The 268,997-nt window shown below is 37.2% G+C and overlaps 2 protein-coding genes, 1 long non-coding RNA gene and 1 pseudogene across 17 annotated transcripts; 3 read left to right on the forward strand and 1 right to left on the reverse strand.

The window, feature by feature from the left end:
- Positions 1–549: 549 nt before the first annotated feature.
- LOC140515583 (uncharacterized) lies at positions 550–8,178 on the reverse strand. 2 transcript variants are annotated; one of them, XR_011971095.1, is made up of 2 exons: positions 8,092–8,178; positions 550–6,500 (listed from the first exon to the last, which is right to left on the reverse strand). It is a non-coding gene; the product is annotated as an uncharacterized lncRNA (long non-coding RNA). The 2 variants fall into 2 exon arrangements; XR_011971093.1 differs by lacking the exon at positions 8,092–8,178 and adding an exon at positions 7,371–7,864.
- CC2D2B (coiled-coil and C2 domain containing 2B) lies at positions 8,113–145,716 on the forward strand. 13 transcript variants are annotated; one of them, XM_072626244.1, is made up of 36 exons: positions 8,113–8,194; positions 10,413–10,456; positions 14,004–14,072; positions 19,225–19,285; positions 29,969–30,045; positions 32,042–32,107; positions 41,160–41,252; positions 42,965–43,160; positions 45,268–45,404; positions 45,543–45,671; positions 46,665–46,874; positions 66,280–66,368; positions 69,443–69,583; positions 71,553–71,655; positions 71,896–72,014; positions 76,808–76,985; positions 79,377–79,527; positions 79,955–80,102; positions 81,698–81,836; positions 85,874–86,077; positions 87,865–87,954; positions 94,603–94,694; positions 95,924–96,094; positions 103,660–103,754; positions 105,261–105,372; positions 111,897–111,993; positions 112,716–112,814; positions 115,624–115,806; positions 116,060–116,263; positions 118,361–118,450; positions 126,550–126,663; positions 129,655–129,789; positions 129,993–130,121; positions 134,573–134,631; positions 140,001–140,178; positions 143,746–145,716. In XM_072626244.1, the coding sequence occupies exons 2-36, from the start codon at positions 10,418–10,420 to the stop codon at positions 143,932–143,934; spliced, it is 4,386 nt and encodes a 1,461-aa protein (XP_072482345.1). In that variant the 5' UTR covers positions 8,113–8,194; positions 10,413–10,417; the 3' UTR covers positions 143,935–145,716. The 13 variants fall into 13 exon arrangements, with proteins under 13 accessions (XP_072482345.1, XP_072482352.1, XP_072482341.1 ...); XM_072626240.1 differs by lacking the exon at positions 8,113–8,194 and adding an exon at positions 8,311–8,581; XM_072626251.1 differs by lacking the exons at positions 8,113–8,194; positions 10,413–10,456 and adding an exon at positions 8,290–8,581.
- An 8,380-nt stretch (positions 145,717–154,096) lies between these two features.
- On the forward strand, positions 154,097–183,494 carry CCNJ (cyclin J). Of its 2 annotated transcripts, none has more exons than XM_072626375.1 (6): positions 154,097–154,713; positions 155,822–155,930; positions 159,373–159,583; positions 167,660–167,959; positions 168,049–168,208; positions 180,325–183,494. In XM_072626375.1, exons 2-6 carry the CDS (start codon positions 155,862–155,864, stop codon positions 180,737–180,739), a joined length of 1,155 nt encoding a protein of 384 aa, XP_072482476.1. In that variant the 5' UTR covers positions 154,097–154,713; positions 155,822–155,861; the 3' UTR covers positions 180,740–183,494. The 2 variants fall into 2 exon arrangements, with proteins under 2 accessions (XP_072482476.1, XP_072482470.1); XM_072626369.1 differs by lacking the exon at positions 154,097–154,713 and adding an exon at positions 154,746–155,127.
- Positions 183,495–217,322: 33,828 nt separating this feature from the next.
- On the forward strand, positions 217,323–218,304 carry LOC140524580 (glyceraldehyde-3-phosphate dehydrogenase-like; annotated as a pseudogene).
- The last annotated feature ends 50,693 nt before the right edge of the window (positions 218,305–268,997 follow it).

A 268,997-nucleotide genomic window follows, 5' to 3' on the forward strand; every position in this document is an offset into this window, starting at 1 on the left:
CCTGTTTCCTCAGTAAAAATAGCTCAGAGACTGTGATGAATATATTTTGGATGATTTTCCAAAAAATTCATTACTTTACCTACTTAGTATTGTGAGATCTTTAAGTTAGCCTGGTCAATCTGGAATTTCATTTCCTAGGAGAATTTTGAAATTTAACTATATGCACCTTTTTTCTAGATGCTTTAGAAAATTTTATATCAAATTAGTTCCAGAAAGAAATTTTGGCTGACCCCTCTATTAGCACTTCTTTAACTAGTCATCATCATTCCACTCTCTGTTCATTGTATCACCTATCTGCCCCTGACAGGAACTAAATTTCACAGTTACATTCTTTACAATATAGTGTTGAGCACACAGTAAAGTGGTAATCTGTGGGAGACTTGAATGAAAAGTCCACTATATGAAAAGGTAAGATAACAGATCAACATGAAGTAATGGAATGTAAAAATGTGACTAAATTAAAGTTTTGAAAGGTAAGAAAGAAAACACAAAATTCAGTTTGCTAATATGCTAAATTACATAAAGTATTTAACAATCACACATAGGCAGTATGTCTTAAATCTACAATTTTATTTTAAAGCATTCCAACTGTTTCTTGTCCTTAAACTAATACCAAAGGTTTTATTTGACTCAGCACCAATGTTTTATTTTCTTTAAAATGTTACAAAGGTTCAAAAGAAACTCAACATGCATTTAGTTTCATTTAATTTACAGAACATGTGTTAACATATAGATTATTTAACATCAAAATCACCCCAGTCACCTCGGGGAAACATGTACATAAAAGATCTATGATTCCATATAATTCTTTAATATGTGTTGAATAGTTACCTTTCCTTTTAACAATAAGGATGCTATCAAAGTGGATACAAGTGATCCCAAGGTTACAGACAATGAAATCAATGAAAAATAAAAGTACTTGTATTTCTACACACTTTAAAAAAGAAAATCTGGCAAGTGTTCCTTTTTTTTTTTTTTTTTTTTTTTTTTGCTAAAAGAGGTTTCTTTAAACAAAACATACCTTATTCTTGCCAGGGCAAACAAGGGCCCAACCAAAGATAATAAGTTGCTTACAACTGGCTAGAATGGAGAAGAGGTTGTCAGTATTTGCTTTTCTACCATCACTAGCAAGCCATTTTCTTCTAGTTCCTACCCCAGCTTGTCAAGCTGTCCCTTCCATTTCCTATAGTTTCCTTTCAACTTCTTCCTACAGGGTAGAATGCAGTTGGACCCCTTTTAAGAAAGAGCAATTGTCTGAAATAGGTTTTGAAATAACTTAATAAAAAGCCATATTATTTTGTGTGTGACTCAAGTGATGCCAGAGTCTAATGTCATGTATAATAGCCTAAACCTTCCTTTATTGACATATATATCAGGACCTAGAAGTATCCTTAAGTTCTTGAAGGTTATGTTATTCTGAAGAACTATCTGGCAAGACTTCCCAAGCTGAAAACGCTGTGGATGTGGATCCAGCAATGGACTATTTTCCAAGCACCATTCTTAATTAAATACAATAAGGGCAATCAACACAAAGTTGGCTACCAGTTGGTGAATTTTAGGGCCATAGCAACACAGGAAACTCTCTGTTATATAGAGGAGCTTCAGTTTTCACCAGTACAGACAGAATCCACGTTGATCAAATCTCAAATCTTTTGAAAAACTAAAGTGTATTTTTATTCTTGTTTAATTTATACAAATTGCTATTAATAAAAAGATAGTGATTGTATGTCTTGACCCTTGAAGACTCTGGTTAGTACAATACTCTGTACACATGGCCTCCTAGGTCCTAAAGCCTTTTGACTTAGTCCAAATTTTACATAACAAATCCTTTTATTAAGGGGATTTGTTCTGTGAAGTTAGGATTCAGTCAAAGGGCCCCATTTGAGGACCTAGAGGGCCATATGTGGCCTTGAGGTCAGAGGTTCCGCACCCTTGCTAGGAATTGGGAGGTGACTCAGAATTTTTTTATGATATTCTCCAATTAGCACAGTTGTAGGGGTTTTTCAGTTTAGCTAACTAGCAGGAAAAAGCCTGGTCTTGAGTTGAAGTATGAAGCCAGAACCCAGATGTAGGAGGAAGAGTGAAGTGTGGAGCCTTCAAACCCTGGGAGAGAGGGCTGGTGCCAAAAGTGGGCAGTGAGTAAAGAGAAGAAACCAAATGGGTGGGGGGAAGAGAAATCAAAAAATTTTAAAGGCCTAAGCTCTATTGTGTTCTGAGGATAATATGTATTATTTCTAGAAATCTTCTGTGAGTTAATGAGATGAGTCAATCATTGAGAGAGGAGCATTCATTTATTTTGGCACAGCTAAGAGCCATATTGGCTTCGGAGCTGGTTTCTTCTCCTTGGGATAAGTGCTGTTAATCTCACCCACACCAATTCACATGTAGTGGGGGGAACACTAGTTGTTTCCTGGACTATATTTGTACCTAGTTCTTTCTTTGGATCTCAATGTTTGTACCTAGTTCTTTCCTTGGACCTCATAAAGGCCTCAAAATTGACATCTGAAAGGAAAACCTAAATGTTAATCAGGCTCTTTGCAAATCATTAGCATTTGTTTCCTTCCATTTGTCACATAATCATTTATACAGTAAGCCTTAATGAAGTCTTTCACATTTTTCAAAAATGAGAAAGTTCCTGGACAAAATAATATTAAAAAACGTAGATTTCAATTACTTTCTTTTTTTGCCCCCTAATACTAGGTGAATTATGATTGTTCAATAAATAAAAGGTAATATTAAATGTTGCTTTAATGACAAATTGGTCATATGTACTACATTGGAATAATTTTATATATTTGTACCTTTAAAGTATATCAGAAAATTTGAGCGTCTTGAATCCTACAACATCTAGTTTGTTGCAAGGGAATTTTTTATTTTAACTGTTAAACTGCTATTTAACAACAGCACCAAAATAGCTGACCCTAAGCCCATCTTCAAACAGAAAGACTTCTTTTGTACCCTCAAACATATATGTTATTTCAGTATTTAACAAACCATAAGGATCACATCATTATGAAACAAAGAAGGGGAAAAGGGAACTAGAAGATGTCAATTTCTCATGATTCAATTTCAGTTGAACAGCACCAAAAACAAAACAGCCACATAAAATCATCAATATTGGGGCAAAATGAAATTAAGCAAGTTCTGGTTAAAACTATGACAACCCCTTCCCCCAACATGCAACTTGGATATGACAAATGCTTTGTTGACAATCACTAGTATTGCAAAATAGGAGTTAGGGGCTACACGATGCAGGCCGATTAAAAGAAAAGCTTTTGCAACATTGTGTAACGCTATGGAGGTTAATTATAGGCTCTTTCCATGTTATTGTGAAATCGACTGGATTTCTTATGCCAAAGCACTTCAAAGTGTGTGAACTCAAGATGAAATTGCTATTTTTTTAGTGCTGATAATAAAGACAAAGTATAATTTATTTTATATCAGAAATTCCCTCACAAAACTTGCCTATTTGGTAGATTTTTAAAAATACTGAATATTATAAATAAACGCAAACCCCTCAAATTCATATTCTGATGCAGGAAAATAAAGTGACTGAAATTATGAAAAGTAAAAGGTTTGGATAATAAATTTCCAAAATTAAAAAAAATACTTCCTACTTTTAAAATGCTTGCTCTGCAAACAAAATAGAATAAAAATATGCTAATCAGTGACTTACCTAGTCTACAGAAACAATTATCATTTTAGAGACTTGGGTATTTCTAAATGCAATTAATTGAGGAACCCATTTACCATCAACAAATATTATACATTTGGTATTTCATCTGAATAAGGAAGGTGAACAGATGTCTTGTGATATTACTTTGAAAAAAAGTGCTTGAATCTGAGAATGTTATGCTTATCAGTGAATATTTGTTTTGTTGAAATGGTACAAATATTGCTATCATCTGTAACATCTTTTTGTGTGAAATGTAGTTTTCTGTTTTATCTGTTATATTGATCTTGACTGTGGCTAAAATAATGGGGAAAAATTATAAGTGGTAATATCATTAATGACACCATATTTTGAAAAACACAGCACTGAAAAATGAAACCTACTCATACAAATATTATTTGTAAGTTATAAATATGAAAATCAAAAAGATTTTTCAATAAATAAATATCTGATGCTACTTTTTGTTTGTTAAATGCTTGGTAGTTATAAACATAATAAATCTTAACTTATTAGAATAAAATAAGAAAAGAAAATTATTTGAGTAGAATGTTCTATGTAAAGCATGTGTGGTACAACAATTTTTTGTTTAAAAACAAAAAAAAAGACATCAACACATGAAAGTTGGAAAGTGCTGCCATAAAAATGCATCTTTAATTCAGTCCATAATCTGTAGTGTTTAGTTATAAGAGTTTTTTATTCTTATTTTTTTAACGTGTACTTTTATTTGAATTTAAGATTGAATTTATTTGAATTTAAGTCAGCACACAGGTAGAGCTCCTCTCCTCCCCCCAAGTACTGGAACCAACCTCATAAAGCTTGTTGGGAGATTGTAAAGTCTTCATTCACATCTATATTGGGGGCAGGCAGGAAATTTAGGGAGCCATTCATTATGGCTCTGACAATTTTTAAAAAAGAAACAAGTATTAAGGTGGAAGACAAAACTTTTTTTAAAGGATTACATAATTTACATGCAAAGCAATACTAGTACCTTCCCACCTTTGTTACAGAGCTCCTTTTCTGTAGCAGAGAAGGAAAACCTTCATAGTGGCAAGTAACTCTGTCACAATGCATTACATAATATTTGAAATGACTATTTTAAAAAATGGAGAGTCCTGAAGATGCACTGTAAAACTATGGGGATATTTGCCTCCAACATACTTTGCTCATCACCTTCACAGTTCCAGTTTTTAAATCCTGAATCAAGCACCAATCCCACCCCACCCCACCCCCAAAAAACTTCAACCAAACAAAGCTATGCCAAGCTCATCTCTTTTGGGGACAGGGGGCAATTATCATGTCACATCCTTTGACCAAAAAAAAAAAAAATTCAACCAAAAAAACAGTCTGCTTAGAAGCATTTGCAGTGGACAATGGAGGGCCCAGATTCGTCATACTTTGTGCTGATCCACATCTGCTGGAAGGTAGAAAGAGATGCAGGATGTAACCTCCAATCCAGACAGAGGATTTGTGCTCAGGTGAGGCAATGATCTTGATTTTCATTGTGCTGGGAGCTAGGATTGTAATCTCCTTTTGTATCCTATCAGGAATGCTTGGGTACATGGTGGTACCACCAGACATTGGCATACAGATCCTTATGGATGTCAATATATACTTCATCATAGAATTGAAGGTAGTTTCATGGATTTCACAGGATTCCACACCTAAGAAAGATGATCAAAAGAGAGGTTTGGGCAGCAGAATATCTCACTGCCAATGGTGATCACCTGACCATCAGGGAGCTCATAGCTGTTTTCTAGAGAGGAGCAAGATGTAGCAGTGGACATCTCCTGCTCAAAGTCTAGGGTGATATTACACAGCTTCTCCTTGATGTCAGGTATGATTTTCCTCTCAGCTGTGGCAGTGAAACTGTACCCTTTCTTGGTCAGAATCTTCATGAGGTAGTCTGCCACAATACCAGAGGTACAAGTAGACAGGGACAGCACATCCTGAATGGCACTGTACATGGCTGGGATGTTGAAGGTCTCAAATGTAATCTAAGTCATCTTCTCTCTGTTGACTTTGGAGTTCCGTAGGGCTTCTGTGAGCTTCAGGAACCATGTGGAGCTCACTGTAGAAAGTATGGTGCCAGATCTCCATGTCATCCCAGTTGGTGACATATCATATTCAATAGGGTACTTCAGGGTCAGAATACCTCTCTTGCCCTGGATCTCATCCCCCACATAGCTGTCTTTCTGGCCCATTATCACCATCACACCCTGATGTCTGGGGTGCCCAACAATGGAAAGGAAGACAGCCTGCGAGGCATCATCTCCTGAAAGCCAGCTTCGTACATTCCAGAGCCACTGTCCACAACAAGTGCAGCAATATCATCATCCAAAGGGCAAGTTTAAACCCTTGAGAGAGGAGGTAATACCCCCGCTAGAGTCAAGGGGGAGGCAAGTAACCAATGAGTAAAAGAGCTCACAGCTCTCTAAAACTTTTTTGAAAAGAAAAAATGGATACAATGCTGTCAAAATATCTTAAACCAAGGCTACACATTACTATTTGGCACAAAATGAAATTAATTTTACAGCACAATTGAAAACATTTTTTAAGGAAATCGGACTTTTTCTCACTCTATCTAGAGGCTCTCAATATAGGAACTCATACAAGGAAACAAATACTACATTTAAAATTGTTTTGGGGGAAACCATGCCCTGGGGACTACTCATCTTTAGAATTCCAGGCCCAGGGTCCTAGCTGTCTAGACAGGTGAATGAAGCTCACATATTGGAGCTGAAGTAGAGTTTGCATACTTGGCAGTTTAGTTTGAGAAAGAACCTCAGTGCCTCGTACCTTGTCTGGCCAGATGATCTTCAGAATCTTCCTAGAGATGACCATTTCATTCATGGAGGAAGTCAAGAGGAGAGAAACAAAATCAAAAGTAGTAAGAACTGGAATTTGACATAAGACTCAAAATAGAGGAGTATTATTTATCTACAATATTCTGTTTTTGGGAGATTCAATAATGATGTGAATCTGAGACCATGTAAAGGGAAAGCTAGTTGGATCAATGGACAGAGTGTCAGGCCTGGAGTTAGAAGATCTGAGTTTGAATCCAGCCTATGACACCCACTGATGGTGTCAGTTAATCCTGTTAGGCATCCAAAGCCTTTCATAATCTGCCCCCTCGACCCTGCCATTCTTTTTGCACCTTAACACTACCGTGCCCTCCTCTGCCCCCCAAACACAAGGCAGTGACACTGGTCTCCTAGTTCCTCAGACAACACATCCCCAGACTCCTGGAATTTCGCTGACTGTTCCGGTACGTGGAATCTCTCTCTGCTCTCCCTCCTCCCTCCACTTCCTGGCTGCCTTCAAGTTCCTGCTAAATCCCACCTTCTAAGGGAGCCTTTCCTAATCACCCAATGCTTTCCTTCCATTGATGAGCTCCACTTTATCCTACACACGCACGCACACACATATACACACGCAGACACACACGCACACATATACACACACACGCAGATACACGCGCACACATACATACACACACACGCACACATACACACACATATGCAGACACACGCGCACACATACACACACACGCGCGCACACACACATCATCGGCCCACGGCTCTCCCGCTGTCTTCCTCACTTCGGGAGCACGAACTGTTCGTCTTTCCGCTTTCTTTGTACCCCCAGCCCTCAGCACACTGCCCGGCACATGTACGCAGTTACAAAACTGTTCCTTTACCACTTCATGTTTACTGCAATGACCGTGTTACTTTGCTCCCCAGCAGCTTGTCGGTATCCTTTTCATTACGTTTCCAAATACGCGATGTTTGTATTTATTTTCCCTTTAGGTGACACGCCAGGAAAGGAAAGAGACCCTTCTCGGGGCCGTGAGGACGAGCACACTCGGCTCTTATTTACTGCATTAAACCCTCAGCTCGCTGGAAGTCAGCGTGTGTCCTCACGGCCGCCGACCCTTCGACCCGACACACCCACCCACCCACGGTGCACTCTGGTGGCACCTGACACAACAGTCACAGCTGTTTTTAGTTTCCAAATGCAGAGGCAATTTCCCGGGTGAGAGCCCTAAGAAGGGAGAAGAAACAAAGGACCTAGGGAGCTACGCGCCGCCTTCCCCGCTCCGCGGCTGCCGCGGGAATTCCTAGCCCGGGCCACCGGGGACCTTGGACTTGCCTGTTTACAGCGGGCGCGCTCCTGAGGGGGCGGGGCGGGGCGGGGCGGGGCGGAGCATCCTTCGCGAAGGTCCCGTACAGGGGGCGCGCCCCTGAGGGGGCGGGGCGGGGGCGGGGCTGGGGCTGAACAGCCACCTCTAAGGCCCAGTACAGCGCGCGCGCCTCTGAGAGGGTGGGGGCGAGGGCGGGGCGGGGGCGGGGCTGAGGCCAGTACAGCGCGCGTGCTCCCCTAGCAACCCGCGACCTCTCCGAGAGCGCGCCCATTCTTACCAGTTGGGGATACTGGTCTTCTTGACCATTACAAGGTGCTGGGCTCCCGGAAGCACGAAGGCAGGACTTCCCGTAGGAAACCCTCCCTCTCTCCAGCCCAGGGGTACGCACAACGGCCGGAGGCTCGTGAGCAAACCATCTCTGGGACTCCGCCCCCTTAATTCGCGCGCTCTCGGTGTCCCACCCGCCGACACGAGCGCGAGACCAGCTCCTAAAGAGGTGGCACTGCGCATGCTCCCGAGCGACTGTATTGCGCACGTTCGAACAACGACTTCGCAAGACACGTTCTAGTAGCGATCTTTGTGGGTGCCGGGGTAGGGAACGGCAGACGTTAGGGAGCGAGGAGCAAAGGCGGGGGTGATCTTTTTAAAGCGCATCTTTCCCTCAGGAAGAGACCTGAGTCCTTCCCCAGCCAGTGTCTCACCCCGCATCCTGTACTTCTTTCGGTGCCCGTGGGGGAAGCCAGGCCTGACGGGGAGAATAACCTGGGGTAGGTAGGAGCCGCGGAGGCTGCTGGGAAACGTAGTCTCCGCAGCTGATGGCGCCCCCAGCCGCCCTTCCTCCCTAGGCTCGTCCCTGCGGGGTGTCGGATTGGGCTCGCCGTTTTAGGAGGAAGGTTTTCTTTTCCTAGGCCGCTACTCAGCGCGTGTGGCGCTGCCGTCTGCCCAAGTCCAGCCCAAGCGTGGGGAGAGGACTGGATTTGGAATCAGAAGGGGAAGGCCCCTTGGATGGACGCCATGACGGCCAAACCGCTCATTTGGTAGATGGTATCCCAGCCCGCGTAAGACCCGGGCCGGCACCGCCCCATTGTGCCACCTCCTTTTATTCCTCTATAACCTGAATGGCCGCTCCAGTCTTTTTCTCCATTAAGTCCTAAGACCTTTGACACTATCTGGGCCGCCTTCCCCAACTGTGCTGTATTTGTCCTTCATTCTCAAAGAGGACCGTGGCCTGACTCTGCTTTGAGGGAGGGAGGGCCGAGCAGCGTCCTCCTGAGCCCTCTGGGTTGAATGGATGACCCCCTGAAGTCTCTTAGACGCACTAAGTCTGGGACCATAGATCCAGAGCTCGAAGGGACCCCCCGGGCAGTCTGCTCGGACCCCACCTTGTCATAGATGAAGAAGCTGAAGGTCAGAGAGGTTCAGTTACTTGCTAAGTAGGCACCAGATCACTTGATGTGACCAATAATGGTCATCAGAGGAGGGATTCGAACCCGGGTCTAACGACTACAGATCCGCTTGGAGAAGGTGATGTCTAAGGTCCATGCCCTAAAGAGCTTGTGATAGATACAGATACACAGCTCCGCTAGAGAGAGTTGTCCGTATCAATGAACCAAATTGTCAGCTGAGAACCTGAGAATATAAAATAAGAGAAAGAAACGCTTTTCCTGGGTGGGTAGTTTAAAAGAAGTCTTCTGAATCATTATAAGCTTCCACAGAAAGGATGTGTAGTGTTCTTCTTTCAATCCAATTAATACAATGTTGTATTTGAATAGGGGACCTTTGGAGAACCCCTATGTTGATAGGGAATCCATTTTTTGGATTTTGATAGGCAATTCATTTATTTTACATACTGTGTCAATACAAAACAATTTTAAGACAGCCCATACGTACCACAAGGGGTTTATCTGGCCATATCTGAAGAGTCAAATCAGTTTCATCAACTGTAGATTGGGGAATAATACCTGTATAAAATGGAATTTTTATAGTGCTTTTAAGTTTGCAAAGCACTTTACAAATAATTAAGCCGATTTCTACTGTAATTTTAATCTGCCAACATTTATTAAAACAAAATAGCCTTTTTAGAGAATTCTCAAACAGCTCAAAAACTCCTGTACATAGAATCTGCCTTTTAGTTATAGGTTTTGGGGGTGGGGGTGGGGGGGAGGAATTGAGTTGTGGGATAAATAGAACTTTAGCATTTTATTTCAAATGATTTGAAATTAAAGATCGAGAATTTGGGGCTTTGGGGTATTTTCATAAGTCATTAGATAATGTAAATATTGGTCTAAAAGCTAATAAGTCAAACCATTATAATAGAGCAATCATTCATTTCAGCTTTTCCTGTTGCAAGAGATCCAGTACCTCCAACACAGGGAGAGAGATCCTTAATAGTCCCCTCTCCTGGCCTTTTCTACTACTATCTATCAGAATGATGTATGTGTAGTTTCATAGTATAATACTTAGAAATATCAAATGACTAATATGAACTTGAATTTAGTTTATTATCTTGATAAAGAAGCCTATACAGCAATCAGCTAAGTCAACTTGTTATTTTACATATTAACCTGTGATCTTATCGTTTTTTGTGTTATGTTTCAGAATTAATGGATCTTTATCAGAAAACAGAGATGTCAGCTGACACAGTTAAGGAATATTTTAAAATTAACTTCAAAATCAATGTGATATTTTGAGTAGGAATCTGAACTTAATGCTCTCATGCAATTCAAAATACATTTAATTCTGATTTTGACTACAAAATTCTTTTGTAAATAGAAAACTATCAGTTCTGAAAATTAATGCACTTTTCTATCAACCAACAGGTATTTGTTGAATATTTACTGAATGTTAGCCATTTGGGCAGTTTTTAAAAATAGTTATTGACAGCCCATCCAACCACGAGACTGGAATTCACCTGCTCACTGTAGCATCTAAGGGATAAAACATGCCAAACACTATTTCTCTTATAAATGAATTGAATTAGAAAGTTTGAGAACAGATTGAGGTATACTCAGGAAAAACCTGTTTCTAGATCCCTTCCTGAAATTTTACCTCAGGGGACCCTAACAAACAAAATAATAACAATAACACTAGCTGACATTTATGAATAGTTCCAAAGTTTGAAAAACACTTTTTCCATATTATCTCATTTGATGCTCATACTAATTTGTGAGGTAGCTGCCATTATTACCTTCAATTTATAGATAAGTAAACTGAAGCTGAGACAGATTAAGTGATTTGTTCAGTCATACCACTAATAAGAATCTAAGGAGAGAATTTTAACCAAGATTTTTCTCCTCCAGGACCAGTACTTAACAACTACACCACTGCCTTTTACAAATATATAATGGTATTGGCTAAGATATGATCCTAGGCAGGAGTTCTTAACCTTTTTTGTGCCATTTATCCTTTGGAAATCTGGTTAAGCCTATGTACCCTTTGTCAGAAAAATATTTTTAAATGCATATAATCAGATACATAACATGACAAGGGAAAGTGATTATATTGAAATATTATCAAAATATTTTAAAAGTTCAAAGACCTCAGCTTAAGAACCATCGCTGTAGGGTATCTACATTTGCAAAACCACAAAATCTCTTGTTCACCAAAGCAAAGATACTAAACCAGTTTACTGCTTTGGAAAACAGAACTTCAGTGATTTTGGCCAAATGCTATTGTAAAACATCTAATTCTCAGATTAAGTACAATGTGATGATGAGAAGGAGCTACAAAGTAAACAGCAGAATAAAACTACCCTGAGTTTCCAAGAATGAAAAGGCATCATTTAAATGCTGACTTTTTAGATGAAATAATCAGACCAGAATATCATCGTGCTAGTTAACTGCTACATCTAAAATAATTTTTGTTCCAATATAATGATAATAATAGCTCACATTTATATAGCACCTACTAGGTGCCAGGTACTTTATAAATCTCTCATTTGAGCTTTACAAGGACTCCAGGAGGCCTTTATAATCCCTGTTTTATAGTTGAGGACACAAACTGAAGCTAAATGACTTGCCCAAGTCATATAGCTAGTAAGTGTCTGAGGCTGGATTTAAATTCAAGTCTTTCTGACTCTAGGCCTGTCACTTTATCCACAGCGCTGAGTACTTGCCTTTCAAAACATCATTTATAAAAAGAGACTCAAGTTACAGTACAAACATATTTATATCACTCAGTAAGCTGCATACATTTTCTAAAATTGATCTTAAATATTTGCTTTTCAGAACAACTACAGGGAACTTCTGATTTATGAGTCTTTTAACTTCTTCAGTGGTTGTTTGCTATAAAATTTAGAGACTTGCAAGGCAAAATTACCTAGATCCTGTTAGATTTTTTTAAAATATGGAAAAGACAATGTTCTCTTTCTATCAGAAGAAAAAAAATCTCCTATATACTAACTTGTGTAAAAAGATGTATTGATAAAATTGATAACTGCCAAATCAAAATTTTGTTATATCTCTGGGGAGAACATATGCATATATATGTTCTCTTGTGTATTGTCAGGTGGTTAACTTACAATAAAGGCTTTCATTGAGGTAGATTTATTATAACTGCTAGAAAATGTTAGCTAGAGCTTGAAGACATGACCCATCCCTATCACCAGATTACCTCAAATCATACCACCCCTTTGCAGGCATCCTCCTTTAGGGCAAGATTCTTGGTCAGAGGACACGAATTCTAGTTTGGATGCTAATGCTTGCTGGTTGTGTGGATAAATTACACATCCTCTTTGTGCTTTTCTTTGCTCAGCAGTAATTATGTCACAGGGTGGTTGTGACGAAGGTATTTTGCAAATGTTATGGTTCTATGTGAATGTGAGTTATTATTACTGCTATTAATCTTTTCATTCTGTGGCAGATTTCTTTTTTCCTTAGAAGTGTCTTATAGCATTGAGACAACAGACATCTAGGAGGTGATCCCTCCTTGTTGTTAGATATCTCAAGAGAAGTTGCTTCCCTCCCTTCCTCCTGACCCCCAGCTTGCGTCTATTCTCCATCAGAACACCATTTAAAAAAACTCTAGTTTAAACCTGGAAACTAGTCATGAGCTAACATTGATTCAACATATTAGATGATGATATAGAAAGATCTTTATTGATTGTTAAAGCTTCTTGTTAAAAATGCTTAAAATACAAATATTGAATTGCTTAGTGATAAAAGGATAAAAGTGAATAGAGCAGCAGGTTTTCTTTCAGGTTGGGCTCCAACCCAAATTTCTTATGAAGGTGCAAAGAAAAGTGATTGCTTTTAATCATGGTATGGATTTAGAAATAATTTGTATTAGGTATAAATGAAGAAATTGTGACGTAGTCCTTTTGTCAGTGAGGTTGCCTTAGAACTTTCTCAGCTTGTTTAATGGAAATGGTTCAATTGATACTAACATAACAACTCCTATTCTGTAATTAAAATCTTCGTGTAACACAAAATGACTGTCAGGAAATAAAATTTATAAGTGTTAGGCAGAAAGTAATTTTTCTACAAATAATATCATTTAGTGTTTACCATAGCTCAAAATGGGCTGGAAAAATGACTGTGAAATAATTTTTAGAGTTAAAATATTGACTTCTAAGTCTGTTGATACAAAAATAGTCAATCCACCACTTTCATTACCTTGGGGAAGTGAGTAATATCCTTGCTTGATGAGAAGAAGGCTTTAACTTGTAGGGTCACAGTTCTTTAAAACACAGGGTACTAATTTTTTAGAAGATGGTAAAATTCACATTTTAAATTTTGATTTCACATCCTGAAGATTCTAAAGAATATGAATGTAGTGATAGTCCCCTATTCAGCATCCTTCTATGTGCTTTGTACATAGTTGATACTTAATAAATTAAGGCTGAATTATATTGATTTTTACATTATGGAATTAAAATGTCACATAAGGTTTGGGTTATCATATATGGTCAAAAGTTCTAAGTCTTTGTCATAAGCCTCTAAAAATGATTGTGCTGACTATTCCTTCTGAGGTAAGACTGAGTTTGACTGTCATTTGCTTCAGGCCCATTTTCTTATTTGACCACCTCTACTCATATGCTCCCTTAATTATGATTTTTCAAAATTTTAACAATAGTATGTGAGTGAATTAAAATCTTTAAATGGCAAATAATAATTGATATTCATGCAGAAATCAATCTAGCTTCAGTAAATGGGTTTTTATTCATATGAACATATTTTCTTAAAAATGCAGAAAATGAAACCTCAAGAAGGATTTGTTATGAAAAAAATCTCTAGGATGAGAGAAGATATTAAAAAAAAGGTATGGTAAAAAATGTATTTTGTCTATCAGTATTTGTCTTGCCAATTAGAATAATAATTGACTCAAGCGATTCACAAAGTTGATGTCTTTGGGTCAGTTTACACAAATCATTTATCTCGTTATCAACTCTAGGTAATGAATGTATGTAGACATAAATAATGTCATGGCACAAGCAAACCAGAGCAGTTAAATCAAGTCAACAAGGGTTTATTAAGTACCTGCTTTATGCCAGTTGCTGTGCTAAATGGTAAGGAGTACAGAAAAGGGCAAAAATAAAAACGAAAACTTAACAACAATAAAAAAAAAATCCAGTCCCTGCTGTCAAGGAATTTCCAGTCTAATGGAGACAGCATGCAAACTACTATGTACAAGTAAGATATAGACAGGATAAATTGGAGCTAATCTTAGAGGGAAAGTACTCCCATTAAGAGAGATCAGGAAGGGCTTCTTGCAGAAGATGAGATTTTAGCTGGGACCTGAAGGAAGCCAGGAAAGTCTAGAGGCAAAGAACAGAAAGTAGCAACAACAGGTTGTTTGAAATTTATTGCTCACATCTGTGCAACTGGGGAATTTCGGTAGAGTTTCAAAACAGTAATTGACACTCTATACAATCCATAAATCCAGAGTGTCATTGATGTAGAAAAGTCAAGCTTTGGTGAGATCAGAAGTAGAAAGAGGGGAGGGATCTCAATCATACATTTATCACTCATATCAGAGTACACAGTTCTAGAAAAATGAGGAGAAAAGAGTTAGGGTAAAATTTTGTGCTATAATTTCCCAACTGAGATTAGTATGTTTATTGAGACTGAAAATTAGAAAGACAAAATTATTCATATCTGGGGGATAGGGTCCCATCTGTTGAAAGGCAGCAAAATCTATGGAAACTCAAGGAAGAGGTAGACCGTGATATTGTGTATCTTAAGAAAACTAAATATTACTTTTTTTCAAGATAAAATAGAACAAATAGGCCCATTTTTGTTTCTAACACAGAAAAAGTCTGTGCGTTGAATTCAACTATGGTCAGCTTATAGAACATAAAGCAGTAAAATAAATGGGAAAGCACATAAGGCAATTTTTTTTTCCTTACAGCAATATATTGTGTTGTCTGCCTAAATGAAGGATAGAATAACAGATGAGTAGACCATGCATCATGAGCTACTCACAGAACCCCATGGTGCCCTTCCATCCAAACTGATACAGGTAGATGAAGGAAAATGACAAGAATTCTGGTGTTGGATAATTGGTGTTAAGGCCAGGCTGTGAGCTTTTCTGGAGGGAATGTTGAGGCCTTATATAGGGTTGGTTCTTATTAGCTGGGTCCTTTAGGGATCTCAGTGACAACTCAGGCAAGGAAGCTGCAAATTTTCAGCTAGCCCTCTGTTCTGATCTAATAATGCTTTACAGGTTCTGGACCCCAGTTTGCATCTAGGTAATCCTGTTGTAGTCTTGTTCTTTGGTGGAATTCCAGCACATAGTTGCTGGCTTCAGCACCTGTCAGCGCTACAGGGAGGTTCTGCAGGTTCAAAGGGACAGATCCATAGGCCAACCCCTTGTCTGCAACCCCTGTCCTAGTGCCTTATTCCTGGGCAAAGTCAGAGATCAAAGCAACAATCCTCTCAATTCACCTGTGGTCTGAGCCCAAGGGTTGAATATGTCATCATCCTACTTCTTGGTCAGAGTGATAGAACTGTCCATCTCCCCACTCTGGACTGAGCCTATCAGTTGAATCTGTGATCCATCTCTGGGATTTGAGTAACAAGTTCACCTTCTCCCCACTCCCCCACCCCAAACCCTTCCTGCCTTGGCCATTTGCCTGTGAGCTGAATCTTGGGCTAGAAAAACAACTCAGTACGGTTTCTTCTTGTACTTGGTTTAGTACTCTTCTCAAGTGTTGTTAGAATAATTGTGGGAGAAAGCTGAGCTTATATTGTTTCCTCCTACTCTAACATTTTCCCCAATTTCCCTAACTCTTAAAGTTTTCGTGATATTTGTTATGAAACTTTTGAGTTTTTTTTTCTTACCAGCCTTGGGCTACTTTCATATCTTGGTCCCAAACCATATTTTTTAGTATATTTTTTTTGCTGACCCATTGTACCCACTTTCATTGAAGCCACCATATATTAGGATATATGTTAATCTAATTTTTGAGAATCTTGTCAAATTCTTTTAAAATTTTACTACATCTTATGTAATAATCTTTTTATGCTTATTGTGAGCAATAGTGAGCTGACTGAATAACCCATGACATGATGTTTCTTACTGTCTTTGGGGATGTGGCAGAAGCTACTTATCCAGCTCCTTTCCCTTTTTGAGAAGAATTACTGAGCTGTCTTTTCACTTAGAAACTTTTTAATGTCTTCTTATTTCACTGATAACGCAAACCACTATGGTTTGGACTCCTTCCAAAAGGCAAACATACTTTGCACCATATTTTTGCCTGTCTGGCAAGATCCTTTGTATAGGACCCTCACTAATAACTCACAATAATAGTGGGTCCCTGTACTCCTATGTTAAATATTTAATCCCTTACCATTCTTCTAGTAGCAGGGACAACAAGAGTTACGATGGCCAATGAGCTTCCCTGCTCTCTCTAGAATGTTAACTCTCTGAGCTTTGGAACTTGAATTTACACTTGAAGCAACCATTTAGACGTGTTGCCTAAGAATCTCCCTTCTCTGTCTAAAAGATGAGATTCTAGAAAATCCAGATCCTCTCTCTTCTGTACAAGAAACTGGAGCTCAGGAGCATTATCCATGGACTTGGGTCAAATAAGTTAGCATGTGTGAAGTGCTTCTCAAATCTTAAAGCACTACCATATAGATACGAGCTGGTATTATCATTGTTCTTATTCTCTCAGCTTGCCATGTGGCTGAGTATACATGTAGCTCTCGTATGCCTCTCTAGGATACTCTACAAGTGTCTTAACAACTGTCACTGCTTGAGCTGGGAAAATCCCCTCTCTGGTTTCTGCAATGTGCTACAAAGAAGTTCCCATGTGCTTCTGTCTCAAAAAGCCATGGATATCTCTTGTGGGACAGACTTAGAGGGAGTTTAGAACCCCGGAATAGTATTGTGTTATAAGAAATGACCAACAGGTGGATGTCAGAAAATCCTGGAAAGACTTATATGATCTGAAGCTGAGTGAAGTGAGCAAAACTAGAAGAATATTATACATAGTTACAGCCACAGGGTGTGAGGACTGTTTCTGATGGACTTAGCCCTTCTCAGCAATGCAGGGACCTAAAACATTCCCAAAGGACTCATGATGCAAAATGCCATCCACATCCAGAGAAAGAGCTATGGAGTCGAAATTCAGAATGAAGCAGACTATTTTCTCTTTTGTTAGGTTTTGTTTTGTTCTGTTTTTCTCATGGTTTCTCCCATTCACTTTAATTCTTTTCTGCAACATGATTAATGTGATAATGTGTTTAATAGGAATGTATATGTAGAGCCCATATAAGATTGCATGCCGTCTTGAGGAGGGAGAGGGAAGAATTTGGAACTTATGGAAGTGATTGTTGAAAACTGAAAACAAAAAAATTGATCAATCTGGAGAAAAAAAAAGAAAAGTAGAACCCATCAGAAAGGCAGAATTGTTCATAAGCTACTGGGCATATTTATAGACTCCCATTGAATACTGAGCACCATCCACATTTTCTATGGAATGAAATAAAAGTTGTCCCCCATGCAACATATATATATATACATGTTTACAATAAATACACATTGCTTATCTTGCCTTGTGTGTGTTAGAACCTGGAACTGTGCTGCCTGTATTTATGGTCACCTAGATCTAAGCTATATTTGGAGATTTCCCAGGGTAAATTCTGAGTGAGAGCATTGCAAGGTAAAGAAAAATTGATCTTTTAGCTATCATTCTCTGAGATCATTTTTAGGCTATATAAGTCTAAAGCTTGGGGGGACCCTGAACCTTGGTTTTCAGTAGTAAGAATGTCAGCATTAGTGTAGTTCAATTCTTCTAATAATATATCAGCTTAGTTCTTGTACAAGTCTCATATTTAGAATAGCAGCTATTAAATTATTGCTTATTCTGCCATTCTTCCATCATCGCTAGGTAAGTATAAGGGATGGGTGACATCATGTAGAACTGAGGGCTTTTATTATTATTTTTTTTTGGTTTGTCTTATAAATTGTTATGACTAAGACAATTTTCAATTAGTGGGCAGCCTTCTGGTGATGAACCTTTCCATACATATCTCAGCTGATCTTTAGAGAGAAGACACCCTTTCTCCCAAGGATCTAACTCAGGGCTTTTCTAACTTGGCTGAACATGCCAAAGCTCATAGTCCATTGGCATACCCTTAAAACCCACCAGAATTCCTCTACTCCCTGTTGAGATGGGGAAGCTTTTCTTGAGACTTGATGTTGAGAACATCAGTTATTGTGCTGTAATAGAATGAGCTTTTGGGATTGGCCAATTGACATTAAATGGCCCTCTGTTACTCTGGTTTGTTAATTGCTTGTGTCTACTTTTTGTGCTTTTTTCTTCTCCCTTAGCCCACCAGCCAGCACTATCACAATTGTCCCCATGGTTGCTTCTAGCAGACTCCTCCCATAACATTTTGCTGCCAGTATTAGACTGATAGCTATAGTGACCAGGATTTATAGAATCACATCTGTGAGGAGAGTAACTAGGCCTGGAATGAGGGCTTATGGAATGCTATTGTAAGCAGAGTGCACAAAACGTCATCTAGCAGCTCTTAACTACTCAGGCCATGTGCTCTCCACCCTGCCTCCACCACCACATGCTAACTCCTAGCTTTTAATTGTGTAGTAAAAAATGGAAGTTTGTGAAGAGCTGACTTCCAGGTAAGTGAGGTAATCATGTATTTTGGAAACTGCAGAAACTGATTGATGATAAACCTTATTTCTAGTGACAAAAGGCTGAAAGAACTGCAAGTATATAGCAGGAAGATGACTAAAAACAAACTTATTTTCAGATGTGTAACAAAATGGATAGTGATTTTTTTTTTCTTTAAATAGGTATAAAGGCCATTTAGGAATAAGATGTAAATTTTTAGAAGAATCTTTTTATAATTTTTACAAAAACAATTATTTCCCTAAAACCTCCATAATGATCTTATATTCCAAAAGAATACTCAATTCTAAAAATTTAATATATCCTTCACAGATGTCTGAAGAAACAGAACATATTGTAGTAAATGAAAAAGGTGACCAGAATCTGCTGAAAGGTAATTTCTGTGATGACTGCATCCCTGATTTGCTTAGTGTCGGTCCTAAGGAAGACACATGATCAGACATCTTCTGCCATGGCTTCAGTTAGGACACAGTTCTTCTAGGAATTAGACCTAGTTGAGATAAAGATTTATGATTACTCCCAGGGAGAGTGGAATGCTCTTCAAATTTAGGGACAGGTACACTCTGCATTACATTTTTTTAACAGACCTATGATTATGTCAGGATGTAGTATTACTACATCAGGATCATAGTATTTCTGTATAGTAGCTCCTTCTGATGAATTCTCTATGTCTGTATTCTTAGGAAATTAAGATGTTTAGTGACTTGCCCAAGGGTGTCAGAGGCAGGACTTGACCTCCAATCTTTTTGGCCCTAAGGCCAGCTCTCTATCCTCTGTATTTTCTCTCCTTTTTAACATTGCCCTAAACAATGTTATTTTGCAATAATTTTTAAAAAGTTTAATAGTGTTTTATTTCCTCCCCACTTACATGTCAAGAAAATTTTCAGCATTCATTTTTATAAGATTTCAAGTTGCAAATTTTTCTTCCTCCTAACCTCCTCTCCCCTCTTTGGAAAATGGTAGGCAGTTTGTTATAGTTTACACATATGCCATCATGTAAAAATATTTCCATATTAGTCACAGTTGTGAAAGAAGAGACAGATCAAAAGGAAAAGAAACACCAGAAAGAATAAATTAAGTGAAAAAAATATGCTTCGATCTACATTCTGAGTTCATAAATTCTTTATTTGGATTTGGATAGCATTTTCCTTCATAAGTCCTTTTGTACTTGTCTGGGATCATTGTGTTGCTGAAAAGAACTGAGTCAGGTTGATCATCACACATTGTTGCTGATACTGTGTACAATTTTTTTCCTGGTTCTGCTCATTTCACTTTATTTGTACAAGTGTTTGCAGGATTTTTTGAAATCTACCTTTTCATAATTTCTTATTGAATAATAGTATTCCATTACATTCATTTACCACAGCTTATTCAGCCATTCCCCAATTGATGGGCATCCGCTCAATTTTCAATATTTTGCCACCATGAAAAGGACTACTGTAAACATTTTTGCACGTGTAGGTCCTTTTCCTTTTTTTATGATGTCTTTGGGATACAGATCTAGTAGTGGTATTGCTTGATCAAAGAGTATGCACAGTTTGATTGACCTTAGGGCATTGTTCCAAATTGATCTCCAGAATGATTAAATCAATTCACAACTCCCAACAGCAGTGCACCAGTGCATCAGTGTCCCAATTTTCCCACATCCTCTCCAACATTTATCATTTTCCCTTTTTGTCATATTAACCAATCTAATAGATATGACTCTGAAAAACTTCAGAGTTGTTTTAATTTGCATTTCTCTAATCAAAAATGACTTAGATCACTTCTTCATATGCCTATAGATAGCTTTGATTTCTTCATCTAAAAGTTGTTCAAATCCTTTGACTATTTATCACTTGAGGAATGACTTGTTTCTTATAGATTTGACTCAATTCTCTATTTGAGAAATAAGATTTCAGAGACCCTTGCTGTAAAAAATTTTTCCCAGCTTTCTGCTTTCCTTTTAACCTTAATTACAGTTGGTTTTGTTTGTCCAAAAGTTTTTTTAATTTAATATAATCAAAATCATCTATTTTGTATTTTGTAATGCTCTCTATTTCTTGCTTGGTCATGAATTCTTTCCCTTCCCATATATCTGACAGGTAGACTATTCCTTGCTCTTCTAATTGGATTTATGTCTAAATCATGCATCCATTTCAACTTTATCATGGTATACAGTGTGAGATGGTCTGTACCTAGTTTGTGTCCTATCATTTTCCAGTTTTCCCAGAAGTTTTTGTCATATAGTAAGTTCTTATCCTAAAGGCTGGTGACTTTGGTTTTATCAAACATTAGGTTACTATGGTCATTGACTATTATGGCTTATGTACCTAATCTATTCCACTGATACATCACTCTTTTCCTTAGTCTAGTACAAAATAGTTTTGATGATTACTACTTTATAATATAGTTTGAAATCTGGTAATGCTGGGTTGCCTTCCTTTGTATTTTTTTCATTACTTTCCTTAATATTCTTGACGTTTTGTTCTTCTAGATGAAGTTTTGATGTTATTTTTCATGCTCTATAAAATAATTTTTTGGTAGTTTGATTGGTATGGCTCTGAATAAGTAAATTAGTTTAGGCAGAATTATCATTTTTATTGTTTTGGCTTGGCCTACCTATGAACAGCTGATATTTTTCTAGTTGTTTAAATCTGACTTTGTGTGAAAAATATTTTGTAATTTTGTTCATATAGTTCCTGAGTTTGTCTTGAAAGGTAGATTTCCAAGTATTTTATAATGCTTATAGTTATTTTAAATGGAATTTCTCTTTCTGTCTCTTGTTGCTGGGCGTTATTGGTCATATAAAGAAAAACTGGTGATTTATGTGGGTTTAACTTATATCTTATAACTTTGCTAAAGTTGATTATTTCAAGTAATTTTTAGTTGATGATCTAGTAAGTTATACCATCATATCATCTGCAAAGAAAGATAGTTTTGTTTCCTCATTGCCTATTCTAATTCCTTCAATTTTTTTCTTCTCTTATTGCTGTAGGTAACATTTCTAGCACTGTATTTATATTGAATAATAGTAGTTTGTTATTTTTTAATGTTTATTTATTTATTTTTAGTTTTCAACATTCATTTCTACAAAATTTTGAGTTCCAAATTTTCTTTCCATTTCTCCCCTCCCCATCCCCAAAACACCGTGCATTCTGATTACCCCTTTAATATAGACTATATATGTATAGTTTTGCAAACGACTTCCATAATAGTCATGTTGTGTAAGGCTAACTATATTTTCCTCCATCCTATCCTGCCCTCCCATTTATTCTATTCTCTCTTTTGACCTTATCCCTCCCCCAAAGTGTTTACTTCTGATTGCCCCCTCCTCCCATTTGCCCTCCCTTCCATCATCCCCCTCCACTTATCTCCCCTACTTTCCTGTAGCGTAAGATAGATTTTCATACCAAATTGAGTGTGCATGTTATTCCTTCCTTAAGCCAAATGTGATGAGAGTAAGCTTTACTTTTTCTCTCTCACCTCCCCACTTTTCCCCTCCATTGAAAAAGCTTTTCCTTGCCTCTTTTATGAGAGATAATTTGCCCCATTCCATTTTTCCCTTTCTCCTCCCAATATATTCCTCTCTCACCCCTTAATTTTATTTTTTTAGATATCATCCCTTCTTATTCAATTCACTCTGTGCTCTCTCTCTCTCTCTCTCTCTCTCTCTCTCTCTCTCTCTCTCTCCCTATATATATATATATATATATATATATATATATATTTATGTGTGTGTGTGTGTGTGTGTGTGTGTGTGTGTGTGTGTAATCCCTCCAACTACCCAAATACTGAGAAAAGTTTCAAGAGTTACATATATTATCTTTCCATGTAGGAATGTAAACACTTCAACTTTAGTAAGTCCCTTATGATTTCTCTTTCCTGTTTACCTTCTCATGCTTTTCTTGATTCTTGTGTTTGAAAGTCAGATTTTCTATTCAGCTCTGGTCTTTTCATCAAGAATGCTTGAAAGTCCTCTATTTTATTGAATGACCATTTTTTCTCTTGAAGTATGATACTCAGTTTTTCTGAGTAGGTGATTCTTGGTTTTAATCCTAGTTCCTTTGAATTCTGGAATATCATATCCCATGCCCTTCGATCCCTTAATGTAGAAGCTGCTAGATCTTGTGTTATCCTGATTGTATTTCCACAATACTTGAATCGTTTCTTTTTGGCTGCTTGCAATATTTCTACTTGCCCTGGGAACTCTGGAATTTGGCCACAATAGTCCTAGGAGTTTCTCTTTTTGGATCTCTTTCGGGAATTGTTGGTGGATTCTTTCAATATTTATTTTGCCTTCTTGTTCTAGAATATCAGGGCAGTTTTCCTTGATAATTACATGAAAGATGATATCTAGGCTCTTTTTTTGATCATGGCTTTCAGGTAGTCCCATAGTTTTTAAATTGTCTCCCCTGGATCTATTTTGTTGTTTTTCCAGTGAGATATTTCACATTATCTTCCATTTTTTTATTCTTTTGGTTTTGTTTTGTAATTTCGTGGTTTCTCATAAAGTCATTAGCTTCCGTATGCTCCATTCTAATTTTTAAAGAAATTTTCTTCAGTGAGCTTTTGAACCTCCTTTTCCATTTGACTAGTTCTGCTTTTTAAAACTTTCTTCTCATCCTCCTTTAAAACATTAAAACATTGGCTTTTTGAACCTCTTTTGCCAATTGAGTGAGCCTATTTTTAAAGGTGTTACTTTCTTCAGCATTTTTTGGGTCTCCTTTAGCAAGCTGTTGACTCACTTTTCATAATTTTCTTGCATCACTCTCATTTCTCTTCCCAATTTTTCTTCCACCTCTCTTACTTGATTTTCAAAATCCTTTTTGAGCTCTTCCATGGCCTGAGACTATTATGTATTTATTTTGGAAGTTTTGGATGCAGAAGCCTTGACTTAGATGTCTTCCCCTGATGGTAAGCATTGTTCTTCCTCATCTGAAAGGATGGAAGAAAATGCCTGTTCACCAAGGAAGTAACCTGCTATTGTCTTATTTTTTTCCCTTTTTCAGGCATTTTCCCAGCCAGCTACTTGACTTTTTAATCCTTTGTCAAGAACAGGGAATACTCTGGGGGCCTGTAAGTTCTCAGGTCCTCCAAGGTGGCACAATCAAGGGAGAGGAGTTTACTTCCCTTCTGGCCTGCTCTCTGGTCTGAGAGCTACCAGAGCATTTCTGCCCAGAATATGCAAGTAGAATTCCCTTTCCAGAGCCTCCACCAGCTCCACCATGCCAATCAGCACTCTTTCTCACCCCTGGGCCGCCACTCAGGACTGAGACCTAGATCAGTGGCTCAATTCCCCCAGGGACTTTAGGCCAAGGGCTCCAAAAATGGATGCTGCTGCTACTACTGCCACCTGAGGCTGGGGCTGAGGGAGGATCCTGCTCCCTTCTCAACCAGGTGAAAAAGTATTTCACTGACCTTGGAAACTGTCTTTGGCATTTGTGGGTTGAGGGATCTGAGAACTGCAGCTGCTGCTGGGGATCCCGCCTCCATGGCCTATTCCAGTTCTGTTCCTGCTGGTGCTGTGGCCAAGGCTGGTCTGGGCTCCGTGGGCTGTGCTCCACTCTGTGCCTGTGAGATAGACCTTTCCTGTCAGCCTTCCAGGCTACCTTGGGCTGGAAATCTCTTTCACTCTGTTATTTTGTGGTTTTTGCTGCTCTAGAATTTGTTTAGTCATTTTTTACAGGTATTTTATGGGCTGTGAAGGAAGAGCTAGAGTATGTGTGTCTTTCTACTCTGCCATCTTGGCTGCACTCTATCAGTAGTTTGTTATTCAATTATATTCATAGTTTTCCTAATATTGAACCATCCCTGGATTCGTTGTGTAAATCCCACATGGTCATAAAGTATCCTTGTGATATAATGCTGTAATTGTCTTGCTAGTATTTTGTTCAAACTTTTTGAATAGATGTTCATTAGGGAAACTGGTCTGTATAATTTTCTTTCTGTGTTTTAGCTCTTCCTGGTTTAGGTTTTAGCACCATATTTGTGTCATGAAAGGAGTTTGGTAAGACTCCACCTATTTTCCCAAATAGTTTATATAATATTGGAATTAATTGTTCTTCAAATATTTGGTAGAATTCACTCATGAACCCATCTGGCCCTAGGGATTTCTTCCTAGAGAGTTCATTAATGGCTTGTTAAATTTCTTTTCCTAAGATGGGGCTATTTCAGCATTCTATTTCCTGATCTGTTTAGTCTAGGTAATTTATATTTTCATAAATATTCATCAGTTTCACTCCGATTATCAAACTTATTGGCATATAATTGGGCAAAATATTTTCTAATGATTGCTTTAATTTCTTCTTCATTGGTGGTGATTTCACTCTTTTCATTTTTGATACTGGATATTTAGTTTTCTTCTTTTTTAAAAAAATTAAATTAACCAGTGGCTTATCTCTCTTATTAGTTTTTCCATAAAACCATCTCCTAGATTTATTTATTAGTTCAATGTTTTGTTTTGTTTTGTTTACTTGCAGTTTTATTAATCTTACCTTTGATTTTCAAGATTTCCAATTTGGCTCTCAACTGTGGATTTTTAATTTGTTCTTTTTCTAGTTGCATGCCCAATTCATTGATCTGTTCTTTTTCTGTTTTCTTGATGTAAGAATTTAGAGAAATAAAATTTCCCCTAAGGACTGCTTTGACTTCATCCTATAAATTTTGACATGTTGTCTTGTTGTCGTTTTCTCTAATGAAATTATTGAATGTTTCTTTGATTTGTTCTTTGGCCTACTTATTCTTTAGGATTAGATTATTTAGTTTCCAATTAATTTTTAACCTATATTTCCACTGTCCTTTGTTGAATGTAATTTTTTGCATTATAACCTGAAAAGAATACATTTAATATTTCTGCCTTTTTGTATTTGATTTTATGGTATTTTTATGCCCTATTACATGGTCACTTTTTGTGTAAGTGCTATATGCTGCTGAGAAAAATGGATATTTCTTTCTGTTCCCATTCAGTTTTCTCCAAAGTTCTGTCCTATCTAACTTTTCTTATAATCTGTTTACCTCCTTAGTTTCTTGTTTATTTTTTGTTTGGATTTATCACATTCTCAGAGGGGACAGTTGAAGTCCCTCACAAGTATATTTTTGCTATTTCTTCCTATAACTCATTTAACTTCTCCTTTAAGAATTTGTATGCTGTACCACTTGGTGTTGTGTGTGTGTGTGTGTGTGTGTGTGTGTGTGTGTGTGTACACACACATATATATTTAGCGTTGATATTGCTTCATTGTCTATGGTACCTTTTAGCAAGATGTAGTTTCCTTGTCTTTTTTAATTAAGTCTTTTTTGCTTTCACTTTTTTCTGAGATCAGGATTGCTACCCCTGCTTTTTTTCACTTCAGCTGAAGCATGTTGCTTCATATTGCTCCAGCCACTTACCTTTTACTCTGTGTATGTATGTGTGTGTCTGCTTCAAGTGTGTTTCTTTTAAACAACATATAGGATTCTGAGTTTTAATCCACTCTGCTATTTGCTTCTGTTTTATGGGGGAGTTCATTCACATTCACTGTTTATGATTACTGTGTATTTCCCTCCATCCTATTCTTCCTCTTGTTTGTCCCTCTCTATCTCCTTTCACTCTTTCCCTCTTCACCAGTGTTTTGCTTCTGTCTACCATCTCCCCTGATCTGCCCTCCTTTCTGTCAATCTCCACCCTCAACCCCATTGCTCGATCTTATTTGCTCCTACTTCCCTGCCAGTTAAGGCAGATTTCTATATTCACTTGAGTGTTTATATTATTCCCTAATTGAGCCATACTGATGAGAGTAAGGTTCAAGCAATGATTAATTGCCCACCCTCCCATCTTCCCCTCTATTGTAATAGGTCTTTAACATCTAATTTTATTAATCTCTCCTTTGATTTTTAAGATTTCTATTTTGATATTTAATTAGGGATTGTTAGTTTGTTGTTTTTCTGGATTTTTTAGTAGCATGTCCAATTTGTTGATCTGTTCTTTTTCTCTTTTATTGATGTAAAAATTAAGAGATACAAATTTTTCCCCTAAGTATTGCATCTCACAGATTTTAGTATGTTGTTTCATTGTTGTCATTATCTTTAATGTAATTATTGATTGTTTTTATGATTTGTTCTTTGACCATTCTTTAGGATTAGATTATTTGATTTCTAAGTAATATATTAACATATATACTTATTTTCTACTCTTTTGCATTTGTTTGTGGTTTTAATGCCCTAATACATGGTCAGTTTGTTGTGAAGATGTCATGCAAGAAGAGAAATAGGTATACTCCTTTCTATTACCATTTAGCATTCTTCAGAGGTCTACCCTAGCTAACTTCTAAAATTCTATTCACCTCTTTCACTTCTTTCTTGTTTGTTTTACAGTTATGTACCTTTTTTTTTTTTAACTATTTGGCCAATTATGATTCTTAAGGAGTTATTTTCTTAAGTATTTTCATACCACTTTTATGGCTCTGCCTTCCTTAGGTCAGTCCTTCTATTGACTTCTACCAATTTTCTTCATAATTTTCTTGCATTGCTCTCATTTCTCTTCCCAATTTTTCCTCTGCCACTCTTATTTGATTTCTAAAATAAATTTTTTTCTGTTTTTAAAAATCTGTCTATTTTAGCTCTTCCAGGAATTTTGGACATGTATCCAATCTGCATTTTTTTCTTTGAAGCTTTGCTTATAGATATTTTCAAGTCATGGTCTTCTTATAAATTTGTGTCTTGACCTTCCATGTCACCATAGTAGCATTTTATGGTCAGAATCTTTTTTAAGTTTTTTTTGTTCATTTTTTCCAGCCTATTTCTTGACTTTGGACTTAGTGTTAGATTTGGGTTCTGCTCACCTCTGGAGGTGGGGGATTGTCTGTCCTGACCTTCTGTCTTTTATAGCCTTCTGCTGCTTTCACAGTTCCCTAGGGGCCTCTAAATTTAGGTGGTTCCAATGTGGTATGATTTAGGGAGAGGTCTGTTCACTGCCTTGCTTGTCTGCACTCTTGTCGTTATTCAGGAAGGGTCCCTACTCCCTTGTGATTGCTACTGCTTCTCCCTGCCCTGGGACTCTGACCTGCAACTGGTTAATGGGCTACAGATCTGCCAAATAGCATCCAGTTCTAATACGGGGTCCCCTGGAATCTTTTCCTAAATGCATATTCCCCTAGTTTCCAGGCTGCTCCCAGGTGTCCCTCTACCACAGCCCACAGCAAGTGCCACCTTCTGCTACACTATGCTCCAGTCAGCCCTTCTTCAGTATCCATATACCTATTTTTCTGTCTTCCTAATCTGCCCTCTGTTGGAAAAATAACTCACTGTAACTTTTTGTTGGCTTTTCCACTCAGAATTCAGTTTGGCTCATTTTTAAAGTTATTGTGGAGGGGGTATATTAGAAGAGCTCAGCTAAAATGCTGGCTTTCTTTTCCCATCTTGGTTCCACCTCTATCTTTTAGTCATATTTTTAGCCTCATTTCTCTTTTCAGGATTTTGTTCTCAGGCCAGTTCTTTCTGGTAATCTTGGAGAGATCAATCAGATAAGACTTGTTTGGTTCAGTCCCCGTTGTAATATGGATAACACTGCCTCTGTATTTGCCGCTACTCATTTAGAGAGGGTGAATAGATATTATAGTCCTCTGTCCTAATTCCTGGCTTCTGTCTCAGTCATCTGGTGGTCCTCTAAGGTTCAGGACTCAGTCTCTATCTCCTTTTCTTTGCTCAATACTCAAGTGAGAGTTGGTTCAGTCCTCCAGCGCAGCTTTAACTAACCAGCTGTAGAGGTTGGATATCCCATTGCTCCCAGTCTGCCTACACAGCTCTCTGAACACTGATATCCAAGTGCTGAGTTGTTTTGTCTTCTCTGAAAAGTGCACTTCTGGGCTCTCTTCCTATACCAAGACCTACTTCGGGATAGTTTTGTCTCCTGCTGTTATTATGACAGGCCAGGACTGGGATCTGGCTTCAAGCATCTGATTACTGGAACTGGGACAAGTTTGTTATGACCCTGTTTGAATTTTTGTCTGTTTCAGGGCCATGTAGAAGTTTGAGCCAGCTCCCCTCTTTTCCTGGATCAGAAGCTAGAGGAGGTAGCTTTTGTATTTCATACTGTTTTCCTCAGTATGACCCTTTCCCTGCCTTATCGTCTTTCAGTTTTTTTTGTTTGTTTGTTTGTTTTTACCTGAGATGGCTCTGCCTTCCTTAGGTCAGTCCTTCTACTAACTTCTACCAGCTTCTGGTAGGGGCAGCTAGGTGGTGCAGTGGATACAGTACCAGTGCAGGAGTCAGGAGGACCTGAGTTCAAATCTCACCTCAGACACTTGACACTGACTAGCTGTGTGACTTTGGACAAGTCACTTAAACCCAACTGCCCCATCCTGGATCATCTCCAGTCATCCTGATGAATATCTGGTCACTGGATTCAGATGACTCTGGAGGAGAAGTGAGGCTGGTGACCTGCACAACCCTCTCTTACTCAAGAAAACAAAGTCAAGTGCAAGTCATGTCATCATTTCTGTGATGGCATGGTCTTCTTCAGCAGTGAAGGATGAACATACACCAACTTCTGGTTGTCCTTTGGTGTGAATCTAGATCAGATGGAGAAGCTTACTTATATTGGTTTTCTACCTCATTGGTCTTTCTGCGGCCATTTTCAACATTCCTTAGATTTCATGTGGGAGAGTTTGACTTCTCTATACTTCTCTATAATGCTATCTTAACCAGAACTTAAATTCTTTCTTAACTTGGATATCTTTTAGCAGCTTGCCAAGTACCCATAGGTAATTGCCTTGTGAATTTCATTCCAATACAATGCATAAAAGGATCTTCAACACAAACTACCTACATACTTGCCCAGTAAAAATATACCTATGAATTCTTACCTAATTTAAAAAGTTTAATTTGGTATTAAAAAATCTAAGTATCATTGTAGACTTAAGGATTCATGGAGGTCACGAAATTTGAACTAGGCAATGAACACATTTGAATATTGCTTTTCAGTGTCCATAACACAGGGACCAGGCCTATGTAACTATCCTTGTGTTCAACATTACATGCAATTAGATATTTAATAATATTTTCCACTGCTGATTGATTATATTGATTTTTGTGTTAGAGTTGGCAACAAGAGAAAACCATAATATAATCGAAGCCCTGCGAGGCAAAGTAAGAGAAAAACTGAAAAATGCAAAGGTAATTTATTTTTATATTTTAGCTTCTTAAATGAGACACAAAACAGTTGTTTTTTTTTTTTTTTTGAGATCCCAAGTCCTTTAGTACTAGTGAAGTCCAGACCCTTCTCCTGCCTTTTCCCTTTTACTAACAATAGGGCCCTGCCCCAAGCTCCACTTAATGACTAGCTTACAGTGATTATCACTAGTAACAATTTCTGTTGATTTAGTCATTTTTTCTTTTGTCCATTAAAAGGGCCATTCTCTGACAACTTCTTAAACAGGCCTATTCACTCAATGGGCTTTACCTCTCTCTAAGTGAGTACCTGAAAAGGCCAAGGTTTCCCATTGCATCCTGGGCCATCTCCAGTCATCCTGATGAATATCTGGTCACTGGACCCAGATGCCTCAGGAGGAGAAGGTGAGGCTGGTGACCTTGCACAGCCCTCCCTCACTCAAAACATGGTCAAGTGCAAGTCATGTCATCATTTATGTGACGTCATGGTCTTCTTTGAAAACGAAGGATGAACACAGATTATATTGTAAATTCCTCAAGAAGGTCTGTGTCCCTTCTATTGTACTAACACTTAGCACAGTTCTTTGAATATATAAATTCAATTCAGTGAGTATTCCTTAGGCATCCAGTTTGTATCAAGGACTGTATTAGGCATTAGAGATACAAAGAAAAAATAAAGAGTCTTTGCCCCTAAGGATCCTACATTCTTTTCAACTAAGAAATACACTATGTAGGTGAATAAGTAAGTGAAAAGATAGTTTGAGGATGTAGAGAGCAACAGCAACGGGGAAATAAGGGAAAGTTTCATTGAGGAGATGGCAGGAGAGATAAGCCTTGAAGGGAAGTAGGAATTTTGTTAGGTAGAAATGAAGAAAGAATTAATTCTAGAAATGGGAGATGGTTTTTGTGAATATAAAAAGGAAAATTGGATTCAGGAATTACTAGAAGCAATGGGGAACCCCTCGAGGTTTTGAAGCAGGACAGAGGCATGGTCAGATAAAGGTTATTTTAGCAGCTGTATGGAGGATGGATTTGAGAATGAGGAGACTGGAAACCAGGAGACCAGCTAGCAGGCAATTTCAGTAGTGTAGGCTAGAAGTGATATAGACATGAACTGGGATGGTGTCCACATAGAGATAAATGATGAGATGGATGTAAAAATGTTGTGAAGGTGGTCAACAATACTTGGAAATTGACTGGGTAGTCAGAGACTACTGAGGAGAGGGCAGAGTCAGAATGACTCCAAGATTACAAATCTGAGTTACTAGACAGATGATGGTACCCTTAACAGAAAAAGGGCAACTTTAAGGAAGGGACAGATTTAGGGGAGAGAAATAATGAATTCTATTTTGAACATGCTGAATTTGAAATGTTAAGAAGACCACTAGGTAGAAATAACCAACAATAATACCTAAATATTTCAATAGTGCTGCTAGTTCAATGTGCAAGCATTGTGCTAAACACTTTACAGCTGTTATCTAATTTGATCCTTATAATGACTTTGTGAGGTAGGTAGGTGCTTTATTATCCCCATTTTACAGTTGAGGAAACAGAGGCAGACAGAGATTAAGTGACTTGCCAGGGTCATCCAGGTAATAAGTGTCTGGAAAGATTTGAATTTAATTTTTCCTGACTCCAGGCTCAGTGCTATATCCATTGCCACAGTACTTCAAGGACCAAATAATACCATGGAGATATCTATAGATATAGATACACACACACACACACACATATACACACATGTATATATCATTTTAATTCCAAAGAAATCAAAGTGCTTTCACATGTATTATGTAATTTCAATGGAAATGTGATGGGAAAGAACAGAGAAATCCAGTGAACTTAAGTGATGTGTACACAGGCACAAATCTTAGGGGGAGAATATTAAGCTGTGTTAAAATACTATATCAAATCTTTCATTTTTACATTTTTTGTAGGAAAAGTTAACACCAATCTATTATATGAAGATTAATATCTTAATATCATTTATGTTATCTTTCAGATTGTTCAAGTTGAAAAGTCTTCAACAAAGGAGCCTGTTGATATTAAGATACAGCAGGTGACTAAGGTAAAATTTTTTTATAAATGTAAACAACTAAGTTGTTAACATAAAATATACTATATTGGCTATATGAACTATCTGTCATTCTTTGATACTTGGTGAACAAGATTTTGCTTGAAATTAAATAATTGATGTGTTTCCAGAATATTACTAAACAGTAATATGTTCATTTTGATGGTTTTATGTGAAAAGAGTGACAAATGATTTTTAAATATTTAAATTACACTTAAGAGATTCATGATGGCATTGATATTAGAACTACTGCCAAGGTTACAGGTTGCAGCCTATCCATGCTTTCTCATCATGTGTGATCCTTGTCCATGTTCTCCTGTAAATCTTTCATAAGAAGGTCATCCACTGAACTAAAGAGCTGGAGGATAAACAGGGCGCCTGATGAGTTCTCCTCACTTTTGCTACATAATTGGTCTACTTCCTTTTCTGATTATAAATGTCTATATTCTTTCTGCCATTTGTCCTGTAGGTTCTTTGCTAGTGCACTATAACCTATTCATATTGTTTAGATGATCCTCAACTTCTCCAAAGACCTACCTCAAACTCTCTAAGGAATCCCTCTGATTTAATCTCTGAGTTGGATATGCTCTATCACTCTGGTGAGCACAGACTTCCTTGTTTGATGCCTCATTTGATGTTAATAATTAGAGGATCATGGAACAAAACTATTGCTACTGTTAAATCTTTCACTAGCTTCCTTGTTAGAAGGGAACTTTTAAAGTAGTGTTCTGCTCTGCTGAATCAAATGTGTTTTTATAGTCAACAAACATGTGGCAACTTGCTTTCATTATGCCTTTTAGTCAGCTTTGTCACTATAAAGATAAGGTATGTAAATACTTGCCTGCTCTCTTCATCAGTCTTCATCAAGGATGCTCTTGGTATATGTGTCAATTACTCTGATAAAAATTTGTGGAGATAGGAAAGTAGACATATGGATCTAGTGTCATTGATATTCTCTCAATCTCCTTTCTGTGAGGGTAATTATAAGGTCCAATATATATTTTTTGAGACTTTAGTTCCCTTACCTCTTCCTGATACCTTGAAAACCAGTCCAACAGTGCCTTTAGCATTTTGCTTTTCTATCATTGACACCATCTGTGTGTACTTGGTCTAGTTTAGCATTCTTTCTATCTTTGTTTTGTTTGGTGCCATATCTACATTCTCATATCATGCATGTCTGGGACTATGATATTAAGAATCCAAATGTGATGGCTCAGTAAAAAGACTGTGTTTAAAAAAATCTTCATACAGCTTTCCTTTTTCTCATGCTTGTTGTTTTCTTTCCAGTTTCATTTTAAATGGCTGTCAGGATGACTTTGTTTAGTTAGATCTCTCACTAAACTTTCTTTAAACATGTTTACTCCTCTACTCCTTCTTGCTCTTTTATGTATAAAGGTGAAGATAACCCTAGACAATTATCCCACCTGACTTTAAGTGACAAGATGTTACACTCTGATATCTCAACCAGATAGTGACAAGAAGCCTGGCTGAAAGATTTGATCATATCTTATATGTCTTCTGTAAAACAGAAGATCAGTCCATACCCTGGATATTAGAATATTTGTTTGGGGAGAGAAGAGAGAGCAAAATCCCTGAGAAGGAATCCTTTGTTGAAGAGTGGGAGATGGGAGGGAGGGGGGGAGAATGTGGAATGGAAGGGAGAGTAGAGTACCTTAGTCTCAACCCTATAAGTTTTCAAGGGTCAAGAGGATTTGGACTTTCTATCTTCCCAAGAATACACTAGCAACTTTCCTGAAAAGGTTGATTGTAGCATCTGCCTCAGGAGCCAAGGGTAGACTGGACATAGATTCAAAGCTCTACAAAAATCCCAATAGAAAAATCCCAGAAATCCATGCCTGAAGAGAGCATCTTGAGAACTACAGTAAAGGTCTTTTAAGACCTTTGAGTTACCAACCCCTTTGGCACATGTGCTTTCTAAGCTTGAGGCTAAAAATATCTGTTAGTAACCACAACCTTAAGTTTATAGAATCTTTATCTTCAGAGATGTTCAAAAAGGAAATAAACTAAAGGCTATATCACAAGTCACTAGTACCTGAAGGTAGAAGAAACCCTCTTAGTTTTCATTAAGCAGGATATTCAAAGACCTACCTCAAATTGTGAATAGATTGATTACAGTCTCACTTGGGGTCTGACTTACAAATACTCCACTAATTGGAAGAGGCAAAGGAAGGGAATACAAGACATAGGTCAGGGGAATCAGGCCTAAGTTGACATTGGCTAAATGTGCCTGGTATTTTGTTAAAGGGGCTTCCTTGAATTATGGGCTACCTGGACAGTTGCTTGGTGGACATCTCATTAGGTCAGCAGGTAGGAAGAAATGGAAGAATTACCCCTATATCAGCCCTTTCATGGGCCATCAGCCAACATAAAACCGAGGATAACTTGTTCTTGCTTATCAATATTCCATCACCCTGGAGTTGAGGGCTCTCTGCCCCAGCCCTGGTAGACTCCTATGTTTGATGCAGAATGCAGGGCCTAAGATTGAAAGGGATAGTTCAGCAATGAAGCATCAAGAAGAGCCACGAGGAATGCAGGAAAATACTGATGACTTGCACCAATTAAACAAAAATACGGGCATCCACCTCCACAGAGTCCTTCTCCAATGCCTCATTATGATGTGGGGTTGACTTTTCAAGGCTTTTTGAGACCTGTGCCCAGAAAGACAAGTCAGTCATTCAGTTAGTAAACATTTACTATGTAGCAGGCCTTGCGCTAAGCCCTAGTTACACAAAGAAAGGGAGAGCACAGACTCTGCTAAGTTCTATCACTTGGTAAAGGCTTTGAATACAATGTCAACTTTCTGAGTTCCACTCTAGCTAAGTATAGTGAAAATTATCGCCAGCAGGCTGGCCACTTGTTGATGAATTCTTTGTCTATGACACCTCTTAGCAGTATTACTTCCTAAAAGAGTGAGAATCAGTGGAGGAAAAAAAAGAAAGAAATCTTACTGTGACAGTCAAGAAAGTAAAGTCATCCCTATAGCATTTAAGGAAGAAACTAGAAAAAGGACAACAAAGAAGAGGGACAAAGGGAACGTATTTGGAAAGATTTTTAAAACAAACTTTTGACCATCAGTGACGATGTAGTCACAACATTTGAACCATAATGTCATAGTCCTCAGAGAAGAAGAAATGCCAATAAAGAGAGTCAAGATATGGGAAGCAGTAGGTCTCTGCTGGAGGTGACACTGTTTGGTGGGCTTTGGGATTGATTTCAAAAGAAAGAGGGATGGATACCAGAAACTCAGAAATTTTGAAAAAGAGACAGTGAATACTAATAACTGCTTACCCTTAGTCCTATTGTCTCACTGCTACAAAATTTTTATGAGGATAATTTATACATGTATTAAGGACATGAGAAGAAAACAGGCAGGCTTTTACAAATGATATGTTATGACAACTCGTATTTATAGTCACATGATTTACATGAAGAAAACAGGCAGGATTTTGCAAATGATATTCTATAACAACTCACATATTTATAGTCACGATTTACTGAAGGATAAAAAATATAGGGTACTGTGCTAGGCACCAAGGATACAAAAATAAAAGCAAAAATTCCCTGCTCTCACGGAGTTTAAACTATTGTGGAGACAAAAAAATACACATATAAGCATGTACTAAATAAATATACTCAAAAAATGCCATGTAGTTCATGGACAGAGGGCACTGGTATTTGGTAGAATCAGAAAAAAGTTTCACGTAGAAGATAATGCTTGAGCAATCTTGAAGAAAGCTAGGCAATTTTCTAAGTTAGAGGTGAGATAGGGGATGCATTCTAGACAGAAGCAGTCCACGGAGAAGCATGAGCAGCGTGCATGAGAAACAATAAGCTTGACTAGACCATAGAATATGGGAGAGAGAGTAATGTAGAACTGCAGTGTCAGTTGTGGTCAGGTTGTGAAGGGCTTTAAAAATCCAACAGAGAACTTTCTCTTTTATAACAGAGGCAATAGAAGTTTCTGGAGTTTTAAGTAGGTACTAACATGGAAAGACCTGTGCTTAGGAACAATCACTTTGCAAGCTATATGGAGAATGGATTAGAATGCAAAGAGAGTTGAGGCAGCAGACCAATGCACTATTCCTTGTAGCATAGTGCTATATCACTATATATAGTGATATATAGTAGCAAAGATTTAAAAAGAAGTAAAACAGGAGAATAAAACCAGTCCATACATCAGTTGTATCTGACAGTACATGCACTGCTTTGCACCCACAGTACTTCATCTCTGCAAAGAGGGGAAGCTGGTGTATTTTCTCAGTTCTTATCCAGGGCCAAGCTTGGTCATTAAAATTACATATTAGTTCTATGTCATAAAGTGGAAGGTCATCTCAGAGGGAAAAAATTAGGAAGGTCCTCCTGTAGAATATGGGATTTAAGCTGAATTCTGAGAGAAGACAGGAGGCTGAAGTAGGGAGGGAGAGCACTCCAGGTATTCACAGCCAGTGAAAAAGTATGGAAGTGAAAAAAGGAATGTCATGTGAGAGGAGTAATGAAAAAAGTGAGTATAACTGCATCCTGAGTACGCAGATGGTAGGAAAGTTCAGGAAGACTAACCATGTAGGCAAGTGTCAGGTTGTGAAAGACTTCAAATGTGACCTTCACATAGAGGCTCATATTTTTGATCCTGGAGGTTGTAGGGAACTACTGGAGATTGAGTAGGGTTGACATAGTCAGATTGGCACTTCAGGAAACTTTGGCAGCTGAGTGAAAAAGGAGTGGAGCAGGGAGAGACCTGAGATAGGGAGAACAATTAGAAGTTACTGAAGTTATCCAGGTGCTTAGAAGTTACTGAAGTTATCCAGGTGCCAGGTGATAAGGGCCTGTACCTTAGCAGGTAGCAGCTGTGCAAATGGAAAGAACCTCTCTGTGAGAGAGGTTTCAAGGATAGAAGTGACTAGACTTGAGAACTAATTGGATATGTAGGGTGAATGTGAGTAAAGAATCAAGGGTGAAGTTGTAACGATGATGATGATGATAACATATAGTGCTTACTGTGTGCCAAGCACTTCATATGATCTCATTTGATCCTCACAACAACCATGGGAGGCAGATGCTGTTATTATCCTCATTTCACAGATGAGAAAACTGAGGCAACACAGTAAGTATCTGAGACTGGGTTTAAACTCAGATCTTCTTGACTACAGGCCCAGCACCCTATCCACTGTGCCACTTAGTTGCAAGCTTGGGTGGTTGGGAGGATGGTAGTACCATCAACAGTAATGTAGAAAGTTGGGAAGAAGAAAGGGTTTGCGGGGAAAGATGAGTTCTGTTGTGAACATGAGGTATTTGAGATGTCTGTGGAGTATGCAGATGAAAAGAAACGGTAATGTGAGACTGGAACTAGGAAAGAGAATTAAGGCTAATTTTATAGATTTAGGAATCAACTTCATAGAGGAGATATTTGAACTCATGGGAATTTGAACTCATGGGATCACCAGGTGATGGAGTATAATAGAATATAGAGAGAATAGAGAAGAGGGCCCAGGACAAAACCTTGGAGGACATCTGTAGTTGGTGAATGTGGCTTAAATGAAGATCCAGCAAAGGAGAAGGTCTTTTGAGGTCAGACAGGTGGAAGGAGAACCAGGAGAGAGCAGGGTCAGGAAAACCTAAATAGGAGAGAGTATCTAGTTAGCAAGGTTTACAGCCCTGGTGTCATCCTCAACTCTTTACCCTCATTCATCCCCCTTATTCAAGTAAAATGTTTTTGGCATTTTGGCAAAATTTGGCCAAATTCATGCCGAATCTTATCATTTCTATCAATAGTTCTTAGACAGGCTCTCTTCTTTCCATTTACACAGGTACCAGGTGGATAACACAGTAGTTAGAGCACCAGGTCTGGGGTTAGGAAGAGCTGAGTTCAAACCTGGTTTTAGACACTTACTAGCTGGATCAAGTCACTTAACCTCTGTTTGCCTCAGTTTCTGAAAAATGAAGATAATTACCTACCTTCCACAGTTATTGTAAAGATCAAATCAAATTATAGTAAAGCCCTTAGCATAGTACCTGGCACATAGTAAGCACTATATAAATATTGCCTATTATCACTATTATTATGATTATTACCACTCTAGCTCATATCCTTATCACCTCTCCTCTTTACAACAACTTCCTAGTAGGTTTTCCAGATTTGTCTCTTCCCCACTCCAATCCATCTTCTCAGCTCCCAAAATGATTTTTTCTAAAGTAAATGTCTGACACTAGTGGTTCCCTGTTACCTCTAATGTCAAATATAAATTCCTCTGTCATTTTAAGCTCTTCACAACTAGCCCCATCCTCCCTTTCCATCCTTGTTACACATTACCCTCCTCCATATACTCTACATTCAAACCATACTAGTCTTTTTTTTTTATTTAAATACAAAATTTATTTATTTGTGCTTTGCAAACTTGAAAAGTATGACACAGATTTCAGTTATTATTAGTGTATGGTGTTCCCAGAATTAAGTATTATATTGCAGGTGTGGTCAGATTAGCACAGAATATAGTAAATTATTATCTCCACTGAATTAACAACCTCTTTTTATTTTTTTTTTATTTTTTATTTTTTTATTTTCACACAATTTTGGGTTACAAATTTTCTCCCCTTTTTTCCCCCTCCCCCCCCCAGACCCAAGTTTTTTAATTGCCCCTGTGACCTATCTGCTCTCTCCTCTATCCTCCCTCCCTGCCCTTGTCTCCGTCTTCTCTTTTGTCCTGTAGGGCCGGATAGCTTTCTTGACCCCTTAACCTGTATTTCTTGTTACCCAGTGGTAAGAACATTACATTTGGTCCTAACACTTTGAGTTCCAACTTCTTTAGCTCCCTCCCTCTCTACCCCTTCCCCTTGGAAGACAAGCAGTTCAATATAGGCCATATCTGTTTAGTTTTGCAAATGATTTCCATACTAGTTGTGTTGTATAGGACTAACTATATTTCCCTCCATCCTGTCCTGTCCCCCATTACTTCTATTTTCTTATGGTCCTTTCCCTCCCCATGAGTGTCGACCTCGGATTGCATTCTCCTCCCCATGCCCTCCCCTCCATCCTCCCCCCCACCCTGCTTGTGCCCCTGTCCCCCACTCTCCTGTATTATGAGATAGGTTTTCCTATCAGAATGAGTGTGCATTATATTCTTTCCTTTAGTGGAATGTGATGAGAGTAGATCTCATGTTTTTCTCTTGCCTCCCCTCTTTATCCCACCACTAATAAGTCTTTTGCTTGCCTCTTTTATGAGAGATAATTTGCCCCATATAACTTCTCCCTTTCTCCTCCCAATATTTCTCTCTCACTGCTTGATTTCATTTTTTTTTTTTAGTATATGATCCCATCCTCTTCAATTCACTCTGTGCACTCTGTATCTATGTATGTGTGCGTGTGTGCATGTGTGTGTGTGTGTGTACTCCCACCCAGTGCTCAGATACTGAAATGTTTCAAGAGTTATAAATATTGTCTTTCCATGTAGGAATGTAAACAGTTCAACTTTAGTAAGTCCCTTATGATTTCTCTTTGCTGTTCGCCTTTTCATGGTTCTCTTCATTCTTGTGTTAGAAAGTCAAATTTTCTTTCCAGCTCTGGTCTTTTCATCAGGAAAATTTGAAAGTCTTCTATTTCATTGAAAGACCATTTTTTCTCCTGAAGTATTATACTCAGTTTTGCTGGGTAGGTGATTCTTGGCTTCAGTCCTAGTTCCTTTGACTTCTGGAATATCCTATTCCATTCCCTTCTATCCCTCAATGTAGAAGGTGCCAGATCTTGTACTATCCTGATTGTATTTCCACAATACTTGAATTGTTTCTTTCTAGCTGCTTGCAATATTTTCTCTTTCACCTGGGAATTCTGGAATTTGGCCACAATGCTCCTAGGAGTTTCTCTTTTTGGATCTCTTTCATGTGGTGTTCTGCGGATTCCTTGAATATTTTGCCTTCTGGTTCTAGAATCTCAGGGCAGTTTTCCTTGATAATTTCGTGGAGGATGATGTCTAGGCTCTTCTTTTGATCATGGTTTTCAGGTAGTCCCAGAATTTTTACATTGTCTCTCCTGATTCTATTTTCCAGGTCAGTTGTTTTTCCAATAAGATATTTCACATTATCTTCCATTTTTCGAATCTGCGCGGTATGTTCTGAGATATCTGTCTTTCTCGAAAAGTCCAAAGCGTCCATCTGTACCATTCCAGATTTGAGAGATCTATTTTCTTCAGTAAGCTTTTGAATCTCCTTTTCCATTTGGTTAATTCTGCTTTTGAAAGCATTCTTCTCCTCATTGGCCCCTTGCATACTAGTCTTTTTTGCTGTTTTATACACACAACCCTCCTTTTCCTATCTCCATACTGTTGTACAGGCTGTCTCTAATTCCTGGAATATTCTTCTACCTCATCTCTATCTCTTGGAATATCTGGTTTTATTCAAAATTCAGCTCAAGTTCCTTTTTCTGCATGTGGCCTTCCTTTCCTGGTTTCTGCCAGCTTGCTAGCACCTTCCCCTTCAAGATTACCTCATGTCTACTTTATATGGGCTTTGTATGGACTGACGTGTGTGTTATGTATATGCCCCAGTCTGCCATGACAGAGATCGCCAACTAGAGGACAGGGACTGTTGCACCTTTATCTTTGTGTCCTCAGTGTCTACTGCAGTTCACAAATGTTGGCCTCCATGATCTTTTTCAGCCTTCGTGCCTTTGTTTCCAGTGCTCAGAAAGCTCTCCTCTCTTCACTGTCCTCTGGCCTGTTCAAAATCTTACCCATCCTTTAAAGTTCAGCTCAGATGACCCCTTCTTTACAAAATCTTCCCATCTCTTCCCCCTCTGCCACCTTGGATTTTTGTCCTTCTCTTTTACGTTTAAACATTGTTTTCTGCTAAAGATATTTGCATATGTGTCTGATCACCTAACTAGTCTATAAATTTCATGATAGTAGAGACATCTTATCTCATCTTTCTATCTTTCCCAGCCCAATCACATAGGAGGCACTTAAAGATTTATTGAATAAATGTTGGTGAATAAATTTGATTTAATATTGCATTCAGGTTATTTTACTTTAATCCACAGCAAGAAGTCCTACAAGATGAAGGTCTTACATTTTTTGTTATGAGTGGTGAAGAATGCTCAGATTTCCAAGCTTCGAACCAAACTATAGACCAGGTTAAGTATTTTATTTTTCCAAGAAAATTTACTTTAATATTTTAGGACAAATTGAGAAATATGATGGAAGAGAGTCAATTTTTATTATTAAGTTTTGTTCTCTTAGTTGCTCCTGGGAAGCTATTAGTAAGGGACTTTCTGGGGAGTGGAGCAAAGAAAAGTATTTTTTATCTTTTGCCTGTTATTCAGTTATTGCCAGTTGGTTTATGCAATGACAAATGACTGGATGAATCTTACTGTTGTTATCCTATTGTGTCACAATAGCTCCCTTATATATGCCCCAAACCTAGTCTAAGAAAAAACACTCTATTATCTTTTCTTCCCTCTTAGAAAATATATTTGTCATACAAACTCATCAGTGGTTAGTGTAAAGGTGGCTAGATTTAGAGTCAGAGGGCCTGGGTTCAATTTTGTCCCTGCCATATATTACTTGTGTGAATTTTCCTACTGTAGTTGTCAATTTCCTTATCTATAAAATGAGAAAGTTGGACCATATGACTTCTATAGTCCTTTTCCAGCACTTAATCTATCTTCTTGTGATTCCTTTGGTGATTCAGATGCCATAAAACTTAGACTTGAGTGTAGAACTCTCTGTTCTTAAGATCCACCTTCACAAAATCTTGGAGTTGAAAGAACCTCAGAGGTCATTTCTCTACAACATATCTAATATAGTAGAGTAAAACAACTTTCTTCAGGCAAGATTTGCTCAAAACAAAGCAAAACCAAAAGAGAACTGGCCAAGCTGGGTGATGCCACTTCTTTAGGAAAAACCTCCCAGTGCTTAGAGGATTGAAGTTATATACACAGAGAGATATATACTCATATACAATGTACAGGTATATGCATATATTACACGTACACAATTTATATATATATGTGTACCTATATGTCTATACACCCCTATGTATATGTATAATCACATATGTATATCATGTGTATGCATATAAATATACATACATGTATATTATATATAGACATCCTATCATAAAACGCAGTTACTGAGACACTAGCATGAACTTAAGGGTTACTTAAGAGTCATTTAGATTAGATTGGCTTTACCATTTGGACCACATTTTCCAATTTTGGGAGTATACAATTTTTAGAAAAAAAGGAGAAAATGAGAGTACAGAGTTGCATGCTACCTTTTCTTCAAGCAAAGGGAAAAGAATACTAGTCATTTTAAACATTAGTCAGTTTAAAAATGGAAGTAGCTAAGCTGGCTTCTACACCAGAAAGTGGTCATCTGGCCTTTGCTCAGAGACATCAAGTGAGGTGGAGCCCATTACCTTGTGACTTGTTCATTTCTACTTTTGGATAGCTTGTCATTTAGAAAGATTTTCCTCATGTTAACCTTAAAATTTTCCATTTTCAATAACCATTCATCAGTGCCAGTTCTCATTTGCATTGAGCTTTAATAGATAGATTGGAATTCAACAAGTGAAAAGTGAAAAGACATTTTGTGCTTATGGAAGGGGGTGAGCAAAGGCATAGAAACAGAAGAGCAGACAATCAGAGACAGATCAGTGAAGCTAGAGTACAGAGTTTGTGACATAGACTAATATGAAATAAGTAGAGTGACACTACATTGTGGTGGGTCTCAAATGCCAGGCAAAGGAGTTTAAGCTTGGTAAGTAACAGAAAACCTACTTTTCCTAACTATCCTTCATTTGTCAAAAGCATATAGAACTGATTTTCTTCTTGGCATTGAACAGAGATTAAAAAATGATAGTTATGAAAAACATGCTGCATTAAGTAACTTACAAAACTTTATGGATATGGATGAGGAAAAAATCATGGAAGAAGTAATTTTTCCAGATTTACTTGAAATAACGTCTTCTGAATATGAAGATGAGCAAATACGGATGGAAAAAGTGCAGGAATATATTTTTGTGCCAAGCAGTTCTCCAGGTATTTTGTTTTTCAAATAAAATATTAATATAGCCAATAAATCAAGATTGCTTTGTATGCTGTATTGAAGTCCCATGGTTAAAAATCATAACAGAAATGAAATATATGAATGTTTTAAAAGGATTTTTTGTGAAATCCTCTTACGATAATTTTTTGGGGACAAATTACATTTCCATTTTATGAATGTGATTTTACATTTGTATGTGATGTTTTGGGACCATGTGTTATTTTCTGAAGAGGTCTGCCTTTCCACTATTGCATCATTGTTCTTCCTACTTTATGAGAAAATAGCTTTGTTTTAAAGATACACTGTGGTGCCCCCTGCACCACTACACAGGAATCAAAGGATAGTTCAGTTGAGAAGGAGTGGTTAGACCAGCAGGAAGAGAGCCAGGAAAGAGCAGCATCACAACAACCTAGAAAGGAGAGTATCATGTTGAAGAGATTAATCAACAATGTCAGAGGCTGCAGAGAGATCAGGAAGGATGAGGACTGAGAAAAAGCCATTAGACTTGTCCAGTAAGAGTCATTCGTAACTTGGAAGAGAGTCGTTTTAGTTGGATTTTGAGGTGGGAAGGCAGACAACAGATAATTAACAAGAGAATGAGAGGAAAAGAAGTAGTGGTGCTTACTGTAGATGGCCTTCTCGAGGAAAGAAACAGAATAAAAGCTAATGGGTTTATTGAGTAATAAGGCAGACTGTAAGTTATATCAATTCTCCAAAAGCATGGCTAACATGAATGTGTAATTGGCTCTCATAATCTATTTAGTGGAAGAAAACCACACAAATAATCCCAAAGGAAAATTAAACTATCTGGCGTTGAAACGTTTGTCTGTATAAATAATTGACATAGATGGGTTTAATGTCTTAGAAAGTCACTGAATCCAAACTATGATTATGTACATATAGAAGCAACCGAGTATCTTGAAAGTGTGACATCAGTGGAATTAATGATTCATTGGTCATGAAGACAGGCAGTCTTGTTTCAGTTTCTGAATATACCTATTTTTCATTATTGTTAAGAATGCCTTGTTCATTTTTTCCCTGAGATCTGTACTCCAGGCTTGCTACCTTTTTTGGCTCCTGACTGAAGCTGATTACTGTTTGTCTGGTTTGGGTTTTGGACCAAACCTATTGCTTTCTTAAAAGACAACAGTTTTCAGAGTATGGTCTGGGGACATGTATGGGTCAATGAAGTAGAAAATATTTTTATAAAAATATAAAGCTATTTTAACTTCAAATATGGTGAATATCAGTAGATATCACCCAAGTAAACATAAAAGTTCTTGGAAGGGACTTGTAACAATTTTTAAGAATGTAACAGGGTCTTAATACCAAAAAATATGAGATCTGGTATAGGGAATTCTCCTTAAGGAAACTTTCTCTAACAATGAAGACTAGTACCTGCTCTCCAGTTTGTTGTCAGAGTACTGAGAGGTGAAGGGACTTGTCTAGAGTTTCATGAGTACATTTGAAAGGTGGGATTTGAATCTGAGTCTTTTTGACTCATAGACCTGCTCTTATTTCTCTATGGCACATTGCCCCTCCATGATGTATAGTTAATATGATAAGAATGAAAATTCAGTACAACTTCTCCAAGCCACACTACAATCATTATAAAATCACTCTAAAAATATAATTTATGTACGAAGAACTTATGCTTAATAAGCACCATGATCAAACAAATTAATCAGGTAGGACCACCAAATAAAGTGTTTTCTTCACATATAAAGATCCTCCCTAAATTTTTTGTCTATTCTTGCATTTATTTTTGTTTGTCTTAAGATTTTTGACTAAAATGATTGAGCTGGCAATCCTGTGCAAACAAAACCCTTGATTTAGGAAGAGCTGGAAAGTTGTCAGCTTTCCCTGTGCTATTTAGAATTCTTCTCACAGACATCCTGAACAGGTGTATATTTTCTTTCTTTATTCCTCATACTTCCTGAGTTGTTTAGGTTTAAAAGACTTCTTGCCAGATTTCAGTAGTAGGATACCTGATGGTTCATTTTCACCCTCTATATTTTATCAGTACTGATTTACTATTTTAGGTTGCCAGAAATATGCTTAACATGTCATGTATAGTAATATATAATATATTGTTTTAAGTGATCAATCGAGATAAGCTGCCAAAAAACATGATACCACGTATCTTAGAAGATGAAGGATTTTATATTAAAAAAAAACCAGAAACATATAAAAAAACTTCTAACAAAATGGAAAATCGCCTACTTATACTGGAAGAGGTAAGTGCCCCAGTTATTTAAAATAATTAAAACAGTTGATTCTTATGTAGTGCTTAAGCACCAAGTTAAAAACTGTTTAGTATAATTATGTAGTTATTTTAATACTTCTTTCATTTTTTTCTGAAATATTTTTAATAGGGAAAATGCTGGTTTGAAGAAAGTGGGGAAATAATTTCATTACCTTCTCCACTTAAGCAGTCATGGAATTTCAGAAAGCACATTACTGTTGAAACCTTAAATCCAGGATTAAAAACAATTTATAAGAAGGTAAACAATTGAAACATTTTTGTAGTTCTAGTCATTTTTGACATTTCTCTGGGATTAATTGTGAACTTTTTAAAAATCATCATTGAGGATAATAATATAAGGGGCCGTTTGGGGGCAGGGGTAACATGGGCAAAAGTGGGTAGCAATATACTCATTTCAAAATCTTTAATTTCATCAGTGGGAGTATTCCTTCTACTGAGGCTAGAGCTTCCTTTAACTTGAGCTAGTCTGATCCTTGGTCAACATGCATACAATCTATCCATATTTGAAACTTTATTGGCTTTGCTTTCTGCCATATCTTGCCATCACTTGACGTAGCTGTCAAGAAACCACAGTTGCCTCCACCCTATGTATTGGTGTAGAACTTTAGTGGAGAAGTAAAAACCTAGGCTTGAAGAATTATAAAAGTATCACAATATTCAAGAAGTTACTTACCAGATTATTTTCCTTATCTTACTGCTTATGTGGGAAAGGGAAAAAAAGCAGGAAGCTCTAGTAACTTACAAATAGGACACTTCCTTCAGAAGTGCATCATCCCTTGCTGCCTCATGAAGATCTGAAATAGTTCATATGGAATGTAACAGTTGGTAGGAATAACCTTTCCATTTTACAAATAAGAGTTAGGATCCTAGGCTATTCCACAGAAGCCTTACCATCTCAAAATGTGAGATGAACCAGGTAGTACTGGCATCAGTATTAGAGAATTAGGCCAATTTCTTGCAGTGTTTCTTTGGGAAAATGTGTTTCATGTTTCAATGTGTGTGTCTTCACATCTGTGCCTTGGCAACAGACTTGTGAGAGAGTTAGTAGTAATTAAGAGGATACCAGTTGTTGAAAAAAAAGGAAATGGTGGTGCTTAAAAGTCTATTAGAATCTTACTCTAACTGAGCATTTAAGACTTGTTAAATAGTTCTACCTTGTAAAGTTAGTGAAAATCAGTTTTAGAAAATTCATTTGATTATGAATGCATGGTAAATATTTTTCTTTCAAAAGGCAATAAAATCAGATATGGAAAGCTGTTTGAGAAGCAAAATAGAAGGCCAGAGGGAAATGTGTCAGCTAGATCTCAACATCTCAATGTTACAGTTCAGCCATCATCCTCTCTTTAATCAAGAACAAGTACTGTGCTCTAGGCTGCTCCAACTTTATGAATGTTTTCAGAACAGACAACAGCAAAATATACCTCACTTGCTATATGAAAAGGTAAGAATATACTTTTTTGTTCGTATGACAAAAGTATCAATATTGAAACAGTAAGATAAACTGATTGAGAATTAACTTCTCTTAAATGTTCATTTAGCTTTATATTTAGTCATTTAAATCAGAACAGTAATTGATCCTGCCTGTGATGAATGAAATCAAGGTATAATTGAGACAGACTTAGTAATAGTGTGACTGGGGTGGGGAAGGAGGGAGGGTTAGAGTAGCATTAACTTGGGGATTATTCATAGAAAACAAAATAAGATGAATTAAGTAATTTTCATTACCTGGCTCTCAGTTTTTTAGTTTGGTATGGTCTGTACCAGTAGAATTCAATCTGATCAATGCAGTTATTTTTTCATAACATTGTGAAATAATGCCAAAGACATCTCAAGTTTCTGGCACTAGAGGAAGACGACTTGGAAATACATGTGAAGGGGCAGAATCAAGATGGCAGAGTGAGACGAAGCATTGAAGTCTAGCTTCTCCCCCTCACCTCCTTGACAAAGATCTAAATTCTGATTGGGAAAGCCAAAAAAGTTACAGTAAGTCGTTTTTCTGGATCAAGAAGGATTAGAAAGACAGAGAGGTCTCTAGACACTGGGGAGGGTTTCTGGCCAGGAACTTGCATGGCTATGGCAGCAGTAATATGGATACTGCAGCACCCAGGAACTGAGAGAGGGTTGAGATAGGCACCAGAGGGAGAGCCCAAGGGACCCCTGAGCAAGTACTAGGTACAGGAACAAGTGCCATCTGGCAGTTCTGTCACCCACTTCTCAGTGCTGGGTCACAGATACAGGGAAGAGAAGAACAGTTAAAGCATTAGCCCTAGATGTGTACTGAATGTAGAACAAGTTTCTGAAAGCACATGTTAACTGTGTGGATTGTTTTTGATGCCTGGAGCAGAGTGCTGAATCCCAGATCAAAGAGGAGCCAACAGGGCAGTTGCTCTGACTTGGAAAGCCACCCACTGGGCAAATAGTGGTTAAGTCCAAAATTCCAGCCAGAAACAAACCAATAGACTATAACAACAAGGACCCCAGCATACACAGGAAGGTCTGCTGTATAAGTTCTTAGGTCAACAATCTACGTTAATTGAGCACATATATCATTCACTTAGTTCAAGGGAAAAAGTTGTACCCTGAACTTCAGAGAAAATGCAAAAATACAAACAGAGAAATAAAGACCATAAGCAATACATACATCACAGATCAACAGACAGATCCAACTGTCTGACCATTACATATATATGTAATATAATACATATATATATAGATATGTATATACATATATATTATATGTAGTTACCAGAGAGAGAAGCACCAACATCTAGGTTTTCAAAGCCAGGGGGACTTCTTAGTGGCTACCCAGAGTCTCATCTGACCAAACAAACACTTCCAATGAGTAAGCCCTGAAACAAAACCTTACCTCAGAGTATATATACACTTTTCAGAGCCAGAGGGCATCACAATCCTTGAGAATCAGTGCCTCATTAGAAATTAATAGAAGTTGTGGGCCTTCCTACAAAACAAATCTTCCCTAATCAAGCTTCCCTTAATGGGCAGGCCCATTAATGGGTGGGGAAGATCTTTAACTCTCTTTAACATAGTTAACATTACACAGAACCAAACTTAAGTCAGGAATTTCAGAGCTCAGACCAGGAGGGTAGTGAATAGTTCCCCTTGAATCACACCAGTTTGGGAGAAATGAAAACTTGAAGATCCTCAGCCAGAGCTGTGAAAGTTGTAGAAAGATGTAAAAAGATAGAAACTCAGGACGAATATTCTCCCCCTTCCCCCCAGAAGTACATGGAGCTCAGCACTAACGCAAAGTCCAAAGACAAAAACTAACCCAATTATGAAGAGCTATTATGATGACAAAGAGACTCAGGACACAAACACAGAAGAGAAGAATAACTCAAAAATATTTACAAGTAAAGCCTTAAAGATAAATGCACCTTGGACCAAGTTCAACAAGAATCCTAGAACAGTATATGCAAGAGTTAAAGAAGGAGCTAAAAATTATTTTAAAAACCAAAAGAGAACAGCAAAAGACAGAATGGAAAAAGAGGCAAGAACTGGGGAGAAAGCTATGAAAAGAGAATTAACAGCTTGGGGGAAAAGTTACAAACCTTATTGAAGAAGATAACTCCTTGAAAATTAGAATTGACCAAATGGAAGCTAATGAATCAAAAACCTAAAAAAATTGAAGAAAATATGAAATATCTCAGAAAAAGATCCATAAAATAAAGCAAAGATAGATAATATAAGAATCACTGTCTACCTTAAAGCCATGAACAAAAAAGAGCCTAGACATATTTTAAGAGATCATGAAGCAAAACTGATCAGACATGTTAGAGAAAGAGGACAAAGTAGAAATTGGAAAAAAAATATCCATTACTTACCTCCTAAAAAGAAACTCTAAAATGAAAATTTCTGGGAATGTTATAGCTAAAACGCAACACCTCAAGGTAAGAAAAAAATACCACAGTCAGAAAGAAAAAAATACAAGTACCAAGAAGCCATAGTCAGGATCCCATAAGACTTAACAGCTACCATTTTGAAGGAGCAGAGAGCTTGGAATATGATATTACAGAAGGCAAAGGATCTTAGGCTTATGACAAAGAATAATCAACCCACTAAAACTGAGTATAATGGTACAGGGAAAAAATGTATCTTTAATAAGAGATAGTATTTCCAAACATTCATGATGAAAAAGACCATCTGAGTAGAAAATTTGACACAGAAATATAACACTCTAAGAGAAACATAAAAAGATAAATATGAATGAGAAATCATAAAGGACTAAACAAAACTAAATTTTCCATTCTAAAATGGGGAGATGATACATGTAACTCCTCATCCAGGGATCATACTGGTAGTATAATTAGACAGAGGGCCCAGATTTGATTCTGTTGTGATTAGATGATTTCAAAATGGGTGGGGAAGGTGAATACTTTGGGAGACTGGGGGAAGAAGAAGAAGAATGGGGAAATTTTCTTATATAAATGGGGTATGCCAAAAGGGAGTTTATACAACAAGGAAGGAACAGTGGCAGGGGGAGCAGATGACATTTGAACCTCTTTTCTCATTTGAACTGATTAAATTAGGGAAGAATACACATATACACACAGATGGATAAAACATCTTATGCATCAGGCCAATAGGAAGAAGAAGTGTTATGGGAAAAGGGGGAAACAAGGGGAGAGTAGGTTAAGGGAATCAGTAAGAAGCAGACTCTTAAAGAGGAAGCAGGGCAAAAAGAGAAGGCTAAATATAAGAGAATAGGATTAAAAAGAAATACACAGTTAACAGTCATAACTATGAATGTGAATGGGATGGACTCACCAATAAAATAGAATAGTAGAAAGGATAAGAAATTAGAATACAAGAAACACACTTGAAATAGAAATTTAGAGGTAAAATAAGGAGCTTCAAAGAATTTATTAAAAATTAATTGGAAACTAATTAACTTAATCCAAAGGAATGGGTGTGCAATCACTAATTTTATTAAAAATAATAATGAGATAACATACCAAAACTTATGAGATGCAGCCAAAGCAGTACTTACAGGAATATTTATATCTCTAAACTATTTTATCAGTGAAATAATGTGAGCAAGATCATCAAATGGGGCATGTAACTAAAAATCCCCTAGAAAACCAACAAATTTAACACCCTCAATGAAACGTTAAAACAGAAATCCTGAAAATCAGACGACAGATTAACAAAATTGAAATTAATAATTATTAATAAAAATAATGAAAATTGAATTAATAATTAAACTAGGAACTGTTTTATATTAAAAATGATAAAGTAGACAAAGGTATTAGTTAATTTAATTGATTAGGGAAGCCAGGTGGTACACTGGCAAGAACTCCAGGCCTGGAATCAGGAAGACATGAGTTGAAATCTGACCTCTGACATTTACTAGCTGTGTTAACCTGGGCAAGTCACTTAACCCTGTTTGCCTCAGTTTCCTCATCTGTAAAATGAGCTGGAGAAGGAGATGGCAACCCATTCTAGTATCTTTGACAAGAAAACCCCAAATATGATCACAGAGAGTTGGATATCACTGAAATTACTGAATGGCAACAAAAATTTGATTAAGAATAAAAAGAAAACCAAAATACCAGTATCAAAAATGCAAAAGATAAATTCACAACCAACAAAGAAGAAATAAAAACAATTGTTAGGAGCCATTTTGTCCCATTACATGCCAATAAAACTGACACCTAAACAAAATGGATGAATATTTACAAAAATATAAATTGCCCAGATGAACAGAACAGGAAATAAAATAATTAATTAACCCTATCTTAGAAAAATAAATTGAACAAGCCAGAAATGAACTCCTTTGGAGAAAAGCAGTATGGCAGAAATTGGACATACACCAACATTGTATACCATTTACCAAGATACGGTCAAAATGGATACATGACCTAGATATAAAGATAGATATTACAAGAAAATGAGAAGAACATGGAACATATTACTTACAGATTTAAGGATAACAAACAGTTTATGAATAGACGAGATAGAGAGCAAAGTTAAATGTAAAATGGATAATTTCAATTACATTAAAAAGATTTTGTACAAGTAAAACAAATGTCACCAAGATCAGAAGGAAAGTAGAAAATTGAGGGGAAATTTTTTATAGACAGTTTCTCAGATAAAGGTCTCATATCCCAAATATATAAAGAACATTGTCAAATCTATAATAATATGAGTCATTCCCCAATTGATAAATGGTCAAAGGATATGAACTGGCAGTTTTCCAATGAAGAAATCAAGACAATTTATAGTCATATGAAAAAATACTCTAAATCACAGTGATCATCAGTGATTACTTAGCTCTTCTCAACAATACAGTGGTCCAAGATAACTCCAAGAGACTCAGAAAATGCTATCCACATCCAGAGAAAGAGCTGATGGAGTCTGAATATAGATCACAGCATACTACTTTTACTTTTTTTTTCCTTTTATCCTCCATGATCTTTTCCTTTTGCTCTGTTTCTTTTTTCACAATGTGACTAATGTGGAAATATTTTTTTAATGCTCTAAATCATTATTGATTAGACAGACGCAAATTAAAACAACTTTGAGGTATCATTTTACACCTACCATATTGGCTAAAACAATTCAAAGGGAAAGTGACAAATGTTGGGGGGGATGTGGAAAAATTGAAACACTAATTCATTTTTGGTGAAATTGTGAACTGATTTAACCATTTTGGAGAGCAGTTATGCCCACAGAGTTGATAAATTGCCTGTACCCTTTGACCCAGCAATACAACTAGTAGGTCCATTTCCAAAGATGATTAAAGGAAAAGGAAAAGAACTTACATGTTCTAAAATGTTTCTGGCAACTCTCTTTGTGGTGGCAGAGAACTGGAAATTGTAGGGATGCCCATCAATTGAGGAATGACTGACAAGTTGTGGAATATGATGGTGATAGAATAGTACTGTGCTATAAGAAATGATGAGCTCAGGGATCTTAGAAAAACTTGGAAAGATTTGCAGAAAATAATGAAGAGTGAAATCAGCAGAACCAACAGAATATCATATACAATAACAGCAATATTGTTTTAAGAGTGACATTGAGTGAATAAACCATTTTATCTATTATAAGTATCCAAATTAACTATCTGCATCCAGAAAAGAACTGATTAATTGAAGTTTGTATGGAATAATTTTTCACATACACACATATTTGCATGCATGAGTGTATGGATGGGTATATTTGTGTCTAATAGGGAAGGGGAAAAAAGAATGTTATTAGGTATTTAAAAGGAATAGGAAGTTGTACACAATAGATTTGCAGTTTCATCTGCAATCATATTTTTTTATATAATGGGAATGCTGATTTTATTCCATAAATTAAAGATAAATGTGAAAAATGCTCAAAATCACTAATAGAGAAATGCTAATTAAAACAAGTCATGAAGTACCATTTCATACCCATCAGATTGGCCAAGATGACAAAAAAGTAAAATGACAAATTCCAGAGGAGTTGTGGGAAAATACTTATTAGTACAGTGGTGGAGGCCATTGTGAAGGTTGTCCAAGCATTCTGGAAAGCAGTTTGGAACTATGCCCCCAAAACTGTTAAATTATGAATTTTTTTGATCCAGCAATACCACTACTAGATCTATATCCTAAAGAGATCAGTGAAGGAGGAAAAGGATCCATATATACAAAAATATTTATAACAGTTCTCTTTTTAGATAGCAAAGAATTGGAAAGTGAGGGGATGTTCATCAGTTGGGGAATGGCTGAATAAGTTGTATTATATGAATGTGGTAGAATACTATTATGCTGTAAGAAATGGTGGTTTCAGAAAAGTAAGGAAGACATATAACCTGAGGCAAAGTTAAATGAGAAGAACCAGTAGAACAATGTATACAGTAACACCGATATTGCAAGGAAAATCAATTTTGAAACGTTTACTAATCTTAACACATTTACTAAGCATCTTTCCAAATGACTCTTGATGAAACATGTTATCTACCTCCAAGTAGAGCTGATGGACTCAACAAATTGAAGCATATTTTCTTCCCTTTCTTCACTTTTTTTCCTTTCTCCTCTACTTCCTCCCCTTTCCCCTTCTTCCTTTCCTTCCTCTCCCTCTCTCTTTCTTCTTTTCTTTCTTTCTTTCTGACATGACTAATGCTGGAATTTGTTTTGCATGTCCATACATATTTACAGTGGGTTTTGTTTTTCTTGTCTTCTCAATGAGTGGGGAAGGAGGAATAGAATTAAGAATTTAAAGTAAAATAAAATTGAATTTAAAAATAAAAAATATATATGAAAGAATTAAAACCAAGTGATAAATGAAATGCAGTTTTCAGGTGAAAAATACCTTTGTAACAGATACCTATTTTGGTCAGATCAGTTCTCATGTAAAAATAATTGATTATACCTCTAAGTTGTCAACAAACTTAAAATGTCTTAGCTAGAGTGGCATTCAACTTGATTTTTTTGTCTATAAGTAGATATGGCAGAGACCCTTAAAATGTAGTGTTCGTAGAGGTCCTAGACTCTTTGGTAATGTATTCTTATACCCAGAGGAAATAACTTCTGAATTCCTTATCCAGTCCTTCAACAGCTGGACTCCTGGCAAAGAACAAGGGAGGGCTTTTCGCTGACCATAAACAAAATTCTTTGAATACCAGAAAGAAATAAAGATGTGAAATTATGTTTTTTTAAAAAAAGTTACAAGTTACAGATGATTTGCTAATATGATGAAATATAAGTTTCTTCAGGAACAGGGACTGTTTCATTTTTATCTTTCTATCCCTCGCACCTTACACAGTACCTGACTTATAGTAGTCACTTAATAAATGCTTGTTGATTAGTTGACTAATTGACCAGCATTTATGAAGGGAGCTTTGAATAACTGTAAATAACCTATATAGCTGAAATTTCAGTAGTTTTGAATTTTTTAAAATTTGGTCCACATGAAAAGAAATTTTTATGAATGGAAGGGCCAGGAATTGATGAGAAAGTTTTAACTTCTACAGGCTTAGGTAGAAAGGATGTTGGGAAGGAAATGCTTCTAAAGATAAACCAAGACATCAGGGGCTACATTCTGAAAATTATAACAGAGTGAAAAACTTAAAGAAATGTAGATCAAGCATATAAGCTATAAGCTTACTCTCACAGCCTACACTCTAGCTAGTAGGGCTGCTAGTGACAGCTATCATCACTACTACTACTATCTGAAAGCTTATAGCATTTCTTCTTCCTCTTCAATTGAAAATTATGAAAGATGAGATAGATTTTGTTTGTTCGAGCCTTCTTTAATATCCATAGATACTTGGATATGCTCTGATATTTGGAGGGAGAGGTCATCATGCATTTCTGGAAGCAGGTTTATCAAATTCCCATGTGGGCCTTTATTGGCCAGTTCTCCTCCTACCTCCTCTATGTAGAAAAATTTTAGATAAGAAGTGCCAGATTTATCAATCATTTTTTAAAAATCCTGTTTTTATTGGTATTTTTATTTACCTCCCCTTCCTTTCTGAATACACCCCTCTTCCTCTGCCCCCCATCTTCCGACCCAGCAAGCCATCCCTTGTAATCAAGTTTTTTTTAATGAAAGATTTAAAAAGCAGTTCAGCAAAGCTAATCAACCTATTCTGTCTGAGAGTATCTGACACATAAGCATAGTCTTTGTAAATAGGAGAAGGAGGTGCTTTTTCTTAATTCTTCTCCAGGGCTGTTTGTTCATTGTAATTACACAGTATTCAGTTTAGGTTTTTTTCAATGACAACCATTCAGATGCTTATGATATGTAATGAAATGTGCCAGACATTAATCACATAGTCTCTTCTAGCATCATGAATTCTGACTTTAAATCTGTCAGGTTCTCATGGAAGATACAGGTAATTGGAGAAAATAAAAGAAAGTGTATACCTCCCTCCAAAGAAAAAAGTATCACATATGCTCTAGGAACAGAGGAAATTTTTCCAGATTTCTTTAGCTCAAAGAGAAATCTTCTTATCTTAATGATAATAATAATAACATTCATATAGTGCTTACTGTGTACCTGGCTCTTTACAGTTATTTTTTTTATTTGATCCTTACAACTACTTTGGGAGGTAGCTTCTGTTCTTATATCCCCAATGTTGTAGTGGGGTTACTAAGGCAAACAGAGAGTGACTTCCCTAAATATCATACAACTAGTAAGTGACTTGAACTTGCATCTTCTGGACTCCAGGACCAACATTCTATCCATCTCTGGCCATCTTTATGGCTAAATAAGTAACTTTAAATTTCTTTGTCCTAAACTTCAAGTTATTTCAACTGCCAAAAGCCTTCCCATAATATTCAAGAAACTAAGAACGTGCTATAATATAATAAAAATAATAGCTAATATTTATGTAGCGCTTTAAGGTTTTCAAAAGCATGTTACATGTTTATCTTGTTTGCAAGAAAGTGATAAGGAAATCAAACAAAGGCATTGATTAGCACTTTTTCTGATTATGAAATGGTAATTAAGATAGAAATTAATTTTGTAAAAGAAGGGAAATCGGTATGAGGACGTGTGAAGGAAGGGTTCTCTGCATAAACTGTGGGCTAATAAATACCCAGGAATAATTATGGAGAAATATAGGAGAAGAATTGTAAGAGATTACTCCCCTTTTTGCTTCCTACCAACATCGTTGGATGGCTGACCATTACCATTAAGTCAGTTTTAACTGGCTAGCTTTGTGCTGATTGACAAGTTGGGGAGCCAGAGGACACAGGAATATGAGAAGATGGTGAATACTGGTTCAATATCAGGAGAAAATTCCAGGCAGCAGTCTGAGGATGCCATGGTCCATGTTGCTATGGAAATGTCACAATAACAGTAGACCCTAACTCTGTCTTCAGAGAGCTACTTAGTATTTCCCTTACCACTTCTATAATTCCTTGGGTTACAGAAGTGTATATTAGAATGAGAAGATATTAAAAATTATTAATAAGGCTGGTGAGTAGATGGAGACCTTTTAGTATGGCAGAAAGAGAGCATGCTTTAAAATATATAAAATTAAAGGACTAAAACTAATTACTAAGAATTAGGTAGTATAAGGAGCAAAACAAAATGTTTTAAAAAACAGATCAAATGTTGACAGATGAGAAAGTGACAAATGTAAAATGTTAATAGAATATGTAGGGGACAAAGTGATAATGATAAAAATAGTGAGGTCAGGGAAAAAGAGAAATGTTTTTTTGGGGGGTGAGAGCCCAGTAGTTAGGTCATTAAATTAAAGCCGAAAGGCCACTTTGACATTCTTCTTGTCGTGGTCATCAAAGGAAAACAACTACCTAAATGGCTGTTGATTTTCTGGCTATTAAATGGAGTCAATTTCAACAAGCAGGCGGGGACCTGACGAGGGTATATTGTGTAAGTTGTGGTGCTAAGAAGAAATGAGTCAAACTGAGGCAAAAGAAATCAATCTAGGAAAAAAACAAGATGAGGTCTAGAGCTATGGAGTATAAGAAAGAAAACCAAGAGGAAGATAAAATGGAAAGAATACTGAATCTATAGTCAAGTCCCAGCTCTAATGGGAAGAAGGGGGGATCACATTGTATATGACTTCAGACAAGTCTCCTTCCTTTGAGTCTTAGTTTTTGAATCTATAAAATAAGTTGGACTAGATCATCCCCTCTAGCCCCATATTCTAAAATTCTATAACCCTAGGAAGCTAGGTAAATAGAATTGTCAGTATTTGTTTCAAAGTTTAGGCAAAATTGTTCATTGATAGTACTTCTGTGTATTCTGGATCCTTTTCTTTTTCTGATGTGCTCATCTATATCTATGTACATACCTTATTGCTATGTATATACATTACTGCTTTCCCTATATATACACATATATAATGTGTATTTAAGTGCAACTGGATGAATTCAAGACAAAGATACATGTTTATACCTGCACCCTCTCAGTAGTGAATTCCAAGGTAATCTGCATGAGCCTAGTGTTAATTGCTGGGAGCATGATAGGAGTCAAAAGAAATGTATTTGGCCTAGCCCAAATATGGGATGGGGGTTGGGGGAGGTCTTGACAAAGATCGATTTGACCTATGGAGACTTGCAATTCTGGCTGGGTGCACCTATGGGATTGATTCTCAAAAGAGCTAAAATAGCACTGAGACTATGGGCTAAACTCACAAGAGTCATCAACATTCCTCTGCTGAGTAGAGGTCACACACACATAGTAGTTGCTATTTAAAGGAGAATGCTCCCAGATCTCCAGGGGCTCCCTTACTACTTGTCAAGTAAAATTCAAACTCCTTTGCTTAGTGTTCAAGGTGTTCCGCCTTGCCTTTCTAGCCCTATGGCATATTATTCCCTTCCACATACTACATGCTCTAGCCAAACGCATTTTCTGCTTTTTCATCTCTGTTATGTTTCTCAAGCTGTTTTCTGTTCCTAGAGTGTCTTCCCACCTCTCTTTATCTGTTGATGTCCTGTCCATATTTTAAAACCTAATTCTGTGATAACCTGCTGTTAACAAACTCCTTTACCTCACAAAAAGCACTTTGTTTTTTCTAGTACTTATCCTAGAGATGCAGAAATATATTTAACTTCTCTAACATACTTGCTAACTATATATATGTATATATAACATGTTTTAATACAATAAATTATATATGTATATATGCATATATATGTAACATTCAATTTGCTGCTTTTCCTACACACATACATAGCAAAGAAGTTTGAGTTTTACTTGTTAAGCACTAGGGAGGTCATGAAATTCTTGGGCAGAGAAATATTTATAACTGAGAATCTGCTTCTGAGTGAATTTTATGTGTCTGGGCTTCTGTATTCACTGAAACAAGTTTTGAAAAATAAACTGACTTCTAATGTCTTATTGCTGTAGTTTTTGCCATCTCTAGGAATATTCTTTTAAATACTACTTCAGGCAACAAAATGAAGTTACACGTGGTTAGGAAAACTTTAAAATACACTTTTCCTACTACTTGCCAAATACCATACTCCAAGTCTACAGAATACCCAAAGGTCACTCAGCTTTCAGGCAAACTAAATATCAAGAAGCTGGATGATTTACTGGGATTTTGTAAGAGAGAATCAGCTCGGGGACAGGTTAGATGGGATAACCTTTAAGTTGCCTTACAACGCTAAATATATATTCTAGTTAATTTAATAACCTCTTAGTTGATTCTCTCATGGTATTTGCAACAACATTCCTTTTACCCATTACCCAAAAAGCTATAGAAGGCTTTAATCTTAACTATTGGAAAGGACTTTAGTGGGGCATTTTCTGATTAAAGTATTTGCAACACTCCTGGAACAAGTTTCCCCCACTGCAGAATATTAGGGTAGCAGAAAAAGTGCTAGTTTGGATTTCAGGATTGGGCTAGTCATTTAACCTCTTTGTCTTTCAGTTTCCTCATCTATGAAAATTAGAGAATTAGATTAGTTCTCTAAGGTCTGTTCTAGCTCTGAATCTTAAGATATTACGAACAGAACAAGAGGAAATGAAGAGGGGGGCAAATGTACAGTGACTGCTTATTTCTTACAGCCCTTGACCATCTGAATTTGTTTAAATGGAAATTTTAGGCCTCCTCCAGTCCTTTTAATGTTGATGATTTTTCTTTCTCATAGGGACAAATTTTTTCTTTTCACACTAGCTTATGAGCTTTCTGGTTACTGAGTCCTTATAGCACTCATAAGTAGAGATCCTCCCATTCAGTCACTGAAATAATTTTTCTTTTTAAAATTTTATTTATTTTTAGTTTTCAACATTCACTTCTATGAGATTTTGAGTTCTAAATTTTCTTCCTCTCCTTCCCCTCCCTCTCCCCAAGATGAAGTACAATCTGATAAAAACTATACACATACATTCATATTTAACATTTTCACATTAGTCGTGTTGTAAAGAAGCTTTATAACCAATGGGAGAAACCACGAGAAAGAAGAAACCAAAAAAGAAAACAGAGCAAATAATATGCTTTGATCTACATTCACATCCCATAGTTCTTTCTCTGGATGTGGATAACATTTTCCATCGTGAGTTTTCTGGAGTTGTCTTAGATCCTTGAATTGCTAAGAGCTAAGTCTGTCAAAGTTAGTCACTGCACAGTGTTACTGTGTATGATGTTCTCTTGGTTCTGCTTGCTTCACTCAGCATCAGTTCATGTATGTCTTTCTAGGTTTTTCTGAAGTCTGCCTGCTCATCATTTCTTATGGAAAAATACTATTATATTACATTCGTATACCACAACTTGTTCAGCCATTTCCCAGTTGATGGGCATCCCCTCAATTTTAAATTCTTGGCCACCACAAAAAGAGCTGCCTCAAATATTTTTGTACATGTTGATTGTTTGTCTATTTTTATGATCTCTTTGGGATATGGTCCTAGAAGTGGTATTGGTGTGTCAAAGGATTTTATGGCCCTTTAGGCATAGTTGAAATTGCTCTCCAGAATGGTTAGATCAGTTTGCAATTCCACCAACGATGCATTAGTGTTCCAATTTTCCTACATCTTCTCCAATATTTGTCATTTTCCTGTTTTGTCATGTTAGCTAATCTGATAGGTGTGATGTGGTACTTCAGAATTGTTTTAATTTGCGTTTCTCTTATCAGTAGTGATTGAGAGCATTTTTTCATATGACTATAAATACTTTTAATTTCTTTATCTAAAAACTGCCTCTTCATATTCTTTGGCCATTTATCAAGTGGGGAATAACTTTTATTCTTATGAATTTGACTCAGTCCTCTATATATTTTAGAAATGAGGCCTTTTTCAGAGACACTGGTTGTAAAAATTGTTTCCAACTTTCTGCTTCCCTTCTAACCTTGGTTGCATTGACTTTGTTCATGCAAAACCTTTTCAGAGTAATCAAAATTAATTATTTTGTATTTCATCATGTTCTCTATCTCTTATTTGATCACAAATTCTTCTGTTCTCCATAAATCTGACAGATGAACTCTTACTTGCTGTCTTTATATCTAAATCATGTGACTATTTTGACTTTATCTTGGTATGCAGTGTAAGATCTTGGTCTATATCTAGTGTCTGCCATACTCCTTTCCAATTTTCCCAGCAGTTTCTGTTAAATAGTGAGTTCTTATCCCAAAAGCTGGAGTCTTTGAGTTTATCAAACAGTGGATTACTATAGTCATTGACTACTGTGTCTTGTGTACCTAACATATTCCACTGGTTTGCCACTCTGATTCTTAGCCAGTTTTTTATGATTGCTACTTTATAATACAATTTAAGATCTGGTATGACTGTACCACCTTCCTTTGCATTTGTTTTCATTAATCCCCTTGATATTCTGGACTTTTTGTTCTTCTAGATGAATTTTATTATTTTTTCCTAGCTCTATAAAATTTTTTGGTACTTTGGTATGGAACTAAATAAGTAAATTAATATAGGTAGAATTGTCATTTTTACTATATTAGCTCAGCCTACCCATAAGCAACTGTTTTTTTCTAATCATTTAGGTCTGACTTTATTGTGTTCATATAGTTCCTGGGTTTGTTTTGGCAGGTAGACTCCCAAGTATTTTATATTGTCCATAGTAATTTTAAAAGGAATTTCTCTTTCTGTCTCTTGCTATCGGGCTTTGTTAGAAATATATAAAAATGTTGAAGATTTATGTGGATTTATTTTATATCCTGCAGCTTTGCTAAAGTTGTTAATTATTTGAAGTAGTTTTTTAGTTTATTCTCTAGGATTCTGTAAGTATACCATCACATCATCTGCAAAGAGTGATAGTTTTGTTTCTTCTTTGCCTATTCTAATTCGTTCGAATTTGTTTTCTCTTACTGCTAAAGCTAACATTTCTAATACAATATTGAGTAACTGATAATGGACATCCTTGTTTTCCCTTTGATCTTATTGGAAATGACACTAGCTTATCCACGTTACATATAATTCTTGCCGATGGTTTTAGATAGATGTTACTTATCATTTTAAGGAAGACTCCATTTATTCCTATGCTCTTTAAGTGTTGCATTTTGTCAAAAGCTTTTTCTCCATCTATTGAGATAATCATTTGATTTCTGTTAGTTTTGTTGCCAATTTGGTCAATTATGCTGATATTTTTCCTAATATTGAACCAGCCATACATTCCTAGTATAAATCCTACCTGGTCATGGTGTATTATCCTCATGATAAATTGCTGTAATCTCTGCTGATATTTCACTTAAAATTTTTGCAAATATATTCATTAGGGAAATTGGTCTATAATTTTCTTTCTCTGTTTTGACTCTTCCCAGTTTAGGTATCAGCACCATATTTGTATCATAAAAAGAATTTGGTAGGACTCCTTTCTCAGCTATTTTCCCATATAGTTCATGTAGTATTGGAATTAATTGTTCCTTAAATGTTTGATAGAATTCATTTGTAAATCTATCTGGCCCTGCAGATTTTTCCTTAGGGAGTTTATTCAATTTCTTTTTCTGAAATGGGGTTATTTAAGAATTTTATTTCTTCTTCTGTTAATCTGGGCAATTTAAATTTTTGTAAAGAATTTTCCATTTTACTAAGATTGTCAAATTTATTGTCATACAGTTGGCCAAAATAGCTCCTAATTATTGTTTTAATTCCCTCCTAATTGGTGGTGAATTCACCCTTTTCATTTTTGATAATTTGGTTTTCTTTCTTTTTTTTTAAAAAAAACTAACCAAAGATTTATCTTTTTTTTAATAAACCAGCTTTTAGTTTTATTTATTCATTCAATAATTTTCCTCATTTCAATTTTATCAATCTCTCCTTTGGTTTTCAGAATTTCTAATTTGGTATTTAAATGGGAATTTTTTAATTTGTTCTTTTTCTAATTTTTTTTAGTTGCATGCCCAATTCATTGATCTTCTCTTTCTCTATTTTATTCATTTAAGCATTGAGAGACATAAAATTTCCCCTAAGAACTGCTTTGGCTGCATCCCATAAGTTTTGGTGTGTGACTCATTATTTTCATTATGAAGTTACCGACTGCTTCTTTGATTTGTTGTTTGATCCACCCATTCGTTAGGATTAGATTATTTAGTTTCCAGCTAATTTTTAGTCTGTCTTCCCATGGCCCTTTATTTCATGTAATTTTATTGCATCATAGTCTGAAAAGGACTAATATTTCTGCCTTTCTGCATAGGATTGTGAGGTTTCCTGCCCTCATACATAGTGTTTATGTAGATACAACTTACTGCTGAGAAAAAGGTATATTCCTTTTTATTTCCATTCAGCTTTCTCCAGAGGCCTACCATATATAACTTTTCTAAGATTCTTTTCACCTCCTTAATTCCTTTCTTGTTTATTTTGTGGTTAGATTTATTTAATTCGGAGAGGGGGAGGTTGAGGTCCTCTACTAGTACAGTTTTGCTCTCTATTTCTTCCTGTAACTCACTTAACTTTTCCTCCAGAAATTTGGATGCTATACCACTTGGTGCATTAGTGTTGATATTAATTCATTGTCTATGGTACCTTTAGCAGAATGTAGTTTCCTTCCTTATCCCTTTTAATTTGATCTGTCTTTGCTTTTGATTTGTCTGATATCAGGATTGCTACCCCTGCTTTTATTACTTCAGCTGAAGCATAATATATTCTACTCCACCCTTTTACCTTTACATCAATTTCTCTGCCTCAAATGTGTTTTTTGTAAACAACTTGTTGTAGTATTATGGTTTTCAATCCCCTCTGTCATCCTCTTCAATTCACAGTTATAGTTACTAACTGTGTCTTTCTTTCCATTCTGTTTTTCCTGTTTGTGTTTTTCTCTATCATTTCTCCCTTTTCCTCCTCACCTGTGTTTTGCTTCTGACCACTACCTCTTTCAATCTGTCCTCCCTTCTATCAACTCTTTCCCTTTCTCCTCCTACTTTTTTTTTGGTGTTTAATAAATGTTTATTGATTGATAATCAAAGGCTAATTCTTAGACAATACAAAATAGCAAAGGAATAAAAGAAATAGAAAAACTTTAAAGGAAAATTAGAACACAAGTTCTTATATTTTACCCTTAATTGGTTAAAGTAATACATTGAAGTAGACATTCCCCTCCTTTCTATAGGGTAAGACAGATTTCTATACCCAGTTGAGTATACGTGATAAATGATCTTTGAGCCAAATCTAATGAGAGTAAGATTCAAACAATACTCACTTCTCTCCCTTCTTTTCTTCTGTTGCAATAGGTCTTTGCCACATTTTATGTGATGTAATTTACCCTTTTTTGTCTCTCCTTTCTTCTCCAAATACAATCTTTTTTGTCACTCTTTAATTTTTTTTTATCATCACATCAGTCAACTTATATCCACACCCTCTGTCCCCTTCCAAATATCATAATAAAGGTACAGTTCTCTAGAGTTTCAAGTATCATCTTCCCATGTACAGATGTAAACAGTTTAACCTTATTAAATATCATGGTTTTTTCTTTCTTTTCCTGTTTATGTTTTTAATGCTTCTCTTGAGTCTTGTATTTGAAGATTAAATTTTCCATTCAGCTCTGAATTTTTCATCAGGAAAATTTGAGAGTCCCTTATTTCATTGAATGTCCATCTCTTTCCCTGAAAGATTATGCTCAGTTTTGCTGGGTCATTGATCCTTATTTATAATCCACTCTCCTTTGCCTTATGGAATATCATGTTCCAAGCCCTTCGATCTTTTAATATAGAAGCTGCAAGGTCCTGTGTAATCTTGGTTGTGGTTCCACAATATTTAAATTGTTTCTTTTCTGCTGCTTGCAGTATTTTCTCTTTGACCTGATAATTCTGGAATTTGGCTACAATATTCCTTGTTGTTTTCATCTTGGGATCTCTTTCAGGAGGTGATTGGTGGATTCTTTCAATGACTATTTTACCCTCTTGTTCTATGACCTCAGGGCAATTTTCCTTCATAATTTCTTGAAAGATGCTATGTAGGTTCTTTTTTTGATCATGGCTTTCAGGTAGACCAATAATTCTTACATTGTCTCTCCTGGATCTATTTTCCAGGTCAGTTGTTTTTCCAATGAGGTGTTTTACATTTTCTTCCATTTTTTCATTGTTTTTTATTTTATTTGATTGATTTTTGATGTCTCATAGAGTCATTAGCTTCCACTTGCCCAATTCTAATTTTTAATGAATTATTTTCTTCAGTTAGCTTTTGTGCCTCTCTTTCCATTTGGCCATTTCTAGTTTTTAAGAAATTCTTCTCTTCAGTGAGTTTTTGTGCCTCCCTTTCCATTTGTCCAATTTTACTTTTTAAGGAGTTGTTTTCTTCAGTGGACTTTTTTACGTTTGACCAATTGTATTTTTTTTTAAGGAATTATTTTCTACAGTCAGTTTTTGTTCTGTTTTCCAGCTGTTGACTCTTTTTTGCATACCTCTAATTTCTTTTTCCAATTTTTCTTCTACCTCTTTAAACTTTTAAAATCCTTCTTGAGCTCTTCCAAGGCTTTTTGAGCTTGAGACCAGTTCATATTCCACTTTGAGGTTTTGGATGTAGGTATATTGACAATGTTGCCCTCTTCTGAATTTGTGCCTTAATCTCCCCTATCCCCATAATAAAAATCTATGATCATTGTCTGTTTCTGCTTTCTGATCATGATGTTTGCCTAATTCCTGACTTTTAAAGTTGAGCTCTTCTGCTGGAGCACAGGGGCTACCATTCTGAGCTTATTGTGCTAGGGGTCAGGGGCCTGGTCACTGGCTTTGTGACCTGGGGCCTCAGATGCTGGAGGCTTAAGGGTCTAGCAGCTTACCTGGTGCTGAACTGGGGTTCTAGTGGTGCTGTCTGGAATGTGCTGAGGTCATGTGGGGTTTTTCTCCATTTCCCTATGGCTACACTGAAGCTTGTGGGGTGAGGGGTGCAGTCTGGCTACTGGAGGATGCCTGCTCACCCAGGGCTGCCCTGAAGCATGGAGAGGTTTGGCTGCTGAAGTAATTTTTCTAATGTTCAGGACCAACTGTGTTATCCACCCCTGCTCACTAAACTTCAGCAGCTCTATATCACCGGAGGATCAAACACAAAATGTTTGGCATTTAAAGTCCTTCATAACCTAGCCCCCTCCTATATTAACAGGCTTCTCACACTTTCCTCTCTCATACATCCTCTTTGATCCAGTGACACTGACCTCTTTGCCATTTCATCAACGAGAGACTCCAACTCTCAGCTTTGGGCATGGTCTTTGGCTTTCATGCATTCCTGGAATGTTCTCCCACTGCTCAGCATACTGACTTCCCTGGCTTCCTTTAAGTCCCAACTAAAATCCCTTCTTTTACTGAAAACCTTTCCTAAGCTTTCTTAACTTTAGCATCTTCCCCTCTGTTAGTTATTTTCTATTTATTCTGTAAATAGTTTAGACATATTTGTTTGCTTGTTGTCTCCCCCATTAGACTGTAAGCATAAGAACTATCTTTTATCTCTTTTTGTATCCCTAGTGCTCAGCATGATGCTTGACATGTAGGTTGTGCTTAATACATATTCATTGAATGAGTCAGTGAGTGAGTGAGTGAGTTCCTGCTATAGTCAAAGCCCTGTGCAAACTGCTGAGGGAAGTTTAAGTCCTTGATCTCAAGGCATCTATGATCTATGATCCAATTAGGTAAATAAGTAATTAGAGATCATATCAAACTTGAAAGAACATTGAACTTGAACCATTGTTCTTAGAGCCACCAGACCTGAGATCAGATCCCAATTTTGCTACTTCCCCTTCTGTATGATCTTGGACAAGTCAATTAAAACCCCTGACCTTCAATTGTATCATCTCTAAAATGAGGAGTTTGGGCTAGATGATCTCCAAGCACCTTTCCAGTTCTAGATTTATGATTCTGTTATTGTAATCCCCACCCTTAAATGCATGTAAAATTTGGATCTTTGTGTCCACTCCTTGTGCCCATGTTGTCATCTGATTTGGAGTGAAGTTACTAGACACATCTATATACAAAATATACTCAAAACACTTCTCTTTATTATAGCTGAAAGCACTTACAAAAGTAGCAAGCGATAATCTGAAAGTAAACCAGCTGACCAAGAAATCTCTGCAAGACTATAACTGGCAAATAAGGTATGCTTTCAGCAACTGACCCTTAATAATGTAACAACTACACATATATATGGTACTTAGAGGTTTCTAAGGTAAAAAATATGTACAGAGAGATAAAGATGCATAGAGCAGATGAACCTCAAAGTAGAAGAGGTTTGAAGAATGATGATAGCACAGGGAAGATGTGAAAGTGGGAGTGGTGAACAATTCTGCCGAATTCTCTTCTTGGCCCAGTGTATCTGAGAACATGAGAGCAGGAACCACTTGCTCTAGAAAGATAGCCCCAGGTGCAGCATCTTCTAGAGAGAGCCATGTTTCCATCAGGAGATGGAAAGAATATGAAAGAAAATCACCCAGCGTGAAGAAGATCTTGTTTATCATAGAGCAGTGGTTCTAGAGGACGCTGTGAAAGGGGAGGGCTGCAAGAGAGGATGTGGCCATGTGACATTGAGCTGGTAAGGGATTAAAGTATAGGGAGAGGTAGATAGATAGCTAAGTAGACAAAATGAGAGCATTTATTAAACATTTACTATGTGCTAGGTAGGCACTGTGCTAATGAAAGCAAGAAAATGAAATAATCTCTACTCAAGATCTTATGGTCTAATGGGGGAAGATGGCACATAAAGAGAAATTAGAAAGCATGGTGGGGGAAGGTACCTGATTAAGTACCTTGTGTATAGGTGGTGTGACCCAGAGTGAGCCAAGAGGGAAGGGAGCAGTGTGACCAAAACTAATGGTGACATGCCATTTCCAGGCAAGGGCTCACCCATCATTGAAATGACCCACAAGGGACAAGCAACTGTTATAGAGATGAGGCAGAGTGAGCCTGGAGGGAAATGTAAGTAATAGGGAAAATGTTTTGTTTTTGTTTTGGCCTCAATAGATGATAATTCTCACAGATGATACTAGCTGTAGGACAGAGGAAGAATTAGTTGATTTGACGCCTCCGTGGTAGTGGCATTACCTTCCGTGACTTCTCTTTTTTAGAGCCAGAGGTGGCTAAGGGAAAGAGGTCAAGTGTCTGTCTGTAAATATCTGGTGATTTGGTCCCCAGGCCTGGGCTAAACTCAGTTAACACTTTATCCCAATGTAATAGGAAATGAGACATTCAGAAGATAACCCACTTGTGGAAGTTGGGCTTGGTTTTGGGTCAGCTAGGAAAAACTGAGTTATTCCAAATCTCTCTGGTGTTTCTTGGTTTTAGAATCCTACCTCCTCTACGTTTGGAGTCCCAGTAGTTTTATATCCTAGCAATGGTGATGGTATTCAATATGGTTCTAGAGTCGCATGAATCTAAGATATCTACTGATGAATCATGAATTTATATTTTTATGTTCTTCTTCCAGAGGTTTTGGGAGTCAAGCATATAAGGAGCTTCTCCTCCTTCATCCTGAACTTCTTGTAGCCTATAAACCCCATGAGGGCAGGGACCATGTCTTACTCAAACTTTGCATCACCTTCAGTGTCACCATAGTGTTACCCACTGTAAATCTTTAATGGAGGATTTTAGAAGATTTCAGGATCAATATCAGTCAGCAATGTGATGTGATAGCCAAAAAATCTAGTGTGAACTTGGACTGTATTGAAATGTATAATTCTTAGAATCAGAAAGGTAAGAGTCCAGCTGTATGCTATCCTATTCAGAACACATTACAGTATTGTCTGTACACATTTGGAGTTGTTGGTCTGATGGTGAAGGGTTACCAGTTCATGCAACATGAGGATCAGGTGAAGAAACTGGAAATGTTTAGTCTGGAGGAAAGAAGACTTAGAAAGAACTATCTTTCAGTATTTTAAAGCTGTCATGTGGAAGAAGGATTCAGCTTTTTCTACTTGTTCTCATGGGACAAAATGGAGAGAAATTGGGTAGATGTTATAGAGAGGCAGATTTATACTTGATGTAAGTCTCACAGCAAGATGGATATATGGCAAGGGAGAGAGAGGGTAGGAGGTACTAAGGTGGTGTGCAAGGGACTAATTACTCTCCTGGGTGTAGCACTACTCTTCCTTTTGGCCTCCCTTTGGATTTAACCATTTCCTTAGTGACTCTGGGTTGTGCGCCTTGGTGTGAAGGGTTTTCCTTTCAAATTCTCTATGCTAGATGCCAATTAGAAGCCAGCCTAGTCCTTATTAAACTGCTAAGTTTTGTGAAGTCCTAGAGTTATCCCAGAGTGGAACTGGCTGCCTTGGGAGGTAGTGGTTTCCCCCTTGCCAGAGGTCTTTAAGCAAAGACTGGATGAGTATTTATCAAGAACATTATGGAGTAGAATTTTATTCAGGGAGAGGGAAAGGCCTAAGGAAAAGGTCTGGATAAGGTGTGGCACAGGAGGGAGATTAGATGATCTGTGAGAAATCAAGGTTTGGTATAAGGACATGAGAAAGGTTCTATTTATTTATTTGCATCAAACAGAAATCCAACTAAGAATTAGCTCAGGGAGTTTTAGAGAAATTTCACAAATGGTAGTTTATGGAAATTTGGTGAGCATGTGAAATGCTAATAAGTCATGAATGGTACATGCTCCTTGCTCAAAATGGACATTTTGGCCACTGATCCACATTTCAGATCCCAGAATATTTTAGGTATTCCTGCTTCTGCTCCAAGTGTTTAGGGGTGGTTCCAGGGGCCTTCACCTATGGGATAAATCGGCGATTCTGAGAATTCTACTGGAATGAATCACTAGTAGATCTAATCTACTTCCCCTGCCCCAGGTCCTTTAGATTAATAGGAAGACTTGGATAGATAGTACTCTTTAGGGTAATCAAGGGCTTTTCAGGTTTAACACAGTCTCTTTTCCCTCAGTTTGAGGAAATGATTGGGTAGCAAAGTACAAGAAAAAAATTAGAGCAGGATTTTGGTATTTCCTGGTTCACACTTGGTCACTTTTCTCTTTGTAAATATGTGAAGCACTAACTGGTCATTACATACGTGCAGGGGAAGGTCTTCTGAAAAAAGCATGAAGGCTAATGTGTGTGTGCTCCTACTTCTTCTGTCAGTATTCCTCCTTCCCTTCTGGCACCTTTCCCTTCTAGAAGCCTCCTGCAGGGTTGGTAAATATGACTAATTCTTATTATTATTAATATGACTATCACTATAGTAATACAAAGCAGCTCTATGACTTGGAAGAGAAAAAGGATATCTCTTTACTGCATAATATACTGAAGACATGGCAACAAATTAAGGTTCTCCGTCAACAGCAAGGATTTATAAGCACACCTATAAAGTTGCAGTTTCAAAGGTGAGTGACTGTCACTTCTGCTTTTATGGTTCCTGTAACTACACAGAAGTGATGGGGGATCCACTCATGATGTCAGAGAAGACAATGGAGAGAAAAACCCTTAGTGTACTGATCCATTCTTTGTTGTGATGGTGATGGAGGGATAGTTGGGTTTCTCATCACTTTCCCATCTTTCCCTCATTTAAGAACTTTGAGGGAAAAGTTCTAGAAAAAAGGAGTCAGCAGAAGTAGTGGCTTCTCCTTTAGGAGAATGTCATTTCCTTCATTCCCTGTCTCTGGCATCAGAGGCATTGAACTAGCATGAGGTTGTGCATCAAGGCAACAGGAAGTCAACGAGTATTTATTAAGCATCTATGATGTGCCAGTCACTGTGCTATGCACTGAGTATGCAAGTAAAGGCAAAAAAGCAGTCCTGCCCTCAAGGATCTCACAGCCCATGGGAGAGACCATAGGCAAACACTGTGCACAAGCAAGATGTATACAGGATAAATAAGAAATGATCTGAGAGGGAAGGCACATGTTCATTGTCCTTAACAACCTGATTACTGATGGCTTAAAGCACCCTCCTTTCTGCTACCTGTTAATCTGTTATTCCTAAAGTGGTGTGAATAGAGTTGTTAGGTGTTCTTTGGGCTCTTAAACTCCTCCAAGCAACCATCTGAGTACTAGGCCAGCTCCAGGCAAAGGGCAATGTGGGGGGAAGATTCTAGACACACTTTCTCTACAAATCCCAATTAGCTTTAAAGGATTTTGGAACTAATCAACCACCTATTTGAGGGATCTCTTTGGGACCTGCTTAGTCCTGAAGTGAAACTCCTGGGGACAATGTAGGCCAAAGTATGTTTTTAGAAACCATCTTAGGGTCTCTGAAGATTCCCCATGATTTAGTAACTTTACTATAGTTTGTAAATATTCTAATATTCTAATAACCTGTAACTATACTAGAATTGAACTGACTCCCTCAGAAGTTCAATTTAGTCCACCTAGTGAATTACCAGACTGCTAAGGAAGCCTTTCTCTATGACATTAAGTATAATGTTTCCTAAATAATCTTTTTCCCTCAAACTCTTATTATACCTAGTTTCCATGCAATTCCATAATTATTATGCATGTAGTAAGTTATATGCTAAAACTAAAGACTTCATGTGTTATTTTGTCATTATAGTTTCTTTTTCTTCATGTAATACAGTTAGCTACCTACTTGAAATTTGAAAATTTTAGGGGGGAACATTGCTTCTATTTACCTATAAACTGTTCTTTTCTGTGGATTAGTAACTACTCCTTATATTAAACTGTTATTAACCACAATATCTTATGGTTTATATAGCAATTGAATGTTAGCAAAATGCTTTATGTATATTAAATATACATTTGTGTTTGACTCTCACAATAAACCTGCAAGGTTAGTATTGTAGTATGATCCCCATTTTAAGGATGAAGAAACTGAGCTTCAGGGAGATTAAGTGACTTACCCATAGGCACACACAGTTCATAAGTGTTAGAAACAGGACCCAGTCTCATTTGATTTTTAATCCAATACTCTTCTCACTACTCCACACTGACTTCTTTTAATACTGATGTTAAAATGTCTAAATAGAAAGATACACCCAAGAGCCACCTCTGTCCAATGAGTGTATCATATTCATTGTGGCACAGTAGAAAGAGGACTGACCTAAGAGACTTGGATATGAATTCTGACTCTTAGCATTTACTAGCCTTAGGACTATAAGGCAGTCGTATAATTTCACCAAATCTAAGCTTTTTTGTCCACAAGGATACAGTTTTTGTAAAACTCCACTAAGATAGTATATGAAGAACTTTGGAAACCTTAAAGTAGTAAACAGGTACTAGTTAACTGATTATTTCATGAGATGTACAATTATTTTTTATAAAAGATTTGTAAGTTTCTAAAAACTTAAACACTTCTCTAATTAGAATATTTTAAATATTTTTATTTATGCTCAACTAGGTTAAAAATGAATATAGTTGATGAACAAGAAGAACTAACAAAAGTGTCTGAAACAGAAACAAAGTTCAAAGGAGAAGACTCTAAGATTGGGAAAAAGCAAGAGGTACTCATGTTTTTAAAAAAGTTTTATTAAATTAAACTTTCTGTTTCACCCATCAAAATGGTTCATTGTTGGCTAGTAGAGGAAAATAATGGTATCTAAAATAAATATTGTAGGTCATGAGAAATGTAATTTTAAAAACTTCATTCGTGAGTTCAGAAAATTAAAGTAAAAAAGTCATCATAGTAGAAAAGCTATGATCATATATTGTAAATTATGAAAAATTTGTTTACTGATTTTCAGGGCCTTTCATATTTAAAAACAAAGTTTGAAGAAACAGAATTTGAAAGGATAAATCAACCTACTTTAATACCACATCTTTCTTTGACTGCAGAAGTAACAAACTTGTACAAGTGTTCTGTGTAAGCTAATTTTATATGATTAAGTTTATTTTATAACATCTATATTTTTCCATATCCTATTCCACACTTTTAATATGTTGTTGTTATTGTTGGGTTTTTTATTGTGTTCAGACTGTTGAGGAATAAAAGTACAGGAAAAAAATGACACTAAACTTTCTTTACTGGTTAAAAACTTCTAGTTCCTCTAGAAAGGATCCCTTATCAAGGTTTTCTACTGGGAAAAGTTTTGTCAATCTATGACTTCTCCCCTCTACTATAACTTTCCCTTCCTAACTCTTCAACAGTATGTTCATATAAGTTATATATTAATATATTATATATGTTAAATATCTCTTTAACACACTAATCCTTTTAGATTTATGGAGGACAAAACAAATTGAAGTAGTTGCCCAGGACCCTCATGGTTTGTAGTCATCTGAGTGTGGTTATGAAACGTAACTATGCCCCCTTTAATTGCCCTCCATTCCTTTATGACTTCTGGTCTTCTTTCTTTTCTCCATTTGCTTCTCCTGCATGGTTGAGTTAATAGCAAGCAGGCAGCAGAGGAAGAGTTAAATCTAAGCATGAGGGGGTTCTTGAACTGGACGCTCTTTCTTATTCACATCACGTATGAATAAGAGTGCAACAAGTAGGCTAAGAGAAGATTGAGGTAGGTCATCCTGAAGGTTATTCAGAACATGAGGCAAATCACATTCAGTGGTTTCTCTTCTAATCTCCAGCCTTCCATCCCATCTGTTTTTTATATGGGACAAGGGACAGAATGGAGAATACCAATGTTTCCCAGTGTTCCTTTCAGCAAACACAAACTTACTCAATTAGAAACTGCATTTACCTTGAGGCCTCAGGTCCCAAAAGACAGGCCTAATTATAGGGGGGCCAAGACTTTGAATTCCCATTCAATGCTATCCCAAGTAGCACAGGAGGTGTTGTTCAGGTAATGGAAACATCAGACTAGAAGAAGGAAGGCACTACTTGGAGAAGTGGTGGTACCTGGTCTGGCAAAAAAATATAATAACAGCTCAGTTAACTTGCTGGCTGCCAAAAACAAACTGAGAAGAATTGAGAGGGAAGTAAAACTTGTAGCTGAGACTGATAGAGTGAAAAGCAGCAGACGCTAAGAACAGAGATTCAGATGCCGCGTAAGTGAATCTTCCCCTACTCTTTGATCTGACCTCTTTCCAGTGCCATGGAGACCACAGCTCATGGCTACAGAAGTTTTCTGGGTCTGTAATAGTCAGTGCCGCAGGAAATAACTCCATAGCACCAGCATGGCAAAGCTCTGAATTGCTGGGTGCAGGGCAGACAACCTATAACACTGGTGCAGCAGCTCTTTGAATTGCCGGAGAACTAAGGAACAAAGGAAACAGGACAGGATACTGGAAAATGACATTGTGTATATATGTGTAGAGGGGTATCTATTTAGCCCTCCACTAAACCTAAGGGAAAGAACTCAGACTCCAGCTAGGGCCAGTTCTGTCAATGCAAAAGTCATTTGGAAGAAAGACTAGGGTGAGAGGAGGATAAGTTACTGAGATCCAGCCCTCAAGGAAACCTCCATTAGGAGGGTCAGAGTTAGAAAGTGAACAATAGGGAGAAATTAAGGTGGAGGGAGGGGACAACATAGACCAAAATTATCAAAGATCTCAGGAAGACACAACTCGAAGACCTTGAACATAAGCAGATAAAGCAGCAGAGAAAACACTAACAACACAAAGAAATATGGCCTCCAGATCTAGTAAATGAGTTCAGGCCTCTGTGAATAAATGCTTCAAACCAAAGGAAAATGATCCAACCTTTAGTGAGACAGAGGACCCTGTGGAATGGGAAGAGAATATGGAACCACAACAGACTGTTTCTGAGTGCTTCAAAAAAGAAATGAGAATTATGAGAGCATCATTTATGGTCTGCATGGCAAAAATAAGATAGAAAAACTAGAATCTACCATGGTAAGTCTCACCAAAGAGACTAAACAGAGAATAATAGATTTGGAATGCAAATATGCAGAAGAGAGGAAGAATCTAGAAGAGAAATAAGCAATAACATTAAAGGAATATGTGCTCATTCTGCAAGCAAAACATACTCATCTTGAAGACAGGATGTTTGTAGAGACAACCTAAAGATCATCAGTCTCCCAGTACATGACAGGACAAAAAAAAAACCAAAACAACTTAAAACCATAATGAATAAAATAATAGAAGAGAACTACTCAGAACTTCAGAACATAGAAAATAAAATATCAATTGAAAGAATTCACATACTACCTTCAGGAAAAACAAAACAAAACCCAAGGCTGCTGAACTCCAAGTCACATAATGGTTAAATTTAACAATTCAGTTAAAAAAGAAGTTCTGCAAGAAGTCAAGAGAAACACCTTCACATACAAAGGAGGGGAAATTTGAAAACAGGACAATTCTACACCCACTAATAATGTAGGAGGGAATGGAATAATATGTTCTGAAGAGCAATGGAACTTGAGATGCAGTTCAGAGTGACCCACCTTACAAATCTGAACTGAACTATACATGAAAATAAGGTACATATTGAATAATAAAGAGGTGTTTGAAACATTTTTTGAAAGAAAACCAGAACTTGAACACTAAACAACAGAAATGCAGGAGGATTGAATAAATACAGCAGCTAAGGATGACAGCAGCAACAGAGTGACAGCAGAGAGATTTCTTTCTAAATGTACACAAGAAGACAAGGGTAAAGGCAGAAGTTCACTGGTGTAACAGTGAAGAGATAGGCCTCAGACAATATAACAGAGCCTGGTATTGCCCTGCTTACAGGTGAATCATTGTTTTGGGGTTATTTTTTGTGGGACTACCCTACAACATGGAAAGGTATGTAAAAGATGAGAGAAGAGGAGGGGGGATAGAGACATGCCCAGGTAAAGTTGAGTGAGATGATGAAAGCAATGAGGGGGAAGGTGAACTGTGGACTCAACAAAAAAAAAAAAAAAAAAAGAGCCTGAAAGGGGAGTGATGAGGAGGAAGAGGGGAGGATTGAAGAAGGGGGAGAAAGGAAGGAGGCCTTTCTTTGGGGGTGGGAAGGGGTTCCACTGATGAATGCTCCTATGGATGAATAGAGATGTTCAATGAAGGGAGAAAGGGATGTTGTGCTGAGTGTGACCTGGGAGGATCTGATGCTTGAAAAGTCCATTCATCCTTCCTCAGGAAGGGCAGATTTGGAACTTCCAAGGGAAAGTGGCACCTGGAGAAATGGGAGGGCATAGTTCCATGAAGGAGATTTTGAGGTGAATGGGGGATGAAAGGAAACTCAGGAAGTGGAATAGTGGTGGTCTGTATAATCTGAGTTGTAGTAGGGGAGGGATCCTAACATGTGATGGTGTCCTCTTTGACACCTGCAATAATTGGCATTGTTTTGATAGTGAGGCACAATAAAAAAGGGGACTCCATGAAGTAAGCTGTACCACCAAAATTGGGTCACAGATTTGGACACAACTGAACAACAACAAAAAAGTAACAATGAGATCTGGCTATCTTTATGAGAGCTAGAGCATTCCTGACTTTTATGCACTCAACAAAGCATACAATGAGATAGTTCCTCTGTCACTGTCCTAAATCTTTCCTCTAACAGACTTTCCACCAGGCTCTTTCCATCTTCAGTCCCAGTTTAGTCTTAAGGTCATTGGTAGAGTTGAAATAAAAAACAGGTTATACACTCAGTAAATGAGAACATCGCTGCTCACTTCTCTAGCTTCTCATTCTCAAGAAGACTACCATCAGTTTTTTACATCCACCTTCATTGTATATTTATAATAGAAAAAATACTTTACTCACTCAGTCCATAATAATAGTTCTTCTCCAAAAATAAGAGGCAGTAGGTGGCATAGTGGATAGAATGCTAGGCCTGGAGTTCAAATCTGACTTTAGATATTTACTAGCTGTATGACCTGGGGCAAGTCACTTAACCCTGTTTACCTCAGTTTCTTCATCTATAAAATGAGCTGAAGAACAAAATGGTAAACCACTCCAGTGTCTTTGCCAAGAAAACCCTAAAGGGATTAACAAAGTCAGACAGGACTGAAAAATGACTAAACAAGTATACCAGGCACCATGTCGTGATGCTACACCTCTTGTCAGAATGTTACTATCAATTGTTGCTATATAAATTCATGGTGTGTGTGTGTGTGTGTGTGTGTGTGTGTGTGTGTGTGTGTGTGTGTGTGTGTGTGTGTGTGTGTGTGTGTGTGTGTGTGTATGGCTCGTCTTGCTCCTTCCTCTCCCCATTGATCTTTTAGGCATTTGTTAGGCAAATACTGTATATAACAGCCTCTGGAAATATGACTTGCGTGAATAGTCTTGAAAGCAATAAAACCCATTTTACTTTTTTTACACTCATTTAGATTGGCCTCTTCTCAATTTAATTGGAATGAAGAAGTTTTATATACCAGGGTAGAAAAACTTCAAGTATGTGTTAGTTGGCAGACTGTATATGTCCCAGACAACCAACCTACCTAAATCTGGAAAGGCACCTCACTAGACCTTTGTCTTGGAATTTATAATTCCAGAATTATTGGTGGCAGTGGTTGTCAGGCCTGTGGTGTGCCTACTCTGAAGGCATCACAGATCTTTAAAGCTCTGAAGTGGATATCAGAGGTTTTAACCTATGTCCAATTAAACATTTGGTTTTTAAAATATGTAATACGCACCCTATAATGATAGGACAGGCATATGTTGTTTTGTGAGAGTAAATATTGAAAGGTACTTTTTTTGCATTCATTTACTGTCCTAGGGTGAATTAAATGTTTATTACTTTTAAATTTTTAGGCACGAACAAAGGAGGAGAACCAGAGTTCAAAAGCTTAAATATTTTGTTAAAATATTTTACAATGATAAACAGGTTTCTTGCACTTCAGTATCTCCCCTGCAGCTGGATTTTAAAGTCATGTTTCAGCAGATTTTCAATATTCAACTAATAAACTGGCCTGAAACTATTCGCTTAGAGGTATGGCATTGCAATTACTTCAACACTTTTTATAAATGTACTTCAGAAATTAATTCCCTATTGCTGTTCTTGACATCTTTATGTATAATCTGTCTTTTATAATACAATTTTATTTTGATCTGTGAGGGCAAATGGTATAAAAATTTATTAAAATAGCCTTTTATGAAATGAGATAATATATGTAAAACAATACATAAATGTTAATGATTATTTACCACTATATATGGAAAAACTGATTTGATGTACAGTATACAGCAGTTCCTCCTGCTATTTGTACACCACTTCATTTGTTCTATGATTCAGTTATTATTGAGCCACAGCAGAGGAGGAAGGCCATTGTTTTATGTGTGAATGCAAATACTGTAACAGTTATAAGTGTCGTGAAAGTCTATCCCAACCATAACTGCAAACTTCAGGGTTTTGGGGGGTTTTTTTGCCAAGAGAAGAAAATAAAAGAGGAATGGGAAAGAATGGAAATGAAGTGGGCAGGACTGGTGATCGTAGAGGGAGAAGGAGAGAGAAGAATAAAAGACACAGGAACTTGTCAGAAACAGAAATAGAAATATTTCTTTGAATCCTTCTACTTTTGCTTTTAAAGTTTCAATTGCTTTCCTGAATCAGATGCTGAGTTTGTTTTCCTTATTCCAACTACCATTCTCTTTTCATCCCAGAAAATCCCTCTGACCATCAATAATCTAGGGTATTGATAATCCACTGCTTTTCTGTAAAGACACATGATACATGCAGGGGCATACAAATCCACCATTTGCTATTTTAGAAGTTTAGCTTCTTCTTTGTAAATGGTAGATATTTAATAAATATTTATTAAATTAAATTTAGTTTTTTAATGACCTAATTTGTGGTGTGTAGGAAGACATAATGGATGATTATTCATTCTTCAACCAACATTTATTAAGCATCTATTGACTTGCCATAGAATGTAAGATCCTTGAAGGTAAGGATTGGGTTTGGGGATAGAAAAGGGGACTGATGGTGTATTTCTTGGATCTAGCACACAACCTGAGGAGACTCTTTGTAAATCCTTGTTGATTGGATGAATAAATGATTGAATGGCAAGTGTTGTTTCTCTTAAGGGGAGAGGGAAGCTGGAAGCAGTGTCTGCATGCAGATATATGGCTAGTATAGGCTAAAAAAAATACCCTGGTATTTTAATACTGGAAATTTCCATTTAGTATAGGTGTAAGGTCAGTGTATTCCTAAAACATTAATGATCTTTGAATAGACATTATCTTCCATAATTCAGTTTTTTGTTCTTTGAAGTCAGGAACAACAGTGTATGCTTATATAGCACCTTATGTGTTTGTTCATTTCATTCTCCCAGCAACACTATGTAATTCATATTTCAAATATTATCTCCATTTTGGGGCAGCTAGGTGGTGCCATGGATAGCATACCAGTGCAGGAGTCAGGAGGCCCTGAGTTCAAATCTCACCTCAGACATTTGACACTCACTAGCTGTGTGACCTTGGGCAAGTCACTTAACCCCAATTGCCTCATCTTGGGTCATCTCCAGTCATCCTGATGAATATCTGGTCACTGGATTCAGATGGCTGTGGAGGAGAAATGAGGCTGGTGACCTGCGCAGCCCTCCCTCACTCAAAACAAAGTCAAGTGCAAGTCATGTCATTATTTCTCTGATGGCATGGTTTTCTTCAGCAATGAAGGACAAACACACACATTATCTCCATTTTAAAGAAGAGGAAACTGAGGATTAGAAAGGTTGAGTGATTTTCCCCAAGTCACAAAGCTACCAAACAGCATAGTCAAAAATCAAACCTAGGTTTTCAGAAGCTCAAATACAATGTTTTTTTTTTTCAGTGTACCATGCAGAAATTATTTAAGCTTCAGGTAAATAAATCTAATAGTATACTTCTTTCATGAACTTGTATCTGGAGTATTCTGAAGCAATACTTTTCTTACACTCTTTCATTTTTGGTGTGATCATGAGGAAAAGAGCACTTGACTAGGAACTAGGACATTAGAGTGCTAGTTACTGTCAGTAACTAGCTGTGTGGCCTTGGCTGAGTCACTTTACCTTTTAGGGTCTCAGTTTCCTTACTTTAAAAAAGGTTTGGTCTTGACCCGTGGGTCTCAAAGTGAGGAATGGGGGCCTTTTTTAGGACATCTATGTGGTCAAGAGTATTATCACAATAGTACTAAGATGTTTTAATTTAAAATACAGTAAACAGCAATAGCTATAACCCACACAAACAAAAGCTCTTCAGAGTCGTCAATAATTTTTAAGAGTGTAAAGGTTCCCAAGACCAAAAAATTTGAGAATCTTCGGTCTAAAATTTTGTCCAGCTCTGTGATAAGATTCCAGCTATAAATTACTTGTTTCCAGTGTGATTTCATTTGTCTTATGTTTAGATTTACGAAATAAGTAAAAGGACAAGCTTATTGGCCAAAATATATTTGCCTATACCCAGCAATACTACACAGAAAAGCAAAGCTGTTTTGGAACAGGCAGAGTTTAGCTGTGATAAGCTAGCCAGACCTGCATGTGGAGAAGTAGGAAGCAGTGAGTTCATTTCAAATTGCATTTTCTCTTTGTATTTTGAAACTGCCATGACCACAACTTTTTAGGACCCTCTTCTAAATTATTGAGGCATTGTGATATGCATTGGTGGAGGAAGTACTGGTGCCAGTAAAATTGCACAGTAATTTTTTTCTAGCTTGCATAGCCAAGCATTTCCTTGTCCTTTGTGCTCCCAGTTGGGGACCCTGTGTGTGTTTCACAAGAGCAACTAAAGGGAAGCTTGTAGCTCTTGACCCAAGAGAAGCATGTCTTTAGTAAAATTTCTTAATTCTAGATGTGTCAAATTTTACTCCCAAATGTAAGCTTTAAACTGCCTTTTATTTGGTTTTTTTATTTTAAATGATAGAAACTCTTTTTTAAATTGATAAATAATGTTTTCCCACTTTACTCTTCTCTTTTTGACATACAGATGTGCCTTTTCTTCTTGATGTGATTGAAAAAGAAGAACTTTGCCTATTGACATCTGGAAAACTAAGCTATTCTTTATCATGGGCATTAGATGAAAATGGCATCCCTTTAACACCTATGTCCCAGTCACTAAGTTCTGTCTGCCACAGGTTATAAGATTTTATATTAGAGAAGTAACATCACTTTTCAACAGTGTATTTCTTAAAGCTCATGTCTGTAATAGGGCAGCACTCCATCTCAGGCAGAAACAGATGGTTGGTTTCCTGATCTTCAGTAAGGAATCTCTTTCTACTTCCCTAGAACAACTCAAAGTATGAATTCATTCTCCAGTGGTAGCCATGAAGTTTACGGAGGCATCTATCACTTCTCTCCTTGCCTTGCCTTGTTCTGACTATTGCCTCAGACCCGGATCCTTCTTTACTTCTTCCCCAGTCTGAGCTTCAAACAGTATTGAGTGAAACCTGTATTTGGGAGGAATAAGAAATGGGTACTCTAAATGAAGGTGATGGATCCTTTCATAAAATGTAGATATTAGGCAATGATTTCTGCAAACTGTCACGTAAAAGAAGTGTTTGGGTATGCACAAAGATGCATTCATTGTGTTAGAAGTTATCATTTGATAAAGGCTAAATTGTCAGAGAAATGCACATGGCAATTTGAGCTATGGAAAAGATTCCAGGATTTGGAGAAAGAAGATGTGGGTTTGAATCCATGGCCAAGTCATATAATCTCACTCTACTTCAATTTTCTCATTGGAAAAAGCACTACCTACCTCTGTTACTGTCAAGGGCATCACTATCCTTCCTGTTAACCAGACTCATATAGTTTAACATATAATTCCGATCATCAGAGCTTAAAAATATGACAGAAGAGATAGTACATCCCCTCATTAAGTAGTGAACAATACATTAATTATGCCTTTGCTGCAAAAACAAAACTGGCTCTACTGTGCTTTGGGAGCAATATCCATAAGATGGGTTCTTATCTGTTCATTTGATGCCAAGGGGCATGAGGGAGGGAGATCTCTAGCTAGCATACTGCTGTGCTCTGTCCTTCTTTGTCTTGTTCCTCTTAATATTTTTATTAATGACCCAAATGAAAACACAAATGGCATATTTATCAAATTAGTTATAGTGCACCTTAATTATGCTAAAGTAAATATTTTGAAGAAGTCTCAGTATTAAGAATTAGCATTCTGTTGTGGAAGATACCTGAACCTGGAACCAGGGGGCCTAGTCACTAATAGTCACTAACTCAGTGACCCTGGACAAGTCTTTTAACCTCTTTGAATATACAAAATGGATACAGCACTAGTTTGTTGGGAGGAAAGCACTTTGAAAATGTGCTCTAGAAATATGAACAAGGTGAGTTTTCCCTTGTACCTCGCCTGAGACCTCCCAGAGAGTACTTAGTGTATGTTTTGAGCCTGTGTGGTAGAGTGGAAAGAACATCCTAGCTCTGATGATGATCATGGGGGAGACACTCTTTCTGAGACTCAGTTTCCTCATCTGTAAAACAAGTAGAATAATGCCTCTAGCACCTACTACAAAAGGTTGTTGTGAGAATCAAATGTGATAATATATGTGTGTATATAAGTTTGTAAACTTATACTACAATGTAAGTACTACAATGTAAGCTATTGTCATAAAAATAAAATACTGTAATTATATTGTTAGCAGTACATATATGTGGCAAAAATACAGGAAAGAAACATGATGCATATTATGTTTCTCCCATATGGTAGTGTGTTGAGGAATGTGGATGCAAGAGGTGTTCCTGGAATTCCATGGCTCATTAATACTCAGAATCTCTTTGAATGGGCAAATGAAGTCAGAATTGATCCAAATGACCCAGACTACTCAGATTTGATGGAATTCATAATGGTAAGTCTTAGCAAATATAAAGATTAGAAACATAGGAAAATGTTCCAATGCCTGTCCTGGAACAGTGCAAAAGAATATATAATTTTTGGAAAAAGTACCCATTTATATATCCCTGAATTTTTAGATTGAGCCCATCTGTTCACCAATGTCAAAAAAAAAAGCACATAATGGACACTGACCTGGGAACCAGAATCTTGGATTCTAGTTCCTGCTGTACTATTTAATAGCCATCTGACTTTAGTCCTCCCCTCAGTGAGTCTAAGCTTCCTTATTGATAAAATGAGGTGATCGAACTAGAATGACCTCTAAGGTCCTTCTCAGCCCTAAAAGTCAGTGAACTTTATAAATCCCATGGTTGAGTGAATGAATTATGTATTTATTAAGCTCCTACCATGTACTAGGCTTGGTGTCACAAAGACAAAAATAAGATAGTCCCACCCCTCAAACATGAGAACACATGCAGAGGCATGGTAACTAAGGAAAAGAGATTTTATTTGCAAAGCCACAAGAATGAGAAGTGGAGTCAAAGGAGAGTAAATTATCATGCTTGTGCCCTTTCCAGAAATATTGATAAATATTGAATTTGATTAGCATTCCTAGATCAAGAAGGGGAGGGGGGAAGAATATGCTTGTATAGTGACAGGGCAAGTGAGAAACTATTCCAAGATGTTGCTTGTAGATGGATGTGAAGAATCAGTTCAAATGTAATCCTATGGCTTTATGTACCTTGCCTGCCTGGTTGTCCTAGGACTAGGATAAAGGCTTTTAGCAAGCATGAAGAGCTATTGTTAGCTGGATCATTTTAATAACAGGGAAGATAATTACCAGCTACCAGTGGTGACTGAATTATTTGTGGAAGGTCGGATAGATAAACCTGTATAATGAGTTCTGGGGAATATATCCAATGTGGTCGTACATTTATGAATATCTGGAGAAGACAAGTAGTCAGTAAGCATTTATTAAGTTTCTACTGTTTACCAGGTGCTGGTGATACAAAGACAGGCAAAAACAGCCCCAGCCCTCAAAGAGCACACAATCTGATCTTAGGAAATAATATGCAAACAGCTGTGCATAAACAAGCTATGTGCAAGATCAGTTGGTGTTAATCTCAGAGAGAGGGTATGAACATTAAGGAGGATTGGGAAAGGCTTCTTGGAAAGGGTGGCATTTCACTTGGGACTTTAGGCACATCAGGGAAGCCAGGAGAAGCAGAGAATGCCAGCCTAGAGGACAGCCAGTGAAAATGTGTATGGCCTGAAGTGAGGACTGACAAGCAGACTAGGGTCTATAGATCACAGAGCAGGGGAAGGACAGCATGGGGCCGGGCTATGGAAAGCGCTTAACGAAAAACAGGATTTTTTATATTTTATCCTGGAGGCAATAGGGAGCCACTCAAGTTTATTGAACAGAAGTGACATGGTCAGACCTGTACTCACTTCGGTGCCTGAGTGGAAGATGGACTAGAAGGGAGAGAAATGAGGTGTAATAGATACACATGGAGTGATTTCAGAGGAGGGACCCCCTTCACCTAAATACTTCCCTCATCCAACTTCCTGATTTTGGGGGACCAAAATAGCACATGGTGGCAAATGCTCAGATAGCTTTCATTCATATATAGGTGAGGAAAGTGGCACTTCACTGTCTTTGAATCATGAAGTTCTGGTGACAGAGGGATGATTGTTGGAGCTGCCGGTGATTTAGGGCTGACCTTCAATTGAAAATGCTGCGGAGAGACAGATTAACCTCCAAAAAACTCCATTATCTGATCTGAAGCCCTTTTTTTATTTTTTCTATTAATTCATATTCATATTGTTCAGCTCATAGTTATCTCTTTTTAAAAATAAGTTGGTTTTTCTTCTTTGTATGTGTGGGTGTGTCCATGTTTTATTTTTCTCAAAGCAGGTGGCATGCATAGATCTTCAGAGTTAGAACTGAGCCCTAAAAATAAGTTTTTATTTTAAATAAATGATATAATAAAGTAAAATACCACAGGAAGTGATGTCTTTTATTACATCACCAAAATATCTGCCAGTATCTTTCACTTTCCCCTTCCCAGAGAGCTGTCATATATATATACGTAAACATATATATATTTAAAGACAAAAGGAAAAAAAAGACAAAAATAGACAAAACTGATTTACATTGAAAAAATCTGGCAATAGGTCCAGTGTACCACACTCATGGACTTCCACATCTGCAGAGGGTCGTATCTCTTTTCCTGAGACTTGTTTGTTCTTTATAACTTTGCAACATTTACTTTTGACTTTTTTTTGTGGTTCTTTCATATTGTTGTAGTCATTGGGTATGTTGTTTTATTGGTGCTACTTACTTCACTTTGCGTCAGTTCGTGTAGATCTTCCAATGTTTCTCAGTATTCATTACATGATATCATTTCTTATAACACAATAATATTCTATTATATCTACATATCACTATTTATCAAGCCATTCCCCAATCCATGAGCATTCAATTCTTTGCTGTCACAAAAAGTACTGCTATAGAAGCTTTCTTCTTATCAATTAGGCATAAATCCAGTAATGGAATTTTTAGGTATGAATTTTTTAGACATTTTATTAGAATAATTCCAAATTGTTTTAGAAAATGACCATACTGATTCACAGTTCCACAACAATATACTAGGGTGCCTTTTTCTTACAACCCCACCAACACCTGACTATTCCACCTTTTGTCATCTTTGCCAGTTTGCAGGATGTGAGGTAAAATGGCAGTTGTTTTGATTTGCATTTCTGTTATTAGTGATTTGGAGCATTTTTTCATGTGGTGGTTAATAGTAATTTTTCTTTTGAAAACTGTTCATAACCTTTGATTTATTCACTTATTTATTGGAAAAAGACTTTTAGTCACATAACATATACACACCTATGTACATTCAAAACACAAACATATGAATATATATTGTTAATATATCCTAGATACCAAACTTAGAGAAAAAGATTTTTTTCTTATTTGCTTCTCTTCTTACCTTAGCTGCACTAATTTTGTTTGCACAGAAGCTTTTCAGTTTTGTATAATGAAATGTCATACTACCTATTTCTCTGTCCCTCAATATCAATCAATAAACAATTATTAACTGCCTATCATATGCCAGTTGGGGCAGCTAGGTGGTGCAGTGGATAGAGCACCAGTGCAGGAGTCAGGAGGACCAGAGTTCAAATCTCACCTCAGACATGACACTCACTAGCTGTGTGACCTTGGGCAAGTCAATTAACTCCAGTTGCCTCATCCTGGGTCATCTCCAGTCATCCTGATGAATATCTGGTTACTGGATTCAGATGGCTGTGGAGGAGAAGTGAGGCTGGTGCACAGCCCTCCCTCACTTAAAACAAAGTCAAGTGCAAGTCATGTCATCATTTCTCTGATGGCATGGTCTTCTTTGGCAATGAAGGATGAACACACACACCATATGCCAGGCGCTGTGCTAAGCATTAGTGGTACAAAAAACAGAAAAGGAAAGTCCTGTCCTCAAGAAGCTTGCAACCTAATGGTGGGAGGAAACAACATGCAAACATACTTTACATATATGTGTATGTGTGTATACACGCAGCTATATATGGGATAAATAGGAAATAATAGGGGAAGGCACTGGAATTTAGAGGGGTTGAGGAAAGTCTCCAATAAAATAAGGGATTTTAGTTGGGAGGAAAGGAAGCCTTGGAGGTCATTAGTTGTAGCGGCGTGGGGACAGTGTTCTAGGGATGAGGAACATCTGGTGAGATGCAGTGTCTTGCTTGTGAAACAGTCAGGAGGCCAGTGTCGCTAGACCAAAGAATATGTGCTGTGGAGGAAGGTGTAAGAAGACTAAATGGAGCATTCTGTATTGGTTCCTGAAGGCAGTAGGAAGTTGCTGACATTTATTGACATGACTGAACCTGTACCTTAGGAAAATCACTTTAGTGACTGAATGTAGGATGGATTGGAGCAGGCCAAGACTGTGGGCAGATCTCCTCTAATGCTGTAGATGTGATGATTTAAAGTGATTGAAATGTGGATTTGAAATCTTTTATTTTCTTTTACAGTGTACAAGGCATAAAGGGCAAGCTATTCCAAAATATTTTCGTCTTGAACAGCTGCAAGAAGAGTTTAATTTTGTTTCTGAAGAGGAAATTAAAAAAAGTAAACGTTTCCAACTACTACAGCTTAGAAGTGCAGGCCAGTTAGATGTCTTTGTTCTTCAGCAAATTCCTCTCTATGACAGAGAGATACCAGATTTAGTCTTCCAGGTACTTAATTTTCTATGTACTTTACATGTGGTTTATTTGATGGTGAATTGAATGAATTTTTTTCTTTTACTTTATAACAAAATATATCTTTTCATAGCTTTTATAAATACTTCAACCTGAGCTATTTTAATTAAGCAGATTTCTTCAGTGAGAGTTCTATTTTGCTGGCTTCTTAAGGCTTATGTGTAATTGATGCTAGATTTTGTAAAGCTTGGCCACTGAAGTACAAAGCTAGAAGAGCTTTAGGTACCAACTTTGAGACAGACTTTATGTATGTTGGCTAAGTGTGCAACAGATTATCACCAAATTAGCCACATGCTAATAATTTTTTGTCACAGTATTCTCTTAAAGATCATTGAATAAATCATAAGGGGTTTTGACATCAGAGATAAATCAGTGGAGAGTGTATGCATAGCTAGGAAATCTAGATTCTTGAAGTATTAGGCTGGCATTTCACTTCAGAGCTCCAAACGTTATTTGTTTGTTCCTGTTTTGAGTTATTTCATTAATAAATATGAAAAATTACTGAAATATTGCCCTACAATTTATTAATAAGTCCAGCTTTAGGGTTATAAGACTATAAGGTTATAGGTTATAGGACAATTTTTTAAAAAATCATTTGGATTAATACCTGTTCCTCAACTATAGCACAAGTATTTTTAGTTTCAGTTTTCCTTGTTGTTGTTGTGTTTGTCCTTTGTTTTTGAAGAGGACCATGACATCATTGAAATGATGACATGACTTGCAATTGACTTTGATTTGAGTGAGGGAGGGTTGTGCAAGGTCACCAAGCCTCACTTTCTCCTCCAGAGCCATCTGGATCCAGTGACCAGATATTCATCAGGATGACTAGAGATGGCCCAGGATGCAATGGGAGACCCTGGCCTTTTTAGGCTAAGATCTTTTCAGGTACTCACTTAGAGTGAGGTAATGCCCATTCAGTGAAATAGGCCTCACTTCTTTAAGAAGTGAGTCAAGGGATGGCCCCTTTAATTAGGAAAAAAAGTAGCCTAGAACACATGAGACAAGAGAAGAGAAAGATTAAAAGATAAAAATTTTCTTTCTTTTGTCCTTTTTCTTTCTTTCCTTCTTTCTTTCTTCCTTTTTTCTTTTCTTTCTTTCAGTTTTCCTAAAACTATGGAAAGAACTAAAATAATTGAATCCTGTAACTAGAGGGAATTCTAGTGTAGGTATAAATAGAATAGACGGCCTCTAAGGGATCAACTGAGAATCTGAATTGATTCTACTAATCTTGGCCCTAATTTGCTGAGACTGAGTTCAGGAGAAAAGGGATAATTCTGATAAGCCCATTTGTCTTAAGAATTTCCTGACATACCCAAAAGACATTAACTTTATTTTTCTTGTGTAAGCATTACTTGGTAAATTCAGACTTATCATTGCAAGATATAAAATGCCAAAGTAATAATAATAGATTCTGAGCAAGGATATTATGGGTTTTTATACATTATCAGTCAGTAAAGGTAAATAAATTCTTCCAAATGATTTTTATAGTGGGATATTGGGGCTAAGAACTTTTACTATTTTACTGTTCCCTAACTTCCCATGGTTCTGCATCATACTCTTTATGCAGTATACAACAGAGAAATTATAAATAAGATGTTCGGGAAAGAAAACTCCCAGAAGGCTATCCTTCTCCTTGTCATGCTAATGCCGTTCTCTAAATATTAAGGGAGAAAATGAGCTGAATAATTAATATTTTGTTAATGCATGTCAAATTTAAAGTTGATGTCATGTTCAAGAAGTAAAACTAACAATTCTGTATTTAGGAATATGAAAGCCAGATAGAGGACATACAAATTTCAGATGTAAATTCTATTACTTCACAAAGGATTCATTCTATCAACTTTATGAAAAAGGTATTAGCAATGTATTCTTTTTATTTAAATTTTTTTTTCCAATTACATGTAAAAACAATTTTAAAACTTGTTTTTAAATTTTGATTTCCAGATTCTCTCCTCACCTTTGCTCTTCCTTCCTTGAGAAAGCAAGCAATTTGATAAAGGTTATACACTGCAAAACTTATTTCCATATTAGTCCTTGTAAAAGAAAACACAAACCAAAAAAACCCTACAAAAAATAAAGAAAAAAAATTTTTTTAAGTATGCATCAATCTGCATTCAGACTCCATAGTTCTTTCTCTAGAGGTGGATAGCATTTTTTTTATCACAAATCCTTCAGAATTATATTGGATCATTGTATTACTGAGAATACCTAAGTCATTCACAGTTGATCATAGTACAGTAAGCATTGTATTCTTAAAACATATTTACACTTTTACATCTAACCAAAGAAAACTGGCCTTTTATAAGATTATATACATAACTCTCCTCACTATATACAGAAAATTCCTGAGTGTAATCTAGAATTATTCTGGGTCCAATTTACATACTCTCTCTACATGGGGGAAAATGAGGGAGAGATAAGATTGTTTTGGGGCCTGCAGAAATCTGAAGTTTGACACTACAAAAAGGTCATCATGGATTTCCTCTTACCACACCCTGATAGAATACCCAGGAATTATTTATGCAATCACATTGAGCTATGGTAAGTATAGACCTTCATTCTGTCTCCTTGCTGCTCAGGAGAAAGCCAGAAGGGTCTAAGAATAGTCTGTCATATAAAACAGGTTTGCTTCTGTCTTAGCTCTTAAAAGGCTAAGAACAGTTGACTGAAGAAATCATTCTCTAAAGGACTCAGTTACTTGTTGTTTTGAGCCTTTACCTCCTGCTTGAATGTCTTACAATAGACTTCTAATTAGTCACCCTACCTTTTTCTCTCTCTTCTTCCATCCCTACTCTACACAGCTGTCTGAGTGATTTTCTTAAAAAAATAGGTCTTACTATGGCACTCTTTTGTTTAGCATTCAAGGCTTTTCACAGTCTGTCTCCAATCTGCGTGCTTATTTTTATACAGTACTTCTCATCACACACTACAATCCAGGTCAGTTTGGCTAGTCTTGATGTTCCTTATATATTACATTCCATCTTCCACATGGATACATATACATATACTGTTCTCTCCCCCTCCCTGTCATGCTTAGAACATGTTCACTTCTCACAGCTGTCTCTTAGAATCCACAGCTCACAAAAAGTTTCAACTCAAGTATTATCTCCTGCTAGCACTGCTAGTACTTTTTTCCATCCATCATTTACCTTATCTACTTTGTCTGTATTCTGTATATAAGAAACAATTTGGCATAGTGGACAGAGAACAATTCATTTACCCTTCCAGTTCCCTCCCCACCCTATAACCAACTCTCTAAGACTGTAAATTGCAGAGAAGGTACCAATCTGCATTAGTAGAAAGAATAACTTCATTGGGAAATCCCTACATCAATGAAATCCTAGGCTAAATCCCCATTCCCAAATTTTCCATATATCTTTATTGTTCATTTTACTATATACATGGTGTCTCCTCTCAACAGAATATAAGTTCCTTGAAAGCCAAGACTATTTAATTTCTTTCTTTGCATTACTTGGATCATTGCACTGATGAGAGTAGCTAAGTCTTTCATAGTTGAGTACCATTATTGCTGGTGTGTATCTTCACTCTATATCAGTCCATATAGGGCTTCCCATGTTTTTCGGTTGCACTTGTCATTTCTTCAAGTACAATAGTATTTCATCACAATCTTTTGCCACAGTGTGTTCAGTCATTCCCCAATTCTAATTCTTTGCCACCACAAAAAGAGCCGCTACAAATAGGTCCTTTTCCTTTTACCCTGATCTCTTTGGGGTATGGACCTACTAGTGGTATTGCTGGGTCAAAGGGTATGCACAGTTCTATAGTCCTTTAGTCATACTTCCAAATTGTTCTCCAGAATGATTGAACCAGTTCACAGTTCTATGAACAGTTCATTATTTTCCCACATTCCCTCTAGCATTTGTCGTTTTTGATAGGTGTAAGTTGTTTTAATTTGCATTTCTCTAAATCAGTAGTGGTTTTTCCATATGACTATAGATAGCTTTGATTTCTTCTCAAAATTGCTTGTTCATATCCTTTTACCATTTCTCAATTGGTAAATGACTCTTATTTTTATAAATTTGACTCAGTTCTCTGTATATTTGAGAAATATTGAAAGAAACTTGCTGTAAAAATTTTTTTATATTACTTTGTTGTCTATGGCACCATTTATTAAAATGTAGTTTTCCTGCTTATTTCTTTTATCTTTTAATTAGGTCTGTTTTAGCTTTTGCTTTGTCTGAGATCATTATTGCTACTCATGATTTTTTTACTTCCGCTGCAGCGTAATAGATTCTGTTCCAGCTCCTTATTTTTAACTCTTGAGTGTGTGTCTTTCTGTTTCAAGTCTGTCACTTAGAAACATATTGTTGGATTCTGGTTTCCACTTCATTCTTTTGCTTCCATTTTATGTGTAAGTTTATCCCATTCATATTCACATTTATAATTACTAATGATAGATTTCCCTCATCCTATTTTCTTCTGTTTATCCTTCTCTCCTTTTTTATCCTGTTCCTCCTCAAAATTCTGTTTTGCTTCTGATCACTGCCTTCTTTATTCTGCCCTCCCTTTTATCATCTCCCCTCCTTCTCTTATTCTCTTCCCATCTTATTTCACTATTGGGTAAGATAGATTTCTATATCCAAATGAATGTGTGTATATATATATAATCTATCTATCCATCTATCTATATATGTATGTATATATACATATATATATAGTTTTTCCTTTGAGCCAGTTGCAATAAGAGTGAGATTCAAGCTTTACCTTCCACTTCCCCACCCCCCACCACCTCCATTAACCCCTTTTCTATAAAAGTTCTTCCTTGTGTCCCTCTTTTATGTGAGATAATTTCCCCATTCTACTTCTTCCTTCCCCTTCTCCATATGCATCCCTCTTTATCACCCCTTCATTTTTTTTTAGATCATCTCAACATAACTGACTTACATCCATGCTGTCTGTCTCTCTAGAATGCTTCTGATTATCTTAATAATGATAAATTTCTTAGGAGGTACATGTATCATCTTCCCATATAGGAATGTAAAGTTTAATTTTATTGAGTCCCTTATTATGTCTTTCACGTTTACCTTTTTATGCTTCTCTTGAGTCTTGTGTTTGAATGTCAGATTTTCTATTCAGGTCTTGTCTTTTCATCAGAAATACTTGAAAGTCCTCCATTTCATTAAATATTCATTTTTTCCCTCTGAAAGATTATATTCAGTTTTGCTGAGTAAGTTATTCCTGATTGTAATCCTACCTCCTTTGCCCTCTGAAATGCCATATTCCAAGCCCTTCAGTCCTTTAACATGAAAGCTGCTAAATCTTGTGTGATCCTGACTATGGATTTACATATTGCTTCTTTCTGGCTGCTTGCAATATTTTCTCCTTGACTTGAGAGCTCTGGAATTTATTTAAAATACTCCTGGAAATTTTCATTTTGGGACCTCTTTCAGGAGATTATCAGTGGATTCTTTCAATTTCTATTTTACCCTATGGATCTAAAATATAGAGACAGTTTTCCTTTATAATTTCTTTAAATATGATGTCTAGGCTCTTTTTTTGATCATGGCTTCCAACTAGTCCAATAATTCTTAAATTACCTCTCCTTGATCTGTTTTCCAATTCAGTTCTTTTTCCAATGAGATATTTAACGTTTTCTTCTATTTTTCATTCTTTTGATTTTGTTTTATCATTTTTTAATGTTTCATGGAGGCATTAGCTTTCACTTTCCCACTTCTAATTTTTAAAAAATTATTTTCTTCAGTGAGTTTTTGTACGTCTTTTTCCATTTGACCAATTCTGCTTTTCAAGGATTTCTTAAGTGAATTTTTATGCTTTTACCCCATTTTTGGACTATTTTGCCTTCAGTTCTTGAAGCCTGCTCTTGGTGCTGTTGCTCTCATGTATTCTCCTAGCAGAACTTAACCCCAGTGTCACACCTTTCCTGCTGACCTCTTAAGTTGTCTAAGTTGTCTTAGACTAGAAAAATGTATCACTGACTTTTTGTTGGCTTTGCCACTTTAAAATTCAATTTGAGGTGTTATTTTTAAGTTGTTTGGAGGGGAATATTGGGAGGATGCTGCGTTTCTTTTGCCATCTTGCCTCCTACCAACTCTGTGCCTTTTCACAGGTTATCTTCAATACCTAGAATGCTGTTCCTTATACCTCAGTCTTCTTGTATTCCTGACTTCCTTCAAGACAGCTAAAATCCTTCCTTCTCCAGGGGGCCTTACATGATCTTATTCCCACTCCCCAACTTTTGGGTGCCTTCCTTTTGAGATTTCTTCCCTCTACTTTCTCTCTCTCTCTCATTCTCTCTCTCTGTCTCTCTCTCTCGCTCACTCCGCTCTCTCAAACTCTTTCTCTCCTTCTCAATTTCTCTCTCTGTCTTTCTCTTTCTATATAGATATAGATATGAATATATATGAGAAAAAGATCTTGATAAATATAGACATATCTATGTATATAAATAAATTAGGTACATATGTAATATACATATATGTGCATATGTGTGTGTATATACATGTATTTTGCATGTTGGCTCCCCCATTAGAATGTGACCCCTTTGAGGTCACAGACCATGTCTTTGTCATTCTTTGTATTCCTCAGAATTTTAGCGCAGTGCTTGCCATATAGTAAGCACATAATAAATGTTTGTTGATTGACCATATTTTCTTGTGACTTTAGAATTAATAGTTTTATGTCATAAAGATAGATAGAGATAGCTCCAGATAGAGATAGATCAGTCTGTCTGGATCTGTAACTATAAATAAACTAATTACATCCAAGATACACACACACACACACACACACACACACACACACACACAGGGCTTTTTGCATATTGTTTCTCCATTGACTGTTTCTTCTCATGACTTTGGAAGCGATAGTTCTGTGCCATAAAGAGCCCTCAGGGGAAGTCCTTCAGTTTGGGGATGGCTGAACAAGTTGTGATATATGATTGTGTTGGAATATTATTACGCTATAAGAAATAATGAACAAGATGATTTCAGAAAATCCTGGAAAGACTTACAGGAACTGATACAGAGTGAAGTGAGCAGGACCAGAACATTGTACGCAGTAACAGCAATATTGTATGATTTACAGTTGTAAATGACTTAGCTTTTCTTAGCAATACAGTGATCTAAGACATTTCCAAGGCACTCATTATGAAAAATGGTATCTACTTCCAGAGAAAGAACTGAGGGAGTCTACATGCAGATCAAAGCATACTATTTTTCACTTTATTTTTTGTGTGTTTTTTTGCTTCTATTTTCTTTTACAATATGACTAATATGGAAATATGTTTCACATGTTTGCACATGTATGACCTTATCAAATTGTTTACAGTCTCAGGGAAGGAGAAGGGGAGATAGGGAGAGAATTTGAAACTTAAAATGTTAAAAAAAAAAAGTTAATGTTAAAAATTGTTTTTACATACAATTGAGAAAAATAAACAATAATAAAAAAAGATTCCCTCAGAAGATTGGTATAAATAGTCACTTAAAAGTTTAACTTTATTGATACTTCCCATGGCTAGTACCTTAGAGAAGATTAGTCCACTGCCTGAATAATGTTGCACTTTTCCCAAGGACATATATAGAGACTCATAGAGATGGATATGACCTTAGACATCATCCAGACTCATCCCTCTCATTTCAAGGAACTTTGATTAGTTTTGGAAGAAGAAAACAAGATTCACAGAGGTTCACTGATCTGCCCAAGGTCAAAAGATAAGTAGGTAATGGAATAGTGATGATCAGAACCCGTTTCCTAATTCCTGGCTAGTAGCTTTCCACTATATCATAAATAAATCCATCCAGTTATTCATTTATTACTTTAAAGGCTCAATTAATTCATTAAAGTTCTATGCCATAGTTAATTTGCTTGTCAGAATCTTTGTCCAGTTCTGGCTTTTTCTATAAGGGAGAACTAGAATTTTCTGTATTAAAGAGCTTATGCAGGAGTATACCTAATTTTACAAGTTAGGCAATTGTGGGGTGAAACCTGATTTCCCTTTTAAATATGTCACATTTTAGGATTTTCTTTAATTTTTCATGCTCCATGACTAATCCTGCATGATTTAAATCACTACTTTATATTAGAAGTGAAATATGAGAAAGATAACTTTGAAGTTGGTTCCCAAGTGAAGTAAAAGAGTAGGTGTCAGGGGGGAAAGGGAATATTGTTCTGCTAACTGTTTTAGGAGAACTAGGAACTGATTTTCATAATAGGGAGAGATAGGGCTGGGACCTATGACTTCATTAGTTTGTAGAACTCTCAGTTGAAAAAAACCTCCTTCTGCTAATGCGGATTAGTAGTTTCTCTGTACTGTGTATAAGAGTCTTTGAGAATTGCCAATAACAACAACAATAATAGCTAGTTACTTGATTTTCAAAGACTGCTTTCCCTTCCTCACCTATCACCTTGATAAAATTAAAAGCAAAACAATAGTGGTATCAGGGGAATACATGTATAGACCTTATTAAAAATATGTCATGTATCTGTTTCAAAAAAATCTAAAACAAACATCTTTTTTTCAGATGAGGAAATTGGTAATGAAAAAAATTGTCAAAGTCAACAAATTTAACTTATCAGATGTTGTAACTGATTATGAAGAAATTGTATCTGCAAGGTATGTACTAAAAAATAAGTCAAATTGGGAGCCACTTTTAAGATACCCCCTAAATAGATCTCAACTTTATAAACATATTTTGAATCAAAATTCAAAATGTACAGTTTCAGAATGTGAATGATTAGTCAGGTACTGGCGATTAAATAAGTTAATATGTAGCCACTTTAATTTCATGGACATGTCTATATGATACTTGTTTGCACCTAAACTATATTTTTTGGCTAAAAATGTTTTTATTCTTAATGTTACCAATCTATGTGACAGATTTTTAAAAATATTTGAGGCTTAAAATAATCCTACCTCTGAGTGCTATTTTAAAAGCTACCATTGGGTGATGCCATTGGATAAGCCTGTATGTACCCTGTGAATACCCGATGTCAAATCTAAATATCATTAGAGTGAAACAACGGTGCTCAGATCTATGTATGGTAGGGCTTTTTGGTTATAATTAACCATGTTTTCCACTTGTGCCGACAGTAACAGTTTAGAAGTATGATTAGGGGCTAAGAATAGGAATGTGGTTGTCAAGGGTCCTGGGAACCTTGTTTGGTCTGACAATCATCAGATAGAGAAGACAGTGACTCAGAGTTGCCTGCATACCTTCTGGGATAGTATTGCTAATGTTTTGCTAACATAGAGATGATTTAGTTAGGAGTTTATTAGTATTTCTAAGTTTCTATAACAGCACAAATAATCAACAATTTCTATTTTAAGAGTTACATAGCACATTGAATCATAATTTAGAGATGAAAGGGAATTTATTCTATGCTTTCCTCCTTCATTTTGTTGAACCCAAAGAGGTTTGTGGTTTACCCAAGGTCACACAAGTAAGTGATTGAGCAGAGATTTGGGCTCTGATTAAAATCCAGCACTCTTTTAACTAGGCTAATTCTTGTCACTTATAAAAGTAACTTAATGTTTTACTTAAATCACCCTGCGCTTTCTTCTTTACTTTGTATCAAAGGAAACATGTTCAAAGATACATGGAGTAGCTTCAAGTAAAGCTGTTCCTTCAATACATTGGAGAGAAACTTTGTCACATTATATATAGATGTGTCCACTAAGGGATGTCATCATTGGGTTGAAAATAATCTAATTTTTTTCCATAGTAGGGAGAATTGGGCTCAAAGTAAGAATTCCATTTATAATGCACAACAAAGTAAAAATAAATTTAGTATTTAAAATGTGGCAGATGTTGCACACATGGCTGATTGTTGTAAATTCCTTAGCCAGCTGAAACACGCTATTTGCAAGCTTGTGGAACGACGAAGAAATTTAAAACCTCAGAGAAGGGAAAGGAAGAAAGTAGCAGCACAAACGATTAGTGATGGAGACATTCACCTTCTGGTCAGAATCCTGAGAGCTTATAACATCCCTTCAAGGAAGCCTGCTGTGAGCCGGTGAGGCCTGCCTAGGGCTGCTGGGGACAGAGAGTTTGCAGAGAGCTCTGCATTGACTTGGTGTTGTTGCTAACCAGCATTCAATCACTACTTCATGTAACATGGGAAAAATGAATGAGAAAAAATTCTGGACCAGAGAAACTTTTGGATTCAGTCATGAAATGTAGATGGCCCATGGCCTCTATTCTTGTGATACCTACGATCTGGGTAGAGAATATATACAGGTCACTGTGACACAAAATGTATGACCAGCACCCTAGAAAAGTATAAAGCAGTGTGCTATGTAAGACCTAAAGAAAAGGAAAAGGCCATTATCAGCTTGGGGAATCAGGCGGGGCTACATGAGAAGGCTGGAATTTAATTTTAGCATTAAAGGATGGTAGGAATGGGATCTCATCCCAGGCATAGAAAATAGTAAGAGTAAAGGTTGTGGGGGAGTGGGCAGTGGGATAGGGGAGTGGGCAGAGATAAATCTAGTTTGACAGGAGTATTGAGTACATGACAGTGAGTTGTATGAGATAAAGCTGGAAAGGCAGCAGATCACCAGATTGTGAAGGCCTTGAATGTCAGTCAGAAAAGTTCAGTTTTTATTTCGTAGTCAATAAAAAGCTGGTGACAATTGCTGAGCACAGAAATGATGTGACCTGATCTGTGGATAAGGAAACTTAGACTCTCAGTGGTCACCAAGATAGCCACAGCCTCACTTTTCTTCTGGGGTCTGAAATCTTACTTGGGTTTATCTTTTTCTCATTCTTAGGCTATAAATGTTGAAGAGCAACAGGCTCAAATATACCCTGTGTAGGTAGTGCATATGTAAGATAATCTCATACATACTGTAAAAGACTGTATGTTTCTCCTATTTAAATTGGCTGCAGGCAACCTCTTTTTGTGTGAGTGGAAGTGCTAGGAATTAGAAGACACAAGTGACCCAACCTGTTCCCTTGCCCTGCATGGTTCAGCAGTCTTCCTCCTTGATGTGCTGTTACCTTAGGAGGTATACTAATGTACCAAGCTTTGATCACAAGCACAAGGTCATCTATACAAGTTTCTTTTTGCTAACCTTTGCCCTGGATAATAAGTTTGATTTTCTAAATATCTTTAGTTATTAGAGATAAAATTCAAATTGCTGGGGAAAAATTAACAATAGAATCAATAATCTTTTTTCCTAAATGGAGTAATGTAGGCTTCTCATATCTGTTCCCATGTTGTACTGTGCTTTGCCTACTGCTTGCTTCATCCTTAGATTCTTTCTGTTTATTCAGAATTCATGGGAGTCTAGCTAAAGATTAGGTGAGAAGACATGGAACACCAACATAGTTGAGGGCAATTATTTAAGAATAGAGTACTAATAGCAAAAATAGGCTTGGATTATCCATAAAAAATTGAGGACAGGTAAGAAAATTGAACTTGGAATGTAAGATCTATGAACCAAGGTAAGCTGGATCTGGTCAAATAGAAGATAGAAAGATTAAACATCAAAGTCCTGGGTATCAGTGAACTTAAATGGATGGAAACAGGTGAATTTTATTCAGGTGATCATTATATATACTACTGTGGACAAGAATCCCTTGGAAGAAATGGAGTAGCCCTCAGAATCAATAAAAGGGTGAGAAAAGAAGTATTGGGGTATAATCTCAAAAAATGACAGAATGATACATGTTCAAATCCAAGTCAAACTATTCAACATCACAATAATACAAATCTGTACTCCAACCATTGATGCCAGAGAGGCCAAACTTGATCAGTTCCATCAAGACCTAAAATATCTTCTAGAAATAATAGCAGAAATAAAAGATGTCACATTCATCATAAGGGATAAATGCTAAGTAGGTAATAAAAAAATATCTAGAATAATAGGCAAGTTTGCCCTTGAAGTACAAAATGAAGCAGGGCAGAGACTGATAGAATTTTGTCAAGATAACTCTGGTCATATAGCAAACACTTTTTTCAACAACACAAAAGGTAACTTTACACGTGGACATCACCAGATGGCCAGGGTCAAAATAAGACTAATTATATACTTTTCAGTCAAAGGTCTATCAGTCAATTTAAATGAGACCTAGAATTGACTATGGCTCAGCTCATGAACTTCTTATTACAAAATTCAGACTTAAATTGAAGAAAGTAGGGAAAACCATCAGACCATATAAATATAGTCTAAATAATTATGAATTATGAAGTAGAAATGATGAATAGATTTAACGGTTTACTTCTGAGAGATACAGTACTGAAAGAACTATGGACAGTGGTTTATAATATTGTATAGGAAACAGCAACAACAAAAAAATTCTAAAGACAGAGAAGAGCAAGAAATCAAAATGACTGATGAGACGTTACAAATAGCTGAGGAAAGAAAGTTAAAGGGAAAGAAGAAAGGGAAGAATATACCTAATTGATAATTCCAGAGAATAGCAAGGAGAGATAAAAAGGTTTTTTTAAATGAACAATGCAGAAAAATAGAAGAAAACAATAGAATGGGAAAGACAACAGATCTCTTTGAGACAAAGATATCAAGGGAATATTTCATGTAAAAATGGGCATGATAAAAGACAAAAATTACACTAGAACTGTATAACAAAGCTTTCAACATCACTGATAACCATGATGATGTTAGTGATTTAGAGTCAGATATCCTGGAGAACGAAATCAAGTGGTCCTCAGGAAGCATTGCTAAGTGGAGGTGATGGAATTCCAGTTGAGCTATTTAAAATCATAAAAGACGATGCTATTAAAGTTCTGCACTCAGTATGCTAGCAAACTTGGAAAATTTTACAGTGGTCGCTGGATTGCAAAAGGTCGGTTTAACTTGAAATCCTAAAGAAGGACAATGCCAAAGAATGTTCAGACTATCAAGTTAACGGGCTTGTGTGCCTCCCAAAAGGTGTGAACGGCAGACTTATGACAATTCAATTGCCACGTGCAGGAAAATGCTACACTACCATTATCAGTGCATATGCTCCCACCATGGGTATCAAACCCATTTCACACACCAGCAAGGTTATACCTAAGATTCAACGGTAAGGTTTCAGCCAAATTTGAACGGAGCATCACCCAGAAGAGCAGGCTGGTTTTCAAGGAGACAGAGGATCTAGAGACCAAATTTCCAACATTTGCTGGATTATGGAGAAAACAAGGGGGTTCCAGAAAAAAAATTTTCTTCTGCTTCTTTGACTATGCTAAAGCCTTTGACTGTGTGGATCACAACAAAATGTGGCAAGTCCTCAAAGAGATGAGAGTACCAATTCATCTTTCTTGTCTCCTGAGGAGCCTGTCTGCAGGCTAAGATGCAACAGTTAGAACCCAAAATGGAACAACTGATTGGTTTAATATTGGAAGAGGAGTATGATAAGGCTGTATATCGTCACCTTAGGGTGTAGGGGTGTTGAGGGAGGACTACTACCTCTGATGTGAAGGCTACTGTGCTCTTTTTAAGACTGCTTTCCACCTTTGATCTACCAAATTTTTACCTGTGGCTGCAAAAAGCTGTAGCATGTGCAGCAGTCACACCTTGGTAAACCATTTTGGCAAACAGGCTAAATCAGGTTGAAGGTAACCAAGGAGCCTCAAACCTGTCAGTGGGTTAAGGGAATGTCTACTCCAAGCATGTGAAATTTCCCTTGGCAGAATGGGCAGATGAGAACAATTTATTCCAGTGGCCGCACTGGTGGCAGTAGTGGGTGATGTGGAGCACTTAAAGCTTGGTTAGACATTGAAGACACCAAAGTCATCCACTGCATCCTGAGTCATTGTCAATCATCTTGACTTTTTTCTTGCCACTGGACTTTGATGACTTTGGAAGAGAGAGTGAGGCTGATGACTTCATGCAACTACCTTACTTAAAATTCAATTTATGCACAAATCAAAAGATATCATCCATACTATTTTATGATAAGTACCTACCTCAAAGTTCTGTAGTGACAGGCAAGTGATGAAGCAACAGTGAGAGCTATAATCACAATCCTGTGCACAGGTGGCTCAGAACATAGGATCATCTTCTCACTAAACTGAAGCAGCAGTGGGATTTGGCATCCTCCTGGGTGTCTGATCAACACTTTTTAAAGGATTGTACTTCTTATCTCCTGGCATAAGGAAGGGGCTAGAAAAGGTGACTTTAAAATTGCTTCACCCAACCCTGGCATGCTTTCCTTAGTAGGTGGGAAAATTCCACTCTGTGTTCAAAACACAAAAAAAGGTACAAAAACTTTTGCAAAGCTGATTCTACTCACCATGAGTACACCGAACATGCACATGCTTATAGATAACATGAAAGCAAGTAAAACTAAAAGATGAACAGCTTGTTTCGAGAGAACTCAGCAGGTATCGCATCCAACAGCAGCACTAAATAAACAAGACTGGCAAACAAAGGCAAGCTGACCAAAATCAGAGCTGATAACATATTTTTTTCTGGAGTATCCACAGTGATGGGGAGTGCTATGAAGCTAGCATAGGCTTTACAATCAAAACTCATCAAGTCTACAGGCTTGTGTGCCTCTGAAAAGGAGTGAACAATAGGTTGATGACAATACAATTGCTACTCTCAGGAAAGTCCTACACTACCACCATCAGTGTATATGCTCCCACCATGACAAACCCTGATGAAGTCAAAGGAATTTTTATAAAGGTCTAGAGACCCTCATCATCAATGTGCTGAAAGAGAACAAGCTTATAATTCTGGTTGATGTTAATGCCAGAATAGGCATAGATTGCCAGATATGGCAGAGAGTCCTTGGGAGGAATGGAGTCAGAAACATCAATGGTCACTTATTATTGAAGACTTGTGTGTCTCATAACCTCATCACCAACATTATCTTCTGCTTATCTAAATGAAATAAAACTTTGTGGATGCACCCTCACAGCAAACATTTGCATTTAAAAGACTGTGTCATTGTTAAGACATTGGGGAGACACTGGCACAGGACTGCTCAGCATGGTGTGCCCACATCAAAAAGGCTTTGTACTCTATGAGGGAAGCAGAATTTCAGTAGCTCAAAAGAAATGTGAGATGCACAAATTTAGAGACACTTCCACTCCAAATGTTCATATGGACTATTTGTGTCCTACCTGTGATATAGAACCTTCCAAGCTCATATTGTTCTGATCAGCCACAGTCAGATATACAGTACCTTGACTCCAACATAGTGATGTCATTTTGGTCCTCTTTGAGAATGAAGTACAACAACCAGCCAATATTGTCACTTTTATTTATTTAACTTATATACAGAGGATATTGTGTAAAATACCAGGCTGGATGAATGAAAAGCCTGAATTAAATTGATGGGAGAAATGTCCACAGTCTCAGCTATGCAGACAATATCATTCTGAAGGCAGAAAGTAAAGAATAATTACAAAATTTCTTCATGAGGTTGAAAGAAGAGAGTATAACAGCTGACTTGAAGTTTAACACCCAAAACAACTTAAGATCTTGGCAGCTAGTTCTATTACTTCTTGGCAAATAGAGGGAAGAGAAACTGAAGGAATGGCAGGTTTTATATTCTTGGTTTCAAAGATTACCACAGACAGAAACTACAGCCATGAAATGTTAAAAAAAAAAAACCCCACTTCTTGGAAGGAAAGCTATGGCAAATCTAGATAGCATACTAAAAAGCAAATGTGGTCAAAGCTATAGTTTTTCCAGTAGCAATGTATGGTTGTGAGACCATAAGGAAAGTTGAGCACCACAGAACCAGTACTTTCAAATTGTAATGCTGGAGAAGACTTTTGAGAGTTCCTTAGACAGCAAGGAAATCAAATCAGTCAGTGCTTAAAGAAACTAATTCAAACCATTCACTGGAAGGTCAAGTACTGAATACTTTGGCCACATAAGGAGACTTGTTGGAAAAGACCCTGATATTGGGAAAGATTGAAGGCAAAAGGAAAAGGGATGAGTTAGATAGTGTCATGGAAGCAATGTTATGTTGCTTGGAAGATAGTGGAGGATAGAAAGGTCCGTTGCTCCCATGGTCCATGGAGTCATGAAGAGTCGGACACTACTGAACAACAACAACAACAAAGAAAATTGAAGTTTGAGTAACGTGAAGGGCTTAAAAGCCAAACAGGCTTTAGGAGCAGGGCAGTAGAAAATGTATGGTCTAAATCAGCTCCATAGGGTCTGAGACCTCTTCCTTATTCCTAACAATAAGAACAACTGAGTTTGGCTTTGGAACAACAATAGTGTCTCAGTTAAATATCCAGTATAAAGTATAAAGATCTTGGATTGGGGGTTATGGTGGGGTGGGGAGGTTCTATAGCAACAACCTCAGATTATCCAATTCTCTTCATTTAAAATAGAAAAGAAACATGAATTCAGAGAAATACTCTATAAGATCATCATTGATAGCATTTATCTAGTGCTTAGTTTGCAAAGTACTTTACACATGTTAACTCATTTGATCCTCACAACACCCTGGGAAGTAGGTACTGTTATTATACTTCTTTTACAGATAAGAAAAATGAGATACGTAGAGGTTAAGTGACTTGGTCACACAGCTGTGGTTGTAGTTTGTCCTTTGTTCTTGAAGAGGACCATGACATCAGGAAGATGATGCCATGACTTACAAGTGAATTGGACTTAAGTGAGAGAGGGCTGTGCGAAGTCACCGGTTGCACTTTTTCTTCTGGAGCCATCTGGGTCCAGGGGCCAGATATAGATCAAAACAACCAGAGATGGCCCAGGATGCAGTAGGAAACCTTGGCCTTTTAAAGCTAAGGTCTTTCCAAGTTCTCACTTTGACTGAGGTAATACCCATTCAGTGATTACGGCTGTTTAAGATGAGAGCCAAAGGGTGGCCCTTTAAAAAAAAAAAATAATCAAACTGGAAGGGGAAGACCCTCAGGTTTTCTGACCAAAAGAGAAACAATTTCTGTTTACTTTCACTCTGAGCCTTGGGGCTCAAACAATAACCATTAAGTGGTGCTTGGGTAGGGACTTGTTGTTGACCAATCAATGAGAGCCAGAGTGAATTGGGTTTAAGGCATGTTCATTAAGAAAAAAATCTAGCCAGTAAACCCCAAGATATCTATGTGGGTTTCAGCCTTCAAAATTTACCTTCCTTTGGACAGAGCACTCTCAGGTAAGGGTATGATATCCCATGTGGCAAGAGGAGAGGAGGAGCTGAGTTGCCCACCTAGAACTGGCCAGTTGGGTGCGCAGCAGGGAAGTTCACAGGTTATGTTTGTCCTTCGTTCTTGAGGAGGACCATGACATCAGAAAGATGATGCCATGACTTGCAAGTGAATTGCATTTAAGTGAGGGAGGGCTGTGCAAAGTCCCCAGCCTCAGTTTCTCCTCTGGAGTCCTCTGGGTCTAGTGACCAGAGAGAGAGATCAGAAGTGGAGGTGGCTCCCAATCACCCAGCTGATGAATGTCTGAAGCAGCATTCAAAAACAGGTTTTCTTGACTACAAGTTCTGCCCTCTATCCACTGTACTTCCTGGCTGTGTGGTCATGTATGAACAGCTACAGCTAACTCTCTACTATATCTTTGAAAGCACAAACAGGAAGTCAACAATTTCTTCATGCTAAAAATTACTCAATATATATGTGTCTTCACTTTTTTCCCCCTAAAGAACCTTGGATATACCCACATATTTGCTGTCTTCTATATCTCGGGTCAGACATAAAGAATCAAACAAGTCAGTTGCCACAGTGGAGCTCTTAAATGAGATAAGTACTGAGTATTTCAGGAACAGGTAATATAGAAAACATTACTACAGAAAATATTGATTGTTTAAGCACCTAGCAAGTTCGATTCAATAAACATTTATTAGGCTTTGCGCTAGATTTTAGGAATATAAAAATTAAATAGTCTTAACCCTAAAGGACGTTAAATAGAGTGGGGGGGAAGAATAGGGAAAAATGTGTACACAGATAAATAAATTTAAGGCCATTTGAGGAGGGAAAAATCAGGAAATGTTTTGCATAGGAGATAAGTGTGATAGGTCTTGAAGGAAAAGCAAGATTTATGAGAGGATGAGATGGAAATACATTCTGTATGGAAGATGTACAAATATATGAGACTAAATACTAATTTAGTGCTAATAGTGCAATTTAGCCAGAAGTTTATAGAGAGAAGTAATATGAGGTAGGACTGGAAAGTTAGGGTGGAGACTTATTTAAATGCCAGACTGATATAGGGGTTTATGTTTTATCTTACAGCGACCCACTCTAAGCTTTTGAGTAGGGAAATTCTAGTACCTTAGAGCAGTACATTTTTTCTGGGGATAGAAGATGAATTGAAAAGGTAAGAGACTGGAGGCAGGAAGAGTAAATAGAAGGCCCTTAGAAGAGTCCTGGAAAGAGGTGATGAGGGCCTGACATATTGTTGTGCTAGAATGAGTAGATGGAAGAGGTCACATGCAAGAGGTATCTTGAAGATACAGTAAAAAATTTGGCAATTAATTGGAAATGAAGCGGGAGGAAAGACTCAAGTATGACTCCAGGAGAGTGAACTTAGATAACAGAGAGCCATGATGATTCGGCAGTTTAGAGAAGAGTTGGATTTGGGGAAGATCATAGCTTTCATTTTGGAGACTGAATTTGAGGTACTCACAGGACATCAACATAGAGATATTCAATAGACATCAGTGATGCTGAAGTGGAGTTCAAGAAAGATATTGGGAATGAATAAATAGCTTTAATAATCATCTGTGTAGAATTTTTTTTTCAAGGGAATAGATCAGTGAATGAAAGTATGTGTTAAAAGATGTGGACCTAGGAAAGAACTCAGAAATCACTTATCATAAGAGGATAGGTTTTAGATGATGATTTATCAAGGAAAAGAGGATGTATCAGATAGAAGGACAACTTTAAAAAAAAAAAAGGGCCATGAAAGTCCGGGGAGGGAGATGTGATTGATGAAACTACAGGGAGGTCAAATGAATGAGGACTGAGAAAGTAATAACAGATTCATAAATTAAGAAATCATGGGAAATCTTTCAGAGAACAGTTTTAATAAAACAATAGAGTTAGAAGCCAGATTACAAGAGGTTGAAAAGGAAGTGGGTGGTGAAGTACAGGCAATGAAGGCAGTCCTAGCTAAACATGTTATCAATTTGCCAGCAGTAACCAAGTGACTACTTTTCTTGCCTTGTTGTCTCTGCACTTATGTAACCCAAAGTAACTTGCTTAAAAATCTTACAAAATCTAGTCAATGCTTGTTATGTGTTTTAGGATGCTGTACGCCCTTTTGTAGAAGTTTCTTTTCAGCACACTGTTTATCAAACTGATACTGCCAATGGATCTCATCCATGTTGGAATGAAGAAATTGTAGTAGATTTTAGGTAAGTTAGAATCCATCTTTCCTAATACCAGGCCCAATATCCCTACCCTCATACCTCAGTCAAAACAAAATCAATACTATATACCATTTGTTGAAAATGAAAACTATTTCATTAGGCTATATTTAATTTTTTTCACAAATTGGCATACTTCAGGTTTTAGATTGAACTTTCTCAAGTAACTTTGGATATGACTTTTACTATTTTTTGGTATAAAGACATAATAGAAAAAAGTACTGTTAATTAAAAATGCAGTTAGTAGATTGAGCTTTACAAAGAAACATATACTCCTAACTACTTAACCATATTATTTGTAAAATACTTCACACAGTGACTGGCACTTAGTAGTCACTTCACAAATATGTATTCCTTCTCCTTTCCTTCCTTCCTAAGAGATAGAAATTTTAATACAGTACAATAAATGCAACACAGTATGACAAATATTTGTTAACTGCCTTAAGTGCTAAGAGTACAAAGACCATTGAGACAGACCCTGCCTTCAAGAAGCTTACATTTTACTAAGGACATAACATATCTGGGGAAGTGACAGGGAGAAAAAGAGGTCTTAATTTGTGATTTTGTTGGAATACGGAGCTCTGGGTGAGAAAATTCCTTTTACCAAAGCTGGTCAGCAATTGCTTACCCAATTTATTGTTTTAAGGAGTTACCTAAGGCACTGGAAGATTAAGTGGTCACAAAGTCAGCCTTAGAGGTGGAATTCAAACCCAAGGCTTCCTGATGCTGTAGCTCTCTACCCACTTTCAAAATAAGTATATGCAAGGTAATTTGTGGAGGGAATGAGCATGAACATCTGGGGAAATGAGAGATTCAATATGATCCTGAGTTAAACCTTGAAGAAAAACAGTAATTCTGAGGAGGAAGGTTAGGAAGTGAGAAAGTTAGCATGGGGATATGGGATGGCATGGAAGAGAGATGGAATGTTGAGTTTAGTAGCATGAGTGCCTGAAAAGGAGTAATACAAAATGGAGCTGGAAAGGTAAATGGGAACTAGACTGGAAAGCTTTAAATGTCAGTATTTTATCCTAGAAGTAGTAAGAAGCCACTTAAGGTTTGGGTAGGAAGTAGATGAATAAGGCTTCCTTTGGGTCAGTTTTGTCAGCTACATGGAAAATGGACTTGAAGGGGGGAGAGTCTAGAATCAGGGAGACCAGTTAGAAGACGAGGAGAAGAATAAGGGCAAGAGGCAAGAAGTGTGCCTTTGTGAGTGAAGGGTAGGGAATAGCGGGGAGAGATGTGGAGGTAAAATTGACAGGATGAGGACAAAAACAGTACTGGGAATGAACATGGAGCTAAGGTGTTTCATTTTTAAATGATCATATAATAGGTCTAATAAAATCTTGGCAGTATATATCCATGGCCACAACTCTTCTGCTTAGCATTTAAATCCACGTGGACACCAAAGGTAAATAAGCAGCCCTGAAAAGAACTCAGCAAACCCTCACACTAGAGGTGCTAGTCCTCCTGAACACCCATATATCCCCTACCTAAGATCATAACAGTGTGAATAAGGACTAGAGAAAAGATGTGAGAGACACAGTGGAATGAATCAGACTGACATTTCCAGTTCTGATATTCTCAATTTTGATGCCCAATTGCAGCTGCAATATCTGAGGAAGCCTCCTGACTACATCTGATTCACTTGTCATGATGGGAGACTTAGAGTACTCTTTGCCTCCTGTTGCCACTTCCAGTCTTTTCATCTACCACTATCACTCAGTAGCCTCTCCTTCTTTGAGGTTCATTCAATCCATATTTATCACTGATCAAAATTGTGGTAACTGGTTTCTATAATACCTGCTCCTTCCTCAGTGAGTTCAGTGCCTGACTCGCATTCCTCCCCTCTTCCCCAACAAAGGCCCTGACAATAGGTTACTTTAACATGCATATTGAAACTCCCTCAGAAACCCTACTCCTAGTCCCTCAAATGATCTCCAAGATAATTGTAAAATCTAATGACCTTTTGTCAGTTCTTATCCTTCTTGACTTTAACACTGTTGATCACCCTTTTCTCCCAGATACTCTTTTGTATGTGGGTTTCCATAACAGTACCTTATCTTGGTTGTCCTCCTGCCTGTCTGACCTGCACTTCTTTGCAGGGTCTTAATCCAGATCTCTCTAACCAAGGGTATCTTCCAAGACTCTGTCCTAAGTCCTGTAGTCTTCTTTTTCTATATTATTTCATTTGGTGAAGTCATCAGCTCCCAGGGATTCAGTTATCTTTTCTACGCAGACATTTCTCACATCTACTTACCTAACCATGACCTGTCTGCTGACCTCCAGTCTTACATCTTCAACTACCTGTTGGACAAAGACATTTTAAACTCAATGTGTTCAAAACTGAACTCATTATCTTTCCCCCCAAATCCTCCCCATTTCATCCAGTCTCACAACCTAGGAATTATCCTTGACTCCTCACTCCCACTTTTACCTCCCCCCATATGCAATCTGTTATCAAATCTCATCCAAGGAAAATTGATAAGAATCTCCCAGAAACTTGATGCCATCTGCCCTCCTAGCTCTTCTTTCCAGAGTGCGTAAGGGACAGTGCTACAGCACTTCATGGGTCATTGAAAAGATCAAAGGATGGAATTTCATATCTGAGATCTCATTTCAAGAATGAGATTGTAAATACAATAAAACAAAGGAGAGTTGCTTGTGTCTAGACCCCTATAGAAAAGGATAGTAAAAGCAAGGGAGGAGTGGTATGAGAAACAGTATTCCCTTCTTTTTTTTTTTTTTTTTTTATTTAGCTTTTAACATTCATTTTCACAAAATTTTGGGTTACAAATTTTCTCCCCTTTTGCATTCTAATTGCCCCTATGACCAATCTGCTCTCTCTTCTATCATCCCTCTCTGCCCTTGTCTCTGTCTTCTCTTTTGTCCTGTAGGGCCAGGTAGCTTTCTATACCCCTTTACCTGTATTTCTTATTTCCTAGTGGTAAGAACATTACAGTTGATCCTAACACTTTGAGTTCCAACTTCTTTAGCTCCCTCCCTCTCCACCCCTTCCCTTTGGAAGGCAAGCAATTCAATATAGGCCAAATCTGTGTAGTTTTGCAAATGACTTCCATAATAGTTGTGTTGTATAGGACTAACTATATTTCCCTCCATCCTATCCTGTCCCCCATTACTTCTATTCTCTTTTGATCCTATCCCTCCCCATGAGTGTTGACCTCAAATTGCACTCTCCTCCCCATGCCCTCCTTTCTATCATCCCCCCCCACTCTGCTTATCCCCTTATCCTCCACTTTCCTGTATTGTAAGATAGGTTTTCATACCAAAATGAGTAGGCATTTTATTCTTTCCTTTAGTGGAATGTGATGAGAGTAGACTTCATGTTTTTCTCTCACCTCCCCTCTTTATCCCTCCACTAATGAGTCTTTTGCTTGCCTCTTTTATGAGAGATAATTTGCCCCATTCAATTCTCCCTTTCTCCTCCCAATATCTTTCTCTCTCACTGCTTGATTTCATTTTTTTTTAAGATACGATCCCATCCTCTTCAATTCACTCTGTGTACTCTGTCTCTATGTGTGTGTGCGTGTGTGCATGTGTGTGTGTGAAATCCCACCCAGTACCCAGATACTGAAATGTTTCAAGAGTTACAAATATTGTCTTTCCATGTAGGAATGTAAACAGTTCAACTTTAGTAAGTCCCTTATGACTTCTCTTTGCTGTTCACCTTTTCATGGTTCTCTTCATTCTTGTGTTTGGAAGTCAAATTTTCTTTTCAGCTCTGGTCTTTTCATCAAGAATGCTTGAAAATCCTCTATTTCATTGAAAGACCAATTTTTCCACTAAAGTATTATACTCAGTTTTGCTGGGTAGGTGATTCTTGGTTTTAGTCCTAGTTCCTTTGACTTCTGGAATATCCTATTCCATGCCCTTCGATCCCTTAATGTAGAAGCTGCTAGATCTTGTGTTATCCTGATTGTATTTCCACAATACTTGAATTGTTTCTTTCTAGCTGCTTGCAATATTTTCTCTTTCGCCTGGGAGTTCTGGAATTTGGCCACAATGTTCCTAGGAGTTTCTCTTTTTGGATCTCTTTCAGGAGGTGTTCTGTGGATTCCTTGAATATTTATTTTGCCCTCTGGTTCTAGAATCTCAGGGCAGTTTTCTTTGATAATTTCATGAAAGATGATGTCTAGGCTCTTCTTTTGATCATGGCTTTCAGGTAGTCCCATAATTTTTAAATTGTCTCTCCTGGATCTATTTTCAAGGTCAGTTGTTTTTCCAATGAGATATTTCACATTATCTTCCATTTTTCCATTCCTCTGGCTTTGTTCTGTGATTTCTTGGTTTCTCATAAAGTCCTTAGCCTCCATCTGTGCCATTCTAATTTTGAAAGAACTATTTTCTTCAGTGAGCTTTTGAATCTCCTTTTCCATTTGGCTAATTCTGCTTTTGAAAGCATTCTTCTCCTCATTGGCTTTTTGAACCTCTTTTGCCAATTGAGTTAGGCTAGTTTTCAAGGTGTTATTTTCTTCAACATTTTTTTGGGTCTCCTTTAGCAGGGAGCTGATTTGCTGTTCATGCTTTGACTTCATGTCTCTCATTTCTCTTCCCAGCCTTTCCTCCACCTCTCTAACTTGATTTTCAAAATTCTTTTTGAGCTCTTCCATGGCCTGAGCCCATTGAGTGGGCTGGGACACAGAAGCCTTGATTTCTGTGTCTTTGCCTGATGGTAAGCATTGTTCTTCCTCATCAGAAAGGAAGGGAGGAAATGCCTGTTCACCAAGAAAGTAACCTTCTATAGTCTTATTTCTTTTCCCTTTTCTGGGCATTTTCCCAGCCAGTGACTTGACCTCTGAATATTTTCCTCACACCCACCTCACCTCCTGATCCTCCCAGCCAGTGTTTGGGGTCTGAGATTCAAATGCTGCTTCCAGCCTCAGGGCTTTGGGCGGGGGAAGGGCTGCTATTCAGTGTGAGATTAAATTCAGATGCTCAGGTGAGGGCAGGGCTGCCTCTCAGGCTCAGTTCCCTCAGGGAGTTTATGCACAGACCTTCAACAATGGATCCAGGCTCCTGCCTGCTTGGAGAGCCCTGGTCTGCCGCTGCCCCTCAGCTTCTGTCTCCCGAGGGGGCCCGAGCCATGGGGGCACCCCACTCCCCCCTCGACCCGCCAAAGGGACTCTCTCACCGACCCCCGTCACCTGTGGGTGGAGGTACTTGTGCGGCCGCTGGAGATCCTGTCCCTGAAGCCCGCTCGGATCTGTTCCTCTCGGTGCCGCGGCCATGGCAGGGCTGTACTCAGCTCCCAGTCCCGGCGCCCAGTCCGCAGCACGAAGGACCTTTTACGAGAGGTTTGCAGGTCTCTCCGGAACAGAAATCTCCCTCGCTCCAATGTTCTGTGGCCTCTGGGTACAGAATTCGCCGTGAGTTACTTCTTTGTAGTTGTTCTATGGGTTGTGGGTTCGGAGCTATGTGTATGTGCGTCTTTCTACTACGCCATCTTGGCTCCGCCCCAACAGTATTCCCTTCTCACTAATTGATGAGTATTTCAAAAGCTGCCAGATCTCAGGCACTAGTCCACTCTTACTCCTCTGCATGTTGATCCCCAGTCACTTTGGCTCTTCACATACTAATACCTTACACTGTAGACAGTGGTCTTGGCTGCTGCTAACAGCCCAGTATCTGACTCCCAGAGTAGCTCACCCATGTGGCTGAGAGGGAGGTGTAGTTCAACTGCTTCGCATCCCTTTTATCACTCCCAAATGGGAAATAGGAAGTTTTTCTGGAAGACAAAAAAAAAAAAAAAAAAAAAAGGAAAGAAAGAACTTGAGGCCAGCGCACCTGAATGAAGATTGTGTCCATCCTTGTTTTCTCCTGAGACTATTAGCATTCACTCTCCCAGTCTCCCCCAAAGTGAAAAAACGACAATCATCAGAAGTCAAATTACCAGAGAGGCAGGGCGTATCTGTGTACATGAGTGTGTGTGGTGAGTTAACAAATCAGCATCATACCCCTAGGACCTGGGGAAAATAATAATTCAAATAGTTAAATGGGCAATGTGTAGGCACTAGGATTTTTGTCAGATGAGTAAAATATGCCATGAGATCAGATGAGATAGAGATCATTTCTAGCATGAAGGATAGATAGAATGTCAACAGGCAGAGATTAAGGAAAAGAGGATACCATTCTAGGACTAGGGCACAGAGGTGGTAAAGTGCAGCCATGATCAGGGGAGAATGGGCAGTGTATCATACTATAGTTAGTTTGGTTGCAAACCAAACAGCTCTTCTGTTTAGAATGTTTTAATCCAGCTACTTTTTTCATACAAAGAATGTTGCATGACATAAAAGAAGATGCCAAAGACTGAAAATGACACAGCCTGTCTAGTTTCCTATTAAGCTTAAAGCAACAAGAGGGTTACTCCACTACCACATTCCCTGCAATGAACAAATATGAATACCTGCATAGTGTATTATGAGTGGTTCTCTTAAGAAAAAAAAAGGCATGGCTAAGAGGAAGAAATAGTTAAAATATTCCATTCTTTCTTTTAGTTCACCAGGACATGATTACAGCTTCTCAAACTTATCTAAAATAAAAGATAATATATATGTCAACATCTTTGATGAAACTGTGATTGAAAAACATGAGGTAAGGTATAATGCTAATACTGTTAATACATTTTAAAATAATTTCCAAGGAAAGCAATCTGAATGAAAACTGATTAGCAAGAGATTAGTTTTGGTGTGCTATTGGCCCCATGTCTTTCCTAAAGCATCCCTTTCCATGTTATTTATTCTCTGTGCCCCCCTTCCTGATGTCCCCTCACCCTGATAATTTTTCTTCCTGTAATCTTTGGTGTTTACTTCCTTCTCTTCATTTACTGCTTACTGATGAAAGGTCTAGAGTGAGTTCATCTGAAAGCAGGCTCCCAAGCAGGCTAAAGCTGTATGTGTCTGGAGGTAACAAAGCAAGCCCACCTCCACCTTTGGGTTCAACATTCACATAGCAAAAATTCAGTAGCTAAAGACACCACCAAAAAAGCAGTGAGGTCATTCTAGATTGAATATTAAAAGTAATACTGTTCTACCCTTCAGTGCTTCTCTTCCAACTGCACAAAATCTTTGTCGAGGTTATCCCTACACAAATTGAGCACATCCTTAGTACGGACAATAGTAGGGAATAAGCAAGCTTTCACAAATACTCAGCAATAGATTGCATACAAAACAATCCTCTGAAAGATATATACAATAATTAAATGTAATGTGTTTTTTTTTAAATATGGGATGATCAAATTGCTATTATTGACTGGGTTAGTGAATACTTAGATATTATATAAATGAATGTACAATATATCATAATTTTCTTATTAGGATCATTGTCTCAAGGGCTGCAGTGGTCACTCATATATAAGAAAAAATTGGCTCGGATCAGTCATTTTCCCTTTCTCTGCTCTTCTGCAACAACCAAAGGTATTAACAAAAGATTATTAGACTAAAAATGCCAAATTTAACTTGAGAAAAATACATCTACCTTTTTTTCCTTTTTTTTTTCACTTCTGTTCTGTGATCAATAGATTTGATGGAGGCTAAGATAACAGGAGCATGCTTAGGAATGCACTCTGTAGACAGACATGGTTTGAATTATTTGGCTTTTCTCACAGATAAGAGCTATCAATAAAGAATTTTCTCCACTATGGGACTTTGAAGGTTATATTTCAGGGCTATATTAAGAAATTTAACACTAATGGAGTCACAGAAATAATTCTGATATACACTTCCTCTCTGTCTTCCCAGAAGTGTTATTTGCTAAGATAGCAGTTACTTTAATTGATTAGTACATCCTCTCTTGCTAGTTTGATTCTCATAGTTTGCTACTGCTCCAAAAAACATTGGCATGACAGACATTTCCAAATCCCCAGGCTATTGCTTAGTGTTTCCCTTACACTGTCTTAAGTCAGTCCCTGAAAACCTCACTCCCAAAAGGTGAGCATCTAATGCATTCCTTTTCAAAATTCCATAAGGTTGCCAGAATCACAAGAATTTGTTTTTATAAGCATTTTCCCTGAAAACAGACTCTTCAGTCCCACTGCTGCAATCCTAGCTCCAAATCATCATGATGTACAACCATCCTGAGAATGTACTTTCTGATTTTCCTAAATATGGAGCAGGGGAGAAATCTTAAATGATATAGAGATCTTCAGTAGGGCACACCTGTGTATCTCTTTTTTCCCCTTGGCCTCATAGCCTCTCACTTTTCAGATTGAATCTTGGCTCTGCCACTTCCTACTTCTGTGTCCTTAAGCAAACTCCTTACCGTTTCTGACCTTCAGTTTCCTCATCTGTAAAATGAAAGAGTTAGAAAAGCTCACCTAACAGAGAGCTTCCAATTCCAACTTTCTATCATCCTTTGTGAACTCCAGTAAGGAGGACCTGGAGCATCAAGACTTTGAGAGCCTCCCACCACAAACTATAGGTGGCAGCTCGCTCTGTCATCCTTTCCTGGAGCTCGTGCCACAGTGCCCAGCACCAGAAGGCTAGGACCTGAGGAACGGTGCTCATTACTTGCTTCCCCTTTGTCATGCTAACATGTTTCTGGATTTTGGTAGTGTGGCCAGGCCTCAGTTCTGAAGTAGCTGGGGAAAGTTCCACTGACGTTCAGTCATGTCAAGTTGTGTCTCATTCTTTGTGATCCCATTTGGGGTTTTCTTGGGAAGGGTACTAGAGTGGTTTGCCATTTCCTTTGCCAGCTCATTTTATAGATGAAATTGAGGCAAAAAGCGTTAAGTGACTTGCCCAGGGTTACAAACCAGTAAGTGTCTGAGGTCAGATTTGAACTCAGAAAGATGAGTCTTCCTGACTTCTGGCCCAGTACTCTTAATCTACTGTGCCACCTAGCTGCCTGTTATTGTTGGAGGGGAATTATTATCAATGACTAAATGTTTTTTTTTTTCTATTATGAATATATACTGAAGGTGGTCATGAAAAGCTGGTGGTGGTTTTCTTGAGAATGAGAAGCTAAGGAAATGAGCTACCTGTTGCCATCTTGTAGCAAACTGGTTATTAAGTCAAAGGTTGTTGTTGTATTTGTCCTTCGTTTTCAAAGAGGATCATGACATCAAGATGATGACATGACTTGCAGTTGATTTTGATTTGAGTGAGGGAGGGCTATGCAAGGTCACCAACCTCACATTTTTCTCCTGAGTCATCTGGGTCCAGTGGCCTGATATTCATCAGGACAGCTGGAGGTGACCCAGGATACAGTGAGAGACCCTGGCCCTTCAGGCTAAGGTCTTATAGCATTCTCACTTTGAGTGAGATACACCTGTTCAATGAATAGACTTCTTTAAGTAGGTGCTCAAGGGATGGTCCCTTTAATTAAAAAAAAAAAAATCAAACTGGGAGGAGAAGACCCTCAGGGTTCCTGGGTAAAAAAGAAACAGTTAGTATTTAGTATTTATATCCACTCTGTGCTAGGTGGGGGGGGGGGGGGGGGGGGGGCGGAACTTGCTGTCCAGTCTGTGAGTTCCAGAGTGAATTGGATTTGAGGACTGACCTTTACTCAAATCAGAGTCATCATCTTGATGTCATGGTCCTCTTTGAGAATGGTGGAGAAACACAACCTGTGAGTAATATCTGTTCTCCTCCTCTTCCTCCTCCTCCTTCCTCTTCTTCCTCCTCCTTCTCTGTTCCAACCCCCAAAAGCTGCCTTTTTTCCTCGGGGTTTACTGATGACATTAAGTTAAAGAGCATTATGGTGGACTCTAATAATAATTAACACAACTTGTATCTGTATTGTACTTTCACATTTGAAAAACATATCGACATGCTTTCTTTTGTTGGTTTGGTTGTTGTGACAGACATTGTGGTCCTTATTTTACTTATAATAGCTAAGATAAGGAAATAAAGCTCAGAGAGCTTAGGTGATTTAATGTAATCAGATCTCAGAGCTAATAAAAGATATACCCAGGACTCATATCCAGATCTAGTCCTCTTTACATTACACAAGCTTCCCATCTCTTCCTTTTTTTTTTACACTTTTGCTTTACTCTAGGTCATTATGAGGTCAGCAGCCAAGAGTGAATATGGGAAGTGTAGTTCTAAGAAGTTGTTCTTCCTGTGAGGAGGGAGAATGCAGTTCTCCAAGTGTGGAGTAAGCACAGACTGTTAGGGCTGCTGTGTAAATATGTAAGCCTGCTCCTTATCATGCAAAAAATAGAATTGGGCTTGGACAGCAGTTCATCACAGCATGCATTAGAGGGTGTGTTTGGCATTATTTCAGATCAGTGGAACTTTTCAAGTAAATATTCCACCACTTTTGCTTGGATACACTTGGAGTAAGACATATGTCTCACCTAAAGAAGATTACAACGGGCAGAATTTAAAAGAATGTACCTTTTTAAACATTTTTGCTACTATTGAGCCTCAAATATCATCTGTCATCAGTAATACAGAATCTGATAAGGTTGGTTTTTCAAACAATTATTTTATATGTATCTTCAAAGAGGATGGAAGAGATATGTAAATCATTTGTTTATAAATAAATATTTAAAATCATGTATAATAATTATGCACATAGCAATTAACCTTATGTCTTATAAATAAATAATAACTTTAGCTTACCCTTTTGACATTTTCTCTGGGAGTAATCTTAAAAGTGATGAATATGTAAGATATGGCATGAAAAATTGAAACTATACTTATAAATATGATTATAGTTTACAGATGTACCAGATATAACACTTTTGCAGAGAGCACAGATTTTCAGAAAAAATTGTGAGGCGATGTTTCCAAATAGAAGAATTGTTACAACTGTTTTCAATGATGAAGGGACAAATACCTTAATAACAAGATATATCAGGGCACTAAATCCACCTAAGCAATTCCTGGATTTGTTTCTCAGTGATTCTAATGCAACACTTGTAAGTGTTATATTTTTAAAATACATAAACTTTCATAGTCTCAGTTTCTACTACAGTTAAAAACTTCACTGCTCTAATAGCTGTACCCTCAAGGTGACGTGAAATTTTTCTTGCAATCAATCAAGCAATAAAAATGTTTTAAATGTTCTCTATGTGCCAGGTATTATGCTTTGTATTGTGGCAAATGACAAAAAAGTACCTTTACTCAAGGAGCACACATTCTATCAACAAAGATGATTTGAACACATAGGTGGAAATCACATACAAAATAAATACAAGGGTCGAGGCCCTGGAAGAAGGAGAATAAGGAAGGATTCATTTAGGGAGTGGTGCTTGAATTGAACTTTGAAGGAAGCTAGAGAGTCTAAGAGACGTAATGAGAAGGGAGTGTTTTTGAGGAATAAGGGACAGTCTTGAAAAGACAGGGATAGAAGATCGAATGATATTTTAGAAGCAGCAAGAAAGCCAGTTTTGGCTAGATTATGTAGAGGCCTTGAAAATGTAGGTTGGAATGAGCCTTAAATGCCAACAGAAGAGTTTGTCTCTGATCACAGAAGCAACAAAGAGCCACTCAAGTTTACTGTGCAGGAAAGTGGCATGGTGAGACCTGTGCTTAAGGAATATTGCCTTGGCAGCAGTGTGAGAGATGCATTAGAGAGGACAGTAACCTGAGCAGGAGCACCAACAGAGGCCTATTGCAGTAGTGCAGTTAAGGGAAGATGAGGGCCTGATGAGTTTGAAGGCTGAGTGAAAAGGATAGATGTGGTGGAAGGATAATCAACAAGAATTGGTAACTGATTGGATATGTTGGGTGAAGGAGAATGAAGAATCAAGGATTATTCCACGTCTGTGAACCTGGGTAGCCAGCTTAGCAGTGCCCTTAACAGAAAAGAGGGAAATTCAGAAGTGGGGTTCATTTTGGTGGAAAGATGAGTTCTAGTTGAAATGCCTGTGAGGCCTTCAGTTCAGAATGTCTAAGTAGACAGTTGATAATATGGTACTAGAGCTCAAAAGAAAGTCATATATATCTATATATAGATTTTATCTATATGTATTGTATATCTATTTATGTATATCTATATATGTGTATTTCTCTCTCTCTCTCTCTCTCTCTATATATATATATGTATATGTGTATATGACAATCTAGGACAGAACTGTGAGGAATACCTATAGCTAGAGGAAAGGATGTGGATGACTGAGGAGTTCACATAGGTAAGAGGAGAACCAAGGACAGTGTCACAAAAACCCGGAGAAGAGAGAATGTCAAGGAAAAGAAAGGGATCAGTAGTGTCAGAGGCTTCAGAAAAATCAAGATGGTTGAAGACTGAGCAATGTTATTGGACCTGACATTTGAGAAGCCTTTGGTAACTTTGGAGGGAGCAGTTTCAGTTGAATAAGAAGGTTGGAAGCTATATTGCATAATGTTAAGAAATGAGTAAAAAAAGAGGAAGGGAAGGGTATGAGTAAAGATGGTATCTTCCAGAGGTTTTTTGGACTCTCTCCTCCCTTCAGAATCTTTAGTGAATACAATGCATATGTCTTCCAGGAAAAGAGTTCATCCATTGGATTTTTATTTATTCCTAATTAGAACTAAGAATTATCTTCTTGAAGTGGCAATCTAGAAGGCCATAGGTTCTAACATGTCTCCATACCACTTTAAAGATGGCATAGAAAATTTCCCTCTCAGTACTAAACTAAGGGCCAGTCCCTGAAGCCAACATATTGACAGATAAATCTTAAAATGGCATTGTGCATGCAAGAAATATGAGAGTGAAATAGTATCATATAGCATTACTCTTTATTTGCATAATGGAGGAGATATACACTAACCTCTTCCATTCTTCATTTAAATATTCAGAGGGCATCTCTTTGTGAGTATAAACTTATATGCTAATAGTCAACATTTTCTAACCCATAACATAGAAAAATAGACTTAATATCTTCATAATATATTAAATGAAAACTTGACATCTTTGCATTTTTATAACAGACATATTTAAGATTGTATAAGATTTTATAACAGACCTATTTAAAATGTATATAATTGCAGTTACATATATTTATATAATAATATTTGTAATATTATATTTGTAGGACGTCATTGCTCGATTTGTATCTTTAATTCCTTGTTTACCAGATACATTGAATGAAAATGATGGTTTTGATATTTGGATGTCACCAGAGGTAATAAGCAGTACATTTCGTAATTAAAATTTTTATAAATGTGTATATGATTTTATATATTCACATATATTTCATATGAATATATGTGAAGAATTTGTGATTTTTATTAATATAGGGAACTTCCTACACCAAAGCAAATCACAACTCTCCTCTGACATAATAGATAAATTCTAGGCTGTTGACTAAGGCAGTGAGAGGTTAAGTGACTTGTATAGAGTCAGAGGTAGGATTTCAACCCAGAGCTTCCTAACTCCTGACTAAGCTCAGCATTCTGTCCACTATTCTGCTTCTCTCTATCTTTGCCTTCCTTCTTTTTCCCCATTCTCTCTCTCTTTCTCTCTTCCTTTCTTTCTCTCTCTCTCTTTCATCTCTCTCACACACACACATACACATAAATATAAACTTTATTTACTATTTGTCATTCCTTTTAAAGGAGCCATTTTTATTGTACTTCATTTTATGTACAGTGAAAATATATAATTATTCTATGGATGTAAATTTCTAGGTCTATAACATCCTGTAGAAGTCATTGGTTAGGAAGAATTAAAAATTACTTAACAAACTGGCAATAGTAGCTCGTTAATTTTTAGGTAAGATAAATATTTTCAGTGCTCCAGAGATTAGCATAAATAACTACATAGAATTTTTTACTATGGCAGTGATCATGACCACCAGGCTCTGTGCTAATCTTTGAAGCCTGATAACAAATGCTAATGATGCTATGTGGCTCCACTCCCCATCTAAACCATAATTTAGGACCCTAGAGCTTTCACGCATTTTATTAGGAGAGTAAGTTTGTATCAAGATAGGTATAAAAGTCACAGATAACCTAGAAGATCTCCCTTGGAACTGAGCTAATTTCTAGTGGAGATAAACTACAAATATGTGATGTGATTCCAAGCTCTAGGAGTCCAGATCTAATATGTCCCAAATAGATCTGGTTCAGGATAATCTTTCCTAAGCCCTTCCAAGTTAGATGAAAGAGAAACATTATGATAAATTAGAATTTAACAACTAAGCTAGAAAAGAAACAAATTTTTAAAAAATTTTAAATACCAAAATAGAAAGTGTGAAAATCAAGTAAGATATCAACAAAATTGAAAGTGAAATAACCATGGAATTAATGAATAAAGCTAGAAGTTGTTTTTCAAAAAAACAACAAAGTCGATCAATCATGACTTAATTTTGCTTTTTTTAAAAACCCAAACAGGAAAACCAAACTACCAGTATAAAAATGAAAAAGTAGAATTCACAACAAATGAAGAAGGGAAATAATTAGAAACGATTTCATCCATGTATATGATAATATAACCAACAAAATTAAATGAAATGAATGAATATCCACAAAACTATAAAATATTCAGATGAACTGAACAAGAAATAGAAAATTTAAACAACCCAATCTCAGAAAAAGAAATTGAACAAGCTATAAGTTAGCCCCCAGAGAGGAAAAAAAAAGGAATTTACAAATAAATAATATCAAACATTCAAAGAATAATTGCATTATTATACAAACTGAAAAATAGGAAAAGAAGAGGTCATACCATATTTTCACTATGATTCAAATGTGGCCATGCTATCTAAACCAGGGAGAAGCAAAACTGAGAAAGAAAACTACAGACCAGTTTCTCTAATGAACATGGATGCAAAAAGTTAAAATAAAATATTAGCAAAGAGAATATAGCAACATATCACAAAGATTATACAATATGACTAAGTTAGATTTGTAAAAGGAATATAGGATTGATTCAAAGGAATATGATCAGCAAAACAGGCCATATTGATGAATAATACAAAGTAAATGATTATACCAGCAGATTCAGAAAAAGGTTTTTTTATAGTATACTATATCCAATCTTATTTTTGAAAAACAATAGGAAACTTAGGAATAAATTTATTTTTCCTTAATATGATAAGTAGTATCTATGTGAAATCAAGAGGCAACATTATGTATAATGGAGATAAATCAGAGGACTTCCCAATTTGATCAAGGTAAACCAAAGATATCCATTTTAACTATTAATATTTGGCATAGCATTTGAAATACTAACTATAAGACAAGAAAAATAAATTGAGAAAATAAATGTAAGCAAAATGGAAACAAAATTATTGATTTTTGTAGATGATATAATGACTTATTTAGAGAATTCTAGAAAGTCAAATAAAAATTCATTGAAGAAATAACCAGCAAAATTGTAAGATATAAAACAAATTGTCAGCATTTTTGTATATTACCAGCAAAACTCATACTAGTGATTTTGTACAAGAAGACTGAAATAAAAGAAAAAAAATGAAAGAAAGAAAGTGAAAAATAGCTTGCTTCAATCTTTATTCAGTCAATATCAGTTCTTTCTCAGGAGGCAGATTATGTGCTTCATAATTATTTTGAGATTCTCTTGGATCATTGTATTACTGAGAATAGCTGTCATTCATAGTTCTTCGCAGAACAATATTGCTGTTACTTTGTTCTCCTAGTTCTGCTCACTTCACTTTGCACAAGTTCACATAAGTTTTTCTGAAATGATTTTACTTGTCATTTCTTATAACACAATAATATTCCATTACAGTAATATGCCATACTTTGTTTAGTCATTCTTCAATTGATGGGCATTCCTTTGATTTTCAATTCTTAGCCACCACAAAAAGAGCTACTATAAATATTTTTGTACAAATAAATCCTTTCCCCCTTTTTAGGGACGTCTTTGGGTTCTAGACTTAGTAGTGCTAATGGTAGATCAAAGGGTATGCCCTTCAGTCATAGTTCCAAATTACTTTCCAGAATGGTTGAATCAGTTCACAACTTCACCACCAGCATTAGTGTCCCAGTTTTCCTGCACATCTCCTCCATCATCCAACATTTCCTTTTTTGTCATATTAGTCATTCTGATAGATGTGAGGTGGTACCTTAGAGATTTAATTTTAGGTTTTTAAAGGGTTTATTCATTGCTTTAAAAAAGTTTAAATTTTTACAAAAAAAAAAAATCCCAATGGTGGTTCTCAAGGCAAAATGCCTTCCACACTCAGAGAGAGAAATATGGAAGTCACTCACATAATGTAGCAGATCATGTTTGTGTATGTGTATGTGTTTGTGTATCATGTTCTGATTTGTTATACGATTTCTTTCATTTATCTTAGTCTGACTACATAGCATGACTATAGTGAAAATATACCCAATAGGAAAGTATATGTAGAATCTATACAGAATTGTATGCAGTCGTGGGGAGGGAGGGGGGTAGTGGGGGGTAGGTGGAGGGGATAAAATCACAATTGTATGGCAGTGATTGTTAAACATTAAAAAATAAAAAAAAATTAAAAAAAGAAAAAAGAAAAAAAAAGTTTAAATTTGGGTATACTGTAATAAAAGGGGACATGAGTGCCTTGGCCCCATACTTGTAGTAACGAACCTTGAAAATCATAGGCTCATTGAAATCATAGCTTCAAAGTGCTTTACAATTTGCGATCATGACAAAGATTTATTGTGCTACTGAATGCATTTCAGCATGAAGTGTGTTTCCTTCAAAACTGTGCTCAGAAGAGACATTCTGCATGAAGTTTTTACTCCCCTCTCTAAATCTTTCAGACATGCTGTCATTTCAAACAAACATTTGTCAAAACACCCACTATATCTTGTTATGGTGGAGGGGCTTGCATAGCTCTATGAAAATATGAGCTATGCTGTGCAGGATTACCCAAGATGGACAGGCATCATAGAGAGGCAGAGAACTACCTTGAAAAGAACTACCTCAAAAGTCAAGTAATTGGCTGGAGAAATGAGCAAAAACAGAAAAAAATCAGACTATAGAATCTTACCTTGATGACAAGGAAGATCAAAACATACAACCAGAAGGAGACTATAAAGTCAAAACTCCTCCATCCAAAGCCTCCAAGAAAAATATGAATTGGTCTCAGGCCATGGAAAAGCTCAAAAAAGATTTTGAGAATCAAGTAAGAGAAGTAGAGGAAAAATTGGCAAGAGAAATGAGAGTGATGCAAGAAATCATGAAAACCCAGTCAACTGTTTGCTAAAGGGGACCTAAAAATGCTGAAGAAAATAACACCTTAAAAAATAGACTAACTCAAATAGCAAAAGAGATCCAAAAATCCAATGAGCAGAAAAAATGCCTAAAAAAGCAAAATTGGCCAAATGGAAAAGGAGGTCCAAGCTCACTTAAGAAAATAATTCCCTAAAAAATTAGAATGGAGCAGATGGAAGCTAATGACTTTATGAAAAATCAAGATATTATAAAACAAAATCAAAAGAATGAAAAAATAGAAGATATATGTGAAATATCTCATTGGAAAAACAATTGACCTGGAAAATAGATCCAGGAGAGACAATTTAAAAATTATTGGATTACCTAAAAGCCATGATCAAATAAAGAACCTAGACATCATCTTTAAGTAAATTATCAAGAAAAATTGCCTTGATATTCTAGAATCAGAGGGTAAAATAGATATTGAAAGAATCCATTGATTGACTCCTGAAAGAGAAGTCAGAAGGAAAACTCCTAAGAATATTGTAGCCAAATTCCAGAGCTCCCCGGTCAAGGAGAAAATATTGCAAGCAGCCAGAAAGAAACAATTCGAGTACTGTGGTAATACAATCAGGATAACACAAGGTCTAGCAGCTTCTATATTAAAGCATCAGAGGCCTTGGAATATGATATTCCAGAGGTCAAAGGAGCTAGGATTAAAACCAAGAATCACCCAGCAAAACTTAGTATAATACTTCAGGGGGGGAAATAATCATTCAGTGAAATAGAGGACTTTCAAGCATTTTTGATGAAAAGACCAGAGCTGAATAGAAAATTTGACTTTTAAGTACAAGAATCAAGAGAAACATGAAAAGGAAAGAGAAAGCATAAGGGGCTTACTAAAGTTGAACTGTTTACATTCCTACATAGAAGGATAATATTTGTAACTCTTGAGACTTTTCTCAGTATTAGGGTAGTTGGAGGGATTTTATATGTATATACATATATATATATATACACATATATATACGTGTATATATATACATGTATATATATATACACGTATATATATATATACACATATATATATATATATAAACAGAAGGCACAGGATGAGTTGAATATGAAGGGATGATATCTAAAAAAAATTAAGGAGTGAGAAAGGAATATGTTGGGAGGAGAAAGGGAGAAATAGAATGGGATAAATTATCTCACATAAAAGAGGCAAGAAAAAGCTTTTTCAATGGAGGGGAAGAAGAGGGGAGGTAGGAGGGAAAGAGTGAGCCTTACTCATCAGATTTGGCTTAAGGAGGGAATAACATGCACACTCAATTTGGCATGAAAATATATCTTACACTACTAGAAAGTAGGGGAGAAGGGGACAAAGGGGGGGGAAGTGGGAGGGATGATAGAAGGGAGGACAAATGGGAGGAGGGTGTAATTAGAAACTTTTGAGGAGGGACAGGGTCAAAAGAGAGAACAGAATAAATGAGGGGGGGGACAGAATTGCATGGAGGGAAAATATAGTCTTTCACAACATGACTCTTAAGGAAGTGTTTTGCATGACTACATATGTATAACCTATATCGAATTGCTTGCCTTCTCAATGGGAGTGGGTGGGGAGCGAGGAAGGGAGAGAAATTGGAACTCAAAGTTTGAAAAATGAATGTTAAAAATTGTTTTTACATGCAACTGGGAAATAAGATGTACAGGCAATGGAGTATGTAGATCTGTCTTGCCCTGCAGGAAAGTGGAGGGGAGGGGATAAGACAAAGGAGAGAGGGGTATGATATGGAGGGCAGATTGGGGGAAGGGGTAATCAGAATGCATGCTGAATTGGGGTGGGCAGAGGGGAAAGATGGGAAGAAAATTTGGACCTGAAAATCCTGTTCAAGTGAATATTGAAAACTAAAAATAAGTTAATTTTTTAAAAAATGAATAAATATTTTTTAATTTTACCAATTTTAATTTCTAACATAGTAAATATGAATGGCTATAGCTTACAAACAAAACAAAACAAAACAAAAGCTCTTTGGTATCCTCTAAGAACGTAAAGGGATCCTGAGGCCAAAAAGTTTGAGAATCACTGAAAGAAAAGGAAATAAACTCCTATTTAAAATACCTATTAGAGATATATAAGGAAACAATTCACATTTTATTTTAAAGACCTAGATATTTCCCCAGTTGATACATGGCCAAAGGATTTGAACAGGCAGTTTTCAGACAAATCAAAACTATCTATAGACATATGAAAAAATGCTCTAAATCACTATTGATTAGAGAAATGCAAATTAAAACAATGCTGTGGTACCACTTCACACCTATCCAATTGACTAATATGACAAAAAAGGAAAATTATAAATGTTGAAAATGATATGGGAACACTAATGCATTGTTGGTAGAATTGTGACCTGATCTAGCTATTCTGGAAAATGATTTGGAACTATGCCCAAAGAACTATGAAACTGTGATCCAGCAGTATCACTACTAAGTCTGTATCCCAAAGATATCATTAAAAAATAGAAAAGAATCCAAATGTACAAATATATTTATAGCAGCTCTTTTCATGGTGCCAAAGAATTGGAATTTGAGGGGATGTCCATCAGTTGGGGAATGACTGAATAAGTTGTAGTACCTGAAAGTAATGGAATATTATTGTGTTATAAGAAATTATGAGCAGGCAGATTTCAGAAAAACTTAGATTTACATCAACTGATATTTAATGAATTGAGCAGCACCAGAACATTGTACACAGTAAAGCAACACTGTATAATAATCCACTTTGATAGACTTGGCTCTTCTCAGCAATTCAATGATCTAAGACAATGCCAAAAGACTCATGATGGAAAATGAGGAAAAAAATATCTAGAGAAAGAACTGTGGAGTCTGAATGGAGATCAAAGCATACTATTTTTTCTTTTTTTGTTTTTTTCTTTCTCACAGTTTTTCCCTTTTGTTCTGATTGTTCTTTCACAACATGATAAATGTAGAAACATACTTAATATGATTGTACATGTATAGCCTGTATCAGATTGCATGCCATTTTGGGGAAGAGGGAGGGAAGGAAGAGAGAGAGAAAAAATTTGGAACTCAAAATCTTATATAAGTGAAGGTTGAAAACTATCTTTATGTGTAATTGGAAAAAATAAAATACTATTAAATGGAAAAAATAAAGTGTTTTATATATATATATATATATATATATATATATATGCTTTTTAAAAAACCTTTTAAAAAGAACCTAGGTATTCTAAATATGAATGAATATCAACTGATAAGTTTGATTTTTTTTTTTTTTTTGCCATGGACAAGTATGATCCATTTAGTCTTACTCCATCTGAACAAGAGGGGCTAATAGATTTATCTTTTAATAGTATTTTGAAAACGTGGAATTGAACCTGGAAATCTTATGTTTTGGCTATGAATATGATTTATCAAAGTGATGCAAACTTTACTACTACTGTTCAAAACATTTTATTTGTGTGAAACGGTTTTCTTTTGAAGCTATTATAAAAAGTAACCATTTTGATTAATGATTAAAATAGAAATATAAGTAGCAATATCATCATTGATACTACTTTGAGCAAAAAAAGACAATCTATGATGTGATAAAATTTTTACTATTTTTGTTATTTATAGAAATTATAAATATTAACAAGTATTAATGATTTTATCAGTAAATATTTGTATTACATTATTATACTGAATGTTCCAAATTTGTGTGTTGTTTAAAATGTTTATAAATTCTTAATTTTATTTGAATAAAATACAAGCTGAGAAAGTTACTTGCGTAGAGGGCTTAGTGAAAAGTACATGGGAATGACAGTTATTTTTGGCTAAAAAGAAATTTGGGGCAGGGTGTTACTCATTAAAGTTGAGAAACCACTGCCATGGGAACTGACATGTGAACTGAGCTTTTAATGAAGGGAAGGAGTCTAAGAGGTGCACATGAGGAGGAGTTTGGTAAAAAAAAAAAAAAAAAGTAGAAGTTGGAAATAATTTTCATATTTAATTCTTGTAAAAAATAATAACTTTTGTAATAAATGTGATGAGTGGGGCTTGGGAGCAGTTTTGGCACATTACTGGCTGCATAAATTTACTCCTCTTCATTTTAATATGCCTTAGTGTTGCATCGACTTAACTATTGGAAACAAAGAAGAACACGCAATACTTTTGTGTAACTACTTCCTGTATTTTGGAAAGAAAGCCTGGGTGCTGTTGGGAACATCTACATTAGAAGTAAGTGTTAACTATCCATTTTTAAATAGTAGCGTCTATACTAGAGATGATGCAAAAATATTATCAAGTCCATTTTCAGCTCTTGGTGGAAGAAATATTTCTCCCTCATCCCTCACCCCCCATTTCATTTTTCTCTGACTAACCGTATGAGCAAACAGTTCTTGGTTATTTTTTGTTGTTGTTGTTCAAACCTCTGATTTCATTACATAGGGAACTCCTGCTAGAGAAAAGCCTTCTATCAATGAAGAATTACCTCAGACCCTGGGGAGTTAGGACATTGGGAGTTTGCCCAGAGTTACACAGCTAGTAGGTGTTCTAAGGCCAGCTCTGTGTCAGCTATACTGCACTGCCTCCATGGTTGATTGATGCCATATTTTTGACTTAATACCGCCTCTTTAATTTAATCTGTTATTATTTATTTTTACATCCTGCTTCTTTGAACTTTTGCCAAGCACAGCTTTGTTCTGGTATCATAGAACTTGAGGATGATATCTATGTCTAGCCATATGTGTCATAATTTCAATCATATTCAGTCTTCATCATTCTAAGAACAAAGCTAATTTTACTTATCCTCCTCTGAGGTAACATGATGTAGTAGAAAAAAGTACTGAAATCATAGTCTAGGTTCAAATCCTGGTTTTGCTATTTACTACCTCTATGATCTTAAGCAAAGCAATTAATTTCCCTGAGTCTAATTTTCTTCCTTAGTAAAGTTATTCTATTAGGTGTTATTCAATTTTCCCTTCTAATTCTAAATCTTATAAAACTTCTACAGCTCAATCATATCTGTCTTAAGGTATGACAACCTCATTGTTAAAAACTGTCTTATCCTTTTTAAAAATTCTACTATAATCATAACTCTTATTGCTTTCACTTTCCATACTTCAATTTATCTATGATCTTACAGGCAGGAGTATTTCCTCCAGTGGGCTAGATCACAACACATCTACTTGGTTTCATTTTGTATAAATCTTATCCATGACCCCTTGTAAATCTTTGACCTCCTATAACTTTGATATGTTGGGAATTTCTTCTCATTGGATCAGTAACAGCTTTGCTGTCCATCCTTTATCCCTTACTCTTATTACATAATTGTCTCACTCTCTTTTTCTGGTCATTTGTCTCTGGTAATGTCCTTTATGAAGGAGGTTTCTCTCAGTGAAGCTCTTTGCCTTGCTCATCATGTATTCTTGTGTGATCCATAAGTTTCCTTCTTTAGATTATGGTATTCCATGACTAGTAGCCATGCAGCATCATCAGAATACTGATGTTGAGGCTGAGGGATTCATGAAAAGCATTGCATTAAATACCAAATGCAGTTCTGGGTCCAATTTGTTGTCCATCCACAGTGTCTCTGCAGGATATATATGGACACAGTCAACAGGTTGGCCTTCTTAATTGAATGTCATGCTTCAGACCATAGGCATTCTTCATCCACTTGTGTTTTCCTCTGTGGACAGTTATGCTCTAATTATGGATTTCATTTAGACAGTTTTGGTATTTAATGAAATCAACCCAATGTCATCATCACACAGGATCATTTGGAAGACATCATTATTATCTTTGTCTACATCCAGTTATTTCAGGGTGTCACAGTTTGTCAGCTGATGGCCCCAATAGTTAACACTAAGTTTGCAGTTAGTGGAGAAGGCTAGTTTTCTGGTTTTCTTTTCCTGTCTGTATTTTAGCTGCCACCAGATGGCAGCAAATATAAGAAGGCAGATAGGTTTTGAGGAAAAAAATGCCACCACGCTCCCAAACTTTTTCTTAACCATAAGTTCTATGGAACTTGTTTATCAAATAAAATATTAAAGAGCCACTATTATAAAATGCATTTGCAGAGTAAAAAATAAAATAAAATCCTATTCTTCAGAAAATTTCTTCCTGACTACTGTGTATCTCTAGCATTTGGCACAGTGTTTAGCATATAGTAAGAACTCAACAAATGTTTGCTGATTCATTAATTAATTACTCATAAAGTTACAGTATTTTGGAGCAGCTAGGTGGTGTAGTGGATAGAGCACTGGCCCTGTAGTCAGGAGGACTTGAGTTCAAATCCGGCCTCAGATTCTTGACACTTACTACCTATGTGACCCTAGGCAAGTCACTTTACCCCCAATTGCCTTGAAAAAACAAACAAAAAAATAATTACAGTATTTTAGCATTGGAAGGGATATTAAAGACCATCTAATCTAATCTATACCTGAAAAAGAATCCCCACTACACTATTCCAAAGTGAACATCCATCCTTTTCTTGAAGGCCTTTGATAAGAGTAAACTCCCAAAGAAGCCTATCCTAATTTTTGATAGCTCTAATTATAAACAAGTTTTTTTTTTTCTCACATAAGCTAAAATACCCTCTTTACAATTTCTGTGCTTGGTTCTTTCTTCTGTGGCCAAACAGAATAAATCTAATCCTTCCAAGTGACAGGCTTCAAATATCTGAAGATACTACCACATTCACCCTTAGTCCTCTGTTCTCCAGGGTAAACATCCCCTGTTCTTTCAACCAAACCTCATCTGGTATGTATGTGTTGACAGCCTTGTATTATCCTGTATGCTCTCCTCTGGACACTCACAGCTCTTCTTAGATCATGGCATCTGTAGTAGAATACAACACTCCAGATGTAGTTTGATCAAGGCAAAATACCAAGGGAACGTCATTTCTTTTCCTTAGAAGTGATAGCATGGCACCCCTACCACCACCACCCACTCATCCCTACCTGGCCCCTTTGTAATATAAACCAAACTTGGCTTTCTCTGAGTCTCATGGAAGCTTCTGCAACTCTATTTGGCCCAAAGTTTCTCTAATCTGACTGCTCATCTCAGTAGATTGCTTTTTCCCCCCCTGCCTCTTTGAGAAAGAAATACATCCTTTAGTTTTTAACCCAAAAAAAGGTATCACATGCTGTTTATAAATTTGACATCTGCAATGATCTTAAGCAGTCACTAATAAAGTATATTGTTGGGGTATATTTTTTAATCACATAGGGGCAAGTGGCTTATGTATTAACTCAAGAAACTGATGAATATTTACTTTGGAATCCATTGACTGGGCAATCTCATAAGCAGTTTGATCCATTTTGTCCCCTGCAAAGCGCTGACTGTTTGTTTGATAATGAAAACGTAAGTCTGTTTAAAATATTCAAATTTAAGTAACATTCTCAGGACCAACTGATGTTTTGACCTAACAATCTCCAAATCTTAGATAGTTTTTGTAGGGCCTTGACATGTTCCTGAGGATTCTTGTCTACTACTTCCTCCATCACTGCCAGCACCTGACTGCTCCTATGGGGTCTACTCTGACTTTTATGTTAATATTTTAATAGGTCTGGTTTAACATTCAAAATAACAGTACACCAATGTCTGTACATTTTGACAATTCAAGAGAAGGCTCCTGGAAACAGCTGCTTCCCAAAAATATTCAGATTCAGTGGATGAAATCAGAAACTGCACAGGTAAAGCACATTTTTCAAAATATACCTATGTGAGAATTGCCACCAATTCTAATATTTGTTTTTATGAGTAACTTGTAATTATATGCATATGTGCATGATAAATTATGTTCAAAAGCTGCTTTCCTCTGCCACTAATCACACTATTAGACTATCTTCCATTACCTCTCTCTACCTCAAAAGGGGACAGATATAAGGAGGGAATATTTCAACACAGATAAATTGTATATCTTCAGCCTAATATTAACATAAACAAAACATAATTAGTAAATAATTCTATTTACAGTCTGCCCCACAGAATTATTGTGGCAAAAATACTTGTAAAATTTAAAACAATATATGATTATAAGTTGTCATTTTTATTTATTGGTATAAAAAATCATTTAATGAATTCCAACATGACATATAATTTAAATTATCCCCTCTATTAGCTCAGAAAGTTGAGAACTAGAAACATTTTTGACTTGTCTCAAAATTTATTAGGGATTTAATTTGTATTTCTGGCAGAAAAGAAATTGCATATGGCTAGTTCTTTTTTTAACAGATTATAATCAAAAATCATCACATTGACATGGACTCACAAAAATAGAAGATAAAGAAATAGAATAAAAATATTGAATATATATAAATTCATAATAAAGTATTTTTGTCATAAATAGTAAGTATATTCTAGGTCTAGAGATGAAAAGCCTCCATGAAAGTTCCAAAGTCAGAGTAAGTAAGGTGAGAAAAACAATTAAGCTTCAGAAAATTGATCTGAGAAGACTTCATGGGAGAGAAGGAATGGCTGACTTTTAGGACTTTTTTTTCCTAATTGTGAAAAAAATATTTTGTGAAGAAAAAATATTTGGGGTCTAGTGCTGCTTTAGACAAGGCTAAAAGTTGAGAGTAAAATGAGATGAAAAAGACTTTTGAATAGGCATGCTTATGATTTGAATAGGAATGAAAAGGTTGAAGAGATTAGGCTATGGCATAGGGAAAATGGAGTATGGAGCTTGGATTGAACCTATAAGGAAATTATTTTAAGGCTTTAATAACAAACCCCGTTTTACAGATGTTAGAGAAGTAGGAATGCTTTACTGATAATTCATTCTCCTAAGGAAATTTGACTCCTCCAATAACAATAACTTGAAACACATTATAATATGAAAATTGAGGTACTTTGTTGTTTAATCCAAAGACCTTTACAAATTTTCTAGAAGAAAGTATGCACAGTGTGACACTTTTAGAAAGGTTTCAGATAGAATCGTTAGAATACATTTGAATGAATTAAAATGTCTCACCACCATGAGCCCCTTTCAAAAAGGTCTTGATCCTTCTGGTCTGTCTGTTCTTCATCCCATCCCTCTCATCTTTCCTGCCAAACTCCTTGAAGAAGTCTTCTAGTCCTGATTACTCCATTTCCTTACTAACCACTTTGTCTACAGCCCTTTGCAATATAATTAATTCCTCTCGCAGTCTTGAAACTACTATTTGTAAGGTCACTTAAGACCTCCAAGTTACAGAAAAATCTTTATTCAGTCATTCTTCTTGACTCTTCTGCAGCATTTGACGCTCTTGACCAACCCCTCCTATGGGGTATACTTCCCTTTCTTAGATTCAGAGATTCCACACAATCTTGTTTCCCTTACCTGTCTGATAGTTTCCTTTTTCCCTTATGTGCTGGTTTGTCATTCTCTTCCAAACCCCTTAATGTCAGTATTCCCTAAAGATCTATCTTTAACCATCTTTTTTTTTAACTCTTTATACTCCATATCTCCTTTTTCCAATTTCATTCACTTACATGGTTTTAGCATCATCTCTATGCAGATGACTCCCAGATCTGTAATTCTAGTCCTGACCTCTTGTGTGAATTCCAGACATGTGTCCTTAACTACCTTTAGGACATTGCCAACTGATTGTACTGTTGTCCTCAAAGTCAACATATCTATATTGAACTTATGATCTTGCCCCTTAAGCCTCTGTATCTTTCTTAATTCACTATTTCTATCTTTGGCATCACCATTCACTAGGTTTCCCATATTTATAACCTTGACATTACCTTTCACTCTTCCTTCTCCCACTGTTCTCACATAATAAATGACCAGAATCATGGAATCAAGGAATATCAGAGTTGGAAGGGACTCTAGAGCTCATCTAGACAAACCCCTACAAGACAAGAATCTGTTCTACAAAATACCTGACAAGAAGTTATATAGCCTTTGCTTAAAGACTTACAGTAAAGGGGAATACATCATTCAGTACACAAATTTTTCTTATTCTACCTTTAGATAAAGAGGTTTTCTTTACATGGAGCTGAAATCTACATCTTTTCAGCTTCTACTAATTGCTCCTGGTTCTGACCTCTGGGGCTAGCAGAATGAGTCAAATTTCTCCTTTTCAAGATAGCCCTTCAAGTACCTGAAGAACACTCTCACATCCCTACTGAGTCAGAACATCCCCATTTCCTTCATGTGGTATGAAATCCTTCACCAAATTAATCACTCTTCTGGATATCCTTTAGCTTGTGAATTTCTTTTCTAAAATGTAGTTCTCAGAACTGAACTTAGTATTCTAAATGTGATTTTCCTAGACAGGGTGTAGAGGAAATATCTTCTCTCTCATTCTGGACTCTGTGTTGCAGTTGAAAGTAGCATTAGATATTTTGAAAGGTCATATCATTCTAAGGACTCATATTGAGTTTATAATCTACTAACACTACCAGATATTTTCCTCAAGAACTGTTATCTAGCAATATTTTCCTCATCTTGGATTTATGGTGTTAATTTTTAGGCCAAATTTATCATTAGATTGATGCCTATTCATATTTCATCATTTTATAATTCTATGCAACAATCCAGTCTGTCAGGGTCTATTCTCTATCCCAATTCTGTCATCCAGTATGATAGCTTTTGATCTTACCTTTGTGTCCTCCATAGTTTTTATACTCACATTATCCATATTTTTATCCTAAGTCATTGATAAAAATGTTTACCTGCCTAGGACTAAGGACATATCTCTGCAGTGTTGCAATTGAGATTTCCATTTTGCCACCAAGACATTAATGAATACTGTTTGGATTCATGAAATCCAGCAAGTTCTACCTCTATCTAACAAAAATATCATGGGAAACTTAGGTGATGCAGTGGATAGAGCACTGGGCTTGGAATCAGGAAGACTCATCTTTATGAGTTCACATCCAGCCTCAGACATTTACTAGCTGAGTGACCTTGGACAAGTCACTTAATCTTGTTTGCCCTAATTTCCTCATCTGTTTCCATCCATCCATCCATCCATCCATCCATCCATCCATCCATCATTATATCATCATTCCTCCACCTGTGCTGGAGAAAGAAATGACAAACCACTTCAGTATCTTTGCCAAGAAAATCCCAAATGGGGTCACAGAGAGTTGAACATGACAGAAATGGCTGAACAAAATGCTGAAATCTAGATAAAGTATGTATATAGCATTTTCTCATTTATCAGTCTAACAACTCTATAAAAAAGGGATATGATGTTGGTCTGAAATGACCTGCTAACCATGCTGGCAATTTGTGATCAGTGTTTCCTTTTTTTTTTTTTTTAAGATGTTTACTTACCATTTCTTTTAATAATAAATTCTAGATTTTTGCCAGGAATTGAAATCATACTCAATAACCTTTATTTGTATCTCTATCCAGTCTCTTTTTTTTTTTGAAAATTCAAACATTTGCTTTTCCTTAGTCCTGTAGCACCTTTCTTGTTCTCCATGATCTTTATTGTTAAACATCAGTTCACTCCAAATCTAAGGTGCATGTCAGATTATATCAAGCTTTCCTCTCCTCTGTCATGAAGATGAATAACTGCTTCCAAGGATTCCAAGATTTCTACTTTAGAAACCAATTCCTTCTTGCTGAGAAGAAGCAAATCTCCAACTGCTATTTCCTTCTTCTTTTGGAAAGAGAAATTATTTTTGATAAGAGCAAGAACTCATTCATGTCTAGATGATCAAAACTTCCCATTAGTATTATATCATGTTGTCTTACCAGGCTTGTAATAGGTTTACTGAATTCCTGATTCCTCCTTCTATCCAGGTTGTCTGCCAGAACAATATGATTTCATAAGCATAGGATATAAATGGACATATAACACAACCTAAAACTCCAGGTCAGTTTTGAGACCTAGGGTTTTAGTTATTTTCTCAAAGTCCAAGATTGAATCCATGAAGTATTTCAACTGCAAACACTAGGCCACTCAAACTAAGTATTTGTTCTCTTATTTTATTCCATTTCTGGCCAAGTAGATAAACAATACAGAAGTTAAAGATAATCTTTTCATCTAAATTCTATGTATGGTAGCCTATTTTGACCTGGCATATATATTTCCATATGTAGAATCACTTTGTTTTGGGGGTGAGATACACTTAAAATGCTTGTGCTGTAAAGGTTGTCTTGGAGTCTGTTTCCTAATCTTTTCAGTTTTCTCTGTTCTAGCCTAAGGAGATACTGTATTTTGATACTAATAAAAGTATGGTGGAAGATTTAAAAAACAGGTATGACCCTTTGGGAATGTTACAAACTACAGTTTATTATTTTCTTAAAGTCGTTTATTAGACTTTCTTATCACACACATCTAAGTAAAAGCATTTTGACAAGTCTGTGGTGATTTATATTTTGTCTAACCATGTATTTCTTACACAGCAATCAAATTAAAATCATCAGATATTTCTTAAATGTCTATATGCAAGGCACTTATTGCTTACAATTCCAGGCATAGGGAATGACCTACATAAACATTTTGAAGAAGAAAAGGACCAGAATAGAGCAATCATCATTGTACAGTAGTTTGGTTGGAATATGGAGAGTATGAATGGAAGGAGTGTGAAATAAAACTATATGACCAGGTTATGATTTATTTTGTATGTATATAAATATGTTTTTATATATAAATATGCCTATATGTTAATACAACATATGTAGTGACCAGTTTAGATTGGGCAACTAAAAACGTTAGTGGAACCATTAAGCATTGTGGTGTGACTTCCTCCAACACTGCTCAGCAGCACAACAATGGACAGAGAGAAGGAAGATGGAAGGAACAAACTGGGGTCGACATTGGAAGGAGACTAGCAAGAGTAGGACAATAGGGGCAATGGACTGAAGAGAGAGAGTGGTATAGCATTGAAATGATTAAGAAGAAAGACAGGAATGAATGGCTTGAGAAATTGGAGAGAAGAGGGTTATAGAGAATAGGTTTAGCAAGGTTGAGGCACAGAATGAGATGAAAAGACAGTAAATAATTATGAATTAAAGGAATTCCAGAGTTATGGATTGTGGAGATAAAATTTTGTGCTTAATGATGAGATTAAAAGTATGACTGTCCCTGAGTGTGAGAGAGGTAGAGTCAAGGTGTGAATAATGGGAGATGAGGAAGCCAACATCGATGTATAAATTTAAGTACGCAAGTATAAGGGCAGAGGATTGGGGTGGAAAAGAAGACTAAGCCAAATACTGAATTCATTGAAATAGAAGGAAATGCCTTGATGGCATGGGGAGGGAGGAAGAAGGAGTGTAAATAATATCCACCAGACCTGGATAAGCTCATGTATCTGGGTATAGTATAGGAAAGTTTGCTCCCCAAAATGGAGAGGTACTAAGGGGTGATGGTATATAAATGATCTAGAAGTGTCATTGTAGAGCAAGAAGTGGGGAGGCGGGGAGAAGAAGAGATGTTTTCACTGGAGAGCATGGCTGGGGAAGCAGTATATTCCAGGGGAGGCAGGATTTCCATGATTGAAGCAAGATGTATGAAGGAAGTATGAAAAGAAGACAAGAGTTATGAAAGGAAGAAATCTAATATGAAAGGCATTTTATTAACAACGTTATGGAGAATACAACGGTAGCATAGGGAAGACTTGGGATCAGGACATGGGTTGTGTTAGCTTGTATGAGGGAGAGCCCCAAATCCATGCAGGATTGAACTATGGCTGTATTTGTGTATTCATCCTCCATTGCCGAAGAAGACCATGCCATCAGAGAAATGATGACATGACTTGCTCTTGACTTTGTTTTGAGTGAGGGAGGACTGTGCAGGTCACCAGCCTCACTTCTCCTCCAGAGCCATCTGGATCCAGTGACCAGATATTCCTCAGGATGACTGGAGATGACCCAGGATGAGGCAATTGGGGTTAAGTGACTTGCCCAAGGTCACACAGCCAGTGAGTGTAAATCCGAGGTGAGATTTGTACTCAGGTCCTCCTCACTCCTGCACTGGTGCTCTATCCACTGCACCACCTAGCTGCCCCAAACTATGGCTAGGCAAATGACAGGAATATGGCTAGGCAAATAGTAGAGACTACAACCATCACTTCATTGGTGTCTGCTTTCCCAGGTCATCATCTCTCATTTGGCTCCATTTTCCTCCTTTCAGAGTCTATTGTTAATAATTTTTTCAGTTTTACACTGTCTTCTACCCGTGAATTCTTGGCCCCATTGTGCTGTTACTGCTAATCCCTTTCCGAACCCCAACCCTGAATTATTCCTGTTTTATATTTATTATTACTCTTGTTTCTGTGCTGTTAGACAATGCTAGAAGAAATCCTATGACAATTCTGATTCGTTCCAATACCAATGGGTTCTCTTTCGAACCATGTTTTCTAGGATATGCTGTTTGGGGTCCCATTTCAAACTTCTGCCTCCTGCTAAAAATCAAATATAGAAAATTCTCTTCCTTCCCACAATAGTAAGAGATAATAGAGGAAGACCACATCCCTCTCCTTTGCTCGTTGGCTACATCCAGTCAAATTGGTCTGCCTGCCCTTCTTCATATGTGGCATTCTATCGACCTCCATTTACTTGATATAAGCTCTTCTCCAGGCCTGGAATGTGGTCCCTCCTCACCTCCACCTTGTTGGCCACTAAGCCTCCTCCTTCAACAGAGCCCGTTGTAGGTCTTTCCACTTGCTAGTGCTTTTGTACATATACATATGTATGTATGTACATATACACACATATACATATATGCACACATACATATACAAATATGTAGCAAAGTACTTTCAAAGTGCAAAATACATGTGTGTGTGTGTGTATATATATATATAAATGCATACACATGCAAACATATATAGATAATATAGATGTGGGCATCTGTCCATATACACTTACCTGTGTACCTGTAGTCTTTGCTCAATAAAGTATAAGCTCCTTAGGGAAAGGCATTGTTTAGTTTTTGTCTTTCTACCTCCACTGTCTGGCATAGTTCCTGTAGGCGCTTACCACATGCTTGCCAAATTAATGAATGATAAATAGCTAAAAACTCAAATGCTACTTTTAACATTTTTTATGTAAGAATTTTCAAAGCACTCAGTCATTGTTTTAGTCATTCAGAGACTATTTCCTGTCCCTGCTATTATTACTTTATCAGCACCTTACAAATATGGCAATGCCTTTTCACATTTAGGCAGCATGCAGGGACCCTTCTCCTTGTTATCCTTTGCCAAAAATACTAATAGGAACTGCTATTGAGGATTTTATATAAGAGACAGCTGATGACAAGTAAGTAGTACCATGTGGCATGAGCAATTTATTTGTGATTAGCACGTACATATTTTAAAACAAGTTTTTATTGATGTATTTTGTTATGTGATGATTTTTTAAATTTCCATCACATAGTTTCCTTCCATCGTCTCTCCTCCCCTGAGCCTTCCCAAATAACAAATAAGATTTTTAAAGACAAAATGAGAGCCATAAAACAGCGTGGCTGCCCAGTACATCAAAAAAGTCTGAAAATACGTGCACCGTACAACACTTGTAGACTCCTCTGCTCCGCCCAGAAGCGGGGTGAGAACAGCTTGTCATAGCTCTCCTTTCAAGTCGTGCTCGTTCTTTATACTTTTGCAACATTCACTTTTGATTTTTTGAGTGTGATTCTTTCTGTTTGCATCATTGTAGCTGTAGCTGGACGAACACTTATCAAGTATGTTGTTGTGAAGATTGATTTCTAGTATGAATTGAAACAGACAGTTTTGAGGTGCCTTCTGACTCTGAATTCTGTGACTCCACCACCTCTTAGCCTCCAGTCTCTCCTCTTTCCAATCTATGCTTCACACAATCACATCTTCTCTTGCAAAGTTCTTACTATGATAACCCTCTGCTCAAAAACCTTGGGTGGTTTTCCATTGCCAGCAAAATGAAATACAAAGATCTTCAACTGTCATTTCAGCTTCTGTTATTTGGTTCCAGCCTCCTGTACCTTTCAGCCTTATTTTACTCCATTCCCCTTTACATATACTATCTACCAACCAGATTGCCCAGTGAATTCCCAATCTGGTCCTGCCTTCTCCCACCTCCCTGAATTCACATAGGTGAATTCCCCTTGCGTGGAATGCCCTTCTTCCCCATCTCCACACCTCTCCCTTTGTTTCTCAACTCAGGTGGCAATCTCTCCATGACACTTTTCCTTGACACTCTCAGTTGAAAGTTATTTTTCTTCCTCCTCACATTTTCTTTCAGAATTTTGTGTCTAATTATTTGTTTTGCCCTTGTCATATTCTATTTTACTTGCTTACATATTTTATTCCCTATTACCATAAACATTGAGGAGGAGGATTAGTTGTCTTCTAATTCTAAATGTGTAATACTGTGATCCTACAACTCTGATGGATTTCATTTTTTATCTCAATCCCAATATAGTTCCTTACACATGGTAGGTACCTAGTAATATTCATTGAATTCAGTTCAGTTGAATAAAGTTTATCCCTATGTAAATGTGAGATCTAGGTGGTGCTGTGGATAGAGCACTGGGCTCTATTTGAACCTGACAGTTCAAATCCAGTCTCAGACACTACTATGTGACTCTGAGCAAGTCACTTAACCCTGTTTGCCTCAGTTTCCTAATCTGTAAAATGAATTGGAGAAGGAAATGGCAAACTACTCCATTATTTTTGCCAAGAAAACTCCAAATGGGGTCATGAAGAGTCAGACATGACTGAACAACAAAAATGTAAGATCATTTCTTCTATTTTATCTCTCTGCCTCTACCCTTTATCTTTCTTTTCCATCTTTCTGCTTCTTTGAACTCACCATAATATAGGGTTTTATTATTATACAAGAAACAATAATAAAACTGAAGAGGTTTATTATTATCATCATTATTAGGGTTTTTATAAGTTGCTTCTTGATTTAATATTTGGGTGATATAAGTACTTCATATTACTCTTAAGAAAACTGAAGTTGATTTTTTAAACATATATTTGATCTTCAATTTTTAAAAAAATTCTGTGGGTTTGATAACCAGCTAAATAAGTTTCCCTACCCCCCCCCATCCTTAGACACATAGAACATAGAACAAACATAACAGCTGTTGTACTGGACTCATGTGATCCTCAGGCTAAATGACTGATCCCAGGGAGATTAAGTGCATCTGGCAAAAGGAGAGAGAATACTTCAGCAGCTGTTCTAGATTATATGGCTGCCAGTAGATGGTCACAGAAGACAGGCCTTCATTCAGAATTCAGAATGTTTTAAAAATAAGTTTTATTGATGTATTTTGTTTTTTACCTAATTTAGAATATCACATACAGACATGAGCCAGATTCTCCCCTCTATGGCTAATTTGAAAAAGGGGGGTAGGGTTAGGGTGTGACTCAGGAAATAAGATGCCTGTACCCTCCTGAGGTCTAATACTAGAACCCATGCTTATTATTTCATGATAAAAATCATAATATCAATTATAGTTAGTCATAAACTCTAGAGGGAAGATTATCTGTCCAACTGCCTAATTTTTCAGGTGAGAAAAATGAACCCCAGATATCCTTATTAAGGTGACCCAGAATTCAAACTGAGACCTCTAAATCCAAATTTGGTGCTCCTTCCAAGTGTAGTGTTCTCATAATAACCAGTCTTTCTATTTTTGACTCAGGATTGAAAGAACCTTAAAATGTAAAGTGATGGAATGGAGACCCAAGCAGCCTACTCGCTGGAATCGACAATGCACTGCTATTTTGAGGCAAATTCTTCCTAAGTTAGAACTTGGAACTGGGAGTCTTGTTTCAACTGAAGAAGAAAGTGAATTTGAAAGACTACTACAATTTTATTGGGTAAGTACAGGCTTAAACATATTTGTATAATTAATTTCATTTACTTAGTTACTTACTAAATGGGATTCTAAATAATCCTGAAATGACTATTAATATGGCTTACGAAGCCAGGTGTCCCAGTGCACCAAAAAGCATGCAAAAACTGAAATTTTATTGTTTTTCAGTTATTTTTCAGTGCTATCCAACTCTTTGTGCCCCTATTTGGGGTTTTCTTAGCAGAGATACTGGAATGATTTGCCATTTCATTTTACAGATGAGGAAACTGAGGCAAACAGGATTGAGTGACTTGCCCAGGCTCACCCTGCTAGTCAGTGCCTGAGGCCAGATTTGAACTCAGAAGGATGAGTATTTCCAGGCCTAGCACTCTACCCACTGTGCTGAGATAATGCATTCCAAATGTAGGACTTGTAGGACCACTTCAAGGATCCTCTCTTTGAAATTTTATTTAAATATTTGAAATCTATGAACTATAAATTCTGAAACAAGGAGCCTCTCCTGAAGGACAGGGCCCAGAAATAAAGTGCTGTTTAAGAGCAGAGGCTAAAAATGTTCAGGAACAGAGTGGGCTTCTGACCTCTTTGATAAGGATCTAGCAGAGCTGGTCACCTCAAGTGTGTGGGACCTTGTTGGACCAGGCAGTCTTAGCCCTTGTCAGTACAGTTGGAGGGGAGTGCACAGTATAGGATAGTATTCACAGGAACTACTGAAAGGTGTGCCCAGTGAAGAGAGAGGATTTTCTATGGGAAAAAAATGTCTACAAGTTATTCTACAGCGAGCAAAATATCATAAAAAGGCACATTTAACTTTTGTTCAATGCAAAATAAACAGATCTGCGAACTTCTCCCCCTTTTCCACAACTACAATTTAGGGACTCCTTGACTAGCATTTACAGCATGGAAAAAGAAAAATGCAGCTGGCAGGCAGTGTCTTCTTTGCCTTGACTCTACCCTAATTTTAACAGTTCTTTTTATCCTCTTCAAAACATTTCCCACGTTTCACGATTAATTTTCAACGTGTGTTACTTCTATTATCATTTTTATTTATTTATTTTTTTATCCAGGCTTGCCATTTTATCAATGTAGGAAAACCCTTTCACCCCCCCAAGGAACTTTCCCATTTGATGCTTATGGGTATTGTTGTAGAGTCATTTCAGTCGTGTCTGACTCTTTGTGACTTCATTTGGGGTTTTCTTGGGAAAGATAATCAAATCATTTTCCATTTCCTTCTTCAAGTCATTTTACAGATGAGGAAACTGAGGGAAACCTGTTTAAGTGACTTGCCCAGGGTCACACAGCTAGTAAGTGTCTGAGGCTGGATTTGAACTCAGGAGGACAAGATTTCCTGACTCTAGGTCCAGCCCTCTATTCACTGTGCCACCTAATTTCCCCTACGGGGCACTTTATGGTTATCTCCTGCAATTTATAGTCGGAGAAAGTTGCCTGGACACTAGGTAGTTAGGTGACTGGTATCGGCTTTCAGAACTAATATATGTCAGCCATGGGACTTGACCTAGATCTTCCTCACTCTGAAACCCACTCTATTCACTACATGACATGTTATAGTAGAAACAGTGCTGGATTTGTAGTCAGTAGAATTGTGGGTTTATATCCTGAGTTTTACACTTCCTTAGCTATATGAGTATACACCAGCCATATAACTCCTCCTGGTCATAGTTTCCTCATGTGTAAAATGTAGTAATGCCCCCATTACCTAAACCACAAGATTGCTGTGAGTTTACATATATAAAATTCTTTGTACAACATAAAGCACTACGTAAATGTCGTCTATTACACTGTTCCCATGCTCACTTCCCGCTCTCTACTCAACATGGCCCTCTTCTCTCACCATTTTTATCCCACCAAAAATTTAGACTCAACTCCCTGGATGTCTTGGCTCTGAGAGGAGAACTTTTACCTTATCTTCCCCTAACCCTGAGCCTCCACAATACTCCCTTGCCTTCTCTTTATAATGCCCCACAAGGGTATCCTCTCCCAACCCCTCATATTCCTCTCTCCATTTTCCAGCACCCATTAGAATATTTTCCTCATGTATTAGAATATCTCACCTGATTTCTTTATTTCCAGTTATTAGTGCCTGGGAACCTAGACTGGGTTGCTTAGACAAGATCTATGATTCAAGTTTCATAGAGAATATAACTATATTTACCATCTGTCAGATGAAATTCCAGTAGGTCAGTTATAATTATTATACTTGAAGTAAGCAGCATGTGATGTTACATATAGTGCTGGCAAATCAAGTATTTCTTTAGGTTGCCTCATCCTAAACTCCTTCCAAAGCACCAAGTATTACAAATGTGCATAATTTTATTTCTTTGAGTCAACAATGAAAGTGATCAGGGAATTGTAGCAAAGATGGAGAGATTTAGGCTAAACAACTATGACATACATTTAGAATTGGCTAAATGGCTAGACCTAATGAGCAGTTTTATTGATTCTATCTCACCTTGGTAGGAAGCTCCAGTGGAGTTCCCCAAGCATCTGAGCTTGGCCCTGTGTTGTTCAATATTTTATCTCTCAGTGACTTATATAAAAGCACAGATAGCATTCTTAGGAAATATTCAGATGTCACAAGGCTGGGGAGGATATCTAATACACTGGATAACAAAGTGAAGATCCAAAATGAGGGGGTTGGATTAGATAGCCTGTGAGATCCCTTCCAGCTCTAGTTCTATGATCCTAGAATCTTAACAGGTCAAAGCAAGGGTTTTTAATTTTTCTATAGTCTGGATCCCTTTGGTAGTCTGTGAACCCCATTCTTAGAATTGTGGATTTAAACACACAAAATAAAATACGTAAGATTACAAAGGAAACCAATTGTGCTGAAATACAGTTATCCAAAAACTATTTTTAATTCACAGACCCCAGAGCTAGCACACTGGGCTGAATCTAATAAAATGCCATTTAATAGAATTGTTTCTAAAAACAGCTTCACAAAGACAAATGGAGAAGGATACAGCTAGATAGCAATTTGTCTGGAAAAGATCTAGCAGTTTTAATGGCCTACTCAGACCACATCTGGAATGTTACGTGCAATTCTGGGAGCTGCATTTTAGGAAGGAGATGGATAAGTTAGGGAGCATACTGAGAAGGGCAGCTAGAATGGTGAAGGGTCTCAAGTTCATGCCAGGTAAGGATCAGTTGAAAAATACTTAACCTGAAAAAGAGAGGACATAGATGGATATGTTGAACACTTGATAAATGTATTCAAGTATTTGAAAGGCTTCCATGTGGAAAAGAGAATTGTTCTGTTTGGTGCCCAAGGAAAGAATTAGGAACCATTTAGTAGAAGTGGTGAGGAGGAACCTCAAAGAGAACTTTCTAAAAATTAGAGCTTTCTAAAAGGGGAATGGATTGTTTGGGGCATAATAAGTTCCCCCTCACTCCAAGAAAAAGTTGGATAATAATCCATCAAGACATATTGTTGAGGTATGGGTTGGACTGAATGTTATTTTAACTCAGCTCTGAGGTTCTGTAATTCTGTGAAATGTAGCACCTGATCTTTTATATAATATTCCCAAATTGTCTTCATGGTTATTATTTTTTCCAGGTTTCAGGATTTCCTATCCAGCTGCCATACACTGATTTACAGTCAATAACCAATGCTGTGTATCAAACTGGTATTCATTCTTCTGAATTTCCCCAGACAGAATTTGCCCTAGCTGTTTACATTCATGCATATCCAAATAACATATTATCTATTTGGATCTATTTGGCTTCCTTGGTTCGTCATCAATGAAAAGCAGCAAATGAAACCAGTGTCTAAAATGTTAAATTCTTGCATGGTGTCTAAAAGGCAACTTCCTGGATTCCCCAAAGGAAGAAAAAGAGGCTTCCCTATTCTCAGCTTTGATGTTCTAGGAGCGATGCTAGTCCTCAAATCAGGGCACATATTTATAGCCCAGGCAGTGACTTCCCCAAGAAGTCTTACAGTCTGGTAATTCACAGTGTTCTTTGAGGAAGACTATAGGGACACCCTGTAGCACTCTTTGGAGTTGCTGAAAGGTCCTTGGGGCAGGGAGGGGAGCAGTACCTAAGGCAATAAGAACTCTGCTTGAAGGTCAACAGTTATAATTCTAGGAGTGAGGTAACTTTGAACTACTCCGTTGTAGGGAAGCCTTCTTCACATTGCTGATGTGAGTGAGGTTGGTGTTGGGGCCACTGGCTTACTGTCCTGACAGCTGGAAGATGCTCTTATGGGAACAGAGTCCAAGGGGACAAGGATAATTTCCTGAGAAATATAGAAACACAGCAGGATTACACACTCACAATTTCTTTCCAATACATATATTTGAATACCTGTTCAGACTGTGACAGGAGTCTCCCTTTGGGGATTTTCAAAGAGCAGTATCAATACCCAGGAAGAAGTCCACTGAGTTCAGACCTGTTCTCAAGGATCAGTGGGGATGAAGGAGATATAAGTCTTTACATCTCAAGCCTACCTTCTTCAGTGGGAGGGTTCTTTCATGTTTACCCCATCAAAATTCCACCCTTTTCACCTCCAGTGACTACACTGGGAAGGCCTGTCTGGTAGACAGGAGAGTATGAAAGAGTGTGGCCAGAGGTTTATGAAGTAGGCCATCACATGTATGTCCTTGAATTTCACATGCTACAGAAGAAAACCACACCATTTGCTGAAATGTTACTTAGTGACTTATTAGAATACGTGTTTTGTTGTTGTCGTTGTTGTTAAGAGCCCAGTGGAATGGCTTCTTAGACATAAATCCAAAGCAGGAAGCTCTGATCAATTTTACACAACAGGGAGAAGGAGAAATGTCTCCCTCCTTGGGTCTCAGACAAACCCAAGAAGCAGAGAAGGGCACATTCCAAATGTTTTTCTGGAGGGCATTTACCAAACTGTGAACGTGTGCTTTTTAGAAGTGCTAAACACAACAGTACACATGGAGCCCCATTTCAAGATTCGGTAAATTGAGTCTTGGGCCAGACTTTAGCCCACGCTAAGTGTGGAGAGGTAGAGAAAAGTGTTTTATTCCCACTATGAAATTGGAAAATGTGTTTTCCAAAACACAGAGAATTGGTTAAAATTTTTATATATGTCTAGAACCACTATGATATCCCCATATCATTTCTTAATGAAGTAATCTTTCCCCTTCGATAGAGATAACAAAAAATTATGCTATAGCAAGATTAGCTTGATGAAGAGTTGGAGATCCCATTGATGCAGTTTATTACTGCCAATGTATAAGCATGTTTGAAGCTAAATTGAATTATTAAAATCTCTTAAGAATTAAAAGATAACTTAAAGTATATTGATAACATTACACTAGAAGTGTTTATAAGATTCTTGGTTTAGTTTTTACATTTTCTATTTAAAGTAAATTGCAATTTTCAGTGACAAAATTTATTTTTATTTAATTTCTGAATGCTAAAAGTATATATATGACTTCACAAAAAACAATATATACATAATTTAAGATGTGAACCATAGAAAAATATTTGAGAAATATCAGAACAAGTAAATCAGAACCACTGGGTTTTCATTAAAAAACATTTAAATGTGTGTCTAATCAGTACTTCTTTACTAGTAGCATATGGTCTCTTTTTCTTCAAAAGTCTTGATGAGAGTGAGGAATCACAGCGCATTAAAGCTAGAAAGGTTCTTAGAGAACCTTTTAGAACCTTAGAGAACCCTTCATTTTACATAGGAGGAAACAAAGTAAGAGAATGCCAACCACAGTGCAGCATAGCAAGGAGTCTGTATGCCCTGAGACCTATCAGCTAGCTATGAAGGCCTAATGAAAACCTTGAAATGCTGACCAAGTGGGCTTTGAAGGTTCTACCATTTGGATTGAGTATGGTGAAACTGCTGTTATAAATCTAAGAAACATGGGGTGGCATAGAATTGTAGGCTTATCCTCCTGAAACCAATGTGATGATCAGTTTAACGGAGAACTACAGGGAGCAGAAGAGTGTGCCTCCCTTCTGTTCTTGTGCCAGAAGAAGCCAAAACAGATTAAAACAAATAAAAAATATCAATACCACACCTGCTAGAAATGTTTCAGTATAGACCATTAAAGCAGGCAAACTGTGAATGTTCATAAAATGAACTGAAGACATGAATACTTCCTTTATGTAGTAGTATATCCTAACAAAATGGAAAACAAATCTCACTAGTTATAGGCAGTATTTTTCATGGTACCTTAAGCTCCAAGTTATACAACAATATATTGCCAACTGCAGAGAGCAATCATTAAACAACACACACTTCATTCTAAACCTCCATTAGGCAAAATAATAGATGAAATCAAAGAACTACTAAAAATATAAAGAGGAAAGAGTTGAAGATCCTGAGGTAACTGAAAAACTCCAGATATTCAAACTCCAGAAATTATACACAATAAAGAAATGAATAACCACCACTAATATCTCAAAGGATTTTGAAAAGAAGGGCATACGTAACTTGATATTTAGCAGCATGAATCCAAGTAGTGGGCCAAATCAGAATAAGAATAAAGAATAAGAATAAAATCGCTTTTTGGTCATAAATTTCATGAATGGACACATTCTCTAATAGTATTTGACAGAAAGTCTAACATTTCAGGACCTGTACAGAGTAGTATATGAAATAGCTATTGCCAGGATAGGTGGTACCATTGGAGGAATGATAAGGAATTCTAAGGATAGGTATTAAATAAACACTATCATGGCAGAAGCTGCTTGAAATAGTTATTTGTGGGAAGGCATTGGAATATTGCATCAAGATCTGGCTGGTACATGCAGTAGAAAACTTAAACAAGGGGATGAATTATGAAAGTATTCTACTACTACAAGAAGTACCGTGAGTCTACTGCTAAGGTAGTACATGCAAAAGAAAGGAACAGATGAGTGACATGAATCAACATGATGTTAGGGGGTTCAGAAAAAGGAAAGTCAAGGACGACTTAGAGGTTATAAACTGGGGTGGCTTGACAGATACTGCTGACCTCCACGGAAAAAAGGAATTTTCACAACTACCGATAGGAAATTTTTTAATTTTTTTTTTAATTTTCAGTGTTCTACAATCACTACCGTATAACTTGGATTTTTTTCCCCTTCTCTCTCTGCTATCTTCCCCCTCCCTCCCTGAGACAGCATACAATTTTACATAGGTTCTACACATTCATTCCTATTAAATACATTTTCACTGTAATCATGCTGTGTAGAAGAATTAAAATGGGAGAAATATAACAACCAAAACATAATACAAAAGAAAATGATCTGTTACATTCTGCGATTGAAGTTCATAGTTCTTTCTCTGGATGTGGAAGGCATTTTGCCTTAAAAGGCCATTGGGGATTTTTTTAAGTCCTTGCATGGCAATGAAGTTCCAAGTCTACCAGAAAAAAACTCTCACACATTGTGGTCGTTGCTGTGCACAAAGTTCTCCTGGTTCTGCTGCTTTCACTCAGCATCAGATCATATAAGACTTTCCAGGCCTTTCTGAAGTTTTCTTGTTCATTTCTTATTAGCACAATACTGTCCCATTACATTCATGTACCATAATTTATTCAGCTATTCCCCAATTGATGGACATCCCCTTGATTTCCAGTTTTTGGCCACCACAAAGAGTGCTGCTATAAATATTTTTGTACATATGGGATAGGAAATTCTTAGCCAAAGATGGGATAAAACAATTTCTGTTACATAAAATGGAAATACTTTTATTAGTCAACACAGCTCAGATAAAAGGAAAACAGTATACTGGAAATACTTTTGTGTCAAACATCTCTGAAAAGGTTTGGATATATAAGATAAGGCAACAGAGCAATTTGCCAATAGCAAATTTGTCAAGATACTTTCTGAGCTTCATTTCTCTCAACATCAGATGTTAATAAGCAGTTGGATAAACAGTTCTCAAAAGAACTTCAAAATATTGACAGACATGAAATATTACTCTTAAGAGAAAGGCAAATCAAACCAGTTCTAAGGTCATAGTTTCTGATCTTGGTGACAAGGTGCTGGAGAGAAGATGGCCAAAAAAAATGCAAAATTATGACCAAAAGAATACCTCACACCTAGTAAATTGTTAGAAGCAACAAAGATGGGAATGGTCAAAAGTTGGAGGGTTTGCGAGAAAACATACTAAGACATACTAATATTATTGGTGGAGCTCTGAATTGGTTCCAGCCATTCTGGGAAGAGATTTGGAATTACACAGCTTGTGAAAAGACTAAAATGTTCATACTAACTGATCAGAGATGGTATTACAAGGTATATTCACCAAAGCAGCCAGTGATAAAAAGTGTCATATATACACCCAAATATTTATAGCTGCCCTTATTGTCCTAGCTAAAAGCTACAAACCAATAGTCCACTGAGGAATGGCAAAAGAAATTGTGGCACAGAAATATTATGCACTGCAAGAAATGATAAATTTGTTCAGTAAAGAGAATATAATTATGGGGAGATTTACATGAACTTCATGCAAAGTGAAGTAAGCTAAACCAGGGAGAAAATATAAAGACTACAATAAGAAAATAAAAAATAAAGGAATGAACAAAAAAGTACTGTGTGGCAAGCAATGTGCTGTTCTGGGGATATAAAAATGACATTTGCTTTCAAGGAGCTTATATGTTAATATGTTAATAAAAACAGCAGAGCAGTGATGGTGGTGGTGGGGATTTTGGTTTGTACAGTTACTAGACTGATGAGTGGAGCAATAGGAGAATAGACTAATAGACTCTAATAACTGCATTATTGATTTGATTATGATTCCAAACTGGAAATATGGGTGGGAGGAGAGCAAGGCAGTTAACCAGTTCTTGAGAAGATATCTGGAGAGGATAAGTATGTCTGGAACATATCTCAAATAGTAGGCTCTGAGAGACACATCAATCAGACTAGTGGGACCCCAGAGCAGAAGTTGTAGAGATGAAGGGTTAAGTCCTCAGGGCATGGTTTCTAGTCCTGGTGACAAAACTGATGGGGAGAAGATGACCAATGAAGACAAGCTTGGCCTTAAAGAAGAGATATGCAAATGCATGTTTGCATATGCTTCTTTATAGAGGTAGAGAATAAGGGCTATAAAACACTGCATTTAATGTGGAATTTGATCGATGTGTTCAGTTTTTTTTAATTTTTTTTTTAATTCTTTGTAATAGGGGTTGGCTCTCTGGGATAAGCGGGGAGGAATATGGGATTTAGGAGCTTTAAAAATGATATTTTTTTGAAAGCTATAAGGAAGTTTAGAGGAGGGATGGGAAGGAAGAAGGAAGAAGCAAAAAGGCAAGAAAAATAAGCATTTATTAAATGCCTGGGCACTATACCAAACATATTAGAAATATTTCATTATCATTATTTCTCACAACAACCATGGGATGTCAGTGCTAACTATTATGATTACCTCTTTATGAGTTAAGGAAACCGAGGCAAACAGATGAAGCTGTTTGCTCAGGATCACACAGTAAATTAGGCTGGATTTCTTTGGCCCCGTTTTGAATATGTTGAATTTGATATAGCAGTGGTTTATCATCTAACAATGTCCAACAGATAGTTGGTGATGAGGGGCTAGAGTTCAGAGGGATGATTCAGACTGGCTGTATGAATTTGACAACTACATGTGTGGAGATGATACTTGGACCCAGTAGAGTATATAAGATCACCAATGGAAAGCATACAGAAAGAAGAGATGATACTTGAACCCACTGGAGCATATGAAATCACCAATGAAAAGAATATAGAAAGAGAAGAGGGTCCAAGAAGATGCCTAGGGGCTGAAAAATGGAGGCTAATATAGTAAAGGAAACAAAAGGAAGGAACCAGTTAAACCAGGAAAACAAAAAGTGGAAGCCTTAGGGTGCAAAGCATGCCCAAGAGAAGGAGGTGACCAACAGTGCCAAAAGCTATAGAGAGGAAGGAGGACGCAAAATAAAACTGAGCTTAGCAGTTAAGAAACCAATACTAATCTTGAAGAGAATAGTTTCAGGTGAGAGGTGAGGACAGGAGCTGATTGAAGGGGGCTGGAGCCAGCTCATACTAACTCCTCCAGGAAACCAATTGTTAAATTTTCACTATGAGCATTTATACCTTGGAAACTGACAAATGCGAAAAATTATGATTTATTTCAATTTCTAGACAAGGAATTTATAGAGCATATGACAGCAACGCAAACTAGACTTTTAAAGTGTGCACTTTTTCTTTGGAGAGCCATCTAGCAGCAAACTCCTGGTGGGAGGTATTGGTGACGATGTGTATAGTGACTTTTTTAAATAGGATTTTTGCCCTACAAAAAAAGAAGATATAAAGGATGGTCCTTGATGAGATGGCAAGGTCAAGTCAAGGTGTTTAATGTAACACAAGTAACCAAGATCAACAATTCTGATCTCGTTTTGCTATGAAAGACTTTCTTTTATGCATTCATTCATTCAACAAGCATTAAGCACCTATTACGGCTTAGGGATACAAAAACAGGCAAAATACCTCCCTGTATGTAAGGTGAATTTTAGTGTAAGTAAGATGGATTTTAGTGTGTGTAAAGTGAATTTTTGTTATTATTTTTCAGAGTTCAGTTTCCCAGGATCCATAGCCATAACAATCTCCTGTTCCCAGACACTAGATATGAGGTCCACAATTATGGTTCAAAACATCTTCGCCACACTTGTGCAGTTATACAGTGGTAAATAACATAAACATCCTCTGCGGCTGTGCGGTGAGATACAGGGATGAGGTGATGTAAACTTGGGAGGCTATTGTTGGCATTATGTCGTCTTTGTCTGCTGGCATATAAAACAGGTGGTCACTAGATAGTGAATGGGGAACTCTGAGGGTTGAATGCATAAAAGCTGTGTGTGCCTCAACTGGTCCCCACTGAGGCTTGAGGGGATTTTGGGCATGCACAAGCTGTATCTGTCTCAATTGACCCCATCAAGAGGTAGGGGTAGTTGCCCTCCCATTCTCACCAGTCCCTGCGAAGAAGGATGATTAGGGAATGCTGTAGGAGTTTGTGCTCTCATATATCAACCTCTTCTGAGAAAACTAGACTAAATAAAAATTATTAATCCTTTTTTTGTATCTTTCCTGCCTGACCAAATCAAGAGCGAACCTGTGCTAGCAGACCTCAAGTGTGCTATGTTTATCTGTCTTACACTCCCTCAAGGAAGTGTATACACTCTACCTAGGGTGGGGTGGGGAGGATTGAGGTAGAGAACAGAATGCACAATGTAAATCAATACATTTATAAAGTACAAACTAATTGGGGTGGAGAGAAGACTGACAACTAGAGGATCAGAACTACTGATGCACTCTTACCCTTAGATGATACTTGTCTTTTTAAAAATACTCTGCTCAAAGCACTGGAGGTCCTCTTCTGATACTTTTACTATTTTACAGATACTGGTGTTAACACTAAGGCTGCCCATATGCTATTATTAAAAAATACAATAATTTCAGTGCCTCTATTCTCTCCCATCATATCTGAAGGGTTGTTGGGGTGATGGGTAAGAAAATAGAGGGAACTGGAATATAAGGTAAGACTCTATATGTTCTCACAGTTGACAGATGTATATATGCCTTCAAGAATGTAAAGACTACTGAGAAGTTGGCTATTGCATACACCCCCCCCCCCCCCCCAAACACCCCTGTACGCACTTCAGGGTTCAGGTCAGGAGCACACTTTTGCAAAGCCTTTCCTGATTCCACCAACAATAAGGATCCTCTCCTTCTGACGATTACCTAGTCTTTATTTTGTGTGTTATCTTGTAGCCCCTGGTAGAATGTAATTTACTTTCCAGTGAAGACGTTTGTTTTTATCGTTGTATTCTCAGCATGATGCCTTTGTACTTAAATAGGGAACAAATACCTGTTGAACTGAAATTCTCTTTCATTCTGAATGGTTATTATATTTTGGGTAAATCGATATAAAATTCTCAAACTTCTAATATTGCCAGGTAAAAAAACTTATGAGTACAGACACCTCATCATTTACCATTAATGTCAAAAAGTATTTTCCTAGTTGTGTTTAATGTTTTGTCAGGAGTTAAACAAAGGGAAATGCATAGACTTGTTTCCCAGTAACCAAGCCCTAACCCTTTTTATCTAGGAGTTAGACTAAAATGCACTAGGGGAGACATCCACACAATATACAGATAGTACAATAGAAATTTACCCACAAGTACATGTATATTCAAGTAGTTGCATCATGTAAAGGTGTAATGAGTGACTTTTCTCAGGCTTTGTCTTTCTCACATACAATTTATATATCTAAATGAGTGTTATCCTTCAAAGTAGTTTCCATGGGTGTTACCACTAGTAAAAACATTTCCAGAATTCATTTTGGGGAAATGTTTTTATAGAGTTTACAGGTTACATGGGATGGCTTGTCAACTTAAAGTCATACCTTATCTGTGGACCAAAAATGATATTACTCAACCTGATCACTCAGTTTACTTATCACAGTTGGCCCCAAATAACTCTGGGTTATTTTCATAACTTGGAACTATCATCAGAGATGATGTTTTGCCACCACAGAGATCCAGAAGAATACAGTGTGATGAAATGGAAAGTAGTGTTTACAGTTACAGGACCTAGATTCAATCCCCAGCTTTTCTGTTTACCACTTCTGTGACCTTGAGAAAATCATTTTGCCTCTCTTAGTGTGTTCATCTGTAAAAGGAGGAGGTTGTACCCATGGCCCTTAAGGACTTGTCCTAAATCCTTGATTCTAAGAACGTGCCATAAGTGGAAATTCCTAGAGGTGTTCTAAAAATACTTTGAGCAACAGAAGAATCATTAGAAATAAGGGGACTTTCTTTTATCAGCCTCCACACACTACCTCATGCTGCCTTGTTTCTGTGGATGGCACTACCATCTTCCCAAACATCCACGTGTAAAACACAGAACAGTTATCTTTGACTGCAACTCCCCCATCACAGGTGATCGCATCACATCAGTCCTGTCAGTTCTATTGCCACATCTCACCTCTGTCTCTTCCTCACGTTTTCCTGTCTCATTGTGGCTCAGGCTCTCAGCTGCAACAGTCTCAGTTTTAACTGATGTTCCTGTTTTCGGTCTCTTCCCTCCCCAATCTACCAAAATTATTTTCTAAGGCTGGTTATATCTCTCCCTTACTCAAAATATGTCCAAGATGAAATACAAACTCTTGGGCTGGCATTTCAGGCTTTCTATGATCTAGTTCCAACCTGTGTTTCCAGCTTTATTTCTCTTTACTGGCCTTCAGGCTCCTTAATATGATGGTCAGATAACTCAAGAGGCTCTCTCCTGCCTTATTTCATTCATTCAGGCTGTCTTCTCTCATGGTTAGGATGCACCCCTTTATCTAAGGTCAGTGACCTTGGAGTTAGGAGATACATCAGTTTGAATGCTGTATCTGACAGTAGTAGTAGTAGTACTATGGCTACCATGGGCAAGCCACTTCAATTTCCTCATCTGTAAAATGGACATACTTACCTGGAAGAACTGCCTTGAGAATCAAGTGTAAGCCCTTTGGAGACCATAAAGCCATGCTTGGATTCCTTCACACCTGTAACATATCAGAGTGCTTGCTTCCTTAGTGGCTGGGGGAGGGGCTAAAGGAAGGCAGGGAATTTGGAACTCAAAATGAAACTCTGAAACATTATATAAATACCCGTCCTGTGGTTTCTGCTGGCAGTCCTTCAAGGCTCAGCTTGGCTCCTCTCCCTGAGGGGGCTTTTCCTGAGCCTTCCAGCTAAAAGGATGCTTAGAGCTCTGCTGTGCTCCCAGCTGTTTTTACTTCCTGCAGCCCTTACCCGTGCATCTCCAAGTCTCCTCTTGTCCCCAGCACGGCAGTTTGCTCACAATCGATCCTTTATTTCTCACTTTATTGTTTCCACTGGTAACATTAGATGTTTAATTAGTGTTAAACTGAACAAGGGTACGTGCATGCTCCTGAGGTGACTCCTTAGAAGGGAACAGCTTTCATTTGGATTTTTCACATGTGTTTAACGTCACTCTTTATTTTATATTTTTGTTCCTATAAATCTACGTGTGTAAAACGTTCATGGAATCGCGCGTGCACACAGAAGCGTGAGACGGCAAAGGAGCAGACAGTCCTGCCGGCTGGGTTATGGGTGGAGCCAAACCACCCTCCCCAGTGCTAGCCCGCCCCGCCTACTTACGCCTCGCCCCGCCCCTCCCCGCCCCACCTTCCTAACGCCCCGCCCTCCTGGACCCAGTCAAAAAGTCGGCCCGGGAGGCGGCGGCGGCGGCGTGCCCCGCCCCGGCCCAGCTCGTGCAGCCCAACTGCGCATGCCTACTACTTAAAGCGCTCTCTGAGTTACCAAGTAGACGCTCGGAGCGGAGTACCTGGATCTCCAGGCTGCGGCTCTTGATTGGACGGGCCCGGGCGACCCCGCTGTAAGGCGACACGGGATTGGCGGAGGCGGCTGCGGCATGTGCCCCAGTGCTGGCTTTGTACACACGGTCGCTTCCCCGGCCCTTTAACAATGAGAGGCGAGGGAGGCTTGTCCCGGGGCTGAAGCTGAGCCTGGGGGCCGGGGGCGCCCGCACAGGATGAGCCGAGCACTGAGCGCAGGGATTCTGGGTGAGTGATCGGAGGAAGGGGCGGGCTAGGTGCCGGAGCCGTCGGCTGGAGGGCGGAGGCCCCGGCGGGCGGGCCCTTTGTCCGGCTCGGGCTTGCCGGCTCCAGACTGGGAGCCGCGCCCAGCTGCTGCCCGCCCGCCGGCTCCGGCGGTCTGTCCGTCCGGCTCCCTGGAGAGCCGTGTGGGGGAGGGGAGGGGGCGCGCGTGCACGTCCCGCTTAGCTGGGCCAGCGCGGGTTCCCCGGTGGAACGGAAGCCCAGTGAGGGCAGGGGCGGTTTTGCTCCGGACTTTGGCTCCTGGGCGCCCAGTTGGTGCCCGGCTCGTAGCGGAGGACCAAGAATCCGTGGGCGGCGGGGGTGCCCGTCCCGAGAGAGTGTAAGCCCCATGAGGGCAGGGAAAGCATCGGCGCCCCGCAGGTGCGTGCCGAGGGCTGGGAGGTGGGTTTTGTACCTGGATGGGCAGGTGTCTTCCCGGTGGAGCGGAAGCCCCGTGCAGGGAGGGGCAGACTCAGCCCCTAGGAGCACCTGCTGTCTCTGCCCAGACAGATCCGAGTTTTCTGATTGGGGGGGCGGGGGGCCGCTGCCCTTGGTACCGGCAGGTCCGTCCTCGTCCTCGGTCTGGAGGTTCTGAGGGTCCCCGAGCTCCCAGGTCTAAAGCTGCCCCCAGCTCCTGGCCCTGGCCCTGGCCCTGGTCCTGCTTGCCCAGTCCAGCCCAGCATCCCAGCTCCCACTTTTTGTGCCTTTGTTCAAGCCGCCTACACCAACTTTCCTCCCTTCCAGCTCCTAAAGTCCTTGGCTTCCGAAGGCTGAACTCCACCGCCCTCGGCTAGGAAGCCTTTCCTAAAACCCTGGTTGTTAGCCCTCTACCTCCCACCCCACCTCCAGGACTGTAACCGTCTCAGGGCCAGGGGCTGATTTGTCCTCGACTCCTCAGACCCAGCCCAGGACCTTGCATGTGCTTCATAAACGTTGGGTTGACCAGGTTTCTCGGGTCTTCAAGCTTTGGGGGAACAGGTGATCTGGATTTTTGAGCAGATTTGCAGGGTGGGAGATTAACTGCATGCCAGTGTACCCCTCAGTAAGTTGTCCTTCTACATATACATGTATGTAGACTGAAGCTGTGGACCTGGCCAAGTTTCCCATCCCATCCCATGGAGCTGGAGGGGCAGTGGTGGAAGGGACAGCTGGCTGCTGATATCCATCAGGCACTCAGATACAAGGTAATCCTGAATGCTTTTCTATCTCTTCAGGTGGCCCAAATCACAGGAAATCTGCCCATTCCTGAGAACCGAGAGTCCCAGATCTCAACTCATTGTAGCCTAGAACAGGAAAGGGGAAATGGCTGAGTTTGCCTAGTTCTCTGGTGAGCTCCTTAACCCGTTTCCTGGACTGTATCTCAGAAATACAAAAGCATGTCCATAAGGAAAAATGGCAAGACCCTTCTTGCCCTGTTAGTTTCTAGATGGGTTAAAATGGGTTAAATGTGGAAAGAATAATTAAATTAACTTTTGGGGATGTGGGCAGGGAAGACTTCTTAAATTTCTCCTTGAATATTAGCCAGTTAATTCCCTTTCTCTTTTTTTAGTTAGGTACAATTTTGGAGGCTTTAGTACCTAAAAGAATTCCTTAACAACTTACATTGTTCTTACTTTGCTCCTTGGAGACTGAATACCATTATAAAGCCAGCCTTAAAGGGTCGAAGGGGCAGACACTTCATTCGGGTCCTGAGAATTCTGCTAACAATTGAATTCTGAATCCATAGATGTATTGCAGGAAGTATAAAAGTAGATCTGGTATAGTTATTGTTATAATCTGTTCAACAATATGTATTTACTGGTGTAGCCAGAGGTAGATTTTTTGTTTGTTTTTCAGTCTAAAGTCCGTATGCCTCCAATGAGTCCCATTTTCTCCATAACTATTAAAGGTTTCTGATCTAAATACTTTTAAATCCCACTTGATTTTAGGTATGGGTTATTACTTAAATGAAGGAACAAGGGAAAACGCTACAGTTGAATCCTCTGTATAAAGGATCTTGAACTTAGGAAGAATGTAATTTCTCAGAAGAATGAGCTGTGTAAACTGTGAAGCTTAGTTTTGATTTAGAATATAGGATCAGTTGTCCTTGGTTTGAAAGTATCAAGTTGCTCTATTCATTTATCTCAACTGAGTAGTTTATTAGCAGATTTAAGATTTCTGAAGAAACTGCTTGTTAATTGAACGTCTTTATCAATCGAGGAATAGAGATCTGCCTAGTGAATATTTTAGCTCTATAAATCCTGTAAGAACTATGTTGTAGTAATACCTATTCTATGCCTCAGGAAAGTTGTGAATAGAGCTTCACTTTGAAAACTGACAAAATTTTTATGGAATACTTTTTTTTATGCAAGTTTCATTTTTAGTTTTTTTCCCTTCAGAACAATATTGCTCCCACTCTGTGCAAAATGAGGATGAGTGCCAGTGAATGCAAGTTTCCTTATTTCATATAAACTTTGATAGATTTTTCTTGGAATACAACTCAATCAAGATATTTTTTCCCCCACTTCATAGTATTTTATGTTTTTCCAGTTACATGTAAAGATAGTTTCCAATATTCACTTAATAAGATTTTGAGTTCCAAATTTTTTCCTCTCCCTCCCTACCTCTGTTCCCAAGAAAGCAAGCAATCTGATATACATTATACATGTATAATCATATTAAATATTTTAAGGATATTTTTGCAATTTTCTGTTTATTTGTATAGATTTTCAGTGTATTGATTTTATTTTTATCTTTGTATCCTGAGCATCTTGTACATAGCAGGTGCTTAAATATTTTTTACACTAAATTTAAGTTAAAAACTTCTGAGAGAGTTCCAAGAAATTGGCTTACTTTATCAAATTTCCTTTCCCAGTGAATAGGTTGTATGGATATAAATTACTTAAAATTAAAACTGTGTGACAGTTGGGTACTTTTCTACCCTTCCCACTTCTTTTATTAGCCCTTATTCTAGGTTCTTAGAAGGATAGTGAAGACTTTTTAGGGACTTCTAAGTAAATAGTAATTTTTAGAGAAAATGAAAAAGGAGTATTCCAGCTTCTTGGTGATAAGTTTAGGAAAATTCTTAGTTGACAAGATTCACCAGCTATTCCCATGCCTAAGGATATCACCTGCTTGCACTTTAATCTTGTTCAAATAATTAAAGCACTTGAGGAAAATGAAGTTTGGGATTGTCTTAAGGGAATTGATAAATGGGATGGAGGGTGCTGATGTGATCAAGTCTTGCCTGGAACTTGGATTCTTCGGAGAATTGAGGAAGAATTTTATTACTGAGTAGTAGGAGAGGAGAAGCTTGCAAACTTGAAGTAATAGTTTTTTGTATCCCTTATTTTGAATTGATCTGAAGATTGTCTGACATAGCCTGTGTGTTTCCTTTTTTTTTTAATACACAGTCTTAATATGTTTCTGATAAAGTGTTAAAATCCTTTGCATTACTGTTTTTCTAGTCATAATACTAGAGTATTGGGTTATTGACACAAATCTTCCTTAAATAAATGTAATCTTTAGATTTTAGAGAATTAGTAAAAAGGAGAAACTTATTCACTTTGCAAAACCTGAAAGTACATACTCAGCATGCTTTTAGGCAAGAGTGTCTTAATTTGATAGATGGTGCTAGATACTTGGAGTATGTTATATTACACTGTAGTTGTATCACACCTTTATAAATGCTCAAACAGCAGGAGCAAGGTCTAGGAGCTACAAGTACTTAGGCAAGTGACCTCTCTTCTTGGGAGAATTGTTCATTTTCCAAGAAGCCAGATATTATCCATATGAGTTAAGAAAACTTTTGTCTATGCATCTATTCATCTAATAACAAATAGATAAAAAGAGGGAAAAGACTTAATGTGAAATAGACTTCTAGAAGACATAATTATTATAGTGGCCAACTTATGATGTAACTGGCTATCATCAACAGGTAGGTACTCAACCGAATGTTGCCTTAGCCAGTGTCATTTTGTATAATGGTTTTAATATATTATAATCTTGATGTAGCATCTTTTGACTGGTTGCACATTTATAATAGGGTTGCTATGGAACTTACTGTTCCTTAAACATTATTTTACCGAAACTTGTGTTTTTTACAGAACAGTGACTTCAGATGAGTGTACTTGTGATTCCTTTCTACCTGAAAGTGTTTTGTCTCTTCTGAGATTTTTTTTTCCCTATGGAGATGTCTATGATTTTATGATGGCAATGAGGAAGAAAATAAGAATCATCTTCATTAAAAAAAAATCCTCTTACAAATGTAGCCTTTTCATAAAGCATGAGAGATCTTTTATTTGGATAAGTTTCCATGAGAAAATTTTCCAGAGCATCCTTCTCATCACTTTGAATTTGAAATGCCTGTACTGCCAAGGTACTTATAAGGTCACAACAAAGGTAGCAAGGGGACACTAAAGAATTAGAAAAGAATAATTTTTAAAATTAAATTTTATCCTTAGGCCATTTGTTAAATGTTCTCAGTTTCCTTCTGTTTTTTACTCAGTGTCTCAGTTACTACAAGTAACAACAAATAGTATGTCATTTAATCTTTTAAAATCAAATTGGTATAAAATATTTGCATTGGCTGACATGGTTCATTATCTGGAATTTGTTTAATGCTAGATGTTCTTGCTTTTCTCGTAGGAGCTGAAGTTGCCCACCTATAAAGGCCAGTCTCCTCAACTAAATCTCAGGCGGTATTTTGCAGACCTGATTGCTATTGTTAGCAATCGATTCACTCTTTGCCCCGCAGCACGACATCTCGCTGTCTATTTGCTTGACCTCTTTATGGATCGATATGACATCTCCATCCAGCAGCTACATTTAGTTGCACTTTCCTGTTTGCTTCTAGCAAGTAAGTTTGTACTCTCTGACAAAAGTGGAAATAGCTTACTATTGGTATAAAGACCAACTTTGATGTGTTGTCGATTTAAACAGAGAGGACCTAGAAAATGTCCCTTCAAATTTGTTTTGTAAGAAGATTAATTTGGATGAGTATTACAGAATCTTGTTGTGGACCACTACTATCAAGAATCTTTTAGAGAGGGACTCATGTGTCTGTAGTTGTATCTCTGTAGACTATTAAACATGCAGGTGCTCAAGTCTACCTTTAGCCTCAGCATTGCATAGTTATGTGGTAGGTGGATGCCTTATCAATTCTTTATTACCAATAGATAATACATACTATTGGATATGTAACTATACTTCTGTCTTGATGCCTATCCCTGAGCTATTTCAATGCTTGTCAGCACTCACACCAAAAGACATGTCAGGACAAGGAAAGTTTGAGTTAATTCTGTGGCCTCTCTGTTTTAGAAGTTTGGGTTGAAAGCCTGTATTGAAGCCTACTATCCACATTCTCATTGCCATCATGGCAGAGTGTAGTTGTGGTGCCTTTTGTTACCACCAGCACACGAGGAAGAGCTCACCTTCTTTGGGGGCCTGAGATTTTGGAGCCTTCATGCTCTGCTGCTTTTGTTCTCCTCTTAGGAAGTGTGATGACAACAACATAATCTCAGGCCCAGCATTTTTAGTGCTACCAGAACTCCTTAAATATGGGTGGTGAGAATAAGTAGGGGTGTGGGCCTTATAACAACATTGTCATTACTTTTTTGCATGAAGTCCATTATTGTTCATCTTAAGACTTGGGCCTTACTTTCTAGTCACTGTGATTGAATTTCCATTTCTAATAGAGTCTCTGCTACCTTGTTACCTCCTAAAGTTTGAGGCAAAATCTGCCCTGAAACCAGCCTAGGCACTTCTGTGTGGCCACCCAGATCCTCTGTTTAGCCCGTTTAGACTCTGGTCTTTCTTATTCCATGTTTATTATTTTCCTGGTCCTTTTCTTGATTTCCTCTACGGTAGCCACCTGAGAGCTCCATCTGTGTCTCTTCTGGAATCCAGTCTTCTCTGCTGTTTCATTCAGGCTGGGATACTCATGAAAGCAATAGCTTCTGTTGGATTAAACTCTTTTTCCATTTTCCCATCCCATCCACAAAACTGCCTGTTGTCACTCACCTAGACACCTTTCATCGGTTGTTCCCAGAGCCTTTATGTCTCCCAGAGGAGCCAAAGGAAAAGCTCTTTTTTATCTGCTAACAATTAATCTTCCAATAAGTTGTAATTACTTAACTTAGACATCTGTATGTGAAAGAGATCATTTCAGGTATATACATTTGTGGGAAGGGAAGGCAATTTTTTTTTTTTTTTTTACAAGTCCCAGGGCTGGCCCTAGGTTTTTTGGCAACCTAGGCAGAATTAAAATGATTGTTTTACAGAGACAGACCATTCTTTAAGATAAACCTTTTATTTTGATGTCCAAAGCTACTGCTTGCTTTTCTACAAACTTCAGCTAGTCTGGTGGCTTTGTGGGTTGTTAACCCTTTGTGGGTTGATATTTTACAAATTATTGAAGTTGCACTTCTCAGATTACGCACATTAATTGTTTGCAGAATAGGATAGTTTTGTTGTTAGTCTGGTAGGACATCATCATAAACCTTAAAGTGCTAAGAAAATGTAAATTGTTATTACCACATTGAAATAGGATTAGTGCTGCCCATGTGCCAAGGTCCCTTCCCTTCCCTCATATAATCTTGGCACCCCTTCCTTGGCTGGGGACAGGACAGGAAAAAGGGAGATGACAGACCTTGAAATGATAGCCTTGGGAAACCACTGTTTGTCCATGCCTGGCGTCTCATTACCCTTGTGGGTGTCTTAGGGTAATAAATGCAGAGGCACCAGCCATTCTGCATTTAAAGTCCTAAATGTTGGCCTGTTAATTAATAAAGAACTATACTCTCCCTACCTCATCCCCGTCCATGCTCTTAGAAAGTACGTGTGAAATAGAAGCTTCCAGTCTTAGGATGCAGCCTAGGATAGAGATTCACTTATCTATTTTGTGTATGTTTTGTGTCATGGATTCTTGTGGCACTCTGAAGCTCATGAACCATAATCATTTTTTAAACAAATACAATAAAATCCATAGAATTAGGAAATCAGTTCTATTGACAGAAATGTTATCAAAATATTTTTCCCAAACAAGTTCAAGGATCTTCTGAAGTCTCTTGATGGATCTTGGGCATTCATGGACCCCATGTTAATAACTGTTGTAGTAGAAGATAATGTAGAGACTTGGTGTTCCATTTGGCTCTCCCCTGAGTCTGCAGAAGGCAATCTAGGACGTAACACAGTGACGGGCTGCTGAAGTACAGCATCACCTGGAGGAATAATCTGGCTAGAGACAGTTGGTGGGAAGACCTGGAACCTGTAGGCATAGAATGTGCCAGCTAGAAGAGGGGTGCCTTCATTTGTGCATCAATTCTGTGAGTCTTTCCTCATCCTCTTATTGTCAGGTCTTTGAGGGAATTTTTTGTCTCATCTTTGTGTCCCCTGTACCTGGCATGTAGATCATTAACAAATGCTTATTATGTTTGATTTCTGACTTTCTAGTTTGGATAGCCATATAACATTTGCCTAGCATTTAATCCTCATGAGTTCTGATCCATTCTAGGATAGTTCTAAGTAATTCTAGATTCAGTCATCTCCCTTTTGATTTATAATAGAACATAGCCAATCCTTGTTTAATCTAGCATGGACCTAGTCTCCTAAGTTCACAAGTAAACCTCAGTGTAGGTAAAATGATACCATATATAACTTTCTCTATCATGGCAGGCACTTGAGTTATGCAGAAAAGTGAAATAGTTTTGTTTTTTTGGCAAAAAACATTTAATGATTGGCTCTTCTGTTTCTTTTCTCTCCTCCCAAATTTCTTCTGTTCGTATTAATATACCATTTTAGTGTTCCCTCAGAGTCTAGATGAAGCCAAAAGTCAAGAATGGCCTTTTCAAGGATATTCGTGTGTAGGTGCCCCTCTGTTCTGTTAGGTTTTATGATCAGAGAAGGAAATCTCTTTCAAAGCCGATTAGCCTTGCAAACTATTACCTTCCTTTTTATACTTAACTTTGTTATTCAGTAACATTGCACCTGATGTGGAACCTCAAGGAAATACAATGCTAATTCTTGGCCCAGAGTTTTGATTTTTTTTCCACATGTACTTTTTTAAACTAGTTGGAGTGTTGAAGCGCTTTGGTATCTGTACTATATCACCAACTCTAAATGAAAAAAAAACTCCAAAATTTTCATCTGAAACAAAACAAAAATCCCAAATGTGGTTACTTAAAGATATACTGCCTTTCTAAAGTCAGTAAAATAAGAAATGTTCACTTATTTAATAACTACTTGGTAAATACAAAGTTCCTATAAATGCTTATTAATGCCGGTTTCATAACAAGCCCTTGCCTACTCAGGTAATAGTCTTGTACACAAGAGTTGCTGTGCTTTGATCTACAAGTCCAGATGTGGGATTGGAAAGATCAGCTATCCAGCTTCTGTTCTCAGTGATACCCAGCTTTTGGGACCTTGGGCCAAATGCTTACCTCCTCTGCTTCATCTGTAACACTTGTCATTTGTTTAGGTGGTCAAAATTTCAATGAGGATAATATAAAGTATTCTTGCTCTTTCAATTAAGCAGTGAAGTACCAGAATTTCAGTTGGCACTGTCTGGTAATAATGAATATATTTCTTCTAAGTAGCTTCAAACACAAACCTCTCATTAATTAATGTGTACAACTGTCCTTTGAAGTACATGGCAAGTATTATTGCCTCTTTGTAATTGGGAAGGCAAAGTTTTGGTTTACATTTCTAATTCATTACTCATTCTGAAGAATTTTGTTTTGTCAGTGTCAGACAATAAATTAATCTCTTGTATCTTCACATTGTAATAATTTGGAATAATTCTTACAGGAGAAGGCTATTTTACAGCAGCTCCCTGGACAGAAATAGATGTTGAAAGATTAGCATGCTTAGAGTTTTTTAAACTTCAGTTTGACTATTTATAAACTGAAAATTCTGGATTATAAACAAATTTCCTACCAGCAACAATATATACGAATTTTATCTGAAATAAGTCCATGACAGGTTGATGCAGCCAGATTTCATCAGCTAACTTATTAACATGGAAGTGAGCTGATGCAGGGGGAAATGTTTGTAAATGTGCATGGGGTGCACTATTGCAACAGACGCGGAGGAGCTACTGAAGCTAGTGTTGTTACACTCTTAGTTTTTTTACATGGACAAAAAGTTACATTTTGTGGTAGTGAAGGTACTTCATCAAGAGATAAAAGACCTGGTTCAGTGAAACAGGAGGACAAGTTCCTCTTCTACCACTTACGAGAACATCTTGAGCAAGTTGGATCAGTTGCTTCATCCCTAAAATGGGGATAATGATCTTACTGGGATGTAGTTAGTACGTTGGACCAGATAAGTTCTTGAGGTTGTTCCCCAAATTTTATGGTTATATAAAGATAATACCTGAATGATTGGAAGCTGAAGTAGAAAGTGTAACTGTCTCCTAGAGAAGAGTGATTGTTGAATGATGAAGACTTAGGAGAGTCAGGAAAATGTTAATCTTTCCATGTGGATCTAAACTATTTTTTTCTCAAGAGGAGGTTAGGACCTCTGAGACTTCGTTGGTTCTGCGAAATTGTCGTTTTTGTCTTTTGAATATTATTTTAATTTACCTACTAAAGGAGCAAGAGAGTGATTGGTGTAGTAGAAGGTATATTGAACCTAGAGGTGAGAAAACCTGGATCTTAGTACGAATTCCACTTTTAACGAATTATAGATAACTTTAGCTAGAGGTTCTTAATATAGGGGTTTGTAGACAGGTTTCAGAGGATCACTTGACTTTTTTTAAATTTGATAACTAATGACTTTCCTTCCTCATCCTATATGTTTTATTTATGCACTTAAAACATAATTCTGATAAAGGGTCTGTAGGCTTCTCTGGATTGCCAAAGAGTTCTGGGATCCTGCAAAAGGTTAAGAACCCATGTTTTAGGAAAATTACTTGACATCTCTGGGTCTGTCTTTTTTTTTTTTTTTTTTAATAATCTCTGAAAGGAGAGAGTTGGACAGAATAGTACCTGAATTCCCTTCCACTTCAAACATTCTTTATCTCTGTTTTTTTCAGAGTGGGGAGAGGGAGCAGAATCCAATTTCTTCAGATCTGTTTGAGTAGTTGTGATGTACAAGATTTTCAATCTATTGATGAAGTGCTTACTTCTTATTTTATTTATGTTTTTTAATGTTCTACAATCACTACCATGAAACTTAGATTTTTACCCCCTACCACTCCCCTCTCTCCCCAAGACGGCATACAGTTCTATGTAGGATCTACATAGACTTTGCTATTGAATACGTTTTCACTATAGTCATGCTATGTAGACGAACTAAAATAAATGGAAGAAATCATATAACAAATCAAAGCATAACACACACACACACACACACAAACACAAACATGATCTGCTACGTTCTGCTAATGAATTCCATAGTTCTTTCTCTGACTGTGGAAGGTTACTTTTTAAAAAATTTGAAGTACTTTTGAAGTTTAGATAAAAGCACAAAATGACATCCTGCTTCAGGGGAGAAAGAAGTAGAAGTGGACATTTTTTTTTGTTGTTCTTTAAAAAAGGTTGGCCCATTAGCCTGTTATTTTGGATCTTAAACTGAGATTTAGCTGGTAAGATAATTTGTTTTTCTTTGACATGGTTAGCTCTGTTTTCATCAAGCATTGGAGTATACATCCTAATGTTTACTACATTTCATAACATGGGAGACACTGGCATAGGACCACTCAGCATGGCATGCCCACATCAGAAAGGGTGCTGTGCTTGTGAGCAATGCAGAATTGAGATAGCACAAAGTAAGATGCATAGATTTGGAGTATCCACTCTAAATATCCACTCAGAATATCTGTGCCTAACCTGTGGGAGAGCATTCCGAGCTCGTATTGATATGATCAGCCCCAGTCAGACACGTTGAAATTTCACTTTATCATGGTGATGTCATTTTGGTCCTCTTTAAGAACAAAGGACAACAACCAACCAATATTTCATAGTTTTGAATTCCCGTAAGAAAATGATTAATTATATAATTTAATCTGTAGCATCAGTAGGAAAAAAAGGATAATTCTATGTTTTATATACTTTAGGAGGAAGGGATTTTTTTTTATTAGTTTATTTTTAGTTGTCAACATTTACTTCCATAAGTTTTAAATTTTCTCCCTCTTCATCTCCCCTCCTTCCCCAAGATGGCATGCAGTCTGATATGGGTTCTACACATGCATTCCTGTTAAACACACTTTCACATTAGTCATGTTGCATAGAAGAATTATATCAAATGGGAGAAACCATGGGAAAGAAAAAACAAAATAAAAAAAGTAGTCTGCTTTGCTCTGCATTTAGACTCCATATTTCTTTCTCTGGATATGGATGACGTTTTCCATCATGAGTCTTTTGGAATTGTTTAGGTCCTTGCATTGCTAAGAAGGACTAAGTCATCTCACACTGTGGCTGTTACTGTGTACAGTGTTCTCCTGGTTCTGCTCACTTCACTCAGCATCAGTTCATAGAAGTCATTCCAGATTTTTCTGAGGTCCGCCTGTTCGTTATTTCTTATAGCATAATAGTATTCCATTACATTCATATACCACAACTTGTTCCACCATGCCCTGATTAATGGGCATCCCCTCAATTTCCAGTTCCTGGCCACCATAAAAAGAGGTGCTATAAATATTTTTGTATATATGGGTTCTTTTCCCCATTTTTATGATATCTTTGGGGTATAACCCTAGAAGTGATATTGCTGGGTCAAAGGGTATGCACATTTTTTAAAATTACTTTTATTTATTTTCAGTGTTCTACAATTACTACCATATAACTCAGATTTTTCCCCCTCCCTCTCTCCTACTTTCTTCCTCCCTCCCCGAGACAACATACAATTTTATATAGGTTCTACACATACATTCCTATTAAATACATTTTCACCATAGTCATGCTGTGCAGGAGAACTAAAAGGAATGGGAGAAATCATATAACAAACCAAAACATAATACACACACAAAAAAAATGATCTGCTACATTCTGCGATTAAATTCCATAGTTCTTTCTCTGGATGTGGAAGGCATTTTGCCTTAAAAGACCATTGGGAATTTTTTTAAAGTCCTTGCATTGCAATGAAGTTCCAAGTCTACCAGAAAAAACTGTCACACCCTGTGGTCATTGCTGTGCACAAAGTTCTCCTGGTTCTGCTCCTTTTGCTCAACATCAGATCATATAAGTCCTTCCAGGCCTCTCTGAAGTCTTCCTGTTCATCATTTCTTATAGCCCAGTAGTATTCCATTACATTCATATACCATAATTTATTCAGCCATTCCCCAGTTATTGGGCATCCCCTTGATTTCCAGTTTTTGGCCACCACGAAGAGTGAGTGCTGCTATAAATATTTTTGTACTGTGGGACCCTTTCCAATTTTTATGATCTCTTGGGGATACAGCCCTTGAAGCAGTATTGCTGGGTCAAAGGGTGTGCATATTTTTATAGCCCTTTAGGCATAGTTCCAAATTGCTCTCCAGATTGGTTGGATCAGCTCACAGATCCACCAACAAAGAATCAGTGTTCCAACTCTCCCATATCTTCTCCAGTACTTATCATTTTTCTCTTTTGTCATGTTAGCCAATCTGATAGGTGTGATGTGATACTTCAGAGTTGTTTTGATTTACATCTCTCTAATCAATAGTGATTTAGAGCATTTTTTTATATGACTATAGATAGCTTTAATTTCTTCCTCTGAAAATTGCCTGTTCATATCCTTTAGCCATTTATCAATTGGGGAGTGACTTGTATTCTTGTCAATTTACTCTGTTCTGTATATTTTTTAGATATTCTCCATAAATCTGACAGATAAACTATTTGGAAGGAATATTTTCTTTGGATCAACTGTGTCACATTTTGATGGCAGATGAATAATATTTGACTGGCTAAAATTTCCTGCTGCTTAATCATTTTCTTTTGTGTTTTTGTTCTCCAAGGTAAATTTGAAGAAAAGGAAGATAGTGTGCCCAAACTAGAGCAACTGAACAGCCTTGGCTGTATGACTAACATGAATCTAATATTAACAAAACAAAATTTACTACACATGGAACTATTGCTGTTAGAAACATTTCAGTGGAACCTCTGCCTTCCAACAGCTGCCCATTTTATTGAGTATTATCTTTCTGAAGCAGTCCATGAAACAGACCTGCATGATGGCTGGCCAATGGTTTGTCTGGAAAAAACCAAGTTGTACATGGCAAAGTATGCTGATTATTTTTTGGAAGTATCACTGCAAGGTATGCTTCTGTTTCTAGTAAAGAAAGACTTGTTAGTTGGTCAGTGTTTATTTTCTGTTAACTTAAATTTGTTCTTGATGTCTTCACAGATTATGCCTTTCTAAATTATGCACCTTCTCTAGTAGCTGCTGCTTGTGTGGCTTCGTCAAGAATTATTCTTCGTCTTTCCCCAACATGGCCTACTAGACTACATCGCCTGACTGCATACTCTTGGGATTTCCTGGTGCAGTGCATTGAACGATTATTGATGTAAGCCTCTCATTTGTGTTTACAGTTATATTTGTAATCCCTTGATTTAGATAGTATTTTAAATCACAACATTTTCTAATATTTTTCCTAATGTATAAGTTGCTTTAGAAGTAACCAGTTCAAGTTATGAAGTGGATTACAAGTGGATTTTCATGAAGGACTTTGGAAAAATCTTGCCCCTGGCAGCAGCTAGGTTCCATTAAGGACATAAAATTGTAAGAGAGGGATCCAGGCCTAACATCAGCCAGAGACTCAAATAATAGTCTTGTTAGCATGATCTGAATAATAGGTGAGTGATTGATAGGGGCCAGGCTTTACATCCTTGTTTTTTTCCATATCTCTGCTGCATTGGGGAGATATTTTTCTCTCTTGTTCCCCAAGATCTTTTGGAGGGGCAGGGCCTGCCATACCATAAGTACAATGGTAGTAGCAACTTAGGATTCCTAGGGACTTTTTGAAAAATTTTACAATAACTTCCGGTAATTATATGTTTACGTGTGATGGCAGTCTGACATTCCCCAGGGTTAAGACATAGGGAAGACAGCTTCTGAAAGGCAAAAAGTAGAGGAATTCTCCTTTTTGGATCAAAGCTGGGGAATCAGGTCAGTTATGAAACTGCTCTAAACCTTATCACTTATATAACAATACAGTGACTTTGATATGAGCAGCAATTAGAAGTGTAAAATACTGGAGTTAGACATGACCTTAGAGGTAATCTAGTCTAGGAGTAGGGAACCTGTAGCGTTGAGGCCATATAGGTTCCCCACCCCTAATTAGTTCAACATCCTGTTCAATTGAATGAATCCCTTTAAGAATATCCTCTATAAATGGACATCTGTTTAAACATGTGACAAAATTTAGTCCATTTCATTTTGGATTAAGGTAATTGTAAGGACATTTTTGCTTTAATATGATGTTTGCATCCCTGTAGTTTTTTAAATTTTGTCATAGTTCTGTCCTCTAGATAGGAGCCAACTATGTCCTAATCCTGCTTTCTTATGATATCTCTACAAATTACATAAGACTTCATTCAGGTCTTTTCTGAGTCCTGTGCAGCCTAAATGTACCCAGGTTTTTAAACTGGTCCTCATATGGTATGACATTTGAGTCTTTACTCCATTTTGTTGCCTTTTTGGATGCTTTCTGATTTGTCAATTTTTTTTTAAGAAGGTGACACCCAGAATTAAACATTATATTCCAGAAGTGGCCTGAATAGGGAAGAGGACAGTGGGAATACCAACTGTCGTCAGTGGTATTATACTTTTGTCTAGAGTTTTCAGCTTATTGAGTTTGTAGTTCACAAACATTCCCGTGTCTCTGAACATGAACTGTTATTTAACTATATCCATTGTATGGTTAATTTATTCTTTAGCCCAAATAGAATGACTGTTTCTGTACAAACAGAAAAACATAGATAAAAATTAATAAAAAGCTAGGTGAAAAAAATGAAAATTGGAAAGATAATGCTCTACGATTAAAACAACCCAATTGTTTCCTATTTGAACAAGTTCTTGATGATGAAGAATGAGATATATAGATGGACAGAGACATCGACACAGACCCCCAAGAACTCATACAGAAACCTAACCAATGTATATCAAATATTTCATTAATTTGTCAAGCTGAAAGAGATTACAGCTAAGCATTTCACGAGTTTAGAATGTAAATTTGTTAGTTAAACTCTTATAGAGAAGGCTGAGTGGAACTTAGATTTTAACATCACATTTTCTAGCGTGCTTCTAGAGGAGGTAGAAATAGTATTAAACAGAACAAAGGTTGGAAAACAAGTCAGATTAGATTGACCATGTAGACAGTCAGTATTTACTGGAGATAATAAAATTGTGAAGCCATTGAAAGATTGATTTGCAAGACTTTCAAAGGACAAGAAGATGAAAGCTTACCTTACCACCCAAAAAAAGGCAATCAAGAGCATGAACTGCTGCTGAACTATATACTTTGCCATCCACATAAATGCATCTAGACCATATATCCATTTGGAGCTTATTTTGGTACATTGTATGAGATGTTGGTCTAAATTTAATTTTTGCCAGCTGCTTTTCCATTTGCCTGAGCAGTTTTCATTGAATAGTGAGTCCTTACTTTAATAGTTGGGTTTCTTTGGTTTATCCAACACTATTGCCTTCTGAATCTTATGGTCCTAATTTGTTTCACTGATTACCTTTCCTATTTCATGAACCACTACAAAATAGTTTTGATCATTACTACTTTGTAGTAGTTTCAGATAGGAAATACTAGATTCTCTTTCTTCCCATCCCCCTCCTTGCCTCCCTATCATTAACTCTTGTTCCTGAAAGATGAATTTTGTTGAGTTTTTTTTTAGCTTGATATCAGGTAATTCTTTAGTAGTTTCCTTAGTGTGGAACTGAATACTAAATTAAAAATACAAATTAATATAGGTAGAATTGTCATTTTTATTACATTATAGCCGATCCATGAACAATGAATATTTCTTCAATTATTTAGGTTCCTATTTCTAGAAAGAGTATTTTCTAGTTGTATTTGATCTTACTTGGTAGACTTCTAAATATTTTGTACATTCTGCAGGTATTTTGAATAGAATTTCTTTATTTCTTCCTGTTGGGCTTTGTTGGTAATATACAGGAAAGGTGATGATTTTGTGATTTTTTTTTTTTTATTATATCCTGCTACTTTACTGAAGTTTTTTCAATTAATTTTTAGTTGCATTTCTGGGATTCTCTACATAAGCCATCATATCATCTGTAAAAAGTGATATTGTGTTTCATCTTTGCCTATTTTCCCTGTTTCTTTTTCTTCTTGCTTTACCTAGCTTTTCTAGGACTATGCCAAATAATAGCAGTGACAATGGTCATGCTTGATTGACCCTTGATCTTAATTGAAAGACTTTTAGAGTTTTTCCATTATATATGGTAGGTCTTGCTTTTAGAGAAACCAAGGAAATAGTCATTTATTCCTATGATATTTTTTAAAATTTCTTTTGTCATCAATATGGTCTTATTATACTTATGGTTTTCTTATATAGTTAAAGCAGCTCTGTACTTCTAGTATAAATCTAACATGGTCATAGTATAAAGTCTTTTTAATTTATTGCTATAACACTTGGCTAATATTTCATTTAATATTTTTGTGTCAGTATTCATTAGGGATATTGGTCTCTAGTTTTCTTTCTCCTCTTTCTCTCCCTGGTTTAAGTGTCACGACCTATATTTGTATCAGAAAGAATTTAGTAGGATCCCTTCTTTTCCTCTTTTTTTCCGATAGCTTATATTAAATTGTAGTTAATTGTTCTTACAGCATTTGATAGAATTCGCTTTTAAATCCATGTAATTCTGTCTGTCTTTACCACCACTCCTCCCTCTCAGTACTAAACTTATAGGTTGTTCCATTTGTGTTTTAGGGGAAATCGTTTTGTTCAAATCCTGTATTTCTCCTCTTTATCTGAGTATTTCATAGCTTCATAAACATTCATTTCATCTAAGTTATCAGTTTGATTGGTGTATTGGACAAAACAGTTTCTTTTGTTGTGCATTATTTACATTTTTGAAAGTAGTCTTCAGAAAAAAAACAGGCTCCTAATCTTATTTATGGAATCGGTGTTTATCTTTTTCTTTCCATTTGTTCATCTCTTTTTGATTTAATTGGAGTTTTGTTTTTTTTTTCAGTTATAATACCAGTTCATCTATTCTTTATCTCTTTTGTTGATGAAAATGTTCAGGTACAGATTTTTCATCATTTTATGCCTCAAAGTTTTGACATGTTTCTCGTTACTGTAATTTTCTTTGACATTGTTTCTGTGATTTGTTCTTTGACTCATCAACTCTTAAAGATTAAACTGTTTACTCTCCCATTTAGAATACAGTCACATTTTTGTAAAGGTGTCATGTACAACTGAGGGGTGTGTGTGTGTGTGTGTGTGTGTGTGTGTGTGTGTAGATATAGATATCTCTATATGTATATATATATATATATATATATATATACACAAGCACATATATGTATACATCCATACTCACACACACACACATGTGTGTGTGTGTGTGTGTGTATATGTATATTCCTTGATGGTGTTGCCTTTCAATAATCATTAGATATTCAAGTCCTTAAGGTCTCTCTTGTTTTTTCTTTTTTTTTTTTTTTAGATTTGTCTGGGTCTAATAAGAGTAATATTGAAGACCCCAGCTTAGTATAATTTTATTATTTCTTCTTGAAACTAATTTAATTTTTCCTTTAAGTATTTTGATACTGTGCCATTTAGTGACTGTATGCTAACTATTGATATGATTTCATTGTTTGTGGTGCCTTTGAGGACAATCTAGTTTTCCTTTTTTGTCTTTTTTCATTGTTGTAAGATAGGTGATTGCTACTCTTGCTTTCTTGAATTCATCTCAAGCATACTATTCTTCTAGCCCTTCATTCTATATGAATCTTTCTTTCAAGTTTCTTTTTTTTTAAATAATTTATTTATTTAACTTTTAACATTCATTTTCACAAAATTTTGGGTTCCAAATTTTCTCCCCATTTGTCCCCTCCCCCCACCCCAAACCACCGAGCATTCTGATTGCCCCTATCACCAATCTGCCCTCTCTTCTATCATCCCTCCCTTCCCTTGTCCCCATCTTCTCTTTTGTCCTGTAGGGCCAGATAACTTTCTATACCCCTTTACCTGTATTTCTTATTTCCTAGTAGCAAGAACAGTACTCAACAGTTGTTCCTAATACTTTGAGTTCCAACTTCTCTTCATCCCTCCCTCCTCACCCATTCCCTTTGGGAAGGCAAGCAATTCAATATAGGCCCTGTCGGTGTAGTTTTGCAGATGACTTCCATAATAGTCATGTTGTGTAAGACTGACTATATTACCCTCCATCCTATCCTGCCCCCCGTTGCTTCTGTTCTCTCTTTTGATCCTGTCCCTCCCCATGAGTGTTGACCTCAAATTGCTCCCTCCTCCCATTGCCCTCCCTTCCATTATCCCCCCCACCCTGCTTATCCCCTTCTCCCCCACTTTCCTGTATTGTAAGATAGGTTTTCATACCAAAGTGAGTGTGCATTTTATTCCTTCCTTTAGTCGAATGTGATGAGAGTAAACTTCATGTTTTTCTCTCACCTCCCCTCTTTTTCCCCTCCACTAAAAAGTCTTTTGCCTGCCTCTTTTGTGAGAGATAATTTGCCCCATTCCATTTCTCCCTTTCTCCTCCCAATGTATTTCTCTCTCACCGCTTAATTTCATTTTTTTAAGATATGATCCCATCCTATTCAATTCACTCTGTGGTGTGTGTGTGTGTGTGTGTGTGTGTGTGTGTGTGTGTGTGTGTGTGTGTGTGTGTGTGTGTGTGTGTGTGTGTGTGTGTGTGTGTGTGTGTGTAATCCCACAAACTACCCAGATACTGAAAAGTTTCAAGAGTTACTCTTTCCATGTAGGAATGTAAACAGTTCAACTTTAGTGAAGTCCCTTATGACTTCTCTTTGCTGTTTACCTTTTAATGCTTCTCTTCACTCTTGTGTTTGAAAGTCAAATTTTCTTTTCAGCTCTGGCCTTTTCATTAAGAATGCTTGAAAGTCCTCTATTTCATTGAAAGACCAATTTTTCCCCAGAAGTATTATACTCAGTTTTGCTGGGTAGGTGATCCTTGGTTTTAGTCCTAGTTCCTTTGATTTCTGGAATATCCTATTCCATGCCCTTCGATCCCTTAATGTAGAAGCTGCTAGATCTTGTGTTATCCTGATTGTATTTGTTTCTTTCTAGCTGCTTGCAATATTTTCTCCTTAAGGCCAAATTCCAGAATTCCCAGGCCAAGGAGAAAATATTGCAAGCAGCTTGAAAGAAACAATTTTCAAGTATTGTGGAAATACAATCAGGATAACACAAGATCTAGCAGCTTCTACATTAAGGGATCGAAGGGCATGGAATAGGATATTCCAGAAGTCAAAGGAACTAGGACTAAAACCAAGGATCACCTACCCAGCAAAACTGAGTATAATACTTCAGGGGAAAAATTGGTCTTTCAATGAAATCAAGGACTTTCAAGCATTCTAGATGAAAAGACCAGAGCTGAAAAGAAAATTTAACTTTCAAACACAAGAATGAAGAGAAGCATGAAAAGGTGAACAGCAAAGAGAAGTCATAAGGGACTTACTAAAGTTGAACTGTTTACATTCCTACATGGAAAGACAATATTTGTAACTCTTGAAACTTTTCAGTATCTGGGTACTGAGTGGGATTACACACACACACACATGCACACGCACATGCACACACACATGCACACGCACACGCACACACACATAGAGACAGAATGCACAGAGTGAATTGAAGAGGATGGGATCATATCTTAAAAAACTGAAATCAAGCAGTGAGAGAGAAACATATTGGGAGGAGAAAGGGAGAAATGGAATGGGGTAAATTATCTCTCATAAAAGAGGCAAGCAAAAGACTTACTAGTGGAGGGATAAAGAGGGGAGGTGAGAGAAAAACATGAAGTTTACTCTCATCACATTCGACTAAAGGAAGGAATAAAATGCACACTCATTTTGGTATGAAAACCTGTCTTACAATACAGGAAAGTGGGGGATAAGCAGGGTGGGTGGGATGATGGAAGGGAGGGCATGGGGAGGAGGGAGCAATATGAGGTTGACACTCATGGGGAGGGACAGGATCAAAAGAGAATAGAAGTAATGGGGGATAGGATAGGTTGGAGGGAAATATAGTTAATCTTATACAACACAACTATTATGGAAGTCATTTGCAAAACTACACAGATTTGGCCTATATTGAATTGCTTGCCTTCCAAAGGGAAGGGGTGGGGAGGGAGGGAGGTAAAGAAGTTGGAACTCAAAGTTTTAGGAACAACTGTCGAGTAACGTTCTTGCCACTAGGAAATAAGAAATACAGGTAAAGGGGTATAGAAAGTTATCTGGCCCTACAGGACAAAAGAGAAGTTGGAGACAAGGGCAGAGAGGGATGATAGAAGAGAGAGCAGATTGGTGATAGGGGCAATTAAAATGCTCGGGGTTTTGGGGTGGGGGGAGGGGACACAAGGGGAGAAAATTTGGAACCCAAAATTTTGTGAAAATGTATGTTAAAAGTTAAATAAATAAATAAAATAAAATAAAATATTTTCTCCTTGACCTGGGAACTCTGAAATTTGGCCACAATGTTCCTAGGAGTTTCTCTTTTTGGATCTCTTTCAGTTGGTGATCGGTGGATTCTTTCAATATTTATTTTGCCCTCTGGTTCTAGAATCTCAGGGCAGTTTTCCTTGATAATTTCATGAAAGATGATGTCTAGGCTCTTTTTTTGATCATGGCTTTCAGGTAGGCCCATAATTTTTAAATTATCTCTCCTGGATCTATTTTCCAGGTCATTTGTTTTTCCAGTGAGATATTTCACATTATCTTCCATTTTTTTCATTCTTTTGGTTTTGTTTTGTGATTTCTTGGTTTCTCATAAAGTCATTAGCCTCCATCTGTTCCATTCTGTTTTTGAAGGAACTGTTTTCTTGAGTGAGCTTTTGAACCTCCTTTTCCATTTGGCTAATTCTGCTTTTGAAAGCATTCTTCTCCTCGTTGGCTTTTTGAACCTCTTTTGCCAATTGAGTTAGCCTATTTTTCAAGATGTTATTTTCTTCAGCATTTTTGGGGGTCTTTTCTTGCATCTCTCATTTCTCTTCCCAGTTTTTCCTCCACCTCTCTAACTTGATTTTCAAAATCCTTTTTGAGCTCTTCCATGGCCTGAACCCATGGAATATTTATTTTGGATGTTTGGGATACAGAAGCTTTGATTTCTTTGTCTTTCCCTGATGGTAAGCATTCTTCTTCCTCATCAGAAAGGATGGGAGGAGATATCTGTTCACCAAGAAAGTAACCTTCTATGGTCTTATTTTTTTTCCCCCTTTTCTGGGCATTTTCCCAGCCAGTTACTTGACTTCCTAGTGTCCTTTCCACACCCACCTTGCCTCTAGATCAGCCCAGCCAGCAATTGGGGTCTGAGATTCAAATGCTGCTTTCCAGCCTCAGGGCTTTTGGTGGAGTGCTAATCTCACACTGCTATTCAGTGTGAGATTAAGTTCAGGTGCTCAGGTGGGGCAGGGCTGCCTCACTGGGCTCAGTTCCCTCAGGGGGTTTATGTGGAGACCTTCAACAATGGATGGGAGCTCCTGCCTGCTTTGAGAGCCCCTGTGCGCTGCCACCTCTGCTGCTGCCTCCCGAGGGGGCCTGAGTTATGGGGACACCCCACTCCCCTCTTGGCAAGCCAAAAAGACTCTCACTGACCTTTGCTCCTGTGGGTAGAGGGACCTGCTTGGCCGCTGGAGATTCTGTCCCTGAAGCCTGCTTGGATCTGCTCCTCTCGGTGCCACGTGGCCAAGGCAGGGCTGGGCTTTGCTCTGGATCTGGTGCATGACGGACCTTTCGGGTTAGTTTTTCAGGTCTCTCTGGAACAGAAATCTCCTCCACTCTGTTGTTCTGTGGCTTCTGCTGCTCCAGAATTTGTTGGGAGTTCTTCTTTACAGGTATTTTATGGTCTGTAGGTTTGGAGCTAGCATATGTATATCTTTCTACTCCGCCATTTTGGCTCCTGAACACATATCTCAAGTTTCTTTCTTGCAAATGATATGTTTTATTCTTCTTTCTGGTATAATTCTGTCCTCTCTCATGGGTCAGTTTATCCCATTTTTGTGCACAGTTGTGATTGTTAATTGCATATTTTCTTCATTATATTCTGTTATACTTTTCCTCCTTTGCCCTAGTCCCGTCCTCTTTACAAAGAAGATTATAAAAGAAGAGAATGATTAACGCTAGTAATGTATAATAGAATCAGTCTGCTTCCATTCTGTTGTCCCTCCTCTCTTCCTTTAGACCAAACTCTTTTCATTGATTTTTTACTCCCCCTTAAAATATTCCCTTAGAAGCTGAAATTTAGGCTGTTTGTTACTATTTCTTCTCTGATTCCACTCTTTTTGATTGCTTGTTGAGTTTATTGTATCACTCACTTCCCCATACTCTGTGTGTTCAGTGCTCCTCTATTTGATTCAGATAAGAATTTAATTCATATGTTTCCTATTAGTCCCATTTCTTAACTCATCAATATACTTTCTTCTTTTTATGTGACCCAGTGATGAGAAATCATAAATTCCATTCCCCTTCTCCTTTCTTTTTCAGTTATATTTTTCCTTTTTCCTTCCCTTGTTTCTCTTAAAGCTATTAAAATGGAATAAGTGGGAGCAGATGTTTTTCTCATATTTCTTGATTAGGGCCAAGTTCAGTCAATAAATTTACACAATATTCAGTTACATTTTCTTTGATGTTGTTTCTTCCATTTAACATTGTTGTCATTTTCTTAGTTCACTTTACGTCAGTTCTTAGATGTCTTTCCATGCTTCTCTGAATTCACCATAGTCGTCGTTTGTTACAACATAGTAGTATTCCTTTCCCATGCCCTACAACTTGTTTGACCTTTCTCTAATTGATAGATATGTACTTGGTTTCTTGTTCTTTGGTTCTATAGAAAGTATAGTTATAAATATTTTGGTGTCTGGGGGCAGGGGGGCTTTTTTCACTAACCTGTTTGGGTTATAAAGTATGCCTAACAGTGGAATCTTTGGATCAAAGGATATGGATATTTAACCACTTTTTTTGCATGCTGTGTTTCCAAATTTCTTTCCAGAATTACTGGACCATTAAACAGCTTCATCAGTGTAATAGTATCCCTCTTTTTCCACAACCCCAGATTGGCAGTCTTAGTATAGACTTGAAGCCCAAATAAGTTAAAAGTATGATATGACAAATAAAACTAGACCTGAATCTGAAGCCAGTGTTCTTTTCCTGTACCTCTGTATTTAACTGTACTATGATCCAATCTACATTTCTTGTCTACAAGGATATTAGGAAAGACTTTGTTTACTACCTTGCTAAATCCATGTGTATACTTTGTCCACGACATCCCCCTACTCTACAAGTCTGGTCACCTTAGGCCAGGTCTTACTTTCTTTTTCTAAATATCCAGAAGGCAGTTTGTTATAGACATTTACTATAGGGAATATCAAAGTCTTCAGTCTACGTAGCCTTTTTAAAAATTGGGACACCATTGATCATCAACATAGCACCTTCATAGTTAAGTCCGTATCTCAGGTAACCATTTAGCAATCACATCTGCAAGTACTTTCAGGGCAGTAGGTTGTGTTCTGCTACAATCTGATCAGGTCATTTGAACAGGTTAATGGCTAGCAGGTAGTCTCTTTACTATCACCTCATTTATCTTCATCATTGCTGTTCTGTCCTTTTCAATCTGAAGACTGTTCCCCTTGATAGAGATGGTAAAAGGAAAGTAATTAGTAATTCTACTGCTTTTCTGTCACTCATCAAGCTACCAGCTACGTGAAGTGACTCTTAATCCAATGTAGATTTTTTTCTTAAGCCCTTTAGAAGATATGCAAATGTTTGTATTGGACTTAGTCTTTAGATATTCTGGTCCTTAGCCTTTCTGACTTAAAAATCGTAATGTGCTTACTTACATTTAGGTACTTTCTTTACAACAGATTTGTGAGATGGATGTTAGCATTATCTCCATTTTATAGAAGAGAAAGTCATCATAGCAGAGCAAATAGAGAGGTGGCCTCAGAATCAAGAAACCCTGAGTTCAAATCCATCCTGCCTCTGATACGTACTGTTTCTGTGATGCTAGACAAGTCACTTAACCTCTGAGGGTCCCAGGTCACTCTCTAATACATTGTTAGAACTTAGGGGAAGGTAGGTGGTACAGTGGTCCTGGGGTCAGGAAGACCTGAGTTCAAATCCAGCCTCAGACACTTCCTAGCTGTGTTGCCCTGGTCTAGTTGCTTCAGCTCTGTTTGCCTCAGTTTTCTCAGCTATAAAACTTACCTCCCATAATGGTTGTGCAGATCAAATGAAATAGTAATTCTAAAGCACTTAACATAATGTCACGTAGTAATCCCCAATATAAATGTTAGCTCTTCTTACCATAAGTTGTAGAAAAAGATGGAGGCCTGCATTCTTCGAGGTACTTTTCTTATTTGGGAGTTCCCACAGGGTGCAGTCCATGCTTTCTCTCCCTTTATAGACAAGGAAACCAAATTATAATATAAATTAATTCAATGTGGCCACATAGTGTATGGTATTTGGACCCAGATTTTCTGTTTGTTTCTGTTGTACCACGCTGACTTCTTACTATTCTTTCTTTAAAAAAACTTGGATTTTTATTGATGTCCTTTGTTTCCATTTTTATGATTTTGTGGTGGTTCTTTCCATTTACATTACTGTAGTCATTGTGTGTATGGTTCTCCTGACTGCTGACTCTACTTCACATCATTTCATAGAAGTCTTTACAGCGTTTCTGTGTTTTCTTGCCTTGGTGGTGAAGCTACAAAGTAACGCCCATTCTGGAAGGCAGTTTGGAATTTTGGCCATAAAACAACTGAAATGGGTACACTCTTCATTGAGAGAAATGCTCCATATATGCCAAAATGTTTGCAGCAGCACGTTTTGTTGTATCACAGACCTTAAAATAAACTAGATGCTTATGGACTGCAGAATAGCTAAACAAAGGTTATAGGAATGTGAAGTAACACTACTGTGTTTCCCTGTTGTGTTTGTAGGCCTTTGGCACAGGTTCTGTGCCGGATTTTTGTAAGTTAATAAAAATCTGAGTTCATCAAAGAGCTTCTGGAGTTGCCTCTGTTGTTCTCTGTAAATGTCTCTTCCTTCTCTTTATCATGGGAGTAACGCATTCCTCTGCATCCTTAGTTCCTCTTGAACTGACTTCATTTTATAGTGTCAAGCTATAGGATCACAGGGATCTTTTTCCTCTGAATTTTTTGAAATTTGTTTTCCCTAATCTAGGAAAAATCTTAGTCTAATATTAAATCTGAATCTAACTTTAGAACTCGTACTACGTTCTCTTCTCTTGGCTGTCATAAACTCTAAGATAACATAATCATTTTCTAGGGAGAGCACTGGTGGTATCATTTCTTTGAGGTCAGCTCTTGCTATAATAAGTCTTTTGCCAGATTTATCTTTTTTGAAGTTTTTGAGAATTATTAAGATTGTACTAAAAAATGAATATTTATGTAAAATAATGAATTTACTCTCTCTTTATATTTTAGTGCCCATGATAATGATGTAAAAGAAGCAAACAAACAAAAAGGACAACCTGTCCCCCAGCAAGGCCAGCTGAGTGTGTTTCATCCTACATCTCAAACTACACGACCAGTCCACATTCAGCAGCCTCAGTATCTCCATCAAGCACATCAGACCTCCCTGCAGTATCGTCATCCAGTGTCAGAGCAACAGAACTGTCCACAGATAGTATCTACCAGCACTCACACCTCAACCTACACATTACAGACTTGTCCTGCTGGCTTACAAACCAGCGTTCAGGGCCTTGGGCACATGCAGACTGGTGTTGGTATGTCCCTGGCAATACCAGTAGAGGTTAAGCCATGTCTTAGTGTTTCTTACAACAGGAGTTATCAAATAAATGAACATTATCCTTGCATCACTCCTTGCTTTGAGAGGTGATGATTTGTCACAGTAAGCATTGATTCAGACTTTGCTCTCACATAACTTCTAAGAATATAGATTAAAAGGAAAGAGCTCTATTCAGAAGGAAAGCAGAGCTTGAATGCTAACAAGATTTCAAACACTGAACCCACTAAAATTGAATTTAAAATATCCTTTTCATTGCATCATGTACACATGGGAAAACTGAACTAATAATTATGTATGTTTCAAATCTGTTGCATGTTATTTCCACAAGACTCTGTATAGCAAAAATGTCCAAACCCCAGGTGAAGGTCCAGTTATTTCAAGTATTATTCATTACCAAAAAGAAAGAAAAATAATTTGGACAGTTCCTACTTCATTGTGATGGGGTTTGCCTTATGAGAAACTTCATGCTGACATTTGTCTCAAGGAAAACCACTTTTCTGTGGACTTGCCAAACAGTTTTTGTATGAAGGAAATTTGCAGTATTACTTTTTGAAGAGGTCATTTTTGTATGTTCTAATGTTTTTGAATAATATACTTGATTTATAGATTAACTTTGACTACGTTCAAATTCACTGAGTGCTGTGCTGCAGTATCAGTCTGTGCTGTAGAATAATACTAAATTGACTAGTAGAAATTACCGTACGTAACTTCCTCTTACAAACAGGATTATTGGATATACAGATTAAGGGCAAAATTTATCTCAGTTTACAAAATCATGGTTTTTAATATACATACATGTTTGCCTGAAATGTCATTTGCCTGAAATGTAAGTTTAAACACAAACTCAGGGAATTTGCACTATTTGGAAACACTTAATGTAATGCAGCATGCTTTTGAGACATTGAGAGTATTGACAACCAGGGGAATTTATAAATGTTTATAAATTGTAATTAGGCCAAAATACTTCCATGTGCTTTCAAATGAGAATATAGAATCCAAGCACAGGCCCTATAAAGTGGTTGTACCTGTGGTTCATTTTATATCCATGTGTAGGTTTTGTATTTCTTATTGCAATCCGTGACCTATCCCCATTTTGATAGTTCAATTTTCTTTTGTTTTTTTTTTAAAAGGTAGCACAGTTATAAAATGAGGAGCCTAAAAAAAAAAAAAAGCATTTGTAAGGAAAGGTTCTCAGGTTGTGCCAGGATGGCACTTTGTTTCACAAGAGTTAGAGATTTATAACTAACTTTTGGGTCCAACAAATAAATGTTATTTAAAGGCGCGTATACAAAATTGCTTTAATGGCAGCTGGTTTGTACAATACCAGAACTGACTTATTCTCTGAAATTCCACTGCCTTTTTAAATCAGTGGATGCAACAGTAATCATGACCACAAGAGCAATTTTGAGGATGAGGAGTGTTTGGGATGGGGGAAGTAGTAAGTTAAAAGGGGGAAAATAAATATATTGCAATAACTATGCGGTTAGCTATATATTGTGTTCTTTGTGAGAGGAGAGGGGGGTGTGGTGAAGGGAGTCTTCCTGGCGTAAAAAGGAGTAAGTTCTTTAAAGAAATTTGTCTTAAGTAGCACTTCAGGAGAAAGGAATTCACATGGCTGATATTTGACTGACATCTTATGTGCTAAAGTCAAATGTCAACATTATTTCCAAGATATGGGTATGCAGCAGGAGTCAAAGTAGTTGTGATATCCCTCTTGATAGAGAAGGGACTCAGCATAGGAAGGGAAACTCTCCCAGGAAAACTTCAATACTTGATGCTGGTGGTAGTTCCACATATGTGAATTATAGTGTTTATGGGACCATTTCCTTTTTTCTTAAAAGAATAAATTGTGCTTAACATGCTTTAGTCCTCCAACAGTACTTAAGTCTGGTAGCGGTTAACACCAAGGTAAGGCTTTTAAAACACTCAGCATGGAAGTCTTGCTTTCTTAAAGTGCCATTTTAAAACAGCTTTCCCCCACAACATTGCTTATCTGTATTTCCTTATTTGTAAGTTTCTTGCCTTGAGAAAACTTGAATTACTTGGGGGAAGTTGATGCAAAAGGAAACTTTCTGTTATATTCACATTTCACAGTACTGCCACCTTGAGTCAAGCTTTCAGTATTTTAACTACCTCGATATGTGATGAATGTAAAGTTTTGGGACTGAGATCCCGACTTGAAACAACAGCTGGTGCCTATGGTAACTTAATGTCTCGTCAAATGCTTTTATTGGTTTAAATGTCATTCTTGTTGCAGAAGAGTACTTTTTTAAAAAACAGTAATTTTCAGTCTGTGTTCAAACAGCCAATTAACAATGGATTGATTTTAGGGAAGGGATTAAATAATTGGTTATTATTGCTGCATACCCCTTTTTATTTGGCTATTTTAAAGCTTCAGGTTTCAGTTTAAAAGCAATTCATTATTGCTATATGTGGTTTTGTTTTTTGTTTTGTTTAACTTATTGCCTAGTCTGAGTTTCTCTGAGTACAAGACCATCAAAAACATGTACTGTGAAAAGATTAATTTTATATAAGAGGGCTTTACCAAAGTCCAATGAATACACTACTAAAGGTCAGACTGCAAACCAAAATGTATGTGTTATGGCATTAATTCCAAATAGTGCTTATAATGCAAAAGTCCACAACAATGGAATCTAGATGAGTGCTATGCACTTGGAATTTTAAAATAAAACTAGTTTTGAGTACTATGGCTTTGGTATTCGTTTAAATATGAGCTCTTGATATTTGTCATTTCTTTTAACCATGTTCAACTGTAAGTCAGACTTCTTAGTTATATTCACAGATAATAAAAAGAAATCCCAGAAATGGTATTACCTTGCAGTAATTATGCACATTTGTCTTAGTCATTTCAGTTCGTTAAGCTTGTTACAGTCTAATCTTATGTTCATTGCTTAGATACAGAGGACAACGAATGCATGTCTAATAATAGTGTGATTGTGAACTCTGCTTTCCAAAAGTGAAGAGAAAGCAAGTAGGGAATCAAAAAACAAAAGACCAAGGACAGGAGAGGGAACCAAGGGGGATTGGAGGTGGGGGTGGGAGTCAGGGATGGGGAGTAGGAATGATTCAAAAAGGGAGCAGGAGGAAGAAAGAATGGGGCAAATTAACATGAGACTATGTCACTGACACTTAGCATTTCTCAGTCTTCTTTGGTGTCTCAATTTCACTTCTGTCTCTCAAACTCATATACGAGATGCAACAAGTATCTGACTTCCTCCCTGTTGCTATTTCCTTCACCTGTGGAGATCTAATCCCATTACACCTTGGATGGTTTTGGGGAGCTTCTAGGGCTGAAGAATAAATTGCCCTGTGACTGATTTGGTGATAGACCTCCAAATTTAGTAAGGCTGGTCCTTAAAAGACAGTCCTGGTCTTAACACTGGGTTAGACTTGGCCTTTCCAGCCTATGGAATCAGACTCAATGTATATTTAAGCTTTTAAGAACCCAGGGTCACCTCCTCACTGTGATATGGTATCACAGGAGGATCTTCATGGAGTTTACTAGCTTGGCAAAGGCAGTTGTTTTGTTGATTTGTTTTTGGTGTTTTTTTACCCAAATGAAAATTTGGTTTCTGTCGTGTGCAAGTTAGTTTTTTTCAAGAGGAATTTCAGTTTTAAAATGTTAATAGTCAGTGATATTCCTAACCTTGCCTGGTTATTTTAAGTGTAGTATTTTTACAATGAGTAGGTATTTATTAAATGCCTTATGTGATGTAATAGGATAGTTATCAAAGGGTAGGTATATTTTGGCAGCCATGAGACTTGGCTAGATGTGCCACACGTGCAAGTCTCCCATGAACTGTATGGAACTTACACTTGTAAATGAAATGATTTCATTTTCTGTGGTATGCTGCATTTCCTCATGGCAAAGAGTAATACTATATATACCCTGAGCAAAAAGTGTGAGAGCCATGCTGGTGGGAGTCTTATGTCCCTAAAATTTCATCCTCTAAGAAATAGAAATTATGGAGGGGGAAAAATATCACAAAAAGCATACCTGACCCCACATAAGGCTTCTTGATCAAGAGTCCTGAGTGCAACATGATGCAAAAGTGGATCATTCAAGGAGGTATTTTTCAAACAAACTAAATTTTTAGCCCAAAGATGAATATGAGAAAAATGAATGTCCCTGCTAACAGAAAAATTGCCATTTAACTACATCACCTGTCAGCAGGGTGTTTTGGGGCAGATGAATGTGACTAGTATAGCAATGGGACACCCACCAAGTTTTGGGAAGTGTTGTTTCCTTATGGGTTAGCTTTTGGTTTTTTGGGGTTTTTTTTTTGCCTTTGGTGACTAAAGCCACATCAATAGCTTGAGCCTTAATCTTGAATACAAAATTGAATTTTCCACAAGAATTAGAAGAAATGAGAGACATCAAGAAAAAATAATGGAAAAAATAGATGAAAATGTGAATTTCTCTTTGGAAAAACTGACCTGGAAAATAAATTGAGGAGAGATGATTTAAGAATTATCGGACTCCCTATAAGCCATGATCAAGAAAGAGCCTACAGATCATAGTTCAAGAAATTACAACAGAAAACTTCCTCAATATTTGAGAACCAGGTGGTAAAATAAAAATTGAAAGAAATCCCCAAATGAAAACCCCCCCAGGAATATTATAGTCAAATTCCAGAGCTCCCAGGTCAAAAAGGAAAATACTTCAAGGACCAGAAAGAAACCATTCAAATACCATGGAGCCAAAGTCAGGATTACATAAGATTTAGCAGCTATCATGTTAAAGGAGCATTAAGCTTGGAATATGATATTCTGAAAGGCAAAAGAGGTAGGATTACAACCAAAAATACCAACCTAGCAAAACTGAGTATAATTCATGTTGGGGGGCAGTGGCTGGGTTGGTGGGGTGGGCATTTAGTGAAGTAGAGGATTTTAAAGCATTCCTGATGAAAAGACCAGAGCTGAACAAAAAAATCTGACTTTCAAATACAAGACTGAGAAGAAACATAAAAAGATAAAATGAAGTAGAAATCATAGAAGATTCAATAAGGTTAAACTATTTACTTCCTACAGAGGAAGATGATACATATATCTTCTAAAAACTCATTATTAGGGCAGTTAGAGTGCATAGACAAAGGACATGGGTATGAACAGGTTATGTTGGGAGGATCTCTAAAAAGATGGAAGGGTGAGAAATAGCGTTCTGGGAGATGGGGGAAAGGAGAGGAAAATGGGGAAATTATCTCTCATAAAAGAGGTGCATAAAGAAGATCTTTTACAGTGGAGAGAAAAATGGAGGAGAGGAGAGTAAACAACACTTGAACCTTACTATCATCTGAACTGGTTCAAAGAGACTATACACATTTGGTTGAGTATAGAAGCTCTCTTATCCAACAGGAAGTAGGAGGGGAAGGGAATAAGAGAATAGGTGGGGTGGATGGAAAAAGGGGGAGGGAAAATTAAGGGAGGCAATGGTTAGAAGCAAAACAGACTTGAAGAGGGAGAGGGTAAAAAAAGATAAACAGAAAAAAATAATTTGGAGGGAAATATATAGTCATAACTGAATGTGAATGGGATAAATTCACTCATAAAATGGAAGTGGATAGCAGAATAGATTAGAAACCAGAATCCAATAATATGTAGTTTATGAGAAACATTACTGAAAAAGAAGAGTTAAAATAAGAGGCTAGTGCAAAATCTATTTTGCTTTACCTGAAGTAACCAGGAGTAGGAATCATAATCTCAAAGCAAAAGCAAAATAACCCTAATTAAGAGGTAATCAAGGAAACTATATTTTGCTAAAAGGTACCATAGACGATGAAGCACTATCAATACTAATCACATGCACCAAATGGTATAGGGTCCAAAAGGTATGCACATTTTTGTAGCCCTTTGGGCACAGTTCCAAATTGCTCTCCAGAATGGTTGGATCAGCTCACAGCTCCACCAAAAATGTATTAGTGTTCCAACTCTCCCACATCTTGTCCAACATTTATCATCTTCCTGTTTTGTCATGTTAGCCAATCTGACAGGTGTGATGTGGTTTCTCAAGAGTTGTTTTGATTTACATCTTTATAATCAATAGTTATTTAGAGCATTTTTTAATATGACTATAGATAACTTTAATTTCTTCCTCTGAAAATTGCCCGTTTATATCCTTTGACCACTTGTCTTTTGAGGAATGACTTGTATTCCGGTAAATCTGACTCTGTTCTCTATATATTTTAGAAATGAGGCCTTTATCACAGATACTAATTGCAAAAATTCTTTCCCAGTTTTCTGCTTCCCTTCTAATCTTGGTTGCATTGGGTTTGTGCAAAAATTTTTAAATTTCGTGTTATCAAAATTATCCATTTTGCACTTCACACTGTTCTCTATCTCTTGTTTGGTCATAAATTTCTCCATTCTCCATAAATCTGACAAGGAAGTTAAGTTTTAAAAATAGGATTGGGGGTGGGAGGTGAATTGGTTCAGGGATGTTTATTTAATTTTTTCAATTAACACATTTTCTCTCCCTCTCCACCCATTTTTTTTTAAAGTAAAAAACTTATAACAAATGCAGTCTAGCAGAATTAATTTCTCTACATTCCTCTAATTTTTTCTCCAATACTGTCCATATTCCTTGTGAAAACTTTTTTCTTCACACACATATATTTTAGCAGTCTATATTAAAACAGTTCTTTTTCTACAGTGGTAATATCCCACACCCTTTGACAATTAATACAGATTTATTCCTTTACCCAGAAAAACTCTCTATATCCTTTTTTTTTTTTAATCCTTAACTGTTCCTTAAGAAAGGGACTTTAACAAGACAGTTGATCTTACTCTAGGTTCCAGCCTTTAAAAAAAAAAATAGGATCATGTCATATTTTGCATTTATCCTTAGTAAATGGTCCTCATTCTTCCTTCTCTCATATATTCCCACATACTTTTAAATCTGAGGTCTGCTGAGAGCACCCCATACAACCACACGATGATTTTTTTAGGCACTTTGCCTTTTAATCATCAGAATGTTTTTGAGATAGCATTTTTACCTGTTAGCTTTTAAGACCCTCTCATTCATTTTTTGAACCAACTAATGTTTTAAGTCTCAAGTACCTACAGTACCTCTGAAATTTCTACAATGTCAATTTTCTAAAATTTAGGGGACCCATCTGATTATCCCCAGAATTCCCCACTTCATCTATTCAGAAATTTTTCATAACAATTGTCATTTCCCCCTATTATTCCAGTCATTTCTATTTCTCTAGTTCCTCCTATTAACATCTTATTCAGAACAGTAGTTACCTTCATTGCTTCCTCTTCTTCATGAAAGATGAAATTATGGGGCAAAGCAAAAATTTGTTACTCTTGTTTTTGTTCCAAATCCTATAAATCCTCTAACATAACTATCCTTCTTTCATGCCAGTTTTGTGATCTATCAGGAACTCATCTGTTTGCTCATTCTAGTGAGCTCTCTCTCATTCTCCCCTCCTCCCCCCACTCTCTCTCTCTCTTCCCCTTCCTTCCCCCTCCTCCTCCCATCTTCAGTTGCTCATTATTATGCAAGTTAGACTTCAATCCAGAGAGCTTTCTATTAGATAAATAAGCATTTATTAAATATATACTATGTGCCAGGCACATACAAATATTATCTCATTTGATCCTTATGACAACCCTGAGAGGTAGGTGCTGTTTTTAGGTCAGTCTCCATTTTACAGATGAAGCAACATGACTTACCCGAAGTCACACAATTGCTAAGTGCTTAAGGCATTTGAATGCATCTTCCTTACTTCAGGAAGTCCAGGCCTCTATCTACTGAACCACCTAACTGCCTGTAGGAAACTTTTCTAGTCTTACAGAAGTCCTTTATGACTGAAAACTTATAACAATCAAATGCTTGCTGCCTTTTTTTTTTTTTGATGTGGAAACATTATACTACTGGGTTGACTATTAGGAGAGTATTGACATAATACTTGTTTACAAAAAGGAGGAAGGGGGGGCGGAGCCAAGATGGCGGAGTAGAAAGACGCACATACACATAGCTCTGAACCCACAACCCATAGAACATCTGTAAAAAGGAACTCACGGCGAATTCTGGAGCAACAGAGGCCATAGAACAGTGGAGCAAAGGAGATTTCTGTTCCAGAGGGACCTGCAAACCTCTTGCAAAAGGTCCTTCGCGCTGCGGACTGGGCGCCGCGGACTGGGAGCCCAGCACAGCCCTGCCACGGCCGTGGCACCGAGAGCAGATCCGAGCAGGCTTCTGAGACAGAATCTTCAGCGGCCGCACGGGTCCCTCCACCCACAGGTGACGGGGGTCAGTGAGAGGGTCTCTTTGGCGGGTCGAGAGGGGAGTGAGGTGCCCCCATAACTCAGGCCCCCTCAGGAGGCAGCAGCTGAGGCAGCAGCAGACCAGGGCTCCCCAAGCAGGCAGGAGCCTGGATCCATTGTTGAAGGTCTCTGCATAAACCCCCTGAGGGAACTGAGCCCTGCCCTGACCTGACCTGAGCACCTGAACTTAATCTCACACTGAATAGCAGCCCTGCCCCTGCCCAAAGCCCTGAGGCTGGGAAGCAGCATTTGAATCTCAGACCCCAAGCACTGGCTGGGAGGATCAGGAGGTGAGGTGGGTGTGAGGAGAATATTCAGAGGTCAAGTCACTGGCTGGGAAAATGCCCAGAAAAGGGAAAAGAAATAAGACTATAGAAGGTTACTTTCTTGGTGAACAGGCATTTCCTCCCTTCATTTCTGATGAGGAAGAACAATGCTCACCATCAGGCAAAGACAAAGAAGTCAAGGCTTCTGTATCCCAGTCCACCCAGTGGGCTCAGGCCATGGAAGAGCTCAAAAAGAATTTTGAAAATCAAGTTAGAGAGGTGGAGGAAAAGCTGGGAAGAGAAATGAGAGACATGTAGTCAAAGCATGAACAGCAGGTCAGCACCCTGCTAAAGGAGACCCCAAAAAATGCTGAAGAAAATAACACCTTGAAAAATAGGCTAACTCAATTGGCAAAAGAGGTTCAAAAAGCCAATGAGGAGAAGAATGCTTTCAAAAGCAGAATTAGCCAAATGGAAAAGGAGATTCAAAAGCTCATTGAAGAAAATAGTTCTTTCAAAATTAGAATGGAACAGATGGAGGCTAATGACTTTATGAGAAACCAAGAAATCACAAAATAAAACCAAAAGAATGAAAAAATGGAAGATCATGTGAAATATCTCACTGGAAAAACAAATGACCTGGAAAATAGATCCAGGAGAGACAATTTAAAAATTATGGGCCTACCTGAAAGCCATGATCAAAAAAAGAGCCTAGACATCATCTTTCATGAAATTATCAAGGAAAACTGCCCTGAGATTCTAGAACCAGCGGGCAAAATAAATATTCAAGGAATCCACAGAACACCGCCTGAGAGAGATCCAAAAAGAGAAACTCCTAGGAACACTGTGGCCAAATTCCAGAGTTCCCAATACCCATATGCTTTCCACTAATACATGAATCCAACCAGTTATCACCTTTCACCGCATAATTGTCACAGATTTTATGCCAAATTTCTTTGCAAAAAAAGTGGAATGTGACCATTATGTGGTCAAATTTTGCTGGTATTACCTAAAATCATTTATTACTAAACCATCTTTGGTGCAAGATTAGGATACACAGAATTCTCATGAATATATGTTAAAATTGAATATTTGACAATGAGCGTGTACTGAGAATTGTAGGCTCATAGCTCACAATGCAAGAGAGAAAAATGCGTATCCATATGCCACTGGTGAATCCGTTGTTACTCGGTTTACCATTTAAGTAGTGTGACAAACAGAATTATATAATGTGATGATTACACAGTGAAAGGTTATAAACTAATTTTTGGACTGAAAACACGGGGTGCAATCATTATGTGGTGGTGATTATATAATGAAATATAGACATATATATGGAAAGAAACTACATTATAATGATTTGAGAAATGCTGCTCTGGAAACTAGGTCATCATTCAAAGGACTAGAAGTACCCAGTTATAATCCTAACTGATAACCAAAATTTACTTTATTTCACAGAGGCCCAGATTTTATTTGGACATTTATGCTTGGTGCCTTTTTTTTCTCCAGGTGATCTGTCTCTGCAATGAGACACAATTTAACCATTGTACTGCCTCAAAGTTGGAAATTTGAGAAAGAGTAATCTCAGATGAAGTCTTTATTTCTCCCACACTCTCAAAATATGGTCCAAAACCCTTGGAGGTCCCCTGAAATCAAAACAATTTTCATAATAATACCAAGATTCCAATAAGATTGTCAGAGATGCAGCCTTAATACCAGCATTCCCTTAGATCAAAGTCAGTTTTGAAACTTGTAAGACACTGAACACTTAGCAAAAGAGAATTTGCTTTACCTGAACACATCAAATACATGCAACAAGAATAAGGTGGCACAGTTCAATTTTGTTATGCTTGACCTCTCTTGGCTTCTCACAGAAACATATCTGATCAGTAAGACAACAGAGTATGATGACTTACATGGGCTTTAACACCCACCAAATTTGAGATACCTAGACTCTGTACGTCTGAGATTTTTTATGTCACTTGATGACCAGGAAGCAGTACCAGGGAAGTCAAGTCCCAGGGATAGCATTATCCTGGGCCTACTCCATGTTGGCTTAGGGTGCAGAGTAGAGGAAGGTAGCATGGGGAAGGAAGCTGTGTCAGAGAAATGCAGGTTTTATCACAACAGAAAGTCTTGATAGGTATAACTTACATTAAAAAAACCTCTTAAGGGTCCCCTCTAATTTTTAAGAGTGTAAAGTAGGCTCAAGACCAAAAGTTTGAGAGCCATTTCCCCAGAGTATATATAATGATGGTTCATAAACGGGGTGGCTATAACTGACTCTTCCCAAGGGAAGGTCATAATGCTACAAAACTGTCAGGAAGAGATCCTAGATCAAGCTCTGTTAGCCAGCTATCCAGGCAAAGGGATGAGCAAGAATTTAAATCCTCAGCATTATTGGCAGTTTACCTGAACAAAGGACTTGCATCACTATATGCTAGCACATTAGGGGACTCATAGGGCCTGCTGAAGGTATTGGTAGCCCCAACAAAGCCATGGTACCATAGAGTAAGATTTAATATTAGAATTCATCTGCCACCTTTGCAAGGTGCACATCCCTGTGGCAGTGGGTCACTTTTGGAGCATGTGCTCTTTGATTACATATCCTCATCTGCTCTATCGATAGTAGCATTTTTCTAAAGTTGTCTACCTATATCTGTTTCACATATAAATGTTCTCTGATGAGGACCACAGGTTCTAGGCAAGCTTCAGAGAGCATTTCAGAAAGGATTAGAGGTTTCCTTACTACTCACTATAACCTAGTGTCCAATGGCTGATGGGGGCTACTGGAATGCAAACCAAGGCATTGAACATTTTTTATCTTGCTATACTGCCCACCTATAAAGAGTGGAGTTCTTCCAATGACAGAATTTGTTGTTAAAAAAAATGCTGTTCACTCTGTCCTTGGAAGCTTACCTTTTCAAGTATTCTATTTTCTCTTATGTATTTTCTTGGGGAAGATACCAGACAGTCAATATCAATATTGATGAATAGGCAACAGTTCCTACAGAAGGGAATCTATATCATACAACCGACACTGAGGTAGTCATGGGAACAAGGTTTCATTATTAGAATAGGGAAGCTGGGTAACATATAGCCCTAATCCACAGATTCTTCTGAATTTCATGTAATAAATATTTGCACACATTTGCCACAAATGGACTACTGAACCCTATGAGGTATGAGTTAGAATAAGCCTGGTAGATTCATCCAGTCTTCCATGTCTCATATCTCAAACCATTATATTCTCCCAATTTGCCATAGCAACATTAATACTGTCCTATTGCTGGGTGATGAATGCCTCAAAAAGTATGAGGATTAGATTTTTTTAATTAATGGCAAAAACAGGCAATGATATTACCTGCTTGGAAAGGCTATAGCTCAAACAATGACACATGGAAATTAGTTGAAAATGTCTTTTTATGATTAGAAAGTTTTGTTAAAGGAATATCTTTTCTGAGGTGAGAAGAGAAGAGAAAGGGAGGAGAAACCATAGGGAAGGGAGTAGCAGGATGGGATTAGGTGAATTATATATCAATAGGTGATAACTACTAACTATATGTAAGGACAGCTAGGTATTTCAGAAGGAAATTGGTTATAGATTATAGGTTATAGATTATTAGGCTAGTCTATTGTCTTTAAATGGATTTGACCACATGTAGAGCAAGTATCAGATCCAGATAAGCTTCTGGATTTCAGGAAGGACATAGTTACATAGTCTAATATCCTGGGAGAGTTTCCCTTATGTTTTTTTCCTGTATGTTTCTCTGGAATAAAAACTAGCAGGAGAGAAAATACTACAAGCGGCTAGAAAGAAACAATTTGAATACTGTGGAAATACAATCAGGATAACACAGGATCTGGCAGCTTCAACATTAAGGGATCGAAGGGCTTGGAGTGGGATATTTTGGAAGTCAAAGGAACTGGGACTGAAGCCATAAATCACCTACCCAGCAAATCTGAATATAATACTTCAAGGAAAAAAATGGTCATTCAGTGATATAGTTGAATTTCAAGATTTCATGTTGAGGAAAAGACCAGATCTGTATTTAAAAATTTGAATTCCCAAGACCAGAATCAAGAGAAGCATGAAAAGGTAAACAGAAAAGAAAAATCATAAAAGACTCTCTAAAGCTGAACTGTTTGCATTACTCCATGGAAAGAAAATATTTTTAACGCTTGAATCTTTTCTCAGTATTTGGGTAGTTGGAGAGATTGTACATACACACACACACACACACACACACATACACATAGATAGAGAGTACGGGGTGTGTTATATCAGAAGAGATGATATCTACACACATACACACACATACACATAGAGAGTACGGGGTGTGTTATATCAGAAGAGATGATATCTACACACACACACACACACACACACACACACACACACACACACACACACACACATAAAATAAAAATTAAGGGGTGGAGGAAAATTCCAGGAAGAGAAAAGGGAGTAATGGAATGGGGCAGGCTATAACTCATAAAAGAGATAAGAAAAATCTTATTCAGTGGAGGAGATAAGGGAGAAGAGGAGAGGGGGAAAAATAAAGATACTCTTCCCACATGTAGCTGAAGGAGGGAATAACATGCTCACTAAATTTGATATGAAAATGTATATACACCACAGGAAAGTAGGAGAGGAGGCGACAAGTGGAGGGAGGGGAATGTTAGAAGGGAGGACAAATGGGAGAAGGGAGTCACTAAAAATAAACACTTTCTAGAAGGACAAGGTCAATTGTAGGGGGGAAAAATAAGGGGGGATAGGGTAGGTCAGAAGGCAATATAATTAGTAATTACACAACATGATTACTATGGAAGTCTTTTGCAAAACAGCACATATTTAGTCTATATTGAATTGCTTTCCTTCTCAGTGGGGCTGGGAAGGGAGGGAAGGAGAGAAGATGGAATTCAAAGTATTAGAAATGAATATTGAGAATTTTTATTGCATATAATCGGGAAATAAGAACTACAGGGATAGGGGTATGGAAATTTATCTTGCCCTGCAAGAAAAGAGAGAAGATGGGGATAGGAGAGAGGTGGGGTGCGATGGAGGGGAGGGTACATTGAGGGAAGGAGTAATCAGAATGCAAGATATTAGGAAGCAGGAGGAGGGGAGTGATGGGGGAAAAATTGGACATGTTACAAAGTGAGGTAAAAGCAATTAGTATTAAAACAATAGACTGAATTAATTACTGAGAATAAATCAATGACATCTTTAGTTTGGAGAAAAAAATTTCAGTCTAAATTTCCTAGAGCAAGATAACTAACCTTGGGTAAAATTTGGCATTGATGGAAAAGTCAAGGTTTTAATGGTAAATTTGATTTTATGATTGCCATTTAATCAGGAACTAGAACATGTATAGAAAGAAATGCAAGCCACTTAAGACTTGCCTCAAAAGATGTTCCTTAGCCAAAGTGAAGCTATAATCATATTTGAAACCTGGTTATTGGAACTTGCCATTTTTAGATGTTAGGGGACTATCAAGTGACTGTTCTTTTAAGTGTAACTCCAGGTATGGGTAGCAAGAAAGGCGATCTGAGCCTCCAATACATGATGCCAGTAAGTTGATGAGATGCTGGTATGAACTGCATAGATGATCTCAAGGGAAGGATGGGAGAGTGGCTGTTCAGCATGGGCTGAGGTAGGATTCTCCTGACTCAATTTCCCCACTGACACCTGGCAGACTTTAAGCCTGACTGAATGCAAGTGGATAATCTAATCCTGCCTGGAATTGACATGAAGTTGGGGAGATATTGTATCCCTGCAATGTCCTTACTATTGGTGGCAATTTCCTATAGTCTAAAGGTTTGTAAGCTTAATACCAGATCTATTCAATTATAGATTATGGGTAGGGGAACATCTGAGGTTGTCTAAAATTAAGCTATTAGGCATAGGACTTTAGATAACAACAATAAGTTAGGGTCCTTTAATTCTTAGTAATACAGTGGAGACAATTAGGTCAAGAGATTGTGAAGTTAGCAACATAAATATTATTTGTGCCTCGGTTAATGTTTAAAAAAAAATTTCTTTTGTGGTCCATATTGCAAATGCTTTAAAAAGAAGTATTACCTGACCAAAAGTTGGAATTGCTTTTTCTGTTATAAACTGTGTTAAAAAAAAAAAAAACTAGCAGGAAAACTGCCAAGGGAGCAAATATGTTGTTTCTATATTTTTCTTCTCTAGGCAACTTATCTACTGTGGTTGTGTTTGGCACCTCCTTTGGTGCTAAAAGAGTCAGTCCGATTGGCTCATGATTAGGTTATTCAGATACAACTCAAAGTGTTTTTCTGATATAATCATTGTTCTGTGGCATTGCCCCAACTGCTTAAGGGTATGTTTGAGAACCTCAAACATGACAACACTTGGCACTTTTTCTTAAGGTCTCAACTGCATTTTGGTTCTTCTTTATACTCTGCATTGGCAGATAAATATCTGAGGAAAAGAATAATGTTCCCATGCTTCTCCTTTCAATCATTTTGCATATGAATTATTTGTCAGTTTTTCTAATCTCCTATGCAGTACTTTCTATTCCTTATAACGTTAAGCTTACCAGTTATATGAGAGAAGTTTTTTTCCCCCTATCCCCTGATGTTCATTTTCAGTTTAATGGCCTCTTGATAAGATCTTTAGGTCTTAGTGATTCTTCATGAACCTCATTAGAAACTCTTCAACCCCAGCCAAGAACTTATCATCACTCTTAACTTATGTTATGCTCCATAAATCAAAATCCCATTCTCTGATACTATCTTCTCAGCCAGTAATTAATTTTTCATTAAATCCTGTGCCCTCAAGTCATTTAGTTTCTTACCCAGGACTTTTCAGTTTCTAGAGATTCTTTCCTGGTCCCTTCTGGTAGTGTTGTTCATTCCACTTTCATCACCAGAACTGTGTAGTGATCATTAGGCTTGATAAATTTCAGGAGTCTCTCTATCATATCCCAGAAGCATTCTTCATGGACATAACATACTTCCCAATCACCTGTGTCAGGAAGATATATAGCCATCTCTCTATCCTTCATCAGGAAATTACTATCCTCTACAAAGTGCCTGCTATGAGAAGTGAAAGGAATATTCCTTTGGTGACAATGATTATATCCTACAAGGTCACAGGCAGAATTACAGAAAAAGTTTATATTGTTTGACTGAACCTGGGTTCTGTCTGCACTGTTTTGATTCTGTGTATAGTTAGGTTTGAAAATGATCAATTCATAGATTATCATACTATCGAAGAAGAATGATCATCATTCTGGTCAATCAAATGAAGATCTGTCCCTTTCAAGAGAAAAGAGTCACTTTAGATAGTATGATGGAGAAAGGAATAAGGATTTCTATATCGCCTGCTCTGTGCCAGGCACTGTGCTAAATGCTCTATTAATATCTCATCTGATCCTCACAACAACTCCGTGAGATAGGTGCTGTTATTATCCCCATTTTACAGTTGAGGAAACTGAGGCAAACAGAAGTTGTGACTACATGATGAAAAAATCTCTTCAAGACAGTACATTAGTTTTGAAAAAGAGAATTTATGATTTAAAACAAAAATATGTGAAAATTTGATTTAAAAAAACTGTTAAAGGCAGCAGCATTGGAAAAAACATCAGTTCCATACAAGTCAAAGCTTGAGGAAAGGATGGGATGAGGTAATTTGAGGATCGTAAATCTCTCAGGAAAATATGGTCAGTTGAAAAACCTGCACTCCATACCACAAGAATAATACAGGAACATTTCTGAAAAGTATTGAAGGAAGAGAACACAATATTGATTGGTAGAACTCATCAATTACCACCAGAGAAGAACTACAAATTTAAATCACCAACATAGTGGTAACACTTTGGAATTTCAATGTCAAACAACAGATATTGCAGATAAAGCAACCAAGAGAAAGGCCATTACCTACTAAGAAAAACTAAATTTAAAAGCTCATAATTGTACCTTTTCTATAACAGGATTGGACCTGCATTTTAGGAAAATCACTTTGGTGGCTGAATGGAGGATGCATTGGAGTAGGGAGAGACTTGAGGCTGGCAGACGCCAATGAGCAGGCTATTGTGGTAGTTCAGGTATGGGGGGCTGAGGGCCTGCACTAGAGTAGTGTCAGTGTTAGAGGAGAAAAGAGTCTTATATTTGAGAGATCTTGCAAAGGTGAGATCAACAGAACTTGGGAACAGATTGGATGGGGATAGGGGCAAGGTTGGAGTAGTGAGGAGTCAAAGATGATTTCCTGAGTTGTTGACCTGAGGGCCAATGAGGATGATGCTGCCCTCTATAATAACAGGGAAGGTAGAAAGGGGGAGGATTTAGGGGGAAAAACAATGAGTTCTGTTTTGGCCATGTTGTTTTAAAATATCTACTGGACATCTAGTTTAAGATGTCTGAAAGGCAGTTGGAGATGTGAGATTGGAGATCAGTAGAGAGATTGAGGCAGAAAAGATAGATTTGTGAATCATCAGCATAGAGATGGTAATTAAATTCATGGGAGCTGATGAGAACACCAAGTGTAGCAGTATAGAAGGAAAAGAGGAGAAAGCTCAGGATAAAATCCCAAGGGACACCCACAGTTAGAGGGCATGATCTGGAGGAGAACCCAGCAAAGAAGAGTGAGAAGGAGTGATCAGATAGGCAGGAGGAAAACCAGTGGTGTACAGAAGACATAAAGAAAAGCAAGGAGAAGACCCTTAACCCAGGGATAAAGGCTGCAGAGAGGTCAAGGAGATGAGAATTGAGAAAGGGTTATTGTGTATGGCAATCAAGAGACTGTGTGTGTGTAAAAAAAAATGAACATTATACAAAATGGAGACATATTTGAGTTATTTCTCCAAAATAAATGAAAAGTGGGCAAACAAAGATTTCAAATGGGAGAAATATAGAAAAATCAATACATATAGTTAATAAGAAAAGACTAAACAATAAAACCAATGTTTATTCTAGAGCAAGACAATGGTTTTGCTTAAAAGATATTTTTACCTTCATTGAGGGCTAAAAAAATCCAAAAATCAAAATGAGATAATGAAGGGGCCAAAGATAATAAAAAGTATCAAAAGAGCCAAGTAAAAGGGAGGAGAAAGAATGGAATTAACATTTCTGGAACTAAGACCTATTTACTCTGATAATTACACAGCCACATGTGTGTAAATGTATGCATTCTTTATATCTTGGGAATGTTGAGGTAAATTAAAAGTTATTCAGATAAGAAGGGAAGCAATTCATAGGGACAAGCCAGAAATGCATTCCAGTCTACCTTGAATGTGAGAAGAGAGGAAAGTGATTTCTTTGGCCTTTAGACATCATTGGAACTGGGAATTCTCCATTGAGTAAGAGCAGTGCAAGGAAAAGACCTAGGAAAGCAAAAAAGAAACCTTAGTTTGGGTAGGGATATGACAGGAGTATGTAAAAATCCACTCATACAAAGTAGTGGCATAGTGATATGTGTTTCATTTGAGGAAATGTTTCCTAGGATGCATATTCCCACAGGAAAAGAGGTGCATGAGCCTGAAAGGGGTAGCTAGTAGCATACATGTTGGGCAGATAGACATTAGCTCTGATGTAGGAAATTCTGGCATCAAGATAAGGAATTAGTAAATAGAAGTCTATGAAATAAAAGGTTTTGTTAATTGTGAGAAACATTGGCTTCTACTACAACACATTGCTTCATGTAGAACCTATGATCTCAAGAAGTGAGAAATGTTAACATATTGTTGCTCTCTTAGGAGACAATTCAGTTCCTTTATCAATTTGTTGAAATATAGGATGGAATTCCTAGCCTTTGGTAAGCTGAAGCAGAAGCCAATTCTGCACTCATTCTCTAAGGAATGAGCTGAATGAGGAGTTCTAACAATTGAGATGTCGACCAGGTACAGAGGCAATTTGATCAACAAATATAGAGATTTTGGTAGGATGGTTGCCCAGTAGAGATACTCCACTTAGAGAGAGAAGCTTAAAGACAGTAAGAGAAGAGAAAAAGTGCTGGGGCGTTTTTATCTGGAGGTATGTTGCTTTGGCTACTTCTCCCATTGGTGTGTTCCTCCTAGGGTTTTCATTTTGGGAAGGGGCCTAGGCTGGTCATCCTTCTTAGCTTCCACCACAACACTTTGCTCCTGTCCCTACTTTTGATTCTCTAGACTTCCTCACTACATCCCCATGTGGATGCCTTTCTCCCTCACACCAGCTCTTTTCCCACAGAGAGCAAGGACTTTTTTGACTTCTGTTTGAATCCCCAGCATTTAGCTGCCTGACAGAATAAACGCTTGAAAATTGTTGACTAACAATGAGTGTATCCCTTTATTACTGTGTGCCCACTCTTCATACTGAAACTGTATTTGTATGAGAATGTGCTCTAGTTTTACTGGGGGGTGGAATATTTTGTAATTATTGTTCATACTAAGTCATTTTTGTTTTTTTGTTTGTTTGTTTGTTTGTTTGTTTGTTTTTTTCAGGTTTTCTTGAAATGGAAATTTATTGTTGTATATTGAATCCTCTCTTTATGGTCCGCTGAGTACATGGCAATGTTTTTTTTTCTTTTCTCATTTTATATTTAAATGTAAAATTTTTTTTCTTTTTTCTTTTTTTTAATTATTTTTTAATGTTTAACAATCACTGCCATACAACTGAGATTTTATCCCCCCCATACCTACCCCCCACTACCCCCCTCCCTCCCCATGACTGCATACAATTCTGTATAGGTTCTACATATACTTTCCTATTGAGTATATTTTCACTATAGTCATGCTATGTAGTCAGACTAAAATAAATGGAAGAAATCATATAACAAATCAAAACATGATACACAAAAACATACACATACACAAACATAATCTGCTACATTCTGCGAATGACTTCCATATTTCTTTCTCTGAGTGTGGAAGGCATTTTGCCTTAGAGAACCACCATTGGGATTTTATTTTTTTTTTAAGAAGTTCTTGCGTTATTACAAAATTCCAAGTCTACCAGAAAAAACTCTCGCACACTGCAGTCGTTGCTGTGCACAAAGTTCTCCTGGTTCTGCTCCTTTCACTCAGCATCAGGTCATATAAGTCCTTCCAGGCCTCTCTGAAGTCTTCTTGTTCATCATTTCTTATGGCACAATAGTACTCCATTACGTTCATATACCATAATTTATTCAGCCATTCCCCAATTGATGGACATCCCCTTGACTTCCAGTTTTTGGCAACTACAAAGAGTGCTGCTATAAATATTTTTGTACATGTGGGACCCTTTCCCATTTTTATGATCTCTTGGGGATACAGTCCTAGTAGCGATATTGCTGGGTCAAAGGGTATGCACATTTTTGTAGCCCTTTGGGCATAGTTCCAAATTGCTCTCCAGAATGGTTGGATGCGCTCGCAGCTCCACCAACAATGAATTAGTGTTCCAACTCTCCCACATCCTCTCCAGCATTTATCATTTTCTTGTTCTGTCATGTTTGCCAATCTTATAGGTGTGATGTGATACCTCAGAGTTGTTTTGATTTGCATCTCTCTAATCAACAGTGATTTAGAGCATTTTTTCATATGATTATAGATATCTTTAATTTCTTCTTCTGAAAATTGCCTGTTCATATCCTTTGACCATTTATCAATTGGGGAATGACTTGTATGATTATACATTTGACTCAGTTCTCTATATATTCTAGAAATGAGGCCTTTATCCCTGAGCTCATACTAAGCCATTTTTAAAAATGCCTTTGTTTTGAGCTAATTCTATCAACTAGCTAACTATCAAAGATGAACACACTGATGGGGACTTTTGAACTAATTTTCAGAGTGCATAACCACAGAATACCTTGAACAAAGGCTATTAGTCTCCTGGGGTCCTACCCTATGAGTACAGATTGGGAGTGTAGCCCACAGGGGGATGGAGGGGGAGGAAGTGCCATAGACACAATATAGCTGGAATTGTTTTATAACCAAAATTTTGAGACCCAATTCCATTCATTGCCTTTCCCTCATTACTTTTCTTTCCTTAATGTCATACCCTTCCTACTTTTTTAAAATTTGTGACCCACAGTTCATCACTTTCCAACAACCACAATCACAGCAATAAAGTAACAGACAGCAGAGGGACCACACTAAGTGGTGTGTTCCTAAAAGCACCCAAGGGGACAAGAACCAAAGCTGAAGTGAAATGGAATAACTGATGGAGGAGGAAGAGTTAAGATGCAGTTTAATAAATATCATAACCCACTTACAGGTAAATATGGTACCAAAGGGAAGGACTGAAACAAGAAGGGGAAATCTCTATTTAGCAATGGAAAGAGGTCTCACTGAAGGATGTTCCCCTAGAGGTATATTCTCTAATGGGAGATGAGAATTTTATAATGGGTATAATCTGCAGGAATTTGGTCCATAGAACTACCACTTCCTCTAAGTATTGTGCCTCTATGGACAGCATTCTGCCTCAAGAAAAAGGAAATCAGAACAACTGACACCCAGAAGAGTGGGAGGGTATGGACCCAGGGAGGAAATTTCATAGCAATTAGGAAAAAATGATCACGGAAAGGGCAAAGATTAGTAATGAACTGCACAATCAGGGCATGCAGAAAAATTGCTACCTTTGGTCTTCTCTATCTCTGGCAAGAATTGATATTTTTAAGGGTGAAACATAATAGAAAAAAAAGAAGTCAGAGAGCAAGATCTACAAGGCAAAAATATGGAAACTGTTAAGAAGAAGGAAGCCAAAGTAGGTAACTTAGAAGATTAAATTCCATGAGAAATACAAAGACTAAAGAAGGAATAAATTAGTAAAAGGGCCATGAATGAAACAACTAAAACATGTAATAGACAAAAAGGAAAGAGAATGAATGAGAATGGGGAAAAAGAAGTCCTTTTTTAGAAAGACAGAAAATGAAATAAAAACTAATAAACAAAACTAGTTGGCTACCTAACAGAGAAAAATAAGGGGGAAATTAGATAACTAGATAAAAGGGAAGAAAAAAAAAGAATTAAGAAGTTAAACACCAAAATTAGGGAAAGGGGTGACAAACTAGATTGAGGGGTAATTGAGGGTGATAAGAAAAAAGCTGATGAGAATAAAGTTGTCTTAAATTAGATTAAGCAAAAATAACTGAAGAGACAAAAGTCTTGTCTTTACAGAGAAAAAGGAGCAACAACAACAACAAAGATTCTAATTCAGAAAAAAAATTAAATAAATGGTAGAAAATATAAACTTAACTCACATCTTTAAATGCAATGGATTAAATAATCCAATAAAGTGAAGAAGAGTGACAGATTGGATAAGAAAACAAAATTGTACAATCTGTTGCTCACAAAAAGACATTTTAAAAAGAAAGATATCCACAGGAAAAAAAAATGAGGGGCTGGTACAAAATTTACCAGCCACCAGTTAATCCAAAAAAGCAGGAGTTGCTATCATGCTATCTGACAAAGCAAAAACAAACAAACAAAAAAACACAAAAGAAAAAGAGATAAACAAGGACACTACATTATGCTAAAAGAGAACTGTAGACAACAAAACAATATTAATATTAAATGTGCTCCAAATGCCTTAGCATCAAAATTCATAAATGAAAAATTCACTGAATTACAAGAAGATATAGGGAATAACACAATATTATTAGGGGATCTCTTTGTTCACTTTTGGAGTAATCTAGCAAAGTTGTTTCTTTTTTTAAAGGTAGAAATATAAAATAGAATAATCTGTTAGAGAAATTAGAGCCAAAATACTCATGATATCTTCTAAAATGGGGCTGCAAAAGAATATTTGTATTTCTTAGTATCATATGGAACTTTTATTTTTAAAAACTCATATATTAGGGCACAGAGATATTACAAACAAGAATAAATAATAAGTAGGTTGAGGAACACATCAATAAAACAATAATTATGTGAAATCAAGTTATGATAATGAAGCAACTTACCAAAATTTCTAGGATGCAGCCAAAGAAGTCCTTAGGGAAGAAATATATCCCTAAAAACACCCATTAGCAAAATAGAAGAGAATTAATTACTTAAACATACATTTTTTTTCAAATCAGAATTTTTGCTCACCTCCTGTCTTCTATATCTTTCTCATTCTTTGACTTTTCAAGTATTAATGATAGTGATCTTGAGATTACATTTTTAAGTTCTTTCACTATCCTTGGTTAGAATTTGCCTGGACCAAGAGACAGACCCCATATAAAAGTACTCTTCTCTTCTCAACTCTCCTATCTAGGACATCTGTTTCTTTTAATGATTGTCCTACCCTTTCCATTTGGAAGATCCTTCTCCGTCTTGTATAAACAGGAGTAAAATAGGGAATTGATTCCTTCAGATTTCATTTTGTCATCTGTTGACTTGTGCTAGTAGGCAGGAAAAATACAATTGTTAAACAAGAACTAAAGAGCTATTTGTTCTGAAAATGCAACTACAATAAACTAAAACCATTTGTTTAGAAATTTGCAATATTTTAGATCTCACATCTGAAAATTCTCGAAATTAAGTGCTATGTTTTCTCCTTTTTTTGAGTTTTCTTTCTTAAGATAACATTTCCACCCTGAAGTGTAAGATTTTTCATGTCGATTTTAAACCAGAAATAACAACCTACAGTAATCTTGATATACCACCTGGTTGGTGGTACAAAAAGGTGCTCTCTTCTTTCTGGAAGTGATAGAACTGAATCTGATCCACAACTGACCTGTTTCTATCCTCCCCATTCCTTCTTTCTCAGTTTAGAGTTTGGAAATTTAAACAGCCACACCCTGTTATGATAGTAAACTCACTTTTAGCCCAGGAGCAATATAATGGCCCTCAGCTACATAAGGTCAATTTCTCTGCCATTTTATGAAGTTAATATCAGTTGAAAAATGATTACTACAGTCACAATATCTTAGAACCTCTAGTTAGGAAAATCCCTAACTTTCAGGGAGAAATTTAGTTCTCTGCTCTAATGTAGATTTTGTGTATATCTAGCAACTCTTGGCTTTTTATTTTCAAGGCAAAATCAGAATATAAGAAATACTTAGGTAAAAGTGAGGAGAATATATTATAGTGCCTGTTACATGAAAGGAAAATTCAGGAAATAATAGACATTATGGAATTTCCCTCTTTGAAAAGACTTTGAAAAGGAAATTAAGCAGCAATTTCAATCCAAGTTTTGTGTTCCAAGATGCCTGCAGAGACTCAATGGTTCAGTCTCCCTTCTTTTCCACTACTCACCTCTCTTCTTTTAACTGTCTCCCATGTGCTACACCTTCTTTCCAATTCAGTCTTTCAGATTCTGAGTGGAGCTGATCACACTCAATCTCCCCATGATGTAGCTCCCCAGTTCAGTCCCTACTTCTTCCTCCATTAATTAGCTCCCTCACAGATGTGTCTCTTTAAAAACTCCTACCCATAACTTAAGTCTGACTTCTGACTAAAGGCTCATGACACTCTCAAATCATTCTTAGTGTTGAGAGGAAATGTTTGTCCCTCTGAACTACAAATCTCACAATTCCAGTGAGGTTTTCAAACCCATATGACTGCTTCTGAGTGTTGAGAATATTGCAGTCCCTTGCAAAATTGGCTGTTCTACACTTGAAATCTGAAATTATACAGAATAGCACTGAATTGTATCAGCACTTACTAGAACAAGGATGACTAACCTAGCATCCTAGGTAAATACCTTAAATTAACATTCACAACAAATATACAATCAATCAATAAACAATTATTAAATGCTGATTATGAACCAACCACTGTGCTAAGGTGTTATTGTTGTTTGTCCTTAATTCTCCAAGAGGACCATGACATCAGGGAGGTGATACCATGACACACAAGTAAACTGGATTTAAGTGAAGAAGGGCTATGCAAAGTCACCAGCCTCATTTTCTCCTCCTGAGCCATCTGAATCCAGTGACCAGATATTCATCAGTATGGCTGGAGATGGCCCAGGATGCAATAGGAGACCCTTGCCCTTTTAGGCTAAGACCTTTTCACGTACTCACTTAAAGTGAAGTAATGTCCATTTAAGGAATAGGCCTTGCCTCTTTAAGGAGTTAATTAATTAAAAAGAAAACAAAAACAAAGAAATCAAGCTGTGAAGGGAAGACCCTCAGGGTTGCTGTCCCCAGAAAAATAGTTACCATTGACATTCACTCTAAATTCACTCAAAGCCAGGAAGGCTCAAAATACAATCATTAAGTGAAACTGGTCCAGGGACCCATTGTGGTCAAATGCATGAGCTTCAGAGTGAACTGGGGGGAAAAGGAAGGAAGGAAGGAGAAAAGGAAGGAAGGAAGGAAGGATAAAGAGAGAGTTGTGTCTTTAGTGGGGTAGCTTCTACTACTACTCTTGCCCCTCTTTCTTGAGGAGGACCATGTCATCAGGGAGGTGATGCCATGACATGCTAGTGAACTGGATTTAGTGAGGGAGGGCTATGCATTGGCAAAAACCTCACTTCCTCCTCCAGAGTCATCTGGATCCAGTGGCAAGATATATAGGTCAGGGTGACTGGAGATGGCCCTCAAGGTGAAAACTCAATAAAATAAAAATATTTTAAATAACCAGAACACGTTATGGAGAGTTATATGCCGACAGAATCAAAAACACTCACACACACACACACACACACACACACACACACACACACACGAGGAATAACCAGAAACAAAATTTTTTATAAGTATCAGAGGGCCAGATGGAGTTTTTGAATAATCCAATCTCAGAAAAGGAAATACATCTAACTATAAAGAACTACCATGGTTGGTAGAGTAGGAAGGAGCAGGGGAGAGGAGGAGAGAACACTTGGTTCTCATGGATTCACAGGACAATTTTTTCAAACTTTAAAGAACAGTTAGTATCCATGCTTCACAAAGTATTCTCAAAAGTTGAGAAAGAGAGGCAGAGCCAAGATGGCAGAGTGAGAGCAGTCACTCACCTAAGCTCTTAGATAAACTCCTTCAGATACCTCTAAAAAGAGAATCTGACCAAATTTTGGAGGTACAGAATCCAATAGGAGACAGACTGTGGAAGATTCACTGACCAGAACAGAATGGAAGGTCAACGGGAAGAATCTGTTCCACCAGGCTGAGCCCATAGCACACAATGCAGCTCAGTTGAGCAGGAAACCCCCAGGGTGGCCTCAGGCAGCAGCAACACAGCAGAACAGCAGAGTGGCAGCCCCAGGTGGGAGACCAGTGAGGAGCTGAGCTAGTGACAGCTGCTGAACCCCAGATATCAGCCACAGCAGCCCCTGAGACTTTCAGCCTGCAGATTAAATGTCTGTAAGTCACCTACTTGAACTTCCAGAACCCAGGATGGCAGAGTGATCAGTAAATGCTCCCTCTTCCCCCCTTGATGACCTGAAAAGAACTATAAAATATTTCTCCAGAAAAATCCTGGATCAGTGGGAACAGCTGAGGGGGCAAACAGTCTCATAACCCCTGAGTCTAGGAAAATAGCTAAGGGGGATTCTTCCTACTGTGGAAGAGGTGAACTGGAAGGAGAGGGGCCCCAGTGTGGTAGAAACTCACACTAGGACCCAGGCGAGGCTCAGCACTAGGAGAGGAGCCCCAGGAGGGATGGAAACTGGCATTGGGATCCAGGCGTACCTCACCACTCCCAGGGAAACAGGAAGACAATAGGGCAGCTGGGATCACCAACCCCTGAGCTTGCCTTTGCCTCAGTTCAGCTGAGGAGATCTCCCTTGATCAGACCACCCCTCCCCCATGCTTAACAAGCTAGCCCCAGGGCTGATCAGGGAAACACAAAACAAAAAGATAAAAAGACACCTGCCCTTATTTTTTTTTCACACCAGTCAGCTGAACACCAAGTTCTGCAGCTTCTAACTGAAAAAACCAGAAGCCACAACACACAATCACCATCATGAGGAAGAAAAATCAAAAAAGGGTGAAAAAACCATAGAATCTTTCTATGGGGACAAAGACCAAAACACAAATACCAAAGAGATCAGTAGCGAGACTGTACTTCTATCTGAAACTTCAGAAGGGACCATGAACTGTTCGCATGCACAAAAAGCTCTCCTGGAACAACTGAAGAAGGAAATAAAAGAGAAACTGGCCAATGATTTTAAAAGTATGAAAAAACAATTCCATGAAGAGAACATCTTTTTAAAAAGGAAAACTGAACAAGTGGAAAAGGAAGTACAAAAAAATGGAGAAAATAATTCCTTAAAAAGGAATAATTGGACAGATGGGAAAGGGCATGCAAAAGTTAACTGAAGAAAATAATTTGATGAAAATTAGAATTGGGCAAGGAGAAACTAATGAGTCTATGAGACATCAAACAAAATCTAAAGAATGAAAAGATGGAAGAACATGTAAAATATCCAATTGGAAAAACAACTGACCTGGAAAAGAGATCCAGGAGAGGAAATTTAAGAATTATTGGCCTACCAGAAAGTTATGATGAAAAAAAGAGTCTGGACAATATCTTCCAAGAAATCATTAAGGAAAACTTCCCAGAAGTGCCAGATCCAGAGGACAAAACAGTCATTGAAGAATCCAATGTTCGCCTCCCTGAAAGGGATCCCAAACTAAAAATACCAAGAAATATTGTTGCCAAATTCCAGAACTATCAAGGGAAGGAGTAACTACATGCAGTCAGAAAGAAACCATTTAAATATCGAGGAGCTACAGTCAGTATCACACAGAACCTTGCAGCTTCTACCTTAAAAGATCCAAGGAATTGGAATATGATATTCCGTAAGGCAAAGGAGCTAGTACTATAACCAAGGATCGATTACCCAGCAAAGTTCAGCATAACATTTCAGACAAGGAGATAGATACTCAATGAAGTAAGGGATTTCCAAACCTTCCTGACAAAAAGGCCAGAATTCAGTAGAAAATTCAGTCTTCAAATGCAGGTCTCAAGTGAGGCATAAAAAGGTAAACAAGGGAAAAGAAAAACTGGTTACTTAATCTGGGTAAACAGTTTACAAATCTATAAGGGAGGATGATACTTGTTAATCTTGAGAATTATACATCTATTATGAAATATAAAAGAGATAAACATAGATAGAGGGAATGGGTATAAAGTAAATGATGTGATGTTAAAAATGTGATTTAAGCATGCAAAGGGATTGTAACAGGAGATATGAAAAGGACAAAAGCAGAAAATGGTAAATTACATCACAGGAAGAAGTACAAAATTATATTATAGTAGAGGGAAAGAAAGGAGGGAGACGAGCATTGTTTGAGAGGTACTCTCATCTGATTTGGTTCAAAGAGGGAACAATAAACTAAACTAAGTATATAAATCTAACTAGCTATATATGCAGTAGGAGGGGAAGGGAGAAGAAAGGGTAGGGGAAGCTAAAAGAGAAGGAAGAAGTAGTAAGGGTAAAGGGGAGTAAAAGGGAGGGGGGTGGAAAGAAGGAAGGGAAGACTGTGGGAGGTGGTAGTCAAAAGTGAAAACGCTATTGAGGAGGGAAAGGGAGATGGAAGAACTAAAAGCACAAACAGTTGAAAGAGGATGGAGGGAAAGACACAGATTGTAATCATAACTGTGAATGTGAATGTAATGAACTGTCCCATAAAACGGAGACTGATAGTACAATGGATTAAAAGCCATAATCCAACAATATGTTGATTACAAGAAACACATATGAAACTTGGGGATACACACAGGGTAAAGGTAAAAGAAAAGCAGGGGTAGCAATCCTAATCTCAGACAAAGCAAAAGCAGAAATAGATTTAATCAAAAGAGAGAAGGAAGGAAACTATATCCTGCTAAAAGGCACCATAGACGATGAAGCAATATCATTACTAAGCATGCATGCTTCAAGTGGTATAGCATCCAAATTCTTAGAGCTGAAGTTGGGGGAGTTGCAGCAAAACTATACTAGTGGGGGACCTCAGCCTCCCCCTTTCTGAACTTGATAAATGTAACCTCAAAATAAACAAGAAAGAAGGTAAGGAGGTGAATAAAACTCTGGGGAAGGTAGATATGATAAATCTCTGGGGAAAACTGAATGGGGAGGGAAAGGAATATATTTATTTTTCTCAGTGGTACATAGCAAATATACAAAAATTGACCATGTTCTAGGGCATAAAAACCTCACAGTTCAGTGCAGAAAGGCAGGGATAGTCAATGCATCCTTCTCAGATCAAAATGCAATAAAAATTATATGTAATAAAAGGCCATGGAAAAGTAAATCAAAAATTAATTGGAAACTAAATAATGTAATCCTAAAGGAGTGGGTCAAACAACAAATCATAAAAACAATCCACAACTTCATTCAAGAGAATGACAATAATGATACAACCTACCAAATCTTATGGGATACTGCAAAAACAGTTCTTAGGCGAGTTTTTATGCCTACATGAATAAATAGAAAAAGAGGAGATCAATGACTTGGGAAAGCAGCTGAAAAAGCTAGAAAAAGAAGAAATTGAAAGTCCTCAGGTAAATACCAAATTAGAAATAGTGAAAATCAAAGGAGAGATTAATAAAATTGAAATTAAGAAAACTATTGAACTAATAAATAAAACTAATAGTTGGTTTTACAACAAAACTAATAAAATTGATAAACCTTAGGTCAATTTGATTTAAAAAAAAAGAAGAAAACCAAATTATCAATCTTAAAAATGAAAGGGGTGGACTCACCTCCAATGAAGAGGAAATTAAAACAATAATTAGAAATTACTTTGACCAACTTTATGCCTATAAATTCAACAATCTAAATGAGATGGATGAGTATTTTAAAAAATATAAATTGCTCAGATAAACAGAAGAGGAAGCTGAATACTTAAACAACCCTACCTCAGAAAAAGAAATTGAACAAGCCATCAATGAACTTCCTAGAAAAAAATCTCCAGGGCTGGATGGATTTACAAGCAAAGTCTATCAAGCATTTAAAGAAGAGTTAATTTCAATACTATATAGACTGTTTGGGGAAATTGTGGAAGGAGTACTCCCAAATTCTTTTTATGATGCAAATATGGTTTTGATACCTAAACCAGGAGGAGACAAAACAGAGAAAGAAAATTATAGACCAATTTCTCTAACGAATATAGATGTGGATATTTTAAATAAGATTTTAGCATAAAGAATACAGCAACTTATCACTAGAATAATACATTATGATCAGGTAGGATTCATACCAGGAATGCAAGGCTGATTCAATATTAGAAAAACTATTAGCATTATCAATCATATCACTAACAAAACTAATAGAAACCACATGATTATCTCAAAAGATGCAGAAAAAGCTTTCAAAAAAATACAACACCCATTCCTTTTTTAAAAAAATTTATTTATCTTCTAACATTAATTTTCACAAAATTTTGGGTTCCATATTTTCTCCCCATTTCTCCCCTCCCCCCACCCCAAACCACCAAGCATTCTGATTGCCCCTATCACCAATCTGCCCCCTCTTCTATCATCCCTCCCTTCCCTTCTCCCCATCTTCTCTTTTGTCCTGTAAGGCCAGATAACTTTTTATACCCCATTACTTGTATTTCTTATTTCCTAGTAGCAAGAACAGTACTCAACAGTTGTTCCTAAAACTTTGAGTTCCAACTTCTCTTCATCCCTCCCTCCCCACCCATTCCCTTTGGGATGGCAAGCAATTCAATATAGGCCATATCTGTGCAGTTTTGCAAATGACTTCCATAATAGTCATGTTGTGTAAGACTAACTATATTTCCCTCCATCCTATCCTGCCCCCATTGCTTCTATTCTCTCTTTTGATCCTGTCCCTCCCCATGAGTGTCAACCTCATATTGCTCCCTCCTCCCCATGCCCTCCCTTCCATCATCCCACCCACCCTGCTTATCCCCTTATCCCCCACTTTCCTGTATTGTAAGATAGGTTTTCATACTAAAATGAGTGTGCATTTTATTCCTTCCTTTAGTTGAATGTGATGAGAGTAAACTTCATGTTTTTCTCTCACCTCCCCTCTTTTTCCCTCCACTAAAAAGTCTTTTGCTTGTCTCTTTTATGACCCATTCCTTTTAAAAACACTGGAGAGCATAGGAATAAAGGGAACTTTCCATAAAATAATAAGCAATACCTACCTAAAACCTTCAGCAAGCATTATACGCAATAGAGATAAGCTAGATGCATTTCCAGTAAGATCAGGGGTGAAACAAGGATGTCCATTATCACCACTATTATTCAATATGGTACTAGAAATGTTAGTGGTAGCAATTAGAGAACATAAGGAAATTGAAAGAATTAGAATAGGCAAAGAAGAAACTAAGTTATCACTCTTTGCAGATGATATGATGATATACTTAGAAAATCCCAGAGATTCAAGTAAAAAACTACTTGAAATAATAAACAATTTTGGCAATGTTGAAGGTTACAAAATAAACCCCCACAGATCTTCTGCATTTCTACATATTAGTAACAAAGCCCAACAGCAGCAGATAGAAAGAAAAATCCCATTTAATGCTAGGGTAAACACCATAAAATACCTGGGAGTTTGCCTGCCAAAACAAACCCCCAGGGACTATATGAACACAATCACAAGACACTTTTTGCACAAATAAAGTCAGATCTAAGTAAGTGGAAAAACATCAGTTGCTCTTGAGTAGGCCAAGCCAATATAACAAAAATGACAATTCTACCTAAATTAATTTACTTATTTAGTGCCATACCAATTAAACTATCAGATAATTACTTTGTAGAGCTGGAAAAAATAATATCAAAATTCATCTGGAAGAACAAAAGGTCCAGAATATCAAAGGGAGTAATGAAAAGAAATGCTAGGGAAGGTGGCCTAGTGCTACTAGATCTCAAATTGTATTATAAAACAGCTATTATCAAAACCACTTAGTACTGACTAAGAAACAGAAAGATAGAAGGGTAGACAAGTGGAATACTCTAGGTACTCAAGACACAACAGGCAATGAATATAACAATCTACTGTTTGATAAACCCAAGGAACCCAGCTTCTGGGATAGGAACTCACTGTTCAACAAAAATTGCTGGGAAAACTGGATAGCAGTGTGGTGGAAACTGAGCATAGAACAATGCCTGACAGCATAGACAAAAATAAAGTCCAAATGGGTACACTATCTAGGTATAAAGATTGATACTATGGCCAAATTGGTGGAGCAAGGAATGGTGTATTTATCAGATTTATGGAGAAGGGAGGAATTTTTGACTAAAGAAGAGATAGAAAGTATTATGAAGATGGATAGTTCGATAATTTTGCTTACATTAAACTGAAAAGTTTTTGCAACCAAGATTCAGAGGGATGCAGAAAACTGGGAAAAAATTTTTGCAGCTAGTGTCTGTGATAAAGGTCTCATTTCTAAAATATATAGAGAACTGAGTCAAATGTACAAAAATACAAGTTATTCCCCAACTGATAAATGGTCAAAGGATATGAACAGGCAGTTTTCAGAGAAAGAAATTAAAGATATTTATAGTCATATGAAAAAATGCTCTAATTCACTATTGATTAGAGAGATGCAAATCAAAACAACTCTGAGATACCACATCACACCTATGAGATTGGCTAACATGACAAAACAGGAAGATGATAAATGTTGGACAAGATGTGGGAGAGTTGGAACACAAATTCATTGTTGGTAGAGCTGTGAGCTGATCCAACCATTCTGGAAAGCAATTTGGAACTATGCCCAAAGGGCTACAAAAATGTGCATACCCTTTGACCCATCAATATCACTTCTAGGACTGTGTCCCCAAGAGATCATAAAAATGGGAAAGGGTTCCATATGTACAAAAGTGTTTATAGCAGCACTCTTTGTGGTAGCCAAAAACTGGAAATCAAGGGGATGCCCATCAATTGGGGAATGGCTGAATAAATTGTGGTCTATGAATGTAATGGAATACTATTGTGCTGTAAGAAATGATGAACAAGAAGACTTCAGAGAAGCTTGGAAAGACTTATATGAACTGATGCTGAGTGAAAGGAGCAGAACCAGGAGAACTTTGTGCACTGCAATGACCACAGTGTGTGAGAGTTTATCTGGTAGACTTGGAACTTCATTGCAATGCAAGGACTCAAAAAATTCCCAGTGGTCTCTTAACGCAAAATGCCTTCCATATCCAGAGAAAGAACTATGGAATTTAATTGCAGAATGTAGCAGATAATTTTTTGTGTGTGTATTATGTTTTGGTTTGTTATATGATTTCTCCCATTCATTTTAATTCTTCTACACAGCATGATTATAGTGAAAATGTATTTAATAGGAATGTATGTGTAGAATCTATATAAAATTGTATGCTGTCTCAGGGAAGGAGGGGGGAAGGAGGAGGGAAGAAGAGGAAAAAATCTGAGTTATATGGTAGTGATTGTAGAACACTGTAAATCAATAAAAGTAATTTAAAAAAATAAAAAAAAGTTGAGAAAGAATACATTCTACCTTAATCCTTTTATGGGAAAATTAGAATGCTAATCCCCAAACAAGGAAAAGAGAAAACATAGAAGGAAAGATTTGAGTCAATATCATTAATGATATTTGCTCCAAAATATTTTTAAAATAGGCTCAAACAGATTAAAATGATGTACCTAGGAAATGAATAAAGATGACCAAAGTGGATTTATACTAGGGATACAAGGTTCTCTATTAGGAAAAGAATAAAAGAAATTATTCATACTAAAAACCACTACATCCAAAACCACTGAATGAACTCAATAGAACCAGAAAATGTCTTTCACAAAGTACAACACTTTTTATGATAAAAACCTGGAATGGGGCAATCAAGATGGCAGAATTAAAGTCAGTATTTTTGCCAGGTTCATTCAAAATACTTCCGTAACAACCTAAAACATGTTATACTGAATTATGTTTGAGACAGTCAAGAAAAAAATCTCCAGCAAGGCATTTTTCTGGACCAGAACAGAATAGGAAAAGAGACAGAGCTAAGTCTATGGACAGTTGGACTAAGATAGCCATCAGCAGTACAGGAAAAATTGGTGAAAGAAATGAAAGTCTTGGAAGAAAGATATGAATAGGAAATTAACATCTAGATAAAAAAGATACAAAACATTCATGAAGAAAATAACTCCTTCACAATTAGAATTGGCTAAATGGAAACTAATGACTCCATGAGGCATCAACAAATAATAAAATATCAAGAAAAATGATTGAGGGAAAAAGGAAGAAAATGTGAAATATCTCATAAGAAAAATAAATGACCTTGAAAATAGATCAAGAAGAGATAATTTAAGAATTACTGGACTACCTGAAACCCACAAACACACAAAAAACATTCCTATATATCACACTTTTTTTAAATTGCAAAGGAAAACTGATCAGATATTTCAGAGATAGAGTAGAAGTAGAAATTGGAGGAATTCATCAGTTACCTCTTGAAAACAATTCCCAAAATAAAATGTGCTAAGCACTTGGGGTACGAAAGACAGTCCTTGCCCTCAAAGCAGGGGGAGATAACATGCAAATAAATGTATATATAATAGATATAATATAAATGAAAGGCAATCTCAGAGGGAAGGCACTAGTAGTAGAGAATGGGGGGCAGGGGGGACAGGAGAAAGCCTCTTGCAGAAGGTGCCAGTTGAGTTGACTTAAAGTATATTGGGAAAGACAGGAATCAAAGGTAAGGAGAGAGAGTATTCCAAGCATTAGGGGACAGCCAATGAAATGTAATGAATTCTAAAGGCATAGTGTTGTGTGCAAGAAGGCCAGTGTTACTGGATCAGATAGAAGCTGAAGGAGAATCAAACATGAGAAGACTGGGAAAAATAGGAAGAGACTACACTTGAAATGCCAAACAACCATTTTATATCTGTTCCTGGAAGTAAGAGGGAGCGACTGGACTTTAATGGATGAAAGGGTGACATTGTCAGGACTGTACTTTAGTAAAATCATTTTGACAGCTGAGTGGAGGTTGGGTTGAAATGAGGAACGCCTTCAGGCAATGACCAACCAGAAGTCTACTGTAGTAGTTCTAATGATGAACAACTTTGTGAATGGAAAGAGGGGGACGTATATAAGAGAAGTTGTGAAAGTAGAAATACAGTTTTTGAATTGTCAATGATCATCCTGTTTTATTCATCTATGAGGAATATTCAAAGAGAATACTTATATGGTGTCTTGGCTTTGGAGGACTGAGTGACAAAAACTACCTAAACTTTATATATGTTGAAATTACTTTGGAACTTCTTAAATATTTTACTGATGTTGACAAGGAAATTTCCCTCTTTAAATCCTTCCCTTTGCCACCTCGTTCTTTTGTAGTCTCTTTTTGCTGAGAGACCACAGGAATTATTTTCCCTTCATTGTTTACCATGGACTTAGTTTGGTCACATCCCAGAATTCCATCTATGCTTCATTTCCTTTCTCCCCTTTTGTGCATCCTCCTCTCCTACAATTTAGTCCTACAAAATGTGTGGATTTAACTATAAAGTGTTGCAGGATTTAGTTCATAATGTTTTAAGCTTCACCTATTTCTTTAAGTTATGCTTTCATTTTTATTCCCTTATGATCTTTTAGAAAGAAATTTCTTGAGGTCATGTGAGCACCATGAAGGACTAGACATTTTTTCTGGTCACCATAACTGTCAAAACTCTCCAAAGCAGAAATTATGTGTCAAAGATAAAACAACTTCAGCTGCATCCATGGTGTAGGACCCCCAGAATCCAAAAGAAAGTTTTTTTTTAAAATGTGAATAAAACATGATACTCACTTACCTTGATTTCACTCAACACCCTCACCCTCACTTCCCATGCTACTGGCAACAAAGCTTCACTAGCAGACACAAGGTACCTCCACCCACAAAGGCTTACAACAAAATCCAACCCCAGACACCTCCTCGCTAGTTCCACTGCTATGGAAACCCCACCTCAAGACTTCAGTACCTTGCTCAGGCCCCAACAGACAGCTAGCTCAGTGGCATCCCTTCAGGAGCAAAAGCCTGCTAGAGGCCACAGCAGACAGCCAGTGATGCAGGAGTTGAAGTTATAGCACCACCCCTGCTAAGCTCTAAAGTATCAGTGTCTAGTCAGATAACTGAGAGACAGAGGGAGTAGGATGGGACCCCATGCGTTAGGGAATGGGGGGAGCTGTGCAGCACTCCATTAAGACTGAGGGAAACCTAACAACATCCAGCTAGGGCAAGTTCTGTCCACTCAAAAGTCACTTGGGGGCAGAAACCTAGACCAATGAACTGAATTACCCTTCATGCTAATTTTATGCTTTGAGGTCCAACCCCCAAGGAAATGAGTATAAGGGAAGTCAGAGTCAGAAACTGAGAAATAAAGAAAAATCAGGAGGGACAAACAGGACTAGAATTGCCAAAGATCTCAGGAAAGAAAACTCAAAGACCTTGAACACAAGAAACTAAATCAACAGGGAAAATATAAACAGTAAAAGAAAATAAGGCCTCTAGATCTTGTAAATGAACTCAATCTAACCCTTGTTGAGACAGAGGACCCTGTGGGAGGTAAGGAGAACATGGAATCACAGCACCCTGTTCTTGAATGGGTCAAAAGAGAAATGAAAAGTATGACAATAGAATTTGTTGTCTACACAGAAAAAAAAAATTGGTAGAATGGTAAAACTGGAATCATCAATGCCAAATTTCTCCAAAAAAAAAAAAGAAAAAAGAGAACAATAGATTGGGTATATAAATATACAGAAGTTAAGGACACTTTAAAAGAAGAGAAGCAAAAAACCACATCAAAATAAAATATGATTACTATGACAAGATGAAGAGACAACCTAAGGAGTCTAGGTCTCCCTAAAGAACACAACAGGACCACAAACTTTAACATTATAAAGCAGGAAATAATAACAATAATAAAAAAGAACTACCCAAGACTTCTGACATAGAAAATAAAATACCAATTGGAAGAATTCATAAATCGCCTCCAAGGGGACAAAAACAAGGACATATAGTGGTTAAATTTAACAATTCAATTTAGAAACAATAAGTTCTGCAAGCCATCAGGAGAAAGACCTTCAACTACAAAGGAAAGGAAGTTTGAAGAATGCAAGACTATTCTACATTTACCAGAAAATGTTGGTGGGAACGGAATCATATGTTCAGAAGAGAGCCCAGAATGACTAATCCTGAAAATTTGAACTTAAACATACATGAAAAAAAGATGGATATTCAAAGATAAAAAGACAAATGAAGTGTTTAGAAAGAAAACCAGGCTTTTGACTTTTTTCCCAAGGATGCTGCCAGGATCTGTTGCTTCAATAGCATCCATGAAACAAGATGGTGAAGGTCAGAATCAATGGATTTGACTGTATTAGGTACCTGGTGACCAGGGCTACATTCACTGCAGCCATCAATGACCCCTTCATTGACCTCAACTCCATGAATTATATGTTTCATATGACTCCACCCATGGCAAGTTCAAAGGCACTGTCAAGGCTAAGAATGGGAAGCTGGTGATCAATGGAAAAGCCATTACCATCTTCCAGGACCGGGATCCCACCAATACCAAATGAGCAGATACTGGAGCCAACTATGTTGTAGAGTCCACTGGAATCTTTACCACCATGGAAAAGGCTGGAGCTCACTTAAAGAGTGGAGCCAAGAGGGTCATCATCTCTGCCCCTTCTGCTGATGCCCCATTGTTCATGATGGGAGTGAACCATGAGAAATATGATAATTCCCTTAAGATTGTCAGTAATACTTCCTGTACTGTCAACTACTTGGTCCTCTTGGCCAAGGTCATACATGACAACTTTGGCATTGTGGGAAAACTCATGACTATAGTCCATGCTATTATTGCTGTGCAGAAGACAGTAGATGGCCCCTCTGATAAGCTGTTTGATGATGGATGTGGTACTGCCTCAAACATCATCCCTGCTTCCACTAATGCTGCTAAGGCTGTAGGCAAGGTCATAGCTGAGCTTAATGGGAAGTTCAGTGGTACGGCTTTCCACATTCCTACTCCCAATGTATCTGTTGTGGATCCGAACTGCCACCTGGAGAAAGCTGCCAAATATGATAATATTCAAAAGCGGTGAAGCAGGTGTCAGAGGAACCCTTGAAGGGCATCTTGGGTTACACAGAGGACCAGGTTGTATCCTGTGATTTTAGCAGCAATGCTCACTCTTTGACCTTTGATGCTGGCACTGGTATTGCCCTCAATGACCATTTTGTCAAGCTCATTTCTTGGTATAACAATGAGTGTGGTTACAGCAACCATGTAGTAGACCTCATGGTCTACATAGCCTCCAAGGAGTAAAGTGGAAAGCCATGGATCTTCATCCTCAGTCAAAAAAGGAGTTCCACCACTGGGGAGCCTAACCTATGTTCCTATACTGGGAATCCCATGTCCCGTTCACATACTTGTCCCAAAATTCCCCTGTAGTAGGGGAGGAGAAGCCTAGAGTCCTGCATTGTGTACCATCAATAAAGTCGCCATATTCAGTACAAAAAAAAACAAAGAAAAGAAAACCAGAACTAAAGAGATTACTTGCTTCTCTAACACCCTAAGCAACAGAAGCACAGGAATGAATAAATATAGCAACTAAGGACACCAACAGTAACAGAGTGATAGCAGAGAGACTTGTAAGAGATCTTTTCTAAATATATACAAGGAGATGGAGTAAAGGTGAATATCTCTGGAGGTAACAGAGAGGAAGTGGACGTGGGACATCTTGGCAACACTCTGCCTACAAGTGAATCAAAACATTTTTTTTAGACTATAGTATAACATGGAAGGGTATTTAAAGGGGGGAAGGGAGTAGGGGGAACAGAGAGGAATGTGTGATTTGCTGGAGTCAAATCTAGGGATACCAAAAAGGGGAGAGGGATCCCTGTGGTCTCAGAAAGGGAAGCGCGTACATGCAAGTGGGTGAGGAAGGGAAGGGACAGATTGAAAAGAAGGGAGAAAGGAAGGAAGCCTTGCTTCAGTGGTGAGAGGGAGTTCCACTGATGAATACTGCTATGAGTAAAGAGAGAAAGTCTGTAAAGAGAGATAGGGACCTTGTACTAGGTGTGATCTAGGGGATTTGGTATTTGAAAAATCCACCCACTCCACCTTAGGAGAGGAAAGGAGTTGGAACTCCTGGGGCAACTAACACCTGAGGGAATGGGAGATCATAGACTGAGGGAAGAAATTTTGATGCTTTAAAAAAAAAAAAAAAGGCAACCAAGGAGAGGGTATAGATCAGTGGTAAGCTGCATAATAGGCATGCAGTAAGGGAGGGGCCCGACATGGGGCAGTGTCCTCTCTGACACCTGAAATAATTATCATTGCTCAGGTAGTGAGGCCCCATTGAAAAAGGAAACCTATAGTGCTAGCTCTACAAAGCAGTGGCAGAAATTGCCTAAGGAGAGAGCCTAGAAGGGTTACCTTGGAAGTTTTGTTTGTATGAGAGATACAGGGAAGAAAGAGAGAGACCAGATAATTATGGGAATCATAAATGAGAGAATGGGGGTCTAGAACAGATGGATAGTGAAGAGTGAGAAAAATACTTTTTGGAAAGGGATGCAAAAATGAAAATTTAAAAAACCAGTGAGTAGAACTAGTTAAAGAGAAAAGGAAGGAGAAATCAACTTGACTAATTGAATGTGGAGAAAGAAAGGGGTGGAGGTTATTTATCCAGATAAGAGGAGAGAAACATGAACTAATAAGTAAAACTCCAACGGAAAAGAAGTAACAAGAGGAGAGATTAAGGGACAAGAGGAAAAGAGTCAGTAGGAAGAGGGCCACCTTAAAAAAGATCAAGATAAAATAACTGAAAAAATATAGTACTATGTTTACAGCAGACTTGAAAGTAAACAAGGTTAGGAAAAGCTAACTCATAATTTTAAATATGAATGGACTAAAATCCAGTAAAACAAAAAAAGAGGAACAGGTTGGAAATGAAAACAAAACCCTACAATGTTGTTTGCAAAAACCACATTTCAAAAACAAAGACATGCATGAAATAAAACTGAGAGGATATGGAAAAAAAGTTTAATGTGTCAAGTGAAACAAAAAAGCTGAAATTGCAATCATGATATCTGACAAGGCAAAAGCAAACATGAAAAAAATGAAAAGGGATAAAGGAAACTACATTATGATGAAGGAAACCATAGACAATTATCTTAAAAGTCAAGTAATTGGCTGGGGATATGAGCAAACAGGGAAAGAAAGACTAAAGATTCTTAATTTCTTGGTGAAAAGGTGTTTTCTTACATCACTGGTGATGAGGAAGATCAAAACATACAACCAGAAGAAGACAACAAAGCCAAAGTTCCTGCATCTAAAGCCTCTACAAAAAATATGAATTGGTCTCAGGCCATGGAAGAGCTCAAAAAGGATTTTGAAAATCAAGTAAGAGAAACAGAGGGAAAATTGGGAAGAGAAATAAGAGTGATGCAAGAAAATCATGAAAATCAAGTCAACCACTTGCTCAAGGATGCCCCCAAAAATGCTGAAGAAAATAACACCTTTAAAATTAAACTAACCCAAATGGAAAAAGAGATCCAAAAAGCCAATGAGGAGAAGAATGCATTAAAAAGAATGGGTCAAATGGAAAAAGAGATCCAAAAACTCACTGAAGAAAATAATTCTTTAAAAATTAGAATGGAGCAAATAAAACTAATGACTTTATGAGAAATCAAATATTATAAAATGTTATAAAACAAAACCAAAAGAATAATAAAACAGAAGACAATATGAAGTATCTCACCGGAAAAACAATTGGCCTGGACAATGAATCCAGGAGAGATAATTTAAAAATTATTGAACTACCTGAAAGTCATGATAAAAAAAAAATAGTCTGGACATCATCTTTCAAGAAATTATCAAGGAAAACTGCCCTGATTTTCTAGAACCAGAGGGTAAAATAGAAATGGAAAAAAATCCACTGATTACCTCCTGAGAGAGATCTCAAAAGGAAAGCTCCTAGGCATATTTTAGTCAAATTCCAGAGTTCCCAAGTCAAGGAGAAAATATTACAAGCAACCAAAAAGAAACAATTCAAGTACTGTGGAAACACAATCAGGATAACACAGAATTTAGCAGCTTCTACACTAAGGGATCGGAGGGCATGGAATATGATATTCTAGAGGTCAAAGGAGCTAGGATTAAAATCAAGAATTACCTACCCATCAAAATTGAGTGTAATACTTTAGGGGGAAAAAATGGAACTTCAGTGAAATTAAGGACTTCTAAGCATTCTTGTTGAAAAGACCAGAGCTGAATACAAAATTTGACTTTCAAATACAAGAATCAATAGAAGCATGAAAAGGTAAAAAGGAAAGAGAAACCAAAAGGGACTTAATATAAGTCAAACTGTTTACATTCCTACATGGAGAGATGGCATTTGTAACTCATGAGGGCTTTCTCAGTATTAGGATACTTAGAGGGAATATGTGTGTGTGTGTGTGTGTGTGTCTGTTTGTGTGTGTGTGTGTGTGTGTGTGTGTGTGTGTGTGTGTGTGTGTGTGTGTGTAGAAAAAGAGACAGAGACAGAGGCAGAGAGACAGAGAAAGACAGAGAGGCAGAGGGCACAGTGTGAGCTGAATATGAAAGAATGATATCTTAAAAAGAAAATTAAGGGTTGAGAGGAATATACTAGAAGAAAGAGAAAGGGAGATGTAGAGTGTGGTTAATCATCTTATACAAAAGAGGAAAGAAAGTTTTTACAATGGAGAGGAAGAAGGGAATGGTGAGAGGGAAATTGGATTTGGCTTTAGGAGGGAATAACATACATACTCAATTGGGTATGGAAGTTTATCTTACCCTACAGAAAAGCAGGGGAGAAAGGGATAAGAGAGGGGGAATAATAGAAGAGACAGCAGATTGGAGTGGTAATTGGAAGCAAAAACTTTTGCAGAGGAACAGGTCAAAGGAGAGAATTGAGTAAATGGAGGATGGGACAGGATAGAGGGAAATATAGTTAGTGTTTCACAACATGACTGTTAAGGAGGTCTTTTGCATGACCACACATGTATAACCTACATCAAATTGCTTGCCTTCTCAATGAGGGTGGGTGGGGAGGGGGAAAGGGAGAGAATGAGGAACTCAAAGCTTTAAAAATGAATGTTAGAGGTTGTTTTTACATGCAACTAGGAAATAAGGTATGTAGACAATGGGGTATAGAAATCTATCTTACTGTATGGGAAAATAGAAGGGAAGGAGATAAGGGAGTAGGAGAGGTGATGGAAGGGAGGGCAGATTGGAGGAAAGGGTGATCAGAAAATATGCTGTCCTGGAGTGGGGGTAGGGGGAAGATGGGGAGAAAATTTGAAACTAAAATTTTGTGGAAGAGAATGTTGAAAACTGAAAATAAATAAATTTATTTTTAAAAAAACATAGACCATAACATGATAGTGACAGAAGACATCAATATCCCTCTCACAGTTATGAAAAAGTCTAATAGATAAGTAAATATGAAACTAAATAAAATTATGGAAACTGAACAGATTGCTGGAGATAATAGAGTTAAAAGACTCATAGTGTCTTCTAAATGGGACTGCAAAAGAATATTTATATTTCTTAGTGCCACATGAAACTTTTATGAAAAGTGACCACATACTATGGCACAAAGATATTGCAAGGAAAGGTTAAAATGCAGAAATAGTAAATACATCCTTTATAGACTATATGCAATAAAAATAGTAATTGGTTCAGGGATGAGAAACAAAAGGCAAAGACCCAAATGAAGACTTAACAATTACATCCTAAATAATGAATGGACCAAAGAAAAAATCATAGAAACAATAAATATGTAAAAGAATTATAATGATGAAACAAATACCAAAATTTCTGGGATGCAATTAAAGCAGTTCCCAGGGGGGAAATCATATCATCACTATGAAAATAAGTTAATAAAATTTAGAGGATTAATAAACTGAATGTGCATTTTTAAAAATGAGAATGCCTACAAAATAAGCCTAAAATAAGAACAAAAAAGAAAATATTAATAATTATAGGGGAAACACGTTAGAAAATTTGAATGACCTTTATAATATAAAATATAAATGTGTAATATTATAACAAATTACATATACTAAAATGATAAAAATAAAAGCTGGTCTTTTGAAAAAAGTAATAAAATTAACAGTCCCTTTGCTAATATGATGAAAAAGAAAACATAAGAAATTCAATTCAGTAAAAGCAAACTAGCAAGGTAAAATCACAAGAAAACCAGTAGAAATAAAAAAAGAATAATCAAAACATATTATACATAGTTATATGCTAACAAAATTGAGAAAACAAAGAAATAGAAAAATACATCAAAAATAAAAAATACCCAAACTATCAGAAGATCAGATAGATCTTAAATCACCCAGTCTCAGAAAAGAAAATAGATCTAGCTGTAAAGGAGCTACTAAAGAAAAAAGTTCTAGTCTTGATGAATTCACAAGAGAATTCTATCAAATATTTAAAGAGCAGTTATTACCCATACTTCACAAATTAGTCTCAAAAATTGAGAAAGTGCCCTATCATAATCCTTTTATTTTTAAAATATAGTTTTATTTATTTCATTAAACATTTATGAACTACTTGTAAAAATGTTTTAACCATCATTTTTTAAAATTTTGAGTTCCAAATTCTCTCCCTCCCTTCTAATCCTCTTCCCTCCTTGAGAAGGTAAACAATTTCATATCAGTTATACATGTGAAGTCATGCAAAGTATATTTCCATATTAACCTTGTTTCAAACGAAAACATACAAAAATAAAGAAATTGTTCTTAAAAGTATGCTTCAATCTGCATTCAGAGTTCATCAGTTCTCTCTCTGGAGACATAGCATTTTTCAACATAGGTCCTTTGGAATTGTCATGATCAGAATAGCTAAGTCTTTCACAGCTAAACATTGTTACAATATTGCTGTTACTATATTCAGTGTTCTCCTGATTCTACTCACTCCACTTTATGAGTTCATATAAGTCTTCCCAGGTTTTTCTAAAATCAGTGTTCATTGTTTTTTATGTCACGATAGTATTCTATCACAATCATACACTACAACTTGTTCAAACATTCCTGCATTGATGAACATCCCCTGATTTCCAATTCTTTGCCACCCCACCACAAAAAGTGCTGCTACAAATGTTTTTGTACAAATAAGTCCTTTTGCCTTTTCTTTTATCTCTTTGGTACATAGATCTAGTAATGATATTTCAAGGTCAAAGAATATGCACAGTTTTATTTCACTTGGGGTCTAGTTCCAAATTATTCTTCAGAATGTTTGAACTAATTCACAACTCCACCAACAGTGCAGTAGTACCAAATTTGTTCACATCTCCTACAGCTTTTGTTATTTTCCTTTTCTATCATGTTAGCCAATCTGATAGGCACCTAGGTGGTACAGTGGATAGAGTGCTTGACCTGAGTCAGGAAGACTTAATCTTCTTGAGTTCATATCTGACCTCAGATATTTACTAGCTGTGTGACTTTGGGCAAATAACTTAACCTTGTTTGCCTCAGTTTCCTCATTTGTGAAATGAGCTAAAAAAGGAAATGGCAAACCACCCCAAGATATTTGCCAAAAAATAAAAACCAAATGGCATCACCAGGATTTGGACACAACTGAAATGACTAACCAAACAAAAATAAACAAAAGAAAATATTATCTGAGCAAACTGATTTATTAACAAGGAATGCAGTTGCATAACAAATTGAATCCAAGACCCCTCAGTAGACACAAGAACATCAAATGATAGATAACAAACCTTTCTTATTCTCAATAATGAGTAATAAGTCAAGTTACATAATCTTGAACAACAAGGGCATTTTTTGATTCTGATTGACTATAGCATGACAAAACCAGAGGGTACTAACCACAAGTTGTCTCAGAACATTTTATGGTATTTCACTGAAACTGGATGAAAAGTGTTTTCACAGAAATAGAAAATTTCAAATCAATGGAAACTGTTCACAACATGGAGTTGGTTTGGTTCTATATAAATATATGTGCACACACATATGCATATATATATACATATACATAAATAATATGTTCATCAATAAGAAGAAAGCTCCCATATATGCCAAAATATTTATACCATCACTTTTTGTAATAATTAGGAATTAAAAATAAAGTAGATGTCTAGCAATTGGGAAATGGCTTAAAAAATTATGGTACATGGGTGTAATAGAATATTACTGCTATAGAAGACTTGATATGTGTGACATAAATATAAAGAAGCATAGAAATATCTATATAAACTGAGGCACAGTGAAGTAAGCAGAACCAAGGAAACAATATATACCATAATTACAACAATAATAAATGTAAAGAACAAGTATGCACCAAAAATCAAAAGTCAATGTAACAAAATTATAAAGATCAAGCAGAATTCAAATGCAGAGATATGCGAAGATATCTCCCAACCCACACCTTCATGGAGGTCCACAGGTGTTACATCTTGTGCATGTTTTCAAACTTTTTCCAATATTTCAATTTTCTGTTATTTTTCCTCTCTAAAAAAAAAAAGTACTGTTTGCTATATGGGATGACTCTATGGCAGATGAAGGGGTAGGAGGATGCTGAGTATAACTGTGAAGACAGAAGAAAGAAGATAAAACCATTTTGAAAAGAAAGAAATCTCTTATGCTTCTTCTTGTTTTTTTTTTTAATTCAAGAAGTATCTTTATATTTCTAGCTTGTTTTTAATAACCTCTAAATATGGGGTAATTTATTTTTGACTTGTGCTTTCCTTGGTAGTTATGCTTATCTTTTTTCCTTCTGTTTTGGGAATGTTTGCAAGTTGAATAATGTGCATGGTTTCTCGTTTGTTGTTGCAGAAATGCTTCAAATGTTTTTACTGAGCATCACTTTTTTCATTAGTGATTATGCTCAAGTTTGAAAGGTGTGTCATTTTGGGGTTTCATCTTAGGCTCCTTTCCATTCTTTTCCGTGATTCCTGTTGGATGTAGAGTAGTCTTGGTGTTGCTCAGATTTCCTTTCCTTTGTAGTTGAAAGTTTTTCTCCTGGTTGCACGAAAATTTGTTGTTTGTAATTGGAGTTGTTAAACTTAGTGATTTTGTCTTGAAGTGTAAAACATAGTGTTTCTCCCCTTCCCTTTTCCCCTTGAAGGTGATCTGTGAATTTTTTTTATTGACACTTTGTATTCTATATTTAAAAGTTCTGAGCCATTTTCATTTCTAATTTCTTGTATTATGCTTTTCAAATTTTTTGATGTGTCATAATTTTCTTGAAGAAATACATTACTTAATTTGTCTCTATACATTCTATATTTGATAGAACTCCTGTGTATTTTAACATTGCACTTTTCTTCCTTCAGATTGGTATTCACTTTAGTGTGTTTGTATTTCCATTCTTTCATACTCTTTCACTTCTTTGGAAAAACTAGGTAGCATGGATTCAAATTTTTCCTGTTCTGCTATTTCTGCTATGTGGTCATAAAAATTGCCATTTTCCCCTTGTATCTTCTCTTGACATTTTGACTCCTATCTTGAACCATCCTGTAACATCTTACTGTGTTTCCATGCTTCTTTGATATTTCACATGGCTTATGGGTCAAGTCTGGACTGCTGCCTGTCTCCATTATTCTTTGCTCATGGACCATATGAAAATAGGTTGGTGGGGGACTACTACATGACAAAGTGAATGGAGCACTGGCCCTGGACTCAGGAAGACCTGAGTTCAAATCTAGCCCCAGACACTAGCTGTGTGACCCTGGGCAAGTTATTTAACCTTGATTGCCTCCAAAAAATAAAAAGAGGTGGTGAGTTGTATTTGATCTTTAGGCCAGAGTTTCCTACTACCACCCTTCCCCTTCCCCACTATATTTTTTAATATCTTCCCTATTATTTTATTTTCTCATGCTTTATAATTTTAACTGAATTTTCTTCCCCCTGAGATCTTTGGTGATTTAATTTTTTCCCTCTCATATATATAAACTATCACTCTCTTCCTAACTCCTTCCTCTTTGATGGTGGGTTTATCCCTGAGGCTGGACTTCAAAGCTATCTCAACCTCTATCTACATTGGGGAGTTCACTTTTCACTGGTCTCAGTTCTCACCCTACCAAGTAGCTTCTGGAGGGTCTTAACTAGTCCTGGCTATGTTCCATTCCTCTGTCCTACAGGCTCAGAGTGACCCTTCATGAGGGACCCCTGCTCCAGTTTTCTCCATTCTTTACTGTTTTGGTTGGGCTACAGCAATTTCTGTTGCAGTTTTCAAGCTTGAAGGTGAGTAGAATGGGTATTCTGAGCATAATTCTTGCCCCTTTGGAGTCTACTAATTTAGAGGCCTACCCTAAAGCAGAAAGAAAGCAGGAGCTTTCCCTCCTTTACTTTGGCTAAGCAGACTTGGGGCCCACTGTTTGTTGTAATAGAACACTGCAGAAAGACAGGGGCATTGTGTGATATCAGAGATTTCAGCAGAATTCTGAAGTCTGTGCTGCCTGTCCTTTAGTGGGTTTGGTGGCACAAGTCAGTGGGTTGCTTTGTGTTCCCTATTACAGCATAGAAGTTGATGGAAAAAGGATCCTAAGTGAGCTAGTTAAAGATGATCAATTTTGCTGTTAATTCATATGATGTCTTATTGGACAGCTCCCTGTCTTGACTTGTGGAAATAGCTACAATTGCTCTATTTCTGGTGCTTAATTCCTCTTTTGGTGTTTTTTAACCAGTGAGTGGGTATTGGGAATAATGTCTAGCCCTCCATCTTGCTGGTCACATGACCTAGAAGTCTATTTTTATCTTTAATCTTTATTATTTTTTTGTTGAGGAAGATGGAAGGTTATATATGTTACACAGCTATGGAGAGATGATTCACTTAAAACTATCTATGCCATAGCTAGTAATATAAAAGACAAAATAGATATTTTGATTATATAAGCAAAAATATTTAGCAGAAATACAACTGATGTAAGTAGAATGCAAAAAAAAAAATGTGAACTGGGAAAAAAATCTTTGTATTGAACATTTATGACAAAATTTTTATGTCTAACATTTATAGCAACTCGAAACAAAACCCTAAAAATGAGATTCATTCTCAAATAGCTAAGTAGTAAATGACACAACCAAAGAGTTTCCCCAAAAGGGAATATAAACTATTGAGAACCATTTTAAAAAGTGCTCAAAATCATTAACCAGAAAAATATGAATTAAAAAAACCCCTTCAGGTATTTCTTCAGATGCATTAAATTAGCAAATATGGTAAAATAGGAGGAAGGGGGTAGAATTAGAGGTTGAAAGACTGCAGGAAAAGCAGAAAAGTATATTTATTCCTGATAGAGGTAGGAAATAGTCTATCCATGTTGAAAAGCAATTTGGAATTATGGAAAAAAATTATAAAATTATTTATAAACTTTAGATCAGCAATCACTCTACTGAGTTTATATCTGAAAGGGGTTATTGACAACACAGATAGGCAGCACTCTGCATAATATCAGGAAGTAAGAAACAAAGTATGTGTCGAATGATTGTGGGATAAACAAAACATGGTATATAAATGTAATAGATTCTCATTGTACTGTAGTGAATGAATGGTGAATGTAAAGAATTTAAATAAACATAGGAAAACTTGTAGGCAGTGACACAGGATGATGAAACTGGAGCCAAAAGAATAAAGTCTATGATAACTACAGCTATATAAACAAAGACAACTTCAAACAGTAACAAAGTTCAGATGAAATTCAATGGATAATACCTGTACTAACTGATAAAACTCAAAGTACACATCTTTTAAACAAAAGGCAAACTGCTATAATGCCTTTCATGTACTATTAGTCACAACTGTTCTTTTATACTTTTTGTTTAACTACTTTCAGGAATTGCAACGTTTGGGGGCAATAAATTTTTAGTTGTAAGCTGTATCCAAACAAAATTTGGTAGCAAAAAATTTCCTTACTTATTCTTATTTGGGATTTGTTAATTAGTAGATTTTGTTCCTCCCTTATCAGCACATCAACCTTATTTTTTTTCTCTTTTGTTAGCAATTGCTATAAATTTATCTCTGGAAGCTTTATTGTTATTATCCTAACACAATTTTTATTGTTGTTATAGTTTGTTATTTAGTCCTATTATTCATTATTTAGCCTAAAAGAAATTAATTCTGTATTTCTCTTTTGAACAAATATATAATTATTTTTTGCACTATTTATGAAGGAACCACATAAGATTATTCCTTTTTTTCTTTATTCATTCTTTATGCTCTAGCGTGTCATTTTCTAAAAAAAATAATAATAATATATTTTTTAAAAATGAATAAATACCCTCACTCATCCAGTCAATTATCTCTAGTTTCCTACAAAGTTGAATTCCCCCACCTCAGCTTTCTATTTTTTTGCATATTTTTTATTATTTTATTTGTTTTCAGTGTTCTACAATCACTTCCATATATCAGATATTTCCCCTCCCTCCTCCTCCTTCCTCCCTCCCTCTTCCCTCCCTCCCCAAGATGGCATACAATGTTATATAGGTTCTACACATACGTTCCTATTAAATTCATTTTCACCTTAGTCATATTGAATAGAAGAATTAAAAGGAATGGGATAAACCATAAAACAAAACAAAACAAAAGAAAATCATCTGCTTCATTCTGTGATCCAGTTCCATAGTTCTTTCTCTGGATGTGGAAGGTGTTTTGTCTCAAGAGTCCATTGGGAATTTTTTAGTTCCTTGCATTGCTATGAAGGACTAAGTCTGCCAGAAAAATTCCTCACGCACTGTGGTTGTTGCTGTGTACAAAGTTCTCCTGGTTCTGCTCCTTTCACTCAGCATCAGTTCATATAAGTCCTTCCAGGCCTCTCTGAAGTCTTCCTGTTCATCATTTCTTATAGCACAATGGTATTCCATTACATTCATACACCACAACTTGTTCAGACATTCCCCAGTTGATGGGCATCCCTTTGATTTCCAGTTTTTGTCCACCACAAAGAGAGCTGCTATAAATATTTTTGTATATGTGGGACTCTTTCCCATTTTTACGATTTCTTTGGGATACAGTCCTAGAAGTGATATTGATGGGTCAAAGGGTATGCACATTTTTGTAGCCCTTTGGGCATAGTTCCAAATTGCTCTCCAGAATGGTTGGATCAGCTCACAGCTCCACTAACAATGAATTTGTGTTCCAACTCTCCCACATCTTCTCCAACATTTATCATCTTCCTGCTTTGTCATGTTAGCCAGTCTGATAAGTATGATCTCACCTCAATTTTCCATCCAATTCTGTGACTCCTTATTTAGCTTTGTTTGACTTGCCAAATTACTTTAATGGATTAAATTTCCTATTATTGACTAGTCTAAATATTTTTGCTTATTTATTTTACTTCAAGAATTTTTGTTGCTATGTTATGTAGTGCAAATATATTTAATAGAAATATTCCTTCATTGTCCGTTGAACTTTTTGTACATTTAATTTTTTTCTCGATTACTTGTAAAAAAAAATTTTAACACTTAAAATTTTTTGAATTCCATTTTCTTTCCTTCCCTTCTTCTCCATGATCCTCCTTGAGAGGGCAAGCAATTTGATATAGATTATACATGTGTATTCATGCGAAGTATTTTTATGTTAGCCATGTTACAAATGAAAATGCACACAAAAAACCTCAAGAATAATTAAGTTTTTTTTAAAAAAAGTATGCTTCAACCTGCATTCAAATGCCTTCAGTTCTTTCTCTGGAGGTGGATAGCATTCTCCATCATGAGTTCTTCAGAATTAGCTTGGATCATTGTACTGCTAAGAATAGCTAAGTTACTCAACAGTTGATCATCATGTGATATAACTGTTACTACGCACATTGCTCTCCTGATTCTTCTCACTTCACTTCATACCAATTCACATAAGTCTTACCAAGTTTTTCAAAAAGCAGCTTGCTTATCATTTCTTATAGCACAATAGTATTCCACCACCATCATATACCACAACTTGTTCAGACATTCCCCAATTGATGGACTTTCCCTCAGTTTCTGATTCTCTGCCAAAACAAAAAGAGCTGCTATAAATATTTTTGTCCACATGGATCCTTTTCCTTTTTCTTTGATCTCTTTGGGATATAGACCTAGTAGTGGTATTATTGGGTCAAAGGGTATGTGCATTTTTATACCCCTTTGGATATAGTTCCAAATTGCTCTCCAGAATGGTTGCATCACTTCACAACTCTGCATATAGTACATTAGTGCCCTTGTATTTCCACATCCCTTCCAATATTTGTCATTTGCCTTTTCTGTCATATTAGTCAATCTGATAACTGTGATGTGGTACTTCAGAGTTGTTTTTAATTTGCATTTTTCTAATCAAGAGTGATTTAGAGCATTTTTTTATGACTATAAAAAACTTTAATTTTTTTTGTCTGAAAATTCTTCATATTCTTTGACCATTTATCAGTTGAGGAATGGCTGTTATTTTTATAAATTAGACTCAGTTGTCTATATATTTGAGTAATGAAGACTTTATCAGAGAAACACTGCAAAAATTATTTCCTAGTTTTTTGCTTTCCTTCTAATCTTTCCTGCATTGATTTTCTTTGTGTAATAACTCTTTAATTTGATATAATCAAAATTATCTATTTTACTTCCAAGAATGCTATCTATTATTTGGTTGTGAGTTCTTCCTTTAGCCATAAATCTGGGAGATATGATACTTCATGCTCCCCTAATTTGTTTATGTTATCATTCTTCATGTCTAAATCATGTACTCATTTTGACCTTATCTCAGTTCACAGTGGGAGATGTTGATTTATGCTTAGTTTCTGCCAAATTGCTGTCCAATTTTCTCGGCAATTCTTGTCAAATAGTGAGTTCTTGTCCCAAAAGCTTGGATCTTTGGGTCTGTCATACACTAGATTACCTTGACCATTTACTACTGTGTATTCTCTACCTAATCTATTCCACCCATCCACCACTCTATTGCTTAGCTAGTATCAGATTTATTTATTTTTCTTATGATTACTGCTTTGTAGGTTGTAGCATGCACAGTGGCCAACCACTGGTAAAGCCATCTTTGAAAACAAGCTAAACTGGTTGAGGATAACTTACAGGCTTCAAATCTGTTAGTGAGTTAGGGAGATGTCTATCCCCAGCATGTGAAGATTTCCCTCAGGCAAAATGGGCAAATGAGAACAATTTGTTCCAGTGGTCATAATGGCAGCTGAAGGAGATGTTGTAGAGTGCTTAGAGTTTGGTCAGACATTGAAAACACCAATGTCATCCTCTGCATCCCAGGCTATCCCCAATCATCTTGATTTTTGTCTTGCTACTGGATTTTGATGACTCTGGAAGAGGGAGTGAGGTTGATGACTTTACCCAACTCTACCTCACTTAAATCTAGTTCATGCACAAGTCAAGACATTACCCATTACATCATGATGTCATTGGTCCTCTTTGAAAATGAAGGATGAACAACAACTTCTTTGTAGTACAGCTTGAGATATGGTACTGCTAAGTCACTTTCCTTCACATTTTTAAAATTGATTTCCTTGATATTCTTGACTTTTGTTCTTCTAAATGCATTTTGTTATTAATTTTTTTAGCTCTATAAAATAATTCTTGGTAGTTTGTTCACTATTACACTAAATAAACAAATTAGTTTAGGTAGAACTGTCATTTTTACTGTATTGGCTTAGCCTACTCATTTTTTTAGTTGTTTAGATATGATTTCATTTGTGTGGAAAGTGTTTTATAATTGTCTTCATATAATTCCTGGGTTTGTCTTGGCAGGTAGACTCCCAAGTATTTTATATTGTCTACAATTATTCTAGATGGAATTTCTTCTTCCATCTCTTGTTAGTAGACTTTGTGGTAATATAGAGAAACACTGATGATTCATATAGGTTTATTTTATATCCTGCAATTTGACTGAAGTTGCAAATTATTTCAACTGGTTTTTTAATTACTCTCTAGGATTCTCCAATTTATTATCATATCATCCACAAAGTGTGATAGTTTTGCTTCATTACCTAATCTAGTTCTTTTAACTTCTTTTATTACTGTAGCTAGCATTTCTAGAACAATATCAAATAATGGTGGTGAAAATGGGGATCCTTGTTTTACTCCTAGCCCTCCCTCATTCAGATTAAAGTCAGCTGCAAGTCATGTCATCATCTTGATGTTATGGCCCTCTTCGAGAATGAAGGACAAACAACTCCTATACTAATTGGGAAGGCTAATCTGCATTACAGAAAATCCTTGCTGATGGTTTAAGTAGATACTACTTATAATTTCAGGAAAGCTCCATTTAGTCTTATACTTTCTAGCATTGTATTTATATAAGTAGTTTGTCAAAAGTCTTTTGTGCATCTATTGATATAGTCACATGATTTTTATTGTTTTTGTTATTGATATGGTCAATTATGCTGATAGTTTTCCTGATATTGAACTAGCCTTGCAATCCTGACATTAATCCTACCTGGGCATAGTTTATGATCTTTGTAATATATTGCTGTAATATCTTTGCTAGTATTTTATTTTAAAATTTTACATGATGCTTTTATTTTTCCTGATTTAGATATCAGCACCATATTTGTGTCATAAAAGGAATTTTGGCTTTGCCTAAACTCCTTTGCCTATTTTGCCAAATAATTTATGTAGTACTGGAATTGTGCAGTTAGAATTGTTCTTTAACTGTTTAGTAGAATTCCCTTGTAAAATTATCTGGTCTTGGGAATTTTTTCCTAGGGAGTTCATTAATGACTTGTTCAATTACTTTTTCTAAAATAGAGTTACTAAAGTATTTTATTTCCTCTTCTGTTAATATGACAATTTACACTTTTATCAGATTTACTGGCATATAATTGGGCAAAATAGCTCCCAATAATTTTTTATTGTATCTATCTTCATTGGTGGTGCATCTGTCCTTCCCATTTTTAACACTATTGATTCATTTTTCTTCTTTCTTTAAAAAAAACTAACCATTACCATATCTATTTTATTGTTTTTTCCCATAAAACTAGTTCTGAGTTTTATTAGTTTAATGGTTTTATTACTTTCAATCTTATTAATCTCTCCTTTGATTTTTCAGGATTTTCAATTTGATAATTAATTGGGGATCTTTAATTTATTCTTTTTTTAGTTCCTTTAAATTATATGCCCAATTAATTGATCTGCTTTTCCTCTGTTTCAGTAATGTAAATATTTAGAGATATACATTTCCACCTAACTATTGCTTTGGTTGCATCCCACAAATTTTGGAATATTTTCTTATTGTTGTAATTCTTTTTAATGAATTATTAATTGTGCCTGATTTGTCATTTGACCCACTTGCTCTTTATTTAGTTTCCAATTAATTTTTAATTTATGTTTCCACAGTTCTTTACTAAATGTAACTTTTATTGCATTATGGTTTGAAAAGGGTGCATTCAATATTTCTGCATTTGGTTGTGAGGTTTAAATGCCCTAATACATGGTCAGTTTTTGTGAAGGTGCCACATATAGATGAGAAAAGGGTATATTCCCATTCAATTTTCTCCAGAGGTCTATCATATCTAATTCTTAAAAAATTTTATTCATCTCCTTAACTTCTTTCTTATTTATTTTATAGTTATATTTGTCTAGTTCTGAGAGAGAAAAGTTGAGGTCCCCAGGTACTAGTATAGTTTTACTGTCTATTTCCTCCTGTAACTCATTTAAGTTTTCCTTAAGAATTTGGATGCGATGGCATTTGGTACACATATTTTTGGCATTGATATTACTTCATTGTCTATGGTACCTTTCAGCAAAATGTAGTTTTCCTGATTATCTCTTTTAATTAAGTTTATTTTTACTTTTGCTTTGTCTGAAATCATGACATAAGATCATGACTTCTTCCCCCTCCCCATTTTTTCACTTCAGCTGACATATAGTAGATTTGTTCTAGCCTCTTATTTTTATTCTATGTGTGTCTCTCTGTTTCAAGTATATTTTTTGTAAACAACATAGTAATAGATTATGGTTTCTAATTCATTCTTATATCAAGTTCCATTTTATGAGTGAGTTCACATTCACAGTTATGATTACTAACTTTGTATTTCTCTCTATCCTATTTTCTTCTGTTTAATCTTTCTCTCATTTTATCCTGTACCTCTATTTTGCCTCTGACCACTACCTCCTTTAATCTGCTCTCCCTTCTATCAACCTCCCTCCTCTTCTCTTATCCCCTCCATCTCCTGCTTCACTGTAAAGTGTGATATATTTCTATACTCAACTGAATATGTATGTTATTCCCACTTTGAGACAATTTCAATAAGAGTAACGTTCAAGTATTGCCTTTCACCACTCCTCCAATTTTCCCCTTCATTCTAAAAACTCTTCCTTGTGTTCCTTATTTATGTAAGATGATTTTTCCTGTTGTTACTCTTCCTTCCCCCTTGTCCTAGTGCATCCACCTTTCTCACCCCTTAATTTTATTTTTTTGAAATCATCTCATCATAATCAACTCACACCCATGCCCTTTGTCTATGTATACTCCTTCTAACTACCTAATAATGGCAAAGTTCTTAGGAGTTACAAGTATCATTTTCCTATATAGAAATGTAAACAGTATAACTGTATTGAATCCTTTATGGTTTATCTTTCATGTTTACTCTTCTATTCTTCTCTTGAGTCTTATATTCAATTCAATTCAATATTCAAAGTCAATTTTTTTATTCAGCTCTAGTCTTTTCATCAGGAATGCTTAAAAGTACTCTATTTCATTAAATATCAATTTTCTCCCTGAAGGATTATGCTAAGTTTTACTGAATGGTTATTCCTGTAATGCTAGCTCCTTCGCCTTCTGGAGTAACATCTTCCAAGTCCTCTGATCCTTTAATGTCAGTGATGCTAAGTCTTGTGTGATCCTGACTCCATAATGTTTAAAATTGTTTCTTTCTGACTGCTTACAGTACTTTCCCTTTAACTTTGGAGCTCTGGAATTTGACTACAATATTCCTGGGAATTTTCATTTTGGAATCTCTCTTTCAGGATGTGATTGGTGGATGTTTTCAACTTCTATTTTACCCTCTGGTTCCAGAATATCAGGGAAACTTTCCTTGATAATTCTTGAAATATGATTTCTAGGCTCTGTTTTTTATCATGGCTTTCAAGTAATTTAGTAATTCTTAAGTTATCTCTCCTTGATTTATTTTCCAGGTCAGTTGTTTTTCTAACGATATAGTTCACCTTTTCTTCTATTTTTTCATTCTTTTTTATTTTGTTTTATTGTCTCTTGATGCTTCATAGTCATTAGCTTCCACTTGCCCAATTCCAATTTTCGAGGAATTATTTTGTTTAGGGAGCTTTTGTATTCCTTTTTCCATTTGGTCAATTCTACTTTTTAAGGAATTCTTTTCTTCAGTGAATTTTTGTGCCTTTTTCCCATTTGACTAGTTCTGCTTTCTAAGGCATTCTTTTCTTCAGTGAACTTTTGTGCCTCTTTTACTACTTGGCCAACTCTCATTTTTAAGGTGTTATTTTCTTCAGTATTTTCTGTGGCTCCTTTATCGAGTTGTTGATTTTTTAATACAATTGTTCTTGTATCACTCTCATTTCTTTTTCCAATTTTTCTTCTACCTCTCTTATTTGATTTTTAAAATCCTTCTTGAGGTCTTCTGGTAATCCTTTATTGGGTCTGTGACAAATTCACATTTTTCTTTGAGACTTTACCTGTACCTACTTTGACTTCATTGTCTTCTGAGTTTGTGTCTTGATCCTCCCTGAAACCATAGTAACTTTCTATGGTCAGGTTTTTGTTTGTGTTTGTTCAGTATTTTTGCTCATTTCCCCAGCCTGGTTCTTAATTTTTAACTTTATGTTAAAATTGAGATCTGCTCTTGGATTGAAGGGCTCATTGTCCCAAACTTCAGGCCTTTCTTGTTCCTATTTTCAGAGCTGGCTCTTAAGATCTATGAATTTTCCATGATTCCAAAGTGGTATGATCTAAGGAGAAGTATGATTACTGGTTTCTTGGCCTGGGCTCTGATCTTTACCCAGGAGGGGACCTTGTTCCCCTATAGCCACCAGCACTAGCACTCTTCCTGGCCCTGGAATTCTAACCAATTTCCCATTCTTCTGCAGCCACCATTACTAGTACTCCCTTCTGTCTTGGAATTGAGACCAGGGTCCCTACTCTCCCTTGAATGACCACAAACACTCTTCATTCCGGGCCCCTGCTCCCCTGTACCCAGTGTTATCACTCTTTTTGGCACTGGAACTTGGATTTAGAACTGTATATGATCAATGCAACAGGGTCCTGAACCCAGTTCCAGTAAAGGGTCCTTTACAATCTCATTGCAATCGTTGTCCTAATCCCCTCCCCCCAATCCCCTGCCTCCCAACCAATGTGTAGACTAAAATCTCTCAAAGCTGCAGCTATCCCCAAGGTAGTTGTTTCCAAGGTTCATTGCTGGCACCACTGTGTAGTCTGAGTGGTATGAGCTGCACTCCAGGCTTGACCACCAGCTCAATGAAACAGACCTTTCCTGCCAACCTCCTAAATCGTCTTGGCTGGAAAATTGTTTCACCCAAATGTTTTGTTAGTTCTCCCACTCTAGAATTTAATTTGAGGTATTATTTTAAAATTGTTTGGAGGAGAATTTGGGAGAGCTTGGCTGAATACTTCTGTATTCAGGCATCTTGGCTCTCAGATACTCCCCGTCACCTCTCCTAACCCCTACCCCCACCATTGAGCTTTTAATCATGGCATAGTTTCCCTGTTTATCTTTCTAAATGTCTTCTACTTTACATTTTAACTTTCTCTAAAACCAGTAGTGCAGCCTCTGATTTTCTGGAATCAGTTGAAACTTAATACATTTTATTTCAGCTTCTCACTTTAAATTTGTTTGTCTTTGGCTTAGGTATGTATGTAGGGCCACTTTAAAAATTCACTTCTACCTTCTAGGCTGCTGGTGGGTTTGCCTACAACAAGTCTCTCTCTCTTCCAATCCATCCTCATTCAACTACCAAAGTGATTTTCCTGAAATGAAGGTCTGTTCATGTCACACACATCATCCCCTTCTCCTCTCCCCCTACCTCAATAAAGTCCAGTAGGTCCCTATTGCCTCCAGGATCCAATACAAAAAGTCCTATTTGGCATTCAAAGCCCTTCATAACCCAGCCCCCCCTACCTTTCCAATCTTCTTACACTTTATTTCCCAGCATGCACTCTTCAATCCAATGACACTAACTTTTTGCCTGTTTTATGAACAAAATACCATATTTCTTGGCTCCAAGCGTTTTCTCTAGCTCTTTCTCTTGCTTGGAATGATGTTCCTTGTCAATTTTGACTACTGACTTACCTAGCTTCATTTAAGTCCCAATTAAAATCCATCTTTTACAGGAAACCTTTCTCAGTTCTTTTTAATTCTAGTGCCTTCTTTCTGTTAAATTTTTTCCTATTTATCCTGTAAATCTCTTGCTCTGTATATATATGTGTTTTCATGTCATCTCCTCCATAAAATTGTTAGCTCTTTGATTGAGGGCAGGGATTATCTCTTGTTGGCACACAGTAGGCACTTAATAAATGTTTATCTATTGATTGATTTTTTTCCTCTACCATACTCCAGCAGGCCGATCCGTTTATTCAAACTCAAGTTTAAAATACATGGAAGAACTCATACACCATAAAATACAATAAAAACACTTTTACTTAGCATTATTAAAAATAGGTAGCATCCTAAAAGGATATTAACCCATACAAAGTGCCACTCTCCTCCACTTCTATACTAACCATAGCAATCAGCAGCACTAGATCAGAAAGGTGCTTCTTTAGACCAATGAAAATTTTGTTAAAGCCATCTCCTCATAAGCTGAGATTTTTATGCCTCAAGCAGCAAAACCAATGATGATCCTTAGAACAGCCTCCCAAGGTCCTCAGGGGAAAGCAGTCCAGTGAAATACAATAGGTGACATTCCTGCCATTTACTACCTTTTGGTAGCTAGTCCCAAACATTGTCTAGGGGACTTTCTGTTACTAAAATAATTCCAAAATAAAACAATAACATATACATTATCTTCTAAATTCTTGCTATAGGAAGTCATTTCAGAGGCAGGTGAGAGAAAGCCTTCTGATATAAAAACAATGGCCAGAGGAGCACCAGGAACATCAGGTCCACAGTGTAGGTCCATGTCATCCATAGTAAGGTAGCTAAGGCGCCTCTTGCTTGAAACCTTTGCTGGAGTATGAAGTTGATACTGGGAGTCCTGCTGTATCACCATCCATTCAATGTTCTCCAGCCCACCAGCCAAAATGTCCTCCTCCCTGGGAGTCCCATCAGAGGTCCAGCACTTAATTTAGGGCCTTTTAGAGATATCTCATGAGGCGCTATTTCCTTCTTCTGTCCAGGTTGGATTCTACCTCACCTTCATCTAGGGATTCAAGACTGCCACCAAGTCAGTTGAGGGGCCAGATGAGTTTCTGTTCACCATGATTACAAAAAAAAAAAAAAAAAATGACAAACCAGTTTCATTTTTCTGTATCATTGAAAAAAAATCATCTTTTCATTTCTCAAAATATTTCTAGTCAAGTAATTCTAGAGGAAAGAAAACCTGAAAAAAGGAGGACCTGAACTGCTTCTCCAGAGTGATATGAAACTTTCTAAGACAACAAAAGCATTGGAGCCCAAGTGACTACACAGAGCATAGAGTAAGAAAGGACTGAAGAAGATTAGCTAATTAAAACTATGTCTAAACATAGAGTACCCTTATCAGATGAATCTTCCTGAAGGCCATGTCCAAGAAATGGATGATGGACTTGAGAATTCTCCCTCTTCTTGGAGCAGTTCTGATTTTTCAATGATGTAACTTCTGGGGAACAGGAAACCAGGGATGTGCTGGTAAATATTTAATAACTGGCTCTTTGAGGGGGGGGGGGGGAGAAACTGCATACATGACACACTTTTGAGTTTTATCTGTATTATTAATGTTTTCTCTATCAATTTCTTAAGTCTAGACAATCACCAAAATAGTAAATCGAGCCCTGATCTGTAGAATTGTCTGATTTCCAAAATATCAATTCCCACACTGAAAATTTAATAATCAGTTTTCAGGAGCCAGTCTGAGCTGACTCCAGTCCACACTGGGCAGAATACTCAAATCTCAATCATCAGTGGTGTGATGATTAAGCTATTGCTTCAAAAACGCATTCCAGCATCAGTGATCCCCACCCTTTGCAAATGTCTGGGAAGATAGGAAACACAACACATATGAGGGTAATAAGCCCAATCTTGGATCTTTATAACAGAAAAATAGGGGCCTTGATTAGATTCAATGATACAGGGTTCTCATACAAGAGAAGCATATTTACCATAAGAGCTTTTGTGATGTCTATGGGGACTGACCCTCATTTCTATACCCTGAATAAGTATCCACAGCACTGAATCAGCAAGCACCCCAACATACACAGGAAGACCTGCTATCACAGGTTCTTAGATCTGCATTCATGAAAGGAAAGGCAACTTTTGAGGGGTTAACAATCACTTTAATCAAGTACATGTATCAGTCCTTTAACTACGCACATATCATTCAACTATTTCAGGGGAGTCAGCACCCTGAGCTTCGAAGAAAATCCAGAAAAACTAAAAGTCAACAGACATGCTTCCAAAATGTCTGACCATTAACATGCATACACCTTTTACCAGAGAGGGAACATCTGAGTTTCTCAAAGCCAGCAGGAGCAGGGTGGGGGGAGTCGTTACTGGCTTCCCAGAGTCCTCTTCTAGCCAAATAAACACTTCTAATCAGTAAGCCCCCAAATAAAACCTCACCCTCAGAGTATTTATACACTTTTTTTAAGAGCCAGAAGGCACAACCCCCTGACCCAGTGCCTCAGTAGAAAAAACAAAAGGTACTTGGGACCCTCCTACAAAACAACTCCCCTAATCAAGCTTCCCCACAATGGGAGGCACATCAATGGGTGGGAAAGATGGTCATTAATCATATTATTCAATCAGAGGCACTTTTAGTGAAACAAATAACAGCAAATGATCCTAACTGAATTTCACTGCATGTGCTGAGAGCACATCCTCTGGACCTAGGGTGGAAGGAAAAGTCAGTACATACAATTTGACAATCATGAGCAGGTTAAGAACCTCATGATATCACTGATACTATACTGATATTTCAAAGATGGACACTGATGGTCATGAAGGGTATAGCTGAACAGAAGTAGTTTCAGTTTCCTTAGCCAAAGGGATGAAATGGTTCCAAGGCCCCCAGCTGAGATGATGATAGATCTAGTCCCTCAATTTTTGCTATTATTTTAACCTGATTATTCAGATCAACAGAGGGTTATGTTGTGATCAGTTGGCACTAACATGAACAACAACAAAAAAAGCTATGTGATGAGATACATGAACAAAATTATTCTATTGACCCTGACTCTAAAGAAAAAAGCCTTTAATTTTCTGAACTGACTGTTCATACATACTTATGACCACCACCCAGGAATCAATATAAATTACAATCTTATCTGTACCATCCCTCAAGGCTGCCTCAAAACTCAACTCACTGAGAAGATTTATAGGTGGATGGCCCTTAAAAATCACAAACACAAAAGGGGATACTTAATTTTGCTACTTTCTACTTTCACTGTCAAAGGATTTTAACATTCACTGAATTAATTCCACATGGGAGGAAGGGAATACCATTTATACAGCACTTACCGCATACTAGGCACTTTATGCAGGGTAGGACATATTATCATCCCCATTTTACAGCTGAGGAGACTGAGGCAAATAGTTCCCATGACTTGCCCAGAGTCACACAGCTATTGTCCGCAGCAAGAGCTGAATGTAGATCTTTCTGATTCTAGGCCCAGGACTCTGTCCACTGTGCCAACTAGCTGCCTCACAGAATGAATCAGGGCTTCCCTCTTTATCCACTCAGAAGGCTCCTCAATCCCTAAGGATACCATGGCCGCAGGATACCAGGGTTTTAAATCAAGCCATCCAATTTCCCATGACTCACTTTCTTCTCTATCTCTCCTCCCCTACTTCAGCAATAAATTTAACCATAAAGTCATTGCACTTTATGGTCCAATTTCAACTATTCTAATCTGGGCCTAGCTCTAGGTTCACGATTAGAATACAATGAGGCACTTGTATACCATAAAATGCAACAAAATCAACTTTAAGAGGAATGATTACAAAGGATCTAATTCCTGAAGTTAAAAAATATGAATACAAATAAAACACTGCTCTCTTTCACCTTTGCATTTACCATGATAGTCAGCAACAATAGGTCAGACAAATATCTCCACAAGACAGTGGTGTTACCACTGTTAGTGCTAAGGCTTTCAACATCATCTCCCCATAGGATGGACCATTTTTGCCTCAGGTGGCCAATGATAAATCCTAGAATGACCTTTTCACCCCCTTAGTGGAAAGCTAGCCTAGCCTACATAAAATAAGATGTTACTACAACTAGTATAGGGGAGTTCAATCTATTTGTATTCTGGATTATAATTTTGTTTTTTCCTTAATCTTTATTATATTAATTGTTTTATCAGCATAGGATATAATCTATTATTTTTTACAGTCCTCTTTGTCTCTCTCCGTCTGTCTCTTTCTCTCTCCCCAAAACAAATCCCAGTTTCTACGTTTCTGCTATTATCCACAAAATACATTGAATTTATTTTTACTTCCCTACCTCAAATCAGATGTTTATTTTAAGAATCTCTGCTCCACCTTTTCCCTCTCACTTCCTTTCTTCTTCAGTGACATTCACTCTCAACTGTTTTCATCTCATTTATTGTTTGTCCTTCGTTCTTGAAAAGGACCATGACATCAGGAAGGTGATGCCATGACTTGCAAGTGAATTGGATTTAAGTGAGGAAAGGCTGTGAAAGTCACCAGCCTCACTGTATCCTCTGGAGCCATCTGGGTCCAGTGGCCAGACTAGAGATGGCCCCAGATGCAATGGGAAACCTTGGCTTTTTGAAGTTAAGGTTTTTCCCAGGTTTCAGTTTGACTGAGGCATTGCTTATTCCATGATTCAGGCTAGATTTTCCAGAGAAACAGAAAGATTGCTTCTTCCTGTTTTTCAGTCTGAGACATCAAGGCATTTACCAGTTAGATCACAGCTACTGTTTCCTTGATGTTCCTCTTGCACACTGGCATAGCAAAGAAATAATAGTCTTTCTCTGAGTAACACACAATTAAGTTGCTGAAATCTTGGAAGACATCTTGGGATTTATAGGCTGGACTTCTTTTTTAAGAACCATGCCTTAACCCAAATCACTCCGCCCAGTTAAGTTCCCAGTGGGGCAGTTACTACTACTCATAGTTGGTTGTCCATCATTCTTTTTTTTTTTTTTTAATTTTAATTTATTTATTTAACATTCATTTTAACAAAATTTTGGGTTCCAAATTTTCTCCCCTTTTATCCCCTCCCCTCCCCAAACACCAAGCATTCTAATTGCCCCTATCACCAATCTGCCTTCTCTTCTATCATCCCTCTCTGCCCTTGTCTCCATCTTCTCTTTTGTCCTGTAGGGCCAGATAACTTTCTGTACCCCTTTACCTGTATTTCTTATTTCCTAGTGGCAAGAACATTACTTGACAGTTGTTCCTAAAATTTTGAGTTCCAACTTCTTTACCTCCCTCCCTCCCCACCCCTTCCCTTTGGAAGGCAAGCAATTCAATATAGGCCAAATCTGTGTAGTTTTGCAAATGACTTCCATAATAGTTGTGTTGTATAAGACTAACTATATTTCCCTCCATCCTATCCTGTCCCCCATTACTTCTATTCTCTTTTGATCCTGTCCCTCCCCATGAATGTCGACCTCAAATTGCTCCCTCCTCTCATTGCTGTCCCTTCCATCCTCCCCCCCACCCTGCTTATCCCCTTATCCCCCACTTTCCTGTATTGTAAGATAGGTTTTCATACCAAAATGAGTGTGCATTTTATTCCTTCCTTTAGTGGAATGTGATGAGAGTAAACTTCATGTTTTTCTCTCACCTCCCCTCTTTATCCCTCCACTAGTAAGTCTTTTGCTTGCCTCTTTTATGAGAGATAATTTGCCCCATTCCATTTCTCCCTTTCTCCTCCCAATATATTTCTCTCTCACTGCTTGATTTCATTTTTTTAAGATATGATCCCATCCTCTTCAATTCACTCTGTGCATTCTGTCTCTATGTGTGTGTGCGTGTGTGCATGTGTGTGTGTGTGTAATCCCACCCAGTACCCAGATACTGAAAAGTTTCAAGTTACAAATATTGTCTTTCCATGTAGGAATGTAAACAGTTCAACTTTAGTAAGTCCCTTATGACTTCTCTTTGCTGTTCACCTTTTCATGCTTCTCTTCATTCTTGTGTTTGAAAGTCAAATTTTCTTTTCAGCTCTGGTCTTTTCATCAAGAATGCTTGAAAGTCCTCAATTTCATTGAAAGGCCAATTTTTCCCCTGAAGTATTATACTCAGTTTTGCCGGGTAGGTGATTCTTGGTTTTAGTCCTAGTTCCTTTGACTTCTGGAATATCCTGTTCCATGCCCTTCAATCCCTTAATGTAGAAGCTGCTAGATCTTGTGTTATCCTGATTGTATTTCCACAGTACTTGAATTGTTTCTTTCTAGCTGCTTGCAATATTTTCTCCTTGACCTGGGAACTCTGGAATTTGGCCACAGTGTTCCTAGGAGTTTCTCTTTTTGGATCTCTTTCATGCGGTGTTCTGTGGATTCCTTAAATATTTATTTTGCCCTCTGGTTCTAGAATCTCAGGGCAGTTTTCCTTGATAATTTCATGAAAGATGATGTCTAGGCTCTTTTTTTGATCATGGCTTTCAGGTAGTCCCATAATTTTTAAGTTGTCTCTCCTGGATCTATTTTCCTGGTCATTTGTTTTTCCAATGAGATATTTCACATGATCTTCCATTTTTTCATTCTTTTGGTTTTGTTTTGTGATTTCTTGGTTTCTCATAAAGTCATTAGCCTCCATCTGTTCCATTCTAATTTTGAAAGAACTATTTTCTTCAATGAGCTTTTGAATCTCCTTTTCCATTTGGCTAATTCTGCTTTTGAAAGCATTCTTCTCCTCATTGGCTTTTTGAACCTCTTTTGCCAATTGAGTTAGCCTATTTTTCAAGGTGTTATTTTCTTCAGCATTTTTTTGGGTCTCCTTTAGCAGGGTGCTGACCTGCTGTTCATGCTTTGACTACATGTCTCTCATTTCTCTTCCCAGCTTTTCCTCCACCTCTCTAACTTGATTTTCAAAATTCTTTTTGAGCTCTTCCATGGCCTGAGCCCACTGGGTGGACTGGGATACAGAAGCCTTGACTTCTATGTCTTTGCCTGATGGTGAGCATTGTTCTTCCTCATCAGAAATGAAGGGAGGAAATGCCTGTTCACCAAGAAAGTAACCTTCTATAGTCTTATTTCTTTTCCCTTTTCTGGGTATTTTCCCAGCCAATGACTTGACCTCTGAATATTCTCCTCACACCCACCTCGCCTCCTGATCCTCCCAGCCAGTGCTTGGGGTCTGAGATTCAAATGCTGCTTCCCAGCCTCAGGGCTTTGGGCAGGGGCAGGGCTGCTATTCAGTGTGAGATTAAGTTCAGGTGCTCAGGTCAGGTCAGGGTAGGGCTCAGTTCCCTCAGGGGGTTTATGCAAAGACCTTCAACAATGGATCCAGGCTCCTGACTGCTTGGGGAGCCCTGGTCTGCCGCTGCCTCCTGAGGGGGCCTGAGTTATGGGGGCACCCCACTCCCCTCTCGACCCGCCAAAGAGACCCTCTCACCGACCCCTGTCACCTGTGGGTGGAGGGACTCGCGTGGCCGCTGCAGATTCCGTCTCTGAAGCCCGCTCAGATCTGCTCTCGGTGCCGCGGGTGCGGCAGGGCAGTGCTGGGCTCCCAGTCTACGGGGCCCACTCTGCGGCGCAAAGGACCTTTTGCAAGAGGTTTGCAGGTCCCTCTGGAACAGAAATCTCCTTTGCTCCACTGTTCTATGGCCTCTGTTGCTCCAGAATTCGCCATGAGTTCCTTTTTACAGATGTTCTATGGGTTGTGGGTTCAGAGCTATGTGTATGTGAGTCTTTCTACTCTGCCATCTTGGCTCCGCCCCCCGGTTGTCCTTCATTCTTGAAGAAGATCATGATTTCAAGATTTAAGTGAGGGAGAGCTGCGCAAACTCATCAGCCTCACTTTCTCATCAGGGTCCAGTAGCAGGATATAGACCAGGGTAACTAGAGATGACTCCAGATGCAGTAAGAAAGCTTGGCTTTTTTGAGCTAAGTTCTTTCCCAGGTCTCAGTGTGACTGAGGTAACTCCCATTCAGTGGTTAAGGCTAAGTAAGAAATGAGAAAAAGAATGGCCTCTTTTACCTAGTCAAAAACAAAAACAAAACAAAATCAATCTGGGAGAGGAAAACCTTCAGGGTTTCTGGCCAAAACAGAAGCAATTATTATTTACACTCACTCCTGGAGCTATCAGAATCCAAACAATGACCAAGTGAGACTAGGGATGGAACCTATTGTTGGCCAATCAATGAGACCCAGAATGATTTGGGTTTAAGGCATGGTCCTTAAAAAAGCAATCTAGTCTGTAAACCTCAGGATATCTTGCTAGGTTTCAGCAATGAAAATTTATATTTCTTTGGGTAGAGCACCCATAGGTAAGAGTATGATTGCCTATGTGGATGGAGGGAAAGAAAGAGGGAAAGGAAGGAAGGAAGGAAGGAAGGAAGGAAGGAAGGAAGGAAGGAAGGAAGGAAGGAAGGAAGGAGCTGCATAGTTGAGTCTCTAGTTGGGCAGCTATTATTACTCACAGACGGTTGTTTGTCCTTAGTTCTTGAAGAGGGCCATGACATCAGGAATGTGATATCATGACTTGCAAGTGAATTAAATTTAAGTCAGGGAGGGCTGTGCAAAGTGTGGAAAACAAGGAAGCTCTGTTTCCACAGTTTTGGGTGATCAGAGTTGTGACTTAGCACTGTCAGGTTAGAGGTCAGAAATTGTGTGCAGGCTTCATGAGCTGTTTGAGGGAAAGCCTATCAGAGAGGAGAACATGAAATGTGGTAAAGGGTGATGTCGTTGGGAAGTCCAAAATTTGGAACAGTATGAGAAGCTTCCATTGGTTTGTACAAGTCTTCCTGTAGCCTAACTGTAAAGTTACCCTTTTAGGAGTAGAACCAGGAGAACTTTGTACACAGAAACAACCACAGTGTGTAAGGATTTTTTCTAGTAGACTTAGTACTTCATTGCAATGCAAGGACTTAAATAATTCCCAATGGTCTATTAAGGCAAAATGCCTTCCACATCCAGAGAAAGAACTATGTAATTCGATCTCAGAATGAAGCAGATAATTTTCTTTTGTATTATGTTTTGGTTTGTTTTATGATTTCTCCCATTCATTTTAATTCTTCTATGCAACATGACTAGGGTAAAAATGTATTTAGTAGGAATAAAAATGTATTTAGTATAGAACTTACATAAAACTATATGCCATCTCAGGGAGGGAGTGGGGAGGTAGGGGGCAAAGTGAGGAGGGAGGAGAAAGATCTAAGATATATGGAAGTGATTGTAGAACATTGAAAACAAATAAAATTAAATTAAAAAAAAAGTTGCCCTTTCGTAATGAACATTCCCTCCTCTTCAAGACTCAGCTTCAACCAAAGTGCTCAATTCCTCTGAACTCTAATAAATTTTCCTTGATATTTGTGTGTGTGTCTCAAGTGTGTCTCTAACACCAAGTTACCAGCCTCACTCTCTGTTCCAGAACCATCTGGGTCCAGTGGCAAGATATAGATCAGAAGAACTGGAGATAGGAAACCTTGGGCCTTTTTATGCTAATATATTTCCCAAGTCTCAGTTTGGCAGAGGCAATACCCATTTAGTGAAAAAGGCTAGGTTTTTTCAGAGAAACAGAAAGATTACTTCTTTCTGTTTTTCAGTCTAAGACCTAGGCATTTATTTACTAATTAGATCACAGCTACTGTTAACTTGATGATCCTCTTGCAAAATGGTATAGCAAAGAAATAATAGTCTTTCTCTGAGTAATATATAGTTAAGTCAACAATAAAACACTTATTCATTCATTTTAAAGTTGCTTTACCTTAAAGTTATTCTTTATTGATTTGCAGATCAAAGGCCCTTAGTTTGGCTTCACCTGTAGCAATGACTGGGTTTTTTTTTTCCTGTTGAATTAAAAAAACAAAAACAAACAAACAAAAACAGCCTCTCTTTTACCCTGGACAGATATACTCAAATTTTCTAGATGGCTAAGTCTAAGAAGAAATTCAATTTACCTTCATTTCCAGCACATTATATAGCTTTCCTTTTCACTTCTCTTCCCAGCAGACAAATTGTTTAGAATCTTGATTGGTGTTTTTAAAAATGTGATATGTTTCTTTCTGTCTACCTGCAAGTTCCTCTCTCTGATGAAAATATTTTTGAGTGAACTGAACTTGAGATTCAACTCACTGACATCCTACTGATCAGGATCTCTTAACCCTGTTTGTGCCACAGGCCCCTTTGGCAGTGTATGGTGAAGCCTTTGTTCCCTAATCAGAATAAAGTTTTTAGATGCATGTAATAAAATACACAGGATTACAAAGGAAACCAATTGTACTGAAATATTAAAAACAAAAACCGAAACCTTCGAAGAAACAAATTATTTTTAAAAATTCACAGACCTTAGGTTAAGAATTCTTCCACAGATCCTGTTGATCTACATACTCCCCCCCCCCCCGCACCCCCCCCCCCACATATCTGGGAATTCTATTCATTAGATTTCCTGAAATATAACATTCATACACTTTCCTCACATTTTTTTCTGGGAAACCAATAATTTTCAAATTCCTTTTTGCTCGTGTTGATTTTTTATTGTTTTGCTAACTGACATATTTTCCATAGAATTCAATTTGGAGGCTTCATCATGGCATAGAGGTAACCCTGGCTTCTTAAAGGTTATGTTTGTTGTTGTTATTCAGCTATGTCCAATTTTTTGTCACCCCATTTGGGGTTTTCTTGGCAAAGATGCTGAAGTGGTTTGCCATTTCCTTCTCCAGCTCATTTTACAGATGAGGAAACTGAGGCAAACAGGCTTATGTGACTTGCCAAGGGTCACACAACTAGTAAGTATCTGAAGCCAGATTTGAACTCAGGAAGATGAGTTTCTGACTCCAAGTTCAGTGCACTATCCACTGAGTCACTTGGCTGCCTGAACGTTATGTTAGCAGAGAACAAACTCTAGTGTGTTTTACAATGCAGGGAAGGTTTTACGAATGGATCCAGACCCAACACTATAGTAAACCAATACCCCAAGATCAAAGAAAGATCTATATCTTTTGTTCATAAAAGTATTTATTTGTAACAGATCTTTAATGCTTGCAAAGAACTGGGAACTAAATTGAATACACAACTGGTTAAGGACTGATTAAATTATGTATACAAATATTATGAAATATTATTGTGCTATGACAATAATTAAAGAGGATAGAGAAACCTGGGAAGAAACGTATGAACTGATGCATAGTGAAGTGAGTAGAACCAGAACCAGGAGAACACAATAAAAACATTGAAACAAATATGTATTTAGAAATAGGAGAACAATTCATAAAACAACAAGTTTAAAAAAGTTAGGAACTATGATCAATGCAATTACCAATCATAATTTCAAAGAATTGTAGAAGAATGTTATACACCTCCTGCAAGAGAGATGTGAATATATGTGTTTGTGTATATTTCTGCATTGGATATATAAAATATAGATATGTGCAATTGGACATATTTTACATGTGGTATGTGTATATACATATGTATGTATATATCACATCATATTTATTACAGGGTTTTTTTTTTCCTCTTCAGTAGTGGCAAGAGCGAAGGAGGAGAGGAAGAAAATAGATTTCTGTTATTTGAAATAAAATAATACAAAGTAAATATCAATGAATGGGCAAGCTAGACAAGCCCTGGAAGAGAACACTAACTATAATTTAAAGTCAAGTAGAATGAAAATTCCTTGAAACCAAAGATTGTTTAATTTTTGTCTTTGTTGCCCCATTATTTAGTACAGTGCCTGGTATATAGTAGGAGTTTGAAAATGCTTGCAAATTGATTGATTGGTAAATATATTTTACAAAAGAAAGGAGAAAAAAATCTAAGGTATATGGTAGTGATTGTAGAACACTGAAAAGAAATAAAATTTAAAAAAAAAAAGGGGGGGGGGAAGAGAATGGTCCCAAAAATAACCTGTGCTAGTTTTCCAAGGATCAGTTCAGTAAGTATAGGGAGGCTTATCTGCAAGTAGACTGTGCTCTAATTTTACTTCTTTGGCCTTGGCAACCAAAGATGAAAATAAAAGAAAAATTAAACAAAAACACAAAATGCCCTTCATTTCTGTGCTCCTCTTCCACTTTTGCATCAATAATGGCTGAAAAAAAGTTAAGATTTTAATTCAATTTATTATTTTTAATTTAGTTGTTGGTATTAGAAATGTGAGGTGCTTGGAAAAACTGTCTTATCAACCTTGATGTTAATTAATTTAAAATGTAACCAGAAGACATTAAAAGTAGCAATTTCATGGAAAGATGGTGCCTACGTTCTTCATGGAGAGACAAATGGAGGAGCTGACGCAGTTGATTTTATCAAGAGTCCAAAAGCAACACAAAATACCATTTCTAGAATATTTGCTTATGTGACATTGAAGTCCTGATGTTAAGTCATGGCAAAAAGACTACCAGGAATTGCAGCTTATGCATTAAAATCTCTTTTAGAGGATGAATAGGTAGAGAATCTCTATTAAGAAGTTATTAAGACCCTCCAATTCTTCCTCTATTCATAGATCAAAAAGATAATTTCTCCTTTTCTCTCCTAATTAATTCATTACGTGATCTTTTATCTAAGTCATGTATCCATTTGGAGTTGATCTTGGTATATGCTGTGAGTGTTAGTCTAAACTTAATTTCTGCCAGGCTACTTTTCTATTTTCCCAGCAGTTTTGGGAGTCTTTACAGTGAGTCTTTACCACAGTAGCTAGAATCTATGGGTTTATTGTATACTAAACTATTAGATTTGTTTACTTCTGTATACTGGATACCTGACATGTTCCACTTAAGAACCTTTCTGTTCTTTTAACTCATACCCTGTTACGTCTTGATTACAGCTTTGTAATATAGTTTGAGGTCTGGTACTGCTAGGCTCTTTTCTTTCTGTTCCCTTCCCCCTTGCCCAGCCATTATTTCTCTAGATATTCTCGACTTTTTTATCCTCCAGATGAATTTTATTCTTATCTTTTCTAGCTCTGTAAAGTAATCCTCTGGTTGTTAACTGGTGTGGTACTGATGATGTAAATTAATGTAGGCAATAATAGATATAATAATTATGGTTAGCATTTATGTAATGCCTTAAGGTTTACAAAATGATTGACTTATTATCTCATTTGATAGTCACAATAGCTCTGTGAAGTACATGCTGTTATCATCACCACTCTACAGGTAGGAAATTGTATCTTAAAGAGGTTAAATGATTTACCCAGGGTCGTATAGCTAGTAAACATCAAAGACAAGATTTGAACTCAGGTCTTCCTTATTCCAAGTAGAGCCCTCTTATCCACTTCATAGCTCTCAAATATTTTACACACTCTGTAGTTATTTCAAATGAAATTTCTCTTTCTATCTCTTCCTGCTGGGCTTTGTTGATAATAGAAATGACGATTTTTTTTGGATTTATTTTATATCAAATTTCAGGTCTATAGCGTTCTCTGAGTCAGCACATCTTAAACTGTGGTGTTTAATTGGAATTTTAAAAGGTGATAGTTTTCTAGTTTTTTTTTATTTGCACATCCATTTTTCTGTTCTTCCTCTTTTTTGTTGACGAAAGTTTTTAAGATATACATTTTCACTTAAGAACAGCCAAGGCTGAATCCCTCAAATTTTGGTGTATTGTCTTATTGCGGTTAATAACTTTACTGAAATTATCTACTATTTCTATGATTAGTCTTTTGACTCACTAGTCATTTAGGATTAAATTATGTAGTCTCCAAGTGATTTTTAATCCTTTCTTCAATGACCCTTTATTGAAAATTTTTTTTTTTATTTCCCTGTGGTCAATAGAAGATGTGTTTGATATTTCTGCTTTCCTGAACTTGCTTGTGAGGTTTTTGTTTCCTAATACCAGGGCAATTTTTAGAGAGGTGCTGTGTGCAGCTGAGAAATACATATAAAATTGCCAGAGATCTATCATATCTAGTTTTTCTACAATTCTATTCATCTTCTCAACTTTTTTCTTAAGTTTTTCTTGGGGAGCGGGGTGGGGATTGTCTAGTTCTGAAAGGGGAAAACTTAAGATTCCCCCACGATTCTAGCTTTACTATGTCTCTCTGTAATACATTTAGTTTTCCCTTTAATTATTTACATATGTCATTTGGCACAAACATGTGAAGCATTGCTATTAATTCATTGTATATTGTACTTTTCAGTAAGATAGTTTCCCTGTTTATCTCCTTTAATCAAGTTTAGTTTTGCTGTTGCCTTATTGGAGATCATGATTGCTGCTCAGCTGTAGCATAATAGATTTTACTACAGCTCACATTTTAAATCTGTGTGCATTTTTATTTCAAATGTATTTCTTATAAAAAATATATTGTTGGAATTCTGGTTGCTAATCCATCCTATATCCTCTTCTGTTTTGTAAGTGAGTTTGTTGCATTTATAGCCACACTTCTAATCATTAATTTGTGTATTTGCCTCTATCCTATTATCTTATACTTTTTCATTTCTTTGCTCCCCAACCCTTCATTACAAAGAAGAGGAGGGCAGTGAGTGAACAGTGTGCTTATTCCTTTTTGGCTGTTGTCAGTTTCTTCTCTCTCCCTTCTTTTTTCCTTAGTCAGAACCCAACCACAAGTTCTTAGCTTTTTTTTTACATTCTTTTCTTTTAATCCTTTTTTTCACTATCTCTGTGCTTCAAAGTGGAATTTGCTTTGATTATGACTAATCATTCTCTGAATCAATCCTCTCCTATTCCACTCTTTCTCCTCTCCTTGCTATGTTCTTCTTCCTTTCTGGGTTGAATATATTTCCATGCCAGACTCTGTGTAAATGCATGCATGCTTGTGTGTGTGTGTGTGTGTGTGTGTGTGTGTGTGTGTGTGTGTTTGCATGCATGCCTGTGAGTGCTTTCCCTCCTTTGACGAGTTCAGACAAAAGTGAGGTTTAAATGACATCTGTATCCCCTACTCCTTCCTTGGTTGTATAGACTTCTACTTTCATGCCACCATTGGATGAGACAGCAAGTTCTTTCTCCTCGCCTTCTCTTTTCTTCCCTAGCATCTCTCTCTGTCTCTTTGTTTTTCACCTTTTCTTTTCCCATTTAAGTTCATCAAAATATAGCAAAACTATTCCCAGCCCTTCCGTCTTATTGAACTCTATGACGCCTGATGATTTGGGGATTCTTAGGGGATTCTCTTATCATCTCCCCATATTAGAATATAAACACCATATCCTTGTATCATCCCTTCCTGTTGCTTACTTGTATTTACCTTTTTATGTTTCTCTTTACTCCTATGTGTTTTTTTAAATTTCTACTTATCTAGCCCGAATGAATTTGACTCCAGCCTTCTTTCTGCCAAAGAAAAGCAAAATTTATTAAAGATCCACCATACTGGGTAGATTGTTAAGGAATTTAAACATTTGTAATGCCAATATAAGTGGGCCAGATTGAATCTGAGCATTTTCATGGAAGCAAGATTAATCTTATATACAGAAAAACTGAGGGAGGGATCTAGGGGTCACCAAGTAGTCAGAACTAACTGGTGGAGGGGTCCAGGGAAGATCTTGATGGGAGTGGCCATTAGGCTGGGGTGACTAGAGGTCAGAGACCAGGAACCAAGAATGAAGTTTTGATAGGATTAAGGGTGGGAAGTAGCAGATGTGATCCAGAGATAACAGACAATGGAGGGCTAGGCTAGGGTAATGGTAAAGGCTTATAGCCTGATCAAGAGAGAAGATTCTAGGAGAGTTCAAGGGGGTTCCCAGAGCCCATACCCCATCTATTTGTTATCGTTCAGGACCATTCTGTCCATGAGATTTTCTTGGCTAAGATACTGGTTTGTTATTTCCTTCTCCAGTGGATTAAGGTAAACAGAGGTTAAGTGACCTGCCCAAGGGCACACAGCTACATTTGAACTTCTGTTTTCCTACCTCCAGGCCCAGTGCTCTATCTCCTGAACCACTTAGCTATCTGCTATTTTATACTTACAGCTGCTCCCTAATCTTGGTTGTATGAAACCAACTATGGTTCATTGATACTTGAACTCTTTCTTTCTGCTTGCTTGTGGTACTTTTTTTCATTTCACTTGGAGGCTTCAAATTTTGGCTATGATATTTCTAGTTGTCATTTTGAGGTTTCTTTAAGAAAGTGACTGTTGACTTCTTTCAACTTTCACTTTGCTCTCTGGTTCTAGTAGGTCTGGGCAGTTGTCTTTCACTATGTCTTGAAATATGATATACAGGCTCTTTTTTTTGGTTGTGGCTTTCAGACAGTCCAAAAGTTCTTAAATTATCCCTCCTCAATCCATTTTCTAGGTCAATTGTTTTACGTTTTCTTCTTATTTTTTCCATTCCTTCCATACTAAAATTACTTTAGAGTTGTTAACTTCTTAACATTTTTCTTCCAACTATTTCCTCCATGGATTTAATGTCTTTTCTAGTTCTTTCCTTTAGCACTCCCATTTAATTTATGATAGCATTTTTAAATCCTTTTTTATATTCTTGCTTCATTTCTTCTAGGAATTCTATTTGACCTTATAACCACACAGCATTTTTCTTTGATGGTTTTGTTTATAGGTTTTGGGAATTATTCTCCTCTTCTGGGTTTGTGCCTGGGGCATCACTATCATGATATTAACTCTTTATTGAACAATCTTTTGGTTTGTCTGTTTACTCTGACTGGATTAAGACTTTGTGTTAGGATCAAGCTCTGTGTATTTTGGACAAAATGTTAGGCTTTGGTTGATACTCCTTTGTATTCTCTGAGTTCTGCTTTCCCTGAATATTGAAGGCTATGTTCTTCTAAGATCACAGAGGCATCTAAACCCAGGGAGCTGAAAATTGCCAGCAGTCCCTAAGTGCTCTGATATAGGGCATGGTCCCACTGAACTTTCCATCCTGCTGACCTCATTTTGACTGTAGGTCCACCTGGTTCCAAAGCTTTTATTCTAGTCTCTTGCCCATGGGCTGAATTCATGATCTTAGATTGGAAAAAAATGATGTACTGTGATTTTCTCCTTGGATTTTCCAATCATTACTTTCTCTAATTCTCTTTTTAGATCTTTGTTGGAGTGGTGAGCTGGGCTGTATTTCTTTCTTCTACTCCACCATCTTTGCCAATCCTCCAAGCTGTACTTTAATACTCATTAACTTACATGTAAAGGCGGATATAAGTCACAACAGTGAAAAATATGATTTAAAAATAGAAAATGAAAGAGACCAAAGAAATGTAGAGTATATACTACATGGGTGTAGTTTAAATACATGTAAACCACACAGGAGTTTCATATTTTTACATCATAAATAGTTTCTTCCAGAAAAGAATGTGAAATTGTATGTGGAAATCACCAAGTTACAGCATAAAAAAAATTCATTATATTTTAACAGGCAGAAAGTGGCTGATGTAGGTAATCATTCTTGAATCACCTGTGTTTATTCAGGCCAACAACTTGTTAGAGAAGATCAAAATGAATACAAAACTAGAAGAAATAATAAAAAGGGGAAAATTATTTTGTATATAATTAAAACAACTCAGATCTGACTGCCATAAACCATAAACCAGTTATTCATGACTTAAATAGGAAATGGACGGGGAAAGACATCAACAGGAATGTTAGCAATTGCATAAAATTTAATTGATGTGAATAAATTGCCAAAGTGAGGAAACCAAAAATAACCAAAACAAAACCCCAAAAACTTTAAAACCACCTCAGCAAATGCTTGACCTATTTTCCAAGCTGAGATGTGTAGCTGTCAAGGGCAACACCAATTTAGAATGTATAGTTCTTACAAAATCTTACAGAGAAGGATGGTGGAAAACAATGAGCAGTAATGCTTCATAAAACATTGGAAGATAAAACCAGTTTAAAGGAACCTTAGCAAAAGATCTGACTATATACATAGTCATCCTGAGGGTATTTAAGGATAGCACTGGAAAGAGGACAACAGATGAAAGATGAAAAATGTCTGCCATGATTTTTATAAAAATTCTTTTCACTATTTTGCCATCTGTTTCAATGCTGTGTCCCTTTCCCCACCTAGAACAGCACCCTGCAGACCAGACCTCCAAAGATCATGTCATTCTCCATATTTTGGAGCTCTGCCCTGGGGCTAAGCTGTCCTGATTAGTGAATGAATACAAGCTCATCTAACCATTATGTCTAGCCACTCCCAAACTATACTTCACATTCATTCACTCCTGGTGCTTTTCCAACTGCCTTTTTTGATGCATTCATATCTGACCCTCTACCCCCCACTTTCCACCTCAAATCAATACTGCTATTTAAAAGAATGACAATTGACTGCCCAGTGACTCCATTTTCCATCTGAGTCCCCAGACCAAAACTCCTTTCCTTGGTCATCACTTCCTTTGATTTGTCATTCTTTTCTCCCTCCCTCTCCTTGTCTCCTTTCCTTCCTTCCTTCTTTCTTTCCTTCCTTCCTTCTTTCTTTCTTTCCTTTCTTCCTTCTTCCCTTCCTTCTTCCCTCCTTTCCTTCCTTGTTAAACTCTAACATTCTCATCCCAGATATGCTAATAGAGGAAGTGGTAATGACTCTTAAAAAAAAGCAACATGAAAAAAACAATGTTGGACTTTATTACTACATAAAAAGGATATTTGAAAGAACAACAAATATTAACCTATATACCTTTTCCTCACCTATATAATATTTTTAAAAATCTACACAAACATTGAGGGCATTAAAAACATTAGAAGGGAATATGAATATCACAAGTGATATTCCATAATAGACCATATTATTTACCATCACATAACTGACTGAAAAATATTGAGATTGCAATAGCACTGTGCTTACAGTTTATTGACTACAAAAAAGGAATTCAACAGGCATTCATTAAGCACCAGCTATGTTCCAGGCATTGCATTAGGTGCTGAGGATATCAAGTTGGCAATTAAAACAGTTTTTGCCCTCAAGGAATTTATACTCTACCACTGGGAAACAACTTGTGCTCAGTAAGCAAATGCAATACACATACAAAGTCATTTTGAGGAGAGCACAAGATCAGTGGCTAGTGATGCAGATGAGAAAAAGCCTTGTAGAGCAGGGGGGTAACATTTGACCTCAGCCTTGAAGGGAGATAGGAATTTCAATAGATAAGAGGTGAAGAAGAATGGGCAATAGCTCCTACAAAGGCACAGAGATGGTGATGGAATATGGTGTGTGTTGGAATGTAGCATATATGTGAAGGGAAGAGCATGAATCTGTCTGAAAAGAGTAGTCTAAGAGTTTAATCTTTGACACTCAAAGGAACTACTGAAGTTTCTGGAGCAAGGGAGGGAGATAGTAAGACCAGTACTTTAAGAACATCATTATGACAACTGTGTAGACAATTGAGAGGATTTGAGCAGAGGAACTGAATTGGATTTAGTAGAGTAAAACATCACTTTACAGTCTCTTCTTCAACAAGATATGTCACATGCATACATCAAAATTATTAGCAAATGACATAAGATAAAATTATTGCGCATGCTGGGGGTGAGCAAGTTGGGACATATTTTAAAAAAAAGAAGTTATGAACAAGAAATCATGTAAATGATGTCCATTGTATGACTGAGAAAGAAGAAGGAGCTGGTCACTTGGTGAGAGTGAAAGAGAATAATTAGATCATCTATGTGTTTTCTGGGCATTCTCATGATGTCCACACTCAAGGAGGACTCTCCAAACTGGGGTTGGACCCACCTACAGTGAATTTATGGATAAAAGACATGGATAAATATTGCATAAGATGAGGAGGTAAGGATGGCTTCTTATCTGTATCTTAGGAGGGAATATCCATTGTTGAGAGCCAGGATGGAGCGCTGTTGGCAAGTTCAGGATAGACCTTCAGAGAAACTGTTCTTTGATACTGTGCTCATTATCATCCAGAATGGCTCTCCGGGCTCCCCCTCCCCCATGTTGCTGTCTCCTTTAAATAAACAAGAGAATTACAGAATACAAGGGATATGTAAAATACATGCCCTCTAGGCTAACAGGTTTTAAGACAATAAGACTGACCTAATTACTAGGATGGGAGACAGAGTAGAATGTCACACAGACTTGTAGTTTCTGTCTATAAATACCCTGACTGCCAGATCAATAAATGGAGTTGCCCTATCTTCTTCCACCTGCCTGTGTGTCTTTCTTTTTCACTGCTGTCACCGAGCCACGTGGGGATGCAGGCTGCCCTCCACAAATGGCACCTCAGACAAGGACCTGACCCAGGAAAGGGACTCCTCTTTCGGTGATAGTGGCCCCTTTGGAAGGAGCTCCGAGTTGCAACAAAGCGACAAGGTAAGGGGAAGCCTCCAAGCACTCCTGCAGGGGCATTTCACTTTACCCAAGGTTCATGCAGACACAGCAAAATCTCAGCACTTACAGGCTTACTGGGAGAATTTACTGTGTTAACAGAATCAAAAAGCAGATTCTGTTGATAAGAAATCAGAGCTGACAGGTAAATAGCAAAAGTAAGGTTAACAACGGGACAGATACTTTTTAAGGGCAGAAACACTTAGGCAGGGGAGGATGTGGAGAAGGAGGAAGCAGGGGAGAAGAGGTGGACTCCTGGTCAGAGGAAACCTCAGCACCCCCAGAACCCTCAGCTCCCACAGAGTCACCATTCTATACTCCTCCAGGAAGGAGAAGACCAGCAGGTCCTGTATCTAAGGCTTAACTTCTGCCTGTATTGGGGCAGCCTCCTAAAAGTCAGCTATCACTTTTAGAAAAAGCTTTTCAAGAGGCTAGGGAAGAAGGAGAAGAAATACCTTTGGAAATGAGGCTAGCATTGCCAGTGACAGAAACCCCAGATCCCAATAACCCAGGAGGAGTTGCAAGAGAATTCACCCCTCTGAATTTTAAATTTTTAAAGGAATTAAAACAAGGGGCAATCAGTTATGGACCAAGTAATCCTTACATTCAGTCTCTTCTAGACAGCATTTCTCAGACAGCCCTGTGCCCCACTAATTGGTGTAATTTAGATAAAACCACTCTTGAAGGAGATTACTTAATGTGGAAATTGGAATTTCATAAAGTATGTTTGGAACAAAGTAAAATAAATCAAGCCAAAGGTCTAATTTGTGCAGAGGATTTCTGACAATCTTTTCTCAGTTTTTGAATTCTTTTTTATTGTCTGTATATGTATTCTGTCTCTATATGTTCTGTGTGAGTGTTTGTGTGTTAATCTCTTTCCCATGTTTTCTCTTTCCTTCCCCCTCATCCCTTCTCTCTGATGACTGCAGCATCAGGGAGGAGTATGGAAGAAAGAAAGAGAGAAACTAATCTTATATTGCTAAAGGCAGTTTCAGATAAGGTATACAAGGAAATAACATATGTGTAGTTTTAAGGAAAGGGTAAAAGTTTTGGAAATTGTTGGAAAGTTGTTGGTAAAACTTTCTCTCTTTCTACCTTTTAATCCTGGCCAGGTTGTGAAGGTGGAGAGAAAGACAAGAAGAAATCAGGGAAGATTTTCCCCTCATATCAGAGAGACAGACAGACTGACTAGCATTTTAATTATCTCATGCCTCACCTAAAAGAGATAAGTTTTTGTGTAATGGGAAATAAACAAAAAGTAGTTAATCTGGTCATATTTTAAGTGAAACATGTCACTCCAAATCGGATATTTAAGACAGGTCAGAATTTGTTATATTATTTGGCACTAAGGCAAATTGGAAAAATGCATTGATCTGAAAAAGAGACACCTCAGAGATAAAGCTTCTGAACTCTCCAGTAGAAAGGAGGGGACTTGATGCCACTGTATAGTAGTCCAGAAATCTCCCTCACTTCAGTTGATAGATTCAAAAGCCCTCTCTTTCAAAGAAGTTCTTAAAGAGAGGACACATAAGTAAAATTTACTTGAGTAAAAGTTAGAACCATTAAGATATTTTTTTTTGCCCTGCAGTCCCAACTCTAATCATCCAGCTAGGGCTGCAGTGAATAGTTAGGACTGGTAAAGATAACTCTTATCATCCCAAATTAGATCAAGGGAAGAGAATGCTAAAGAATAGTAGGGAATTTAATTTACCCTCCCTGAGAGTAGGGGTTGGGCCACAGCAGTATGAGATCACAAGCCAACCACCCCCTACATTTAGTAAACCCAGTTCTTCTATTAATAATATTTATATGTGATGGTTTGGAAATGTAATTAATGACACCTAAGGTTCACTATTTGTGTTACTGTTGCGCTTCTAAATTGTAATGGTCTTGTATTGTAAAAATTGAGTAACCCCTGTAATCCAGAAACAGTGTTAGAGAAACCATTTTCTAATCTGAATTTTGTTGAAACTAAAAGATGTTGGGAAAACTGTGTAAAACCAGCTATGTTATTTTAAATTTTATCAGTCCTGCTAACTTTGTCTTATAATGTTTTGGTTTTTATAATTGTCCTTTAGAAAACCAGGTATTTTCACCTTTGCCTGTCAAAGAAGTTTCAGTTAAAACAATTTGGCTGCCATTTTAAAAGCTGTAAGATTGTTAAGTTATTTGGAGTTGCTCTTTTAATGCTAAACCTAAAATTGTTAATTGATTACTGTGTAGAAAGAAAGGAATTGAATGAAAACTTTATTTAGATTAGTTCTGCCCATTCAGAACAGTCCTTCTGTATGCTTGGGGGTTGGCAGGCTTAGGTGCAGTACCAATCTCCTTTATTTTGTAAAATTGCTAAGGCCCCTGGAAACCATCCCTGTGTGTAGAGTCTCATCAACCCTCTAAGAAAGAAACTTGATTGGCTTATGCAAACACTAAACAATGAATAAGACTTGCTCAGAAGTTGTAATAAATGAAGAGGATTTCTGGCAATTGGCTTTTACATCAGGACAAGTATTAAATTTGAAAAGGAAAAGATCTTAAATGGAATTCCCCTACGTATATGAGTCCTGGTAAATCTTTATTGCTTACTGTAACTCCATGAGAATACAAATGGCTGTATCTGGCTCTGAGCTGATTAGTGAATGACATTTGAGATCGTAAATATTTTTGTTTTGAGTTTGAATTTGGGTATGGTTGTTTGCAATTAGTATCTGAGAGAAATGCCACAAGCTACCTGACTATTCCTGAGTCTGGCTATGAAATAGCTACTACATAATTGGGTTCTTATCTGAATTCAAACAGAGTCAAGGACGTTTTATCCTGTCATATTTGCTATGTCACATGTCCCTGTTTTCTATAGCAAATTTCTATGATCAATAGCAAGTGACCAACAAAACCTGTCAGCCCCTTTTGTGTAATCTTCCTGGGAAATCTGATATCATTTTTATCTGAAGTTAGAACATGTTCAGCAATCTAAGTAAACTACTTAAGACTCACCCAAGATGTCCCCATTGTTTAAAAGGATTTTATAAGCAGTAGTGTTTTACTGTAATCAGTCTCTCACTGTTGTGAGATTATATTGTACCTTTTTGACTAAAGCATTTTGTGTTATCTAGGAATTCTGTGATAATTAAGAATTTGGTTTGTTCTAATACTTTGGGAATTCATATTGCTTAAGGACACTTTTATATCAACTAAGTTTTAATGGATTTTAATTTTAAAAGGTTTATTTTTGTTTCAAAGTAAAAAAAACTATCATTTTAAATGTTTTCAACTAATTTTCTTCATAAAAGTTTAGTAACTTAGCATCAGGACAAATCTTAAACTGTTTTAAATCAAAAGAAAGCACTTTTAGAAGAAATATTTTAAAGCAATCTCCCTTGTACAGCCTACTAAATTTTCATTTTCAAGACAATGTATTGATAAATATGTAATGATCTATAAAGCAGGAAAGATTTTGCTGTTTTAATCTGAATTTATAGTCATTCCATGGCCTAAGCAAAAGTTAAAATTAGTATTTGAACTTATTAACAACTTAATTTCTTAAAGTTTTTCTTCCATAGTAAATGTAATCAGAGGAGAAACTAGCCTGTGGAACAACGATGTGCATCTATTCAGGTGTAAGGTTCAAATTGGAAATCTCTTTTGTTTAAGACAATACAGTTATGCTGTAGAAGAGTAATAACTTGTGAGCTATCTTGTCTATGGTAGAAATATAAAAGAAAGTGAAGCAGTCTGAATGATGGGGTTCGGACTCTGCAACCTCCCAGAACTCCCCTTGAATCTTGCCACTTAACCTGGCTTTTCATACTCAAATTTGTAGCCAAGTCTTCCTGAATCTTCCCACTTAATCTGGCCTTGCATATTCAAATCTCTTGCCCTTGGCTTACCCTGGCCTTCCTTTGTCTGTTATGCCAGGGAAATTGTCTTTTATTTATACTCCTTTTGTGCCTGTTTGGTCTTTGTCTAACCTCCATGCCAGGTTTGTCTTTTCCAGAGTGCAAGCTATCAACTTCCAGATAACTGCTCAGGCTATGTACCCCCTGAATAGGACCCATTGAGGCAGGGACAGCTCTACATCCAATCTCAGCAGGAATCAATTTCAAAGTCTGAGACCTTCATCCCTTACCCCAAAAGATCTTGGGTCCCATCTCATACACAATTGCCAGGGCCCATTTTAGAGGGAAATAGACAAGCAGACAGCTTCCTCACACTGACAGTTTTAGAAGCACAGCATTCCCACAACCAGTTTCATCAGTCAGCCTCCATGCTTCACAGGCAATTTCACATTACTAGAGAGGAAGCAAGAAGCATTGTAAAGTCTTGTCCACATTGCATTCCGTTTTTGCCAGCTCCATCAAATACATCCATCAATCCTCGAGGATGCAATCCTCTTGAAATATGGCAAATGGACGTTACACATGTTCCAGAATTTGGAAGGAATAAATACCTTCATGTTACTAGACACATATTCAGATTGTACTATTGCCACCCCATTGACTGGGGAATCAACAAAATTTGTTAATGATCATCTATTTAGGTGTTTTGCAACTTTAGGTATTCCATAAATTATAAACACAGCTTATACTAGTCAAGCCTTTACGAAGTTCTGTCTGTCATACAGAATACAGCATAGAATTGGCATCCCATATAATCCTACTGGTCAAGCCATTGTAGAAAGACACAATCTCAACATAAAAACTCTCCTCCAAAAACAAAAGAAAGGGGGAACAGAAGTAGAAAGAATAAGGAGAAGAGTTGACATGGTGTTGTATATCATAAATTTCCTGACACCAGATAGAGAGAGGCTTATACCTGCTCAAAAACAATTTCAAAAAGGCAAAACACACCTCACTGATGGGAAAAAAGTGAAGGTGAAATGGAACAACCCAAAGATAGGCCCTATGTTAACACTGGGGCAAGGTATGCTTGTATTTCCACAGGAAATGGTGAAGAAACGATCTGGATATCTGACCTCTGCCACACATTGGAGAAGATACAGATGGAGGAAAAAGAAGCCAAGACCACAAGGAACCTATCATCTGACTAAGAAGACAATGAAGACACTCATTCTGCTTCTAGGCATCCTCCAGCTGACCACTGAAGCAGAAGGAACTGATCGAGAGGGAGATAGATGGACTTTTGTACATAATCTGCCTTGGGTTGGGGGGGGTGACATGTGGAGAGGAGATAAAGGAGGTAATTATGGGAGGATATGGGTCAAAGGATTTTGGGAAACAAACTGATATAGATAGAAAGAATTTTTGCTTTTATGATTGGGAAATAACATGCTTTAATTGTACTATCACTGAATGCATTGATTCTCATATAGCTAATACCAGCATTATTTCTGTAATTATGTGTCCTAGGTTTGCTTTAATGCCAATCAAAAGTAAAGGCAGGCATATATCTGTATCTGATCAAACTTTTAATCAGTTAATGTTGAAAGTAAGACAGAAAAAATGTACAAGTTGCATTATTTTAGGCATTGTAAGCTTTATGGCAGCATTGGCTTCCTCTGTATCAATTGGTTTATTTGTACATGCCACTTAATGGATGCTTTAAGGGAAACTGTTGTGGTGGTGGGAAACGAAGTTGATGTTCTTGAAACAAGATTGTCCATGAGATGTGATTATAGGTTCATTTCTATTTGTGTTGCTCCTGTCTATTATAATAGCTCTCTATATAACTGGACTAAGATTAGAAATCATTTGAATGGGATATAGGCAATAGTATATTGAAGATCTTAATTAGATTTTTAATAATATAGATCAGGTCTCCAAGAAAAATCTTGACCCCAATGAAGCTGCAAGTGTGATTTGGGATTATTTTGCTAATACAAATCCCTTTGCATCTTTGTTCCATTGGCTCATGTCTATATTACCTCTATCCTTTTGTTTCCTGTATCAGGCCACCTATTTATAGGTGCCTTCTCTCTCATGGGAAAGGTCTTCAAACCCAAGTACCTTATCTCTGCTTACAGTAAAAGAAAGGGGGAATTGTTGAGGGACAGGATGGAGTGCTGTTGGCAAAGTTCAGGATAGACCTTCAGGGAAACTGTTCTTTGAGACTGTGCTCATTGTCATCCAGAATGGCTCTCCAGGCTCCCCCGCCAAAGTTGCTGTCTCCTTTAAATAAACAAGAGAACTACAGAATACGAGAGATATGTAAAATAGATGCCCTCTAGGCTAACAGTCTTTAAGACAATAAGACTGGCCTAATTACTAGGACGGGAGATGAGTAGAATGTCACATAGATTTGCAGTTTCTGTCTATAAATACCCTGACCCTCAGATCAATAAACGGAGTTGCCCTATCTTCTTCTGCCTGCCCATGTGTCTTTCTTTTTCACTGCTGTCACCAAGCCATGTGGGGACGCAGGCAGACCGCCACAATCCATATCAACGAGGACATAGAATTTTGGGTTTTTATCCCATTTTGTTCTACATTGGGGTAGTCTGATTGCTCAGTGAATCTACCATTTTATTAAGACTGATCTAAACACCAACTACCCAAACTATTGAGACACACACACACACATTTTTTGTTTTTTCTTAAGTTGTGTCATTATGATCAGTCAGAACTTCCTTTATTTCTCTTAGTTATATGACTATTCACAATGAAATATCTTGGGACAGGTACAGGTCAAACTGATGTTATTTCATTATTTCCCCTCTACTTATGGTATGTTTCCTCTGGTTTGATTTGAATTTTTCAGGTTGGGGACTTTTTTCTTTTTTATTTTTCCTACATGATTTTTCATATTTGGATTTTTTTTTTTGGTGACTCTTTTCCTTTACTTGTATTCATTGGTATTCTTTTGGTGCTAAATGGGATCTATACAGGAACATGCTGGAGCCAGCTCTTACTGTCTCACACCAACCAATTGCTAAATTTTCAATGTGAGCACATATACCTTGGAAATAGACAAATACCACAAATGAGGACTTGATTTATTGTTTTTTTGTTATTTTTGTTGTCCAGACTTAAGAAAATCTTGCTAATATAGACTAAACTTAAAAATTTGTCAAGTGTACCTTTTTTCTTCAGAGAATTGATTATTAAACATTTATCAGCACATCTCTATGTCGATATCTTTCTTACACACTCATATTCTGCAACCTTGCAAAACCTTGTACCTGCTTTTTCAAGGCTTCCTGAATACTGCTATACATCGCTACCTTCATGATATAATTTGAAGATGGATTGAGCGAGGCCTGAAATATCTCTTCTACCCCTATGATGATGCCTGAAATCACACCACTGAGATTTCAGTCATTTTGATCTTTAAGGGGTTTAGATCTATGAGAATCCCTTATAAGAGTAATATTACAATTTAGGATTCCATCTTTTTAAAAATGTATTTTATTTTTTTAATGAACAAAATTCTATTTTCTTTCCTTCTTGCCTCCTTCCCCAATAGAAAAACAAAACCCTTTGTAACAAATATGCCTAGTTAAGCAAACCAAACATGTCCAAAAATATATGTCTCAATCAGTACCCCAAGTCTATCAGTTCTCCATCAGGAGGCAGTTGGCATGTTTTATCATGGATACTCTAGAATCATGGTTGGTCAGTTTGTGGATCAGAGTTCTTAAGTCTTTCAAAGTTGTTTATTTGCAAAATTGTTGTTGTATGTAGGTTGATCTCCTGGGCCTATTTCCTTCACTCTGCATACAAGTCATTACATGTTTCTCTGAAAGTGAATGATGGCAATGAAGTGTGCTTAGGGTAATATGGGAGTTTGAAAGAGGATTCTACCTTTTTGCCCCATGTTAATTCTTACTTATTATACCCTTCCTCTGGTGCCTTATGGTCAAATTATTTAAAGCTTAGGTTTAAGGTGGGGTGTGGAAAAATACTCAGTGTACATTCGAGATCAGGTACAATATAGATGACATTTACTTTCCACACACCAAAGATGTGTGGAATGATAAATACAAAATATTTAGAAGTGTGTGTTGACAAACTTAAAATGGTATTTAGCAACATCACTACCATTACACTCTCCTGGGATGTTGATACGTAGACTTAATCAGAACATAAAAGAGTTTACCCAATAGCTGAATAGTCATGTTTACCTTCCACCTGAGCCCTCTCCTGTCTCCTCAAAGTCCCTGGGCAGCCAATCCAGAGCTTGGGCTCCTTCTTTTATTGACGGTCACCTTTCATGATTAGGAAACTCCCCTGCCACCAGTGTGCTCTGATGCCAAAGGACTTAGAACCTCTAAGCCCCTCAAACTTACAAGTTTCCTTGGACATATCCATCTGGAGGCTGATGTTTGGCCACCTATACTCAGAAAAGAAACATAAGTAGAAGAAATAGCTAAAGGTCTGAGGTCTAGTCTTAGGCTTCCTTGGGCAGGACGTATACTTTAGCTGCTATGTGTTTATGGCTATATGAGACAGAAGTAAGAGAAAAGGTGAAGTGTCCTCTCATCCCTCATGGGAAGTTCCAGAGTCACATGATACCACCTGGAAGATTGTGTGTATGGGTGTGTAGGGAGAGAGAGAGACAGAGAGAGGGACAGAGACAGAGACAGAGACAGAGAGACTTGTTACAAAGATATTGGGAATCAACTCTATTTTCTCTTGATTTTTCCCTGTTCTATCTTTTCTCCCTTTTCTTCTCCTCCTACCCTTTCCCTCTAGTCATTCTTATTCTGGTCTGAGTGGTCTAGGGAAGAAACAATTACAAGGGATGATGAGAAGGACGGGAGACATCATCATCATTAACTTCATCTCTATCAACAAGCATTTATTAAGTACCTACCCCATGAGAGGCTCTGTGATGAGCACTGGGGATACAAAGAAGGGGAGAAACCTGGTCCCTGTGCTCAGGGAGCTCACATGTTCCTGGGAGAGAGGATATGCAAACAACTAAACGCATACAGGGTGTAGATAGTGTAGATGGGAGGCAAGCAGAGGAAAGGCTGGAGCAGTGAGGAAATTAGGAAAAAACATTGTGCAGAAGATGGGATTTAAGCTGTCTCAAATACATCAATTTTCCATTTTGCACAGAGGCTCCTACTATTTTAATCTGGTTCTGTATCCCACTCTCCTCTGTTACTTAAAGAACTGCTGGAGGTGGTAGAATACAAACAACCTTCCTCCTTTTGCTTTCTATCAGAAGATGCAGCCATTGTTAACAGATCTTCTATAAAAATGTCTTACTTGTGGGAGGCAGGCAACATGGTGGTTTGGAAGAGTGTGTTGGACTTAGAATGAGCAGGACCCTGGTTCAAATTCTGTTTGTAATAATTACTAGTGGTAGATGTCATTTAACTCTTTGGAGTCTCAGTCTCTTCATTTGTAAAAATAGTGATAATAATCTCTGTAATACTTACTAGACAAGATTGATGTTAGGATCACATGAAATAATGTCTATAGAGCACTTTGTAGACTTTAAAGTGTTACGTAAAATGTCAATAATTATTATTACTTCTTAATGTTCTACAAATTTAGGGGAATTGTATTGGTAAGGGTACAGTCCTTACCTTGAACACTGTAACAGTGTAACTCCCTTCTAATGAGACACAGGTGTTGGACCCAAGAGTCCTGTTGGAGGTCATGGATCTAGGGGAGACAATAGGAGGGGAATTCCCTGTCACTGAGGCATGGGGTTCAGGCTGTCAGTCCTTGCTTTCTTTGGTGAAGTCCTGCTTATGAGGGTATATATAGGTGCTGAGTGTCCTAGTTCCACTCCCCCCAGAATCTCCACAGACTGGGAGTCTGAAAGGGATTTTTATAGCATCCTTTAAGGATGTCCTCTCCCCCTGCCCCCAACAATCTGGATGGTGGTGGGAGCTTATCTTCAGATGCAGGTTGATGAAGAACCTCAACATTAGACCATCTTGATGGTGATGACCTTATTCCAAGAAACAGGATAGGAGGGGGTTGCTTATCAGGATACACAGTCAGGGAGGCCAAGGTGCAGGAGTTTATCAAGTCAGCTTATAAGTTTTCACAGAAAATTAAAACTGTGTCACAAGTCAAAGTTACAAGAGGGACTCCAGATTACAAAATGGAGTCTAAGAAAAACCAAAGGATCACATACAATGTACATTTCCATTATTTTCCACTATAGGAATTTTAAAATAAAATGCTTACTGAAAAACAAAATCTAGTTCTTTTATTTTTTTTAACTATTCTAATGACTTATTTATAACCTTACCCCTTGAATTGTCATAGAACCTGATTGTATTTGTCTGTCATGACAATAAAATGTCTTTTTTTCTGTTGCAGGAGTAGTGATTAGGGGTGTAGGGCAGCTAAGAGAAAAATAGACAAGGGGCGAAGACTTAGGACATCTACTTTCTTTGGGCTTTATTCTGTCATTAACTTGCTGTTTAGCTTTAGGTAAATCACTGAATCTCTGCGTCTCAGTCTCCTCTTCTGTAAAATGGGGATAACCATACCTTGCAGTCAGAATCAGATGGGATAATGTTTATCAAACACTGCAGATCTGATCTATGTAAACTTGTTGTTGATAAAGAAAGTACTTTGTAATAATATTATAAAATGCAAAATATTATCAAAATGCTCGAACTATCTTTTTTTTTTCTCTCCTTCTAA

The sequence above is a fragment of the Notamacropus eugenii genome, chromosome 1 (genome assembly GCF_028372415.1).
Source record: "Notamacropus eugenii isolate mMacEug1 chromosome 1, mMacEug1.pri_v2, whole genome shotgun sequence".
NCBI lineage: Eukaryota > Metazoa > Chordata > Mammalia > Diprotodontia > Macropodidae > Notamacropus > Notamacropus eugenii.

What these genes read in the sequence shown, in the direction of transcription:
- CC2D2B (XM_072626244.1), top strand. Translation starts at nt 10,418, where the DNA reads ATGGATCTTTATCAGAAAACAGAGATGTCAGCTGACACA. An exon ending in TGACCAGAATCTGCTGAAAG is followed by an intron (nt 19,286 to 29,968) that starts GTAATTTCTGTG and finishes TTTTTGTGTTAG; the next exon opens with AGTTGGCAACAAGAGAAAAC. An exon ending in AACTTGTACAAGTGTTCTGT is followed by an intron (nt 72,015 to 76,807) that starts GTAAGCTAATTT and finishes TTAAATTTTTAG; the next exon opens with GCACGAACAAAGGAGGAGAA.
- CCNJ (XM_072626369.1), top strand. Translation starts at nt 155,096, where the DNA reads ATGAGGGCAGGGAAAGCATCGGCGCCCCGCAG. An exon ending in ATCAGGCACTCAGATACAAG is followed by an intron (nt 155,931 to 159,372) that starts GTAATCCTGAAT and finishes CTTTTCTCGTAG; the next exon opens with GAGCTGAAGTTGCCCACCTA. An exon ending in TGCATTGAACGATTATTGAT is followed by an intron (nt 168,209 to 180,324) that starts GTAAGCCTCTCA and finishes TTTATATTTTAG; the next exon opens with TGCCCATGATAATGATGTAA.